The sequence below is a fragment of the Zootoca vivipara genome, chromosome 5 (assembly GCF_963506605.1).
Source record: "Zootoca vivipara chromosome 5, rZooViv1.1, whole genome shotgun sequence".
NCBI classification, from domain to species: domain Eukaryota; kingdom Metazoa; phylum Chordata; class Lepidosauria; order Squamata; family Lacertidae; genus Zootoca; species Zootoca vivipara.
This window is the reverse complement of record NC_083280.1, coordinates 81,390,940-81,667,282: the sequence shown is the minus strand read 5'-3', so window position 1 is coordinate 81,667,282 and position 276,343 is coordinate 81,390,940. Positions and strand designations below refer to the sequence as shown.

Genomic DNA, 276,343 nt, shown 5'->3' with positions numbered 1-276,343 from the left:
ATTCATACTTTGTACAATTTTTTGATATTGTGATCAGAGGAGAATTTTAAAAAGTACAATCGGAATTAACATGCAAAAATGGCCATTGTCTTTGTTTGTACATTGTATGTACAGTACAATGCAATCATTTCATACTTTAAAACTGGTCAGAAAAAAATAATTGTGATTTTTAGTCTTGAAAAACTGTATGTAGTTAGATGATGTGACAACCTAATATTTATCTAATAAATATGTATTCAAATGAAACCTGTATATTAGGTGTTCATGTGGTTATTTTGTATTTAAAAAATCAGATTGACTATTGCTAGACATTTATATACTTTCTTGTAACACTGAAAGTACTCTCATTTTTGCTCATGTTATTTTTTTTCTTAAATAAATTTGGAAAATGATGGATGGACTAGTGGGCACATGTTTTGTAAATCTGAACTTCCTCCTTCTTCTCTCTCTCTCTCTCTTTTAAAAAAGCATTGCAAGGTCTTGGAATTCATTATCTGATATTTATAATACTGCTTGGTCCTAATGAAGATCATGTTCTATGCTGATTATGTACACAATTGTTTATTTACTTGATGAATACCAAAGGAGGTTATGGGAAAGATTCGTTGCACTACAGGAAGCAGGGCTGGTGCCAGATTTCAAGGGGTCCTCAGCAGCATGGTCTGGCCAATGGACCCCACCACTATCAATCCTCTTCTCTTGCCCCCACCTCCAGCTGCTGACAATCCTCTTCCCTGTGGCAGCAGTCCTGCAGTTCTTTGCCCACTCAACATGCTCAGTCTTCATTATACTATTTTGGAATTGTTGTTTTTCTAAGTAAACCCTTAACTGCCCCCACCCCAAGAGTTTGCGTAGTTCTTGCAAACCTCTCAATTCTCTCAAGCATACTGATCCCTCCCTCTTCTGCATGGGTGGTGCCATTTTGGTTAAATAAGAACTGATAACTCAGATAAAAAGGTAAAGGACCCCTGATAGTTAAGTCCAGTCGCAGATGACTCAGGTTGTGGCGCTCATGTCGTTTTACAGGCCGGGGGAGCTGGAGTTTGTCCGCAGATAGTTTTTCTGGGTCATGTGGCCAGCATGACTAAGCCACTTCTGGCACAACGGAACACCGACACCAGAACAGCGCACAGAAACGCCATTTACCTTCCAGCCAGAGCGGTACCTATTTATCTACTTGCACTTTTTTTTTTTACTTGCTTTCGAACTGCTAGGTTGGCTGGGACCGAGCAACGGGAGCTCACCTGGTCACAGAGATTCAAACCACTGACCACCTGATCGGCAAGCCCAAGAGGCTCAGTGGTTTAGACCACAGTGCCACCCACGTCCCTGGTAACTCAGATAACAGACTGCTATTAATATATGATACCGTGTCAGGTGGACATATATCAAGTCAGATCATTGGCCCATCTAGTTCTGGATGTTGTCACTGGCAGTGGCTCTTCAGGGCTTCAGGTAAGAATCCTTCCCAGGGCTCCCTGGAAATGCCCTGGATTGAACCTGGGATCCTCTGCATGGAAACATGCACTCCCACTGAGCCACTGCCCTTCCCATAACAGCTAGCATCTGCTGGAGATGTTCTGAATTGGGCATATTAATTCCTATGACCTAATCCTCTTCAGCACAAAATCTGGACAGAGGTATGCAAGAGGTTAATTGCATATGATTTTGGAAGCTTGCACTAGAACCTCACCACCATTATACGGGGTATGTTTGGGATGCAAATTCTGGAGAAGTTGCCCTGTTGATATTTAAAATAGGTTTCTGCAAAAGCCCTCCTTGGCATTCAAAGCCTCACAGGACAATGAGGCGGAGAACCTCACCTGTTCCACCCATCTCACTGACTGCCACATGACGGGAAAGGGACTTGTGCAGCAGGGAGCTGCTGCCTCTACCTGTGTAAGATCTGGGTTCTCAGTAAGCAGGGAGTCTACACAAGGACAGCAAGCACCCTGCTGCAGAGGTTTCCTTCCCAAAAATGTGAAAGGCGGTGAAGCTGGCAAGAGAGATGACAGCAAGCAGAGTGAGGAGCAAGAGGCCCCAGGGTTATAGCCATGTGAGGGAGAAGAAAGACTGAAGGTGGGTTCACTTATATGCCACTTTTCCACAACTGAGCTGTGCCCAAAGCTGCTTACAGCAAATAATCAAAATATCAAACTATGCAGCATTAGAGAAACAAACAAACAAAAGGACCATGAAGAGGACTAAACATAAGAAATGTACCTACTCTTAAACTAGACTGCTGGATTAAGAACATGGTTGCCCTCTCACTCTGAGAGAAAGTAAAGATGAAGCAGGCAGGACACTTACCTTTTAACCTGAGCAAGGCGGGAAGAGACATTTTTTTTGCAAAGAGATGTGTGCTGAGATATTTGACAGTGCCTGGAATTAAACAAATGTCAACACAGTAAGTGCACGTTAACCATAGCACTTAATAAATTACCCCTGGCCTTATCCCCCCTACCCCCTTCTTTGCCCCACTCCACAAATTGTTCCCTTTCCCCATTCCTTCCTCGAGTTCTTTTATCCCAGTTGTGATGGTTGCCTCATGTGTCTCTGTGTTAAGGGACATTCATTTTTAAAGAAATTTTAAATCACAAAAGAGTCTCAAAAGATTCCAAAATGAAGTACTATAGCTAAACTGAAGTAAGCTTCAGTTTAGCTACAGTACTTCATTTTGGAATCTTTTGAGACTCTTTTGTGATTTACCTCAAGGGTGTCAGCAGTAAGTTTGGTAACAGGAAGCCAAAGCAGGTTAGAGGGAGTTCCCAATGAGAAACTGGAAACCCACAAATTACTTCAGTTTCATTCTGGTAGCACTGCCTAGAACTCACACAAGCAGTTATGGTTACCATCCCTATTATTTCAATGGACTTTAAGTTAGTGCATCATACCTGCTCATGACTCTTAAGGAACGAAATGCCAATGAACTCACTGGGACTGTATCTGAAGTAAACATCCTTAGGGCAGTGCTGGCTACATTTTAAATTTTCAGGTTGGTTTGTTCTAAAGGTTCCTATGCCTACAACCAGAGGACCACCAAAAGGATTCCAAAAGGATTTATTTTTATTTATTAGTCTATAGTTGCTTTGTACAACCTCATTTTATGTGTATATGAGACGATGATGCATAACCTGTGAGTGCCTAGGGCAGCTTGCTAATTGGCTCAGTGAGCGCTCTTGAATTACAAGCACTAGCCTACACACACCAGACAGTACCTGGAGAACAGGTTATGAGGTAACCAGGTAATCAGCACGTGCAATCGTGGTGTTAATATGTATCTGAAATACATCCTTTTAACCATTAAAGGATCAAAGGAGCTTGGTGAGAGACAGCAGGGGAGGGTATATGAGTATCACAGCTGGCATTAGCAAGCAGACATCATACATTGGTTTCTGCTATTGTCATTTCTGTGAAATAGCGGTTGCACGTTGAGATGCAAGCGGAACTACCTTGTAGAAAGTAGACAAGCACACAATTTTAAGTGCTGCTTTCCCCAGAAATGTCTAACTGAGGCCTATTTTTAATTGATTTTTTTCATGTGAGATTGAGCAAGTTCCAAATTAAAGTATTCTCTCACACAGTTCCAACTACAAAAGATGTCCTATAGGAAGGGCTTGCTTTGTTAAGCAGTATAAATGTTTGCCAGACTGGTACCCACAAAGGAGAATTCAACTAGCACATCCCACCGCACTAAGATACAAGCTCTTGCACAGTTCTTCATTTCTTCCTGGTAGATTGTGCCCCACTGCTCAGATCTGTCTGTCAGATGTGTTGGGCACCTTTCATGGTACGCGAATCTATTGGCTGAAGTGGCTATCTCACCTCTGAAAAGCAGGTGATCCCAAGATGTTACTGTAAAGCCCTATCTTAAAACTGATTATCTCATTAACATCTTTCTATCAAACTTTGTTGCGGCAAGAGGGAAGATGAAATTATAGAAAACAGATAGCAAAGCACAACCCAGAAAGTTGTTAATGATACTGTTTAGCATAGGTAAAGGTAAAGGGACCCCTGACCATTAGGTCCAGTCGTGACCGACTCTGGGGTTGCGCGCTCATCTCGCATTATTGGCCGAGGGAGCCAGCATATAGCTTCCAGGTCATGTGACCAGCATGACAAAGCCGCTTCTGGCAAACCAGAGCAGCACATGGAAACGCCGTTTACCTTCCCGCTGTAGCGGTTCCTATTTATCTACTTGCATTTTGACGTGCTTTCGAACTGCTAGGTTGGCAGGAGCTGGGACCAAGCAACGGGAGCTCACCCCGTCACAGGGATTCGAACCGCCGACCTTCTGATCAGCAAGCCCTAGGCTCAGTGGTTTGTTTAGCATAGCAGCAGATAAAAAGAAAGCAATCACTATTATAGATCGTATTTTTAAGAATTATTTTAGTTATAATCTTCTCTTTTCCTGTGTCTTTAATAGTTGCCCAAGACATAGAAATTCAACAAGAAAATGATATGACATTGCTGTATCTTCCATACTGAGAAAATACGTGCCTGTTGAATTTCTGTCTGTTACACTAGTGTTAAAGACACTTGAAAAGAGTCATACCAGCTTTCTTTATGCACCAATGAATGTGCAAGTAGATATTAATTTAATTTCTGCAGAGATTTCTATACCACACTTCTATTGAATGATTAAGCCCCTGGACTTTTAAATTCTCTTGGTTAGTTTAGAACCAGCCAGATCCAGCAATCATAAAAGCTCTGAGTTTCCATACATTATATAATGCTCTTAGCATCCTGGATTCCAAAACACTGAGAACATCCAACGTGACTGAACTCAAAACACAAATCACAGAAGTGCAAAAGCCACATGGGAGAGGACAGTTCTCCCACATGACTTGGCAGGTGACTGTTATAAGAATTAATTTCTCAGGACATTTTGTTCCATATTGGCATGGCTCTTTTGAAAACTCAGCTTAAGGACTTAAATTTGGACCTAAATTCTTGTGAGAGAAGATTCCCTCTACAATTGAAAAAATAGCATTTGGTGCAGTTACGGTAGTATAAGAATTAGTAGCCATTTTCTCCACAGACATTGTTATGTAGAGCGGCTAATTAGAACTGCCTTTCAACATTTACTTATGCTAGTCTTTCTTTCTTGTACATTTTTGTGTTGGGAGTTATCTGTCCTAGATTTTCTTGTGATTTTTTAGTAACAAGTAGGGAGGCAGTGGAAGACAGGAGTGCCTGGCGTGCTATGGTCCATGGGGTCACGAAGAGTCGTACACGACTAAACAACAAAACAACAACAGAAGGATCATAGTCCTCAATCAAATTTGAGGGCTGAGGAAGAGTGGATTATTGGACTTGCCTTGCAACATTTCCAGCGCAATCCTAATCATGTCTATGCAGAAGTAAATCCTACTGAATTCAATCAGGCTTGCTCTCAAGTAATTGGTGTTAGGACTGTAGCCAAAGTTATGTAAGTCAAGGTTCCTTCTGAGATATAGGTCCAACTCAATTTTATTGCTCTTTTATGTGCAATATGTTGGGCATGATGAGGCACTAGATTTTCAAGTGACTTTCCAGTAACAGATAGCAGGTTCATAGTCATTCATCAAATTCTGAGGGATGAGGAAGAACAATTCCTAATTGTTCCCAATACTCCCTTTCAAAAATGCTGCAAGAGTTTCTAGCTTCAAAGAAACACATTTACCCTACTTCACACAGGAAGGGAACCACTTCCTCTTCCCACATTGATAACTGGTTATGCAAATCAACCAGAAACTGTGTGTGTTGCGCTGGTGTTGGAAGAGGCCAGAACAGCTGCAGTTTTACCACAAGTTGTTTCTTACTCCAAAGTGTTTTGGGCCCAAAAAACATCATTAAGGTGGGAAATGAAATTTATAAAATTAGGAACGGTCTGTATCTACACAAGGTGTCTTGTGAGATTTGCTGAAGCCAATCTGATACCTTTTTAGAACAGAATAAGCAACATCCTGAATAGAGAGAGGCTGACCCAAGCTTCGGGATTTTAGGGCTTGTCATCTGAGACAGAAGGGTGCTAATCTCATGTGAAATGCAACTTTCAGAGTTCCGCAGTCCTTGCTGCCATTTCCTATGCACTGGCAGAAGGAGCCAACAGAGTGGAATGGCAGCAGGATGGAGATCAATCAATTATAGACACTTGAGATCCCAGGGGTAATGGGAGCAACTGCTACTTGTCGTATTTACAAACCACCAACTGTATGGGAATAAATGAATGAGGCCTCCACTGTCCAGAGTGTTTCAGAAGAACTGTCACTAGATTCCAAGGACAGGCAAAAGAGTCTAAACAGCATTTGCCACTTGTATATAAATTAATATGCATACATGCTACCCTGCCATGTCTGACTATAAATACAAATCAGGCAGCCAGATACGAGGTTGACCAAAGGAACGAAAGAAACTGAGGAACTCCAACCATTTATCATTTTTTTCAATGCAGATTAAAATCTCTTTCTACGTTATTCCCTCTAATACTGAAATCTGGTAGCCCTATGACAATCACTTTGGGAGCAGAACAGGACCTCCTACAATTTTTATGATTTATATACTGCCCTTTATCAAAAGATCTCTGGGCAGTTTATACAAGATAAACGCACAAACAAATAGTTAAAACAAAAACAACAAAACAATAACCCCTCTCCCATTAACACATTTAGTAAAGGTAAAGGTAAAGGGACCCCTGACCATTAGGTCCAGTCATGACCGACTCTGGGGTTGCGCGCTCATCTCGCATTATTGGCCGAGGGAGCCGGCGTACAGCTTCCAGGTCATGTGGCCAGCATGACAAAGCCGCTTCTGGCAAACCAGAGCAGCACATGGAAACGCTGTTTACCTTCCTGCTGTAGCGGTTCCTATTTATCTACTTGCATTTTGACGTGCTTTCGAACTGCTAGGTTGGCAGGAGCTGGGACCAAGCAACGGGAGCTCACCCCGTCACAGGGATTCGAACTGCCGACCTTCTGATCAGCAAGCCCTAGGCTCAGTGGTTTAACCCACAGCGCCACCTGGGTCCCCGCGCCACCTGGGTCCCCTTAACACATTTAGAAGACTGCATTAATCAACTATAATCATGGGTGGGGAAAATTTCACCGCACAAGGGTCACATACCTGTGAGGACCATATGGTATCAAAAGTACATGACTTTCAAATTTATGTCCTCATCCCAAACTGTTGTCACAGCCACTTTGCTTCTTTACCTATATTCTCTTCCATCTGCTCAGCTGGGGGCATTTCATGTGCATGTCTGAGTTTCTCCTTCTCTATGTTTCACCAACCTAAGGAAAACACAAGAAATTGAGATCAACACTCATTGGAGATGGGCAGATCTCAGCATAGCCAGATTATTGAATATTGCTTCATTTTATATGCCGTTCCATTTTAAAGTCATGATTTATTACGACTTTTTGTGTTGGATCAGATTATTATAAGGTGTGTCTTCTTTGTGGTGTATTTTGTTCCTGTAAACTGCCTTGTGTACACTGTAGAGTAATATAGAAAGGCGGTACCCAAATTAAAAGTGAAGTGAAATGAAACAAAATGAAATGAAGGTCTGATCCTGCACACACTCCCACTTACCGGTACATCAATCAATGTTATTGTTTATAGCCAATGGGCATTACAATACAATATGAATACAAACCACAGCTGCAAAACAACAGTCATAGCATACACCAGAGCAATGTCCAAAAATTTAGAAATGTTCCTTCTAGTCAGCATCCCTGGGGTTTAGCACTTGCCCCATCCAGAAAGGTTGCTCTTATCTTCCTTGCCACTTGTGCAAATAATGCCACCCTATAGCGGAGGCACTTATCAACATCTGCCAACAACCAGTTAATTTTCAAATAATCTGATTGACCTTCTAAGATGATCTGAAAAGAAGAGCTAAATTGAACTCTGGGTGAATCATAAAATGGGCAATATGAAACATAATGCACCAGATCCTCAATAGACCCTGATCCACAAATACAAAGGCGCTCTTTTACAGATTTGTTAGTATATTCAGTAGGCACTCCCAGTAAAATCTTGAATAAGACATACTGAAAGCTTAATAGTGCTGGGGGGGGGGGGGAGAGAGACAAAATGTTGTTCAGCTTTTTTGGGGAGAACAGGTAAGAAATCCCCCCAAAAGAGGACATTACAGGGGGCAGGCTTTGGTTAATTGAGTATTTTTAATGCTTTTCATTAATTTTTGAAGATTTAGGCCCCTTGGCTATGCCCATGCCACTCAGCTCCTTTTTATTGTTGATGCATGTGGGAGTGTCAGTCAAATTTGGTCTGCCACTTGCAGTAATTATAGAATGGCAAACATGAGGGGTGTGGTTCACAGAGTGGAAACAGACCATGGGAAAGTAATGACAAGAAAGCCAGCCGATTGTGTGTGTCCCTAAGTACACTTTTTCAATGATTCAGTCCCATCTAGTTGCATGGCGAGGCCCCAGCCACCCCCCAATTCCTTAGATAACCAAACACACGGACACCAATATTTTGGGTTAATGGGATAAATTAGGCCACAACTTTGTTGCTTACAGATGTGAGCAGTATTGGCTTAGGCATTGGAACTGAACCGATTATACCTGACTCCTGCCCGTCACACAGGAAGTCTCATTAGGGTCAACCACCAGTAGGGGGAGCCCTATTGATGTACATCAATTGCGAGCTCCTCCAGGGTCCCCGATGGGGTCGTGTCGTGGCATGGCCCTAGCCCATACCCGGGCTTCGGACAGGATCCATACCCCTGGATCCCTTTAATGGAATACTCTTAAAGAGGAGGCGCAGGAGGAGAAAAGGAGGCTGAGCCCCGGCCACGTGGAGGTTTAAATCGGGAAGCCGATTGGTTGGCCATGGGGCGTGACGCGGGTGGCATCACCATGCCCCCCTCTGTACACAGGGGGTGCTTGTTGCCCACCTGCAACTCTGCCCCCCTCGGAAGAGGAGCGGTTTAGCAGTAATAGCAATAGCAGTATTTATTGTTGTTATTTTTTTTTATTACTAGCTCCACTTTTCAGAGATAAGATATTGTGAATATTCTGAGCACGGTCCACAAAAAAGGAGAGTGTTGAGGGCACTGTGCAAAGATCATACAGCATTCAATTTGCCATCCCTGAGTGAGTAGCATAGTTTGAGAATCAACGTCCACAATTCAAGCAAGCAAACAAACAAATAAATCCAGTGTACAGGAATGGCACCCCATGCCTTTTCTGCTGAGATGGCTGACTGGATCCAATTACCTTAATGTAATACACATCTACATCTACAGATCATGTAGTAATACTTACAAGTGTTACGTAAATTCAGCAAATTTAACTGCATACAGTGGTACCTCGGTTTACAAACACAATTGGTTCCGGAAGTCTGTTCATAAACTGAAGCGTTCATAAACTGAAGCGAAACTTTCCCATTGAAAGTAATGGAAAGTGAATTAATCCGTTCCCGATGGGTCTGCGGCGTTCGTAAACCGAAAATTCGTAAACCGAGGTGTTCGTAAACCGAGGTTCCACTGTACTTGGTTTTAAAGAATCAAGAGCTCTGTTTTAATTTTTGCATGATGGGGAGCACGTTCTAAATGGTTATATATACAGTGGTACCTCGGTTTACAAACTTAGTGCGTTCCGAAGTCCGTTCTTAAACCGCAACCGTTCTTAAACCGAGGTGCACTTTCCCTAATGAAGCCTCCCGCCGCCGGTGCCCTTCCAGCATTCAAATTATGTTCTTAGACCGAGGTAAAGTTCTCAAACCAGGACATTATTTCCGGTTTTGCGGAGTTTGTAAACCGAATCGTTCTTAAACTGGACTGTTCTTAAACCGAGGTACCAATGTACACTATATAGAGAAATAAATATTAAAATGGTTTGAATAAATATGGCTGAAAGTTCTTCGCCAACTTTGGGGGATAGTACCACAATTCCAAAAATCATCATCTTTGAAACAGCTACGTTTCTCATTTGTGTAGTTTGGCAGAACAATTCAACCCCACCCACCCCAACTCTGATCTGCCGTGGGATTGGAGATGTCTCTCCTCCTAGCCCTACCTGGTTCTGCCAGCTACTGCCAGTGCCCCATTGTGCCTGCCCAAATAGTGGACAGAAGTTACCACTAGTGTCATCCCTAACAGAAGCAACTCAAACAGGACATTTCAGAATTGGGACTGGGCCACCACCGGTTCTGCTGGATCCTGTGTCGACTCTGCTGCCACCACATTACAGTGGGCCCAGTCCAGGCCTCTTTGCTGCAACAGCCTTGGAGCTGGCACAGCAAAGGGACACCTTCCATCCCATCCTAAAGAAGCACTGGGGCTGTGCGCATGCAGCATGCACTGCACCATTACATCAGTCCCATCTGCTGCCAGCCAAGGGTTGGCACAGCGCCCTAAGCAGATAAATGTTTTCCTTGGAGAAAATAATTTAGAAATTGTCTCAAAACATTTCACCATGCAGCATGCTGTGTTATTCTGTTTACAAAAGCTATAAAATGCCGAACATAATAGTAAACATCTTTTTTTTTATTCCAGAATTGAGCTGCATCGTGTAAACCTAAGCTAATGTAAGGTTCTTCTTGGTTTATCATGTAAGGCCAGGATCCAAAGAAGCTGCAAAAGTTTCGAGTGCCCAAAGGCTGGTATTTCTTGAACAGCAGTCCTTCATATAACACAAAAACATTTTTCAATCGGAGGAATTTCAAAAATAGCTTGTGGCATGACATGGGAAATGCCTAGAAAGAAAGAAATCCCCGTGGGCACACTCAATACGACCTTGGGCATGCATAAACTGGTTCAGTGGATCCTGCCCATTAGACCTGAAGTAGGCTTTTGAAAATTGATTCACATATACAGTGGTACCTCGGGTTACAAACGCTTCAGGTTACAAACGCTTCAGGTTACAAACTCCGCTAACCCAGAAATAGTACCTCGGGTTAAGAACTTTGCTTCAGGATTGTGCTCCGGCGGCTAAAGTGGTGCTTCAGGTTAAGAACAGTTTCAGGTTAAGAACAGACCTCCGGAACGAATTAAGTTCTTAACCAGAGGTACCACTGTATACATATGGTGGCAATTATCCACAGACATGCTTCCTCTGCTCATCCCCACAATGCAGATATGAGCTGCTACCTTGCACAACCACATGCACAGTGTTAAGAGTTTGTGGGTGCTAGGCTCCTGTAATTCCCAGATTCAGCAAGTGTTAGAATTTTAAAAAGGCTTGAGGGGTTAATCCCTGGATCTAGAAAGTGTTAACAGCTAATTAAGCCAGGCTAGCTTCCTCATGAGGCAACTGGCATTGGGAAAATGGGCCATTAAAGGATGAAAGGGGCTGGGAGTGAGAGAGAAAATTGGTAGGGCCCCCTACCCACAACAGATAAAGCCAGAGTTGAGAGGTTAAGAGTGAGGTCACAATAGAAGAAAGGCAGCAAGCTCAAAAGCTAGAGAGGCAAAGCACCTTCGGGTGTTGATGCTGTGAACCCTTCCCTCATAGACCCAGGTTGTATATATGTGTAAATCAACCATTTATCACAAAAGCCCCACAGACTCTGCTGTGCCTCATTCCCAAAAGGAAATAAAAAACCCAGGGGGGCACCTGAAACTCCTGAAATCTCGCACCCCTCGGAGATTGGGTGGTGTGCAACGATATTACAGGATATTCACATACATTTTGTGTTATATTCCTTCCATGATCAGCAACATGCTGTTTCACCACAAACCCCATAAAGTAGCTCAATGGCAACAGGTGTCCTGCCATGATTATCTCTTCCTGCTGCCATCCACTCGTAATCTAATATAAAACTATCTAGTCCAGGCATCCCCAAACTTCGGCCCTCCAGATGTTTTGGACTACAATTCCCATCATCCCTGACCACTTGTCCTGTTAGCTAGGGATCATGGGAGTTGTAGGCCAAAACATCTGGAGGGCCGCAGTTTGGGGATGCCTGATCTAGTCCTACATTAGGCAAATTAACATAACAAAGACTTGCATCTATGGTCACTTCTGCAGTGGGCAGTCTCTGAAGTTGGTTGAAGTTCAACAACCAAGCAGAGGCGTAGGAAGGTCAGGTGGTACCCAGTGCGGAACATTTCTTGTCACACACACCCCCACATTGTTTTTTATTTTTTTGCCTGCAAAATGGTTTTACATTATTTCATATTTTCTTGCAAAGGAATGTGGATTCTGAGCCTCTGATAACAAGTAGGAGACTAGGGACAGATACTTAAATCTACAGGATGGATTGTGTTTTGGCTTGTGTTAACTTTATTTATATTTATTGTTTATTTAATAACTATTTTTAAAAACCTGCAAAGTGGTTTACCAAAACAAACAAACAAACAAACAAAAACCACCACAGCAGTAAAATCAAGAAAAATTAACAATCCTACTTTAAAACATACAAAAGCTAAAATATTAAGATTAAAACTACATCAACTTCCTAAGCATCTAGGTATGCTTGCCTAAAGAAGAATGCTTTTAGCAGGTGCCCAAAAAGAGTCTAGCAAAGGCACATGCTTTGTTGAAATTTCAGCCTTCACAACATAGGAAAACGGCCAAATAAACAGCTATTTTCGTGGAGGTGGGTCAAGATATTAACTGATATGCAAAATAAAATCATATTTAGCTATATAATCCCTAGTGAAGTAAGATGAGACCTTTGGAGCAGACTTTTTTTTTTAAAAAAAAAGGTTTTTTATGAACCGCCCTAGTAGGGTAGTAATTGTTCTATGATAATTTGTCACACACACCCTCCATGATGGCACCTGGGGTGGCCCCCCGCCCCCCTTTCCTACGCCCCTGCAACCAGGTCTGGGGGGTGTGGTGCCATTTTTTATGCTGTTTAATTGGGGTGACTGACAGCTTAAAGGGCAATTGATCAATGAGGGGGAACCCATGTGAGCAATGGATGGTGGAGGAATACGCAATTAACACCAGTACAGTAATCACCTCTAAAAGGCAGTAAGAACTGAGATGGACTGGCTTTTTCTACCAGACAGTGTTGTGGAGTCAAAGGGAGGCTTCTCTGGCACATGAGTAACAGTGCACCATGATAATGGACTCTGCCATTACAGCCAAGCGTATGGAAGATTTATCACACAGTTCCAGAAATTCTTGAAAAATTCTTCATTCAAAAGCAGAGTACAATGCAGATGTGAATCATGCTTCTCAGGTACAACAGGCTTCATATTGCACATCTTTCATGTCTGTCACTGCTCCCTCCACCCCAGATCCAGGGACGGTAGTCTCAAACATGCTACCTTTTGGGAGCAGTTCTCAAGTTGCTGAATCTCATCCACACCTTTACTTCCCTGGTTTGTATCACTTCCTCCCTGACATCAGAGCTTCATCACTGCTGCTCCACTTATGCAAGAGCCAGCATCTCTTGCCATCTCTTACCTTCATCAATACTGACATTTTTTTCCCTAATTGATGCCCCGAATTTGCAAAACAGCAGGCAAACTCCATACTGTACAATCTTTATCATCAGGCTGCCACCTTCACTTCAGTGTGCTCTTTTTGGTGCCTGCTAAAAACACTTTTGTTCAGGCAAGCCTACCATGTAGAATGTTAACATGTGTGTTAACCCTTTTTAAGCTTATCACTGATTATAATTTTAAAGTTTTAAATAGCTGCTTTTAGCAGATGAAAACGATGGACTTTATGGAACTTGCCGAACTGACTGGGATGATCCGCGACCAAGAGGAGGAGAAGGTAGAGGAAGATTGGAAGAAATTTAAAGTATATTTGAAAAAATATTGCAATATTTAGAAATTTATATTCCTTAGGGAAGTAGATATAGGTTTTCAGGATAGAATTAGGATCTAGGTATACCATGTATTTTTATCGATTGTTTACCTTAGTTTAAGTTTGGAAACTGTTAAGGATGAATGTGAGTGAATTTCAGATGGGAGGGAACGGGGGAAGTCACCCAATGATGTTAAGAAAAGTTATGTTTATATAAGAAGTATTTGTGTTTTGTTTGTTTATATGTTTGTTAGTTTATGTTTTCTTATAAAATGAATAAATATCATTATTAAAAAATTAAATAGCTGCTTTTAACTGTATTTTATAATTATTTAATTCTTTTTGGAAAGAATTAAAGGTTTTTTACAATCAAATTTTATGACATAAATAAAATAAATCACCATATCCCCAGTAAAGCTCTAGTAATTTTGGTATCGGTACAGTACTCTTATGTGGCACTGATATAAATACATTTAAACAGACTATCAAATAATTTCTAAACAAAACTGACAGTGGAATTCTTCTTTTAAAATACATGAAATTTGTCACTGTCACTGATAAAAAAAACTTCTTAAAAGACATTTTTTTAAAATGGAAAGGGGCAATGAAGTCAAACTACGTTTAAAGAAGAGACTGACAAATCACAACAACAAATTGCTAGAAAGGTCTCTGAAAGCGCCAATCCTGACCCAAGTGTGTCAGATGTCCTTGACATAAGGACCATTTTAAAGCTTTATTTTCCTATACATATTGACTATGATCATAGCTGCCAAGTTTTCCCTTTTCTCACGAGGAAGCCTATTCAGCATAAGGGAAAATCCCTTTAAAAAAGGGATAACTTGGCAGCTATGACTATGATGGTTGTTAAATATTAGCTCAAGAGCCACACACAGCAAAGCTTCTGGAACCTTCCATAGAATTCATGCATCTTGTACTCACACACAACTTTCTGATATATGGAACACACAAGTCTCCAGCCATTTTTAGGCCAACCTTTATAAGTAATCAAAAAATAAAGAAACATATTTCAAAAGTGTTCCTTGATCTCAAGCCTAACCCTGTAAGCTGAGCACAGAGGGTGGCTGGGTATTGGTCATTCCAACGCACCAGAAACTAAACCAGTGTTTCCCAAACTTGGGTCTCCAGCTGCTTTCAGACTACAATTCCCATCATCCCTGACTACTGGTCCTGTTAGCTATGGATGATGGGAGTTGTAGTCCCAAAATAACTGGAGAGCCAAGTTTGGGAAACTTTCCATTATATTGAAAGGCTGCTTATAACAATGGATTGTAGTTGCTACATGGCTAATTTCCAAATCATTATCTTGGTAAGAAAGAGGAATCACTGAAAAGATTATGAAAGAGCTTTAGCACCTGGAACACCTCATGAAGCGCTCTGAAAATGCATGACGTCAAAAACAGTTGTGTCACAAACAGCCCTGAACGTTTCACTTATTTATTCTCTATATAAACACTGTATCACAACAGATAACATCAGCTTTGGCTCTTACATATTTAAATGACTGCAGCCATATATCATGTGATGATTAGAAACTATTTACTCTCAACTGTGTGCTTCTTCACACCAGCGTATAACATATTATTAGTCTGCTCATGACATTCCTCCAAAGCATCTTAAACACTTTGCAATCAGCAAGGGCTGCGTCAATCAGACAGTCAACTCTCACAGGGACAAAGAGCTCAAAACTCCCAGACTAGTAATTGTCTGATATATGATCTACGTATATGATGTGCCGCAACCACAGCCCCAATTCAGCAAGAGGCACCTTGTCTAACCCTCACAGCATTCTTGGCAGGCACAGGAAAGGGATTCATCATGCACAGAATGACAGGCACAAATCAGCCTTTATGTGCCGTACATTTCACAAAATCTCCATATCTTCAAATTCCATTTAATTTACTATTCCAGGCATAAAGGTCCAATATACAGTTCGGTCAGCTCTGGGCCCAGCACTGATAATGGAGAAAGTATATGTAAATAATTTCACCTGGAAATAGTAGCGTCAAGGGAAACCACTGCAATGTAATTAGCTAAACAATTTAAAAACACAGCACGGGTTATTTCCTGCATAAAATGGAGCAAACAGTTGATATTTTCCCCTTTTTTCTTTTTTTTGATTAGGTACCTAAAACCAAAATAAATAGGCAAATTGGGAGGTTCCCATCTATTGGGTGGGGATTGTTGACATGATCTGATATTCTCAATGATGACAGGGGTGTGGAGAGGAAGAGATCATTTATAGGGGCCTCTTGCTTGGCTAGAACCTTTTCAGAGCTTCATTTACAAGTTTACCAGCTGAAGAAACCACAGATACCACACACCTTATAACAATCTGATCCAACAAAAAATGTCATAATAAAAACATAACTTTAAAATAAACAACCTATACCAAATAGAGTAATATTCAATCGTCCATTAGAATGCAATAGTACACAATAAAACCTATTATCAGAAAATAATAATTAAATGGAAATTTGCTCTTAACAAATACAATAATTTCTAAACTATAATCAATAAAAAATAACAGCAAGTCACCGTGCATAACACAATACAAATTGAGAACCAAAGACACACCTTATAAAATTATTATTTTTAAAAATTTCCCTGACCTCCTCTCTTCCCAGCTGCTTCTGCTGTTCCTAAAGTTCCTAAATCTGGGAAAGGCTGCTAGGGCTGGAAGGTGGGGTAAGGCAAGTGGAAAAAGCTGTTGCCTGATGGCCAGCACAAAGTCCCTCTCCCCTCATCTTCATGAAATGGCTCATTTAGTAAGACTGCTCATGTCTGTGTTGGCTTCCTAGTTGTTGGAGTGCCACTCAGTCTGGTGCAGAGCCAGGGTCGCCCACTCTAGTGAGAAACTGACTGCCACCTTATACCAGACCATCCCTCTGCCAATGTAGAGCCACTACCAACCTAGTCATGCCTGAAAATCTCCATGCAGACAAGGAAATATCCCCTTCACAAAGGAAAGCAATTCTGCACAGAGTCAAGACCATTGTTCCCTTCAGTCCTTAAAATAATAATAAGTGGTGGGGACAGAGCACCAAAGGTCTAAAATATCTGGTCCTCAGCTGCCATCTTTTCCTTCTGGCATAAGCTCTGAGCCTTCCACCACAACACAGTACACAAATTATGCAAATACATCAAAACCACTCCTTGAAAAAGCTGCTCCAGTTGACTTTCTGCCTGTCAGGTAGGCAGCTCTTAAAAGGTCAAGAGTCTGCCAGTAAAAAAAAGAGCCTGAATACATTTGGCCTGAAAGTCTTAAGGTCCCATGCTTTTAATTTTTTTCAACGAAGCATTAAGGCAGAGATGAGGAGCCTGAGGCCCTCCAGATGCCCTTGGACTAAAATGGGCACCATCCCTGACCGCTGGCCATACTGAATGGGGCTGATGGGAGTTAGTGGCTAATAACGTCTGGAGCAGGGTGGTCCAAGATGGTGCCTCATTTTGCCAGGTTTGGGAAGGCAGCTTGAGGGCAAGTGGGGGGTGTCACATTTTGGCCCTGCTCCAGCCCGACCCCACAAGCGTGAAAAGGCAATGTGCGGCCCACAATTTGTCTCAAAATATTATTGTGGCCTGCTTGGTATTAAAAGTTTGGCTGCCCTGGACTGGAGAGCTACTGGTTCCCCATCTCTACATTTATGCTTCCCCCCTTAAAAAATTCCTGAGCTGCATTCCCCCCTCCCTTTAAGCTGGCAGCCCTAGGAAGACAGTGGCTATTTTAGTTTTCTGCCGAACAGTTTTCTTCACTCCAACAGCCCGCCTTCTGTACAGCTTCTAACTTTCTGTTATTGTTGTTTTCACCAAATAATAATAATAATAATAACGTATTACCAGTGCTATTTTTTTCAGAAAAATAGGTGCCGGAGCTCCCCATGAACGCCTCCCTTGCTCTCTTATAATGGTAATGGCGTCCACCTGGGATGCAGGAATTGAGTTCTAGCAAGTTCCGGCTTAAAAAAAAAGTCCTGTGTATTACCATTACATTATCAGCACCTGCTGTCATTCCCACCCATTTCTACCCTACATTAAGGGGGTGAGCGAGGCACAAAGGCGCTTGTTTTAGTAATGGGAAACCGGCTTCCTCGGGTGTCCTTGCCACTGTTTGTTTGTTTTTGCCCCATTTCATCCTCACACAACAAACCTGCGGCAGTAAATGAGAGGACTCTCCTTCCTTGGAGGTTTATAAGCCGGGAGGGGGGGGGCATGGCCACCTGCCGTGGATTACTTTAGCGAGATTCCTTTGTTGCTTGGGGTTGGACTAGATGACCCTCGGGGTCCCTTCCACTACCTCTACAACCCCCAGGATTTTTGCCAAAGGCCACCAAGACCTTCCAAAGCGCCCGAGGAAGGATTTAAACGCCTGGGCGGGGGGCGGGGCGTCGCTCTAAGGGTTTTCAGTAAAGCAAAAACACGTATTTGAAATGAGGGATGAGGAGGAGGAGGAGAAGTAGCAGTGAAAAAGAGGAAAGTTGGGGGAGATAAGAAGGAAGGAGAGGAAAAGGGGAAAAGAGGAGAAGCGGAATTCCCACTATGGCGAAGCGCTTAATCAGCCACGAAGAATGAAGCGCCGTTGCCGCCGCTTTTCACGCAGCCGCGCTCCCTGGGCGTCCTTCTCCCGCCTCTGGGGGCGCTGCGGAGGCGGAGGAAACGCTTAAAAGGGCCCGAGCCCGCCGGATGGCTGTTCAGTTCCGGGCGCTTTTACGCACAGAGACGCACGCGCGCTTGCCTGCCTGCCTTTTGAGTGACCGCGCCGAAGTTTGGCTCCGTTTCCAGCCACCGCAGGAGGACTGCTGCCTGGTGTCGTCTGCCCGTCCTTCCCTTCTTCCACGCCGGCAAGCCGCAGCGATGTTGGCGCTCAGCTCTGCCCGCCGCCTGATGCTGCTCCTGGGGCAGCCTCAACAGTGCCGGGCCGCCGCTGCCTCCGGGGACCTGCTGCTGCTGCAGGTCTCCTCCGAGGGCGCCCTGAGCCGTGCCTGCCGCCGTGCCTGCAGCAGCCACAAGCGCGGCGACAGCGACGACAACCCGCTGGTCTACTTGGACGTGGGAGCGGACAACCAGCCCCTCGGCCGGGTCGTGTTGGAGGTACGCGCCGCTTCCTCTTCCCTGGGCTCCTTAAGCGGGGAGCGCGGGGTTGGCGCCTTCCCGCGACTCTGAGGTGCCCTTGGAGCTTTTCGGGGAGGGCAGCCGAACTTGTTTTGTTTATTTATTGCATTTGGAGACCGCTTTTTCTTCCCAGGAGCTCAATGGCTCTCCTCTTCCTCCGATTTCATCCCCACAACCACCCCGTGAGGTGGGTTAGGCAGAGAGACGGTGGCTGGCCCAAGGTCACCCAGTGAACTTAATGGATGAGTGAGGATTTGAACCCTGGTGCCCCCATATCCAGTTCTCTAACCGTCAGGGGCTTAGCCTTGCCTGTAAAAGCGTTGCTAACAGACATCATTGCTTTGTTGTTGTGTAAGGGATAAAGTAAAGGACACTTTATCAAAACTCTGCAGCTTGGAAGTGAGTTCTTCTCACTTTGCAAGGAGGAGGCAAGAAAGCCACCACCTGTTGATTTTAGTCTGCTTGTTACAGTTCAGTTGTTAAATATTTTTAGGGCTAATGCCCTCTCCCTCCCCATCAGCAAAGCTCTTGTGTTTATAAAACAAACAGGGTGAAAGTTCTTTTAACTCAGATTGTTGCATTTCTTCAGGAAAAAATGGGACCCAAAAGATAGAAACCTAGAGAATACCCATTAAGCTTTTCTACGTCTTAATAGTGTGGCCTTGACTATTCATTGCTTTTTTCAAGGTGCCTTTTTTGGGATGTCTCCTTGAGCCAAGGGCCTTTGGCACTTACTTAGAATAAATCAACTTGCTTTGTTCTATGCAAATGGGCTGTAAACATGATTTAGCAATTAAGGATTTAGTTGATGAAAATATGGGTCCTTCATCCCCTTTTGATGTATTTGTCAATGCCAATATAAATATATTCCAAGATAAAGGTTAACCCCATTCCTCCTCAACAGAGTTCTCCTGGGGGAGGTTTACTTGTTGGAGGCAGAGACTAAGATTCAGTACTGGCATTTCTCCAGGGAAAAGGGAATTCTGTAACATTTGGCAATTACAGAGAACCCTTCTTGGCATAACCTTTGCTGTAGGAGCTTGACACAGCCATTGGATGGCACCTTTTGAATTTGTTCACTACTATCTCAAAACCATGAACTCATATTTGTGTCAAGACAACTTAATCAGGAATTAATTGAGTTCAGGTTCCGGCATGTGCCCTACAAATGGGAAATATAATATTTTTATTAGAATTGTAAATTCTTATCTATTCTAAAGATGCTTTTTCTGAGGGAGGGGAATTCCTCCCCCAAACGGACCACTAGTCTGAAATGAATTCCTTTGGCAAGCTTAATTTAGTGGCTTACATTGAGAGTAAGAGAGAAAGTGATATCTGTGTAATAGAATTTGGGGGAGAACTGTATTGGACAGGATAAAAGAAGTTGTTGAAGGTGTTTGGTCCCTCACTTATTAATTGGAGACCTCAGGGTCCTTCTCTTTTCAGGGTGTATAGCAAAGATCCCACAGCTACACCAAAGAGAGATGCTATTTTTCCTCACTGACAACTCCACTTATTGTTGACATCACCTGGAGTCTTTGATTTAATATTCCAATAGGGATTATTGGACAACAAATCTTACATAGACTAGAAATGTGGTTGCAATGTTGGTCCTAAAGAAAATGAAGAAGGGAAGTAAGAAAGATTTTTTTTCTTTTGGACCAAATAACCTTCAAAATATTAGGTGCAAACTGCAGGACTTGAGTGTTTGTGGGAAATAGTAAAGTTGATGTTGTACTAACTAGGGCAGTGCTTTTATCTATCCGAGTCCCCGCTGATTTTTCAGATGAAGCAACCATTCCTGTCTGAGTCAACATGGTGTTATCAGAAAAGAGGAGCCAAAATGAGCAACTCCCCTATGAAGAAAGGTTGCAGGATTTGGGACTTTTTAAGTTTAGAGAAATGGGACGCGGGTGGCGCTGTGGGTTAAATCACTGAGCCTAGGGCTTGCCGATCAGAAGGTTGGCGGTTCGAATCCCCACAACGGGGTCAGCTCCCGTTGCTCGGTCCCAGCTCCTGCCAACCTACCGGTAGCAGTTCGAAAGCACGTCAAAGTGCAAGTAGATAAATAGGTAAGCGGGAAGGTAAACAGCATTTCCGTGTGCTGCTCTGGTTCGCCAGAAGTGGCTTTGTCATGCTGGCCACATGACCTGGAAGCTGTACACAGGCTCCCTCAGCCAGTAAAGCAAGATGAGCGCCACAACCCCAGAGTTGGTCACGACTGGACCCTAATGGTCAGGGGTCCTTTTACATTTACCTTTAAGTTTAGAGGAAAGGCAAGCAAGAGGTGATGTGACTGAAGTGTCTAAAGTTATGCATGGAGAGAGTGGCTAGAGAAAAGTTTTTCTCCATCTGACATTGGAACTCATGGGCATCCAATTGTGGGAGATTCAGAACAGATAAAAGCACATCTTCATGCAGCACATGGGCTATGGAACTTGTTCTCCCAGGAGGTAGTGATGGCCGCCAGCTTGGATGGCTTTAAAAGAGGATTAGACAAATTAATGGCTACTAGCCATGATGGCTGTGCTCCACCTCCACAGTCAGAGGAAGCAAGGTTCCCAAATACCAGTTGCTGGGAACCACAGGAGAGGAGAGTGCTCTTGTGCTCATGTTCTGCTCCCCAATTTCCCACAGGCATCTCTGGTTGACCACTGTGAGAACAGGATGTGGGGTTAGATCCAGCAGGGTCTTCTTATGTTGTGTACCCATTATACCTTTTATGATAAGGGTAGTACAAATATTGTGGTCTAGAAATGTTTGCTCATTATCTGATCACACTAAATTGTTCCAAGGATATTTATGGAGATGGTAGGAGAAGACAAACAGGTGCAGTAGCTTTTTTCCAATTCTTCTGAGATAGCCTGGACATTATAAAGGATATCTCAAAGATATCTCCAAGCTTGGTTGCATATGACAAGTCAAAATCACTTCTATGTAAACAGGAGCAGAAGCTTTTTGAGAGCCAATTCTTTTTTACTCCATAGTATCTCTGTGCCCCAAATCCGATGTTCACAAATTTGAGGTTCCCAAAAGCACAGACGTGTTGGAAGGCAGGCATATGTGTTTTAAAAAAATGTTACTAGGCTACACTTGTAGGTTGCAAGTCTGAGCAGCTGACACTTGAAGTAACTGTCAGTGATCTGATTAAGCTCATATGCACATAGAGATGGTGTTGTATAAAAATTGGTTCTCCTTTGTTTTTTCCATGTACCTTTCTAGATGATGATCTTAAATGCTTGCCAAGTCATGCATATGGGAATCTCTTGGGAAGGTTATGTGGGAGAAGCATTCCATTGTAATCTTCCCACAAGCAATTACATGCAGGATCACTTCCAAGAACCATGAGTGTTAAACCCTGTGTCATTAAATTGACCTAATGACACCATCAGGTGATTGTGAGTAGGCTTACAGACAACATCACATGATGTCACAGGTCAGAGGCAAGGGTGTTCAGAAGAATAAAAAAGTTATACATTGGGCTAGGGCTGCTTCTTCTGTCATTGCAAGCATCTTTAACAACTCCTTCTCCAGTGCAATCTACAGTACTTAACTGATGAAAGGATAATGCAGTAAAATTCCATGTTGTGAAATTTCTACACTGTGTGTGTAGATCTTCACACATGATTTGTTGCCCTTTGCCCTTCCTCTTCCTTTTTAGTTTCAAACTGAAAGTACTGGTTTTTTTAAAAAAAATTATGAGCTGTTTGTAATAGGCTTTCTGAATGTGTCAGAGAATTTGGAAGTTGGTGAATGCTGGTAGAGCTCTGGTTTCTAGTAATTCTGCTGAGCTGAATAATTTTTTGTAGAATTGTAAAGCAGGTACTTGGTGCAGGTTAGATATTTATGCTTTTAGCTAATACTGTGGTATTTTGTGTTTTTGTAAAAAAAGAAAAAAAGAATGGATTATATACAGTATTTTATATTACATTAGATAATGTGTTCTCTCTCTCTCTCTTCCTAATAGCTGAAAGCTGATGTGGTGCCAAAGACTGCAGGTAAGAATACTTTTGCCAGTTCCTTATTGAATTTTCAGGGTTATGTAATGTTGGCAAGAAAAATGAAGGAAAATTGAAATGCTTTTTCCGAAACAAAAATAGTGTCTTAAAGTTAGTCAAGGTGGTTGCAGGGAAGGAGTGTAAAGGAGATCAATTTATTTCACTTTATCTTCCCTGTTTGTAGCACAGATCTTTTCCAGGTTTGCAGGTTTGTAGCACAGATCTTTTCCAGGTTTTTCACTTTATCTTCCCTGTTTGTAGCACAGATCTTTTCCAGGTTTGCAGGTTTGTAGCACAGATCTTTTCCAAGTTTTGTGTATTATGTACTCCCAACTTTCTGGAATCCTAAAATTATGAGAGTTGTTGAGCAAGCAAAGTTAATATTTTACATAAACTTGAGAGTTTTCACTTGAATAATTGATTCTACTCTGCTCCTACCCAAAGTTGATCTTTTCGTTTCTTGCTGTGTTTGCTTATCCATACTTGCCTTTTGCCCTGCTCTTTCCAGGCACATGGCACCTCTTAAAAGCTCTGTGTCCAAGCTGCTGCTGCTGCTGCTGTTCTTTTGCCCCAAGCTTTCCCTGCAAGAACCAGCTCTTTTAGCATTCAGTTGGAGCAAATATCAATTCATGTTTTCTGTGGATTACTGTTTGTTCTGATTGAGCTTTAAAGGGAGGTTTCTGATTGAGCTTTAAAGGGAGGGTTTTCTTGGGGAAAGCTCTGGAGCAAAAAAGAAGAGTTGCTTGGACATGGAGCTTTAAAGGAACATTATCTGTATGAACATGCACTCACATCCTTGTTTCATAGTGTGGTTAAGAGCGGTAGACTCGTAATCTGGGTAACCAGGTTCGTGTCTCCGCTCCTCCACATGCAGCTGCTGGGTGACCTTGGGCTAGTCACACTTCTCTGAAGTCTCTCAGCCCCACTCACCTCAGAGTGTTTGTTGTGGGGGAGGAAGGGAAAGGAGAATGTTAGCAGCTTTGAGACTCCTTCGGCTAGTGATAAAGCGGGATATCAAATCCAAACTACTCTTCTTCTTCTTCATGACGTGACCAAGGCTACAACCCTATACCCATTCTTCCTGGGAGTAAACCTCACTGGACTCAGTGGGATTTAATTTCTGAGTAGACATATATAGGATTTTGCTTTAAATCAAGTTCAAGTAGACCAGGCACCCCCAAACTGCGGCCCTCCAGATGTTTTGGCCTACAACTCCCATGATCCCTAGTTAACAGGACCAGTGGTCGGGGAAGATGAGAATTGTAGTCCAAAACATCTGGAGGGCTGAAGTTTGGGGATGCCTGAAGTAGACCAACTTGTTTAATTGAGCAGCTGTAATTGTGAGGCCTAGTTTCTCGTCATTCTGTGAGTCTGTGTGTCCATCGCTTCATTGCTGTTGATTTTAGCTGGGCAAAAATACTAGCCCAAATCCAGCATCTTTTTATATTGGAATCCTGCACATGCAAGAGTTTCCTGTGCTCACTGGAGAGTGCCTGTGTGCTTGCATAATTTTCCCTCTTGCGGAAGACAAAAGAATCCCTAAATCGTGGCAACTATAAAAAATTTTAGAGGCAAGTAAGAATTTCCAAGAAGGGTAATTACAGCCCAGCTGTATAGTGCCTATCTATTGGCACTATTGGCAAATATATTTAAGAATAAACAATACTGTGATCAAGAGCTTCATGGTATGCCTAAAATATTACCACGAACTGCACTAGGATTCTGCTGACAACTCTTTGTTGTCTGCAGTCCTTCATTCTTCATGGGATGCCTTGGTCCAGGCCCATCTAGAGTTGTCTTAGTGTGTGGTGCAGGAAGTGTCTGTGCAACAGGGTGCTGTGGGCATCCTTTTAGGCCTGAGTGCCATTGCACCCCAATACCTGTTTTCCCCTCAGGTGGTAAGCCTGTTTCTGAGTTGGGGTCTACAGTTGGGGATTGACATGATGGAATACATATGGAAAACTAGCGCCCTAGAGAGACATGCAGCCTCCCACCACAACCTGAAGCAATATAGTCCTAACATGAGTTTGCCGCCTTTCCTCCTCCATTGAACCTGAAGCTCTGTTGAAGCTTGTGAAGTTGCACAGAGTTGATGTCAGCTGTTTGCATGCCTAAAATGCCAAGGCCCTTTTGCCCTTACAAATTTTAGGTATGCAAATCTCAGCAACCAGGAATGGCAAGAAGAGGTTTATAGTAAATGTAGAAATCATTGCACACACCCCTGGTATAATATCCCCCCCCTAAAAAAAAATCTTTCTAAAAATCTGTTCAGAATGTGGCATTGAAGCACATTCTGTTGGATGGATTGTGTTATCATTGCTTGTATAGCTGTACAAAGTGTTTTGCCATGGTTGTCAAGCTTCCTTGTTAGTAACAATGCTGCCTTCTCCCCTTTCCACCCCCAGAAAATTTTAGAGCGCTGTGCACTGGAGAAAAGGGCTTCGGATACAAAGGATCCACCTTTCACCGAGTGATTCCTTCTTTTATGTGCCAGGTAATTAAACTGGAGGTTTCTACTAAGCCACTTGAAGTTTTGAAAGAGCAGCTGAGGTGTAATTGGAAGAAATGCAATTATCAGGAAAAAGACTTTGCTGCAGCACTGGAAAGTTCTTGCATTGTATCCCTGTGTTCAGCAGCAGCAGCTGTCAAGTTGCCATGTAATAGTCTTGTGAATTCTCAGAAAGTCGGTATACCTGGGTGGTGAAGCTAGCATCTTACAGAAGGCAAACTGGCAGCTTCTGCAGGTGAACTCTTTCAGCCAGCTGTGGAGAGTTGTCTGTCTTAGGAGTTCGGCTCTATAAGAAGGGATCCACTTTGCATGTTCATGGATAACCTGGTTGCTAAATCATTCACAGACTACCTGAATCAGGATCAGGATTTAATATGTAGCAGGGAAGGTCCTTTATGGCAACCGTGCTGAAAATCAGTCCCAGCAGACAGACGTACGAATTAAAATAAAAGGGAGGTGGAAAACGGGCTGAGAGATACTTTGTCAACCACTGGCTAAACCAGAACTTGAAGGAAAATCACTGCTCAAAGTGCTGTCCTTCAGCCACCAGGCACAATCAAATAAATGAGAGAGATGGAGCATCAGTAACAGAGGCATGACACCTTCATTTCCCAAGGAATGAAATGAATTACTTCCTTTTTTTTTCTGTTGTGTCCTTTCTCCAAGGACCTCTAGGTGGTGGAGCAAATAGCAGTGAATTTCACTAGGGCGAAGAGGGGACTTTAAAAGCTGCAATTTACAGTGAAGGCTGGAAGCTGCAATTGGTGTAGTTAAAATTTAATTCCACCTTAAATGAAGGGATAGGCAGATCCCAATATTCCCCTTCCCTGTGTTTACCTCCATGATTTCTATACTCACTGGAACCTCCACAAGCAGTTTAAGCAATGTTTGGGGATAGGGTACTGTTTGTTAACTGCATCTCTGGTGCAGTGTTTTCTGCCAATATGTGGCATTTCAAATGCAGGAAATGGGTATATCAGAGTATTATTTCAACACTCCATCTGAAAAGATTTATACATCTAGAAAGTTGGTACTGTGGATGCTTAGAAAATTATTGTTTAATATGAGTAGAGTAAATAACAGGTGTTGCCCAGTTTGCTTTGGGGGAAGCCCTATGAAAACAATCCTAGTCTGCTTTACCTCTGCTAAAACAAATGGCTGTCTCACTACTAAAGGGACCATTTGTTAGGAAAAGGGCTGACTGTTTGTGTGGGGTTGTCCTGAGCTTTGGTAGGAGAAAAACCAAGTATATATTTTGTCCTTGATCTCTGACATCATAATCTTCATTAGTGTTTGCATTAATAGAATAAATATTTGAAAGAGAAATATCACAGGTGTCTTTTAACTACACCAAACTTGGAAAGAGTATACATTTTTTGTTGTATTATTGGAGTTAAATTGGCTGAGTCAGCAAAATGTTTACCTTGAAGCATGTGTGAGGTGGCAGTTCCTTCTAATTTGGATGCAGATTCGTCCCAAATTTCTGTAAATAAGGCACAAGGGGTTTTAGTTACACCCAGATTGGTGGAAAACCTATGAAGCTCCATATCTTCTTGGACTCTCCATCAGCCTCGGTCAGGATGGCCAATGGTTAGGGATGAAAGGGGTTGCAGTTCAACAACAGGAGGAGGCACCAGTTTCCCCACTCCATATCCTAGATTTAAAGAAAGGAGACAAAGTTAAATCTGAGTATCTTCTTTGCTGTGGTCTAGAGAATTGTGTTTTTTCCTCTTGCACATAGTGGGTGCATTTCAACTATGTACGTAGCCAAATGGCTTTGAATGCATTTGAGATGAAAGCCCTTAAAATAATTACATCTTGAGTAACTGGGCTTTGGATTCTTGGAAACCAAACAATCTGGAAAGAAGCAAGACTTTATTCCTGTTCTACTCAAGCCTTAAACCTTCTCTTCTTCTTTCCCCCTCTTTTTTTGGGAATAATTCTTCCACAACCGCGTTCTTTTTCTTCTTTTTCTTCCTCATCTAAGGCAGCATAGGACTGACAGTGGTGCCTGGTTAGGGTTAGGGACGAATATCTAAACTGTTCAATGATGGGCTGGAACCAAAGTGTCTATTTTCCTTGTTTGCAGGATGTGATGTTGGAGGGAAAGAGTAGCTCTTACATGCAAATAGTCTTCCTTCATAGTGTTGAAATACCGTGTTTCTCCGAAAATAAGCCATAGTGATAGGCAGTTTAACCTTGTAGGTTAAACTGTACCATACTTAATAAAAAAATAAAACATCCCCTGAAAATAAGCCACCATGTGTGTTTTTTTGAGGAAAAATGAATATAAGACGGTGTCTTATTTTTGGAGAAACACGGTAAGAAGGAATATTTGTCAGTAGGTGCTTGTGTCACAGTAGCTATGACAAGCTTGTTCCTAACTCCTGTCTCTTATCTCCCTCCCGCAGATTCTCAGGAGGTAATATTTTGAGTTTATGATGTAAAGTTCTCTAAGCAGGCATCTGATCTTAAGCCTCTCTAAGATTGTGGCATTCGTTTTCTAAACTCGTAGTATGAATGCCTGTCATTTCATAACTAAAATGTGAAGTCACCGTGACGTAGCTAATTGGCAAAGTTAGAGGTACTGAACCTTGACAATTTAAATGCTCCTAAATTATAGTGTGCTTTCACACTTGATCAGGTATAACCAAGGGGTTGATGTAATTTATTATTTCCCAGTTCCTTTCAAGCATAACCACTGTTAATCATCTTAGGAACCTTTTTTTCCTCTAAATGAAAGTGTACTAGTTTTTCATTGGGGCATGAAAGAAACTTCACGGCCGATTGGAGATTTGAACCCCAGTCAGGTCAACACCATGTCAGCAACTGATGATACTTTCTTAAAACACTTCAAATATATTGTTTTAGTAGTTCTTAACAATAACCTTGTCAGGTATGTAAGTGTTCTCCCTGTTGGAGCAGGTGGGAGGCAGAGGGTAGAGGTTTCCTTAGTGCAGGCATAGGCAAACTCCGCCCTCCAGATGTTTTGGGACTACAACTCCCATCATCCCTAGCTAACAGAACCAGTCAGGGATGATGGGAGTTCTAGTCCCAAAACATCTGGAGGGCCGAGTTTGTCTATGCCTGGCTTAGTGGGTCCAAGGCTGAAGTGAGATTTGAGGTGTGAACTCACCTCATTTGTAGGCCGTTCTCCTAAGCACTCTGGGGCACTAGCAACTCTGATGTTTAAAACCACTTTAAATACAGTATTTTGTATTGTATGTATTATCTGGCCATAAGTTAGTCAGCTAGAACAGGGATATGTTGCTACGTGTATGTACTTTGACAGAACTTGTATCCCTTCCAGGGCGGCGACTTTACAAATCACAACGGAACAGGTGGCAAATCAATATACGGTAGTCGGTTTCCTGATGAAAACTTCACCCTTAAACATATCGGACCAGGTAAGCAAAGTTTCCCTTCTCATATTTCTGTTTTTTTGCATGTTCCGTTTGCATAAAGGGATGGTGGAGGTAGGGCAGGCCTACGCTTGAATTTCCAAGCCTATGTTGAAGTTGTTGATCGTATGACCAGCTTCTGAGAATGACTAGGGCATTTCTGGGCCTCACGCCAATGTCTGAAGTAGATTATGGAAATCTGATATAGATTTATTTGCATTGGTATTGTTAAGTCTCAAGTTCTAGGACAGAGCTTTTAAACAAACATAATTAAAACGCCATATTGTAGCCAGGTAGTGGTAATTTGAAACTATTGTCATTTATTAGTTGTGTTGAAATCGACAGCCACGATATCCCAAAAGCTCAAGACTGCTGAGTTTGTTACTCTTGTTCCATAGCGAAAGAAAGAGATGGCACAGGGCATATTCATATGCTCCTTTCATCCTCAGAATTACCCCATCAAAAAGTAGTACTGTAGTTAAGTTGCACAGTTCTGTCTCCAATAGGCTATTCTGTCTCGGATATGCTATTCATCCTTTTAACATCTACATTGTTTAATTAGAATAGGCTATGTGTGTGGTGTTGCCATTTGCCAAGCTGAGCTTAGGATTTGTCAAAAAGCAATAGTCTGCCAGTTTATAGACAAGTGGGAAGAGGTAACCTTGGATTCCTGGCAAAGGGGATAGAATTAACGGGTCCCTCTTGCGGAAATTCTCTCATAAACCAGAGCCAGTGTCTGATTCTTCCAGTACAATATCAGATCTTTTACTGGATGCTTACAATGTCATGTTTTGTGAACTCTCAGTGGAATAGCATTCTCTTGTTTTTTTCAAATGCAGGACCTAAAACAAAGAGGAGGCTTTATGCAGAAACTCCCTTGAATGGCCTGTTAGGGTTTTGTTTTGTTTTTTGTTCTGTTATTGTACAGTGAAGTTACATTGCTGTCTTGATGTTGTTGCAGGTGTTCTCTCAATGGCCAACGCTGGACCCAACACTAACGGATCTCAGTTCTTCATTTGCACAGCTAAAACTGATTGGTAAGCATTCTGCAAACACATGTGGGAAGGGCTTGTGTTTGTAACTAAGCTTTCTCAAAGCTTGGCAAATTGCACATGTTTGTATTCCCTCCTAAGGAGCATGATAGAAGCAGATGGAATTGTATAGGTTGTGAAAATGCCCTATAGGAGCTTTATACATTTTAATAAGCAGTTAAGCCATTGCTTTAGAGGGAAGTGAGAGGCAGATGAGGACCATCAACCTGAGAAAGTGACCTATCTAGGAGAAGGGAAACTCTGATCCTAAACCTCCTTTGCCTTGTGGGATATCTTTGGGAGAAGAAAAGTAGCAAATCCTACATAAATCCAGAGTGGAGTCCATAAGACGGTTGAATGGCGCCTTGTATGCTTCCTTCTGGCAACTTCTGCAGCCAAGCTGGTGCCAAATGTATTGCTCTGCTTTCCTTTGAACCACATCAGTGAGGCCAAGAGGGGGGTTCTTGTTATCTGGGCAGCCCAGGACCTCCAGACACACTGTCCAGGTTTGTGCCCCAGGAAAGGACACTGCTATTACAGTGGTTTGACTTCACTTCCAGCAACACACTCGATTATTTCTCGAGACAGACTGATTCCAACAACAACAAAAGCTGTTGCACTGGCTCCGGCTAATTTCCATTTAGAAGTGAGCTGTGTGCCTCCTCAAGTGCTTCCTGTAAGCTCTGATTTTAAATTAGAATACATTAAACAGTACTGTACAGGATTAGATTTTTTTTTTTAACGTAAAGTAGAACTCTTCCGTTAATTGTGAATAATGGTCCCATTCAGAATGAGGGTTACGCAAAAGCAGATAAGGAAAAGCAGCCATAAAAAGCCAGTATAAAGGCTACAAAGGAGATGTGTGGGTTGGAAAACATTCACCCAACCCCTAGAAAGCTCCATTTCTGCCCATAAACGTTTTGGTGCACCTGTAAGAGGAATAGCAAATATGTACTTGTATCATAGCTGCCAAGTTTTCCCTTTTCTCATGAGGAAGCCTATTCAGCATAAGGGAAAATCCCTTAAAAAAAGGGATAACTTGGCAGCTATGACTTGTATAGCAACATATTGAGAAGAGTCAGATAACTATAAGCCTCAACACTGTTATTTAATTCTGCCAAAGCGTAGATAGCATTGCTGTCTCCCATACGTAACTTTCCTACATGCCTAATGCATATTTGGAGGAAAACAGGCAGAGCACTGCATCATGTTTTCCTGCCTGCTAGTCAAACACTTAATGAGTACAAAGTCACTCCATCATCACATGTGGTGAATCAACGCAATATGCAAGTGAGAGAGTGCTAGAGGGCTAGAGTGACTTCGACTAACATAATGAGTGCATAAGAATGAAAATGCCTTGAGTTGCTTGCTGGCATTTGGTAGCCTTAGTACATGTCAGGTTCTGAGCCATAAGTGTTTGGTTGATTAGGCTAAACACTGTATTTGGGATTTGACAGGAGACCTCTGGTATTTTACCTGCTCTCTTAAGGGCTGGGTCAAATAACTTTGCACTGAATATGCAGACTTTAAATCATGTCTCACACTATCCATCAGCCTGTGTCAGTGCAAAAACATTTATGTAGAAGCGAAGTGTCCTCTTCTCACGGTCCAGTTCTCGCAGAACATTCTAGGGTTAAATCTACATTGTCCAAGGTTCTGTGATGCTCCAGCCTATCCACTGCCACTTTAAATTTAGTTTTGAAATAGTACATCTCTCCAAAGAAATGTATTCAGGGGGGAAAGCATGTTGCCTTTCCTCCCCACCCAATTTTAAGCCTTTGACTGAGTGTGTCTGGGTATATTTAATCTGAGAAAAGTCTTGCACCACCACCCCAGAAAGAAGTGGAGTAGAGCTTTCCAAAGATTGCTGGATCGGAAGGTGAGATGGAGCCCATTTGGACTACACTGAACTCAGAACTATTGAACTCTGAGTGCTGCACCAGTAGGGTTGAGCTGCAAGTTGTCTGCACATCCATCTGCTCAGAAATGCTATCTCTAAGCACAAGAGCCCTCAGCTGGGTCTCCAGCTGTTTTTGGACTACAATTCCCATCATCCCTGACCACTGGTCCTGCTAGGGATGATGGGAGTTGTAGTCCAAAAACAGTTGGAGACCCAAGTTTGGGAATCCCTGGATTAGATGTTAACAGCAGTGGCTTCTCAATGCCAAGCTGATTGCTAAGCTTCCTCCTGGTTTGGTGTGATTTTATTTTTAAATTGAGTGTATCTGGCATGGAATACTGTAGAACCTTTTCAGTAAGAAGAAAATTATCCTGTGTTTCAAGTCAACTCATTCTAGATTCCTTCCCATTCCTACTACAAGCGCAGAAGTAGCTCTGCAATTTTCTTTTGCCGTTGCACATTATTCTTGTTTGTATCGCAGGCTGGATGGGAAGCATGTTGTGTTTGGCCACGTGAAGGAAGGGATGGAGATTGTGAAAAAAATCGAGAGCCTTGGCTCCAAAAGCGGGAAACCTTCAAAGAAGATTGTCATCACTGACTGTGGCGAGCTGAAATAAGTCAAGATGTGGGAGCCTCTGGCGAATCGTTGATGCAAAAAAAGGAATCTGCGTGAATTATTACTTGCACATTTCTCATCTGGATAAGACTTTGTACTGATAAGGATACTAACTCCTTGCTGAGCCATGATCAAGGACAATAGATGAAGAATTTCAGCTTGGAAAATTCATTTGATCTCACATGACCATATTCTGGGTTTTTTAGTTTTGTTTTTTAATTGTACTACTTTTTATTTAAGTGTTACACTGAAGGTTCTCTTCAGTGCTTTATAATGGAAAATACAAGAACAATGGTTCCTAGCAAAGATCTGCTAAGAATTCTCTGAAGTATCTTATAATCTGAGCTGGGAATCTTATAAGATTCTTAGTTAGAGGGGGGAGTAACTAAGTTTCTTACAATTTAAAGATTATCCTGTAGTCTGATTGAACTTGAACTCTATTTCAAATGAATGTATTAATGTATGATCTCCAGCTTCTGTGGAACGGCCATCAGAATATGGGTAGCTAAATGATTAACTGATGTGACTTGGGAGTTCAGCTGATTGATCAAGGTAACATAACGAACAGCACTCTTTCCCCTCCCCCTACTGAGAAAATACAACGGAAGGTGCTAAAGATCCACTTTATGCAAGGGGACACCAGTACTTGAAGTACATGGCATCAGTGGATTTCCTACTTCTAAATTTCTTCCAGTCTTGGACCATCTAGAACAGGCATCCCCAAACTGCGGCCCTCCAGATGTTTTGGCCTACAACTCCCATGATCCCTAGCTAACAGAACCAGTGGTCGGGGAAGATGGGAATTGTAGTCCAAAACATCTGGAGGGCCAAAGTTTGGGGATGCCTGATCTAGAACTTTTAACAAAGGGCAGAATTAACTAATAATTACTTTGACTGCTTAGAATGTAATGCTTGTGACATGCTAGTTTTAGGATTTGAATCTGGGAGCATGTTACCAAATCAGTCAGACATTCTGAAAGGAACTAGCCAGACCTACATAACATGTAACTGAACTTTTAAAATGGAGAATGGGAAAGCCTTTCTTTTATTATTATTATTATTATTATTATTATTATTATTATTATTATTATTATTATTATTATTTTATTATTATTTCCTCTACTGTGATGGATCCACTGTGATAGCATCTCACTGTATTCCAAATATAGTAGGTTTGATTTATGTAAGAGCTGGTATTAAATACGGTTTTTCTGTGCTTTGTCTTAAAACCAGAGTAAGTAGCTGAGAGAGGCTATGGAGATTGATAGAATAATGCAAGGAGGGAAAAGTTGAAGCAGTGGATTATTTATCCCACTTGCTTCACTCTCCAGTTATGGGATTGGAAGGTTCAGCTGAAGCAAGCTGAATTTAGGAAGAAATACTGAAATGATAAGGAGGCCCTCTGTACCATATTCTGGGTATATCTACAATAATTCTTGATACTGGAGGTATTGATAAGTCCCAGAGATCCTTGAATGTACCCCATACCAGTCACAGATCCTATAAGTTCCTATGGTACCCTGTGGGAAGGGGGGATGTTAAACCGATTTCTGTGGTGTAGGTATATCCTGAATCACAGGAAAAGTGACCGACATAATCAGTAGCATTGTCGCTTTCTCTCAGGTGTGTTCAAAATTCACTGCAGGCCAGCAGTGATGAACTTACAATCACAGGTACAGAGCAAGGAAGGATGGCTGAAACATCCTGAGATTCCCTGTGCTTGCACATGACTGTGAAATGGCCTGTTGAAACAAGCTGATAAGTCTGTGTTCTTGGAGCTGGCTCCTGCTTGTTGGCTTCTGTTGAGGGGGAAATGAAACAGGGAACCTCACATGGTTCTTTTTAACCAGACCTACCTTTTTAATTTTTAAGTACATTATAGGGAGCTGATTCTGAGCATTTGGTATAGTAAATATATAAAATGTGAAATACCCTTCTATGATGTGAGTGTTTTTCCCATAGCAGGTTACATCTCTGCAGGTTGAAAATACTACTTTTTGCACTAGGCTCGTGCAGGCAGTGAAAGGTTAATTTAAAAACAAATAGGATACCCCCAGTCAATTGTTCTTGCGTTCTTTGGAGTATATTTGAAATACTAGCAATCTAAGTTGTTTGGCTTAGGTTGAGTATCAATAACTGGTATTTTTGTTACATGTTCTTTTTTGTATGTGTAAAGTCATTAAATACCTTTTTGTAAAAAGTGATGGTCAGTTTCCTTTCTAAGTACGAAGGCTAAAATAACTTGAGAAGAGGTACAAGAGCAACTGCTTCTACTAGGTTTATTGGCATCCTGTTGTTGGACTATAGCAGGCATCCCCAATCTGTGGGCCTCCAGATGTTCTGGCCTACAACTCCCATGATCCCTAGCTAACAGGACCAGTGGTCAGAGATGATGGGAATTGTAGTCCAAAATATCGGGGGGGGGGCAAAGGTTGGGGATGCCTGACTATAGCTTCCATCATCTCGGACCATTAGCCATGTTGACTGGAGATGGTGGGAGATGGTCCAACAACCTGTTAGAGCAGCGTTTCTCAACCGGTGTGCCGCGAGACACCGGCTGGTGTGCCGCGACGTGCGGCGAGGAAAAGGGCGCTTTGCATTGCTGACGGACTTCCGGCGAGGCAAGATGGCGCGCGGCACGGCAGCGCGAAGCTCCTGAGAGCGACCAGCGTGCCCGTGCCGCCAGCCTAGCCTCCGGACCGCCGGCGCCGGTACGCGGGTGCCAAGTGAGCCCGGCGGATCGACCGGGGAGCCGTTGGAGGCCCCCCCCCCCCGCAACCCCACTGGAGCAACACCGAAAGCGCCCGGCTGGAGGATCGACAGACTCCGGGGCTCCGCGGAAGTCGTGTGGGCGTCAGAATCGCCCGGCGGATCAAGTGGGGAGCCGCTAAAGCCCCCCAGCGAGCCCGCCTGCGGCCGGGAAGAGCGCCGAAGCCCGGGACCTCCCACCACGCGACGGCCCTGCCTCGTCGCCGCAGCCGTCGCCACCCCAGCCACCCCAGGAGAAGATGAAAAGGAGGGAGGCCCCCCCCCAGGTGAGGGAAAAAGGGAAAGATAGGGAGGAGAGGGCCCCTCGCCACCCCCCAACCCAGGTGAGAGCGCCTGGTGGGTCCGCCTGGCTACCGCGCAGCAGTTCTTCAGTGGCATGCTTTACGTCTCCCCTCCAAACTAAACTAAATATAGGGCGGCACAGAGTTGGTGTGCTGCGGGATTTTTTTTCATAGAACAAGTGTGCCGTGGCCCAAAAAAGGTTGAGAAACACTGTGTTAGAGGACCACGGGCTAGCCACCCCTATGGCTGTTGTTTCTTCCCTTCACTTGTTGGAATATTGCTTGAGTTTCTGTGACGTGCTTCTGTTTCAGAGCCATATGCTATAATAGCACTTATTTGTTTTAGGTGCTGCTGCATTAGCTAGACACACCACCCCTTTGGGAATGTAAATGTCACTTGATGATCCAAACCTCAAATCTGATTAAACCTGTAATGCTGCCTTCCTGGGTTGGTTGGTTGGTTGGTTGACTGCCTATGGGCTCTTAGTCACCCACTCGTTTCTATGACACATTTCATCACCTCTCTCCTGGTTCCTGTTTAAGCAAGTCAGCTGTGAGACATTACCAAAGTGCTACTTCATGAAGGCATGCTCTGTAGCAGAGGGTTCTTCTCTTAACCCCCCCCCCAAAAATTTTTAGGTGATTGTTCATATAAAAAGTCAAGATTGTGAACATTTTGAAGATGGGCTTTGAAGAGCCTAGGCCATTATTACAGCTATGCCAGGCCAACCAGCTGAGGGTCTGAGCACAGGAATGGATCCATTCCTGACTCATGAAGGTGACCTACATTCCTTGGACTATGTTTCTAAAGCCCCATCTCTAGATATGGACAAGTTAACTAGTTTAGATAAAAGTAAGCCTTTGGTATGTTGAAATTTTGTGCCATTTTATGGAATGTTAGAATTATTTTAATGTCTGGTTATAGGGTGGGAGTTTGTCCTTGCATAATTTTGTAAAAAATGCTGGCCTTCTCCATTATTTCAGAGACTGTTGTTTGCTTCACCCTTACAAAGAAGCTAGACGTTTTGATACAGTAGAGAGGCTAAAGGAGTAGCCAAAGTTTCGCTCTGTATTCCTATACAGATTGCAGGTTAGCCTGTTACATGAATTAATGCTTGGTTAAAGGTGCTGATGGTAGCCATCATTAAATATAAAGCCAGGGCAACGGATTATGCCTCTGTATTGGTGTGAACTGAGTGCTCTTTGGATGTTTACTGATGGATGGAAAGGAAGCACAATAACCTCTCATTTCACATCACTGCCCCCCACCAAGTTTGCTACTCCTGCTCAGAAAGAGCCCAGAGCTACAGATTCTGCTGCTGGGTGAAAAGACCAAAACACCAGCTGCTACCAGGCCCTTGTTGCCAGGTAGCACACTGCCAAGAGGGTGTTTTCATCTCCATGGACACCCTGGAACCTTGCAATTAGGACAGAAGAAACAGCTCCTTATTTGCCAATTGGGGGGGGGGGGCGTGGAACCAAACTCGTTGAGTCCTTTGCATGGTTATTCAAAAGTCCCATGGAGTTCAGTCCCTCATAGTGTGCATGGAGTTGCAGACTCAGAGAGGGTCAAAACAGGGTGTGCCAAAGTGTTTAGAATTATCATGTGCATTTCAAACAATGATTCCTATTAAAGCCTTTAACCTGCAGGTGTTGAACTACAGCTTCCAACATCTGTTATCCTTGGCCATTCTGGCGGTAGCTGATGGGAGTCAGGGTCCAACATCTGGAGGCACCAGGTTAACCATCTCTGCTGTACTGAAATGAGCTGCATGCATAACAGCAGTATTAAGAAATTGCCGCATAAGAATTGTGGCTAATGCCACGTGCAGACTGCTTCAAACTCTCTGGTAGTGCGCCAGAGCAATTGGTAATGTGTACACAGCCCAAGCCTCCTTTTATCAGCAGGTGGCGCCAAAGGATCAGCCACTGTCAAGCAACCGCTGGAACATGGTTTGCCCTTTCAGAGCATAGCAATTTGCAAAAAAACATGCACAACTGGAACAGAGGAGTGGGTAATCCTTTTGGAATCTTGTCCTCCTGAAGTGATTTCCCTCCGCAAATGAATCACTTATCTGCTTGATTCTGCTCTTATGCTTATACCCTAAGTATTTGGTTGAAGGGTTGTACTACAAGACAGAATGATTGACTTACATAACTCTGTAGCCAATCTTGAATTCTCGTAACATGAGGCAGTGCCAGCAACTGAGTCACAAATGGATTGGTTGGGTGTTAACGTGGGTGTAATTGGGAATACAGCCGTCAGTAACCTAATCCCAAGGTCATGGCAAGCAAAGTTTTACCAAGCATTCCTTTCCAGCAACATTTATCTTAATATTTTGTATGTTTATCAAACATCTCTGTTTAGTGATACAGCTGGGCCGTGCATAGAAGTCCTATTAAATTCAGTGGGCTTACAACCAGAAATAAGTATGCACATAAGATTGCCTAGGGAAAAATGCAACATTTTATAGCTCAGTCCTTAACCATGTCTACTCAGAAGTAATTCGATTGAATCAGGCTTACTCTCAGGGGACAGGCTTGCAGTTTAGAATTTTTTAGTCACCACTTAAAAACACTGGTTAGAGAATTATATATAAATACATTTTAAAAATAAATAGGTATCTATATGTATCAAGCTGATCTTAAAAGCCTAGAAAGAGGGCTTATAAAATAGGGACAATCCTACAAAGGCTAGCCCATTCCGCATGGGCGTAGTCAGGTTTTTTGTTAGGGAGGGCAGGCCTTTTGTTTGGGGGGGGGGCAGAATCTCAGTTTACTATGTATTTTTTATAGATTTTTATTAATTTGGGGGACAGCTGATTCAATCAATATTATTAATAATAACCAATCACCTCCTGGCAAATAGAAGGGGAAGAAATGGAGGCAGTGAGAGATTTTACTTTCTTGGGCTCCTTGATCACTGCAGATGGTGACAGCAGTCACGAAATTAAAAGACGCCTGCTTCTTGGGAGAAAAGCAATGACAAACCTAGACAGCATCTTAAAAAGCAGAGACATCACCTTGCCGACAAAGGTCCGTATAGTTAAAGCTATGGTTTTCCCAGTAGTGATGTATGGAAGTGAGAGCTGGACCACAAAGAAGGCTGATCGCCGAAGAATTGATGCTTTTGAATTATGGTGCTGGAGGAGGCTCTTGAGAGTCCCATGGACTGCAAGAAGATCAAACCTATCCATTCTTAAGGAAATCAGCCCCGAGTGCTCACTGGAAGGACAGATCATGAAGCTGAGGCTCCAATACTTTGGCCACCTCATGAGAAGAGAAGAATCCTTGGAAAATACCCTGATGTTGGGAAAGATTGAGGGCACAAGGAGAAAGGGACGACAGAGGACGAGATGGTTGAACAGTGTTCTCGAAGCTACGAACATGAGTTTGACCAAACTGCGGGAGGCAGTGCAAGACAGGAGTGCCTGGCGTGCTATGGTCCATGGGGTCACGAAGAGTCGGACACGACTAAACGACTAAACAACAACAATAATAATAACAAAATTTCTATACCGCCTTTCATCCTAAGATCACAGGGCGATTTATGATAAATATAAATACAATAAACTTACCATAATAACAAAAAAAAACCCAATAACCTCCCACACACAGATATGAAATGTAACTGGATGTGTTTGAATGACTGCAATTCTTTAATACACAACTAGATCCATTATGGTATAGAACATTCTATTAAACAATGCTAAGGTGCTTTATGCTTTTTAAGGAAATTGTTATGGGCAATTGTTATGAGCAGTTTTGCTAATGCACTCTGCATCAAGCTCTGAAGCATGGCAGGCAGTTATAATGTATAATAATGCAGTGCATGGCAAGGCAGAGAAGAACATGAGAGTGTACAGTGATACCTCGACAACCGAACGATTCGACTTCCGAAGGTTTCGACTTCCGAAGTCGACAACCCTGGAAGTCTTTTCGCGGGGCGCGTCCCGCGCCTGCACAAAGCGGCACGCGCGGTTGGCGCATGCGCAGAAGCGTCGCTTCAACAACCGAAGACTTCGACTTACGAAGACGGCCGCGGAACGGATCATCTTCGTAAGTCGAGGTACCACTGTATAGACTTGAGCTTCAATTCTTGGTTTAGAAATTGGGAAGTTGAGTTGCACCTGGTGGGTTTTAGAACAATGAACACATTCATCAGAAAACCTCAGCCATAGCTATTTATCTACTTGCACTTTGACGTGCTTTCAGACTGCTAGGTTGGCAAGAGCTGGGACCAAACAACAGGAGCTCACCCCATCGTGGGGATTCAAACCACCGACCTTCCGATTGACAAGCCCAAGGTTCAGTAGTTTACAGTGCCCACCCACCCACCCACCCCCGTGTTTCCAGTACATGTTTTTAAAACCCACGTTCACATATCGTTATCAAAAAATGAATATTTATATTTACTTTGATACAAAATACTGCTGTTTGAGGTGTGTTTCTCAAACCAGCTTCGCACCAATTGGAGTCCTTAAGCCATTCCTAACTTATGACATGAACAGCTAGAGGGGAAAGAGTTGGCAAACGCTTGGGGAAGGGATGACAACACTGCGTTCTAAGGCGGTAATGTGAACACACCCTTAGTGTGCTGCACTTGCAGAGCTCAAAAAGGCATGTATTTTGGATGCAACATACATTCACATAATCCCCAACCAAGCATTACACCCAGATTGTGCACAGATTGTGGAATAGTGGCTCTTAACACACTGACCTCTGGCTGCATTCTCTCCTTGGCCTCTCCCCAGATGGAGATACATGCTGATCATTATTAAAAGAATGTCACACATTCATGTGCTAAAGGGATGTATTCACCATTTAATCTTGGGCTAGCCTCAAGAATCCTTTACTACTCGAGGTGTCCCACATCAAATATGCTCTGCTAGTCACCATTGGTTTTATGACATCTATTCGACTTGGCAGCAAACTGATCAATGCTCATTCAAGAAAGGACCCTCCTAGCCCAGGCATCCCCAAACTGTGGACCTCCAGACGTTTTGGCCCACAACTCCTATGATTCCTAGCTAGCAGGACCAGTGATTGGGGAAGATGGGAACTGTAGTCCAAAACATCTGGAGGGCCGAATTTTGGGGGTGCCTGCTCTAGCCCAATGTTTCCCAAACTTTGGTCTCCAGCTATTTTTGGACTATAACTCCCATCTTCCCTAGCTAGCAGGACCAGTGGTCAGGGGTGATGGGAATTGTAGTCCAAAAACAGCTGGAGACCTAAGTTTGGGAAACCCTGTTCTAGCCATCCATAGCCCTTGAAATAAATATTTTAGCTATTTAGTATCTGATCTTCTCATTGAGGAACCTCAGATAAATTATCAAGGAGCAGCAAAGTTCTTCAGCACACAATTCCTAAACAGGATGCTGTTACCTACCTCTTAGGGTTGTTGTGAAGATGAATTGCTTAGGGTAGCAAAACATTATCCACTGTTAATTACCGTATGTTGCAGGAATGCACGCATCTGGGCTCTAGATACAAGATGGCACCTTCAGCCACGTAGTGTGACCACAGAATGGGCAACTTCTTCATCTGCATGCTATGCTTAACCCTTTTGGCTAGTAGCAGTTGATAGCCTTGTCCTCTGTCTAATTGAACTTGCATGAAATAACAACAATAAATCTTCTCATTGGCTTGTTAATAAGAAAAATATTTGCTTCTAGCTAAGCACAGTGTCCTCTGCCAGTGGTGAGCACAGCAGCTTTTGCCTAGGATTTTTCTGTCTTTCCTTGCAAACAGTTCCATGCGCAAGACAGCATTGTCAAGATAGGAGAAGACAACATGCACCTGTTTGGCACCAGGCAGCTCTCCCTGGGCCCTAAAGTACAGAATGTCCACATTTCAGGGCTGTTTCTGGAGAGCAGATGCAGTTTCTCAGTCAGGGATGAGACTGGAGATCTGGATCCAAAACACTGTGGTTCTCACTACTGTTAAAGAAATAGGACAGAATCAACATCAATGCACAAAAAAGTGCTCTGTTTTCAACAATACCCATTTTTCTCCAAACCACTTTATGGAGGAAAGGGCAGCGGGAAGAAGCAAGCCCCAAAATGCCACTGGAAAAAGGTACTGAAAAAGCAGTACTAAAATGCCACCAATTAAATATAATATAAATTGAATATATAGGTTATTGAATAGTGGATGCTTTCCTTAGGGGAAAAGCAACACATTTTAAATATATACTCTATGAGTAACAAAACTAATTTCTGGGGCTCAAAATAAATTTAGTTTGAGGTGGCTTTCATCAACCTGGTGCCATCCAGATGACTTGCACTACAGCCCCCATCCGTACTAGCCATCTTTGCCTCATGAGACTATTCTCAGTGTTTCTCCATCTCTCAACTACCGGTATGGTTGGGGCTGAAGTCTTGGAAGAGCAGTTTCCAGTTGGCAGATGGACCAGCAGCCTAATGGACCAGTAAGGTGTGAGAAACGTTTCCTGAGGGTAGTTAGCCAATGAAAGCCATTTGCTTAGGTAATCTGGTAGTATAAAGTTGGGTACACACACACACACACACAACCATTAAAACACATTTGAAGCATGTTTTCCCACCCCACCCCCAAAAATTCTGGGTACTGTAGTTTACTCCTTACAATTCCCAGCAACTCTTAACAAACCACAGTGCTCAGAATTATTTGAGGGAGGAAATGTGCATTAACTAAAAGGGCACAAATGTCCTCTGCCTCTTTTCCCAACAGCTTAAACATGCATTGATTGTCTAATCTCTTGTGTGTTTGCTGCCCTGGGCTCCTTCAGGAGGAAGCGTGGGGTATCAAATGAATATAAAAAATGATATGTTAATAAACAGAGGTCGGGGAGCTGTGTCACTCCTGGGCATAGTTAAAAGTTTCCCATGACAGGGAGCCGCATTCCACAAAACTCCCTTCATTTGCCAGCAGAGAACAGTAGATATTTCCTCAATAGTGCCATCCTAACCAAGTAAGTCCTATTGAATTCAGTGGCACTTATTCCCAGGTATGTGGGGTTAGGATGGCAGCCTAACTCACATTGTTGGCTTGCATTTATTGAAATTCTGTGCATTATGTATTGGTGTCTGCAAAGTGAGTTGCTTCCAATGGCTGTATCCCCCAACGTGGTGAAGGAATGAATTTAGTAACAGTAGAAAGAGGACTTTGGTATTTGAAACTTCCAGTGAATATTTCTGTTTTGTATGAGGCTGTGGTTTTATTTGGTCATAGGTAAACACCCAAGCAGGACTAGCACCAAAGGCTGGAAAGACTAGGCAGTTGCAAGGTCCAGAGCATCTAATGAAGTGCCAATGCCCTCATCATGTTTTCGCTCTGAACCATCTAAGTATAAGTTCCACAGCCCCCTGTGATGACACAAAGGACTTGGTGGCAGTTTCTCTATCCATATACTCTTTTCTTTCTCTCACTGGTTATGCCTCCACTTCCTCTCCCCCAAGTGGTTCTGGAGCCCTTAGGCTCAGTCCTTAAAGGCCAAATTGTCTACCTGGAGACAGACAGCCCCACACCTTGTCTGTCTACAGGTTCCTACAGATGACCTGTTTATTAACATTCATTCTGATTGGTTTGCACCAAGGACTTGGTGGCAGTTTCTCTATCCATATACTCTTTTCTTTCTCTCACTGGTTATGCCTCCACTTCCTCTCCCCCAAGTGGTTCTGGAGCCCTTAGGCTCAGTCCTTAAAGGCCAAATTGTCTACCTGGAGACAGACAGCCCCACACCTTGTCTGTCTACAGGTTCCTACAGATGACCTGTTTATTAACATTCATTCTGATTGGTTTGCAGGGAGGTTAGACAATGTTGGCTATTTAGTAAGCATTAATCCTGATTTGTTTGGGGAGGTTAGATGATGTTGCCATACAAGTTATCCCCACACTTTCCAGTGCATATCCCTTATTGCAAAATGTCCCGTCCCCCCAAAACAGGCTTGTTGCACAAGAGCTCCAAATCAGCTTTAATTGTGCAACTCGGTTGGATCCCACAAGAAAATAGTGACAGTCTCTGGAAGGAACTTATGAGTCAACCTAGAGACATTACTTGGGCACATGTGCAATCCCAATCCTGTGTTTGTCGAGATGATAGGAATAGGATAAAAGGATCAGCAAGTGGGTGAAGGAACAAATTAGGATGGAGGTAGTTAACCCTTTCCATGTCTGCCAATTTCCCCCTGCAGATTCCCTGCCCTGAGCCCATTATTTTCTCAGTGAAGCTCACTTCCACGGGACAAAGGAGGGCATTTGCAGAGAAGAATAAGCAGATGTGGTAAAGAGTTAATCATCCTCATTTTGCTTATCAAATCCTTCTTTGCTAATATGCCCCCAGTCTCTTAATTAGTGTTGGAAAAGAAATATGGGGCTGGGAATTCTGTGTTTCCCTTGCAATGCCTTGTTTGGCCAGATGCCGATAATTATGTTTTGCTTGCAGTGCCATCTCTTTCCTGCCTCCTCTTTATGTATCTAATGTGTATTCCCCCTTTTCTTGTATTTACATGCTTATTTGTTGCAAGTTTGTCATTACTAGAGTAACTTGGGCTATTTCTTTGGAACCCTGAGGGGGTGTGTGTGTCTGATTGTCCGTCATGTAATTTGGGGGCTAGAAAGGACTAGAAGCTTATGGTGTGTTTTTAAACATGTATGTTTTAAGAAATTAAGAACAAACTTGAAAGGCCTTCATCATCTTTGGTCCAGGAAGACCCAGTTCAGAGCATCTTATTCTGTCCAAGCCTTAGGAAATCACAATGCTTCTGAGCTGTGGAAAATACTGCTCACGTATGCATTTAAGCAGTTGTAGTGGAACATAGCAGAGCAAAACAAGATGTTTCCTTCAACTGTAATGATGAGCTCACTCCTGGGTGATAAACAGCAGCATTATATAACCAGTAGGGTATTTTGTGTTTTTGCAAAATTCATGGAAATTGATTTGGTCTTGTTAAAAAAGTACGTTTATATTTTTCTTATCAGTGTATGATTTCAACACTGATTACATGTGACATGAAGGCTTTATTTTATACTCTCCCAGCCAGTTTGGAGAAAACAATAACATGACAATTTTGTTTTAAATAACAATAATAATACTACAAATTTGCAAAAGGCATAACAATTCAGGACATAGAATGCAAAATAAGCATGTGTGCTGAGGATATTTCAATAGAAGCCATGAACCAAAGAACATTCAGTTCAATCATTAAATAAGCAATTTGTTGGACCTGGGCAGCTTGTAATTTTCTTGTCTGCTCAGAGTGGGCTTATGAAGGAAGAATTGCTGTGGCAACAAATCTTCAGAAGACAAGGACCAGTAATGGGACTGTGGAGAGTACAACAGGAAAACATTTTGTGGTGAAATACAGGGCAGATATTTTTGAGGCAGGAAAATATATCAGAAAGGGACCAGGTGTTAGAAAAAAGAGTTTGACAACATACCAGGAAGAGTTAAAACAATCTCCTATCTAGACTGAGTGCTTAAAAAAACACGAATAGCTTTTGCACTGTGGCTGTACATGCACTGTAATAAATGCACCTTGTTCAATGGGCCCATCTCTTTGCCACAGTCTCAAATGCTCATTTGCTTGCACTTCCGCTTTGTGACCAATCTGCACACAGGGCTGGTCATTTTACTGCCTGAAGCAAGGGACAAGAGGGTGCCCCATCCCCATTCCACATAAACAAGCTGGCTGGGCTGAGCACTAATGACAGGATAGAACCCTCCTCTGCATTAGATTGTGATGCTGATAGCACCAAGGTTACAGGTTCGATCCCTTTAAGGGACAGCTGCATTGCAGAGTGGACTAAATGATCCTCAGGGTCCCTTCCAACTCTATGATTCTATGAGATACCTATGAGATATCTGAGGCAGCAGGCCAGACTAGGTGGCCAAAGGCAAGCTGTTTGGTAACTAGAGATAGAAGGACCTGCCAATTTCAGGTCTGCCAGATTCTCATTTTCCCCCCACCTTAAATTCAGCTCTCCAAATTTCTGCAGAAATCATGATCAACATTTTAGTGTGAGAAACACATTTTGGTATGTCGTTTGACTAATGCAGCGTTTTTCGACCACTGTTCCGCGGCACACTAGTGTGCCACGAGATGCTGCCTGGTGTGCCGCGACGAGGAGGGCGAGATGGGCAAGATGTTGCCTGGTGTGCTGCGACGAGAAGGGCGAGATGTTGCCTGGTCACGTGCCGCGACGAGAAGGCGGCCGCCATTAGGGGGTGCTGACCCGCTGAAAAGGAAGCCGGCCGGGTCACGACGCGGGGCGAGCGCGGCTCTGAACAGCCACCACCACGGCCTCGGACGCAAGAGGCAGCCGGTGGGTGCTGCTGCTGCTCCTTTTCTCGCTCTCGCTCCTCTTGCTGGCGGCGCACGGGGCTTGGTCGGCGCGAGGCCACCGGAGGGCAGCCTCCGGAGGGCAGCCAGCGGCGTCTACCGGGGCGTGAGCGGCCTCTTCGGCGAGGAGAACGTGCGCGCCCTGCAGAAGGTGAGGCGCCGGGGAGGCCGCAGCGGCGCCTGGCCTGGACTGAGGAGGGGCAGGCCCGTTGCTCCCGGGGGGTCGTGCGGGTTCCAATGGATATTTGGTTATTTATCCAGTGGATAAAAAACGGGGCAGGTGCTGGCGCGATGCTTGCCTTTGAGATGTGGGAGCGAGGGGGCAAGCAATGACCCGGAGAGGCAATATCCGTGTCCTCTGGGTTTCTGTGAGTAAGGATAGTGGTTTGTTTAATGGCAAGATAATAATACTGTAATGGGAAACTACCAACTTTACAGCTGCTGCAAAGATTTTATACTACAATACTAGCTGAAAAATGACGTGGAGGGAAAGTGTAGGGGTGATTATTGGAGTTGGAGGTTGTCATTGGCTGAATATAGTAAAAATAGGACTGAGGAATAGGAGTAAGGAATAAGAATGCCTTTATGGCACCATCACTGATAAAATAATTGACTAATAGCAATGGGAATAAGGAATAATGAAAGAAGAAAGGAACAGGAATGTTTTTTGACCATGTTGTTTTCACAAAATAATACCCCCCCCCCGCAAAAGCCCTATTCTTATGAATATTTAAGTCTCACCATTACTATTTCAGTTCAATTCATTTGTCAAAACCACAGGGCCATAACTCCATTCCTATAGCTTTGTGTTCAGGCAAACAGGCCCAGGTTGCGCACTGAATAAAGTATTTTATAATTTTTCATATTTCTGTTTACTTACTATTTCATAATAAAGTAATTATAAAATACTTTATTTGTGTTTATTTGATTCCTATTCAAGAGAATTACTTTATATATAGTCAATATAGGAACAGAGTTAAATTTTTTAACTTTTTAAATGGTGGTGTGCCTCGTGATTTTTTCCCATGAAACAAGTGTGCCTTTGCCCAAAAAAGGTTGAAAAACACTGGACTAATGTACATATTTTTACAAGCAATTTTGCTAAATCAGTGCATGTTATTTTCACTGAGATACTCATTTTTGTGCACATGTTTTGTAAACATTGGTTGAAAAACTGCATCACAAAATTCAGATGAACGCGAATTTCTAAGGAGGACTGTGCTTCAGAAAGTATTAATTTGATGGATTCATGGTTTAATGTGAACTGAATAAAATTTCTCCCCGATCCCTATTGGCAACACAGTAATAGCAGGCAAGGCCTAGGAGAAACAGGCGGGAACTGCTGCCCCCCCATCCCCTACATAATCAGTCACCTAAGGGAGTTGCCTCACTTTGCCTAATGGTAGGGCCAGGCCCATCTGCACCCCTATCCAAAAGAATATGCAAAGGCAAGCAGGAGCATCTGCTCTTTCTCCTTGTTCTTTTCAGTACTCACATGCTTGAGAGGGCGAGTAAAGAGGCAGAAACAGCAAAGGAGGAGCAGGGCCCCAGAGATCTCTCAGAGGGTCCTGGGCTTGCTTCCAAACATGTACAGTTACGATCGCATTCCAGAGCAAGACTGCTGCCTTGTTTGATGTCAGCAAAGACAGACTGAGCAAAGGGAACATGTTGCTTGTGAATTGGGCTTCTGGTTTCATTATCTTATTTCCAGTTAATATCATTAAAAATATATTCATTTATTATCCTGAAAAGCACTCTTGCCTGCCAGGGTTTGCCAGGAATGATTGACAGTACAATACACACAGAAATGTGGAGTTGAGGGCAGGAGGCAACAGGAGAAGAAGGCAAATAATTAAGATAAAAACACACAGGATAACAAATGACATCACTGAGATGGGAACAACCTGGGGCCCTGCTAAGCAAAGCATTCTTAGTCAGCAGTGGCCTGCTGCGGCAATATTATTCTAACCCAGTTGACTGCCTGATATGAAATTCAGGCTACTTTTTTAGGGGCCTACATTCTAAAAAAATAACATGAACCAAGTTTACATTAACTGCAGGTTGTTAATAGCCAATGAATGGAAGGGGGGGGGAGAACCCCACAGCAGCAGCTGTGTTTCATCCTATGGAAACCAAGATGTGCTCTTCAGAGGTTAAAAAAAGCCAGTTAGAACTAATGCTCCTGTTCCAGAGTCAGCAGCTGGTTCTGAAAATATGACCCTGTGGCCAAGATGCCTAAAACTGCACAGACAAGCAGGCTACTTGCAAGAGCAGTGTAAGTTAGGGGTTCTGCCGTGTTCCATGGGATTTCCAAGTAATTGTCCAAAGCTTTGCAACTTTATCCTACAATCCTATATGCCAAGTGTCACCGACCTTTTTGGGCCAGTTGACACATTTAGAATTTTGAGAAAGTGTCATTTGTGGCAGCCACAACATGGCTGCCATGGGATGAGTAGCAAAACACAAAATGGCTGCCACATCCGCAAGAGCAGAAAAAGAGACAGGGCCACAAAACGGTCATACCTCCTTGCCACCCACCCCATTAACAGTGCAGCGTCAGACAAGAATGGAGCTGGAGGATCAAACAGTCTCTCATGTATAGTCAGTTTTTGAGGAGGTATTTACTGAGACTGCGCACACTGATATGTGCAGGCAACACACCTGGGAGTAGGCCCCACTGAACTCAAGAGAAGGACAAATTTGTCAGTTTTGGTTTCTCTCAGTTTCTTGTTCTTCCAGTCTTCTCTCCATTTCCTCATTAGTTTGTGACTTTATAAATAAGGAAACCATACAACATTTTGCATGTTATATTCAAGCACATTTCTCCTCCTAATGCACACATCTTTGAATCCAGCTTTGCCTAATAATTGCACCTTTGCAAGTAATTTCCCCTAATGCAACACACCTTTGTATGCTATTTTCACCAATGCACATTTTTAGTACACTTTACCCTAATACCGTATGTGTGTACTTTTGCGTGCATTTTATGGCTGGCAAACTGCATCACAACATTTGGAGAAGTGCAGTTGGCTCTGCTGAAAAGAAATTTAAAGTATAGGCACATTTAATGCATAATTTGGGATAACATACATATTTGCCACTTCACCAAAAAGGTCTGGGGGAGGCATCCAAAAGAGTTAAAGCAGTATAAAACTGAACCTCTCATCCTAGTTCACAAGGTTCTGGTGATGGGATTATCCCCACCCTGTAAAGAAAAAATGGTACTTAAGAGGTGGATTTAGAGCTATATGATTATACCGGTAGTGCCAATAGGCCCATAGAATCAAACCTTAGTAATCCCTATCTCTGTCCCTATGCAGGACTGATCTTCCTTTTCAAAGCTATGAACATTTTTATTCCTTGTGAACAAGAAGAATCTAAATAACAGCACTTGAAACATGAGAGAAAATATACTCTTGTTAAGCATTTTCAACTAAGGCTCCAAGCTTTTGTTCCTTAAATTAGTTATGTCTTTTCAGAGGCTGTCCAGATAGCTTGTCTCCAAATGTTGGGGAGGTTATTACTGTGTTTTTGAAAATGGTCAGAGGTAGCGACAAGTGCTTAATTCCACAAAAATTTTACCTGTCTAATTGATCTTCATTTATATTTATATTTATATTTCCACAATGGTTCCTCAAAGAGAGAGGTGTCAGGGCTGAGGCTTATTTGGGAGCACTGCCATGAGGGCAAGCAGCAGCGGGATGAGGAAAAGAGACTTTGTACATGCCCACAGGCCACAGAATCATAGTGTAAATCTGGGAGGGACCCCAAGGGTCATCTAGTCCAACCCCCCCTTCAATGCAGGAATCTCGGCTAAAGCATCCATGACAGATGGCCATCCAACCTCTGCTTGAAAACCTCCAAGGAAGGAGAGTCCCCCACCTTCCGAGGGAGGCCATCCCACTGTAAAACATCTCTTACCGTCAGAAAGTTCTTCCTTAGTCAGAATCTCCTTTCTTGCAACTTGATGCCATTTTCTTTGCTATGTACTACCTCACTGTACTCCTGTAGGAGGAGAGGAGAGTCCAGGAGTTATTTCCAGTTGGGTGTGTGCATGTGTGGAATGAAAAAGGGAGGGACTGAAAAATGGGATTGAGAGGCAGAAGAAAGAGCCCTCAGGAGAGGAGTCCGCGTGAAGTCACTGTGAAGGAGGTTGTCATGGCTTTCTAACTCAGCATCAGTGAGCCACACCTGGGTTCACCTGGTTCTCTGTAATAGGGATGTTGGAACCTCAAATGCAGGGGGCTGAATGTTGCCTCTCTAAGCCTGTCTATCTGGCTCCCAACAGTCTCCACAGGTCACAAATGGGTCTCCAGGCCACAGGCCTCACTGCCCCTGCTTTGAAGCTTTTTTGTGTGGCTTGAATGTGTCCTTTAACTCTAATAATGCCTCTCGCTTGCTTGCTTGGATGGTTGTGTGTGTTTGTGAGATTGCATGCAGAAAGTAGCCTAGTATACAAAAGTAAAACAAGTATTCATTGCTTGGTCCACTTTTATGTGGAAAGTTGATCAGAAAGGAATGCGGGCCTCAGACCAAAAAGAGTTCCACACACCCCTCCAAAAAAATGGGGGGAGAGGGTTCAAAGTGAGTGAGTGAGATGAACCCTCTTCTCACTGTCCACTTTTTAAAAAGCCATTCTTCTCCCAACAGGGCTTACTTCCTTTTCTGTCAGGGAGCCTCACGATAAAAGGCTTTTGAAAATTTGGTTGTAAGGGGGAAGGGTTGGCAAAGAGGGTTCATTCCTCCCCATGACACACTTTCAGTCTGCACCCTTTGAGAATTAAGACAGCAAACACAATCCTGTCCAAGGTTCTGGAGTATAGACGCTGATTCCAACTTAATGGATAACTGCTGAGATGAGTAGATTATTTAGGAAACTGGGCATCTAAAAACACACATATGTTGTAAGCCGCCCACAGGGGCTGGGGAAACCCAGCCAGATAGGCTGGGTATAAATAATAAAATCATTATTATTATTACATTGATCATTCAAACCATAAATAAGGATATTTTTCAGGATCAACGTATATTAGTAGTTTAATGGCCAGGAAGACTTAGATGCAGCTGCCACTGATTAAGCGTTTGTCAGCTCTTTCTAACAAAGTGGTGTTGTGTGACAAGACACCATGACTTCCTTTTGCCCTTAAAACAGGAAAAAGTTGTGGTAACGCCACAGTAGATGTTGGCAGACTTTGGTTTATTCTGTCAATATAGCCTCACCAAAACCACCAAAGAAATTGTCGTCTTTTTGTGGTCTGTTTTGTGGTTGATGAAAGAAAGCAGGAAGTCAACTGAGGTAATTTTAGATCCGTGCTAAGGATCTAATTATTGCCTGTCTTATACCGAACCTAAATAAAAGTGAGAAGAAATGCTTCATATACAAAAGGTTACATCCCTGGTTGCTCCAGGTAACAGAATCTCAGGTAAGTAGAGCTAGGAAAGAAAAGTGCCTGAGACTTTTGGAGAAGCATTTCTTAGTGGAAAATAGTGAGCTAGAAGGACTGGCTAAGGCTGTTTCATATGTTCATTTATGTTGTGGTATCTGACTTCAGAACCAGCAATGCATTATCAGCTACTAGATAAATACAGTACTTTTAGACGGGGAATTAGCTTTTCTGCAGTGGACTATTTCCTTTTAGTGGGGCTGTTGGTTTGATAGATTGATTGATTGATTAACTAAGGAAGGAGCTAATTTAAGCAAGAGCATATTTTGGATGAGGGTACACTTATTTGTTATGAGTGAGGGCACATTTAATTATTTTGTGGTATTTCTTCACGTATCCACTGTTTACTGAAGAGGCCATGTAGAATTTTTGGCTATGCCCAATATGATCAAGCAGCAGATTTAAAGATGCATGTATTACACCAGGCTTCCTCAAACTTGGCCCTCCAGATGTTTTGGGACTACAACTCCTATCATCCCTAGCTAACAGGACCAGTGGTCAGGGATGATGGGAGTTGAAGTCCCAAAACATCTGAAGGGCCGAGTTTGCCCCACAATGTTTTAATAATTTTGTTCTGGAATTTTTTAAATCTGAGATAACAGTTCCTGCACACTATTTCCACATGCATGATGGACATCTGGAAAAAGAGCAACTTGAACGCCTGGTTTGGTTATTTAGAGGGACAGAATGATTCTCATCAATTAGTCTCGCATCTAAGAATAAATTATACTTGCTGAATGACAACATACACAGCCACGCTGGAGTGAAACTCCATAAACAGTGAAACTCCAGAGATTATTCTGCACCTCCTAGGGATGTTCTTAAGGCTAAATACAGTCCTTCAGACAGATACAGAAGGATGGAATTTTTAAAATCTGGGAGTAACAGGGCAGCCTTCAAACTGTAACATGAGAAATAATCTTCATTGGTTGCCTTACAAAGGAAGTTCTGGGTTCACCGGCTAGGTCTGGTGGAAAGGAAATTGGCAACAATCTCTCTGTGTAAAACTATCAACCAGCATCTTATTTTTGTTCACTGATAAAGAATTCCTGTCAGGAACTTCTGCCCGACTCCAGACTGTTGCTTCCTTTTAAGATGTTGCTTCCATTGGCTGAACTCTCCTGCACCCCTCATAACTTACTGCCTTGCCTCTTAGGTTGTTTCTAATGTTACTTTACATGGTCAGGGGTCCCTTTACCTTTTTAATGTTACTTTAGTCATTAGATAATATAATAGTAATAGTAGTAGTAGTCATGAAATCCAGTGTCGGATACCAGTGTGTTCAAATTCCTGCTCAGCCATGGAACTCACTGGGTAACCTTGGGCCTGACACAGCCTCTCAGCCCAACCTATTTCACAAGGTGGTTTGGATTAAATGGGGAGGGAGAGACCCAGCTTTCTGAGGAAATGTGGGGTATAAATGTAATAAACAAATTATAAATAGTAATTCTAAAAAGGGTTATATGCTGAAAGCATATCAGAGGGCCCAATGAATTTCACGTTTTCAAACCGCATAAGGGTTTGCCTGAAGTGTAGTACAATTCATATTGCACATGATATGATTTTTATGCGTCACCGGGCTCCTTTGGTAGAAGGGCAGTATACAAATTTAATAAATGTTTACCTACCTAACTACTTATAACTGTGTGGATAGTTTCATTATATAGTCTAGTCACTAGCGGGTGGCGCTGTAGTCTAAACCACTTAGCCCCTTCGGCTTGCTGATCAGAAGGCCAGAAGTTCGAATCCCCGTGACAGGGTGAGCTCCCTTTGCTCTGTCCCTGCTTCTGCCAACCTAGCAGTTCAAAAGCATACCAGTACAAGTAGATAAATAGGTGCCTCTGCAGCGGGATGGTCAACGGCGTTTCCGTGTGCTCTGGTTTCTGTCATGGTGTTCCATCGTGCCAGAAGAGGTTTAGTCATGCTGACCGCATGACTCGAAAAGCTGTCTGTAGACAAACCCTGGTTCCCTTGGCCTGAAAGCAAGATGAGTGCTGCACCCCAAAGCTTAGCTGCCAAGTAGCCTGTTTTTCGCGGGAAACCCCCAGATTTTAATCTGTTTCCTGCTGTTCTCGCGAATGGAGAAAAATCCCGGAAATCCCCCAGATTTTCTACCTGCCAAGGAGCCTCAATTTTGGGTGCTGCTCTGCCCATGTGTGGGCACCGGAAATAGGGCAAAGCAGCACCGGAAGTCGCTTCTACACATGCCTGGCGGCCATCTTGGTGGTGGCGGCCACATGGTGGCGGCCGCCATCTTTGTGGTGGCCGCATGGAGGCGGCCATCTGGGTGGTGGCAGCATGGCGCTGTCCATCACCAAGATGGCCGCCGCCATGCGGCCACCACCAATATGGCCGCCAGGCATGCGTAGAAGTGACTTCCGGTGCCGCTTTGCCCTATTTACAGTGCCCACACATGGTCAGAGCGGCCCCGGAAGTTGCTTCTACGCAACTTCCGGGGCCGCGCTGCTGCTGATCCCACATTTTTCAGCGGGAGACTTGGCAGGTATGCCCCATAGTGGCCTTTGACTGGACTTAACCATAGGGGTCCTTTACCTTTTACAGGACTGAATTGTATCTGTGTGGAGTCTGGAGTTTCCTGTTGTTCTGTTCTTGTTGAAGAAAGACAATAAAATTCTGTGTAGGGGCAGATGGAACTCATCAACCTGAGTAGCTTGCCAGATATCTTCAGGAGAAGAAAGGGCTAGGGCAGGCTTCCTCAACCTCAGCCCTCCAGATGTTTTGAGACTACAATTCCCAGCATCCCTGACCACTGGTCCTGCTAGCTAGGGATCATGGGAGTTGTAGGCCAAAAACATCTGGCGGGCCAAGGTTGAGGAAGCCTGGGCTAAGGAGTAAACCCTACACAAATCTGGAGTGGAGCCTCTAAAGCGGTTGGATTGTGCCTTGTACATGTACTTCCTAAGGACAGTCACCTAAAAGAAAGTTACTTGCCACTCTTGATTCCGGATTGGATTAACATTGTATTCGATTTGCCCAGTTTGACTTCCAGGGTGATTCAGTCATTATGTCACTAATTGATTTCATGAAAGAATGCATTTCTAATAGTGAAAAAGACTTCAGCAGAAAAATAAAATAGTGAGGATTTTTCCATTTTGGAAAACCATTCACTCTTCATCACTGCTTATACACGGATGCTCATAGTAACTAGAAATCTCCTTCTTCTTTCAGTCCAAAGATGTTCCTGAAAGTCAGGGGCATACATTTATATGTTGCATAATCTTATTTCTAAGGGAAAAATTGAAGGAAGTGAAAACTGTTTAACATAACAAATTTCAACAGATTCAGCTGTGGTCTTATATATGCTCACACACTTTCTAGGGTGGGCCACTTGAAAAAAATGCTATTCTTCTAAAAGAAGAAATTGCCTGGTTTGAATAGTGCTATATCCTCTGATTGTGTTACACATTAATTTCATGTAACTTTAATTATTAGAAATTGGAATGTTTCCTCAGAAAAGTATAGCAGCTTTCCATTCTGGAAAATTTCCTGCCTCCTGTCACAGTATAAAAATCCTGCACTCACCCCAGACATTGTCCAGCTATATTGTCTTCTCCACTATGTACAGAGTGAGAGTAGGGAGGAAAGTGCTTCATGGTTTCTCTTTTCGTTATTGCTGAATTCACTGGATAAGTATCTCCACATGTATCTACTTACAAACTATACGTTATCTGATTCTGGCTGGTATTTCACTTCCCTGTGAAGGAAGCAGGCAAAGATAAGAGGCAGCAAAAACAGCAAATGCAACGAGTTATTAACTTAATTTCAAGCCCTAATTTTGCCTGCATAATTAACTTCAGGCTTAAAGATATATTCTTCTGGCCTACTTAGGAATGATGAGACCAACCCGAGAGTGTAGTTGTGGATCCATTCAGCTGAGATTTAACTAACTCAGGGGTGTTAAGCCTGATTTATTTATTGACAGTACTAGATTGTATAGCCAGAGTTTCAAGATGGGTTCAAGTGTTATATGTAAAGGAGCAAAAACTGGAGGTTTGGTTTCTCTGTGTCTGCAGATGACAGAACCCTGCTGTGAAGGTTCACTCTGTGTGTGGGGTGTGTGGGTGTGCAGATAAATAAAAGGGAGGGATGTACCTTTTTTTGTTTTTTTGCAGAGTGCCCATGCACAATTCTTACTGTAGCACAACTGAATCCAATAGGCAGCATGGGCCAGAAGAAGTGTTGTGCTGTGTAACCTATCGTATATTGTTTTGTCCTGCTATGCTGCTTTTGCTTGTGCTACCACTTGCACAACAAAAATAGTTTGCACAACATTGTGGACACTCCCACTTTTTGCACTAAATATTTCTTGCCAAGTGACCTCAGGGCTTCTTCCTCCAACTTGCACTCCAGGTCTGGATTCAGGCATGGTCCCAACACATAAAAGATGTAAGAGGCACAGAAGGAAACAAATTGGAGAACACTATGGTTTGTTTTTGCAGTATTTTAATACAGCATTAAACTGCTATAATGCTAAAAGCAAGCCATATACTATTCAGCAAATAAGGCACATGTCGGAATGCCATTTTATGGACAATCCACAACAGAGGTTTGACAGTCTTTTAAACAACCCAGTTAACCAGTTATCACCTTGGTGGCTGAAATAAGCCTGGCACCCCTGAGGCCTATGTCCATAGAAGTGTTATCATCATCATCATTATTTTTAAGCTGTACAAATTAATTACCAGTTACAGAAGAGAAAAATTATATGACTTAAACTGAAAAGAAGTCTGTGGGTACAGCTATGGTGTTGTTTTCTTTAAGTTTATAAGTAATTGAACTAATCTAAACTGGTAGAGACATTACTATGATAACAGGGTTAGTTTTATAAAAATGTAGTGATTGCTGCTCTAAATAACCTTTGTAAAGGAAAAACAAGCTCAGTACAGGATTGAACCTATCTCCTATTTTAGCATGGTTTAAGAATCACACAAACAATCTAAATATAATGGAGCTATGTGAAACCATAAAGCGTAAGATGCATATAATATGTGCACATGCATATTGTATCATTTTATGAATTCTAAATAAAAAACAAACACAAAATGCTTGTGTCAATCTAACTCTTGATTATGGCCACTGATTGATAGTACTGTATTGTTTTACTGCTAGCATGGCATCGCAAATCCCACAGCGTCTTTGCAAACTGTTGTGAGCCTTCCTTAGCAAAACCATGTCTACCCACCCACCCACCCACCCACCCTGAAGAGATAGTGTAAAAATAATAATAATCAGATAATATAACCGTGTTACAGAATTTCTGAAAGCCAAATCTGGACTCTTTGGATCATTTCACACATTACACTGCAACAAAACCAGGGAGCTGCAGCAAACCCTGCTGTCGAATCTAAATGATGTTAAATGTTTGTCACATTAACCCCTTACACATTAAGGTATGGGTTATTTAAAAAAACTAGATGTACACCTTGAAAACCTAATGTGTGAATAAGTCCTTTGAGCATTTACACTTCAAATCTAACTCTTTGCACCGGAGTCCCTGCTATGCTACTATAAAACTGCTGACATAGAAGTCATTATAGCCCCATCCTTAGCATAAGTTTGGGGAGTGGGCTATAAACAAGTGTGTCTTTCACAAGGTCATAAAGTGATAGTGTAACATCTGATTCTTACCAAATCAGTTATAGCTTCTCTAAAAAGGCAATACTTTTCAAAATACACATATAAATAAACCAAATAAGCATATTAATATAAGTTCTAAACACCTGAATAATATACTGGTTACTTAATACTGATATTTTCATCCAAAGGAAAACAACAACAAAAACAACAACAATATGGCTTAAAGAATTGCAAGGTTTTTTTTCTTCATGTCAGAATTATGTACCAACTTTCATATAATATTCTATGTAGACAATATTTCCTTCTTAATGTAGTTCTGTTGCATACTTTATACAGACAAAAGCATTGTAAAAAAAGGAAAAAAGCAAAAGCAAAAAAGCAAATTCCTTTCATAAATATTTTCTTGAGGATACATCCTTAATTTTGTATAATACTTAAGAAAACTCTTAGCTCTGTTAGTATTCTAGTAAAAAAAAATCCAAGGCCCTTTTTGAAAACTTCAGAGTTGTAAAAACACTTTTAAAAAAACCCAAACAGAACAAACAATAGTGTTTTTTTAAAAAAGGCCCTCAAATATATACAAAAAAGGTTACTGCAAAGAGTTTCCAGATAACAATTCAGTATTACAAAGTAATATTTGTAACCATTCAAAAATTTAAACACCTAAAAAGTTTTTTCCCAAAATACACACACAGAATTAAAAAAGAAGAAGAAAGGAACTCTATGTCAAGTATAACTCAAGATAAATACACATCTGCAAGTAAAACTGTAAAATATTTCATAACAGGGGTAAACATTAATATCAATTGACTACATCTTATTAACTGCACACGATTGTCCCTTTGATATTCATCCTAAAAAAACACAAACCTTCATTTGTATAGCTACAATTTCAGCCGTCTTACTGAGTGCTACAGCCATTCAACAATACTTCCAGAGGCAGTGGTTTTTGTAGACATAAAACAGATAGGCACTGATATCCTATATATATATATATACACACACACACACACACACACACACACACACACACACACACACACTGCCTTAAAGAATGAGAGTGTGGATCATTCCGTTTAGTCTGCTTGCTTAAATTTTAACAAGGTTTAAACCCAATATCTGCTTGCTTAAATTTTAACAAGGCTTACATGAGGATGATTTAGCACTTGCATGATCAGAAGCCTGAATAATGTATAGAACAACGTATTGGGCACCATGTAGCCAAAGGTAAGCACTTCTAAGTCCCACTGATTACAACAGATTTTGGGAGTTGCCTCATACAAAACCAAATAGTTGGCCCACCAAGATAAGAGCTCTCTATTCTGCCTGGCAGTAGTTCTCTAATGTGGTGGGTGGAGGTATTTCCCAGCCCCGCTATCAGAGAACCCTTTTTAAAAGGTGGGAGTACCAGATATTTATCCTAGAATCTTAGGCATGCAACCCATATGGCCTGAGCTCTGGCCTTATCCCCTGATGTGCTTAACATTGCCATTGAAATGGATGGGACCTAAAAAGTGCTTCGCTTTGGTTGGATCATGCTGCTTTAGTTACAACTAATTTGGGAGGGGGAGGGATCTAACTCCATAATCCTAAACTCACATTTCATTTTCACTGGAATTTCCAGTTTCACTCAATTAGGCTCAAAAAGATTTTATGCAAACAGGGGTTACATGGAACAGTAGTCAGCAGGTGGTTCTGTGACATATAAAGCATGGCACTTTTCATGCACAAATCTCTATATTTTATTTTGTCGCTGGCACATTTGTTGGAAAACCAGTGCCCCCACATACCAGAGATAAATGTAACATTGGCACTGGTAGGAGAGCTGATGGAGACCTGTGAGTTGCCAATTCACATGGGTGAATATGCACCACAACTTTTCAGATGGGCCTTCCAAAATCAGCACTTAGTACCCCCTGAAAAGCCACTACTGAATATTAGAGGGGCAGCGGCGGCTCCAGAGTGGTATTTAAGACTGCTCTATGTGCTGCTGTAAGAAGTCAAATTTAGAAGTGTCTTTATATACCAGTCAGGATAATCCTGCACATGTACCTATATGAATGGCTTATCTTCATATGTAAAAAAGATGTGTAAAACCGCCCATTATTTTTTAGCACATGTTGAAAAAACAACTTCCAGATTTTCCAGGTGTGTTGTTTGCAAAGCATATTTTTGGCATTTTCTGCAAGTGGATGTGATGTAACAGCACTAAATTTGCACTAGAAATGTATTTCTTAAAAAGAGACAGATTGTTTTCTGAGAAAAGTTGGGCATTGCAACCCCAGTTACAAGCTGTCCTAGTTCATATTTCACTTCTCCTTATTAGATATGGAGATATTACTGCTAACATTTCATAAGTGGTCAAAGAGAAATACTGTATATGATATAACATATGGCTCTTTTGTAACCATATTGTTAACTCTCTCGCAAGCGTGAAACAGAATTGACACTAAAAGTTCAAGTTTTTAAATGCCACCACTCACCTCCACATGCCCAATATCTTTACACAGTCACTTAATCTGGCAATGAAATGGAAGGAAAGTTAGAACTTTTTATACAGGGGCAGTCTTCCTTGCTTTCTGCTTCTTTCTGCTTTTGATCGGCCCCTTGATCATGAAACAAAGCAGAGAAAGAAGTTCAGGGGTTTCTGTCTCAGGATAACTGCACATGTAAACAATATTTGATGCAGAAATGGCCTGATCCCTTGCTTTTGTATAATCACAATATCTTCAAGTGGTCACTGAGTCACTCATAAGTCACTCAGGGAACTATATTTGAAAACAAAAGCCACACTGGCTCTACAGTTGTATTTGACAGAATTCATAATACCCACAGATGGTAGGCATGGTGATTCATGTCACACCCATTTTATTGAGGCCTAGAGAGAATTCATGACTTGTCAAAGTTGATAAAATCAGTCATTATTGCAGGATCTAGCCCAGAGATACTGAGGCACAGTCACACGCAGTGCTGCTAGATGATGCTATAAACTATTTAAATTAAGTTAATTAATTTCAACGGATTCTGAATGAATACCGCCTGCCATCCACATGAGACTTATTTGCTGAATGGACATTAGGAAAATAAAATGAATTTATGTTTTTGGCAACATCATGACAGGTTCACAATGAAATTTGTTACTGGAATAGGGCTTCTACTAATGGACATAGAAAGAGTGCACCTGTTTCTTTAAGAGCTCTGCCACATTCAGCTTCAGGTTGGCTTGCTGCTGTACTTAAGTGCTGGTGTCCTCTGCCCCTAACCACTGTGGCACGGAACCAGGATACACAGCAATTATTTTCAGTGTGTTGGTGGCGGTATGAGAAGCATCATTTATCATGGTGTATCCAGTTTCATTAAAGAGGTCTGGCAGGTTTCATAGTGCTTCAGAAACCTGCAACATCTCTTTGGCCAAGGTAACAGTGAAAAAGACACCTCTGCCATAGCACTTTCAATGCTCTTCAAAACCACTGTCTGCCTTCAGGCCCACATCCCACAGGTGGGACCATAGCTCAGTGGTAGGGGAAATGCAGAAGTCTGGAGGAAAGTCTTTACTGCATGAGATCCTTGAGAGTTGCTGCCAGCCTGACTCAGCATAAGGCAACCTCCTGTGTTTACCATGGGAATGGAAGGAGACTTGAGCTTCTGGACCACTGCAATGATGGTTGATGATCTGCCCAAACTCTCTTTGCCCTCCAGCCCACTATTACCCTACTGGGTTCTAGTTGTGAAAAATCTTTTAAGTATTGTTTTTTTTATACATGATGATAATCAGTGAAGCACTTCACTGCTACTGCTGATAGAAATACTCACCACAAGTGAAATAAAAAAATTCCTTCAGTAGCACCTTAAAGACCAACTAAGTTTTTATTTTGGTATGAGCTTTCGTGTGCATGCACACTTCTTCAGATACGCACACGAAAGCTCATACCAAAATAAAAATTTAGTTGGTCTTTAAGGTGCTACTGAAGGAATTTTTTTATTTTGCTTCAACTCAGACCAACACGGCTACCTACCTGTCACCACAAGTGTTTATGGATAACATGGCATCATCCTTAGCTGACCTGACATGAGATGATTTGACACAGAAATGATCCTGCTTTGCCAGGAACCAAAACATCCCCGTTGAAGATCATCTCAAGTGATTACTATCCAGAGCCACAGTCCACCTGTGATTCTCTGTAGAAACAGGTTGTGCAGGCAAATGGTCCAGTCACTGCTTTATCCCTGCTCTTAAATTTAATACATAATACAGAAAGGAGTTAGAGCAGCTCCAATAATATACCTACTTCACAAATAACACTTGAAAATTCTCTCACTTGATGCAATTATTACATTTCCCCTAAACTATATAGTAATGTTTTGGAAGATAGGAAGAAGGGACAGCTTTGCAGTGTAATTTCCTTTATGCATTCCTATGATATCCCTATGGCTACTTTGATATATTATTTGATATTTAATAGGAAATTAGTGTAGTTGTTTCCTGAAAGTGTCATTGAATACACAATAAGTAGCCCCAAGTATATATTCAGTTAAGGTTTGGAGAATAAGTCTCCCATAATTCACAGTAAATTTACCTCTGCCCACCCTGGTCCTAAATATTTGTACTGGCATATATTCTGCAGTGATGTTGAAGTAGCAACCCTGTAACAGCATGCAATATGGTTTGGGTTTTCTAAGCAGTTTGGGCACTCAGTCTTGTGATTGAGCTTTTTTTGGTCTTACGTCTAACAAAAAGTAGGCCACATAGAAGCTTGTAAGCAGTGATGAAAGCAAGTGAATGAGGTGTTCCTTGTCCCAAACTCCCATCGTGCTTTTTATGCTGTTCTAAGCTCAAGGCTGATTAAGGTGTTAGGGCTCCCACCAAAAATCTTTGGCATAGTGGCACTCCAAGTGGTGGGTGTACTGTTTGGGCCACTTGCATTAGCTCCGACCCAATCACATGAGGATTGTCCATAACCATTTTGCCAAATCATAGGGTCTGCCGTTGCGAACATGGAGAGCTTCTGAACTATTACATTGCTCTGCATGAGCCTTTTGTGATGAGCTTGATTACAAACATGCTTTGTGCAGAGTACCACCATGCCACAACAATTTTCAGTGGACCCTATCTATGTGAGGGGTGTAACGTATGAAATTTCCTTCATTTATAATGTGCCATATTGCTTGGCAATGCCCAAGTGTCTATCCATTCCTGCCCTCCGCCATCACTGTCTTTAAGTCATGTGTGGCTCAAGCACAGTTCAAACAGAGCTCATAAATGAATACATCAACAATATTTTTTTGTTTAGGAACCGCTGAAGGGTTATGGGGAAACTCCCACTATCTATTGTTTAGGGAGCTGGTGTGTTTCTTTAGATGCGGAGAGTACGTACATCTTGAACATAGCGTGTGAGCAGATCAGTTAGTGATACCGCATTTCACTGCAGGAAAAAATCTGTAGGGTCTTTGCTCTAAAAGGAGCAAAGGGCCAAACTGCACTACAGAGTATGTGAATGAGAATTATGATGGGGCAGGGAGGGCTTGGAATAGCCTGCTATGGTGAGACAAAGAAAGTTGAATTTATCGTGTTGGCTATATAAGATGGTTGGTTATGTGGCATTCACAACAGTAGGAATTTCAGCCACCACTTGCATAGCAAGTACATAAAGAAAGGAAGGAGAAGCTTTAGAAATTGTGACAAGGGTACAGTATTGGTCAACAACGCCCTGAAACAACAAATGCATCCTAAGTGCATTTGCTCAAAAGTAGCCTTATAGATTTCAGTGGAACTTCTTCTGAGGAAGCATGCTTAAGACTACTGGCTAAGAAAGATGAATTCCTGATCGACCCTTCCTGTTCTACCATTATACTTTGATGCAAAACACTCCCTCAAACAATTATTCACTTGTTCTTTTTAACCCTCAAGATTCTATTAATCAAAAAGCCTACCAAAAGTCTCATTTCAGTGGCCCTGGACTCTTGGAAAGCAAGCAACCAGATGCAACTCTCAGACCAACCCAAAAGTCAAGGAAAATGAACATTCCCCCCTCCCACGCACACACACACACATGCCCTTTCTAGCTTAGCCCTCATTGTGTTAGAAAAATATATTGTTTGTGGCATTGGCTAGAACCCACATTTAACATTTCCACCCATTTTGTCTAATGCCTGCAAAAGCCATGACGTTATTATATACCTCTCTTGACGAACAATACTGTTTCACCTGGGCAGGATATTGGAACTGTGTAAACAATCAACAGAAACCACATCGGTGATTTCATCATGAACATGATGGGCACAGCCCAGCAAAAACTGCTACTGTACGACCACCACCCCACCTGTTTCAATCTGGCTCGTGTGAGGCTGTTATGCAAGACTCACAGGAAAGGACGGCAGCCGTACAGCAGCAGCAGCGCTTGACAGTTTGTGCCCTACATCAGTAACATCTGTTTCATATATATATATATATATATATATAAACACACCATAGTCCTATAAATACAACTTGCATGTATACACATACACAGGAAAAGGGTTACATTCTATTAAAGGTAAGGCGTATTATTAGTTTGTTGATAGGCAATATTGGTGATGTTTGGGGTTCTTGTTTGATGTTCTTTTTTTCTCCCCTCCTCTTTCCTTTTGACTGTTTGCCGCCAGAGGATCTAAAAACGTGGTGGCAGAGGTGATCCCTGTGTTGATTTATTGCACACGGCGGCAGTAGTACCCCAAAACTTTACATTTCTCACAGAGATGCTGAGGGTGTTCTTTACTTTGATCAGAAACATCCAGGCCGTCGGGCTTTTCCAGGGGTCTCTGCATAAGGAAGGTAAGCACAGGCATTATACATTCGTGTAAATGCGAACTGAAATGCAGCTCTGTTCCAAAGACACATGAAACCATAGCAATATGCAGCCATTTTAAACATTGTAGGTTAGGAGATGAGCACAGAACTTTTACAGACGGCTGCCCACTGATTAAAGAACATTCGATGTTGATCATTGCCACATATTCTTAAAACACATAGAATCACCAGGTACCACATACAAATTAATAAGGCAAAGGGTGAATGTTTAACAGTAATCTGTTTACCATTTTAAATATTTGCATATTGCCAGACTCTCAGGATAAGTAGGCTGTTGAAATACCAAAAGGGGTGCAAGGTAAGAGCCACCAAAGCTAGATCTGGGAATCCTCAGATGATGATGACGACGACGACGGCTACTACTACCCCACCCATCTAGCTGGGTTTTCTTAGCCACTCTGGGTGGCTTCCAACATATATGAAAACATAATTAAACTTTAAACTTTAAAAAGCTTCCCTATACAGGGCTGCCTATACAGAAATCTTCTAAAGGTTATACAGTTACTCATCTCCTTGACATCTGCTGGGAGGGTGTTCCAAAGGGTGGGTGCCACTACCAAGAAGGCCCTCTGCCTGGCTCCCGGTAACTTCACTTCACGCCAGAAGGCTGTCAGAGCTGGATCTCAATGTCCGCACCAAACGTGGGGGTGGGGATGCTTCTACATGTATACAGGGCCAAGGCCCTTTAGGGCTTTGAAGGTCAGCACCAACACATTGAACTGTGCTCAGAAATGTATTGGGAGCCAATGTAGGTATTTCAGGACCCAATGGCTGCTCCCAGCGACCAGTCTAGCTTCCACATTCTGGATTAGTTGCAGTTTCTGAGTCACCTTCAAAGGTAGCATGGCCTGCACAACAGCTTTCCCTACTTTGTATCCTCCAGATGTTTTGGACTACAACTCCCATTAGTCCCTGCCAGCATGGCCCAGTGGTCAGGGACAATGAGAATCCACAGAATCACAGAATTGTAGAGTTGGAAGGAACCATGAGGCTCATTTAATCCAATCCCCTGCAATGCAGAAATCTTTTGCCAAGGTGGGTCTTGAACCCACGACCCTGAGATTAGGAATCTCATGCTCTACCAACTGTGCTATCCCAGAAGGGTTCAAATCACCTGGAGGGCACCTTGAGGTAAGTCAGTTGCACAAGAGCGCTCCTTTTCCTTGCTGACATTAACCCTGGCTGTCCCCCATCTGCAGTGAATACTGGGAAGCTATCCATATTCCTTTACATGTAAAGGCATGATTCAAATCTTGCCTCAGCACAGAACACAGCACTAAGAAAAGGGGGAAAGGGATGTAGGAAAGGTTGTAGAAACCAATTTAAATGCTCTTTATGGCGTCAGAATTGCACATCTATCTCTCACTGCAAAGAATTGTTGTCAGAGCAATGTATAAGTTTTTGGAGTACCACATATATTCTATGCAGTCATCTGTTTCCTGCCTCCCCGGGACCCTGAACAATATGCTCGCCATCCTCCTCCTCCTCCCCCCCCCCCCGCCACATATATGACCATGATTTTGGCTGCAGTACTTTAAACGTTTTTATTCTAGCGGAGCAAGAGTGTTTCAGATTGCAGCCTTCCTGCTCTTTCCTCACCAACCCTCCTCAAAGCAGCTTTAAAAATCTTAACTACAAATAAGACATTTTTTAAGAGAGACATAATCCAGAAATGAAATCAGCTGTTTATTCCCCAGCAGCTCACTTCAAATGTCTATCATAAAAACAAAAGTGCTGTCTGAAATTACACACCGTGTAAGTGAGATGGAAACCAACCACTAGCTAAGAGTCGGAAAGAAGAACCCTAAGGAAATGAGCAAAGGTCTACTACATTTTAAGATTTAAGCAAAAAAATAAATACCCAGCTTCCTCTTGTGCCTGAATAGGTGCACTGCCATATTTCTTGAAATAAGTTAAAATTATGAATGAACTTGATAAAATCTGAAGGATGATTTCTTTTCTTCCCGGCATTCACAAAGAGAGCCCCCCTGTACCCCACAAGGGCCGTCTTTATTCTGTGCTACGAGAGGTCTGCTTAGGAACTGAAGGTTTGTGCAATTTCCTTCTCCTTCCCAATGGCTCTGCTGCAATGGTAGCTCCACTGCTTTGGCCAAAGTGGCCTATGAGGTTCCCAGCCAGGGGGCAGAGGGGAACTGCCCAGTCCATAATAGAGGAGGCCAAAGGGCTCTAGCTCAGGACAGCCGCACTGTGCGAAAGTGCCTGGGGGAGAAGCTGCCATGACCTGACCCGAGAGAGACAAATGCAGCAGTTATCGTGTTTATTGATATAAACTAGCTTAAAGCAAATTAACACAAATACGCAGGAATAATTTTTTCCTGGAAGTAGAGCAAAGGATGTTGGGGATGCCAAGAGTTTCTTGGACCGCAGTCAGAAACAATATCTTTCCCTGGTTTGCTTTTCCCAGGCATTGGTTGATTTCAGTTTTATTGGCCTGCAACCCATTTAGATCTCAGAAAATGTTATTGTTACCAGCACGTTATGACATACTTGCAGAGGACAGACGTTGCAAACACAGGAAATCAGGTTGTCATGGGCCAGTTGGAGGCCACAAAGCAGTGCTTGGGCTGCATGCATCTGGTGAAGTGCGGCTGAGGTTCAGGCTCCATAAACAGCACAAAAGCAATAGGCATTAAACCGGTATGCAAACCAAAGCATAGCAAGCAAGCACAGCATTTTGTGGGGGTAATGATGGCCACGGTCTAGAGCAGTAGTGGGGTGGCCCAGGTTTTCTAGTAGAAGGAAGCACTATCCACATCAGTTCATTTGCCAGCTACATCCTAGCAGCTTGGATGTAGGGATGTATGCCATGGTGGAAGAGACTTTGGTGCAATGCAGTAGGTTCCAGGGCATGGTCAGTTCATGTGGGGCAGCAGCCAGGACTTGGCTGTTGCCTGATGTGTATCAAAGGCCAAAGCTGACAGTGCAGATCCATGTGTTTAAATGTGGATCGTTCCCATCACATAAAAAATAAGGCATGAGAGCCCAAATTCAAGAGCAGAAGGGGTGATGGACACTAAACCTTTTCCTTGCCTGCCACCTCCCTGCCCCACTTCCCTGGATCTCTTCTTCCTATCTGCTTTTCTTCCGCCTTGGCTCCCTTCTGGTATGAGAACTGGAACTGGAATAAAAGTGAAGCTGAGGAGCAGACCAAAAGTGAGGAGAGGGATTAGCACTCCTCAGAGGAAGTGCAGGACCAGTGTCAGGGGTTGGACTAACCACAGCCCAGCAGAGGGCCCCCTGCAAATGAGAGATGCTCAACCAGTCTTCCATTGAGATGTCCCGGGCAGAAGGAGAACAAACCCAAGGGGAGTGGTCATTGCAGGATTCTTTGCAATGATCACCTGTTTCTCTCGTGGGAAGCGTTCCTGCAGGTTGCAGGGCAGAGAATGAAACAACATATTATTCTTTATTACAGTGCTATTTTTCTAGAAAAAGAGGTACCAGAACTCCCCATGAACAATTCCCTTGTTCACCTGAGAGGTACTGGAACTGAGTTCCGGCTGAAAAAAACTGCTTTATGTTGCTATATTCCCATAATAACTATTATATATTCTGTAATAATTGTCACAGCAAGAATGTGTATGTCTACACCAAGACTAAGGATGCCTGTATCATGCCACTCAAATTTAGTTAACATTTCTTCTAAATTAATGTTCATCCCCAACCAAAGTTTCTTGTGGTTGTTTGGTTGTTTGTTATCAATTAGCAACTTTTATACATGTTTATATATCTGAGGCTTAAATCCTTCCAGTCCCTTTCATCTTGTCTGCATGAATAAATGTACACTGTTAACATGGAACACAAAGTGAAAGAGAGCTGTTTTTTGCACAAATGTGCATTCTGGCCAATGCACATTTGCATTACACACCAATTTAAGCTGGGGAAAACACTTTAAGTCATGTGTGAAATGCCACAAGTAATGGAAGAATTTGGCTCAACCCTTCATTTCATACACAGATGATTTCTCTGATAGTTTTCTGGATGCCAAACAGGTAATGTTGCAGGTAGGTTATATATATATATATATATATATATATATATATATATATATATATATCCCTTCTGGAACACAGGACAAGAATCTTTTAAAGGAGAGAAATATTTTTGGTGACCTGTCTGGAATTTTGTGAGCAATTTATATGTTTTCAAAAAACCCTCGCTCCCCAAAAAACAGTATCCAGCAAAGCAAACCAACTACCAACTTTCTGGATCTGAACCCAGTTCTGCAGCTGTTGTTACAGAAACAGCAGAGAAAGCCAAAATAACAACTTTTTTTTTTAAAGGAACTTGACAGGAGGCCAACCAGGAAGAAGCCATGGCATTGATGCTTCTCCTAGAAAGTGGCAGGAGGGAGGGGGGAATGACCATTCAGAGGCTGGCATCTGGGTGGCAACGCTGCCAAGAACACCCAAGGAAATGGATATACATGCCAGCTCAATCACGAACCCACTGTGACGTCAAACCAAAAGGGCAGCGAATAGCTAATTGAAACAAAAAGCAGCAGCCTCCTGGAAAGGAGACACCTTGTTTCTTTTAGAGCAGCACCAAAGTGCTATGGGGGGGGGGGGATACAGCCTTAACTAACCACACTGAGAAAGGACTGTGTATTAAAGGGCGACATGGAAACTTCCCTGGAGCTGTGTGAATGGTGAGCTGTGCTGATTTGCAGAATGAAGGCTGCAATCCTCGGCACACTAGCCTGGGAGTAAAGTCGCCTGAGCTGAGTAAAATGCGCACGACGTAAATGTATTGGAACATATTGTGTGAGAGAGGGCTACGGTTAATTAGCATTTGTGTTTGCATGTAGTCAAGAGTTCCAGATGAATAGATCAGGTGCCAAACCGCAACTGATTGGACACACCACAATTAATTGCATGCTGGTTTGAATCATGCCTTGAAAAATATTGATACAGTCTTAGAAATAACAAATGTCAGTAGGAAACAATACTATAATGAATTTAAACTACATTTTACTAACTTCTTTGGGTTCAGATACATACAGGTTTTTGTCATCTGATGACACAAAGGTGAAACAATTGATGGATGTGGATTCCAGAGGGAAGGGTGCCACTTTCCTGCCTCCGATGTCAGTCCCAGGAGCTGAGTTGGCACATGGGTTGTTCCAACCAAACCATGGTTTAATGTGAAGGAACAGTGCTGCATAGAAGTTCCCGTAATGCTGACCCCTTGATCCTGCCATGTCTCTGAACCTAAGCCCATGGTTTATATTTCCCCCCAACCAAACCACAAGTGAAGATCCAATTTTGGAATTTTGTGGGAGTTCCCACATGTCATCTTTTCCCAGGACACACCATCTTTTTCATTAAAAAATTGTCCAATAGCACCTTAGAGACCAAGTAAGTTTGTTCTGGGTATAAGCTTTCGTGTGCATGCACACTTCTGAAACGACTGCAATTATTCCTATAGGAAAAAGCAAGGGATAGTACCGTATGCAGATTACCAGGCCCGGCTCTAGGAGTAGTCTCGGTGGTGCAGGGCGCCGGGCTGGCAGGAGGGTGCTGCGCGGCAAAGCCGTGCAGAAGCCATGCTGTGCGCTGCGCCCGCCCACGAGGGCGGGGGCGCCGGAGCGGTCTCCGCGCCACGGTGCCAGGGCGCCCAACCGGCTTGAGATGGCCCTGCAGATTACAGTAATATTGCTATCCCCTGCTTTTTTCTGTAGGGCTAATTGCAGTCATTAACTGCATACCATACCTATTGAGTCAATCACCCATCTCCTACTACCCTTCTTAGAAAAACCCCACCCCACCCTCCTACTATATATAAGGGTCTGGTGACTTCTGTTTCAGTGTATCTGAAGAAGTGTGCACGTACACGAAAGCTTATACCTAGAACAAACTTAGTTGGTCTCGAAGGTGCTACTGGACAATTAATCTGCCACCCTCGAATACGTCAGACCAACACAGCTACCTAGCTGTATCTTTTTCATGGGCATGTAAAATGAGAGTCATCATAGCAATCCATAGTTTGAAGTTGGCAAATGTGTCCTCTTTTTTGCTCTTCAAAAATATGGCATCCCTAAATTTTAGCTTTTTGCTTCAGAAGCAAAATTGGCAAAGACTTGTACAGCTTATATTGGGTAGGTGTTATGTTACTCTTTCTGAAATACATGGTCTTTGTCAGGTGATTTCAGGCACAAGCAAGTTTGCAAAGTTTGTGTATTTACTAGATAGCCTGTGACACTGAGATCTCAAAAAAGTCCAGATATCTAGCATGGAGGAAATAGCAAAAGAATTAAGGCTTGGAAAAATTGGGTACCTTCAGGTGGGGGTTTATGCCAGTGTGTGTGATTTGGAAGTTATAAGGGTGTGCATCTCAAATATTCTAGTTATTTTAGACAAGCTGTGATGTAAGATGCTTGAAGAAATCAGGGTGTGGTTTTTTGTTTTGCAAATTCTGGTATTAACTTGATCCACACCTTGCGGGTGAATGTGTGGGTCAGAATTTTGTTGTCCACTGGCTTTCTCACCCCAAATGTTGTTGATGCAGTCTCTACCCCCAAAATGTATAAAAATAGGTTCAAAACTATTTTTTGAAAAAACAGACTACACATTTACAAATATGTATTTGAATGCATGTTGATCTTTTCAAAAATTGCAGGCAATGGAAAAAAATGCACTGAACCCCCAACTATATGGATTAATGGATTAATGTGTGCAAAAGTGACCACTGTACTTTGCCCATCTCTACCAAGATGCAGACTGCTTTGCCCAGTTCTACTAAGATTTTGCCTTCCTGCCTCTGTCATCAGAGAGAGAGAGAGAACTTGTGTGCTGTTGTTTCAGCTGTAGGTGGGATGCACTTCCCTTCATATGGAGCAAGGAACAATGGAGAAAAGCCATTTTCATATTTAACCCTGGTTCTCAGAATTTGATCTTAAATCATCAAGATGTCAAGCACAAATAAGCTGGGTAGGTTTCACAATTTCTGGGAAGATCATTTGAGAGGGGTCAGAGAGGTTACATTTAGAGAATGAGGAGAGCCATGTCTCCCTTTTCTAAAGTCTGCATGTGATTATTCGTCAGGAGCAGCTATAGTTTTAGCCACCTTATGGTTCTACACACACACTGTGTGTGTGTGTGTGTGTGTGTGTGTGTGTGTGTGTGTGTTAAAAAGCCTCCTATTTTTACAAGAAATTCAGTTGTTGTTGTTTTAAAAAAGGAGCAACAAAATATAAAACAATCTGCAATTCAATCAAAACATTAGTATAAAAACACAATACTGCAATACCAATTCCAAAGCAATCACCCAAGTTAAGCATCAATATCAAAAGGAGGAAATATTAAGTGGAAAGGCTTTTTAATCAGCTAGGTATTTTACCAGTCGTCCAAATATATATATATACTAGTGTCATTCAGCCCGTTCAGTAAACGGGCGCTAGCCGGGCGGGAACGGAGGGGAAGCCCTGGGACCGCGCAGGCGTCGCCTCCGTTGAGCGCCTGAGGCCCACCGGCCCCTCCTCCGCTGTCCCGAGTTGTGACTGCCTCCTCCACCTCCCTTCTCCTCCTCACCTGAGAAGGAAGAGGCCTCTGCCGCCGCGAGGTCTGCAAGAGGGCTAGATCAAAGGTTTGTTCAAGGTTTGTTCAAGCAGTTGGGGGAGGTGGTGTGCATTCTATGGCATAATGCCACCCCCCTTATTTCCCACAAATCCAGTGCATGTTTGCTCAGCAGCAAATCTCACTGAGTTCAGTGGGACTTACTCTGAAGTGTTTGTAGGTTTGTAGCATTAGTCTGTCACGGGGGGGGGGGGAAGCAGCAAAGGGGATTGTGGCATATTGAAAGCTAAGAATTTATGGTGGCATAAGTTTTTGTGGAGTTGCACTCACTGTTAGATGTGTTTGGCAGGTTGCACCTATGAGTGTGTGCACACACGCACCAGTGTACAGAGAGGGAAAGCACCGTAGAAGCAAAAGGGCATGAAATCCAAAAACTCCAGAAGGCCTGTGGCATATCAGAATAGTGACTATTCATAGCAAGCCTGGGTTTTGGTCAAGACCTGAATGAGAATAGAATCAAATTTTCCAATAAGGTCTTTCCCCACCATATTGCACTGGGGCCTCCAGTTGGAAGGATTTTTGGGAGGGATGAAGAATGGTGAGTTTTCTCAACATTGCTGCTTCGGATTTCAAATGTGGGTCCATACCTGAGAAGGAAGAGGCCTCTGCCGCCGCCTCCCGCAGCGCGCCTCAGGTAAGCGCGCCGCCCCTTGCTCTCCCGCCTCGCCACCCCAGCGTCACTCCGCCGCAGCTCCTGCTCTCACCCCTCTCGCCGGCAAGCGCCTGAGGCCCACCAGCCCCTCCTCCCACTGTCCCGAGTGGCGACGGCCTCCTCCACCTCCCTGCTGTGGCGGAGTGACGCGGGGCGGCAAGGAGGGAGAGTGAGGGGTGGCGCGCTTACCTAAGGCGCGCTGCGGGAGGTGGTGGCAGAGGCCTCTTCCTTCTCAGGAGAAGGGAGGTGGAGGAGGCCGTCACCACTCGGGACAGTGGGAGGAGGTGGAGGAGGGGCCGGTCTCTGCGCTCCAAGTCTCTAGAGTGCGTGTTTCGGCTGTGGCCGCGGCAAGGCCGGATCGCAACCCCGGCGCTCGGCTATAGGAGAAGCCAGGGCCGTGGCCACCGCTTCATGCCGCGCCACCCGGAGAGACGGGCACAACGGGTGGCCAGACGGGAACAGAGGGGAAGCCCTGGGACCCTCGGCGCACATCCCCGCCGGTGGAGGCGGCTTCGTGTGACTGGCGGGAAGGAAGGACGACGTTCGCAGGGCGGGGGGAGTTGGGAGGCGGCTGAGGGGAAGAGCGGCGGCTGCTGCTGCCTCATAACACACCGCCCGGAGAGGCGGGCACAACCGGCAGGTAGGTAAACCGTAGGCAGAGGGGTTGGGGGGGGAGAGCGCACGCGTCCAATCCCTGTGTCCCTGGTTGTCTCTCCGTCCAATCCCTCTGTCCCTGGGGTACATGCGCAGTAACCCAGGGACACACGGAAAACTTGGACGCAGAGACACTTGCACTTTATTATATAGGATATATTGTGGGGGCCTCGGGCAAGGCATCTCGCAGGGTGAGCACTGCTACTGAAGAGGCTGTAGCACTGGTAATTTCTTAGCATCCCTGGACCAGTACCTCAAATGACTATTGTAGCATGTGGGGAGTCTCATATGGAAAAAGATGGTCCTCAAGGTGCCCAAGTGCCAAGCCTCAAAGATTAACACCAGCACCTTGAATTCATGCTGAAAACAAACCTGCAGCCGGTTCAAATCCTGATATGATAGACTAAAAATGCCTAACACCCATCAACATCCTTGCTGTAATATTTAACACCAGTTGCAGTTCCTGAATGCTTTTCAAAGGCTTACCCACCTAGAGTGTTTTGCAGTAACCTAATCTGTAGGTCACTGTGGCATGAATGACCATGGCAATATCCTACTCTGTCAGGAATGGAAAAGTCAGGTGCTACCTGAACATCTAATAATAGCACTGGGTTCAAGGAGTACCCTCCCCCAAACCGTGAGCCTGATTTTTCAAGGGGTGTGCGACCCCATTCAGAACAAGTTGCGAACCCAGGCTAAAAGTCGGGCGCTGTACCTACCAACAACATGTCTGTTTTGTGCGGATTATATTTCAGCATATTCTACCTCATCCAGTCTTTCACAGCTACCAAACAGCAGTTCAGCCATTCAACTGCCTCCCTAGGATCGTATTAAACTAAGAGGTAGGGTTGAGTGACACACCAGCATGCTGATGACTCCATGACTCACACCCCAACCAGCATTTTCATGTGCAGTGTATATTAAACAGGACGGGAGACAGAAGGGAACCTTCCAGGACCCCAGAGCCCGGAAGCGAAGGGAAAGAACAGCAGTCCCTTGACACCATCTTCTGGGTCCAAATTCTCATGAACCAATACTGTGCCCCTAATCCCCACCCTTTCAAGATGGTCCAGATGGGCACCACAATTGATGGACTTGACCACCACTAAGAAATCCAGGAGAACCAGCAGAGATGCACCCTCCCAGTCCATTTTCCATTGCAGGACGACTAGGGAATTTCCATGACACCAAGATGACGAAGGCAATTTCTATGACAAAACAGACAACATCGAGCAGATGCCATGGTGGTGGAAAATGACGATTCCTTTGCCACCATCATTGTCACAAAACAGGCTCAATAACTAGTTCTAAGCTGTTTTGGTTGGGCTCACTATGAATCTTCCTGCACTTTCACTCTAGTGGTCTGCTCACTTGTTTCATTGCTCCTCAGTAAACCAAAGAGTTTTATGAGCTCCAGGGGAGAGCTAACCTCCACCAGGGGCTTAGAAGCAATAATCAATTCTTCTGTATTTCGCAGATTGACAGGACAGTGGCAGAACTGCAATCTATTTGAGTGGGAATTCTCCCACCCACACAGGGAACTATCAGGATTCTACCTGGATCCATCAGTCTCCAAGGATGGAGAATTTCAATAGCTCCCTCCTGCAGAGTTGGGCAGTTGTCCCAGAGACTAAACCTAACCAGGCAGTGATTTGTCAATGACAAGGGAAGCACAAGGACTTCCTCCACCCTCAGACCATATTGTCCCAGCCCAGGACAAAGCAGCAAGTCAAGCACATGACCTGCAATTTGTGTGTGGAACCAGGTACCATTTGAGGCAGGCCCACAGTTGTCATGGCAGCCATGAAATCCTGAGCTACTCCAGTCAGGTATGAAACTCACCCAAGCTTGTAAATCCTGGACAATTCAGCATCACTGGATTATCATGGCCAACGTTGGTAAGCAGACTGTTAGATGGTGCACCAACAGAATTGCTATCATATCCTGTGTTTTCAACACCATATGCAGACAGACCTAGTGGGTTGCCTGGCAAGAATGATGGCATCATGGCAGACAGCAGCAACCCCTCCTCCCTGTCTACTGGGACTATGCTGCTGCATAGTGTAGTAATGATGACTACTTGACTTGTGGTGATATAATTGCTAAGTTATGAACCATTAAAAAATCTAGTTTCAAAATGTGTGGTGTTTAAGGTTGAATATATCCAACAGCAGGCTTTTAAACCATGCTGAGAATCTTGCTGCCTTCTATTGTAATTGCTTAGCTCCCCCTCACATACAGAAATCTAAAATGGCAACTCTGACATGCAGTGGGAAAGGGTAAGTCGTCAAAACATACAACAATTCCTTTCCTGTGTAAATATATATTCAAGGTGAGGACTACAACCCACAAGCAACTTTGTATTTATTTATTGAATTTATATACCCACCAGGTCTCATATCCTAAATCTTGTAAACAAGCCATTCATCAAAGTGTCTGGTAATGGCTATAGCCCTTTTGCTGAACCCCAATAATCTTGGAGAACAACACAAGGGATTTCTTTCACTCTGCTTCTGCTGTTGCTGCCAGCAAAGGAGGAGAGACTGTGCTTTGGAATGGATTCTAAATTTCTGGCATGGTGTCATCAGTCACACAGCCTCCAGTCTCATTTGTAATGGATCAGTTTTCATTTTGACCTACTTTAAATTAATCTGAAAGCTTTATCTGAGCACTGAAATATTTTCTGTGGCTAGGGGAGGTCTTTGCTCTGCTCTTCCAAATGACCTTTTCTTTGTACTTAATGTCATACGCCTCCTCCAACATTACCTCTTACAAATAAGACTCTTCCACCCTCCACCTTCCCAATTATACAAGCACAGATCCTTGTCGAGATTTAACAACTGCAATTGCATCAAGTATAACTCTCAAAGAGATTTGTAAATACATCCCACATTCTCTGCCCATGAAAGACACGAATATCATCATACTTTTTCAGTCACAGCATCCACACTGAGTTTGACTATTCTTAGGTAAAATGTCCCAATCTACTTTAGCAATGGAATTTCATACATGCAAATAATAATACATGTGAAAATGTATTGCAATGCTCTCCAGTCCCCACTGAAGGCAATGAATGTCTCTAATGGGATGGACAGTCTAATTCTGCTCCATGCCTGTTTCCCATGTGCTCATTCATAATTTATTCCATCCCATTTTCATATCGATCTGTTTTGATTTATTTTTTTTAAGGAAAAACATGCATGGTAATTTGCATTATTTTCCAATGCATTTTACTATTTTCACAAAATGCAGAGTCGTGTACACATTTTACCAAAAGGACACATTTTTGGGACTGTATTATACCTAAAACACAAGTTTTTGAGACCTTTTGGTATACTTCTTTAATCAAGAATTCGCAGAAGTGCAAAAACCAAAAGACAACTGTGTTCCTATCCATGCATTAATCCAGGAAATGTGAATCAGATTGATTCATTTTTTAAAATACTGTATGGAAAAAACAAAACCCTCCACCCTCCCTACTAATGGGAAATTCTCACCACCCCCATCCAGATTTTACATAAGAAAGCAAAAGCAGCAATTTACAATAAAAATGAGTTCACTTTTCATTAAAAAATAATAATAAATGGGGAAAGTGTGTGAATAAAATCTACTTAGGAAACCCTATAACAGGCTTCCTCAAACTTGGCCCTCCAGATGTTTTGAGACTACATTCCCATCATCCTTGACCACTGGTCCTGCCAGCTAGGGATCTTGGGAGTTGTAGGCCAAAAACATCTGGAGAGCCGAGTTTGAGGAAGCCTGCCCTATAAGAATTAAGTTATTTTAGACCCCAATGTACTATAAAAAATAATCCCAAACATTTCTTATTCTTTGATAATTAATTAGGAGCAATGGTCAAATACATCTAATTGTTTTTTAAACTAAACTATGATCTGGGCCCAATATCAGATAAGTGAAACAAGTATAAGGAGATTAAAAGGTTACTTAAATTCTTGACGGTTGTTTACAATTACTTTAGATATTCTCAATAAGAAGAAAATGTGTTTTGTTTGTTTGGAAAGTTTTGCTGCTGTTGGCTTTTTAAAAAATAAAAAAGTTTCGACATTGTTTCTAACATCCTTCATGTGCTTCCCATAATAAAATATGAACAAGTATTACTGGAATATACAATTTTCTGTAATCATGTAAGCACTCTTGCTCATAGTCTCTGTCTTGCAATGTCTCAGTCTACTCTACTGCATTAAAACTTACTTGACGTTCCACTTCTTCCAATGTATATGTTTAATTCAGGGGAGAGGAACCTTTTCTGTCCCTGGAAGGCCAAGTGTGACAGGTGGCTGGGGCTGCAAGAGCAGCGTGGGGAAGTTTGCCAAAGCCCTCTTCAAACAGCCCATGCATGCTGTACTCTGTATATCGAGTTTTTGGAGGCTCACTTGAACCATATGGAGGAACACCTGTAACAGCCCTACCTGCTTGTGAGGATACACATTGATGTGGCACTTGATACATTCTTGTCCCATGTTGGCCCAGGAGTTTCCACTCATCCATTTTCTCTTGCATTTGGGGCATTTGTATTCACCAAAGCAGCGCTTTTTCCCCTGGTACGGTGTTAGGCCTTCTCCTTTTGGACGTGCCTAAAATGTGAAGAGGAGAGAAATTAATCCAGGGCAGGACTACATAGATAGGGGCTGGGCTGGCTCTCAGTGGCTCTCACTGAGCTGTGTGGAATAATGCAAGTCTGATATAGTAGGCAACACGACTCCCCCATGTCATTTTTTCTACCCTGCCCCCACATCAGCTGGCATCTTTCTAGTTAATAAATAGCAGAGTAAATGCAATCTTAAAAATTCATTCCTTTATCCAATACCAAAGACCAGGTGACACTAAAACAGTGCAATCTACTTCCGAAGCATAGGGAGAAACAGAGAATGCTGGACTTCCTTGGGAGGGAATTCCAAATATATGGTGCCACTATGAAGATGTTGCTTCAGTTTGCAGCTGTTGAAGGAAATTCCAGTATTGAATGTTCCCCAATGGGATTATATGACCCAGACTGGGTGTGAGGGACAGGGGATATCGCGAAGTCCCTCCCCTCCTGAGTTCAAGCCCGTCCCCGAGCAAAGGGGAAAGCAGGGAGAGTTCCGATTCCAGTGGGGAAGCAGGAAGTCGTGTCCGAGGCTCAGGCAAGGTAGAGGAGCCAGGGTCCCAGGTGGGACAGGAAGGGGCAAGCAAGGGGGGAAGACCCATCCCTCCAACTCCAGAATTACGCAGGAAGAGGAGGGGCAAGAGGATGGGTCTGCCAAAGCTTTTGTGTTGGAGAAAGACGCGCCAAAAGCCATTAGGAGGTTCTGAAACCGACTGACAACATCGCTCCGTGTAAATAGCAATGACTTGAGCACTGTAAATACGCAGCACCAATAAAAGAATAAAATGCAGAGCTGCGTAGCGTCGTTACTCTGAAGTAGTCCACTCCGGCCACTGTGACAGCAACCTCCTAATCATTTTTGGGCTACTTCGGAGTTGCCGGGATGAGCGTGTCCGAGGCGGAGAAGTGGCGGCAGATCGCTGAGCAAGCCCAGCTAGAACTGCAACAGCTGTCGCTGCAGGCGCAGGGAGAATTGAAGGCAGCTAAAGAGGAGACTAAGAAGGTCCAGGACGACCGGCTACAACTTGCGGAACAGGTGAGAGAGCTCCAGGAAAAAGAGCAGCATTTAAGGGCGGTGGCGGTAGACCTCCAAAACAAGCTGGATGCAGAGAAAAACAAGGCGGGAGGGGCTCCCCAAGTCCAAGTGCTGCCAGGAAGGAGAGCAGGGACCCTTGTAAGCAAGTTCAATGGAGACCCGAAGGAGTTTCAGGGCTTTGAGACTGAGATCGTGTATGCTCTTGAGCTGCACCAGAATGAGTTCCCCGATGATGAGCACAGAGTAGCGTTTATTGTGGAACATCTCACCGGAGCAGCCAGGGAGTGGCTAAGACCATTAATCGCAACCAAGAATCCTTGCATGAAAAATGTCCAACAATTTCTAGAAGGTTTGAGGACGATGTATTCGTCCGATAGTCATTTGGACCAGACTAAGGAGGAACTGCATAATTTACGCCAAGGAAATATGACAGTTCGCGCATATTGGGCGAAATTCACCATGCTGGTGCACAGACTGGGGTGGGTTTTGGATTCGCCTCCCATGCAAGCTGCGTTTTACTTGGGTTTGAGCGAGGAGGTGAAGGATGAACTCTCGAGAGGTCCAAAGCCCAGTACTATGGATCAGCTGAGCAAAGCAGCTCTGGCGGTGGGGGTGAGGCAGGAATCCCGGTGGAACGACAAGCAAGCGACGCGCGCAAAGCGGGCTTGGTTCCCACGGTCGCAGGAGAAGCCACTCCCTCAACAACCCTTTCAGGCCACGCCTGGAGCCAGCCAGGACCAGGAGCCCATGCAGATTGATAGCGCGCGCGCGCGGGCTTTTCAAACCCCAGCGGCGCCAAGACGCAAGGGGGGAAGGGGCGGGAATTGCTTTCTCTGCAACTCACCCCAGCATCTCGTCAGAGACTGCCCACATCGCAGGGAGTGGCAAGGAAAGGCGGGAACGGTGGTGCCCTCCCCCACTGACGCAGCACCACAGCAGGGAAACGGGAAAGCCTGGCTGCAGGAGACAAGGGGCAGCAGCCAGGCACAGTCAGCAGACAACAGCCCCAGCCCGCCCACCCGCACAGAGAGGTGCAGAGCCAGCCCACCCCTCCCAGAGCAGGAGTGGTTCTAGAAGTGACGCTAACGCTCCCAAATGGCTATCCCCTGACGGTCCTCGCCTTAATTGACAGTGGGGCGTCCGCCAACTTCTTCTCGAGAAGCTTTGCAGAAGAGCACCAAATCCAGCTTTTGCAGTTGGATTTTCCTCTGCACGTAGCAACCATTGACGGCAGGGAGCTGCTGGGAGGGGCCATCACACATCAAACCCCCCCCATGAGAATGACGGTGGGAAGGCACTCAGAAACACTGGCGTTCAACGTCACCACCATCTCAGACCCCCCCATCGTCTTGGGCATGAGCTGGCTGGCGCGCCACGACCCCTCCATCAGTTGGCACCAGAGGTGCATCACGTTTGGGTCAGACTTTTGTCTGGAACATTGCATGCAGCACCAACCAGGGGAGGGGCCTCCGATAGCCACGGTGGCCACCATGCATATCAAAGGGGGTGAGGCAATACCCAAGCAGTACTGGGACCTGCAGGAGGTCTTCAGCGAAGCGGAGTCCGACCACCTACCCCCGCACAGGCCTTTTGACTGCCAGATCAACCTGGTGCCAGGGGCGACGATACCCCCAGCCAAGCTGTACGCCATGTCAGACCAGGAGCTGGAGGATCTACGCGCTTTCATCGACAAGAACCTCAAGCGGGGGTTCATAAGGGAAAGCAAGGCAGCAGGGGGCAGCCCGGTCTTCTGGGTGGACAAGAAAGACACGCAACAGCGCCGTCTTGTGGTGGACTTTAGACGGCTGAATTCGGTGACAGAGCCCGTGGCTTTCCCCATGCCCAGAGTGGATGATCTCCTGACAGCGGCACGCAGGGGCAAGATTTTCACCAAGCTGGACCTAAGGGGGGCGTACAACTTGATCAGGATCCGGGAAGGAGATGAATGGAAAACCACGATGTTCACGCCTCTGGGCTCTTTTGAATATCTGGTGATGCCCTTCGGTTTGCAAGGGGGCTCAGCATGCTTCCAGGCCTTCATGCACCACGTCCTGGGGTCCCTCCTCTTCAGGAAATGCTTGGTCTTCCTAGATGACATCCTTATCTACTCGAATGACCCAGTGCAGCATGTGAAAGATGTCAGAGAGGTGTTGCAACGCCTGAAGGAGCACCACCTGTATGTGAAGCTGGAGAAGTGCAAGTTTCACACCAAAGAGGTGGACTTCCTGGGCTACAAGCTGTCAGACAAGGGGCTGGCGATGGACAAGGACAAGGTGCAGGCCATCCTGGACTGGCACAGCCCCAGGACGCGCAAAGATGCCCAACGCCTACTAGGCTTCGCTAACTTCTACAGGAAGTTCATCAAGAACTTCTCTCGCGTTACGGCTCCCATCACGGACTGCCTGAGAGGCAAGCAGAAGTTCAAGTGGACACCAGAGGCGCAAGCAGCGTTCGAAAGCCTCAAGAGAGTGTTCGCCTCAGACCAAAACCTGTTCCATGTGGTGCAGGACGCGCCCCTACGCATTGAGACAGATGCTTCTGAAAAAGCTGTGGGCGCAATTTTGTTGCAACTGGACGCCAACAGGGAGTGGAGACCCTGTGCCTTCTTCTCCAGGAAGCTGACACAGCCTGAACGCAACTACACAGTGTTTGATAGGGAACTTCTTGCGATCTACGCTGCGTTCCAGCACTGGCGACACTTCCTGGTGGGCGCGAAGCACCCCATCCAGGTGTGCACAGACCACAAGAACCTGGAGTTCTGGAGAACTGCCAGGGTGCTCAACCAGCGGCAGATACGGTGGGCAGAGTTCTTCTCGAACTTCAACTTCTCCATCCACTACATCCCGGGGGAGCAGAATGTCAGGGCGGATGCCCTCTCCCGCAAGCCAGAGTACATGGAGGAGGAGGCGCCACCAGCCCCAAGGCACATTTTCCCCCCGTCGGCATGGTCCTGCGGAGCAGCTGTGGTGAGCGAGGCAGAACTCACAGCACTGACGGCAGCGGATGAATTTGCCAACCGCATCTTCAGAGAACTGAGAGGGGGGAGGGAGCAGGCAAAAGACTTTGCAGAACGCAGAGGGCTGCTTTTCTACAAGGGTGCGCTGTACCTACCCACCACCCAGCTTCGACGTACGGTCCTCAAGCAGATGCACGACAACCCTACAGCGGGGCATTTTGGAAGGGACAAAACCGCTCACCTAGTCATGAGACACTTCTGGTGGCCAGGGGTGCGGGAAGATGTTCGAGACTATGTAAGGGGCTGTACCACCTGCCAGCGGGCGAAGGTGGTCAGAGCAGCGCCACCAGGGTTGCTGGAGCCCTTAGCCACACCACACAGGCCGTGGGAAGTGGTGTCCATGGACTTCATCACAGATCTGCCTTCGTCCAGGGGTAAGACTGCAGTGTTGGTGGTGGTGGACCTTATGTCCAAAATGTGTCACTTTATACCGTGTGCCAGGGCAGTCTCGGCAGAAGAGACAGCCAAACTGTTTGTTGATCACATTTTCAGACTGCATGGATTACCTTTAAGGGTTATTTCGGATCGTGGCCGCCAATTTGTTTCCAGGTTCTGGCGGCGGCTCATGAACCTCCTGCAGGTGGAGGTCAGCTTGTCGACGGCTAGACACCCGCAGACCAACGGACAAGCGGAGAGGGTCAACGCCATTCTGCAGCAGTACCTGAGATGCTACGTCAGCCAGCGGCACACGGACTGGGTGGATCGCTTGCCACTAGCAGAATTTGCCTACAACAATGCAGTGCACGTCTCCACAGGGGTGTCGCCCTTTAAGGCCAATTACGGGCGCGACCTCAGATCTTTCCCAGAGAGGGAGAGGGAGGAGGAGGAGGAGGAGGGCCCACAGGCTGAGGATTGGGCAGAGGAACTGGAGACGGTGCACCAGCAGCTCAGAGAACACTTGGAGAGGGCCAAGGAAGCGTACAAAAAGGGGGCAGATCGCCACAGGCGACAAGGGGAGGTCATCAGGGTGGGGGACAAGGTGTGGTTGTCCTCGGAGGGCCTTCCCACCAGAGGGAGGTGCAAAAAGCTGGCACCCAAAAGGCTGGGCCCCTTCACGGTCACGCAACAGGTAAACCCGGTGGCATACAGGCTGGCACTGCCAGAGGACATGAGGGTGCATCCAGTGTTTCATAGATCGCTGCTGTCGCCGTACAGGGAAAGCAGCAGGCTCCGAGACAGCGAACAAACCCCCGAGGGAGGGGGGGAGAGGGAAGGCAGGGAGCAACTCAATGAGGCCACGGCCATCCTGGATTCAAGGTGGGGGGTGGGGGGACTGGAGTACCTCATGGCATGGGAGGATGCTCCACCGTCCCAGAATGAATGGGTCCCAGCCACTCAGATACAGGAGGAATTCTTGGTGGAAGAATTTCACGCCCTCTTTCCCCACAGACCCAAGCCCTGGCACATGGAAAGGGAGGGGGAGGAGGAGGAGGCACGGGAGAGCAGCTCACCATGGCGCTGGGAAGCGGAGTTTGAGGAACCAGAGGATGAGGTATGGGTGTCACCGAGATCCACCCAGTCAGAGGAAGGAGCAGATTGGCAGAACGTTTTTACCCCCACCAGCTCTGACGCCACGGACTTTTTGGGATTCCCGTCCGCCCAGGCGGAAGGGGGGGGCTCGCAGGACTGGGGGGAGGTATTCACACCAACGGGCTCGGAGAGCACTGAGTTCTTAGGCTTCCAGTCGTCACCGACACATGGGGGGGGCCTGGGGAGGGGTGAAGGAGAGCTTGGGAGGGGGGTGGATGTGAGGGACAGGGGATATCGCGAAGTCCCTCCCCTCCTGAGTTCAAGCCCGTCCCCGAGCAAAGGGGAAAGCAGGGAGAGTTCCGATTCCAGTGGGGAAGCAGGAAGTCGTGTCCGAGGCTCAGGCAAGGTAGAGGAGCCAGGGTCCCAGGTGGGACAGGAAGGGGCAAGCAAGGGGGGAAGACCCATCCCTCCAACTCCAGAATTACGCAGGAAGAGGAGGGGCAAGAGGATGGGTCTGCCAAAGCTTTTGTGTTGGAGAAAGACGCGCCAAAAGCCATTAGGAGGTTCTGAAACCGACTGACAACATCGCTCCGTGTAAATAGCAATGACTTGAGCACTGTAAATACGCAGCACCAATAAAAGAATAAAATGCAGAGCTGCGTAGCGTCGTTACTCTGAAGTAGTCCACTCCGGCCACTGTGACACTGGGCTTTCAATGAAAGATGGTAACCAGCACCCTGAATGGTGCCCAAATTAGTGCATCCACAGAGAGCATTTCAGTAGGAATTCCTTGTCCCAGAGGTGCTCAGCACTTTTGATTCTGTGCTTGGCTTCCTCTGTAACTGCCCTCCCCTATGACTATGGTCTTGCTTGTGAATGCCTTCTCTCTGCTTTCATGGGTAGTAGTAAGCATGCAGGGAAATGCCTGCTCTCATGAGAACCCTGAGGCCCATATGGTTTTTGTTTCATGTGTTGTCATTCTATTATCCAACTCCTGGAAACTGTGAATCACGGCCCTTTGTGGGGCTGACTGTGCTATGATCCATTTATGTTGTTGTCTTCTGAGGTTGCTTAACATTCCCTGATGAAATCCTCAGTGTTTCTTAACTGTGTGGGGCGCAACTTTTCTTGGTCGGCAATATGCATGCACGATGATTTGTTTTTATTTGCGATAGTTCAGCTGTTTTATACATACAGATGGCCTGTTAATGAGGACGTGAGTGATGCCTTTTCCCTCACTTAGACAAATCGTTGGGTTTTGCAAAGACACATAACTAAACAGAATATGGGATTGTTAATTATATGAGAAAATGCATTGCAGTTTTGTTGATAAAATGCATGAAGAAGATAATCCAGATTTGCATTAAAACTAGGGGTACTAATACAGACTTCTGAATAAGTAGGCTATACTAAGTACCATGATAGCACAACAATGTTTAGGTACTGAAACAAATGCCAGTTGGTGTCCATTTTTACAGGGTCTCCTGCTGTCTCCTCTTTCGCTCCCCTTCTCTTGTGCCCTGCTTCTTCCATACCTTTCCCATTCCATCCGTGTTTCATCAAGCAAATGCTACACTCACACTCTGGTCATAACAAGCTCCAGAGTATTTCATAATGATGTTTCTAAAATCTCCTGACACTAAATATCAGGGTTACTGAGCAAGTTGCTCCATGACTGCTGCAGAACGGGTCTTAAGGTCTCAGCAGGCGTGAGATGGTTAAATTACAGTTAAGACCATTTGGTTGCTTGGCAGTCTGTCGGTTCAGCTGACAAGTCAGCTAGCACTGGGAATTGAAGCTAGTTTTTTAAAAGAAAGAAAGAAAGAAACTGTTGGCTCAGTTTCTTCGAACTGAGTCCAAATTACAAAATGATATTTTGACATAATATGCATGTAAAGGTGGAGTTCCTGGCTGCAGAACTGCTGGCAAATCTCCCATTCCCTGATAATGGCTGAGCCTGATTTCCAGATAAGATTTGTGCCTGAATTTAAATGTTTCTAAAATTATCACACACACACACACACACACACACACACACACACACACACACACTTTTTTCAACTGGAAGCCTGTAGGGATTAAATGTCTTTCCTCAAAGGCTGTTGGTAACCCACTGTGACCTGAGCAGGCCAAAGGCCTCTTTGTTACCCATTCATGTAACTACACTTCTGTTCTGCTGGAAACATTTATAAGGCTCGCAGAATAAATTTAAGCTTTCCGAAAGCCAAGTGGGTCCTTAGCTTTAAGAAAATCTCTACTTTGCTCTGGGAACTTGTGCACGATATCTTGGTGTAGAGGTCCAAATAGCTCTTGGTTGTTAAAACTGTGTAGAAGGAAAAGCAGGTGTTTGGCACGAAAACCCGAACTTGGCAGGGATGGGAGATCCCATGGCCAATGGCGATAGCTCGTGCTGTGTTGTGTGTATGTGAGAACTTCAGAAAAGTACATTCAGCGTATCTGGCCCTGTTAAAGGAGGCAATGAAACAAGGTGGGTATTTCCCTTGTTTTACTGCATGGGGATAAGGAAGGACATAAATGCATAATTTCCACTTAAAGGAGCCAAAAAGCTTGCCAGAAGGGTAAGTTGGGCAACTGGGGTCAGGAGGGGCTGGGCCGCAATGGGGGTGTGAGCGAAGCCAGGCAGACAGGGATCAAGTGGAAATTCTGGAGTAACAGAATTCAAGACTACTAACTGACATGTGCCATGAGCTAAGTCAGTGTTTCCCAGTGGTCAGGGATGATGGGCATTGTAGTCCAAAAACAGCTGGAGACCCAAGTTTGGGAAACAATGCTAAGTGAAAGGATGGACAAGGCAAAAAGAAGGAGAAAACAGGAAGCACAAGCAGGAGGTTCAACAGGCATAGCCAGATTCGAGTTCCTGATTTGAAATGTTGCTCTTCCTTCCAGCAGCCACAGCCACTACATCTTCGTTTTATAGTAGCAGTAGGGAACCTTTCTCAGCTCAAGAGCTATATTATGTTTTGGGCAACATTCTAAGGGCCATATGCCAGCAGGGGGGGGGGAGGGGAGAAAGGAAGGACCTACCGACAAGAGCACTTGCGGATCCACATTTGCACCCAGAATCTACCTTCCTTGGATGCCCGTGCAAGAATGCCACTTAGTAGTTTTTATTCACAATGAAGCGGTAATATAAAATTGTTGTGAAATAAAAGTAAATAAATAATGACTTCTCCTTTGGGCAAAAATAGAAACTGTTTGCAGAAAGTTGGTGACAGCACAAGAAACCCTGGACATTTCTTGTGAGTTAAAATGGGCATTTATTGGGAGCTAAAATGGGGTGTTTTCTACCCTTCTGGTGAACCATCTTCCAGGTCTCCATGGCAGGCACCTGCTCCACATTGCCATGTTACTCTTACACCAGGAAGACCCAGTGTGTGAGGTGCTAATTTAAATCCAAGCTGAGGTGTACATGGAGAACAGGAGCTCCTGTTCTTTATGCTGCATCTCTTTTACTTTGCTGAGAATCACCCTGCTTTATTTATTTATTATTATTTATTATTTATACCCCGCCCATCTGGCTGGGTTTCCCCGGCCACTCTGGGCGGCTTCCAACAAATATAAAAATACATTAAAATATCACAGATTAAAAACTCCCCTAAACAGGGCTGCCTTTAGGTGTTTTCTAAATGTCAGGTAGTTGTGTTCATCTCCCTGACCTCCGATGGAAGGGCGTTCCACAGGGCGGGCGCCACTACCGAGAAGGCCCCCTGCCTGGTTCCCTGTAGCTTTGCTTCTCGCAGTGAGGGAACCGCCAGAAGGACCTCGGCGCTGGATCTCAGTGTCCGGGCTGAACAATGGGGATGGAGATGCTCCTTCAGGTATATAGGACCGAGGCCGTTTAGGGCTTTAGCCAGAAAATACAGATGAACCACTATGGAGGCTTCTAGACCATGGTCCCCTCCTTTTCTTGACTGCAGCCAAGGAAGGGCTATTAAGATAAATAGTGATGTTTCTGCACAGGATGGACTGCAGGGTTTATATATATATAAATTTTCTGGCTCAACTCCTTCTTCCCTAGAGCAAGCTGGGAGTGTCATGGTGACCCTCACAGCTGTACAGGGTTCTCAGTGAGATGGGTTATCCCACACCGCTAGTAAATTTGTTGCATCATCACCCCTACTTGGGGAATTGCTCCTGCTCCCTCCTGCCAAGCAATAAACACTCGATGTAAATGTGGAAGGAAACACGCACATTAAAACTGCGCCTCCCTTCCATTTAATAACCAGCCTTTTATACAGTGCTTGAAGCCACACAGTATCTTGTAATCCTTGCAGGAACCAAGCATTATTATATGGTTGGTGTTATTCTGATATTGCAGAGGAAAGTTTGAGGCTGAGACAGAGTGGGGTGAACAAGGTGACTTCATGGCAAGAGACAAAATTTACACCAGGGATTTCCTGATTTGTACTGTAGTTTAGAAGTAACTGAATCTTACTTTAGCACTAGTGATAGGACCAGGGCTTTTTTTCCAGCCAGAACTCACCAGAACTCAGTTCTGGCACCTCTCAGGTGGGCTCCATTGCCATTCTAAGAGAATGAGGGAGGTGTTCATGGTGAGTTCTGGCACCTCTTTTTCTAGAAAAACAGCACTGGATAGGATAGTATCTTCCACCCTACCTGAGGGCAACAGGATAGGTTAGGAGGCACAAGGCAAGCCACATCACACACACACATCTTCAGGATGTTGATGTCATTCCTTACCTCCCACCTCATTATGCTTAATGGCAAGGTTGTCACTTCTCATGTTGTTTTCAAAAGTTGTGGGGCTGTGATTGGCTTTTAAACCATAGTTTAGTATGTCAAGAACCAGCCACAGTGAGCCTTTGGCACACATATTTCCACCTGCCTTCTCCTTCCCTGGCACAGGAAGATTTTGCTTCTGAATTCCCTTAACCGCAGTTTAGTGTGTCACCAAACCCACCCTGGTAGTTAATATGTGTGTCGCTCTCTAGGTTCATAGTGTGGCTATCCTTAAGTTCTCCACACTTCAGTTTCTCCAAGGATGTCTTGATCTATTTTATTACATTGTTTTTAATCCTGACATTCATCCAAGAGGGTCACAGTGACAGACAGACACACACACACACACACACACACACACACACACACACCTCCCTTCTGCTACAAGCAGCACTTTAAAAAACAGTGAATAGAATGAATTTTGGACTGAACCTTCACTATAGCCATAAATTCAGTGGATGGACAAAGATAGGCCTCTCGTAATTCTTCATTCTAAGTTTCCCTGTGTTAAAGTTGGAATCACAACCCTTGACAGAGTTGTTGTGAGGATAGATAAGAAAAACACTGTGAAAAATATACTCCACAACCATCCTCAACTACACATTATGCAGACTTCCAAGATTCTTCCCTTCAGGTACGTGGACATGGCGGTGCTGGTGGTTGTTTTGCATTGTGAGCTCCAAGCAGATAAACAGATGGTCTGGCTTTGGGACAAGGCAGCTTCCTTTGTTATTCTCCTATACCCCACCTACCTACCCTTTTCCTTGTCAAACCACAAATGGGCTATAATAAGATTTCTGAAGCATCTAATCTCCCCCCGCCACACCCCTTCCCCACTTTGGTGAGTGGCCAACTGGGGCCCAATTGGTCCGTGTATCTCATGGGACGGCTTTGCCAAGCATCGTGGCAGCATCGGGCATCATAAAGGTTATATTTGCTTCCCTTGGGACAATTCTCCAAAAGTATCCATTTTCAGAGTCTCAGTCATGCCTGGGTTTGATGCTGGACTTTTACAAATGCAATAACGTGCACGAGCTGGAATGCAAATTGACCATTGAGGGTGCATCTTCTTCTTCTGAATACCCCAGGGACAAAGCAGAGTATTGGAACGTATAAGCATGTAGCCAGCAAGATGCTGGACTCACTCCACACAGAGATTTGCGTTCCATGGGAATATTTAATTAGCAAATGCTTATCCCTCAAACACCAGGAAAAAATAAACGAGTGATTTGAATTGCTGGATGACAGCTGGATAAATCCCTGTGTACAAACACTGTATTGAAATGTGACCATTTGCCATAGTATGAAGTTCAGTTGTCAAAAGCTAGTAGGATAAATGATAAGCTCCCCAAATCATGGCAGATGTGTGGTCATCTCCAGAAGCAGTGGCACCATGTCTCCTCTTCCTTTCTCCCTCCCATAATGTTTTGTATTGGGATCGTGATGCATGATATCTCACCCACCTACCCACCTGCACCAACTATGCATTTTTTCACCCTACATGTTTTAATGATCCCTAGCTAGCAGGACCAGTGGTCAGGGATGATGGGAATTGTAGTCTCAAAACATCAGGAGGGCCGAGGTTGAGGAAGCCTGTTTTAGTGGAACATCATCTTCCATGGTTTCCTGGGTGCAAAAGATTCTATGTCATCCATGGAAAAGAACCCCTGCAGTCTTGAACTGAGAGGAGGAGACATTGGGGTGTTAAGCTTGGACCTCTGCCTATGCTGAAGCCGCATGTGTGTAAACATATACAAATATTAGAAGACACCAATAAGCCTTCTGTGACCTTATTCCGAAGGAGACCAAGCCCAAGAATGTGCTGTATCCCTGAAATGTCTCGAGGTGTGCACATAACAGCTTAGTAAGGCAAAAATGTGTGACACAACATTGTGTTGAGGGTTAGAACCCCTACACTACTTCACTGGCCGCACCATGAAAAATCTTAAGATGATGAGCTCGTAGCAAGCAATTTCTCCTGTGAAATGCTAAGGGGGAAAGTAGAGGAAGAGGTATTTTAACTGCTGTTGTGTGGTGGCTATAACTTGCAGATCCTGCCTTAGATTACCATATAAATAAGAACAAACTAGTCTATTAAAAGCAACATTAACGTAACAAAAGAATATTAGTTTAAATTACTTGAAAACATTTGTTGGAAAAGCTATCACACTGCCACCTCAAATCTAGTACAATTATGGTCTTGCAGGAGTCCCTTAAGAGCAGGGGTCGGCAACCTAAGGCCCATGTGCCACAAGCGCCCCATGGGGGTTGTTTAACCAGCCCATGGACACCCACCGCCCTCTCAGTTGGCTTCCGTGCGCCATGCTAAACCAATGCGGAGCAGAGTTGGGACCACCTTCCGCAATGCTGGCCGGCTTCCCATTGGCTGTAAGAAGCTCCTGTAGCCAATGGGAAGCTGCACACGCCTCCTCTGCACTGGAAGAAGCACTGGAAATAGCGTTTGCACATGTGCGCGCACACACACACTCTGGTCCACTCTGGTCTGTGGGACCGTGAACTAGTCCCTGCTTAAGAGGGTATTTCGAACCCTGCTTAAGAGGATATTCCACAGCCAGGGCACCATAACAGAGAGACTGCCTGGGCATCCAGTGATTTAAGTAGCTGAAAAGAAAGCACTGCAACAGAGATCCTTTGGGTGTTCTTAGACAGGAGAAAAGGTTCTCTTGAGTACTGCCTGCAGAAGTTTTAATCTATATGGGTGGCTTTCAATTCTGTTTTACTCAGATATGGTTGGCATCTGTCTATCTCGGGAGACAGTGGAATAGTGCACTTTCGGGGATAAAGTCACACTGTTGGTGAGTAGAGCCATTGAAATCAATGAATATTCGGTCCATATAGCTAAGTGGGTCTGCTCTGAGTAACACTCAGTTGAATACCACCCTTAGGATTTCAGTGGATTTTCCTGGTGGTGTTGATTGCATTAATTAAAAGTTATTTAGATACAAATATTTGATCATATTCCTTATGTGATTCACAAGAAAGAGTAAAACAACATAGTAACTACGAACAGAATATAATACAGCAGAAAGGCCACAAGTTCACAAAATGCACATAAAGCAGCAAATTTAAAATTGTATTTTAAAAGTGTTTGAAAATAAATGGTTTTGCCTGGCAACAAAAATATTAAAAAGTCACTGGGTGAACCTCTTTGGCAATAGTGTTTTGCTTATTGCTTATTGGGGAGCCACCAATAAGAAGCATAGCTACCAAGTTCTCCCTTTTTTTAAGGGAAATTCCCTTATGCTGAATAGGCTTCCTTGCGAGAAAAGGAAAAACTTGGCAGCTATGATAAGAAGGCCCTCTCTCTCATAGCCACTTGCCTCAACCCAGATGATAGGGGCACCTGAACGAGGCCCTTCTCTGAATATCTTAATATAATTTAGAAACATCATCCAAAAGTTGTTTCAGAAGGGGGGGGAATATACATCTCTCTTTTTCTACAATGATGACTGAGTGGCACGATTTGGCAGCGCTAATCAGGAACTGCGTACACATGTTTCCAGATGCTAAATAAAGCTGCAAGAGATGAACTACTCAAGAGCCCATAAACCTAAAGTGCTGGCTTGGCAGATGCCTCAGTATTCAAATTAAGACCTGTGCTACAAATCTTGCAAACGTCTTGGCCACAATATTTTGGAAATAATCTAAGTAGTGTTTAATTGGGCTGATCATTAGGCACATTTGAGGGTGAAAGACATGAATGCCAAAGCTGGGATTCTATGCACTATGCCAGCAGAAATGTCAAGAGAGCTATTTCCTAATGCTTTAGTCAACGTGAAATGTCAGGAAATAAGTTATTTTGACAGTACACAGGGAAATTTTTGACAGCACCCTGTTACATTACATCAGGGGTGGCTAACCCATTTCATGGCTTTATGCTAATGTGGGCATGGTCACAGCTAAACATTTGGTGTGATCAAGCTGGAAAGCAGATGTTGCCAAAACAGAAAATAAATACCACTTTACATGCCGAACCATTGAATCATAGAACTGTAGAGTTGGAAGGGACCATGGTGGTCATCTAGTCCAACCCCCGTGCAATGCAGGAATCTTTTCCTTACGTGGGGCTCGAACCCACAACCCTGAGATTAAGAGTCTCATGCTCTGCCAACTGAGCTATGTTTCAGAGCACATAGATAACACTGCATGGCTAGGAAGAACCAGTATGGACCCTCCCCCAATTTCATCAAGTTATGCTTTCCCTAAGACAAGCCCCTTGCAAATTGGTTTGTTCACCCTCACAAGGGAATCAATTCATGTGTGCTATAAAGTCCTCCTGCAGCATGCTTTTATTACTAAGTGGTGAAGTGCTGGCTGCAATGCTTGTCCCACTATGATGCTGTTGGTAGCACTCAGGACAAATTGCTGAAGATCATTGGCCTTCAGTTGCCGACAGCATCGCAGGCAACCACTAATATTATTAATAGCACTACCTCTTTAACAACATGGACCTAAAAACTTGGGGGAAAGGAAGTGAGTTTTCTTGAGTTGTTCTACTGTTGTACAGAGAGGTCTTGAATATGTTATGGCAGCTTTTGGAAAGGTGAAAACGGCTGTGGAATAACCACCAAATAATAGGCGGCATAATTTTCCCAGCATAAGCCCCCACTTGAACAAATGAAGTGATGGCCCAGGAAATATATAGGCACCACATGTTCCTAGATGTGTGCCCCAGGATCTCTTGCAACCATGTGCATTGCTTTACTTTAGTCTTAGAAAGTAAAGCAATGCACATGGTTGCAAGAGATCCTGAGATTTAATGAATGCCTTTATCGATTGGTAAGTGGCCAGCCTCTCTTTTAGAGCAAAACAGAGATCTACATTACAACTGTACTTATTCAAGTAATGTTAATAATTGTACTTATCCAAAATACTTGGTTCCTATTTTAATCTTTCTGTTGACTGTATGCCCAAGGACTGCTTAGAGATGGAATCATTTTAGACTTCTTTGTGAAGTAGTTTATCTTTTTGGATCCATTCTTGAAAAGGAAAGGAAAACACTGCGATAAGAAGCACAGTTGTATTCAAAGGTAAAAAAAAAAAATACTGCTACAAGCTGACTTTCTTAAGATTTTTTCAAAGCAAAGTGTCCATCTGTTACCAGACAAATAACTTGTCACAGAGTGGCAGGGTAGATTTAGAGGCAATGTAATTCTGCATTTAATTTTGCAAGTTATTAAATTTAGACTTAAGTGGAATGGGTGGAAAATACTGTAATTTATACAACACGTACATTGAATCAGCTGGGTCTGCTTCTCATTCAGCTGTAGAAATTCAATTGGCTACAGTATAACCAAACAATCTCAGCAACAAACAAGATGGTGACAAAGCCCTCTGAAACACCCCAGCACACAAAAGCCAGCGTGGTGTAGTGGTTGGAGTGTTAGACTAGGACCTGGGAGCTCAAGGTCTAAATCCCACTAAACCACTACTCATTGGGTGATCTTGGGCCAGTCGCAGTAGAGGACAGTGTGATATGGCAGCAATGTTCACCTGACCTCCTGACCATCATTGCTTACCATGAAGAAGAAGAGGGTGAAGTAGGGGTGGCAGGGAAGCCACTGTGGTGCAAACACACTGGTGGGAGCACTGCATTGGCTCCAATGATGTGTTTGCACTATGCTGAGCTCCCTGCAGCCTCATCCTCTCCTTCCCAGTAAGGAGAAGGAGGTTCACTGTCGTTTTGCCTAACCTACTTCACAGTACCATTGTGATAATAAAATGGGAGAGAAAGATGTATGCCACCTTGATGTTCTTGAGGGAAAGTTGGCATATAAACTCAATAATAAAATTAAGTGTTTGAAGAGGCACCATACCAAAGTTTCTTGTCTAAGGCAGAAGTCTGGTCTTTTTGTGGATTTTTGGCCGGCCAGCCTGCCAAAAAAATATTAATCTGTAAACTCAAACAGGATCACCCGCATGCAAGTTCTCAGGTGTGTGTGTGTGAGAGAGATTGGGAGACAGAAATAGAGGGCATATTCAGGGCTGTTTGCAGCCTTGTGTGTGTGTGTGTGTGTGTGTGTGTGTGTGTGTGTGTGTGTGTGAGAGAGAGAGAGAGAGAGAGAGAGAGGAGAGAGAGAGAGAGAGAGAGAGAGAGAATTATCCAGAAACTGAATTTTGTACACAGTGCCATGTTCTAGCTGCACTTTTTCCATGCTGCAGCAGAATCATGGTGCATTGTTGGAAAACCAGTGAGTGCTGGGCTGCTTTGGTTGTAGATTTAAGCAGCAAAGCAGTGGGGTTACCCCTTCCAGCTGGATCTAGTCTTCGGGTTTCAGCTGCTAAGAAACAGAGAAAGGAAATGGAGACCAGATGAGCAATCTCCCCCATGCCTCCTTTTCTCTCTCTCCCTGAGATGATACATGAAAATACCAATTGAGTCGGTCAGCCTGCTTTAAATCATAGCAGGTTAAAAAAACACACCTAAAAAACTAAAAAAGAAAATGCTTGCTGTGAACAGCTCAAGTATGAAAAATGATTTGGCCTGCCCCCAGCAGATTTAGAGGCAAAACATACACCAGCAGCAGCCTCATGTGATGTATCTGTTGCTGGGCTGTGTGACTTCAAGCTGCAAGTTTATGTTGTGTGTGTGTGTGTGTGTGTGTGTGTGTGTGTGCGCGCGCGCGTATAAAATCTTCAAATGTTTTCCCATCTGAAAAAACTTCTTGCACATCCAAAATTCACATACCAGGGAGAATGCTACCCTAGCCTATTATTTTCAAGCAACTGTCTTGTTGTTTGTGACTGCAACTCCCCTCCTGCACAGCAACAACAGACTTTTTGTGTTGGTGTGTGCATGCCCGTCTGTGGGGTGGTTACTAGAGGTGTGGAAAATTGGTCCCTTTCTTTTTACAGATATTTCTGCCCTCCTGTATACTGGTTGGCATTGCAAAAAAAAAGTGAATTTTAAGCATGTTGTGGGCGAATGTTATCTGGTCCTTTTTGCTGTGTTGCTGCATTGCGGCCAAGGTTTGCCTTAGCATGCTTTCAGGAGTCATGGAGAAGTTCTGCACCAGACAATAGGACCTGCATGTCTATGACATGCCTTTTTACCACATTCCCATACAGTAATGGGCACAACCACATTCCCAACAATCAATTCCTGTCTTGCTCTGAAATAGTTTCCAGTGCGGATAATGGAAGCATAAAGTCAAGGTTATGCTCACAATACTTTCTCTGTATCCATATCCCCTCCAACTCACACATATTCTTCTCTAGACACTAGCTGAATGACATTTGCATGCTCTCACACGCATATGACAACCACATGCAGACAGTCTAACAAGTGACTGTGCTTCTTTGATAGTTTTGCTTGTGCTTTTCTCTGTCCCTAAGCCCAGGACACTGATTCTTTTTAACCTCTGAAGTTGGGGTGCTTATAGGCATTTCATAGTACCCCACAGGTTGGGCCAATGGCTAAAGAGGTATCCTTTAAAAAAACTGAAACCGGAGCTCTTGCACTACAGCAGGGATATCCAGCTTCCAAGACACTGTGACCTACAACCACTATTAAAAAAAACTGGCAGTGATCTACTGATTGGATTGACCAGAGTTGTTGAGCTTTTGGGGGAAAGCTTCATCAAAGTTGTTGAGCTTTTTTTTAGGGATGCCAAAGTTGTTGAGCTTTTTTTTGGGGGGGGGAGGATCCCGCAATTGCCCATCCCAGGACATCGATCAGGTAGATCGCGATCGACCTGTTGGACAGCCTGGCACTAGAGGTTTTGAGCACTGTTCTGTGCTGTCTTCTTTCCACATCTCTCACCTGCAGTAGTGTAGATGCTCCCACCCTGGCTCTCAACCACAGGTACCTTATGTCTACTATTGTGGGCTCTCCCTCCACATGGAAGCCAGTAACCTTCCTTCCATACTCTCCAACCAGGCAACATACATACATCCAGGGTGAGGGCCACAAACAAAGTCTTGAGGGTAGCTTCCTTAGCCTCATGGAGATTCTCCAAAGATAAATTTATTTGTGCTTAAAGCCACATTGTAACTGCCACCGCTTCTTCTGCACCAACACTTCACATCAGCATAGTAATGCTACATTGTTGGCAAAACCCCAGTTAATGGCATGTCTCTTCGGTTCTCTTCCCAATTTACTGGAGTGAGCTAGGGTGTTTCTAGTTCATATCTCAGCTCAGCCACAATCTGGCTGGGAGTCCTAGGTGAAGCACTATTCCCTTAGCCTCAATTACCAATTCAAAATGGGAACAATGCAGTTCTGTTTGCAAATATTACTTGTGCTAATGCATGAGAAAACTATATGAAGCTGCTTTCTGATGAGTTGAACCATTGGTCCATTTCCCCCACCAATATCTATGCTGTCTGGCAGTGGCCCTCCAAGTTCTCAGGCACAAGATTTTCCCCAGCTCTACCTGACTCCACTGTCACAGGAAATACCAAGGATTCAACCTGGGGTGTTCTGCATGGAAAACATTTCATGGTCCTCCACTATGACATAGCCTTTCCACATTGTGTTTTGAACACTTGAAAAGTGTCACAGAAATGTTCTGTGTTATGTATGGAGAGGCACTCGCCACTCAACACAGGCAGTCCAAATCTCTAGATAAGGATAGATAGATGATAGATAGATAGATAGATAGATAGATAGATAGATAGATAGATAGAGTGCATGCATTATCAAGTCAGCATCTGGCTTTAGAAGAAGATGCCATTCCCCCAGCATCATAAATGTGGTCACTTTCTATATTGGGTTGACCCTCGGCTTCAGGGAGTGGTTCTGCATAGTCCTGAAATGAAGAAATGTATATCAAATTGGGGATGGTCCCGCCAATTGGCTTGCTCTCAGACTTTTTGCTGCCAGCTACACTTTCTGTTTTGGATAAAGAGAGGGCTTTGTTTCCTAAGCTTGTCATATGTCTGCTTTATACAAGCACTGGATTCCGTTTACTGTGAATGATGTAGCAAAGTTCTAAAATGACAAAGAATGGTAACTTGGCCGCAGGTACCTTTCTGTCCCAAGGGAGCCTGCAAGGTTTACTCTTTGTTGGTGATCTTTCCTGGTTACACTGTTGCTATGGTTGTAATGGTACCACCCCAAACCAGCAAGGAAGATCTGCCCACACAATGAAGCAACTGATGCTGCAGGCCACTGATGCAGCTATGCATCTGGAATAATGTGCAGATTATATGCATTGACTCCCACAGAGATGGCTGAATGAATCTCATTATGAATTAGGCATCCTTCGCCAGGCAGTCAGGGCACTTGACTGAACACACGGAGTGCCTTATATTGAACCAAAGGCACTTTCCCACCTAACCCAGCAGCTCTTCAATATGTCAACAGTGATACTCAAAACCCTGGGACTGAACCTGAGCGTTTCTCCTTGCAGACCACTGAGCAGGGGTAGAAACATACAAATCTGCCTATTTTGGTTTGTCCCAGTTTCTCATTTTTCCACCCTTAAGTTCAGTTGTTTGTATCGTTGTTTGCATCACTGCCGCCCCCCCCGCCCCCCCGCAACAACAAGTCCTCATGAAAATCCAGCATAATTTTATTGCAAAGTTCTCCTGATATACATCTCTTCAAATGCAACTTGGCCCAATATGCACATTTTCTACAAAGGAATTTCACCTTATAGAATACATTTTATCAGTGCTTCTTTTTCCTATAAAAATAGGTGCTGTTACAGTAAGTGTCACACTTTCAAACAAACAAACAAAAGTGCCAGTACTGTGTACCCTTGAGTATGCACATGATATATGTATTTTTGGACACATTTTCTTTACTGGAAAACTGCATTGCAAAATTCAGAGGAGAGAGAATTTCAAAGTGTGTTGCTCTGTATGGGTCGACACCCTGTTTCACAAAGTGTGTAAGCTTAAGGGCATCAAAGAATTGTAGAGCTGGAAGAGATCCTGAGGGCCATCTGGTCTAACCCCCTGCAATGCAGGAATCTGAACTAAAAGGTAAAAAAGAAAGGTAAAGGACCCCCAGACTGTTAAGTCCAGTCAAAGGCGACTATGGGGTGAGGCACTCATCTCGCTTTCAGGCTGAGGGAGCTGGCGTTTGTCCACAGACAGTTTTCTGGGTCATGTAGCCAGCATGAATAAACTGCTTCTGGCGCAACGGAACACCCGTCGCGGGGATTTGAACCGCTGACCTTCTGATCGGCAAGCCCAAGAGGCTCAGTGGTTTACCCCACAATGGCACCTGCGTCCCTCAGGAATCTCAGCTAAAGCATCCATGACAGATGGCCATCCAACCTCTGCTTAAAAACCTCCAATGAAGGAATCCCAGGTACATCACCACCATGACAGACACATGTGAAGAACACTCCCTTTCCTCCATGGCAGCAACCAGGGCCAACTTCAAAAATCTATTTATCCCCCACTTAGCACAACAGATTATGTTAAACCTGTCCCAGTTGCATAGAAGAAAGAACAGCATATTCTAAGACATGATATTGGTTGTGACACCTACTAGCTAGTCAAGAACACGGTGAACTTTCTTGATAGGGCTGAGGAGGCCAGGAGGACAGCAGTTGGCTTTAGCCATCCAAGCTTTTACAGAGGTGTTTTTGTTTTTTTGTTTTTTTAAAAAAGGGGTTCTAGCTGTACTTTAAACTTAATCCACTTAAACTTTTTTCATGATAAGTGATTACAGCTCCCCTTCTGTTTCTCCTCCTCGAAACTTAAAAGCAACGGTCAAATGAATAAATAATTAGAATTCCAACCAATATTTGCAAGATGAAAATAGATGTCAGAGCCTTGATTCAGGAATGTCAGGGCCTAGAGCTGCAACTGAGCCAGAGACAGGGTGTGCTCAAGTCTCAAAACCCTCTTCCTGGCACAGTGTGGTGCAGTGCTTAGAGTCCTGGACTAGGACTGGGGGAAATTCTGGGTTCAAATTTCCACTCAGACTATGAAGCTCTCACTGGGTGACCTTGAGCCAGTCCCTGGGGCTGCATGTTTGGGCATGACCTGTGGCAGGGCCTTTTCAGGGGCCATTGTGGAATGCTGAACCCCACCCCTCATTACTGATATTCAGGAGGTATTTGAAAATGTTCCTATCTACTGAGGCATTTGATGGCTGAAGAACACTGTTCCTAGCAACCCTGAGATCACTGAATGAGATAACATTTTTAACTGCTTTCAGAAAGCTTTTTGAAAAATGGTTGTGGATGAGTTTGCTGCCCTGGGCTCCTTTGAGAGGAAGGGTGGTATATAAATTCAAAAATTAATAATAATGATTTTTGTACACATTACAGGACCGGGAAATGCCACTGCAAAAATTGGAAAAGTGCAAACTACAAAGGATGGGCCTGTTTCAGCTTGCGGATTGGAAAGTGTGAATTAGGTAGGTTTGGCTTTAAATGCGGATTGAATTGAATTACCCCACCTTCCCTAACAGGCTCCAGGGTCAGCAGGGGACCCTTGCTGGAGTGTGGAACTCAGGGGAAGCCCAGAAAATGCAAATCCCTGGGATAAGATCTGACTTCAGCTTGCCAAATTGAGTTTACAACAACGACAACACCCTATTTATATATCACAGATCAGTATGCTGAGAAATAAGCTGTCATACATATTTAATATGAAGGATCATGCTACCTTTTTATTTTGTCCGCTATCTTATTGTTGTTCGGTTGCCCGCCCAAGTGATAAGGGCCTCATGGCTGCAGTGATAAGAGTGAAAATATGACGGCAAAAATGTGAAAGACAATGCAAAGGAAACCCACATACCACCAGCTGCCAATGCAATCTCTTCCACTATTAGCTGACACCAGGCTATAGATGTGCACACCTCCTGCACAACTTTCCCTTTTGTTTACAATTGGGTGCTATGAGTTGAGTGCTGAAGAACCGCATGGACAGGCAACTCTGGCTCGTTTCCCAGTGACGCAAGCCAGAGACATTGTAAACAAGCGCTATCACGGGCACCTGTGCAGTGTCATCTGCAGTTGGCTCATGGCACTTGATTGCAAAACTCAAAAGGGAAAAATTAGGCTTTATCCACATCTACTGCCTGCACAACTTTCCTACACAATATGCCTTTTGGATATGAGCTGGGGTGGTGGCAAATCATACCATGCAAATTAATCTTTGGCAAATCATACCATATAAAATTTAGCTTTGGCAAATCATACCATGCAAATTTGCTCTGTCCCTGCATCTTCTTATTGTCAAATTCAAGAGGTCTTGAACTGGAGACCCAGATGACATCTCAATGGATTATTCTCCCATGGAAGCTTGCCCAAGGGTAGTTCATCAGGGGTTGGTTGATACAATAAAGTTCCACCTGGTCTTGTAAACATTTTAGGCTCCTCAGTCTGAGCTATTTATCACTTTGGTACTTCCCGTCCTTGTTTACCAGTATAGCTGCCTGCCTGGTTGATAACCACTTGCCTCCAAACTCCTACCGTGACAATAACCTACTAATGTGGTCTGCAGTGCCAAGACTCTGAGTTCCCAGTTCCTGCCTCTGAGTTACAATGAGGCCATTTATTCTAACTCGACGCTAGAAGCAGAAAACAAGCTAGTGAGCATGAAGGATCTTGGTCCCTCCAAGGGAAAAAAATCCAGCTCATACCTGACAGAGAACAGGCACTGGAAACTGTCATCATGAGATGCCATTTCTCTTTTAATATCTGCAGAAGTACCAGAGGCAGTCCTGTTGTTCATGAGAATGTTATGCAGAGTGCTGTTGAAAGACTCTGCAAAGCTCCCTGCAGCAATAGCAAATCAGAAAGATACCAGGGATGGGGGCAAAGGAGCAGACAGTGGGAGGGATGAAAGGTTACGTCTCCCTCCTGTTTTTTCTCTTCTTCCTATCCCACTTTCCCCTTTTTATTTTCCATATCCTGCTCTCCAAATCATAAACAAAGGCCAGGTGTTTGCCCTGTATTGCTCTGCCAGTCTTAATGGAGTCACACAGGGAGTTGATTTGCACCCCAAATATTAGTGCATCCCTTTCCCCCTTTGAAATCAATCCCCCATCTTCCACCAGCTGTCACATCAATAGAACTCTTATTCCACTGGAATGTTCTGGCCTCTCAGGGGTAGCTGCTGGTAATACAAGTGGTAATATGACTGTAGATAGGATCTCTGGCCTCAGATTGCATCAGGAGTGTGAAAGGCTCATTGGGAGCCACATTCCTACACTGGTAGCATTCTGGGCACTGCATTTTGGTTGTGGGTGGGGCCAGAGGCAAAAGTGAGGGGTGCAATGGGTGTGACTCATTCGAAAGCCAGAGGTTTGTCCCTCAAGCTGAAGGCCTCTACCTGCCCTCCCTTGGACTACATGCCTATCTGGAGGAAGGTAGAATGAGTCTCACCTTCAGAAATTCTTGAGAAAGAAAAATAGCAATTACGTCTTCTTTTTTCAGCCAGAGGTCTCTTTTTTCCTTTAAACTATAGAATCAAAGAGGTTCAGTGAGTTCGGAGCCTTGCCTCAAAACAAGATAACTTGTTCAGCATCAGAAATGCCTGAAGGCACATGATGCAGTTGGATCACAGCAACTCTTCAGGTTTGGCCTGATAGAACTGCCTGAATCCAAGCCCACCCAGGAATTCTGTGTAAGCTGCGTTGAGGCATTTGAAGGAGTAGTGGTGTGTGTGTGTGTGGTATAAACAAATATGAAATACATTTCCAATCTGTTGTAGCTCAATTTCATAAACTCAATGGTTTGATTTTGATTGGCATTAATACGCATATATTGAGAAAAGATTCAGTAGATTCACTAAGTGTAGCACAAGAATCATGTATATAATATGCAATAAATATAAATTGATTCTAATGGCAACATGATCCACTGTGACAGCAAAGACAGGAGTAAAGACAAGGGAAAGGAGATCTCCAAACATATGCTGCTTGCTCTCTCAGTTTTTCTTTGCACTTGAGGCCCAAGGAGAATTACACCTGAATCCAATTCGGTATCATACCCTATCATCTGCTGGATTATTTGCACAACAATACCCAATTTCTCTCAATGGATGGTCTGCAGTGTTGTGTAAGTGGACTATTCTCGCCACATGAACTTCCTCAGTCTGCTCCACAGGGTCTCGCAGCCCTCTGGAGAAGATTTTGGGGACTTCTAGGTGGCTGCAGCAGAGAGGAGAAGAGGTGAAATCTCACTGCACACATGTAAATTCACTGCATGAGCAGGTAGCTGACGCCATTGGATGCCACCCTCTGGCTGTGCAAGCCAATAGCAATGAACAGACCTAGCAGATTACTTTCCATCTACCCAGCTTTTGTCAGAGCACTGATATGGTCTTTAAAAGCATAACTGGCAAATGCCACCTGTAAAAACATTTTAAATGCTTCACTTTAAATTAGTGGCAGAATTTTCTGCTCCCTCAAGCAGTGTTTTTGTTGTTTGTTTTTTAAAAGAAATTTTAATTAGCCTTTTTTGCAAATATTGAGAAATGCATAAAATTGCCATCAATTTTCTGAGTGATATCTTGATATTATTACTTAAGAACTTATCTTGTGTTTCAGAAAAATCATATCCCCAATTCTTGAAATCACCCACTTGATCATTCCAATTAAACTTTTTATTATACAATATGGATATTAATGCATTTTAACATCTATTCAAGTACCTGACATACAAAAATATTTGGTTTCAGAACTCTTGGCTTACTTTCTTATTGCTCCGCAACAGCATTAGCAGCAGTCTATAAAATTATTTTACCTCATCTCATGTCAAGAGCTGGTGTTATTTGTCCATAGCACAACTAGATCTACTCTCTATTCTCTCTCTTACTACAATCCACCATAGGAACATAGCTAAATGAAAATATATTGTTCAAGTCAGTTGTAAACCAGATTTCTAAATATTTAATTGGGGTAGACAGTTGTGGCATTTGAAAAAGCTTTCTTGGATATTTTCTCCCAGGACTGGGATGCTTATTCTTAATAGTTTAGCTCTGGTTTCTGCTGTAATCTAAAATTGGAACAAACCATAAGAGAATGTCAAAGCTAGCAGCCGAAGATATAGCTGGATCCTGAATGTTAATGGTCACTTAGTCTACATATTAATATTACAGTTTACACACCTAAGTAATATGTATATTCAATCAGCCCAGTTTTCTTGGGAGTGATCAGCTCTGGGTAATTAAGAAATCATTCCCTACCCACACTTGTCTAATAAGACGTATGACTTTAACCATTCTGGAACCTGGAAGAGTTTCATGTGAATATAGAAACTGGGACAACATCTTTGCAATGCAATCCGCACTTCTATGAATGAACCTGAGCATGGCTTTCATGTTCAGAGAGCAGGCCTACAGTTTCCAGGTCATCTCTAGCGCTGAGTTTATTCTTCCTGGCTTTGTGTTTTCAAGCACTGTGTCATTCCATGTCTCGCAGACCCAAGTCTAATCAACCCTGTTTCTTCGTGCAAAAAAAAAAAAAAGGAAGCAAACAAACACAAGCCCTGCTAGGCTTCCGGACACTCTTGCTGAGCCAGCATTCCGGATTTCTTGGGCTCACACTACTCATTTGCAAGTGCAGCTGTCCCCTTTCTATAGGTTCCCACTGTTTAACAAAAATAACAATGATGAAAAGGCTTAGAAGGAAACTGTCAAAGTAACAGGTGTGCTCTGAAGTGAGAAACTTGGCTGCAGACAATGCACTGAGTGTTTGTGGGTGTGAGTGTGCACACCAGGTCTTGTGTTGAGCTCTCTCCAAGGCCTTCAAGGGCCTCCTTGTCAGAGCAGAGTCTCATCAGGCTGACTCCCTTTCTGCACTGTTTCTCATCCAGCTCTGGCCAGAATAATTCCTCATTCTACCCCCTCTCCCCAACTTTGACCCCCGTGCCACACAGAAATGTCATCCATTATTCTGTACCACTGGTGTTTGTCAAACTAACAGGAACAAAGAGAGCATTCATTTAACCAGGAGGCAGTGGGGGGTGTATGAGAGTGAGATAGCAAAAGAGAAAGAGACAGAAAATTATCAAATTTTGAACACTAAAAAAGATGTCATTTGTCTTAACTTGACTAGATTTATAAGACACCAAAGTGTGTGAGATGATGACGAGGCACTCTTAGATTTAGTTCTTTAGAGTATCAACCCAAATTACCTACCACCCATGGTTCTCAAGTTGCCACTTGGGTATCACCTTGAATTATTATTTGGCACATTCTCTCAAATTTTAGAGTGTTCAAACACATCATGCTCTATAACATGATCTCAAATATGCCTGCAAAACTCCTGTAAGATTAGCATGGGCTAAAAGTGACTTGTCTGAAGGCTGAACAAGACATCATGCTCAGTGTGGGTCTGCTATTGAAAACCAAAGTGCTGTGCTGAGTTCTCACCACTATGGCCTTAACATATTTTATATAAACATGTACCTGGGCTGTGCTGCCACAAAATTGTGCATTTTCTTGTTAACTAACTACCACTGGTGGTAGGAGACGCACAAAGTGTGATGGTGTCATAATGTCAAGCGAGTACCTCCAAGCTGCACAGGAAAAGAGGGGAGTGTAACACGCAGCTCCTTTCTGACCTAGTGAGTTTTCTTGCCAACATGACATTTGAACCAGGGTCCCCCTAACTCTTAACACTTCTTCAGCAGCTTTTGACAAATCTTGGCCATGATTTCATTCCATGGCAAAGCTTTGCTAAGTATATGCACGCTTTTTAAAGCGAGAGGTTGTTCAAAACACAACATAAAATGAAATTTCCCTTTGCCACAGCTGCTCTAGCAAAGACTCCACTCTGCTGGCTGTCAACCCCCCCCTTCCTGTCCTTTACACCCAGTATATGTGCAGTGACAAACTGGTGAGGTGGTCGGCTACATGGAAACACCAGCTGCAAGAAGTTCCACCTACCTCCTCCTCTGTCACTGTGCTATAGCACAAAGAGGCATGGCCTGGCAAATTTGAATCCCTCCAAGTGCTAAGGAGCAAAGAAATGGGCTCTTTTTTTAATCCTCAAAATGACCCACTGAGTGGCTTCAGGTGTCCAAGGTTGTCCAAGGTTGCCCAGTGAGCTTCATGGGTGAGTGAGGACTTATGCACAGGTTTCCCTAACCTAAGATGGAATGCTATACGCTGCTGCACTGGCTATCACCAACCAAGATAGAGAAGGTATGTTGTCAAGGTTCTAAACAACCAGGGCTGGCCAGCTTTCCACTTAAGAAGTGTAATATTGAGCTCAGTTCTATCTTTCCTAGAATCACAGAATTGTATAGTTGGAAGGGACCCTGAGGGTTTTCTAGTCCAACCCCCTCTTTGATACTATGTTGTCGATTTCATGACCACAGTGACATCCTAATGAGTTTCTCGGACAGTTGCATTCAGCTTTCTTTGGCAAGGAATTAAGGGTGGGAGAAAGCAAAGCTTAATTGGAATTACAAACAAACTACAACGCACATCTTAGATTAGCCATTAGTGGATGCAGAGTAAATGGCTTGCGGCCGAGACTCCTGGAGGAAGTTTTCCCTCCAGCTAACCCTATTTATTGGTTCAGCCTAATATCTCTCTCTTCAAGAAAAAAAAAACAAGCTGTAAAAATGTATACAAAATTCACATCACACTTCATTTTGAAAAGGAACATGCTCCAGCTGTTGTCAGATGTTAGCCAACAACACAGATGAAATCATGGCCTACCAATGTCAGTGGGAAGGTTTCCATCAACTTAAGCAGAGCAAGAGCGTCATGCTCAGATTTGTATTGGAGCACCATGCAGATTTATACTGGAGGACTCATACTCTCTCCCCCATGACCTGTGCACCTGCAGGGGGGCAAGGGGGCTGTTGCTTCCTCTCCTGGATCAGCCTTAATCCTCAAATTCCCTTCTTTCTTTCTTTCTTTCTTTCTTTCTTTCTTTCTTTCTTTCTTTCTTTCTAGTATCACTTGTGGAGCTCAGGATATGAAGCAAAACAGGCAAGACTATTTTCATTTGTTTTGTGAGAAACTAGCCTGCTCCTGTCTTTTGGTGTTTTTAAGCCAATGAATGAAATCATAGCAGTGACTGACATTTAGGAAAGCAGATCTATTGAATTAGGGGGGGGGGAAGGCCAGAGGAAAAGAGAGACATTGTTTAGAATGTAGAGGTGGTCTTTCCCCAATGAGGAAAGGTTACGCCACTGAAGCTTTTTAGTCTAGAGAAAAGGTAAGTAAGAAGAGACATAATTAGAGGTGTTTAAAATTAAGAACAGAGTGGAGAAAGTAGAGGAAAGTTTTTCTCCCTCTCTCATAACATTAATGGACAGCAAATGAATCAGAATTTTGGAAGATGCAGGACAGATGAAAGAAAGTATTCTGCATGCAGCACGTAGCTAAACCAAATAAACTATGTTACTCGTTCTCACAGGAGGCAGTGACATGCACACACAGCTGTCTACTCCACACTTATTGATAACAGTGTTCTTTGTTAATTTAAAATTTCACATTAATCACCTTGAGGGGTCTGTTCGTTAGTTTTTAGAATCACCCATATTTTTTATTAGCAATGGACTTGCAATACACATGCATGTTTCCATAGGATCATTATTTGCATATGTTTATGAAGAAAATAAGTGATTTCCTTTTTTAAAAAATAAGAATGGGCCACCTCTCTGCTTGATAGTATGTACTGTACATCATAACACGATACAATTAGTTTATGTTAAAATGCTAAAATCAATATTAAAAACCATACTATCAGATCAAAATAATGATGCAGAACTGTACAAAAATTGTGCCAAAATTCCTTGGCTGAATATTTCTGGGCTTCTTTGTTCTAGTGACTCAGCCCCAGCCTTCATTTGATGACCTTTGATTGCCCAATTGCCTGTTGAGACTATCTGGCAAGTCTCCTTGGACTCGGGCAGGTTTCACACTAGAAGTACTAGGCTCTCAGGTAGTTGGGCTACTGGTAGAGACCACTAGGATGCTTATATTTGCTTGGCTCTACATTCTCCCTTGCTTCCAAAATCATCACAGATCTGAACGGGCTAAACAACTTCTCTGCCTGTTGTTCTCAGTTGGGAACCATGTCCACTGGGCTGTTCTCTGGTCTTGGTTTGGTTGCATGGAGTTCCTGGAAAACCTTGCTACAAAGTCCATGGCCTTTGCACCCATGACTCTCCCTACCCCTGCAAACACTCTTAGGACAATTTTGAAAGAAAATATTTTCAGCATGCAAAAGGATGGGTGAACCTTTTAAAAAGAAAAGAAAAACTAGTTCCAGTGAAATGTTCTAGACCAGAAAGTTATTAGAAGTGAATATAGTTCATTTCTCCTTTTTCTTGAATGCTAGGAGAAGAAAGGCAATTAGGAAACCCTGTCAGGACTAGGTTGGGATTATTTAATTTAGGGGCAGATGCCACATTTAGAGTTGCAATGCTGAAGAAATGCTAAGAGTATGCAAGAGGTTAAAGACAAAAATGAATGACTGGCTTTTTCAAACAGCTGTGTTTCATTGTGAAAGGGTCAGATGGTGCCAAGCCAAATAGAAAATAGGAAGGCACACAGATTTGTTAGTTTGAAGTAATTGACCACATGGTGTCCAATGGTTTGTGTTCTCATGTTTTCTGGAGTGGACTCCCACGAGAGCTGAGGTAGGGGTTCCAATTCCTAACACTCTATTGTTTATACTGATGATTTCCAGATGCTGGAGACAACTACAGTGAAATCTCTGGCTAAATGCCAAAGAATGGGGGAGACGAAAGGAAAACTGAGAGCTCCCCCTCATTCTGTGTTTCAAAAGATTGCACAGTTCAATTAGGAAATAAACCTCCAAACCTTTCCATTTATAGAACTATGCACCCCTCTTTGCTCGTCCTAAGTTGCCAATGCCATTGCAGAGAGACGAGGAACATTGGAAAATGTCAGTGTAGTGGGCAAGATTCATCTAACCAACTCCATCTGCGGAAATCCCACAAAAGGACATCCGCTCACACAATGGGGCTTTCCTCCGTCTCCTCCCCTTATGTCCCCCAAATTGGTTTGGTTTGGTTTGGATTGGATTGGATGGGATAGGATGGTTTTGGCTAGCAAACTGCAATGCTTGCCTAGCTGAAATGTTCATCATAGTGCAACATTGAACTCCACCCTATGTATTTTTATCAGCCCACAGGATAACATATTTCTTGTACATGCCTTGAAACTGTACATCAGACACAGGTGTCCAGAACAAATATCTTGCACATTCATAGCAAACTCTGTTTTCTGGAGCACAATCCTTATGTAGCCAAAATGGCTCCATCCATTTCAGCAGGCTTGGAAGAACTACAAGGTTTGCAGAAGTACCAAAAAAGGGGGTTAAAGAAAACACTTCAAGAGAGAAAGCCACTCCCAACAGCCCAATGATGACCGAGTATTCTCAGTGGCCACAGAATGATTAACAGGGAGGAGGGGGCACAGGAAACTGTGGGAAGGGAATATCCTGGAACATTCTGGAGAAGGGTCTGGGTGCTTGGCTGAAACCCTTAACAGGAGAATTCTACAGGGCAATATGTTGTTGCAAGTTCCACTTGCAAAATGTATTGTGTTTGGCTCTCAGGGCTTGGTGGTTTGTGTGAATAAAGAAAATTTCCCTTGAGCCTCAGATTATACACATTATACCATCAAGACATGTCCATTAGAGTCTGCTTATTATTATAATGTCTTTCTGGAGAGAAGAAAGTCCATGCCCTGAGGAGTTTACAATCTAAATGTTGGCAGCAACAGAGATAACAGATGAGGTGTAAGGAAGGATAGAAAGGGTTACAAACAGGGGGGAAGAGTTGGAGGGATAAGGGATGTAAGTCAGCAAATGCACCTGTCTGTGGTTGGGCTTTGTTTCAAGTTGGAGGATAAGGATTCAGAGGTTAACCCAAAGGTGTTGTTAAAAAGTGGGCAGTGGGAAGAGCCAAAACCCAGGTTTACTGAATTCATGCTGGACATTTCCTGGTGTTCATGTTCACCTACTGTGAAAGGTAGTGGAAAACCCATGTTAGGTTTGGCAATCTGGAAGCCAAGTGAGGGTGAGAGGAGTCTGAGAGCATCTCGGTCATCACTTAAAAGCAATGAGCTGCTCTGATTGAGGAACCAGGTCAGGGGGCAAGATGGAAGCCTGCTTGCCTCTTGTGTCGCTCAACAACTGCTAGAGTAGAAAGTGTTGTACTGCTCTTTCGCCAGCTGCACTGGTGGCCCCTAAGCAGGCCCGCGGGGTCCTCTCATTCTGGCAAGTTGTTACAATAATGGAGAGCATAAGACATCTGGGTCTGGTTGCCAGAGCTCCCACTTCAAGACCCCGATGCCTTGCAACCTACAAAACCACCACCATAGCTACTTTTGCTTCTTGACTAATTGGATCTGGTCTCAGCCAGCACATCCTTTCAAATCCAACCGTACCTTACACTTGGGGGGGGGGAGTTAAAACTGTCCCTCCTCTGTGGGTAAATACAGGATTCCATACCCCCAGAGCTGTCAAAATGACACATCTCAGCAACAAGAAATTAAGTTTTACAGGAAAGGAAAACTTTTGCTTTGATCCTTCTGCTTAAACAAATGCTAGGCGCTCCTTTACCTTACGGGAAAATAAAGCCGGAAATCAGACCGTAACTGTTGCTTTAATTAACACACAGCTAAGTCTGTTTAAACATTTGACTTCTCTCATATGTAAACATGGCTACAGATGGACATATGGCCCCACAGGGATTTTGCGGGACGTTCAAAGTATCCAAAAGGCCTCCTCCCCCAATGTTTTCCCCAACGTCAAAAATTAACTCATTACAAAATTTCAGGTGGGCTTTGATGCTCAGTACAAGATAATAAAGCAGACAAGGTGCAGAACGTACAGTAAAAAGGAGGGTATATAAAGGGATCAAATTATAGAATCGTAGAGTTGGAAGGGACCTCGAGGGTCCTCTAGTCCAACCCTTGCAATGCAGGGATCTCAACTAAAGCATCCATGATAGATAGCCATCCAACCTCTGCTTAAAAACCTCCAGGGAAGGAAAGTCCACAACCTCCCAAGGGAGACTGTTCCACTGTCGAACAGCTCTTACTGTCAGAAAGTTTTTTCGTATGTTTAGTTAGAATCTCCTTTCCTGTAACTCAAACTTGGTTCGAGTCCTACGCTTCAGAGCAGGAGAAAACAAGCTTGTTCCCTCTTCCATGTGACAGGATATGTATTAGGGAGGTTTATTCAAAATGCTTCATGCACTGCCAGAACATGTCCATGAGCTATGAGAGATTGTGCTCCGTTGCTCGTCCCACCAGCAAAGAGGCCCGCAGCTCCCAAATGCATGGGTGGAGAAAGGGGGCAAAGCTACATGAAATGCCCCTCTTCATATGTACTTCCAACACATCAGAGGGTTCATGTGAACCTGTCCCAAAGTAAAATGCCAACAGGCTGTAAAAAAAATGATGAGATGGCGTAAGGTTAGTGAATTGTTGAAAATAGAGGATGAAGGCACGGAACAAAACTCCACAGTAAGGAAAGCCAACTTCTGCAATTACTTGGAGAATCACAGAGTTAATTACAACAATCAGATTACTGTAAATGTGCACTGCTTGTCCCTGTTCTGATTTTCCAATTAATCTGGAGTGGGGGACCTGGATTAATTACCCAGACATGAACTGGATCTTCCCCTCCTCACTGCTTCACACTAATTACAGGAGAAGGGAAAACCACATTGAGATCCCATCCATTTTCTGAGGGTCACAGGGTTGAGGGATGCCTTGGATGCTCCTGCTCATGTACAACATATTCAAGGTGCCTCTGCACTGTCCGTTTTGTGGTTGAGATGTATTTCAACATTTATTTTAGAGTCTTTTTCATTTCATTGCTGCTGCACCACCATAGGCTCCAAAATGCCCCAAAAACAGTTTTCGTAAAAATGCACACACATCAGTCTGAAGCTAGTTATTTTCATTGAGAGGAATCTCCCTTAGGTGCCAGGCCTGTGACAACTTCTAGTCACTTTATGCCATGATGAGCCAGCTATGTGGACACAGCTGGCATGTGCTGAGAGCCATCTACACTCCGTTCTTTGGCAAATTAAAACCCATCCAGGTTTAGTTTAATGCACTGATGCCAGCATAAACTTGGGTGCCTTGCCATAGCTTGAAGCATGGACTTTGGTTTCTCCATACCTGCATATATTAAAGAGGTTGTGCACATGGACTGGTTTTATTTTTTATTTTTGGTCATTGAGTGAAGGGTGTGTGTGTGCATGTAAGGAATTTCCTATATCGCTCACCTGCAAAAGTAATTTCAAGTCTGCTTCGAAATGGATGGCACAATTCAGACCTGCTAGCATTTTGCCACCTTTCATATGGATAATCTAAAATGAGTCACAGTCTAGTTTTAAGGAAAACCTGGCAAAATTTCAATTCTTTTATGCTTTCAACAGCTGCCAAAATACACAAGGTTTGAATTCAGAACTCTATTTTAGTTTTCTTTACTATGAAATGTGTCTGCAGTTTGGCAAATAGTTACATTCAATATTTCTCTTGCTTTCCTTTCTTTTCTGCTACTTGAAAGAGGATTAATCTCTCCACCCACCCTGTGCAGTGTAGAATAAACCCAAAGGTACTTGAAAGTGCTCCTTGTTTTCTCTTCCTGTTCTTGCTTACTATAGAAAGGGCTGGAATTTTAAATGAAAAGCTCCTTCAGTCATTCTTTTACATATTAAAATGGAATATTGGGGAAAGGGGGTGCTGAGCTAAATGCTTTTTAACTGACACAATACTGGGAATTATTCCAGATAAAAGGATGCTGAAACCCAAGGGATCCTCTACCCCAGCCATAACCAACCTGGTGCCCCTCAGAAGTTTCAGACTACAATTTGCCTCAGCCAGCACACCTGTAGTCAGTGCTTTTTTGAGTGGGTACTCAAGGGCACACAATACCCCTTCTATCTTTCCAAGATGTTAAGTACTTTAAAAAAAAAGCACTGCCTGTAGTCCTTGGTTTTGGGAGGGCCCCAGGTTGGTAAACCCTCTCTGGGAAATATGGTTTGCTTTTACAAATAATATTTTTGCCAAGCCAGAGTTCTTAATTTTTAACATTGGCCAGTGTTCAATACTGATAATTGGATCCTCTCTGATAAATTCTGCTATAAAAATCCTCCTGGCTGCTCTCAAAACCCTTTGCATGTTTCAGCCGATCAGGAGCTGCTGAATTCCAGGTTGAACTTGGTGGCTTTAGGTCTCAACAACTTCATGCGCTGCACAGAGAGATTTCTTAAGCAGCCCTGCAATTGGAACAGCAGGACGTCTGGTGCTGGTGACTGGAGAATGACATACATACGGTATAACTTAGCTTAACAATGGCATTCATCCCTATTGTGAAACTCTGGTAGGGTGTGCAAAGCCTCTCCCACAAATTCCATTAGTCTTATCAAAGTTATTGGCTACTTTCAAAATCCCCCCCCCTTCTCCAAAACAGGTATCCCAGCAAAGCACCCTGAAACTTTGCTTTAGGCAAAACTTGGTGTCATCTCTACTTCTCTCCCTGACACCACCCACCACACCTGGAGTCTAAGTTAGAGGCAGAGTGGAATTCTCCTGCTGACAGTCTTGTCTAAGTTTAATTTTGCCATTTAAGGGAGGAGGGGGTCCTTTAATTTAGGAGGCGCCTTCTTTATTCTCACTTCATTTAAAACAGAACCCACATATTCTTGAGACCAACCATCCCTTTACAGGAGATTCTTGCCAGGTATGAAAAAGTTGCAAGCAGAAACTAGTCCGTTTCAGCTGCCTACTAGCCCACTTTTTCACAGGCAGACCATACCTGCTGTCCTGATTAGAGCACACAGAGTGTATTTTTTAAAAGGAGGGAAGGCGGCAGCATCCATAGTCATCCCTCTAGCAAGGCTCCTTGCCGATTCCAGGCTTGTACAGCTTGTGGTCTGCCCAGCCAAACAGAGCCCACCAGCCATGTTTGGCTGTTTGTGCTGCATGCACAAAAGAGAGGTTTTCATGAAACCTGGCTGGCTACTGGGTTGCATTTAGTTTTCTGGCCAGGAGTTGGGCAGGGTGTCTGTGGTAGGGGCACACTTTGAACTGACCTTGATAGACTCCAGGCCAAGCACAAACACTCCAAAGAGCCAGGGACAGTTAACTTTGCTATTATACTGGCGCTCAGCTTAACACATCCCTCTGAGGCCCACCCCCACTGGCTGTAAATACCAGACAGGAAATGGTTCCCAGAGCTATATGGAGAGAGACAACATCTCATTTTTCTAAAGACAGCTGACAAGAGCAGGGTCAAGAAAACCTTAAGACTGCAGCTAACAAAACCCAGGATATAATTTCTTCTTGTTTTTCTGTTTGTTTTGTGTGTGGGGTTGGGTTTTTTTTAAGCAATGGACAGGATGCAGCAAAGAGAAGCATCCCCCTGTCTTCCTTTTCCTTCTGTGACTGTCTCTTTGGGAGTTTCTCTTTGAATCACCCTCAGAGAGCCAGAGTTTGTGGTTAGAAGCTTTCTCTTGCTTAGTGTTGGGTGTTGGAGCTAAGAGGAGGCAGCTGCTTGCAGTCAGGAACATCTCTAGCAGACTGGAGTCACAGGCCAAGGCTAAAGACAACCTATCCTATTCCTGTCCATACCAGGGATTATAAACTGTCTTCCTTCACAACAGCCCCTTGGAGTACCCTGCACGGCATACCTTCACAACTAGTGACCCACCACCCATTATTGGCTTATGAATTATGCACAGCTGCATGATGTCTCTAATTTTGCACAATTTGTTCTCCAACAAAATGTATGTTGCTTTGAATATATATTGATTCTGCTTCTGCTGACTATGGGGAGAGGCAATGTGTGATGCTAAACGGTGAAGTCCCCATCTTCTGACCACTGAGAATCTTATGTAGCTTCACCCCTTTCTGGCTTCTTGAGGCATTTGTCTCACAGCACTTGCAAGTGTATCTTCTCATCCCTAAGGACTAGAAAGTTGTTTCCTTTTATAATGAAATGAAGCAGCAGTTGTAATTCTGTACCTGGTTGCGTATTTCCTATTAAATTCAGGTTTAGCTGTTCATAACTTCCTGCTGTCTTTGTCCATGAAGAATTGATACTTTTGAATTATGGTGCTGGAGGAGACTCTTGAGAGTCCCATGGACTGCAAGAAGATCAAACCTATCCATTCTTAAGGAAATCAGCCCTGAGTGCTCCCTGGAAGGACAGATCGTGAAGCTGAGGCTCCAATACTTTGGCCACCTCATGAGAAGAGAAGAATCCTTGGAAAAGACCCTGATGTTGGGAAAGATTGAGGGCACTAGGAGAAGGGGACGACAGAGGACAAGATGGTTGGACAGTGTTCTCAAAGCTACGAACATGAGTTTGACCAAACTGCGGGAGGCAGTGGAAGACAGGAGTGCCTGGCGTACTATGGTCCATGGGGTCACGAAGAGTCGGACACGACTAAACGACTAAACAACAACAACAACTTCCTGCTACTCAAATGAAGTAGGAGGTCAGTTCAAGTAGTGAAAGGAATCGTGAGTTTGAACGAGTCCAGTCCATTTCCTTACTTGGATACTCTAAGATGGCAGGGGGAGCTATCCAGATTTAGAAAGTCACCTGTATAACTCGCTGTCATGAGCCTCCCAAGCTACTGATCTAGAACCATCTCTTTCCCTTGTTTTAAAGGACAGAGGCAAGTTTATTGTGTTCTGGGGATCTGCTAGCTAGCTTTAAATTAAAATTATTGTGAAAACATCTCCCCCGGACCTTGACCAGAAGTCATAACTCCAGTTTCTTGGGAGGGATCACTGAACTCCAATTGCATCCAATGTAGAATTACAATTACTTTTAACTGGTAGAAGGGGGGGAGACATAGAGTAGAATTGTGAGCAGTTGGGGTAAATAGTGGCTGGCTTAGGAAGCATGCTAGCTCCTGCCACACTGATTTTGGAGATGAATGGATGATTCTATTCTGCACCTTAACCCAGTTAGACCACATACAGTGGTACCTCGTTGAGCATCCGGGATCCGTTCCGTAGCCCCGGACGCTCGACGAAAGAGACGCTCGATAGAGCGTCGCTCTGCACGTGTGCGTGGAGCAGTATTGTGCTTCAGTGCATGCACGAAGCGGCAAACCCCTAAGTAACCCGTTCCAGTACTTCTGGGTTTGCCGTGGACGTCTGCCAAAATGGACTAGCAAGGGGGCGGATGTTCGCGGAGGTATGACTGTATGTGGAATCAGGCAGGAGGTTACATGTCCCCGTATTTTAAAAGGTGACTCCTTTCATGTAGAAAACTAGCAAATCAGGAAGAAGGTTTCTAGTCTAGCCAACTCCTTTGCATGCCCATTTTGCTTGCATAAGGGAGAGTTTAGAAATAACAATAATAAGAAGAAACATTGAAACACCCCCAGTTTACAATCCGAAATGATATAGCTGAGCAATATATAAACCTGATCATATGTTCTAGCTCTTAGCAAGTATTTACAGAGTGCTAGAATCCCTGGACAGCACAAACTACAGTTGCATTATTTTAGTTTTATTTTTTTTCACAGGGAAAGAGGGAAGTATTTCTTATCTGAGGTCTTCTTTTTCTTTCTTTCTTTCTTTCTTTTCCCTCCATTCTATCTGTGTGGGCTGGAAGTGATGGCGTGGTTTCTCTTTTTCTTTCCTCTTCTCCCCCCCCCCTTTTAAACTTTTCTTGAACACTTGCTCTGTTTTTGATCAAACAAGAGAGAAAGGGGTCTGAGCTGAATAGAGCTCTGTTTCTGTCCTTCAAGATGGTTTCTCATCTTGCAGTACAAGTATGTGTGGAGGCATTAAAGAGAAGACAGCTGCACCAGAAAACCCCAGTAACCCTCAAAGCTTCCTGCCTCTTTCTTTCCTGAGCAAGCATGTAGGGAGGTGGGAGCTCCCCAGACAAACGGACATCTATGTTCCCATTTAGTCAAGAAGACAACACAGCTGCCAAGTTTCAAGAATGCCACAGAGAGGCTGAGATAAACAGTGCTGGGAACTTCACAGCGGATGATCCTGTTTCTTTTCCTATTCTATGGCTATGTCTTAAGGGACAAATGGATACTAAGAGCAGAGGAAAAAGTACCATGGGTTCAATGCTTCAGTTTTGAGGGAGATCCAGAAGCACACGCAAACTGAAGTCTAAGCACGAGTTGTTGGCATGAAATCTTATTTGTACCATCCAACCTTGGGCTTAAAATAAGGTAAATAGGCTGTTTAGAGCCTTGGTCAGATGTACTGGCAATTTCACTTGTTCCACCCATCTCTTTTCAATATGGATATGGGTTACAGGTTAGGGAGATCTTCAGTACATGGACTAAACTGGTGGCTAGGAAGAAGAGAGAGGATGTGAATGAGCTCAAGGCTCACCATGGCACTGAGTTCACCAAGTTGCATCTGACCAAGCACTAAAATGCCCAGAGAATCAAGGACATCTGGATGACACATTGGGCTGATAATTCTTCTCTGGCCTTGAGAACTGCAGAACTGGAAAAGAAGGTTGCAAGCTATGCCATTAAAAAAGTGAACGTCCAGTACTGAGACACTGCTGTCATTTCTGACACATAGCTTCTCCTTCTTCCTGTAGAGGGAACCCCAGGTTGAATCAGAAGCCTCATGGTCTGAGGCTGGGACCTAGATTGTGTATCTGGATGCAGAGGGATCTGGGGGAAAGAGTAAAAGGGGCAACATTGTCTTCTGTGATTGGCAATATTGATTGCGGTCAAACTAAGATTGGCAAATCTATAGATCTCTGTTTCTTGTTCTTCCAATCTTAAATTCAGTTATCTGCATTTCAGCATCATAAAAACATAAGAAAAACCTGCTAGGTCAAGCCAATGGTCTGGATGGTCCAGCATCCTGCTCTCACAGTGGCCAACCATGCCTGTGGGAAACCTAATAAGCAGGACCTAAGCACAATAGCATTCTCCCTAACTGTGATTCTCAGCAGCTGGTATTCAAAGACATATTGTCTCCAACAGTGGAAATAAAACATAGCCATCAGGGTTAGTAGTCACTAATAGCCTTATTCTTGATGAATGTCTACTTTTTTAAAGCCACCTGAGCTGATTGTCATCACTACATTTTGCAGGAGAGAATGCTACAGTTTTAACTATGGACCGTGGGGGAAAGTGCATTTTTTCTTTTGGTCTGTCCTAAATCTTCCAGCATTCAGCTTCATTAGATGTCCCCAAATTCTGGTGTTATGAGAGAGGGAGAAAAACTTCAGGTTGCATGAACAAACAAACAAAGCTTCTCATGAAAAGTTTGGCCCATGAGCCAAAAAGGTTTCCCACCATTTTGCACATAGGGCTCCTCTACATCAGGAGGCGGGAGAATTCTGATTGTCCTTATTATGTGTTAAGTTTAGCCTCTGCTGCTAATTTATTGTGCTTGAGTGCAACACATTTGGCCTGTAATAAACCTTTTCACCTCCTGGTTTTTGAACGTCTGCAACTGCTAGGGGAGTTGAGTTAGGGAACTCTGCATGGATCTGCCAAACAAACACAGGATGTCAACTTTGCTTAATGACCTCTAATTGCTCCAGAGAGCCAGAATAGTGGCAGGAGGCTGACATGCTTAAAATGCATGCTTGCTAGAATACTTAAGATGCCATATAGGTATTCATCCATTAAGCTTCTCTATGAGAGATCCACAGAGTGTAAAATACATTGCACTGGGTTCTTTTTAATGTTGGCCCTCTTTCATTTCTTGGATAAGTTTAAGCTAAGGGTCTCAGAGCCTTTGCAAGAGTAAGGAATCTCTCTTCGCCACAGGAAAGGGAGTGCCTTATTTGAGGTTATACAAGTAGGAATAAAAGGAAACCAGCAATGCAGGGACTCCTCTGTCCAGCTTTAACCATAAAGGCAAGCATCCCAAGGTCTGCAGATGTGGGTTTTAGAAGAAAGCCTATGGGATTTTGTTTTAATATTTTTAATATTCCCTTAGTTCTGTGGAGGAAGGGTGTGATACAGATGTGGTTGATATAATAAAATCTGAGCAAAACACATGTGGAAGAGCAAATGCCCCGGTCCTGCAAGGGAATTCTGCGCATGGAGTCAGGCTCCCATGCGCCTGGCTGGCCACTGTGAGAATAAGATGCTGGATTAGATGGGTCTTATATTCTGATTTTATGGAAGAAATGGAAGAACTGTGATGACACAGGGGTGGTATATGAATATAAGCAATGTGTTAAGGTCATGAATGTGCAAAAAAGGGGGGGAACCACTCCTTTGAAATTCAACTAGGCTCAACCAATTTAGCTTTTCTTGGTGTGCTCCATATGTATTACCTCCAGATTCACCTAAAATGTTGCTTTTAGGCAAACGTCAGCTGCATCTGTAATAAATACTGATGTGAACTGGCAGCAAGGGTGGGGGAGAATCTTCATAAGCTGGTTTATCTGAAACAGTTGTGCCATTGCCCTACACACATGCTTCTATTTTCATCCATCTCCAGGAACTTGTGGTTATTTACTGGAAATCCAGCCTGGAAGGCCCTGCTTGTGCAATGAGGTCCATTAAGGACCTTAGGGGATAAGTATTGCCAAACAACGTGATGCTGAGGAATAGGAAGAGAACCCAAACAAAATAGGCCTCTCCAAAGTCTCTCTGGCTAAATATTTATATCAGAGTCAATTTTTAAAAACAGAACATTTGTCCCACAAAGAGCGTGCGGGTAATCCTATAGATTCAACCAGCCTCCACTTACTGGAGTGGGAATTTATATTTGAACAAACAGATGTGAGTGTTTTTTAAGCCTGTGGGGACAATAAAGCATGCTGGAAGGCCCTTAATGGTTCAGAAATTCCAACAGTTAAAAAAGGAAAGCTGGCCAACTTTTCATGGTAAGAAGCCAAGCAATGCCATATGGCTTTTGGTACCCAAAAACGGGCCGCACCAACAAAAATGCCAGAGAGCAGCCCTGTTTGGGGAAGATGTAGGAATGTGTATTTACCCAGGTGGCTGCCTAATGAAAATACTATTTAATTCCTCAATCAAATTCCAGCTGGCATTGCAGGGATCAGAATTCATTTTAGCTTAATTCAATTACCTTGCATAAACCTGAAGAGATCCCCCCACAGCCACCAATTGCACCAGCAACCCTTTCCCCAAGCGCTGCTGTTAGAGCTTTATTGTGCTTGACAATCTCTGACAGCTCTAGCAGTCGATCTTGCCCACCTTCTTTTCCTGAAAACTAAGAGGAAGTTTAGGGAGCCAGCGCCAATCCTCATCCCCACCCACCAAGAATTGCACAGGTAAATATAATTCATTTTCCCCCCGCAGCACTCAGTGGGGCAGCAAAGGCAAGGCAGTGTTGCGCCCCTGGCTTCCTGATGCTGAGTGTTGCTGCCTCTTGCCAAGAGAGGGAGGCATGAGGCATGAGGCATGGGGAGTTCTGCTGCAGCACCTGCACCGCGCTGAGCTCCAGGCACCTCATCACTTTCCTTCTTCGTAGGTTGCTGCAACACTTGGCGTCAGGAAGACAAGCATGCAATGCCAGCCTGTCCCGCCATCCGCTGCCCACTTCTATTTATATTCTAGCAACTAACGTATAACTCCTAATAGTGGAGTAGGAGAGCTGGGGAGGGGAATAGCATCTGGCAAACCAATGTGCCCCTTTGGCTTCAGATAGTACATGGGTAGATGAGTCTAAAAAGCTCGGGGCACAAATTTTCACAGCCCTCTAGTGGCTATGGTGGCTCATTTACCAGAAGTAACGCATTTCATCTCAACCCATAGAAATTTTGGTTCCCATAAGAAAATGATGGTGGATGAGTCTGGCTCTCAGTCCATCAGGTCAAGCATTTTAATACTTTTTGACATGTCGACACAAGCCTGGAGCCCAGATACTTCCTTAAATAATGAACTGCTACCATCTGCATCATCTGCAAATGGACCATTATAGCTTTTTAATAAAAGTATACGTATCTCAAGAGCAGTGTGCTTCAAGGATTTTCTTGTTTCCTGAATAACTCTCCCTTTTAAAGTTTGGCAAACTATTGTTGGTATCTTTATTTAATGAAGAAACATGGAACCAATTGTCTATGTATGTGTGTCTGTAAATTATTACAGAACAGCTGGTCTAGGAGCTTGCTGGCTTTGTAACAGACATATTTTAACTATTTCTTTTTTTCTATTAAAGAAAGGCTTACAGTCAACCCAATCATATGCAGAGCTAGATACTCCTAAGCTGTCTGAAATCGATGGGCTTAGGTACTCTTCACTCTTTATAGGAGCAGGCAGTAAGTTTTAGACTAGCTTGTACAAATGCTAAGCAAAATATCTTAAACAGCAGATATATAAAAGATAAAGGTAAAGGTACCCCTGACCGTTAGGTCGAGTCGCAGACGACTATGGCAGTGTTTCTCAACCTTTTTTGGGCCAAGGCACACTTGTTCCATGAAAAAAATCACGAGGCACACCACCATTAAAAAAGTTAAAAAAATTAACTCTGTGCCGCCCTATATTGACTATATAATTATGACTGTAAGAAACACTTGCCAATTGCTGTGTTGGTTGCAATCTCCTGTAATAAGGCTTCACAAGCCGCTGATTTCTCTGCCAGCACAATCCTTTGCTCAGCAAGTTTCAGGTTGAGCTCATCCAGCCAGCTTCTTTAAGTTTGTCTAAAACCACCCTCCCGTGGTGGTGGCTGTTGAGAGCTGTGCTCGCCCCGCGTCGTGACCCGGCCGGCTTCCTTTCTGGTGGGTCAGTGCTGTTTATTGGTGGCCGCCAGGCACGTGACAATGGAAATCGCCCTTCTCGTCGCCGCACGTCGCGGCACACCAGCCAGCGTCTCGCGGCACACTAGTGTGCCGCGGAACAGTGGTTGAGAAACGCTGGACTATGGAGTTGCACGCTCATCTTGCTCTATAGGCCGAGGGAGCCGGCGTTTGTCCGCAGACAGTTTCTGGGTCATGTAGCCAGCATGACTAAGCCACTTCTGGCAAACCAGAGCAGCACATGGAAACAGCGTTCACCTTCCCGCCAGAGCAGTACCTATTTATCTACTTGCACTTTGACGTGCTTTCAAACTGCTAGGTGGGCAGGAGCTGGGACTGAGCAACAGGAGCTCACCCCGTTGCGGGGATTCGAACCGCCAACCTTCAACCTTCTGATCGGCAAGCCCAAGAGGCTCGGTGGTTTAGACCACAGCGCCATGCTAAGCAAAATATCTTAAACAGCGGATCTAGATAGATAGATAGATAGATATAATTTGCTGGAAAGTCTGCAATTATAAACAGACAAATCTGCAGACAGTACGAAAAAAAATGCTAGCAACAAGTTTGGATGCCATGCATGTAGCTGATTCAATGATGGCATATTTCAAGCACCCAAAACATGTTCACAAAGCAGATCTTTTGGAAGATATTGGTTTACACTTCCTCTGCACCTCCGCATCACCAGCTGCTGCGTATCTTACTGTACTTCCAGTTGCCACTGCTGGAGGAAGGGGATGTGGTGGGTGTGGGTCCGCCCCGGGTGTCATCCCCAAGGGGGGTTGACATTGCCACACTGCCCCCCCGAACGCTCACCGCGCCCCTGCACGCACAGCATGTGCGCTACTCCGGGTGCTGGAGCAGCTAGCTCCGCCTCTGGCCACTGCCACACTGCATTACATTCAAAGTGCCATCATGGCAACTGTGGCAGCAGAGCAGTGGTAGAGGATAATGATAGGGGATTGGTCCAAAGCAACCCGGGACAAGAAGGGAACCAGTAGCCATATATCCAAAAGTGTCATAGGAGGGTTTCTTTTAGTTTAGTGACATAATACATCCCATTGCTCCTGCCCAACCCCTTTGAGGGGATTGTGACATTGCCCCTTCTTCTCTCGTTGGATTGTGATAAAGAGTTCACCATGCAATGCAATAGCTCTACCATAGCGGCCATCATGTATGAAACTAACATTGCTGCATACAATTGTGAAATAAACCATTTCTGAATCCTTGTAGGAAATCTACCCTTTCTTCACACCAAACTATGGATTGTGTTTAGGCAATGCTTTGGGAAATGTGAAAATGTCATTTATTCTATTTTTCCATATATTGGGCCACTGAATTATTTGTCATGAAGTAATTCCCTTTCTTTTCCTCTGCCCTCACCTCCACTCCCATGGAGTGATCTCAACTCCTTCTATACTGCTGGCTCATCCAGTTAAAACCAACAAGCTGGCAATATTTATTGAATATTGCACTTAGGAAATGCGCTAAGCATCAAGGAGCTTCTACACAGTGAAGACAAACCATTTATGTTTTATGTACTTAATTTGCACTACTTATATCCTGCACTTTTAACACGCTGGTATCGAGGACCACCACGCCTCAAAGACCACCTCTTCCCATATGAACCAAGTCGGATCCTGCAATCATCATCTGAGGCCCTTATTCGTGTGTCTCCTCCACAAGAGGTCTGGAAGGTGGCAACCTGAGAAAGGGCCTTCTCTGTGGTGGCTTTCGGTTTGCGGAACGCTCACCTTGCACCTTCATTACAAATCTTTAGGTATCAGGCAAAACCTTTCCTTTTCTCCCAGGGCTTTGGCTAGTTAAGTTATATATGGACTTCTAAACTGTGGAGCGTGTTGTTGTCTGCTACTCTGTTATATATTTTTATGTTTTTATATTATAAACTGCCCTGTGATCCATGGTTGAAGGGCAGTACAGAAATTTAATGTAAATACATAAATTTTAAAAATCATGTTCTCAGGGCAGCTAACAGAAAATTAATAAAAACAACGCATAATATAATAATTAACGGGGGAGGGAATTACACACACCCCGAAACAGCAACAACTATTTAATTTTCTATTTAGAAATCTTAAATGGCAGATATTTATTTATTCATAGGAATAATTATAAACCACCAGCTCCTAAAAATATCATGGTGGTTGGTGTACAATAAAATCATGAAAACATAAAATAATGAGCATGTATGTTAAAAAATGGATTGTTGTCCTTATTCCAGAGGGGGAGAGTAAAAGAGGGTAGTGACTGCAACAAATATATGTGATACGGCACTTACTGAGGAGTTATGGGATAAAGTAGGTAAAATTAATGCAGACACACAACAGGTGAGGACAAAATAGCCCTCTCCAGGTCTTTAAAGTACACACATGAACATCAGTGGAGGAGATCAGAGTTCCAGATCATGGTCAGAATTCTATACATGTTCATCTGAATGCATGAATGTCTCCCTTTGGACCTTCCTATTCAACAGAGGAAGGCTCAGGGTGGAGCTGGTGGGATGATGGGCTGGACCCTTCAACAGTTTATGCCCACACACATTCTTTAAATGTCTGAAGAGGGCTAGCATCAATGGAATTTCAGTGTTGGTTTCCAGAGTTCTCCATTTTTCAGTTCTAGATCCCACAGAGGTAGAGATAATAGTCTTAGTATGATAGCAGAAACGAATCAACAAAAACCAGATTAACCACACATTAGCTATTGTGAATTGTCACTCCATACATTTCTTTTGATGTGCATCCCATTTTTCTGCTCTCGTTAGAATTTATAATTATGCTTCTAGGGGAAGGACATCAACAGTCCTATGCACATCACACACAAACAAGTGTGCCAACTTCAACAATTGCATGCAGAAGGGTGTACACCTTGAAGACAAACATCCTGCCATTGTAGCCTCCATCCCAGCCTTTGCAATTGGAAGTTTCTGACCTCAAACTTCTATTCACAGTTCTGGAAATGCACAGTACAGCTATCAAGGCTTCTCAACGAATCTGGCTGGCTTCTTAACGTTATAGACAAAATGAGAGGGGAAACCACAAGGATGCATTCAACAAATCATTATAATAAATTGATTATGATGACTCCTTGTTATAAAAGTAACAACATGTAGCTTTTTAGTCAGACGCTGTAAACAAGCAAACAAAAACATCTCAACCCAATCTCCCCCAATCAGTTCCTCACTAGAGTTTGTGATTTCCATCAGTATAGAGTGGTCTTCCCAAATTAAGAACTGTGCCACATGCTATGATTACTCTGGGAAACATTAATGTTATAAAGGTGTGTACCACCATGAATACACTAAGTTTGGAACAAAACTGTTCATGTACATACATACTTAAAAACTTGTGTGCATGTTTCTAGGAAACCTATGCCAATCAAGCAGGTGTGTGTGTGTGTGTGTGTGTAATCTGTCTGTCTGTCTATCAATCTATCTCTTACTTGCTCGTTTTATGCTTTTCCAGAAAACACCAAAACATCACCAGAGTTTCTCATGACAATTGTAATATGTGAATCCGCACTAGTTATGGAAACTCAAGCAAATCCACCTAATGCAACATATGCAAAAAATCTGATTGTGCTGGACCTCCGTGGAGGCTCAGTGCTCAATAAGTTGCCCCTCTCACAGTAAGTGTGAATAACGGAAATCCTTCATGATTCCCCATCCTATCGTAAGGCTCAGAACGACCATGCTATATACGATGACTTAACTGCAAGGAAGAAAGCACCAAAGAGAGAACAATTCATGCACTACGGAAGAGACATTTATGCACAAGTGTGCTCCGAAAGTGCAGGGCTGAATAATCCCTTTCAGTTCTTCCTCCTGAGAGTATTAATATAGATTCCACTGTGTAAAACAATATGCCAGCTGTGAAACCTGAGGAAATGATGCAATAAGTTTAATCTTCAGCCTCATTTACTACTGCAGAGGGACTGTAAACAGTGTTTTGTAGCTAAGGGGGCAGGTTGAGATCCAGAAATAATATCATGACGGCGCACCACTCATCCCCTCCTCTCCCCTCCCTTCCCCCCACCACAAGAAAAAGAGAGAGAGAGACTGTGCAGAACATATATCCTTCCAGGACTTCTCAAGGGTCCTGTGTGTAGATGTGTTTACATGGAAACCACAACCCCCATGAGAAAAACAAAATTAGGGAAGGAATGTTTCTATCCACCTGCTACAGTATGATTTATAATCTCTTTCCCAAACAGCGTAACTCTTTGAGTGTCAAAGCGGAATGAAAGGGGAAGGTCATGCTTCATGACTAGTTAGAAGCACCAGCAAACATTTGCCGAAACTGAATTTCAAAACAAATTGAGGTTTCTTCTCAGGTGAGTCATCCGAAGGAGTTCCAATGAAGGCAAAGAAGTTTCAACAAAACCATCATCATTTCTCAGGGGTGTCCTGCAGGTCGCTAGATTTCGCCTACAAAAGGATGTGAAGCTTCCTCCTCAGGTAAAACATATAAGGAGTCTCAAGAGAAACCAAGAGAATATCAAAATCACTAGCACGATTTTTCAAGGTGTGCAACAATTTTGACACTTGCCAAGACCACCATCAGTTGTTTGCCCATCATTAATATTAGGACCCCTCCATCAGTTGGAAACTAAGGGGAAATAATAGATTGCTGTCATATAATTTGAAGTAATTCAACTTCCATCCATGCTAGGACTACCAACCATTCACAGTTCCAAAATAAGTGGAAAACCTGTGGGCAGAACTTGCCCTTATTTTTTGTGAAGGTGGTGAAACTGTATGATTATTTGAACCTTGCTCAATTCTACCTTGACTTTCAGAAATATGAAGCACATTGGTGGAGCAGGGGTGGACTTCTGGAGGCAGCAAGAAGCAACAGTAAGTCTGCATTAAAACTTTAAAATAAAACACGAATGCAAGCTGATATGTGGAAATAAAATACATACGGTACCAATTTTCTGCTTGTCACATCTGCTTGGAAAACTAAAATTTGCCATATATGCTAATTAGTGAATATACTGACCATTAGGCTTTAGTAACTTGTTTTCAAGCTCCCTTTTATTTAAATTGGGGGATACTCCAAGTGAGAGGTGAGGTGGTTTCTTTTTGGTGTTCTTCTTCATCTGTGTTTTACCACTGCAATTAGAGGCAGGTTGGCGGAATCATGTGTCTCTGCAAAGGAAAGGGGAAGAGGCGGGAGCGCTGCCATCCCTCTTGTGGTAGGTAGGGGGCAGTATGAAGCTGAACGAAGGCATATGGAGGGAGGAGGGCTAGTTACATCAAAGCCCCCCCCCCCGTTTCAAGCACTGTCCTGCTCTGATTTGATGACTGAGATGAAGTGTACATAGGATGTTCACGCAGGCAGGTGTTTTGCCTGTGCCTGCCATCACATTAGGTTGGGTTTTTTCACGTGAAAGTTGGAAAACCATTGTGGTTTAATAGTGGTTAGTGTGTCAGAGTGTGATGTGAAAATCTAGGTTCAAATACTCTGCCCCCCCCCCCCCACAGCCATGAAGCTGAGTCACCATCTCTCAGCTAGGGATCAGCAAATCTCTCAATTTTGGTTTCTGCATGTTTTTCAGTTTCCCAATCTTAAATTCAGTTCTCTACATTTGCATATCAGGAAGCACTATTGTTTTCTATTTTGTTTATTTAAAAAAAGTTCTCCTAAAAATTAATCAGCATTTTAGTATGAATTCCTCCTAATATAAACATATTTGTATGCAATTTTGGCTAACGCGCATTTATTTATTTTTTGCAAAGCCATTTCCCCTAGCACAGCACATTTTTGAAATGTTATCTTCACTAATAGGGGCATTTCAATGCAAAATTTGCCATAACATATGTATTTTTGGTCACATTACTAGGCTGGAGAACTGCACTACAAAATTCAGAGAGGTGTGGATTTCAAAGGAATGGCTGTGTTTACGTCTTGGAAGGTGTGGATTAGGTAGGTTTACCTTTACATGTAAATTTATCCACCATGTAAAACTGCCATTGATTAAGCTGCAGGCTGATGGATAGAAAGAAAGAAAGAAAGAAAGAAAGAAAGAAAGAAAGAAAGCCAGCAAAAAATAGTCAGGGCCAGTTTAAAACATATAGAGAGCAATCAACACAACAGTCATGTGAACACAAAGGAAGAAAGGAGAAAGGTTAAAGCTAAGCAGGAGGCAGGTACTTGCTAGTAACATACATGAAGGGTCATTGATCTGATTTATAAGGGCTGAGGGGTCCATTGCCAAAAGTGTCTGTTCCAGGATGTAAACTTTTGGGGTGAGCCATCATTAGATATTTATTTCCTCAGCCACGAGCCCATAGCTGACACAGCTGCTCTGTGGAAGATGACAGAATATTTTTTAACAATTCAAAACCAGCATTTTTGTGAGCCCACCTGCAGGACAACCCCACCCCCATCCAGAGCTAATAAATCATTTCTCATTATGGGCCTAGTCCACTGGGACCCTCTCCTGGACAAGCAAGCTTAAATGAATTGTGCAAGGGCACATTAGCGTTTGAGCACGTTTTAAATGGGTCTGCAAAAGGGAAGTTCCCAGCTTTAGTCTCCGCCGTTGTGCTCCCCCCCCCATGGAAAATTTCAAGCTCATAGTGGGAAATTTACCAAACTGATTTTAATTATTGATTAGTGTACACTGGAGAGTGGGGGGAAATAAATTAGCTGCATTTGTACTTAATGCTATATCACAGAGAGGCTTGGAGGTTGCATTTGGCCCTGGGTCCCTGCCCTAAATGGCTTACAACTAGGTTACCTTCAGAATTGCCCAGGGATTAGGGGGACTTCAGAGACCTTGCAATGGGTGCTATCTCTGGATATCTGTCAAGTGAGCACAAAAGAATGGACCTTCTCTGGGGTGCCACACCCTCTTTCCCATCAGAAACAAGGACAGCATTGCTTTGACAGACTCTGATGTGGAACATTTCCATTTAATTGTTGGCTGCTTGTTGCTGTTTGTATTCTAGTGTCTTAAAGGCAGCCCAAATGGTTTGGTTTTCATTTTCATTTTGTATGCTATTATGGTTTTGCTGTCTGCTGCCCTAGCAGAAGTAAGAAGGATGATGATGATAATAATGATAATGATAAATTAAATTTATAGACTGCCTTTCATCTGAAGATCACTGCATTGCTTTGGTAGGGCTCACTCACTAACCCACAAATTATCTTTGCATAGCAATGGATCTGGGAGTTCTGTATTTTAATGGTTAAAATATTCTTAACCAGATCATTGTCTGTTCCAAGTCCCATGGGTCAACTTTGACAGGTCGCAGGACAACTCCCTGACATCACTGTGCCATCAGGTGGGTTGTCCCGCCCACCTGTCAATGTACTTTGTGGAGCACTTTGCTCCACAGCAGCCCAAGGAGCTTTGCCACCCCTACACTTGGTACTTGAGAAGCACTGAGCACAGGGCTTGCAAAGCACTTTCTGCAGTGCTTCTTGAACACCTGACAACCAGCCCAATGGCTGTGGTGTGTTTGGGGGGAAAGTGACAAAAAACGCTTTGCAAGCCCCATGCTTGCATCTAGCATAGGGCTTACAAAGCAGCTTTAAGCATCAATCATCTACGCAACTAAGTCTCAATCCAGCGGGTTCCCCACCCCTTTTTTAAACCTTTTCCTGGTCCTTGTGAGATATTTGTAGTAGAAGGGCAGAGTTCCTTATCAGCAGAGACTGTGGTGCTGGAAACTGTCGCTCAGGACTTCAGACGTCACCTTCCATGTCTGTCAGCTTTGGGGGAGAGACAAGAGCTCCACTTGCCAAGGAACAATTTGCCTGCCTCTCCCCCCCCCCCCCGGCCCCAGCATTGTCAGTTGGGGACCCTTTAGCTCTCTTCTGTTGGTGTCAACGTCAGTGTGGTGAGCAGTTAATGTGCAGTGGCCCATTTGTTCATGGAGAAAATACCCTGAGCGAGACACTGCACAGCTTGCTATGTAGAGGCAGCTGCTATTGAGACACATTTAAAATGCCCTCTGCATGGAGACAGCTTTGTTTGCTTGGGATGCAAGTCTCTGGCTGCTAAATACATTATAATGAAGAAGTCGGAATGAATAAGGGCGAAAAGCCTTCTATTATGCAGGTGGGATCCAGCACAAAATCCTGCTTCTTGGAGCTGGCTTGGTCCCAGGGCTTTTTGTGTGAGTGGGTAAGGCTTGGAAGAATTCCTCCAAGCATGTCTTGCATTGCAAAGAGCCTGCAGTCTATAAACACACAGCTCCAGCTCCAAGCTTTGATTCACTTTTCTTTTGTGCCTCTGACTCACTTGAATTATGGGGAGAAATGTTTGGGGAAGGGGGTCCCTCTCCCCAGCTTCAGTTCTCCAGAAGCTCTGGATGAATCCAAGGAACAGGGGGGTGTCAGGCTCCAACGTACCACCCTGTAATTTGAGACTGCAATCAAAGCAAAATGCCCTTAAATGGAGGGATCATTTCTCCACCGTGTGAATGTCAGCTCTTTAAAAAAATACAAGACACACACCACAACCTTTGAAGCTAGAGACCAATGGCTGGGTTCCCCTGCCCCACCCCTGAGTGGTTAAAGTTGCCTGTTCATTTCACTAGAGTTTCTGGTTGCTATTCAGCCAACTTTTACTCAGAGTAGACCTCTTGAAATGAACGGGTCTAACTTAGTCCTGTTCATGAATTTCTGTTTCCTATGGGGAAAGTGTGCTTAACAGCAGGCTAACACCAGGGTTAATCTGCCTCTATCCAGAGTCCTTAGGGCTGCCTGCTGCTGCAGTTACAGGTAAAGCTTTTGGAAAGGACCACAGAAATGAAGGGTGGTCAAATACAGTGGTACCTTGGGTTAAGTACTAAATTAGTACTAGGGTGCCATTTGCACCCCGAAAATTACTTAATCCGAGCGGCGATAATGCGTGTGCGTGAAGCGCTGATAGAGCACTTCTGCACATGCGCAAAGCGCGCAGATTGCTTCTGTGCATGCGCACGCGGCGGAACCCGGAAGTAAACACTTCCGGGTCCGCGGAGTACTTAAACTGAAAGTACTCAAACTAAAGTGTATTTAACCCGAGGTATGACTGTACATGGCTTTGGGAAGGAGGTGGGAGGGAAGAGCTCTAGCACCCTGCCAGGGCCTCACGCCTCCTTCCCAAAGTGCAGTACCTTGCTTACCTGGCTTTGGGAAGGCAAGTGAGAGCTGGGTGTGTGTGTCAAATTTTGACCTTGCTCACTGATGCCCCCCCCCCCGGTGACAAAAGGGATTCTGTGTAAAAGTACTCTTGCAGCCCACTTGGTATGAAAAGTTGAACCGCCCTGCTTCATAGCATTCCCAGTCCATTAGCAAGCTATCAGAACTCCTCCATTTTGCAAAGCTAAAAGTTGGTTTGTGTGAGCTGTTTACTTTTGGGAAAGGGTGAAGGGAGGATGGCAGGATGGGGAATAATCTCCTCATGCATTTGCACTGCCAGCTACTTAACACCCCAGCATGAGGGTGGGGTGGGGGGCTCGCTTACAAAAAAATATTATGCAGCTGCATACTGGGATTGAGTTTCAGGAGATGTGAACTGCAGGAGCAGGTGAGAGACCCCCTGGGCAAGGAATGCAGACTTTGGAACAAAAAGGGCATGAGTAATTCCATTTTTTTCCAAATTGGAAAAGAAGCTGACAAGACGGTGCTTTGTAGCTTAGTCTCTCTCTCTCTCTCTGGCACTAAGAATGGCTAGAAAGCCACCAGCTGCTGGGGGGTGTCCTGCATGGTAACATGAACCTTTAATAAAAATGGAAACTGTGCAGGCCCAAAATGCATGTTTTAAAAAACACCAACTAGTGAACTAAGCAGGCTGCATGGCCTTTTATCTACATGCTGCAGATCTGCTTAGAATCATAGGATCTGTGGGCCTCTCTGTTCAATGCTGGTTGGAATTTAACGTCTTTTTTAATGTCCTGAGAGAAAGAACTTTCCAGCATTATGTTTTGCCTGAGAATTCATTCCAGAGCTATATTCAGAAAGCCACCCACCCCAAGGTTGCCCAAGCAGTATCACATTGTGGATGGCCACAACCAGCTTCAAGGTCTTGCACTGGGCAAGATGACACAGTGTCATGCTGCTGGAAGTCCTTAATCTTCCTTTGGTGGCCGGTCTCTCCAAAATCAAGGAGTGTGGATATGAATTGACACAATGATTCTTGGTGGGTTGTTCAGAGAACTGCCCAAACTTGCTCAAGGCTACGGCCAACCATTGAGGAAACACTCCCCCAGCTTTAAATAAGAAGCATATATTTGGGGAGGGCTTTGAGTAGGCTGAAAATACCTTATAGAAACCCCCCTCAAATGCCTCTGATGTCTGCTAACCTTCTTGAAAAAGGTGTGGCCAAACACAGTGATTATACAAACAATTTGCATGTGTTTGAGAGCAATGGGAGCTTGACAGAGAAAGGCCAGATGGCACCACCTCCCATCCTAGTCCTGCATTCTTGCTGAATGTAAAGAGCTGCATATACATGTTAAATTCATCTGGACAGACCTTTGGCATCATGGATACAGTTTGAGAGAATGACACTTTTCACTGTTTCTTTTTGAAAAGTGTAGCCAAAGGAAGGCAGTGTGTTTTCTGCTTTGTGCAATAAAGTGCAGAATAGAGCAGTCAGTGACCCACAATCCCAGGGGTCCTTATTAGGCAGTCTAAAGAAAGATAAAGGGTTAGGGCAAAAGGAACATTTTCTAAGGTCTGCCACCCACATCCTATACAGTGGAACCTCTACTTACGAATTTAATCCGTTCCGAATGCACATTCGTAAGTAGAAACATTCGTAAGTCGAAACGATGTTTCCCATAGGAATGCATTGGGAATGGCTGCTGTGAGCAGCGGCGGGGCCTGATCCGGCCGTGGGCTGAACATTGGAGGCGGCGGGAGGCCGCTATTGGTGGTGGCGGGGCCCGATCCAGCCTTCGGATGTTGAAGAAATTCGTAAGCGCACCCCAATTTGTATCGTTCGTAAGTAGAATTTTTCATAAGTAGGGTTATTTGTAAGTCGAGGTACCACTGTATGTGTTTCTCCTAGGCTTGCCAACATACTTACCTACTCCTGCATCTGTAATATCTACCTGATCTGAATACATCAGTTCAGTTCAGTTCAATTTATTGCGTCTAGCAAACAGCCATTACACACAGATCTGAATACATCAGCAGGAGGCCATGCTTACTTCTAATGCTTGTTTCTGCAGACCAAGCAGCTATTACAGGCACATGAGTGGGCTGGTTCTGTGTCTGCTTTGGCCAGACTGAGGGAGACTTGCATGTTTAGGAAATTAACATTCTTTGGAAGGACCAAGTTCCCTGTGGCTGCGCCCCAAACCACCTTATTCTAATGCCCAATAGCTGGAAATTTTGGTCCTGAATTGAAAAGGAGTAATTGGGACTGTGCAAGGGCAGGAGGGGTTTTGCTAGCTTCTTCCGCCCTGGGAGGGTTGCAGCCTGACATGCAAAAATTAGCAGATGATTTTACCCTGTCAGGGAAAGTGTCAGCTTCTAAATTTCTGGGTGTTCAGGGTTCATCTTAAGTGAACATCCAACCCTTCTTGAGTTTTGCTGTTTAACCGGAAAAATCATGGGTGGAAGTGGGACTTAACTCTGTGTTGCCAATGGTGCAGATAAGCTTGGTCACTGAAGTTTCAAGCACCTAGCAGGGCACACTTGTGATGTGTGTGAACAAAGTGACAGTTCCCACACTATGAGTTTCAATGTGGAATTCCCACTCTTTGTCCTTCAAAAAGTGAATGGAAAAAACGTTGCTATGGAAGACAGGGGACCATACCTGCTTGCAGTGTTGAAAGTTTACAGAGCTTGTAAGTGGGGAAAGAGGAGGGGTGGTGCTAAAAACCCTCAGAGTGGGAGCACCCTAAAGTGTCATAATGATAGGGGTGACACATCTGCAGTGCCACTACTGGACTTCAGCACCCTCTGAAGTCATTAGCACAGAATTAACACAGAGCAACGAAAAGGAAATAGAGAGCAGCCGTTCTATCTGCAAAAAAAAGCAATCCCTGTCTCAGATAAATCTGCAAACTCATTGCAAACTACATGTGCATAGACTGCATCAGATGCTTATTAAGGTAATGGCTAATAATGACTAAAATCTTCATATATCCCACCAGACTTTTGGACGCAACAAAGACGTGAGACCCTGAACAGCCTAAATTTTACAAATCCAGTTCTCAACAGCTCTAGTATGATAACAAACAGAATCTGAGGCGAGGCAGGAAGGTACAGAGTTGAACAGACAGGACTAAAAGGAGCATGATAAGCAGCCACCAATGTCACCCCTAAACACATTTCCTTAGGACCTAATTAAAAGCCTGGCTCAGATCAGGACTTGCTTCTCTCTGCAGGGACTATTCTGAGGTCTAGTTCTCACAAAGGCCTGATGAGTTGGATATAGCATGAGTTGGATATAGAATGAGGCAGAAATCATTCTCCCTTATATGTACTGGGTTTTTGCAACTCATCATATAGACTTCCACCTGCATGCTGAAGTGGTACAGTCAAGATACAGATTTATCACCATATCTTCTGGGGACCTCAGAACCAGTTAACTAATCCAAAACAAACAAACAAACAAACCCTTACATCTGGGTAGCTTGCAGGCACATTCAAAGGTTGATGTTTCATCTGGCAAGAAACCTGTGGAACCACTAAAGTAGGCGCAGGAGCAGGCATTTGGGAATCTCTGCCCCACACTTCAAACTGGGCATGACTGGGTGGGTATGATACAAGACAATCTGTGGCATTTTGCATCAGATGGCCATGTATTCCCTTGTTACCAAGGTCCAGCACAGCATCAGCTGCTGACACATACAGACTTGTCTTAAAAGGCACCGCATCATGGAAGTGGTACAGCCAGGGTCGCCGGGTCAAAACTTCAACAACAAAATGTGTTATCGTTTCTTTGTTTCAGCCCTTGTGGGACAATCTGAGGGCCAGCAGTGATCGATAAATAAATTTAAAAGTGACTGAGGCCAGAAGGCATTCACCCAAGAGCTTTTAATGAATCCAAATGTGAAACTGTTGTTGAGCTAAAATATGTAACATCAATACAATCAGACACCTTAAAATCAACAGACATTTCAATAGTTGAAGAGTAACCTCTAAAATAATAATAAAAAGACCAAGAGAAGACTGAGAAGTTACAGATCCATTATCAGAATTTGTCTTCTAGTTAAATTGGTGGGAAGCAAAGTTAAGGCTAGCAGGTTAAAAATACAAAAGAAAAAGCCTTGTTGAGCAGGAATCAGCATGGCTTCTGAAAAGTGAAGTCTTTTCTCAATGTTCTTTTGTCAAAAAAACAAACAAACCATGTAGGGGTGAACCAATCAACAATGTGTATTTGGATTTGGACAAAATCCTTACCAAAGGCTGCTGAAGGAACTTAGCTATTGTAGTGATAAGTGGACAGATCTTCTTACGGATTGGTAGCAGGTTAAAAATAGGAAGCAGAAGGAAATAATAAGTTGATAATGGAGGGAAGGGTGAGATTCCTCAAGGATTTCTATTATCCCAGGCTTCCCAGAACCTGGCTATTTAACTATTTAATGAGCTTCCCAGGAGTATCTGGCTAGCTACTGTTGGAGATGGAGCGCTGAACTGCATGGATCTTTGTTTTACTTACTTGCTGATGTTCTCATGACCTTAGCTCAGCACTTGAGAAACAATGATCAGTTCTGAAACTTGTCCGCACTATTTGATCTCATATTGGGTTTCACAGCCAATTCTGGACCAAGTACTCAGTTTTGATAACTTTTTCCAAACTCAGTGAAAATGATGCCAAGGAGAAAGCAGGAGAGCCAGTTAATGCATCTCTTGAAAATGTTCAATTTAATTATTTTGGCAGGAGATAGGACCACTCATTCTGAATCACCAAATAAGATTGCTGTCGGACTGCACAGAGTTTTCAGTAAGGATTGCCACATCCAAAACAAATACAAGAAAGCAATTTCTGGCCAACTGTTACTAAGAGGAGTTTCTCTGTTTATTATCAAAATATTTGTTCTTTATTCTGCGCGCCTTGATTGAATTTATAAGAAAACAGACATTGGAATTGGTAATGGAATCGCGGCACGTTTATTACAAAAGGGTACACTTGTGTTTTATTTTACACTTCTCTATTAATGTTTTGATATATATATATATAAGAAACAACTCAACCTCCCTCTTGGGTCATGTCACCATTTGAGTTAAGCACTGAGTAATCTATTGAAATTTAGAAACAAATCAAGATTATGGGGAGGGGATGGAACTCCTACCAAGAACATTTGTAGACAATAGCCTTTTCCCTGTACAGTCATACCTCGGTTTAAGTACACCTCAGTTTGAGTATTTTCAGTTTAAGTACTCTGCGGACCCATCTGGAATGGATTAATCCACTTTCCATTACTTTCAATGGGAAAGTTCGCTTCAGGTTAATTACAGACTTCCGGAACCAATTGTGTTTGTAAACCGAGGTACCACTGTAACTGTCTTAGAAACTCAGATACATAAGCTAGGTGCCAAATGGCCCCTTAAACCAGGGTTACAGTCACCGTCTCAAAAGTCGTATTTTCCAATATGATTTTTTTGGTTCCTAAAATTCATTCTGATTGTGCACATAAAATATAATGGATAGAATTCTACAGGATGTGTTGTTAGTGTGTGAAAACAGGAAGAGCCAAGGATCTCCAGGCACGGCACCTCCAGGTAGTGAAGACATCGGGCACCATCCTGGTGCTTGGGTATTTTCATTTGGTTACAAGTGGCCAATAGCCAGGTTCAAAATGCGCCAACACAGATGAACTTGCTGCTTGTCTCCAACCGGAATCTGGTTGTTGAAATTTTCTAAGTAAGCACTAATAGGGAGATGCAACCCTCCACTTCATCTCTCCCTGTTAATGACCACTCCTCTTTCCAATCAGGTAGTGGGGATTAATCATGCTCAGTTCAGTGACCCAGCCACAGAAATTCTGGATTCCCAATGCGTATGGGAGGAGGAAACTTTGCCTTTGGTAATAGAACCAGCTACCGAAGGCCACAGAAGGCCACCAAAAGAAAAAATTCTACTGTGGGCTTCCTAAGACTTTTTATACAATCACTGTGCTGTACAAAGACGTGAAGACCTTGCACAGAGGAACTCTAAGTGAAAGGCACTGATTTGGACCTGCCTCCCAGTCAGGGTTTATGCCAGCCAACAGTGACTTGTGCTGAAATAACAGGGGTGGGCTCCTGTAAGGGTAAGTTGTTCTTAACACATTGTAAAAGTACGGTAAATATTTTCGACTGTAAAATATTAATATTACTATTGAATCTAAAATGACTTAACTGTCCAACTGACTTCCATGATCAGAACTGTTGGGAAACATCTAGCCGCCTTTGCACTCCAATTGGTTGTATGAGTTCTTTTAAACTCAGCTCCGCCTTCCCCCTGGTTGGTTTGTGTGCTTACAAAGCTCTTGTGCATGCATGTTTAATCTGCAAGCACAAGGTCCCCATTTTACCTCTATTTAGTAAAGTGAGAGATGCCAAGGCAGATTTAGCAGCAGCCTATTTTTACCAGCTGAGAAGCAGCTGCATGGAGCAAAGTAAAATAAATAAATTCCAGGCCAAATGAACATTTCAGTGGCATGAGATGCCTGGCTGTCACCTGCCTGCAGAGTGCATCCCATGAAGGAAAGACTAAGTCCAGCAACTCAAGCACTTTTGCGGCCCTACGTCAATCTAGTCAGACATGTGAGAGCAGGTATCTAACTGGGCCTACTTAGATCAGCTTAGGTGACGACAGCTCTCTGGGCTACTCCAAATGAGAGGCCAAAAGTTAGTGCAAAACAAGACAAATGAACAGAACAAAGTGTCTACCACCATTTTCAGCCCTGATCGAAAAATCATTAGAAGAGAAACTGTAAACGAAAACCTGATAAAAAGATTCCTTCCAGTAGCACCCTAGAGACCAACTAAGTTTGTTATTGGTATGAGCTTTCGTGTGCATGCACACTTCTTCAGATACCTTCTTATCTGAAGAAGTGTGTATGCACACAAAAGCTCATACCAATAACAAACTTAGTTGGTCTCTAAGGTGCTACTGGAAGGATTTTTTAAAATTTTGTTTCAACTACGGCAGACCAACACAGCTACCTACCTGTAACGAAAACCTGATAAACACACAGGCATGCTAGCATGAATTGTCAGTCACAACGCCGCTTCAAATAGCCATTGGCAAATTAGATATGATGCTCACCTTAACATTTTTAACAGAGCTGAAGCTGGTGTGACTTAGGTATTGTTGCCTGTGGCTTTCTCTATAGTTCCCAACTCTTGTTTTCAAAAGTACAGGACTCCCTGAAGAAAGCCTGGCAGCTGATGGATGGATACTGTAGGAATCTTGATTCTCCAGCTTATTGAATCCTAATGCACGTTACCTCACAGAACACTGCCTCACTTGTTGGCCCAGGAAAATGCTAGATGGTTGGCAGCCATCACATACATAGTCATGTTGCTGCCATAGCTGCTCAAACACCTGTTTTCCAGTTTCCAAGGCATGACAAAAGCCTGCAAACCCTGTTTGAGTAGAGATTGCACTGAGACAGAAAAAATAAACATTATGCACAGGTGAGGATAGCTCCGTCACATCACCTTTAGTTCTCTTGCTTGTTTTGAGCCTCATACCCTTACAATGCCTACAATGCCTACATGCATTTTTCAGGATTTCAAAATCTGTATTTCCAAGATAGTGAAACCAAGGTAAATGAAACCACACCAGCAGAATAGTTTACTTTGGTAGAAACCTCCTTCGCCAGATATAGTATCTGTGTACCGTGTTTCTCCGAAAATAAGACACCATCTTATATTTATTTTTCCTCCAAAAAACACACTATGGCTTATTTTCAGGGGATGTCTTATTTTTTCCTCCTCCTCCTGCCGTGGCCGGCATTGCTGCTGCGCCTATCACTATGTCTTATTTTTGGGGTATGGCTTATATTCCTTGAATGCTTAAAAATCCTGCTAAGTCTTATTTTATGGCTACATCTTATTTTCGGAGAAACAGGGTACTTGAAGTAGTATGCATAGGTTCTGATGAAACACACTTCAGCCTATTAGGAGTAAACCTCAGGCTGTCAGGCTACACCCACTCACCTGGGGCAAAACCTTATTGGAATCAATGGGGTTTCCTTCCAGGTAGATACTTTACATATAGGATTGAGCTGTCACTCTCAGTATGTATGGATATCAGTTTTTTAAAATTATCTAATGTCTTCATTAATTTTATTAGTATAAATTGAGTACCTGTTTTTGATAGGAAAATGATAGGCAACACAGACAAATGGGTGGGTGGGTGGATAGATAGATGCAACTACTTTTCCACTTCTAGGGGTAAATCCTAAAATGAGCAAGCCTCGACTGATGGACTATTTAACTGGCTCTTTCTTCTGCCTCTGCAGTAGCTGGCTGGGTTGAGTTGGGGATGCTTGGCCAGGGATATTCATTTCCACCCACACAGCTGACTCTCTTTAAGATTTAGAACTCTCCTTATGGTTCCAATGAGGTTTCCACATACCTAAATGAGGACAAATGATTTGCTAAAACCTAAGCATGTAAATAAGGGCTGGGAACGGGCAAAATAGTAACATAATCCCTACAGCCGACAACTGAAGATCAAAGAATTTGGTAGACGCTGCTATTTTCCACACGATTCGGTTCCTCCAGGTTGTAGGCAGAGCCAGAGAGCAGGGGGGGGGGGTCCAAAATACCATGGGAAAGGCTTGCTCTCTTTTCCCTTTTTTGGGGGGAGTGGGGTGGGGAATGGCTGGCCCAGCCAGACACAGCAATACCTTGCTAAAGGGCCAGCTCTCCATTGCTTTCCAGTCCAGCTTGGCAGGCCCCAGGAGGTCAGATGAGGTTCAAAAGAGAAATTTGGAGTTTATGCTCCCTTTGAATATGCAGCAGTTCACGAACCTCTTCATCATTCACTGTAATAGCATCTTAACTATCATGTATGCGGCTCATCAAAAGGGGCAATCCCTCCCCATTGTCTCCAGCATATTCTTAGTAATGCATTGGAGACCACACAAGCACACAGCCTTCTTTGCCTTGATGTTGTTGCTGCACTAAATTCCAGATAAAACTAGAAGTCTGTAGTCAAAGGTTTGGCTGGTTATATCATTTCGTTAACTTCAGCTTTCCTTACCTCTGCACTCTTGGCCATGTACACCCCTTAATCCCTCTGTCCCTCCTCTTTTTTTTTACAGTTCCCCTTCCCCTCTCCTTTTGGCCTCCTCTTTCTCAATCCAAACTTCCATTCTTTGGCCCACCTTCTTCTATCCCTCCTTCCCTGTGACCTGCTTCCTGTCCTGTCCTGTCCTGCTCTCTCTAGAGTCAAGGACAATCAGTAATGCTTAGGACCAGAGCAACTCGGTAAACAGTTCAGGGTTGATAAAAATCAATGATTTTTTTAAAAAAATCAAAAAAATCGGATTTTTTTTATTTAAATCGGATTTTTTTGATTTAAATCGATTTTTTTGATTTAAATAGGATTTTTTTAAATAAAATGCTTTTTGAGGGAAATATATTACCATCCAAAGGTTATTCCATCATGAAATAAAGATTAGTTTTTTATTTATGTAGAATAAGTTTGTATATGTTTAATTTTGGGGGTAAATAAATTCCATTAATCCATTCACAATGTCATGCTCTTCCAGAGGTTTTTGTAAGATTATTGGGCAGTTTCTCTGCCTACAAGATATTATCACAGGTGCTTGGTTTACTTTTGTAGTTCTCAAAACTGAATTTGACTCAACAGAGATCACATGCCTCTTCTTCACAGCAAAAATGTTATAACACGAACAGAGTTGAGAAAAATACCTTAATCCTATTGTTCTACAAACCTATGAATACAGAAACAACCCCTTCAGGGCTAAGTTTCAAGAAGTTCAGTGAATAGAATAGAAACAATATTTTTCTGATTGTTTGGAGTGGACAGTATTTAAGTTTTTCATGTGTAGGCTGGGCTGACAGTCTAAGTTTCTTAAAATATATATATTTTGTTTTTGTTTAGCCAAATTAGTTAACAAACATGGATGTTTGTTTAAGCATATAACATATGTTGTAATGTTATTGTTTCAGTTGAATAAATCTATTTAAATTGTTATTATTAAGGTAATGATTATTTTTCTCCTTCCTAAGTACAACAGTAAAGTTGTCCAAATATGAATGATTAACCTATTAAACTGGGGATAAAAAACTAATATGAAAAGTTGTTATTCTAAAAATCTTCATCTACTTGCATATTAAAGTTATACCAGCAAGAATTAGTCTTTATGTAGAAACTATGATTTAAATCAAGCCTTACTGACTAGTGATTTAAATCGTGATTTAAATCATGATTTAAATCAGTTTGATTTAAATCAAATCCACCCTGAAACAGTTCGCAGTGGAAAATTGCTGTGGGACTGCTTTTCATGGGCATCTTATGTGCATGCCTGTGTGTATGCCTAAATTTTGTGCAAACATGCAGAATGTTGTAGTATCAACGTTTTGCTTAAAGTTGGCTTCTAGCCCTTACGCCTTTGAATAAAAACTTTGGAGGTCAACTTCATGGTGAAACCTAATAAGCCTGAGGGGTTATGTCAGTGCAAGGAATTGTTTGTGCAATGGAGCTTGTGTGTCCGTCCGTCCCCCAAAGGCATGCCCTGAATCCTCCCCAAATCTGCTCCAGAGGGTTGAGAGGAAGCCTAGAACAGATTTAGGGGCACAAGGAAGGAAGGAGAGGAAAGTTCTCCTTCCTTCCTTGCCCTAACTGAACAGATATCCTTGCCCTAGCTGAACAAGTGACTTAGTGCTCCTTTGGATACCAGCTTCATGTTCCACAGGTATCATGCATTTATTAAGGAAAGGGTACACCTTTATAAAACATCTTGTGCTCCTCTGGGAGAATGTGTGGGAATCCTTCACCACTTCAGAGTATATGGTTATATTTTTGACTGCCCTGCAAAGATGACTTGTGCACAGTCTTGCTAATGAGACCACATACCCCATGATGGCAGAGTCAGGAGAAAGATGAAGAGCAAATGGAACTGGGGTGGAATCACAATGACACTGTGGTCCTATGTGCAACGGAATAGGCATGTGGGTTCCTGAAGCCCAGTGATCCCTGGCAGCCCTGACAGATGCTGAACCCCAGGCCTGGTTTCTCAAGGTGAGCAACCCTAGTTGAGAATCACTGAAAGGACACTGCACATGAGCCACTTTTATTGCACCTAAGGAAATGCCCCATGCAAACCAGAAACCTTCCACATTCTTGGAGTTACTAAATAATACTGCACCAATCTTCCACACAAATTTTCTGCGCAACGAGGCAACAACTGCTTGTAGTTTATCTGAAACTCCCTGCTACAGATAAGAGGTTCAATCTCAGCTGTTGAACTTGAGAAAACGGAAGTTGTGGGACTGCTGGATCAGCAAACTATACTGAAAGCAACATCCCCTTTATGTAATTTGCCACATCTGGCAGGAAACCCCTCTTTTTTATTTCCTTTTCGAAGAAAAGTGGACTCACTGTGTGGGTGTTGGTGCATCTTTTACACCAACCTCTTTTTGGCTTCCATCCCCACTCAGTAAACCAATTCCCCATCCCCAGTCTTTCCTAGGGTGTCACCTATTTTCTGAATTTACATTATAACCACTTAGGCTTTCACCAGACATATAAAGAGACCAGGACTGCAGAACTGTGCAGCTAAGGCTTGAATTGCTGGTGTGATGTGACCATGGTGCTTCTGTTTACTTTAGATATGACAGAGCTTACTCTTCCAAGCCATATAACCAAGTAAGATTTATAAAATTGCAAGCTGTGTTGTTAGGGAGCCATATTTTCCTCTCTTAAACACACTAAACCAGTATTATTTCCTCTTCAAGTTTTAATGTCCAGTGTAGCAAAGAATTAAAGCAGAAGGAACTGTGCCATTCAACATAAAATGCCAGGGCTAAACTGAACAACATACTGAAGATGTTATGGTGTATTTATCTAGGAGTTGCCAAAGCTGTAAAGGATTGGGGGGGGGGTTCCTGTCCTGCTTCCTGTATCTCAAAGTAGTTTGATACCAGAGGAAGGATTGTCTGTGTTCCAGATGCTGATAAATTTAAAATCTATCTAGCATATCCAGGTTGCCATCAGGGATAGACAGTTCCTGCTCTGCATCAATTTCACATGAGTTTCTTCATTCTGTCCTTCTTCATCTGTGATAAAATTGCATTTGAATTTATGTTTGAATGTGTATTCTATCACATGACACTTACATAGATTTCTTGAGAAGAGCCATGGTGGTTTAACTGATATAAAACAAATCAAGTATATAGCATAGATATTCCTTAGGTGGTTTTTCATTGAGTTGGGATTGCTTATTTAGTACTTGCAAATTTCTGCATGAAATTTCATTTACAGAATTGGTAAGGAAAGAGTTTTAAGGGAGAAAAAAAGAACTCTCACAGGGAGCTGCATCACACTGTGGCACAAGAAATGTGGTCTCTAGTGCAGACTCTGAAATCTTGAGAACGTGTGACTTTATTATTGAGCCCTGAGTCCATTTCTAGTTGTTATTATTATTGTGCAAAGCATGTGTGTGGTTTCTGCTAAATAGTGCTACGACTCAAGCCTGCCATGGTCTTCAACCTGAAGATCCATGGCTTGAAGAATGTCAAGCAAGGAAGAGCTTTGCACCACCACTAGTTTCTGGCTAGGGGAGGAAACTATAGGATAATAATCAGCCAGACCAGCAAACAAATGATTACATAACAACTTCCTGTCCTTCACCTACACTCCAACCCACAGCCTACTGCACCTCAATTTCTGCTGAAGTCTAACCTTCCTTCTGGGACAAACATCAGAATACAGTACATCCCCCCCCCCTCAAATGCCACATAAGATATATCTAGCAAGTTGTGAATCCAAATCAAAATATACACACTTGCATAACTGATTTAAGAACTGTTGATTTTCTGCAGAGTGTGGGATTCTGGATTGTTTCATGTGGTATTGAATGCATGTTATTATCAGACTATGTGAGGGTGGAGGAAGCCTTCGCTTGGCCCAGAGGAGGCTAGTTTAAGGAATTGTTCTGAAGCAAGGGCAGGTCTCTGACCTTACAAAAGCATCTAAGATTTTGTATTCTATGGAGGAGGGAAAACATGGTTTTAAGGGTCTCATCTGAACAATCACCACAAAGGAGAAGTTACATAATACTTGGATTATTTACTTAGCAAAATTGAAGGGCACAATCACCCCAGCTACGATTTAAACTAATTACAAAGGGGTCCAAAAAAACAGAGCATTTGGACCTCTCAGTTGAAACCGCTGCCAATCAACCCTGCCTCTGAGTGTGCAGCTCCAAACCCTGAATGTTATCTCATGTGAAACATCTAGGAACAAAGGAAGCTGCTGTATACTAAATTAAGACTATTGGTTCATCCAGCTGATTTTTGTCTGCACAGACTGTCAACAGCTTTCCAGTGTTTCAGACAACCCTACCTGAAGATGCCACCAAGTGAAGCCAGGTCCTTTTGCATGTGTTCCTCCACTGAGCTACAGTACAGACCTTCCCAGCAGTACTTCTACAGGCGCAAACAGGCAACAGAACTTTGTCAGGTTATTGGCTTAGCCCAGCGTGAGATGCTTAATCTCAGGGTCATGGGCTCGAACCCCACATTGGGCAAAAGATTCCTGCATTGCAGGGGGTTGGACTAAATAACCCTTGCGGTCCCTTCCAATACCATGATTCTATTCTCCAAGTCAGCCAGGGAGATCTGCAGGTGAAAGCAAAGATCCACATGCACAACTTGTTTGCTGGGCCAGGAACTATGTCCACAGATCAACTGTAGACATAAATGTTTGAACACACATCCTTACTGTGATACACATCTGAATGGAAGGTGCACAGAAAGATTTCCAGTCACACTGCAGTGGGTGAGTAGGGGTGGCTTTCTATGTGTCTTGCAATGCTTAGAGCAGTGCACATCCACATTCCATTGCAACACACAACTGTAAACAGCCCCTGTTCCTTACCAGTGCTGTCTACTCAATGCAGAAACAAATGGCATGTACCAAGATGAAGACCAAGGCACTAGAACAGTTTAATTAAGATTCCTGCCTAAGCAGCTTTCATGGAGAGACATGAATTAAACATATGGCTGAAAAGCTGCTGCTGGTTTTGTAAAGTAAAAAACCCCGAAATACATTGGGTTATGTGCTGCTCCGCCACCAAAAAGAATTGTCAAGGGAGGTGAGGTGTACGAAGGCCTTCCTGAAACAGCAATCAAGTACAACTATAAGTATCAATGAATGGGTGCTTCCAGACTGTTACTGTTTCTGGATGAGATTCAATCCCATACTGGCAAATTCAGGCTGCAATATTAAAACAGATTCAGAGGTCTCATGCAATAAATCCACTTCTCCCAACTATCAGACTTTTTGCAATAAGGGAAATGATGGGGGAGGGGGGGACGGGACAAGCCATGGATGGAAAGGAGAAGAACCTGGTGGAAGGAAAGAGGCAGGGAGTCTAGGAGAATGAAGAACTGCAAGAGAATGTTAAGCAAGGAGAGGTATTGCAGGAGCAGGAGCTGGAGGGCTAGGGAAAGCTAAAGATGACACAGAGATCTGAAATAATTGATAGACATGCTCACCACCTCTTCTGGTAGCAAATCCTGTAAGTCAACTATGTATGTCTCAAGTACTTCCCTTTGTCAGTCCTGAACCAGCTGCCAGTCAGCTTAATTTGTAATACAAACATACTAACACTAAGGAATATGGAAGGAAATGTCCCTCTCTCACGGTCTTCTTTTTCTTACTGAAACCTTTCATGGCTTCTCCTTGAGTCTGTAATCTATCCTACTGCACACCACTTAGGTAGCTTTCGGTTGTGAAGTTTATAAATCTGCAAATAAATAATTGTGGTTTTTTTCATAAGCCTCTATTATAATCAATCATTGACCATTGGAAAATATTTTGAAGATGGGCAATACTTAGAACATGTCTAGAACTGAATGCCCCCCCCATGTTTAAATTAATATTATGTTAGCAGGTAATGGATCTCACAGATTTACATCTCCTTAAGTCAAGATTTACATCTCCTTAACATATCCATTCTGAAGGAAATCAACCCCGAGTGCTCACTGGAAGGACAGATCCTAAAGCTGAGGCTACAGTACTTTGGCCACCTCATGAGAAGACTCCCTGGAAAAGACCCTGATGTTGGAAAAGATGGAGGGCACAAGGAGAAGGGGACGACAGAGGACGAGATGGCTAGACAGTGTTCTTGAAGCTACAAACATGAGTTTGACCAAACTGTGGGAGGCAGTGGAAGACAGGAGTGCCTGGCGTGCTCTGGTCCATGGGGTCACAAAGAGTCGGACATGACTAAACGACTAAACAACAACAACAAAGTCAAAGAAGCTTTGAGTTGAACATTGCTCCTGGATGTCCACGTTCAAACCCAGCCATTTGTTCCAGATTGATTTATTATTATTTGTTTATTAAATCTGTGTACTGCCCTTCGTCCATAGGGGAGGTTCACAACATTAAAAATATAAGATAAAAACCCAAAATACATAATAAAAACAAGAACAAAAAAATCCTCACATACCAATTAACAGACACACACACCCTCACCCAAAGTACTCATCTTTGCTCTAGGGGTGGAGGGATCAAAAAAAGCCCATCCCTGTTATGAATAAATCTGATGAGAGGACCTGTAACACTTGGGATATTAAATCTAATAAACAACCAATGGACCTGCTAGTCCAAGTATTAATAGTAATAAGAATGGCAGGACTTGCCTTTTTTCTTTTCAGGAAATTCAAGGCGAGATGTTGGGAAGATTCGTACTTATAGCCTCTTTTAAAAATTCAAATTTATATTTAAACAATAAATTAGATTGGGGCAGCTAATGTGGTGCTTTTGAGGTGTTGTTGGGAATGAAACACCCATCACCCTTGATCATTGGCCATTCTGGGTGGGGCTGATGGGAGTGGACTCCAACAGCTTCTGGAGGGCATCATGTGAGCGACTCCTGGACGAGAGAGACATATAAGATAGATAGATGGAGGGAGGGAGGGAGGGAGTGATAAATACATGGTGCCCCCAACCCAACATTGCACATTGCATGAGCCAGAATTGTATTTCTACCTCTGAAATAACCTGCAATCATGTACATCCATGGGTGCATGATGAGAGGGGAGAGAAAAGAAGTACCGGTACTGAATTCAGCCTTCAGCTTTCTCTCCTGATTGGCACTTCTGTACCAGCTGCTGGATCAGGGTGGAGAATTGCACACAATTGTCGCCAGTTGTGCCTCAGCCCTGCCCTGTCTTGGAATGCATGTTGACCAGACACCTTCCCTGCCTTCTGTGGCTCCCACAGCCCCTCTAAAGGAAGCAAGAAGGGGCTGCTGGCAGGCTGGTCAACTGCTCCTTAGCCGTGCCTTCAGCCTTACAGTGGTACCTCGGTTTACAAACACAATTGGTTCTGGAAGTCTGTACTTAACCTGAAGCGTACTTAACCTGAAGCGAACTTTCCCATTGAAAGTAATGGAAAGTGGATTAATCTGTTCCAGGCGGGTCTGCGGAGTACTCAACCCGAAGCGTACTTAACCTGAGGTATGAGTGTAATTGGTTCCGGAAGTCCGTACTTAACCTGAAGTGAAGTTTCCCATTGAAAGTAATGGAAAGTGGATTAATCCGTTCCAGACAGGTCCGCGGAGTACTTAAACTGAAAATACTCAAACCGAGGTGTTCTTAAACCGAGGTATGACTGTATTTGCACTGCCTGCTGTTTTTGCTTTCACTTTGCTCTGCCCTCCCTGAATCCCACTTGGGCCTTTTTGCCTCTTCCCTGTCTCTTTGTTCTCAGCTTTTGTCATCCTGACCTCAGTTTTGGAGCCTGCGTCCCAGCATGGCCCTCAACAAGGCATCATGGTTTTTTGTTTTTTTTGTCTCCGGCAAATTTGTTCCTGGCAATTGAAAATAAAGGCAAATTTGCTTTTCCAGCTGTGGAATTTGTTTGGCTGGAATGAAAAGCATGGCCCACAGGTTTTGACTCTTATTTTGAATGGGAGTTCCAGATTTTGCAAATCTGTCAGAGAGTGAGATTCGTGCTTTAGCCATTTATACTGTATGTATGCTGTATGCAGGCCCAGGAGTACCGGTAGCTCCCAGAACTGCGGAAGAAGGGTCTGAATGGGACATTAAGAGTAGTGGTAGGCAGACTGAAAGGGAAATGGTTAAGAAAGAAAAATAACTTACATCACTAACAGGATTGTGAGAGCAAAGTCTGCTGATAAGACAATATCCTGGGGATGGGATTAAAGCTATCAACACACACACAAAAAACCAGATCATATGATAAAACTACTTCAGACTGCAAGTGGGTGATCTTATGACTGAATGCTGCCCAATATAAAAGCTTACACCAGGCATCCCCAAACTTCGGCCCTCCAGATGTTTTGGACTACAATTCCCATCATCCCTGACCACTGGTCCTCTTAGCTAGGAATCGTGGGAGTTGTAGGCCAAAACATCTGGAGGGCCGCAGTTTGGGGATGCCTGGCTTACACATAGAAAATTAGCACATTTGGGTGAAAGTAACCTAGAACGCTTTAACCAACAAGCTCTGGAAGAGGAGGACATTTGGGAACAGGTTTTCCTAGTGAGAGAGGGAGAACCTGTCCCAAACAGACACTATGATGCTTGGGCAAATGAGTTAGAAGGGGCATGGAGATGCGCTCCTCTGGCGGGAGAAGGGGAGCACCATCCATGCAATGGACAAGTTGTGGGAATGGAAGGTGCAAAAAATGAGAGGCGCAGGAGATGTGTTAAAGAATTTGTACAACAGAATGGGAAGGCGGGAGAGCAGCAGGGGTTGGAGTGGACAAGAGTTGGTGTGGGATGAAAGATCTATTGGTTTTTAATTGATGGACGGATTAAACAGGTCTGAAATTGGATTGTATTAAGGGACCTGTCGGGACACCCAGGGAAATGTTTTTCGGGGAAGGGTGGGGCTCCGGGATCGGAGTGAAGTAGCAGTGGAAGAAGATTGGAAGAAATTTAAATTTTATTTAAAGAATAAACTTATAATAGATTAGAATTAGTGGAAGTGAGGGAGATAAAATAGAGTTTGTAGATAATACAATGGTGCGAAATAAGTATTGATAGAAGTTAAGGACAATTAAATTAAGAAGTAAGATCTAGATAGAATATAAAAGGATAAGATATAAAAGATTAAAGAATTAAGGTATAGTTAAAGTAATAATTAGAATTTATGTAAGATTTAGAGTTTACTACGGAGGACATGTAAAGAATCACAGAAGGAGGTGGAATGAGGAAGTCAATAGATTGGAAATAAGGGTTATAGTTAGAATTTTTGTTTTTGCATTTTTGTATTCTTTTTGTATTCTTGTTTTTTTCTTTTTTTTGTTTTGTAATTTTCTTTGTGTGTTCGGTATTTTTGTATGTTTTGTTGTTTGAGAAAATCTTTAATAAATACATTATTTTTTTAAAAAAGAAAGTAACCTAGAACGCTTCTCTCTAACACACAAGTTTTCTATTGACACAGTTGTTATTTTAAACTGAGGGAGCATTCAATCACGCAGCCTCCCAAATGGCAATCTGAAATTATACTCTCAGGGATTAGTTTTTCTTTAGATTTAACGAATGAAGATTTGCACCCTCATTTATGTATTGCTATACCACAGGGAAATTGTCCTTTGGGTACATGCCGCTTTTCCTTCAAAGGAAATTTATAAACAAGGAATTCTGGAGGCTGGGTAAGTTGTCATAAAAGGCAATGCCTCCTTGATGTGGAAAATCCTGACAACAAAAGAAAGAAAAAGGGAGAAGAGAGAGGGATTTTGGAATTTGATGGTTAACCACATGGGGTGTTCTTGCCCTTTTAGAAAGAAAATTGTGTATATGCATTTATTTTCTAAAGATGTAAATAAACAGAACTGAGATTGAAGACAGGCAAATTGAGAAGATTGGGTGGTGTATTTTTGCAGCAAATTGTTAGTTTTCTTCCTAGCCAAATATCTTTACAATGCCAGCAGGTAGAAATAAATGAGATGTCAATGTCCACTACAAGGAAAGTCACTGCCATCCCCCCCCACTGGTCTAAATGGGAGCTGGATACACCGCATGTTGAGGTAACATTTGGGGAATGCAAAGGCATAGCTCCTCATTGGCTGGCTGGCTTTAGCTCTCATATCACTTACACCAGATGGGAGATGTCAAACAGGCGGCTGCATTCTCTCACCAACACCATCTCTCATTCGCCCCCACCTCTCTTCTCAAACACTTCAGACTTTTATTCACAGTGGTTGCTAAACTTAGCTCATCCTAAATATCAAATGCAATAGGGATGGACATGGAAAAAAATATAAGGGTGTGTAATGAGAAGATCCTATATATGAATGAGTGGTGGCGGGGGGGGGGGGGAGCCTGACGACACAAAGAGCTAAGAAAAAATAAGTTATAAGCATTCAAAACCTGCCCAGATGTTCTTCGCTAATTTCTCTAGAAGTTGCAGTGCTGTCCCAGCTCTGTGGCAGGTTAAACCCAGTCTCCTCAAATGAAAGGGATACACAGCAACAGACAAAGAAGTGTGGCTCAGATAGTGTGACCTACATTACAGAACAGTCCTCAATTAGAAGGGCTATTAGAGGACAGTCTCTTCGGAAGAGTCCTCTGTTTGAAGGGCTGCCCAGTCCAAGTCTGGTTTAAATATAAATGAAGCATAAAAAGAGGGGGGTGGACCTTGAAGTAGCTGATCAGCTGTTATGAGAGGCATACTCTTGGTCACAGCCTTTCGTCCTATGAGATGTGTTGTATTTTGCACACATAATTATCATAGGCAATTTTATGCAAATCACTACTCTTTTTTCTTTAACCTTCCTTTTTGATGATGTAGTTCCTCTTTCATGGCAATGCACAAGTGACCACCATAGTCTCACTGCACACTGATCTGCCTAGAGTTGTTAGGACTACACAGAAATCACACTTAAATTCAAATAAATTATAATGGAGCAGATTCTGGAACTCAACAGAATTGGACAGGTCTTCTTGGATGGACACAAAACAAATAGGCCAGATATTAGATTTACCTCAAGTTTTTGCTTAGAAGCTGACCAGACATTTCCTATCTTTGATTTTGAGATCCCAACTCATTATTTCCTTAGGATGGAAATTTCTCCTGAAAATAATACTGTGCACATAACCACTTTTCTTCAGTGCTGAATATACTTGTGGGAAACAGGGAGGTGCTTTTGCTTGGCCCTAATTTTGCTATATTTTTTACTCCAAATCACCATCCAGGTTTAGAGCTTTTGCAGCTTATAGTACCCACAACTCTATCCCTGGTAATCTTAACAACAACAAAAAGGAAATCACTCTGAGGACTGGAACACAAAGAGCAACCTCACACAGGCCATTACCTCTCTCCCTTGGGGAATTATGTGGCTGGAAAAGCCTCCATTTGCTATCACTGTTTACCTCCTCCACCTCCCTTAGAAACAGTCTTGCAGTTTCAGTTTCAGCTGTTCTAGGAATCTCTCCTGGTCTCCTCTCCCTCCTCCTTTCTAAATCGCCAAGAAATCTGATGCACCAAATGGGTGGGAGTGCATATTGAGTTTTTGAGGGTGGGGGTCTGACATCTGGTTCCCATTAGCACTCTCATGCATGCTGAATCAGGAATGGGAGCTCAGAGTGGAGCAGATGAGAGTTTTAAAGTTTATTTCAGCACCAGAAAGAAAATCTTTGCCTCCCTGGTAGCCCGCCCATGAAATGTTTAGACCCAATGAGCCAGTTTCACTCAAACATCTACTCCCAGACTCAGACTGAAATTAGCCCTGCTTCACATTTTTAAAGGTGCATCGCCAGGTATTATGAGGAGAAGGGCATGCCCTCTGAAGATCTTTGTTGAACTCACAAAAAGATTTGGTGCACAGGCAGGAGGAGCTATGTTGTTCATTAGAGGTGTCAACTGCTGGTCAATATGGCAACTGACACACCATATTGCAGGAGGAACAACTGGGGGTTTTTTTAAGTCACAAAGGGTGACTAAAAATGAACAGATGACTTCTGCTTGTACAATGGAACTTCCCCAACTCTGCACCCCATGTGCCCTTGCACCCCCACATCTACTCTGAAAGTTCCCCTGACCCTGTGGATAATATGGAGGATTTGCAGGGGCTTCCCCTACCACTGCACCCCTTGAGCCCTTCACAGCTACCTCATCTGCAACAGGGGTTTATGGGTACCCATAGAGCAGATTTGGGGAGGGGTGCAGAGGAGAAAGAAGGAAGGAAAGTTTTGTTGTGCAAGCAAGAAATAATTTCACTTATACAATAACTTGGTTGGATGCAGGCCAAGTAGGTATAACTACACCACATTATGCCAGTTTTATATCACATTTAATATCGTGGAGTTCCCCAATCAATTCTGGATATTAGAATTTGGTGGGAGTACTAAAACTTCTTGCAGATCCCCAGGGAGACAAAATGTAAACTAGTAAACCTTTTGATGTGACATGTGCCCAGGATGACTGCAGTTTCACTATTCGAAAAATGAATACTACCACAACAGAATCCATGGCTTGAGAGCAGACAAGTGAATGTCTCCAAAGCTACTTAGAAAGAACTGTTCAATTCATTGCGGTAGTGTAAACTTTTGTTAGTGTTATACCACTTTAACTGCCATGACATCCCCAAAAGTGGCTTCAGATTTGTAGCTCGGAAAAGTGCTGACATTTCTCTTTTAGAGGCCCCCTTGCAGAATGATGTATTCTAGGATTTTCTGAAAAGACAGCCTGACTATTAAACCAGGTATACGGTAGATATGCCTGAATTCAGCCTTCCCCAACTTGGTGCCCTCTAGAATGTTTTGGGCCATCCAATGGCCACAGGTGATGGGAGCTAATAGTTCAAAACATCTTGAGGGCACCAGGTTCAATAAGGCTTCCCCAAATCATTTCCATGATTGGAATTAAATTATCTTACTGGTAAACCCAGAGAAGTGACTTTTTTTCCTCCTTCCTTCCAATATAACATTTACATGGCTGCAAATTAACTGAAAGCAATGGAATTCTCTTGTGACTATTATATTAAGGATAGAGGTGTCAATGCTAGAATGGCTCCCTTAAACAATTTGGCCCAGACTGAGGGTGGAGGGGAGGCAACAAGCCCTTAAAACTGAGCCCTTAAAACCATCTGCCCATGTTTGGCTTGTAGGATTTGAATGACAAGCCTTGCATATGTTCTCTCTTTACGGGGAAAAAAAAGTCTTAAGGTGTATGGAGAAGGGTTAGAAAGCCATGAGACAGAGGGAGAGCCTGAAAGCAGACTTTGGCAGAAGCTGGAGACAAATGCTTTGGCAAGGATATTTGCTCTTTTGCTGGAGGTTTTCCCTCTCTGTCAACAACCCTGCTGCTACCTTCAGTATGGATCCATCTTTGCTCAGGGCAATGAGAAGAGCTAATCTTATTGGAGCGAAAAACAACAACACAAGAGTCCCTATAGAGCTGAATTTTTAAAACTTAGCATTTCCAGAGAGCATTTAAGGTTCTTTCATCCATGTTGCAAATGGAGGCCTGGGGCTGGAAGACAGTTACTGCATATTTACAATCACCCAAGGCTTCAGGAATCATGCTTTATGAAGATGTGGGCACGTGCTACCGCCCCAATCTTTTCCCTTGCCCACTCCGACCCCCTGTCATGCACTGGCTCCACCACAATCTCCTAGCTTCCATTAAACCAGAATTTCCCATTTCATCCAAAACAGGGAACCCTAGTGGTTGACAAATCTGAAAGGTAAGCCAGGTTTGTAAACCATGGTCCAAATTGTTTCTTACTGCATCTGTGTCCTGGCTCACATACATATTAATGTTCAGGTCATTATTTCCCCTCTCTGTTAATTTTTCGAAGGGAAGGGAAAAAGAAGAAGACCCATTCATTCCCTTCCTGCCACCTGGTAAAATGGAGAAAGTTGTGTGGTGGTGTAGGGGAGGCCTAGGGCTTCCTCAAACCTTGCAGTTGATATTTCAGACCAGGAACTAATTCCCAAGAACCAAATGTGTTATTGATGCATTTTCTGCTCTGTGGTTTGTTTGTTTTTTGCTTGGAGTGTACATTACTTAGTTGTTCTAAATGAAGGGTCCCATCCAATAACTGTGGCTGAACAATCATGGAAATGCATTTAGCAAAGAGGGCGGAAATATATCTGATGTATTCTTCAAAACGGATAAAGCACACAGAGGCAGATTTAAATTTTTTCAAAGATCTCTCAGCTGGGGTAAGAGAGAGAAACTCTTTTTGGCGGGGGAGTAGGATAAGTAAAATACCAGCATGTTTTCTTTTCTGGCATTATCAGTCCAGAGATTGCTAAAGCTAGCAAATAATCAGAGAGAAGATTATTGTTAGATATCACATTAGCTTACGTTCTCAAGGAAGGTAACAATCCACCTCTTTCTTAGTGGGTGGCACAGCCAAACATTGTGATTAGACTTTTATTGTCCTTACCTGTGGGCAGTCCTTGATGTAGTGTCCCTTGTTGAAGCAAAGATGGCACAGGTAGTTGGGTGGTGGTCTCTTGCTGGGCTTTCTGGCTTCTGAGGAGAGGGATATGTCGGAGAAATGTTCGGTGAGGGAGCTCAAGCCATCTACTATGTTATTAAGGGAGCCATAGGGAGAGGCACTCTTGTAGAGGCTGCTGCTCAGTGCCTGCCAAAGGGGAATAAAGAGAGATGGAATAGGGTTATTTTCAGTGGGAATAGAAGCAAGATCCACATCTGAAACTGCACTGCCTTTTCTGGTGACCATATGACCGGACTGAACAACAATGCTAATAAAAAAAATAAAATTGAGAAGGGGTGGAAAGCAGTATCAGTCTATGCTTCCCTTCACAAAAACCGTTTCTCTGACTTGCTGCAAAAGTTAATGACAGGAAACCAAGGTTCATAATTAGAGGTCTAGCTGGGATTTAAGCAGCCAGACAACACACAGGGTTGTAGCCCTGACCAAGAGAAAGTTAACGGAGTATATTTTACAGATCCCTTTCTCCCTGATCTCAGCACCACATGGATTATTTGAATAAGCACACTTTCCCCACCTTTTGTTGGACTATGAATAAAGTTGTCTGCAGTCAGTAAATGGTGCCTAACACCCCACAGCCTCTCAATGGTAAACAAAATTACTAATGGGTCTATTTTTAAAAACAGATCGGCATCACACAATAGCCCAAGACCCCATGGTGTATATATTCCACATGCAATGTTTGTTTCCTAAGATAGTAACTGTGGGGAAGCAAAGAATCATTGATCACAAATTCCAATACCAACTAGATCCTGTTGTCGGACTGCTCTATGTTCCACTGAAAGATTGCTTTATATCAGGCATCCCCAAACTGCGGCCCTCCAGATGTTTTGGCCTGCAACTCCCATGATCCCTAGCTAAGAGGACCAGTGGTCAGGGATGATGGGAATTGTAGTCCAAAACATCTGGAGGGCCGAAGTTTGGGGATGACTGCTTTATATAGAAGGTTTACCACCCTAGACACTGTGCTCCCATCAGCACTATACTTTAAACCGTCATGGCTTCCATAAAAAAATGTTGGGAAGTGTAGTTTGTTATGAGTGCTGAGAGTTGTAGGAGACTGCTGCCCCCCTATTCACCTCACAGAGTTGAAAATTCCCAGAGTTCCCTGGGAAGAGGGATTGATGGTTAAACCACACTGGAAATTGTAGCTCTTTGAGGGGGAATAGGGGGTCAACTAATAACACTCAGCACTCTTAAGAAACTATAGTTCCCAGGACTCTTTTCGGGAAGGAATTATTGTTTGAAGTTGCATACTGTACTACTGCTTTAGATATATAGTGCAGGTGGGATTTGTGCCTTTGGAATGCAAGACATACAACTTTTCTTGGCATGTTCATATGTCAATAGGAATTGCCATACCTGTGGCCTTTTTGCCTGCCTTAGAGCTTTAGAGCTGTTAAAGGCATAGAGCTGGCATCAAATAAAAAGTAGCAGCCCTCTCATGTGCTGCTTTTAATGTCCTGCTTTTGCTTCCCCATAGCATTTGCCACACGTTTATCCTCTGAAGTATTGCAGCACATGCCTCCCACACTTTTTATTTACAAAAATATCCTTTTTAAGGTTAGCTCCACCTCCTTCTATGTAGGGATGGGCATATTGCTAAAATGGCCAGTGTCAGTAGCAGTGCTAACCATCTGTGACATTGCCATCAATCTGGGAAAACCAATTGTTATGTCATCATCTCCTAAATTTGGAGAGGCTGAAACAGTTGTTTCCTTAACAAATGAAAACATCTTATGGCCTTTGTTTGTGAGACCTAATCAAACTGAGCAAATCACCCCCTCAGTTCAAGAAACAAAAACTAACCCTATTTCGTTCAACATACACTCAAAGACACTAAGGGTTTGTTTTTGGACGCTATAGCTTCCCACAATCATTGTGTGGTATAACTTTGAAGGAAAATTTCAAAGAGTCCACACACACAAATGTAAGAGAAAATATTTGGCATCCAAGGCTATCCAAGAGGGAAAATTTAAAAGAACAATTTAAAAAAAAATCAAAAGTAATTGTTCATTTGTGACTGGTTAAAGAGGCCTTAAACACAGTGTTCTGGATTTTATAGTCAAATGGTAACAAGGAGAACTCAGGCCTACATCTGCCTTAGATTTTTGTGTGGGAAACCTACAGCTGTTTTAACTGTTCCCTGGAAAATGGCCCCTTGGTGTCTCTCACCTCTTGGGATGGCCACTCTTTCTAGAGCGAAGGTCATATCCAGCAAACACAAGGGGCTTGCTATTCCAAAGCCTCAAACCAGCAGGAAGCACATAATCACCAGGATGGAATCAATATTCTTAATAGTGGGAGAGAGTCTGTATTCCTTCAGATGCCCTTAGATGTTAATAAATGGGTGGACCACCCTTATTTAAAATTCTGTGGGATAAAATGCTATGGAGAACATTCCCCAGAGGATAAGGTGGAATTCCTCTGGCAGAGAATTTTTTGGAAAAAATCATTCTCAGATGACTAAGAAAGAGTTCCTTCAACTTTTCACAGGCACCATCCATAATGTATGTTACACAAAACTGGAGCAACGAGTGGGAAGGATACTCCCTTCTCTTCCTTTTCCTGACTTCATTTTCTCTCTCTTACAATTCATGATGCATCCAAGCTCTGCCCCTGACTCAGGAGGTTCTGATAGGCCCTGTCTCCTGCGCCCACCAAAGAGGATAGTAGTTTTTTTTTATAAAAAAAAAACACTGAAATTTAATTCAAAATCCATAGCTTTCAAATGTGGCGGCCTCCATTGCTAGGCAGACAACAGCAGGGTCTAGGCAAGAGGCTGACCCAAGAGGCTTTGTCCCAAAACAGTTCATGTTAGAGCTGCAGTCCATTCTCAAATATCACAAACTAACCATCTCCTTCCGTTTTGTCTAACTTTATTTTTGGAGAGTGTTTAGAAACAGGTTTCCTTTTTTATTTGCAAAGTTTGCTACATTATTTTTTTAAACAAATGTATACAATATAAAAACTGACAGAATTCGTGAATGTCTACTACAAGGTTGTAACAAAGCTCTCTCTCTCTCTCTCTCTCTCTCTCTCTCTCTCTCTCTCTCTCTCTCTCTCTCTCTCTCTCACACACACACACACACACACACACACACACACACACACATTCATATAGACAACAAGGTCTCTCAGGGTGAAACTTATTGTACAGGCCAGAAACAGTAACACTGTTAAAAGCAGAAGTAGCTGAAACGAAACAAGTTTTTACAAAGAACCTTTAAGTTGTACAAATCCTAGAGAACTGGTTGAGGCTTTGTGCATTGCTGAGACAATAGGGACAAGTAATGTAGAGTCACTGGCAGAGGAGGAAGAGGAATGCGGTGGGGGCACACCGCCCCCGGCAGCACGATCCTGGTGGGGTGCTATCACGGCTGCCCCCCACCCATGCTGGGCACCACGCCCCCAGGATGCACGCCACACCCCTGTGGGCAGCACGTCACACCCCTGGGAACGCACGCCAGCCCCGTCCCTGCCTGCTCTCCACCCCCCGGTGCTGGAGCATGAAGCTCCGCCACTGTGTAAAGGTACTTGTGGAACATGAGGGGTGCCCCCACGCTGGTATCTGAATTGGTAATGGCTCGGAATTGGTCTGGCTCTAGGTAGTTTTACATCGCATATGAAATATTAAAATAAAATGTTTTCTTGCTGACACACATTCTTTATTCCTTCACCTGGTGTCATCCAGCTGGCCCATGTTGTTGGAGGACTTAGGTGACTGCCACTTCCGTTCCACACCCGCAACTGAGACATGAACCACAACTTGTGAAAGGTGAGGTGTCCATGCCGCACAACTTGCTCCAGGCTCACTAGATGCCACTCCCCACTGCCACAATTCAAGTCCACAACTGGAGTCCACATTATTTTCCTCTGATGACTTAGTTCTCACTAAACTCTTTCCAACTACTGCAGTCTTGGAACAGTCTCCAGTTGGCTTGAGAGGAAATCACAACCCTCCATATATTCCTGCAGCCTGAAATAATAAGAGGAAAAACTTTTTCCACTTTGGAGAATCATAGAGTTGGAAGGGTCCTCAGAGTCACCTACTCCAAAGCCCTGCAATACAGGAATCCTGCCCACAGCTGTCCCTGGGTGGTCTTGAACCACCAACCTTCTGGTTAACAGCAAGATGCACTGACCCTCTGCACCACTGGCAGATGTAGAATCATAGAATCATAGAGTTGGAAGAGACCACAATGGCCATCCAGTCCAACCCCCTGCCAAACAGGAAACACCATCAAAGCATTCTTGACATATGCCTGTCAAGCCTCTGCTTAAAGACCTCCAAAGAAGGAGACTCCACCACACTCCTTGGTAGCAAATTCTACTGCCGAACAGCTCTTACTGTCAGGAAGTTCTTCCTAATGTTTAGGTGGAATCTTCTTTCTTGTAGTTTGAATCCATTGCTCCGTGTCCGCTTCTCTGGAGCAGCAGAAAACAACCTTTCTCCCTCCTCTATATGACATCCTTTTATATATTTGAACATGGCTATCATATCACCCCTTAACCTTCTCTTCTCCAGGCTAAACATACCCAGCTCCCTAAGCCGTTCCTCATAAGACATCGTTTCCAGGCCTTTGACCATTTTTGTTGCCCTCTTCTGGACACGTTCCAGCTTGTCAGTATCCTTCTTGAAATGTGGTGCCCAGAACTGGACACAGTACTCCAGGTGAGGTCTGACCAGAGCAGAATACAGTGGTACTATTATTTCCCTTGATCTAGATGCTATACTCCTATTAATGCAGCCCAGAATTGCATTGGCTTTTTTAGCTGCTGCATCACACTGCTGACTCATGTAGGTAGCCGTGTTGGTCTGGATCGAAGTAAAATAAAAAAATTCCTTCAGTAGCACCTTAAAGACCAACTAAGTTTTTATTTTGGTATGAGCTTTCGTGTGCATACACACTTCAGATGAAGAAGTGTGCATGCACACGAAAGCTCATACCAAAATAAAAACTTAGTTGGTCTTTAAGGTGCTACTGAAGGAATTTTTTTATTTTACTGCTGACTCATGTCAAGTTTGTGGTCTACCAAGACTCCTAGATCCTTTTCACATGTACTGCTCTCGAGCCAGGTGTCACCCATCCTGTATTTGTGCCTTTCTTTTTCTTTTCGCCCAAGTGTAGTACTTTACATTTCTCCTTGTTAAAATTCATCTTGTTTGCTTTGGCCCAGTTGTCTAATCTGTTAAGGTCATTTTGAAGTGTGATCCTGTCCTCCGGGGTATTAGCCACCCCTCCCAATTTGGTGTCACCTGCAAACTTGCTCAGGATGCCCTCAAGCCCACCATCCAAGTCATTGATAAAGATGTTGAATAAGACTGGGCCCAAGACAGAACCCTGTGGCACCCCACTAGTCACTACTCTCCAGGATGAGAAGGAGCCATTGATGAGCACCCTTTGGGTTCGGTCAGTCAGCCAGTTACAAATCCACTGAATGGTAGCATCGTCTAGCCCACATTTTACCAGCTTCTTTACAAGAATATCATGGGGCACTTTGTCAAAGGCCTTGCTGAAATTAAGATAGGCTACATCCACAGCATTCCCTTCATCTACCAGGCTTGTAATTTTGTCAAAAAATGAGATCAGATTAGTCTGACATGACTTATTTTTCAGAAACCCATGCTGACTTTTAGTGATCACAGCGTTTCTTTCTAGGTGCTCACAGACCGTTTGCTTAATGATCTGCTCTAGAATCTTTCCTGGTATTGATGTCAGGCTGACTGGGCGGTAATTGTTTGGGTCTTCTCTTTCCCCCCTTTTGAAAATAGGGACAACATTTGCCCTCCTCCAGTCTGCTGGAACTTCGCCTGTTCTCCAGGAATTTTCAAAGAATTTTCAAAGATGTTCTCACTTGAACCTGCTGACTGTAAAGGAGCACCAAGCTACTCACGGTGCACCTTTGCATCTAACTCGTGAGCATTAAAGAAAGAAATGCAAATAGTACCAATTCTCTGTGTGTGGTGATAATGATCTAGATCACAGCAGACAGGAAGGGAAAATTGAGCCCTTTTCTCCTCACACTTTCTCAGAAGCTGGTATTTGCCAGCTGCTGTGGAAGCATCTGAAGCAAGCTCGCCTGCTCTTCTGTTACTGTTCCCCTTCAGTCCTACTCTCTCCCTATCACAGTCTGCATCCTTGGCAATTTCCCCATCGCCCTCCAGATGAACCTAACTCCTAGCCCTTCCTGCTGCTCGCCTGGCTTCGCCTACTTCCTTCCCCCTTCCCGACAAACTGCTCTCCTGGATTTTGGATTCTGACCTGTGCACTGGAAAATATAACCATGGACTCAGCTTCTTCCTCTGGCCCAGGTTAGGCCTTCCTGATCAAAAGATAAAACAAACAAAACATAATTTTAAAAAAACAAACAAACTCCAACCAGTCTGACTACACTTTCGACCAGCCTATAAGCAGATCTGGATAGGCATTCAGATTCTATTTTTACTTATAAGTTCTAGTGGAACTGAAGGGACACACTCACAAGGATAGAACATCAGGATCGCACCCTTGCTGACTGAAGTAACCTGAGTCATCTGGTTGTTTCATATGATTCAGGAGGATTCCATTGGGATGAACATTCCTGAAGGCCCATTACCGAGGGGAAATAATCCTGGCAACAAGTTGCTAAGAGGAAGTGCTACGAATGTCAAACTAACTTTCCAGCCTTCCAAAAAAACCTTTCCCCACATCTGGAAACTGCTTTCATCTACACACTCTTAGTCTTGCATGTTTCTGTATGCACACACACAAAACAGAAACATTTGCATTACCGTGCTATATTTCAGCAGAGCAAGCTCAGCATCAAACAGCTGGTGACTGGAAGAAGCACTTTTTTTTAATTCATGTGTGTGAGTTGCCACATCTCTTTGTTTACCAAAAAGAAAGCCCGGGTGGGGGGTTGATTCAGATCTGGATTGTGGCCATGGCATGCAGAGGCTGTTAACCCTTTCTCCACCAACATTTCCCCACTGTTTTCTCATTCAAAAGCAAATCTATCAAATTTGCACTTTTCAGAACGATGTAAGAACTGAAACACAGCCATCTTTTGAAAATTCAACACTTAGTTAAATTTTGCAGTGGAGTTCTCCAAGCAAATGATGTTTGTTAAAAATCATCTATTTTAGGGGGAAGCGTGCTTTGATATTAATACAACAGTGAAAATAGCATACAAAATGCATTATGTTGGGGGAAATTGCTTGCAAAAATGAGCGCACTCATCAAAACTGCACACAAAACTTGGAAGTATGAGAAACTGAGAGAACCAAAATTGGCAGTTCCTTCCACCCTTACCTGAGAGCAAGCTCCATTGGACTCAGTGGGGCTTACTTTTGAGTAGAATGGCATAGGCTTAAGTTGTAGGTGCCCACAGCCATGCTAAGCCATAAGAGTAGATTCCACATATAGCAGCACCCTATAAATGCCTGGGCACATGGCGGCATATCTGGAACAAAGCAGCACAAACACAGACAGAGCCGAGCTAGCAGCAGAGAGGAGAGTTCTAATGTTGGGATGTCTCCATGGTCTTTGTCCCCCCCCCCCACTACAAAATAAGAACCATTCCTTAAGATCCCTTGTTTACTGTTGCCATGTTTGTTTCTTGATAGTTGTTTTTTTAAGGAAGATAGTAAACATGTTCTTGCTGATGTGACGAATTGCCTCAAAGTACTTTCTCTTGGGGGACCCAGGTGGCGCTGTGGGTTAAACCACAGAGTCTAGGGCTTGCTTATCAGAAGGTCGGCGGTTCGAATCCCTGCAACGGGGTGAGCTCCCGTTGCTCGGTCCCAGCTCCTGCCCACCTAGCAGTTCGAAAGCACATCAAACTGCAAGTAGATAAATAGGGACCGCTCCGACGGGAAGGTAAACGGCGTTTCCGTGCGCTGCTCGGGTTCGCCAGACGCAGCTTTGACATGCTGGCCACATGACCCGGAAGCTGTCTGCGGACAAACGCCGGCTCCCATAGAGCGAGGTGAGCGCCTCAACCCCAGAGTCGGACACGACTGGACCTGATGGTCAGGGGCCCCTTTACCTTTACCTTACTTTATCTTGGCACACAAAAGCATGTATTACTTTTATTCCAAAGGCATATCCAGTGGGACATGTTTGTAAGCCAGAAAAATGGCATTTATTTTTGGGAGGGGCAGTTCTAAAGGGTGGAGGGATAGGGATAAATAGAACTTGATACCCTGCATCTACATGTTTATAAAAATGGTCAGATAGCTTCGTCTTTCGGTGCCAATTTTCAGCACAGTGAACATTTTTTTATGGCCAAAGTTATAAGCCCCTCTGAAACTAAGGGGTTTCGGTGGAAATTATGACATCACCTGGACTACAAAACCAGAATAATGAAAATAGGGCATGTTAACTTCTGCGGCCAAAAAAATGCTCCTTTGGGAAGGGAGGAGGTGAGGATTCCAGTTTCAACCAACGCTGCAAATATAGTAGTATAAAATCTACAAGGAATTGGGTAAGAGGTCATCTAATTGCCCAGAGCTGCATCAGCACATTAGCATTTAAGACAGGATGAAGCAACTGCTACACTGGGGTTATATCCCCATCCGCTATATTTCATTAGGGTAGCAAGCTGATGTGGAAAATGTATCACGGTAGCATAGCTGCCAAGTTTTCCCTTTTCTCACGAGGAAGCCTATTCAGCATAAGGGAAATCCCTTTAAAAAAGGGATAACTTGGCAGCTATGCACGGTAGGTTGCTGCAACTGTTGCAAAAAAATGGCAGAGGCATTATTACACAGAATCATAGAATCACAGAGTTAAAAGGTACCTCAAAGGTCATCTAGTCCAACCCTCTACAATGCAGGAATCTGAACTAAAGTACCCATGACAGATGGCCACCCAACTTCTGCTTTAAAACCCCCAAGGAAGGAATTTGTTGAGCTAGGGTGACAGTGTGCTTTATTCAACTTCAATTGTGCAAACCTAAAGTTCTGGTATGAGACTGAATCCCTTGTGCAAAATACTGAGACTCAGATTCTGGGCTTTTAGGTGGCTTGAATTGAATTTTAGGCTGTCAAAGGTGACACAGTGACAAACTTTGAGAGTCCCTTGTGCGAGGTGCACATAGCTTAAAATAAAATAAAAATCCCAGGGAAGTTGAGAGTTCAGTTAATGAGACGCAGTCTTAGAGGAACTTTCTAATTCTCATCCAAAGCTCTGCAGGGAGCCTTTTCATCCTCTGAATGCTAAACAACCGGCTACTTATACTAAAGAGAAGTCCTACACACATGAGCACTATATTAGGGACAAGGGTGGCCATTCACTCTGCAAATAACATTTCACGCATGCGCACACACAGCCTTCCCATTTCTTGTCAGTGAATAGCCTCCAGCCGAAATGTCCCTGCAGTTTCAGTCTGCTAACCTCCCTGACCTTCCCCACCCACCCCGCAAAGGGGAGGTGCACAAGTTAAAATTTGGTTGGCTGACCAGCCAACCCAACACTTGCTTTTGTTTTTGAGTTTAAAAATAGGCACATAATTTTATGGGTGTTAGCCGGGATCGCCAATGATGGAAGGGTGGATGAAAGGTATATACAGTATAGGGAAGCGGGAAATGAGCAAGGACTTTGTAACTCCAGCCCATCAATAGTTGTTGTCGGATTCTGCTTCAAGTCTCTGCTTCCTGCAGGAAACGTCATGTCAATCTGACCTATGGCTTGAAGCAGGGGGAAGCAGGGGCCAGCTTTCGTTCTGCTGGGCCTTTAAATGCTCCAAATGGGAGGGAAATAGCAATGTGGAGAAATACTTCTTTTTAAAGAGCGGCACACTTAAGAATTAGGTTTTGCCTCCTGCAGAGCTCCTTGGGGATTAAATGTTTGGCTAAGAAACTTTTATTGCAATTCCATTTTAAGCTGCAGACCTGAAACCATTTTGTTTGTGTGTGTATATATATATACATATATTATTCCAATGCAGTCCAGCACACTTGGCAGAGCAATGGACATAACTGCCAGAATTTAAAAGAGATCAATCTTGAGGTCACTGTCGGAAGTAGAAGGAATGCTGAATCTACCAAGCATATGGTGTAGTCGCCCTGATAGAGTATCTCTGAAGTAAATATATCCATATGCAGGAAAACAGAAAAGGGCCAAAAAAAGTTCAGTTTTCTTTTCAAGATTGTGATCCAGAATGTTAATTTTTCAAATGATGCTTTCCCAGATGAATTTGTCGTAACTGTGGTAAACAGCAGCGGTATCATCTGAATGACACTGATTGCTTGAACCATCACTGCAACTTATTTTAAAATGAACAGAACAAATAAATAAATGAGGTTTAGTTTTCAAGTGAGGCTTACAAATTCTTGGAAGCCGGGTTTATTTTCCACCATAATATATGTCAAGAGGAACAGGCTTATTGCTCAATAAAAATGGAAATTAATTGGCCTTTAGAAAGAAACATGTCCTCATACTTCATAACTTCTAGACTGGGGATTATTGGAACAAACAAAACAGGCTTCTGCAAAGCCATAGCTCCATGTAAGAGATGTAAATCTGCTCCACATGTGGATAGGCCCTTTCATTTGGAACACCATGAAAGCAGAATTGCCAGCCAACTAGTTTTCTTTCCTGGTTCAGACCATCAAACCGAGAGATGAACATTTTTTAAATAAAAAGCTGGGAACAATAAGTGACAGTTGCTGTCAATAATATACAAGACTGGAGTCAGGCTTCTTCATGTGCTGTTGCAATTCCTACACTCACAGTGCAATCCCCCCAGCAACAAGGTTTCCTTAGCAACAGACTTCTTTATTAGACGTGTTCTGAAGAGAAGCTGTTGCTCTGTCCAGATGACTGAAGAAAGCAGGGAGGAGGCATGATTCTCTGTACATACTTTATTTTCCTTAGACCAGTAGTTGTATAAGTTGTAATGTTAATTGTTCAATTAATACTTTAAGCAGAACTGGAATGGGTGAGGTGTTTATTCCCAAATGTGAAATCACCTATAGATGAGCTGAACTGAGAAAGAAGATTCTGGAAGGTTTTCTGGGTGAGTCTGCTGACTGAAAAAAGGATCCCCAAATGATTGGCATAGTGCACGGACAGTCTATGCCAGGCACCCCCAAACTTCGGCCCTCCAGATGTTTTGGACTACAATTCCCATCTTCCCTGCCCACAGGTCCTGTTAGCTAGGGATCATGGGAGTTCTGGGCCAAAACATCTGGAGGGCCGCAGTTTGGGGGTGCCTGGTCTATGCTTTCTGGGACTGATGGAACATGGTGCCCAACAGCATCTAGAGGGGACCAAGTTGGGAAATGCTGCTCCTGTCCATGAGACGCCACCAGCATGACGAAGAAATGGAAATGAAGGTGTTGGATAATTGGATGTATCCTGGATTTCAAGTATGTGCCATAGACAGTCTATGCAGCAAAATAAATGAGGTATCACTTGGGGCAGGAGCAGAGCTTCATGCTCCGGTACCGGGGGGCGGAGAGCAGGCAGGGACGGGGCTGGCATGCCCTGGGGGCAGGGTGCACCTTCTGCGGGGGCGTGGCACCCAGTGTGGGCAAGGAAGCAGCCGCGATGGCACCCTACTGGAATCGCACTGCTGGGGGCAGTGCGCTCCCCCGCACTCCTCTTCCTCCACCAGTGCTGGGGCATAGCTGATGGAGGAGTAACATCAACCCCCTCCCCAGACACCAGGGGTGAATTTAGCCTACTCTCCAGTCTGTCCCTTGGCAAACCTTATTTCTATCTCTCGCTTTAGTGAAGGGTTGCCATTCACCTACATGCCATTCATTCCTATGCAATATACTTGGGGACAGGTGTTGGGTGGTCCACCAACAGGAATCTCATGGGAGAATGCAATGCACATTTTGCTACTGTTCTAGAACATCCTTCAGTGTTAAAGTAGGCAAAAAGCTACGCTAGAATTCTGCTTCCCACTGCAGCATTCTACCACTTCATTGCCATCTCATGCTGTTGTATATGTAGACCCAGTCTGAATCTCCCACCTACTTTGATTTTTCAGTCTTGCTAGGCTTATTTAGGAATATATTATTTATCTCTGTGTGCTGTCAGAATTTTCTTGGATATTGAACTGCAATGGAAAAGCTTTCCTGCTGTTCTCTTTAGGAGTGGGAGTTGATTAATGCAACAGAAGTTCTTTGGTTTTGCTGTAATATAACGGTGCAGTGTTTTTACCTCACTAAAGGAATTTTTTCTAAATTATCAGCATTGTACCGCAGGCCTACATAACTCAACACAGTCAATGCAAATTAAGTGCCTTTATTGTACAGTGAAAGGAGGCATTAATCGCTTGACTTTGGATATGCAACCTAACGCTTATTTTTCATCGCTGAAAAGACCTCTTAAAAACCAACTGCTCAGCTTTGCCACTATGGTAAGGCCAAATACTATGTGTACAGAACGGAGACGTTTGGCTTTTCTACATTGGCATACAACCCAACTCTTTAAATCTAAAGCATGTGAATAATTTAAAATTCCTTCCTTGCACAGTAAGGCAAAAAATTGCTGCAGCCTGACAGACAAGGCTAAAAATTTACAAAGGATGTGATGAAGAACAGACGAGGGGGCTTATGCCAGAACTAGTCACACATGGCTTGATAATGCCAAACTTAGTTTTATGGCTTACCTTTACACTGAAGCAGGGGCATTAATGTCTCATTGCTGCTGAAGCCTTTGCTTTTTCCCCTTAAGGGCTAGTAAAATTCCTGTTACATCAGGAGAGGAAGGTCCAGATACTGTGCACACAAACACACACACCTGAGAGACCCAGTGGTTGTGGTGGGCAACAATGGCAACATACCGGCAACATTTATTCTAGAATCAAGGGAGGCTTTTTCACTGTAGCCTACACCAGTGTTTCTCAACCGCTGTTCCACGGCACACTAGTGTGCCGCGACGTGCGGCGACGAGAAGAGCTATTTGCATTGTCATGTGCCTGGCGGCCGCCAATATACAACACTGACCCACCGGAAAGGAAGCCGGCCGGGTCACGACGCGGGGCGAGCGCAGCTCTCAACAGCCACCACCACGGGAGGGTGGTTTTAGACAAACTTAAAGAAGCTGGCTGGATGAGCTCAACCTGAAACTTGCTGAGCAAAGGATTGTGCTGGCAGAGAAATCAGCGGCTTGTGAAGCCTTATTACAGGATATTGCAACCAACACAGCAATTGGCAAGTGTTTCTTACAGTCATAATTATATAGTCAATATAGGGCGACACAGAGTTAAATTTTTTAACTGTTTTAATGGTGGTGTGCCTCATGAATTTTTTCATGGAACAAGTGTGCCTTGACCCAAAAAAAGGTTGAGAAACACTGGCCTACACAGCCTAGATCTGATGCTCTTTCCCCCGCCTCTTTTTTTGAAAAGCACTTCTTGAGAAACAGGATTCATTTGAAAATAAAAGCAACTGTGTCATAAGCTGCTCTTACTCAGCTGTGATTTCTAAAGTTTTTTTTAAAGAGAAAGAAATCACACAAAATAATCCCCCAGTTAGTAAGAACATGAATCTACATTTACTGCAACTTTTTGTGCATGTGTGATGGGGCACAGACATTCAAAGGCTCTAAACACATATATACACACACAAAATCCTAACCTTCTTCATTATTTTCAATGGGTAACTCTCACTTCTGCTCAGGGGTGGGGGTAGGGAATAACTTCAGAAAGAACCAGGAAGTTGCATTCCCAGACAATTAATCTGTGACTCTAATTTTCCTATCTCTACTCATATCACTTTCCTTACATGCCAGTCACAGCCATGCAAGAGGTCCCAGATTCAACCCCTGACGTCTCCAAATACGGGTGGGAAGGACTCCTGCCAGGAACCCTGTAGAGCCACTATCAGTTTACTTCAATGAAAGCTGAGTTAGATGGGCCAATGGTATTGCCTTTGAATAAGGCAACGGCTTATGTTCCTGTGTGACTTCACCTGTCCGCTACAATAATACGGGTGGGGGTCCCATACAAAATGATTCTGCAGAATGCTGCCTGCATGGTTCAACTTGCACCTCTGCTTCTGTAAGAGCTGGAGACTTGCGTTTTCTTACTTTTCTTTCAATGAAAATTGGGGATCTGAAAAAAGCTCCTGAGCCAAAGGGGCACCAGGGACACGGCCAGAATCCTGGCAAAACCTGGCCAACTGGGACATATGTCAACCCTAATAAGAGTCTAATAATCTGTAAGCCCTTTCAGTCACTGGCTTCAGCGATCACAAACCCAAAGCATTAGTTAATTGGCTTGATTCAAGAACATTAAATCCTTTCTAAAACGTCAAGCTCTAAAAGCAGTGGCTTAATAAGAGTTGGGGATATTAATGAACTTCAAGCACCAGTTTAATATATCTTGATGTCCTAGAATCCATTCTATTTTCTAGGTATTAAGCATTGCCATGTTAACAATAAACCCACTGCAGCTAAAATTGCTATTAGTAGTAGTAGCAGAAGCATTCTGAAAAGGGCACTTTAAAAATAAAGTAGAACAAAATATGAACTCATTTTATGTTTGCTATCATTCTACCTCTTTGACGGCACAATTGGCTTTTATGCATCAAGCCACTATAGCCATCAGGGTTTTATTCAGAAGGCAGCTACTGTGATGTGAAAAGCTAGTGGGGCAAAAATATTGGTTAAACACAAAAGCATTTTGTGGGTGGTGGTGCTTTTTTTATTTTTTTCCTGTCCAGTTTCTTTGGTCAGCATGCTGGTCACATCCACAGGCACCACCATGCAGCCTTGCAAGCCCTCTCTAATAACAACACTTCAGAGGCTGTCTGTTCCCCCCCTCCCGCAGACAGATCCCTCCTTTGCCGTTTCTTTTAAGCCACGCAGCAACACATTTCCAGCTTGCTTATTTTGCTCCCTTAACCTGTTGCTATTTTTGCTCCTTGTTCAGTCACTTTCCAAATATTATACCTAGCTATGTGTCAGTCGTCGTCACTGCTTGGACTTGGGCAATGCCAAGATAGGACAAAACTGGAAGGCAAAAGGAATCCGCAAGCGAAGCAAGCAACCCTCCTCCTTTTTTCCCCTCTTTTTTTTTTTTTTAAGTCCACAGATGAACGGGGAGAATCTCTCTGAATTGCAAAGGCATGCTGAGCTTGAAAAATGCACAGCACCCCGCTCTAGACTGTCCTGGAGGGGGAAGGGGGAATTGTATCCACATATACACACACCATCCCTTGTTTCAGACTAGGGGAGGGGGGGTGTCACAGCTCAGTGGAAGAGGGAATGCTTTGCATACAGGAGTTCCTAGGTTCCATCCAGTTAAAAAGGATCTCCACCTGAAAAGGGATGCCCACCTGAAAAGTATGATGAAAGCCCACCCCACAAGCATGCTAAAGGCACAAATCATACTGCAGAAGTTAGGATGCCAAGAAATAGGAATATACAACATCACAAGCCACTTTCCTTGGGTGGGGTAAGGCGATTGGGCATCCCTGATGGCTGAACCAAGGATGTTTATTTATTTTTTTAAGTGTATTTATAAAATGAATACAATGAGAGGAGTCCAAAATTAAGCATTTTAAAATTTGTTCCCTTCCATGCACCTATATCATACCCACTGAAATCACTGGGATGTAATAGTGTGTAAACTTGGATGGATCATGCCCTATATAGTTTCCTTGTTTTCCAACCCCCCTTTATTCTTTTCCCCCATCCTGAATGCTTACACACAATTCAACAGAACATTATTATTATTATTATTATTATTATTATTATTATTATTATTATTATTATAGGCTGCAATGCTGGTGGTCAAACCCCCTGTGCTTTAAAGAACCCCTTCTTTTGTTGATTTGTCTGCTGAGCAATGCTTGCATGTCTGCCACAAACCTCCTGCATGTTACGGAGAGTTCAGGAATGTATAGTTAGATGTGCACAATTGGTTCAAAAGGAACCTGACCAGACCTGAGGGGTCTCACCATTGCTACAGGCAATCAATCCCAGAACATATTCAACATCAAACCTCTGATAAGCTTCTAAGGAGCCACAGGGCACCTGGGAACAAGAGTTAGGCTGGATCTGCACTGACCTGTTTAACATTATTTCCCCCTATTAGAACGATATTAGATATTCTGTTCTAAAATATCACAGGGCATACTGTACTTGTTAATTAAAACATTTTTACCTTGGTTTTTTTTCATCAAATGTAAGTAATACTCAGCCACACCATTTTTCAAAATCCTGTTTCTTTCTGTGGGTTGCTGGTTGCTTTCTCCATCCTCTGGTGTCACATTTTAATTCTTCCTTCCTCCCTCTGTGTCCTTTACTATTTGCACATGTCAGTATTTCAAAATTATTTATTTATGTATTTATTTGGAGAAGCAAAGTTAGCATTTTAATCAAGGCATCCAAGGATGTGTGACAGCTAATTAGGAAAAAGGAAAACAACTAGGATTTAGTCCTTGTGGCCTGACCTTCTTCGTAGGTAAGTAGGGTTTAAATTAAAATAAAGGGATAAAAATGACAAGGTAATAAAGCATTATGAATGTAGGATGTCATGTGTCCATCTATGTTATCAAAACCCTTAAAGGTAAAGGGGCCCCTGACCATTAGGTCCAGTCGTGACCAACTCTGGGGTTGCGACGCTCATCTTGCTCTATTGGCCGAGGGAGCCGGCGTACAACTTCCAGGTCATGTGGCCAGCATGACTAAGCCGCTTCTGGCAAACCAGAGCAGCACACGGAAATGCTGTTTACCTTCCCGCTGGAGCGGTACCTATTTATCTACTTGCACTTTGACGTTCTTTCAAACTGCTAGGTTGGCAGGAGCAGGGACCAAGCAACAGGAGCTCACCCCGTCGTGGGGATTCGAACTGCCGACCTTCTGATCGGCAAGCCCTAGGCTCTGTGGTTTAACCCACAGTGCCACCCTAACCCTTACTTAACATTAAAAACCATGAGTGTAGATCTGCCCTTGAAAATAACTCCATGACTTCAAAGCCTTTTGAAGACATGAATGAAAGCATACCGTTGAAATATTCCAGCTGACCACCCTTCCTTAGTCCAAATATGGCGACCTGGCCCAAGGAGTTCCTTAGCTGCTCACTTGGCCTGCTTTGGGAACCAGGATGCACCCAACTAATAAGCAAAGTGACATCACCACACAGCATTGGTAAGATGTTTCCCCAACAAGCCTTCCTTATTCCATCTAGTGTCATCATCACATTCCACATGTGGGCAGGCAGTGTGCTAAAAATGGATGGGGTCAACTGCTAAAGAACACCTTGGGCCAGAACAGACACCTGTTTTGGGGGTGGGGGGGAAGGGATGCCTCTTGTGAGTCAGCTCTGGACAAGGCTTCACTTCCTTGCTTGTTTTCAAGGTTTCCTGGGGCAGGTGATGAAATTCATGGCCAAGTTCAATCAGCAGCATATTTGCAGAATTCTTCATGGGCCAGTATTATTCCCACAGAGTCAAACAACTGCCCTGCTCCAACCTTCACATTTGCTATAGATCTGACCCACCCAACTGATGTCATTTTAAATGCATCGTGAAGAGGTAATGGGAATAAAGCAATGTTAGATCCACACACCCAACGCCAAGGAAATGCGCTTTATTTCCTCTTCCACTGCACAAGGACGTTATTCATGTTTTCAACTTCCAGCTAAAAGCAGAGGTTGTGATTATTCCTAGTACAATGGTACCTCAGGTTAAGAACTTAATTCGTTCTGGAGGTCCGTTCTTAACCTGAAACTGTTCTTAACCTGAGGTACCACTTTAGCTAATGGGGCTTCCCGCTGCCGCCGCACCGCTGCCACAGGAGTTCTGTTCTCATCCTGAAGTAAAGTTCTTAACCCGAGGTACTATTTCTGGGTTAGCGGAGTCTGTAACCTGAAGCATCTGTAACCTGAGGTACTACTGTATTTATGTGGCACTTTCTGAATACAGTGGTACCTCGGTTTAAGAACAATCCAGTTTAAGAACAATTTGGTTTACAAACCCCACAAGACCAGAAATAGTGTCTTGGTTTGAGAACTTTACCTCAGTCTAAGAATGGAATCCAAACAGTGGAAGAGCACCGGTGATGGGAGGCCTCATTAGGGAAAGCGTCCCTCAGTTTAAGAACGGTTTTGGTTTGAGAACGGACTTCCAGAACGGATTAAGTTCGTAAGCCGAGGTACCACTGTACTCATAGCATGTCACATACATGATCGCCATTATAGCCCCCCTATTGCAGCTAGGGGTGGAGGTGTCTGAGGCTGGCAGAATGGAGGCTTAGTTTCCCACTGAATGGCAAATTTTGAACCAGAGATCCCCTATTTCATGTTTTTATAGTCCAATCTCAGGCATTAAATCCCCCAGTGTCAATGGGGCATTCTTCAGAGAATGCTGGTACACGTTTGCAGCCTTTGCCACTCTGCCACACCAGCATTTAAAATGATTTTACCTCATTTGAGGATGGGCAGATCAGTCCATTTCCAGTCTATGTCAAGTGCGCATGTATTCATAAGTCTGTTCCACCCTGTTTCCAACATGCACCTGCAATTCTTTTCAGCCACATGAAAATTCATATTTAAGCTTGTGTTTCAGTACATCACCAGCTATGTAAATATGTGTTTTATGTACACATTTCTAAATAATACATTTATCTTAAAATAACTTTTGGGTCATTTTGAGCTGAGGACTATATCACAAAACTCTGGTATTTATGTCCCCATCCACACATCAATCAATCAATCAATCAAATTAGTCCAGGAGGCTCAGAATGGGTCAGTTCACGTTGGAATTCACAGAGATCTAATGCCTCAAGAATCTCTAGACTCATTACTCAGATACACACACACACACACACACACACTTAAATGCAGCAGCAGTTATTTGGCCTTCAAGCACTTACAATCTAACGGCTAAACATCATTACAAATGAGACTTGTTTCACATACATCTGTATACTGACAAATTGAGACTGGTTTTGTACATGAACGCAAAGAGGGGGGAAGTACAGCTGACAATTACAAATGTGGCAGAAATTTGTTTTGTTTTTTGTTTTTTGTTTTGTTTTTTGTTCATGGGAACTTGCCTGAAAAGCCCAAAAACATAACCTTGTCAAAAAGTGTGAGTAGGGAGGTCCCCCAATTCAAACCTGACCTTTGGTGAAAATGCTGGTAAAGTCATAACCCCTGCCTCAATTTTGTCCCATTAATATTTATCAGTAGCTGCTTAAGAGGTTCGAATGCCTAAGTTTTCCAACAGAAGAGGGTTGGGTTAAAAGTGTTAAAGGAAACAGCACACAATATTGCAACTAACAGTGTGGATACAGGAAGGATAGTGATAGCAAAATATCCCACACAAACAATGGTTGAATTAGAACATCCTGCCTTAGTTTAATATGACAAGAATAAGTCTCAGTGAGGTTCACCTTCTCCCCCAGTGTAGCTATAAGGAAGAGTTTGGAGCCTTTTACTTGTAATTAATTAAACAAGGCTGCTTCTTAAACCATGGGGTGAAGTTGACTTGATTTAAACAAACCATTGCTAAGATTTACCACAGAGTGTCAGGTCTAGATGGCACAAAAAGCTGCATTTTTTTAAAAAAAATAATTGACTGGCTGATGAAAATAAGAGACAAGTTTATTGCTATTATTTCCCCAACAATAAATGAAACAGGTTATAATTCCAATTAGACTGAGATGGTTTCCCAATGAAGTTAATGTTCAGTTTAGAGGTCCTACCAATGGAGGCATAGGGTCAACAAGGATCAAGATGGGCATCAACAGAATGAATTCTACATATTGACTATTTGCACATGTCAGTATTTCAAAATTATTTATTTATGTATTTATTTGTAGAAGCAAAGTTAGCATTTTAATCAAGGCATCCAAGGATGTGTGACAGCTAATTAGGAAAAAGGAAAACAACTAGGATTTAGTCCTTGTGGCCTGACCTTCTTCATAGGTAAGTAGGCTTTAAATTAAAATAAAGGGATAAAAATGACAAGGTAATAAAGCATTATGAATGTAGGATGTCATGTGTCCATCTATGTTATCAAAACCCTTAAAGGTAAAGGTAAAGGGGCCCCTGACCATTAGGTCCAGTCGTGACCAACTCTGGGGTTGCGACGCTCATCTCGCTCTATTGGTCGAGGGAGCCGGCGTACAACTTCCAGGTCATGTGGCCAGCATGACTAAGCCACTTCTGGCAAACCAGAGCAGCACACGGAAATGCCGTTTACCTTCCCGCTGGAGCGGTACCTATTTATCTACTTGCACTTTGACGTGCTTTCAAACTGCTAGGTTGGCAGGAGCAGGGACCAAGCAACAGGAGCTCACCCCGTCGTGGGGATTCGAACTGCCGACCTTCTGATCGGCAAGCCCTAGGCTCTGTGGTTTAACCCACAGTGCCACCCTAACCCTTACTTAACATTAAAAACCATGAGTGTAGATCTGCCCTTGAAAATAACTCCATGACTTCAAAGTCTTTTGAAGCCATGAATGAAAGCATACCATTGAAATATTCCAGCTGACCACCCTTCCTTAGTCCAAATATGGCGACCTGGCCCAAGGAGTTCCTTAGCTGCTCACTTGGCCTGCTTTGGGAACCAGGATGCACCCAACTAATAAGCAAAGTGACATCACCACACAGCATTGGTAAGATGTTTCCCCAACAAGCGTTCCTTATTCCATCTAGTGTCATCATCACATTCCACATGTGGGCAGGCAGTGTGCTAAAAATGGATGGGGTCAACTGCTAAAGAACACCTTGGGCCAGAACAGACACCTGTTTTGGGGGTGGGGGGGAAGGGATGCCTCTTGTGAGTCAGCTCTGGACAAGGCTTCACTTCCTTGCTTGTTTTCAAGGTTTCCTGGGGCAGGTGATGAAATTCATGGCCAAGTTCAATCAGCAGCATATTTGCAGAATTCTTCATGGGCCAGTATTATTACCACAGAGTCAAACAACTGCCCTGCTCCAACCTTCACATTTGCTATAGATCTGACCCACCCAACTGATGTCATTTTAAATGCATCGTGAAGAGGTAATGGGAATAAAGCAATGTTAGATCCACACACCCAACGCCAAGGAAATGCGCTTTATTTCCTCTTCCACTGCACAAGGACGTTATTCATGTTTTCAACTTCCAGCTAAAAGCAGAGGTTGTGATTATTCCTAGTACAATGGTACCTCAGGTTAAGAACTTAATTCGTTCTGGAGGTCCGTTCTTAACCTGAAACTGTTCTTAACCTGAGGTACCACTTTAGCTAATGGGGCTTCCCGCTGCCGCCGCACCGCTGCCACAGGAGTTCTGTTCTCATCCTGAAGTAAAGTTCTTAACCCGAGGTACTATTTCTGGGTTAGCGGAGTCTGTAACCTGAAGCATCTGTAACCTGAGGTACTACTGTATTTATGTGGCACTTTCTGAATACAGTGGTACCTCGGTTTAAGAACAATCCAGTTTAAGAACAATTTGGTTTACAAACCCCACAAGACCAGAAATAGTGTCTTGGTTTGAGAACTTTACCTCAGTCTAAGAATGGAATCCAAACAGTGGAAGAGCACCGGTGATGGGAGGCCTCATTAGGGAAAGCGTCCCTCAGTTTAAGAACGGTTTTGGTTTGAGAACGGACTTCCAGAACGGATTAAGTTCGTAAGCCGAGGTACCACTGTACTCATAGCATGTCACATACATGATCGCCATTATAGCCCCCCTATTGCAGCTGGGGGTGGAGGTGTCTGAGGCTGGCAGAATGGAGGCTTAGTTTCCCACTGAATGGCAAATTTTGAACCAGAGATCCCCTATTTCATGTTTTTATAGTCCAATCTCAGGCATTAAATCCCGCAGTGTCAATGGGGCATTCTTCAGAGAATGCTGGCACACGTTTGCAGCCTTTGCCACTCTGCCACACCAGCATTTAAAATGATTTTACCTCATTTGAGGATGGGCAGATCTGTCCATTTCCAGTCTATGTCAAGTGTGCATGTATTCATAAGTCTGTTCCACCCTGTTTCCAACATGCACCTGCCATTCTTTTCAGCCACATGAAAATTCATATTTAAGCTTGCGTTTCAGTACATCACCAGCTATGTAAATATGTGTTTTATGTACACATTTCTAAATAATACATTTATCTTAAAATAACTTTTGGGTCATTTTGAGCTGAGGACTATATCACAAAACTCTGGTATTTATGTCCCCATCCACACATCAATCAATCAATCAATCAAATTAGTCCAGGAGGCTCAGAATGGGTCAGTTCACGTGGGAATTCACAGAGATCTAATGCCTCAAGAATCTCTAGACTCATTACTCAGATAGACACACACACACTTAAATGCAGCAGCAGTTATTTGGCCTTCAAACACTTACAATCTGAGGGCTAAACATCATTACAAATGAGACTTGTTTCACATACATCTGTATACTGACAAATTGAGACTGGTTTTGTACATGAACGCAAAGAGGGGGGAAGTACAGCTGACAATTACAAATGTGGCAGAAATTTGTTTTGTTTTTTGTTCATGGGAACTTGCCTGAAAAGCCCAAAAACATAACCTTGTCAAAAAGTGTGAGTAGGGAGGTCCCCCAATTCATACCTGACCTTTGGTGAAAATGCTGGTAAAGTCATAACCCCTACCTCAATTTTGTCCCATTAATATTTATCAGTAGCTGCTTAAGAGGTTCGAATGCCTAAGTTTTCCAACAGAAGAGCGTTGGGTTAAAAGTGTTAAAGGAAACAGCACACAATATTGCAACTAACAGTGTGAATACAGGAAGGATAGTGATAGCAAAATATCCCACACAAACAATGGTTGAATTAGAACATCCTGCCTTAGTTTAATATGACAAGAATAAGTCTCAGTGAGGTTCACCTTCTCCCCCAGTGTAGCTATAAGGAAGAGTTTGGAGCCTTTTACTTGTAATTAATTAAAGAAGGCTGCTTCTTAAACCATGGGGTGAAGTTGACTTGATTTAAACAAACCATTGCTAAGATTTACCACAGAGTGTCAGGTCTAGATGACACAGAAAGCTGCATTTTTTAAAAAATGACTGGCTGACGGAAATAAGAGACAAGTTTATTGCTATTATTTCCACAACAATAAATGAAACAGGTTATAATTCCAATTAGACTGAGATGGTTTCCCAATGAAGTCAATGTTCAGTTTAGAGGTCCTACCAATGGAGGCATAGGGTCAACAAGGATCAAGATGGGCATCAACAGAATGAATTCTACATATTGACTGGAACTATTCACTGCAGATTTCTAATAGATATTATTGTACTGACCATTTATTATATATTCCCTATCACTATGCATGGCTCCCCTTCATGGATCACTGCTTCTGAAGACGCCTGCTTCTTGGGAGAAAAGCAATGACAAACCTAGACAGCATCTTAAAAAGCAGAGACATCACCTTGCCAACAAAGGTCCGTATAGTTAAAGCTATGGTTTTCCCAGTAGTGATGTATGAAAGTGAGAGCTGGACCATAAAGAAGGCTGATCGCCAAAGAATTGATGCTTTTGAATTATGGTGCTGGAGGAGACTCTTGAGAGTCCCATGGACTGCAAGAAGATCAAACCTATACATTCTTAAGGAAATCAGCCCTAAGTGCCCCCTGGAAGGACAGATCCTGAAGCTGAGGCTCCAATACTTGGGCCACCTCATGAGAAGAGAAGACTCCCTGGAAAAGCCCCTGATGCTGGGAAAGATGGAGGGCTCAAGGAGAAGGGGACGACAGAGGACGAGATGGTTGGACAGTGTTCTCGAAGCTACCAACATGAGTTTGACCAAACTGCGGGAGGCAGTGGAAGACAGGAGTGCCTGGCGTGCTATGGTCCATGGGGTCACAAAGAGTCGGACACGACTAAACGACTAAACAACAACAACAAATGCATGGCTACATATTGGATGAAGTACATAGCTGGTGATATCTCAGTTATCTCTCTCCATGATGTCACTGTTTGTCCCACTTATAGACTTTCAACCAGATTTGTGATGTTGTAGAAGGGCTAAATTGCTGCTAGTTAATCCATCGCATCTCCACCTCTCCCATTCTCCCATTTTGGTCTTCTTGTACTGGCCCCCGTTAGCTCCTGAAATGTGCCCTACTGTATAAAGCCCTGGTGTACAGATACACAAAAACTGAGGATCAGTGCTGCTGGAAGTAGAAAAAGAACTCTGAGTAGCCAGGTTGATAATGATTGATGTGTATGAGAAAGTATTTAGCACAAAATAGCAAAAAAAAAAAAATCCTTCTGAAAGCAAGTGAGTTGAACGTAGCCAGAACAACCAAGTCCTTTTGGAACTGTGTTGCAATTAGCTGTTGGTAGAACGAGTCCCTGTGGTATCAAGAAAGCTGGTGTAGCAAAGTGTCTAAGAGACAGGTCTGGGAATCAGGCAGTTTCTGGTTAATGTATCATCTCTGCTATGAACCTGTTCACAATAGTGGATGGGGCAGAGACACTTACCTGTCCTCCCAGTACATGAGTCGTCACTGCTTACCAGGAGGGGTGAGATGGTGGGGAGGTTAGCCTGGTATAAATGCACTGGCAGGAATGTCAGGTTGGCTCTGCTGGTGCATTGCATTCGCATCACACTGACTCAACTGCTATTCATCACACAGCCCTGCTATTCAACTGCTATTCATCACACTATTCATCACACAGCCCTGTGAGGTTGGTTATGCTAAGAGAGAACCATTGACCCAAGGTCACTCAAAAAGTTTCGTGACTTGAGTGGAGATCTCAGCCACAGTCTCCCTTGGAGAGCCAGTGTGGTGTAGTGGTTAAGAGCAGTAGACTTGTAATCTGGTGAACGGGGTTCGCGTCTCCGCTCCTCCACATGCAGCTGCTGGGTGACCTTGGGCTAGTCACACTTCTCTGAAGTCTCTCAGCCCCACTCACCTCACAGAGTGTTTGTTGTGGGGGAGGAAGGGAATGTTAGCCGCCTTGAGACTCCTTCGGGTAGTGATAAAGCGGGATATCAAATCCAAACTCCTCCTCCTCTTCTTGCAGACAACACTCTAACCACTAAACCGCAATGGCTCACCAACTAGCCTTAGTCCACTAGCGATGGTATCTTTCAGCCTCAGTTTGCCATCTGCAACAAGGATAGTAAAATTGATGAACCATACGAGATTGCGAGGATTACAAGAAAACAATGCATCATAATGGCTTGGAACACTTGAAAGCTAAGTAGCATCGTTAAGACCTGTCCTATCACTTAAGTAGGGTGTTCAGGGGAGCAGAGCATAATGGCATCTAAGCAAGAAGGGGCAAATATTCAAATAATTTCTGGTATACCTTTCCATGTATGTGTTGAAGGCAATTCAGGGGAAAAAAGAAGTATAAGTGACAATAACTAAACTCAGTAAAGCAAAGCAAAGTGTAAATAAAGCCGCATCAGAAAACAGCAGCAGAAATTTCAAAGACATCAGTTTCATAAAACGTCTTCAGTAGAATATCCACGCAAAGAAAAGCTTTCCTCTGACACCTAAAAGAAAGCGTCAAGCAGACTTCTCTGGGGAAAGTTCCATTATCATTGTTCCAAAACAGAAAAGGCCTTGTCTCCAGTAGTCACCCACCAAAGCTCAGGCTGAAGACATCTAGGGCTGGTTTTCTGATGATCTAATGGGCAGATTCATAAGCGAGAGGGTGGTCCTTCAGACTGCCAGATCCCTTGGCACACTTACAGTTCAATGGAGACCAATAGGATTCACTTCCAAATAAACATGTTCAGACTGAGTTGTTAAAGACAGCAAGGAATCAACAGAAACACAAACTCATCAGAAATCTTTCCTGGGGTGAAGTAAAAAAACAATGGGAAAGGAAACAGGAAGAAAGCCCCTAAAAGACTGCAAAATGCTAAGGCTTCAGTTTAGGGAAGGTACTGCAGAAGACAACTTTCATAGATTGCATACAAGGATTGGATTAGTTTTTTATTCACAATGCAGAGGAAAACATAATGTCAGTGTACTTTGCACTGGATCTGTTTTAAAATAACAGTTTGCCTTCATAGTAACTTGATCTCAAGGGGGGGGGGGTTGGATAGGAAGAACCTCAAACTTAATAAGCAGTTGAAGGATGCATGACTTAAAAGAGGAAAACAACGAAAGAGCCTAGTTGGGATCAACAGACATGCAGCTCTGTGTTCTTTGGAAAGTAGCAGACCCAAAACCTCTGAGCTGACATTCTTCAAAGAAGTTGCAGAATCATGAAAAAGAAAATTTCTGTCACATTCCTGCATTGATAAGACTAACAAGCTAAGCAATTCCCAAATAAGTAGCCATGTTAGGCTACTGGAGCCCACAAAGAATCCTATGGTACTTTAAATAATAACCTATTTATTGTGGCATAAGCTTTCATAGACTAATCAAAAGCTTTTGATCTGGCAAATAGCTTTTTAAGATGGGTGGTGTGGGAGGGTAACATATAGCTCTGTTCCACTGAACTGGTATTGCAGCCTGGACCGAAACTTCATTTCTCTTTCAAAGCAGCTCCCAGGAATGCTTTGATAAGTCCACAAAAGATGCTAGACTACACAAAAAGATTTACTAGTCTGCCTGCTCATACATGCCTGCACTGAGGACCTAAAGTTTTAAAAGAACCAACTTTCATAAAGTTTCTTACCTGCTTAGCTGGGGACCATTCTTACTCTAGACAAGCAGCTATTACAAACCACACCACTAATTGGCACTGGTATGCCAGTGAATGCTACTATAAGCTGATGTCAAATAGTAATATCAAGCACAAAAGTCCAAGACATGGCCACATTTAACAGATGGGACGGCATGGCAGGGGTATCACAGGGTGATGTCATTGCAGCATCACTAAAGCATTGGGTTATATTGGGAAAGGTACCACTAGGGGGTGGGCTAGGGAGAACGATCTGACTGTGGCAGGGTGCAGATTCACAGCAAAGGTTGGCCCAAGATTCAACAATATTTTTTTTAAAGCAGTGTAACTTGAGAGCATGTTCTGGGTATTTCCATATCTCATAATCACAGAAATATTATTTATTTGTGTGTATCCCATCTTATTCCATCAAGTTCAGAAAGTGTATCATGCACCATTACAGTTCCACATCAGAGGACAACAGATATGCAGCTATTGCACTATGTTTTAAGTTATTTGCACCACGAGAATATTTACAAATGGGTCTGAAGTCACTTGTTTTTGAAAGCAATCAATATGATTGCCTGGTGTTCACAACAGACTCTGCCAGGTTCTAACCCCTTCTTCCTTTGATTATTCTGCAAACTGCATCACAAATAAAATGACCTGACACAGAATGATACTGGGATAAGTAATGGCAGATTTATTAACAAGAGACTCCCTAAACTTGTTTTCTAAATAAGACCCATTATACACATGCCACTTAAAGATCCTTGGGACCGCTCTTCTGCTGTTAGCATGCATGTTTGAAATGCAGAGATGAAGTTCTAAATACAAATGTATTGGGTTTTTTAATAACTGCTGTCCTGGTAGGAACTTAGATGTACAATTAATTTCAACCCTTCGGCAGATGCTTGTGTCACCTATGTGAACTGAAATAAAGTACATGAAGCACGTTTTAAACCCTCCATCTGACACTGTCCCCCATAGCTATATACATTTGGTGGGAAGTGTAGCAGTTTATTTCCAAGTTCTGAAGCAGGAAAAGAGGTCACAGTACCTGTAGCAGAAGTCAGCATGCTCTGGCACTGGTTTTGCCCCCCGCGCTTAAACACACCCTACATGCAGATACACATCCTAACTGAAACACACATGCAACAAAGCCAAATGAGTGCCCCGTTTTCTTCCATGCCCATGATCACTTAATGACATCTATTAACTCTTCTTTCCCTTCATATCCCTGGATAGAATTTTTTAAAAAGGGTGAAAAGACCACATGTTTTTAAAAGAAAAGATAAGGCACTCCATAAAGGTGAAACTGCCAGCCTTGCCTTGCTGGGGCAGAGAGACTGCTGGACAGATAATTTAGGCAGGTACAGTTATACACCATACAGTGGGATTGCATCCAAGTTTGGTCCCAGGCCCAACCCACTATAGACCAGCATCCTGGCTAGCTAAGTAGGGGAGTGTCTTCCTCTTGCAGTACAGTGACATTTGAAGAAAGTACAACCACGGACAGTGACAATGCCCACTAACTGAAACAGAGGAAGATGGAAGATTCCCCCACCTGATAAAGTATTTTAACATGCATGTGCGACTTTGCTCCAAGTCTAGAAAACCAGTCTGGGGCTTTTCTGTTTGTTAATAACATAATACTGTATGTGGCGATTCACAGAGGTACGGTACTTAAGAAGAGACAGTCCCCTTCTCCCGGGAAACTTACCATCTAAATGTAGGAAACAACAGAGATAATGAAAATGCAAGAACACTTTTTAGAAACTTTCCAGGGCTAGAAAAGCCCAGTTGTCTTTTGAAGTTAATAATAGCACAATGCTGGTCAGCTTAACTCTCTCTCTTTTTAAAGCGATGGTGCTAAAAGTGACTGCTGGCTTGCTGAAGATCACAGAATCATAAATCTATAGAGTTGGAAGGGATCCCAAGGGTCATCTAGTTCAATGCCCTGAAAGGCAGGAATCTTTTACCCAACCAACGTGGGGCTCAACCCTAGGACTCTGAGATTGAGTCTACCCAGATATCTCCGTCTTCCTTCCCCACCTCCAGCCCCAGCGACACTATCAGTATTTATATCACCGAAGTTTAGGATATAGGTAGGCAATTCAATCGGCCTTACTCTGATCAGCCCTTGTAATCATTGACCACAATGTCAACAGGAACTAAACCCACGAGCACGCGCGCACCTTCCCGCACACTCCCAAACGCGTGGGCAAGGGAGGGAAGGTAGTTTCCAACTGCAGAATTTTCACTGGACTGCAAATCCAAAATAAACCCCCCACAAACACCAGAGAGAGAGAGAGAGAGAGAGAGAGAGAGAGAGAGAGAGAGAGAGAGAGAGAGAGAGAGAGAGAGAGAGAGAGAGAGAGAGAGAGAGAGAGAGAGAGAGAGAGAGAGAACTCTAGATGGGAAACTGAAATCAACTTTGTTCCAACTCAAAGCGCATTCCAATATGACCACCCTGCTCGGAATGCTTCGTTTGTAACAGCCTAAGAACCATCAAGCAAGCAGTAAGCAACGCGTAAAAACCAGTTGTTTTCCCAACGTTTCTGTAGGACAAAATTCTGAACCGTTGCAGCGAAGAGTGCGCCTGGGTTCTTTAGATCTCCTGCATCTCTGACGCGGAAGAGAAACGTCTCTCCAGAGCCGCCTACCTACCCCCTTCTGCATAAATCTGCTAACTCGATTACCAAGCGCTCCACGTTTCAAAGGAGCAAGCGGTTAAAAAAAGAGGAGAAGGAATTTTAAAAAGCGCATTAGAGAGAGTCAAAGGGCGCCGAGGACGGGGGGAGAAAATACTTGCAAAGCATCATGGCGGTGCAAAAGTTTTCAGAGGGAGAAACTTTCCGCAAACTTTTCCCAGTTCCCTCCGCCGCCCCCCGTCCAAGCAAAGTCCAGCCCTTTCCAGCTCCATTTCAGAGGCCAAAACCACAACCAACCAGCTTATTTCCAAGTGGGGGTCAAAAATCGGTATTTATCATCATCATCATCATTTTTTAAGCGCTCCTTTCAGCTGGGGCTGAGTTGCAGAGGAAGGGATCGCGTTACCTCGTTCCTTTGGAGCTGGAAGAAGCTGTTAAGATAGCTGGAGCTGAGGGAGGAGCCCAGCTCGGCGCTGCTCTTGCTGGGGTAGCTCAGCTCCGGGTGCTGAGACGACGAAGGCTCCGGTCGGAAGGCATCGAAGGCGCTGGCCTGGTGCGTGTCTTGCAGGGATAGATAAACCCAGTTGAGCAGCTGCGCGGGCTGGTAGACGGAGGCAGCGCTGGTGTCGATGGCTGACAACAGGCTCATCCTTGCCCACCCGAAGCTGCCCTCTCGGAGATGGTCTTTCCCCCCTCCCCTCTCTCGCTGGATCAACTTTCCTCCTCCTCCCTGTGGGGGATTTTTGCTACCCTGCACGGCTTCCTCGTGGGCCCCTACCAGAGGGGGTGGGGGAGAAGGGAGGGAGGGGGGCTCCTCTCCGTTTTCCTTGCGCCCTAAATCTTTCCAGCTCCCTTTCCCCCCCCCTTCCTGCCTTTCCTAAGGCGATCTGAGCCCTCCAAGCTCCAGCACGCCGTCCACCCCCAGCATAGCTGCTGATCTACGGTGGCAGCAGCAATAGCAAAGTTAGGCAGAAACTTTCTTTGGCTTTCCGTCCCCCCCTCCCTCCTTCCCTCCTTCCTCTCCTTCCCCGTGGCTCGATCCGCTATCTGTCTTTATTCTCACTCCCTTAGTCTCCCTGCTGGAGGGGAAGGGCGCCTTGAGTTATTCAGCAAACTCGTCGGGGCTGCCTGTAGGAACCCGACCATTGGGGAGCGGGGATGGAGGGGGGGACGGGCGGGGAGCGAAAAGGGCATTGGCTCGCGACAGTTCCGTGCAGGACCAAATTTAAATACGGGGGTTGCTGCGGGCCAATCAAAAGAGGGACCGCGCCTCCTTCCCTCTATTTCACCCCGCCCCCCTCGCTCCCGCCCCGGTAAGAACACAGCGGAATCCACTCTCTGCCTGCGCAGAGGAAGGCCGGCTTCGTACGTGACTGGAACTATAGCATCATAGTATCGCAGAGCGGGAAGGGACCCCAGCTGTCATCTAGCTGTTTGCAAGAGCTTTCTGAAGAATCCACCTCGTCCAGTGTCCTGACTCCAGCAGGGCCAGCCCAGGAGATGTCCAAAGGCATGCAAAATATTCCTGCATGAAAACGGGTTGGACTAGATGACTCTCATGGTCCCTTCTAACTCTGCCATTCTGTGCCTGCTTGCCAAGCCAGGAGCTGCCATTGGCCTCCCTTTGCTTCCCGACCTTCCAGTAACAGGCTTCCTTTGTGGTCTCCTTCCAATGCTTCTAAGTTTGCCGCCAGTGTGGGGAAGTCCATCCACTGGAACAGTTGTGGTGCAATGGGTGCAAGCCGTGGCACAGAATCAGGTCTATTACACCAGGACCACAGCCTTAACTCATACCAAAGTTGCTGAAAAGGCTGGCCTACAATGCTGTTTTTTCATTCACCATTAATACAAAGCAAGAGAATGTTTTGTCTATAGCCTCTCTCAAACCTGGGCTCCTTGAGGGGAACTTGGCTCATCTGCAAATTAACCGTGTGAACTTTACAAAAGTTCAGATGCAAGAATTGCAACAAAAAACAGGAATACACACACATGGCAAAATAAAGAGTTGCTCTCTTTAGCCTTAAACTGACACCATTCCCCTCGCCAGATTTGCTTTCATATTGCTGTAAGGTACATCAGCTGGAGCTCTGGAGCTGAAAGGTTCACTATACGTGAAGTTAATCAATAAACTAAATAAATAAATTGTGTCACAAGGCCAGTGGGCATGCAAAGCCATGCAGCTTTCTCCTGCCTTACCTCTGAAGTTTTAATCACAACACACACTTTGTCTGCAATTGTTAGCTAATTTAAAATTGTTTCAATCCTGCAATGCAGCCAAAGCTCCATCTCATTTCTGCTCCATACCCTAAGACCAAAGTGGGCAGCCAGATGTTGTTGGATTCTAATGCCCATCAGTTTCATCCAGTATGGAGAGCAACCATGAATTGTGGGAGCTGTACATTTCTCACACCACACCATTTTTTTATTGGTAAGAAATACATTGGGAATCAAAATGAAACAACTCCCAGCAGTACATTTATAATGTAGAATAAAAGGTAAAGGGGCCCCTGACCATCAGGCCCAGTCGTGTCCGACTCTGGGGTTGCGGTGCTCATCTCGCTCTATAGGCCGAGGGAGCCAGCGATTTGTCCGCAGACAGCTTCCGGGTCATGTGGCCAGCATGACAAAGCCGCTTCTGGCGAACCAGAGCAGTGCACGGAAATGCTGTGTACCTTCCCGCCGGAGCGGTCCCTATTTATCTACTTGCACTTTGATGTGCTTTCGAACTGCTAGGTGGGCAGGAGCTAGGACCGAGCAACGGGAGCTCACCCCATTGCAGGGATTCGAACCGCCAACCTTCTGATCAGCAAGCCCTAGGCTCAGTGGTTTAACCCACAGCGCCACCTGGGTCCCTAATGTAGAATACAACTGCTTTATAATATGACCATGGCACATCCAGAAAGTATAAAACAATGCAGCTACATAAGAACATGAAACATTCCCAAAATCTAATTATAAACGAGCCTCTTACAGATGTACCTTAAATGTGTATACAAACTCAATGAGCGGTGTGAGCTTGCGTTTGCAGAGTAATCTCATATATGTTGGGTCCAATTTGAGACAAACAAACTCATCTCCTCATCAACACAAAGAAGGCTTTCTCTTCTGTGATCTTTCATATTTTTCAGGGCTGAAAATCTCTGTTCACAACAGTATGTCATGAAGAACTGCAGAAGAATAGCTAACACTCGTGAAGAGAGGTATGGATACTGTTTCTGGTTGTATATCCCACCCAGGTTATTTGGATACTATACTACTGTATCCTATCCTATCCTATCCTATACTACCGTACACTATACCTAAACGTTTAAATGGTTTTTTCATTGTCCTTGAATCTTCTTGCCACACTTGCCATCCTCTCATGCCACACCAGTTTGGCATGCTACATCCTTTGAGAACCACTGGCATAAGACCTCCCCAGAATCAGTTTAGCCCAAGAAGCAAAGCACAGAATTGTACCAGTGCTAGGAGCCTTCTGCTCAGTTGTGCTCTGTTGTCACTGTGCAGTAGTTTATTGGATCAGGCTGAGTGTGATGATATCACCTGGATTAATGCACTTTGTCCAGTGTCCGAGTTCACTTTCAGCAAGGGCAACACATTACATTATTTTGGAGTAGGCTTAACCTTTTTGTTAGCATGAAGGAAATGGACTGTCCCCCCAAAAAGGGTAAAATTCCTGCATGTGTTTGGTTTGGGGATTATGGAATAACTTGCTAAACCTGACCTGTCCAGGAATCAAACTGAAAGTGGGTAAAATAACTGAGAAAGGTGCCGATCACATGCCTTTTGTTAAAAAAATAAAGAATTTAGCTTCCTTGAGTTTGTGGATTAGGTGTCATGTAACCAGAGGGAATCTGATGAAGGGGTGAACATATCGAGGTGTGATCTCAGGATATGAAGGAAGCACGCACTAGGATGGAGTGTTTAAGAAACTGGAATTCTGTATTGCATTTAAATCTGTTTATTTGTCTGTGCCTTTGCTTCATTAGGAGGAATACTTTTGTGTGCATGCAACCATTCTTACGTTCAATTTTTTAAAAAATCCTTTTAGTAAACTTTTAAACTTGTTTCATAAAACCTTTTGTGGTTGCCTTTAATGTACTGCCCCTACGTCTATTGCCAAGTTCTACATATGTTCTTCAAGTGTTCTTGAGGAGACACAGGGGAATTTTAGGCTGGTTGGTGAAAGGCAGCCTTGTAGAAAAATGAACTCTTTCACCTGGTGGCAGCAAGAGTCCAATGGGGAGGGTGAACAAGCAGAGTGGAATGCTCTGGTTTGGCCAGATCTCCTTTTCCGTCATGATACAGGGCCCAGAGTGCAGCTGCAGAGCTGCAAAAGATAGGGTATGTCTAAAACCACAAAATACAAATGCATCAAACAAGTCTGCAAACATGCATATCCTACGGGTACACTTGTCAGAGAGCAGGGATTGGCTATAACTCAACCAAGGTATTCACTGTGGCAAAGGTGGGTTTAATACAGTACATAATGTGTGAAATGGCCTGATTCTGTGTCGGGGGAGGGACATTGGACCAGAGGATGGAGGTTTCTGTATATGATGTGTCCTATTTATCACTCCACCTGTCTGGATCTGTTCCTGCAGCTCCCCCTTTTGAATTTCAAACAGCTTTCTTGGTTTCATTTTGAGAGGAAGCTTTTCACAGGCTCATACAAAGAAGAGCACTTCTTTTTTTTAAGCCTTTTAGGTTTACTTGTGTTAGAAAACTCTTTGCAGAGATAATGTGTTCACCGTGATTTGGCACATACACAAAGAGATGCAAATTTTGGTTCTGTTCCTGGCCTTACCAGAGCTCAGGTTCGTAACCTAAGGCTTGTTAAAACCTTTGAGAGCAGCACAGATTTGCAAGAGTCTGTGCCAAGGCCTTGCATTATTAAGGCCCACAAAGGGCAAGAAAGGAGTGCATATATGATAAGATTTTATATCCCTTTTAGAAACCCTTGTGCATGGATTGCAACAGGATTTTTCAGAGGCAGAATGTGGCAGTGGAGGTGGTGGTGAGTTTGTTTAGAATCAGTATCTGGTTGAGCTGTACTTAATAGGGTTAGGAAACTGAAGGTTGGGGCAGTGACATAGCATGGGATGCCAGCGCCCAGGGCTGTGTGGAGGCAGTGGGAGGGAGGGATGGAAACATCTCTCACAACCACAGAGATAAGAAGAGTAATTCTGTTGTCTGGAGAGGTCACTTCCTGGTTCGCATGGAGAAGCTGTTTTCAACGGAGCCCATGAAAGTGCACAGCTGTACTGAGGCAGCACCAGGAGTTAAAAAGAGGTGCCAGAATGCCTCCCTTGTTCTCTTATAATGGCAATGGCGTCTACCTGAGAGGTGCCGGAACTGAGATTGTGTTTCTCTTTGCATCATAAGCAAAAATGTAGAACATTTTTCCTGTTTCAAAATAAGGCATTATTATTCCAAAGCATTTTTTTCCCTTAAAGACTGGGGTTCTTTTTTGCTTGGCTTACTGGATAAGTTTGAGACTTTCTCAACAGTATGTGAGATGCATTCAATGGCATAGATGGGAAAAGTGTGAAGAAAACTACTTTCTAAGAAAGTAAAGCCATGCATACACACACACACACACACACACACACACACACACACACACACAGGAAAAAGAAAGAAAGAAAGAAAGAAAGAAAGAAAGAAAGAAAGAAAGAAAGAAAGAAAGAAAGAAAGAAAGAAAGAAAGAGAAAACCCGAGAATACCCTGTAGGAAATATTATTAAGCCATCCCCTATAAATCTGGAAGATGGATGGGTGTGTTTCTCATATGTGAACAGGTTGTTAACTGCTTGCCTATCTGGTTACAGGATTTTAGAAACTGAGATTGTAATGAGGGTTGGAGAAAAACGTGGTGGGGCTTGTAATAATAGTATGCTGCCCAATGGCATACTACAAAGCTTGCAATACTTTCGAGATCCCACAAATATGCTTATTGTGACGTGAAAAAGGTTGTGCTGGTAAGGATTTGAAAGAAGCAGCTTCTGCTCTAACAATAGTATCTTTTCATATGGTAATAGTCAGAAACTGTTAGAATTTCATAAGCTGTGGGGAAACATGAAGGAAGTGGGGTTGTTGATCTGCTTCATTATCCTCTCTGTTCATTTAAATTTACTTTCATATATAAAGCAGTTCATGTTTCGGAAGTATGAGTGTAGGTGACAGCCGTATAAATGTACCGCATATAGCAGCGTTTCTCAACCACTGTTCCGTGGCACACTAGTGTGCCGCGAGACGCTGGCTGGTGTACCGCGACGTGCGGCGACGAGAAGGGCGATTTGCATTGTCACGTGCCTGGCGGCCGCCAATGAACAGCACTGAACCGCCAGAAAGCAATATTTCTCCTCCTCTTTCCCAAAGCTCAGTGCAAACGAGCCTGGCTGGCGGCCGCCAATACAGAACACTGACCCGCCGACGGCTTGTGAATCCTTATTACAGGAGATTGCAACCAACACAGCAATTGGCAAGTGTTTCTTACAGTCATAATTATAGTCAATATAGGGCAGCACAGAGTTAAATTTTTTAACTTTTTTAATGGTGGTGTGCCTCGTGATTTTTTTCATGGAACAAGTGTGCCGTGGCCTCAAAAAGGTTGAGAAACACTGGCATATAGTGTGTGGCTACATTTAGAAATCTGTTGTTGTGTACAATTCTGGCCACTATAAGAATAGTGAAACTGTATAGGTGCAAAAGAAAAAATAATTAAAAATGATCTGTGGGTTGCAGAACCTCCCAAACGTGAAAAGGCTAAAGAATTGTTAGTAAAAATAATAAGGGGGGGGGGAGTAAAAAAAAAATTACAGGCTTGTTTAAAAGGACTTCTAACTTTTTCATTTCGAACATTTTACAACCCACCTTTTTCCATCATAAAACTCAAGGTGACATCCACGGAATTGCCTTGTGGTCTCCCATGAAAACACTAACCAGGCCCAAACCTGCTTAGTTTCAACAAGGTCGTTGCATTATGGACCATACCCTGAAACTTTATTTTATGCCCCAGCCCTACCCATTTTTAAAACACTTTTTATTTTGTAATACTGACAACACTAACATATATGCACATATATAGCTCCTAATACTATCCATGTCAAGGGACCCAGGTGGCGCTGTGGGTTAAACCACAGAGTCTAGGGCTCTCTGATCAGAACGTTGGCGGTTTGAATCCCTGTGACGGGGTGAGCTCCCATTGCTCGGTCCCAGCTCCTGCCCACCTAGCAGTTCGAAAGCACATCAAAGTACAAGTAGATAAATAGGGACCGCTCCGGTGGAAAGGTAAACGGTGTTTCCGTGTGCTGCTCTGGTTCGCCAGAAGCAGCTTTGTCATGCTGGCCACATGACCCGGAAGCTGTACGCCGGCTCCCTCAGCCTATAGAGCATGATGAGCGCCGCAACCCCAGAGTCGGACACGACTGGACCTGAGGGTCAGGGGCCCCTTTACCTTCACCTTACTATCCATGTCACCACTCCCATGCTGTGGAACACTTTACCAGCAGACAGGGCCGTCTTAAATATGCCCGGCGCCCCACCCCCCAATTCCCAGCGCAGCGGGCGGGTGCTGTGCGCAGGGGGGCTGCCGCGGGTGCAACTGCACTGTGCCACCCAGCCTGCCGTAGGGCCAACCCTGGGCCAGGGGGCGCTGCCCGCCCCCTGTTGTGATGCCCCTGCACACGGCGGAGGCGGCCCCAGGCCCGCGCACCTCCAGAGAGCAGCCTGAAGCCGCTGAACAGCGGAGGCGCACCTGGGGCAGCCTCAGTCGCGCCTCTCAGCGGGCGCAGCGGCACCCCTGGTGGCCTGGTGCCCTGGCGCCCCGCACCACCAGGAGCAGGCCTAGAGCTGGCCCTGCCAGCAGAGGTTCAGTAAGGCATCCTCCCTTGAGGTTCAGTAAGGCATCCCTCTCTTGAATATTTGTGCCTGTTTCTTTGTGTGTGCTGACAGGCTTTTGCAGCTGTCCAGATTTGTCCAGATTTTAATCAGTCAGTCCCCCTGAATTATCATCTGTATTTTTTATTATTTTAAAAGCTAGCAAGCAAACAAACAAGCAAACAAACAAATAGGGACACTTTATGTTTTATAGTGTACACACCGCCTTGCTAAATTTTACGACATGGTGCTATAGAAATACTTTTATAAATAAAAATAGTAGCGTCTGTGCAGAAGAAGGTTCTATTGAGTTAAAGGGGCTTTCTACAGGGTAGGTATGTACAGGATTGTACCACTTGGGCTAACTTACATAAAACATACACACGTGTATAACGAAGTCTGGACAAGCATTTGTTACAGTGTTTAAAATGAAAAGCTGTTGCTTTCTCAGGCTGCTATTCTGAGCAAAGGAGTCATGGGAGGATGGTGTGCTTAAACCTTTCCCCACTGTCTATTTTTCTGCTCAAAATCTCTTAAAACCTGCTTTTCCCTTTAATGCTCCCTATGTGCCAACAAGTGCCCTTTTCACTACAGTTGCATTTGTCAAAATCAGGCCTAACATATAGCCCTGTGCCAAGTATCCTATTATCTGAATTATATGTTTCCTGTCTGGCGTTTATATATTACTTGATATTGGCTGCAGTTAGTTGGTATGCTCTTGTCCGTTGTAGAGATGGGCGGAGAGAACTGGAGGGAGTGGCTTTTCGCTCTCCATGAGTTCAGCGTGTCTTTCTTTTTTTGCCAGCATAATATAATACCTCTGGTGGGTCAAGAGAACACAAGATACAATGGAAATCATAGAACCACAGAATGGTAACATTGGAAGGAACCCCGAGGGTCATCTGGTCCAAAACACTGCAATGCAGGAATCTCAACTAAAGCATCCATGACAGATGACCATCCAACCTCTGCTTTAAAACCTCTGTTCCTGCCCTGCTGCACCCCTGATGTTTCCCATTTCTGGTTCCTTTCACAGGGATAGTTGTAACAGTGGTGTTATTACACTATTGTAAAGTTACACAGACACAACTATGGCATTACGTAGATGTTGATCCCCAATGCAGGTGTAATCTTTAGGATCCATTAATACAACGGTACTTGCTTAATATCCTTTATGCTTCCAGTATATGTAAGTGAAACATAGGACTGTATGGTCAGAAACATAATCACATTTGAGGGGAGGGGGAGATGCTATAAGCAAACATGAAGAGTCTTGTTTCCAGAATACATAACTACCTAGCCGTTATCATTGCAAAATGCCACAACTATACGACAGGCTGGTTGCAAGATCTTGGTGCCGGCTCTCCATTTTGATACATATGAAAACAAGGCAACCATTTCCTTTGTGCACTGACATAAGAAAATTGTTTGAATATTACTCCAAAGGATTGACATAAACCAACAAGTACATAAAAGAGATGGCAGTTGTTTCCTTATGCTCTCTACTTGCCCACTAGCAAAGAAATTAAGAAGGCACTTAAGGGGATAGCCACAGACTCTCCAAGTATCCCTATTTTCTAGGGACAGTCCTGGATTTACTAATGCAAAGGCCATGCAGACTATTATTTATATAACAGCTGCTAGAGTAAGTTATGCAAGGTCAGTGGCAAAACACATGTTTTCCATGTGGATGTTCCCAGGTTTAATCTCAGGATTTTCAAGCAGGGTTAGAAACAGGGCTTGCCTCTTAAAACATTATGAATAATACTCTGAAAGAGGGTGTAATGCCCGAGTCATGGAAAGAAAGTTTTATCACGGTGATTCCGAAACAGGGAACAGACCAGCAAGCAATTACCAACTTTAGGCCTATATCGCTTCTGAATAATGATTATAAACTATATGCGTATATTTAAGCTGAAAGAACAAAATAAATCATTCAGAAGATTATCCACAGAGTATCAAGCAGGCTTTCTCCCCGGCAGACAGATTCAGGGTAACATTACAAATATTATAAATCTGCTGGAATATTTGGATTTAAGAATAGACAAACAGGCCGTTCTAATGGCAGTGGACGAGGAGAAAGCCATTGACAACGTTTCCTGGAGATTCATGAAAGGTATGCCGCAACAGATGGACTTTGGAGAGTAATATTGTAACGGTATTCTAAACGGTATTCAACGGTATTCTAAACAAAAAGCTAAAATTATAATAAATGGGAACATAACTCAGGAATGCAAAATTAATAAGGGGACAAGACAGGGCTGTCCGCTCTCTCCACTAATATTTATCTTAACAATGGAAATTTTAAATAAATTAGAGAGGGGAAAAACATTAAAGGGATAACGCTGGGGAGTAGTAAACTGAGGGTGTTTGTGGACGATCTTATAACAACTGAAGACCCGAAAGAGAATCTTACCAAAGTGTTGCAAATTATTCAAGAATATGGAAAGGTTTCTGGGTTTAAATTGAACATTAACAAAACCAAACTATTAGCAAAAAATCTATCACCAATGGAAAAGGACGAAATTGAGAATTTAACAGAGTATACTCCAAAATCAAGTATTTGGGAATCCAGCTGACATCGAAAAACATCAACCTCTATGAAGATAACTACATTAAGTGCCGAGCAGGAATTAAAAGAGACATGGAGATGTGGAGCAAATTAAAAATATCATTTTGGGGCCGTATATCGGCGGTCAAATTAAACATCTTGCCAAAGATGCTTTTCTTGTTTCAGACCATTCCGGTTATAGGGAAAACTGGCTGTATTGATAACTGGCAGAAAGAAATATCTAAATTCATTTGGTCAGGGAGAAGACCAAGAATAAAGATCTTAATAGATATTAAGGAAAGGGGAGGCTTTGGACTCCCCAACCTAAAATTATACTATGAGGCTGCTTGCTTCTTGTGGATGAGGGACTGGTACCTTCTAAGCAATACTGACGTAGTAGACATAAGAAGGGCATGACATCTGATATGGGTGGCATGCGTACATAAACTATGGAAAATATAAAGTACATAAGAGTTTTACAAATCATATACCGGGTAGTAAGAAATGCTCTCTTCAAAGTCTGGGGAAAATATAAAAGACTCTTAGAACTAAAGACCCCAAGATGGATATCGCCAGTGGAGGCAAGCGCAGTAAAAAAGAACATGAAAGGAAATTGGTTGACGTATAATAAGAAGATGGCCAAATTAAACTTAGGAAATATGAGGAAATAAAGGACCAGCTCTCTGTTGTTTGGAGTACCATCAAATATACGAAATATTTAAACAGGATAAAAAGATTGGATTTGACAAAGAGCCCTCAAAACTTGAAACAGAATTAATAAACAATAAAACCAGGATAATTTCGAGAATGTACTGAATCCTCCTTGACTGGGAAGTCAAGGAGGAGGAGGTTAAAGCAACAATGATTAGATGGGCACAGGATATTGGCCGCCCAATAATGATGGCCGAATGGGAAAATCTTTGGAGAATAAATATGAAATTTACTGCATGTTATAATATTAAGGAGCTCCTCAAGACCCCCTCAAGACTATCTAAGATGTACAAAAATCTAGCGAATATTTGTTGGAGGTGTGGTGGGAGCAATGGTGACATGTACCATATGCGGTGGATGTGTAGGAAGATCAAAGTGTTTTGGGTTTTAATTCATGATGAGCTGAGAAAAATGCTTGGAATAACCTTTTTAAAAAGACCAGAGGCATTCCTATTAAGTATTGTCGGTAAGGATATCCCAATTAGATTGAGAGAGATATTCTTATATGCAATGGCTGTAGCCTGGACTTTGGTGACAAAGGGGTGGAAGGAAGAAGAAGCTCCGACGATCACGGATTGGCAGAACAAGCTACAAGAATTTGCTGAAATGGTTCAATTGACAAATAATCTGAGAGGCAACTCAAAACAAAAATTCATGGAAAAGTGGGATAGATATAAGAGATATGTTCGAAGATATAGTAAGGGTTCAGTATCTATGTTAGCATTCAACTGACTTTGAAGACAGAATGAGTTGAGAAACATGATCATGGATACATATTGATATAGGAATGTACCGTATCAGACAAAATGTAAAGAACTATATAATAATAAGAGTACTGTACATTCATGTACAAATGAATGTACATAAGAATATACAACGGGGATTGACAGGAAGTCTAAAATGTTGGTGTATGAGTTGGGAATATATTTTATTTCTCTGGGTTTTGGGGGGTTTTCCCCCCTCCTTTTTTCCCTTTCCTTTTTTATTTTGTATATTACCTTTGTGTATACATTGAAAATCATAGTACAATAAGTCTTGCAATGTAACGTAACAATGCTTATTAATGTAACATAAGAATTGTAATACATTTAGATCATTTATTTATCAAAAAGAAAGAAAGAAAGAAAGAAAGAAAGAAAGAAAGAAAGAAAGAAAGAAAGAAAGAAAGAGGGCTTGCCTACCCATGAAGCAAGATGAGGCAGTCCCCTCAGGCAGAAGTTCTGGGCCAACCGCTCACTGCCTCCTCTGCACTGCAGCCCTGCCATGACTCCTCTGCACCGCAGGCACATCCCCTTGCTTTTGCAAGCATCCTCCTGCCATGGGCATCCACCCTGACTGCTCTCTGCTGACACCACACTCTTGCCTCCTCTGCCATGGGTGTACTCATGCTACTATGGACATGCCCCCTCACAGCAGTGGCAGAGTGCACCTGCGGTGGTGGTGGTGGTGGAGGTGGCAGGGCATTCTGCCTCAAGCAGCAAAGCATCACGGGTCGGCCCTGCTTGGAAAGACCTCTGTTTGAAATCCTAGAGAGCTGCTGCCAATATGGAGGCCATGGTTGAACTCCAACTCCCATCAACCCCTGTCAGCAGGGCCAATGAACAGGGAACATGCGAGTTGGAGTTGAACAGCATCAAAAGGGCACCATGTTATGCTACCCAGGTGAGCCAAATGGAGCAAACAACTGACTAGCTATATGGCAGTTTCCTATGTTCCTTCGTAAGAGTGGTTCTGTCAACGGTTGAATGGGAGACTAAATTTAATCAATATGCCATGATGTCAAAATTTACAAAGGATGGAAAGAAAGCACAAATATCACAATTTTGTTCTGAAATGGACATCTTTGTTTATTATTGGGAAAATACAACATAAGCCTCACTACAAGAAGGACTTGGGTATTTGATTTACTGCAGTGCCATCAAATTACATTGTAAATATATATATAAGGGTGCACTTTGCATATAAAGCTTATATATTTTATTTTAAAAATCAACAGCCTGTGAATGATGGTGTTTATAAACTACTACTATACTTTGAATGCATTCCAATAAGGCAACCCAATTGGGATTCCACAGTTCTAGCAAAATTCCTGAGCATCAAGCTGTGAGGAAGGGTTGTACCCAATCACTCAGGAAACTCTGCACAAATCCTGCTACCTCTTGCATTCCGGAGAGTCTCACAAAATTGCTTCGACATCTGACATCAAACCGTACAGAAACTATAGAGTATCAAGTTCCAGGACTGCTCCACATGCTTGTCATAAATATGCCTGTGTATTCACTTTACAACTGCCACGAGAGGCTAAAACAAGGAATATAAATAGCTCTTTACAAGCCCCCCCCCCTCCTGGTTCTGGGCTCATGCAAACTTTGCAGACCTTGTGGCAGCTCTTGAGCCTCCTTCAGCTGACCCTCCAGCTGCAGCGATTTGCCTTGCTTGGTAGGCAAACTTCTGCTTATAACTCTCTGGTCATTAAATATTACAAGCTGCAAAGGGCCACTGGAGCTTATCTCAGGGATGGGGAGCCACAAGAATGGCTCTCTGGGCCTGTCTCTGGGTGGCCCTCAGGATTTTCCAGAGCTTTCTTCAGGCTGGCAAGCTTCCTTCAACTGTAATAATGTGTCTTGCTTACCTGGGGTGGATCTATACACAGGGGGGCAACACTATAAATAAGTCAGAAATTAAATTGTTATAACAAAATAAAGTAAAAAACTATGTAAAAATCAGATAGATTTTTTGTTGCTCCCCGGCACCATCTGGTGTTGCATATTTATAATGCAGTCAAAACATTGTTTTGGAGTACCGGTAATATAGCTGAGTCCCTGGATGGAGAGATGTACATGTAGAAACCTCTAACTTATATAGCCGAGCTGTAGCCTTCTGTGCAAAGGTAACAGCCACACCCAGTCCATACCCTCCAATATTTCTCCAGTGAAAACAGGGACACCCTCTTTAACAACAACAACAACAACAACAACAACAACAACAACAACAACAACAACAACAACAACACTCTGCCCATCTGTTGCCCCGGCCACTCTGGGCAGCTTCCAACATATATAAAAACATAATTTTTTTAAAAAAAAACTTCTCTGTACAGGGATGCCTTTATATGCCTTCTAAAAGTTGTATAGTTATTTATTTCCTTGGCTCATGGGTTGCATAACTCCATACCCTCCAACATTTCTCTGATGAAAATACGGACACCCTAAGGAAAAAACGGTACGTTCCAGGATCAAATCAGAAACTGATGTGGCTTCTGTAAATTCGGGGCTGTGCCTGGAAAACAGGGACACGGAGAGCTTACCAGTCTGATGAGCTATGTGTGGTTCAGAAAATTCACTGGGATATCATATTCAGGGTATAGGTAAAACAGCAAGTGACCTATGCATGTTTTAGATCTCACAAACCTGCCATTTTGACCCAAAATGTGAAGCAACCAGTTGCTTAACATTTCAAATTTCAGTATACACTCACACTTCATTAGTGTTCTGCAAATTACAGTCAGCCCCAGAACAATGTATTGGGCCTCACCATAAGAGTTTCGGGTATCAGCCTGTCTAAAGAGACAATGGAAGAGTCCACCATTGGAGGTAAAGTCAAACCAATTGAGAGTTACAGCGCCTGCTGTGGCTGTAGTGACCAATATGGGAGAGAGGTGTTTTATTGCGGCTGGGGCAGATGAAAGAGCAACCCTGGTGGAGGCTTGTGTTTAGAGCCTATCCTGTTGTCCCAAGCATATTTTATTCAGCGTACCTGGTGTTTAGTATCAGAACTGTATATAACCCTGTTAATAATCCTATTACTGAGAGGTGGGTACTGATAAAAACATAATAAATTGATTCTGAAAACAAGTGGGAAGGTGAACAGTCATCTTTCAGTGGTGCTCATGGAAGAGACTTGCATTTTAAAAATTCCCATGCTGCTATGTTGCACCTACTGCACCAGCAGGTGGCATCCTCAAACTCCCAAAAACTCAAGTCTGAGCTTTAGAAGATCTGGCAACCCTCATGCCAGGATATGGGACAGCTGCATATCCCTGCATTGCAGGGGGTTGGACTAGATGATCCTCAGGATCCCTTCCAACTCTACAATTCGAGGATGTCTGGTGCCAGAGTTACCAATTTTACTTTCAAGTATATTGGTGGAGTAAAGACAGAATCTGGAGATCCCTGGCATTTCAGATCTGATTACCTGAATGTGGTTTCACTGGTTCGAACAATAAAAGACTGGCTGATTGGCAAAGATCACTGGGTTGTCATTCCTAACTGACACCTTGTTTCTTTCATTGAAATATATACATTTTTTTCACCTCCCCCGGTATCCTGCTCTTTTTTGTGCTGGAATGATGTGTCTCCAAGTTTATCCAGTCTTGGAACTGGACCATTTGGAATGACTGGCTGTGTTACCAGAATCATGAAGGATTCTACACAAGCTTGTGATTTGTTTTCTCACACTTGCTTTTAAAAATAAAACAAAATGCTTATGAGAATGAAACTTTAAACTTGGTTGCCTTTTGGACCTCACCCAGTTGCCTCTATTTGTAAGTTTATTCTTTCCATGTTTATACATTGGATGTTCGAAGAGAACAAAAATAATGTTTGCTCCCTTTCCAGCGGATGGAGTGAATTGTGGCGGTTAAAGTAAAAATCTCTCTATAGTGTGCCAAGATGTTCGGAATGAACGTCGTTAAGCTTAAGGTAATGAAAACCAAAACTTTAAACAGCGGCCAGAGAGCTTTAAGATCTTTTGGGTTTGCTTTTGGTTTTTAAGTGTCTGTCCAAGCCTTGAAGTTCCCGGCCTGTTCAAGCCTTGAAGTTCCAATTTACCACTAGCTTAAGTTTCGAAACATATTTTCAATGAAAAACACTGCACAGAGTCCACTTTTTTTGTTTTGTTTTTTTGTCCCGTACCCCCCATGTTGATTCAGGATGGATTTCAACTATTACCGGTAGGATTATTAGCTCTGTGAAATGCTGAGATTTATAAACTTCTGCAGTTTTTCGCTGCTCTAGAATTCAGCTCATTTGTATATTTACTGTTGATGGTACAAATGCACATAAATTAGAATCATAGAATTGTGGAGTTGAAAGGGACCCCGAGGGTAATTTAGTCCAACCCCCTGCAATGCAGGAAATTGATAGGGGTGTTTCTGTGCGTGTTGATAATAGATCCTTTTTGTCTAATCCGGGGAACTTTCTGGTAGAAAGTGCTTCTGGAGTGCTAAGAAGTATTATTTATTAAATGTGTTAGTCACCATATTGTGAAGCCTCTGGGCAATTTAGAATCTCTAGCAATTTACAACTGTGGTCCTTAACCCCTTTATTTACTAAGTAGCAGAGCTAGGCATTTTTCGGTTTGACTGCAAAAACTCCCACACCCATTGCACTTGGTAGGATTTGTTTCTCCAAGGAGGCATGTGTAGGGGTTTGACAGCAAGTCTGATCATCATCCTAATCCCCCTGAAGACTCTCCTCATGTGCAGGCACCAATATCTCCACTTTCCCTTACTGGTTTCTAATTCTTGCAGTTTGGTGCTCAACAACAGAGAGGGGACCTGTCTGATTGATCATCATCATGCTGCAAAAGGTGTGATTGCCTCTACACATGATGCTCTCATCTTTCAAAAGTGGGAAGCAAATGGCTTTGTTTGTTTACTCCCTGCCTAACCAAGATAACATGCTCATCCCTCTCTCACCAGTTTGTTCTCCAACAACCACTCTCTGCCCTGGTTCTTCTGTAGACAGTTGGAACTTGCTCCTTAAATTATTTCCATCACTCTTTGTGCAAGGAGGCCTTTCTTCATTCGACAGCAGCTGGAGAATTTGCCCAGTTTTCAAATTCAGGGATAATCACTTATGATAATCATTGCATTAGTTTAAAAACAAACATTTATTTTCAATATTCTCCCCTCCCCCACCAACCCCCCCCCTTAGGATAGGGTGATATACACATTACCCAAACTGATACTGCTGAAAATGGCAGTCCTTCCACTGTACAATGTTTTCTTCAGTTTCTCCACGTCATGTCCTGATGCAGTTGAGATGTGCCTATCACCCCAGCAAGAGCCAATGATGTGGAGTGAGGGGGAAAGAAACACACACTGTAATGTTCGTACTGAGGGGAAGAAGGAACTTGACACATTGCAGTCGATGTATGTTCTTTGTAATCTATAGTTCCACATGAGGTTGGTTATCACACTTTATCCTCACACAATAAACTTGTAGGTTTGGTTGAGGGACAATGACTTGCCCAAGGCCAAACAGTGATTTTCATAGCTAAGCTTTGGACAGTGGTGAAGGAGGATGGATGAGTGTCTCACATACAGAAGGGGGAAGGCATATCTATCCCCTACAAGGAGATTGCAGTCTCCCAATGCACACACATCTCCCATGGGGTATATAGTCATCTTTCTTCTTCAGACATGACCCAGACGTGTTATAAGAATTTTGAGGTCATATCTATATATATATAATAATTGTTCATAAAACATGTACATGAATGTACAGGCACATGTCTGAAGCAGCACAGGAAGACAGGCCTTTCTGACACCATTTTGACTCTCTCTCTGACCAGGTGTTCCTCTGCAAGGAAGAAGTGGGGTGGGGGGAACCTTCTCATTGTCTCAGGAATTAAAGTGATAATCCCTGGCATCCTGATACCTGACTGCCAGACAAAAGGGTGTGATTAACTTGGCTGGGAAACAGGGAAATGTAAATATCTCTCAATTTTGTTGATTAGGTTTTGGGGGGCAGGGGGCAGGGTCCAGACTGCTCAGATTACTGCCACCAGACCTCCCCTTTCATGATGTACCTATGATGAATCTAGGGAGGGGGGTCTTGGGCTACACCCCTTCTGTGACATATGGATGATGCTTCTGGGGGGTGGGCTGAAACCAATTTCAAATTTCTTTTTAAGGGCAAGACATCTTTGTTTGGGGTTCCTTCCTTGTTCTCCTGTGTGAGAGGAAGGACCCTGTTGCAACAGCAAAAATAAAAGTGCCTTGCTTCGTACGTCCTGGTTTGGTCTCTGTTATTTGGTGGGCAGGAGACGCTTAAATTCGTCTGCTTGCCTGGATCCTTGAGCTCTCCCTGGGTCAAGATCCATTTCTCTGGGTTCATAGGAACCAGCTTAAATTTTACAACAATTTGGCGACCACTTCGGGGACCCAGTTTTGCCTTGAGCTCCGGGTTCACTGAGGAAGGGGAGCCCAGCGCGCCCTTGCCTCTTTTGCAGGGGGGTAAACCAACCTCAGGACCCGAGGCACTTGGTAGTAATTGAGAGTCCAAGCGGGACCCCCAGGACGAAGCAACGTTTAAAGGGACAAGGCTGTTTTTTTTTCAGGAACCAGTTGGAAGCTGGAGACAACGGGATTCGACTGAAAGGATCGGTCGTGAGTATTAAAAGGGGACACCTTGGGTGAGCTAAGAACCACAGCAACTAAAAATCTATTTCTCCACTTGGACTATCCTTTTCTACTCTCCTCTTTGGACCTTAGTTGCAGCAAGGCTGCCAGGCACAGTTACAAGGTAGAACTGAGGTCCAGGGCAACAGTCTTTACGTTAAACGCAGAGCTCAGAAAGACTGTCCCAGCTCCCTTCTGCCAAACTGAGCAGAAGTCTGAGCAAACTGTCGCTTTTCTACCAATCTGGGAATCTGGCTATCCCAGCTCTGTTTCCTATTCCTCTGCTCTTAATCTTCGGGTGAAGACGCCCCCCTGCCATGGCGACCTTTGTTAGGTATGACCCATGACCAGAGATTGCAAGTGCGCCCGTTCCTTTCCTACTACTCTGTATCTCTGTATTCCTCAGTTCCGACCTGACATTGCGTAGGCAAGCGTTCAGTAGGATATGAGTCTAGTGTGTAAGAGGCAGGGAAGTTGCTGTGGAACCCTCAGGCAATTGATGACCAGTGGGAGGGTTCCAATAGGGTTTTAGCTGCACCAGGCCGCCTAGTAGTTAGTGCACGCGAACGGCAGGCAGGAACACCACTAGGACGTGGGGGTGAGTCATAGACTCGGGAAGTTAAGAGTGTCCAGGAACAGGGTCGGGGACCCGAACTGCAGTATAAAAAGGCTTAAGTAAAATGGGTGCAACCCACTCTAAGGAATTCCTTTCCCAGACTCCCAACCGAGGCAAAGCACAACTGAGGCTTGGCTCCGGTAAGGACTTTGAGGATGAAAGTCCACTCCAATTCGTTCTCTTAAATTGGCACGAAATCCCCGGGGCGGACAAGCTTGAAGGGAACCAATTGCAAAAACTTTGTAAGAAAAAAACACTGGGTCCGCTTTACTATGGACCACCCAGATGAGGGGAAATGGCTACCAGGAGGTTCCTTTAACATACAGTGAATCTCCGCTTTAAAATTAACCCTGGTGAACTCTGAATGAGAAAAGTTTTGTGAGGAATCCTACAAAGTATGTTATGGTATAAAATTATATATGTTTGCATGTTACATGTTGTCTGTGTTGTCTGTGAAGTGTATGTGCGTCTGATCCTTGTGTCTGCTATAGTTCATTGTTCCCCTTAAAGTAAATGAGAGATATAATCCAGGTTTAGGAAATTAGGGGTTTGTGTAAAATTTGGCCATGACACCCACAGACTGCCTTTTTTAAAGCATGCATAGTTTAAAATAATATAATAATAAGGCAAGCTTGCTTAAATAATCTTATGTAAGGGCTTGATCAACCCAAAAACAATGGCAAATATTTAAAAGAGTGGAGGTAGTGTGTAAAGGTTTGTTTTAAAGAGGCTGTAGAAGGCCATTTTTTCCTCTCCAAAAGTAAAAAGAGGGGGCAGGATGAAGGAAAATAAGAGTAGTAAGTTTGAAAATGCTTGCTCAATGCTTTGAAAATATTTTGAAACTTGAAAATGTTCACTTCATGAGGTGTGCAAATGTTTGTTATTGAGAGAGGCTCTAAAAGGGAGTCTTCCTCCAAGTGACTAGAGGAATATTGACTAAAGGAAAATTGAACAGCTATTCCTATAAAGGTGAATTGTTTGTCAAAAGTAGAGCTTCCTTAGCCAGGAATTGTCTATCTGAGTCTAGTTTTAACTTCAATTGTGTTGGGCTCCTGATATCACCTCTTAAGGAAAAAAACTCATCTGCTAAAGGGTTCTATATAAAGTTGGTATTTTCATTCAAATCTTGTGAATCCTGTATCTTAGAGGGTTAGACTAAATGACCTCAGGGTCCCTTCTAACCCCCATTTTAGAGCTATGTGAAAGGCAATGTGTCTGATGTGGTGATGGGTTGAAATTCAGCCCAGCTCTGCTTTCTGGCAAGGAAAGATTATTGGTTTTCAGAGTTGGAACAAGAGTGTAATTGTTGTTTTTGTGGAGTGATTATATAAGTTTTTATCACTTTCTCTATTAAGGGTTAAAGTTTAAGCACATATGAAAGTCTTGAACATTTCCCAATCTTTCTCTAGAGAGTAAAAGTGGGGTGTATGTGCATACCTACCCCTTTCTGTACAGAAAGGGGGAGCGGGAAGGGAAAAGGGAGATTGTAACCTTGAAAATGTTTGTTTGTGAACTCACAATATTTAAGGTCTGTGTCACAAGGGAGCCATGTGCTCTGTATGTAATGTTTCACCATGTGACTATGGAATATGGTGTTCCTTCTAGGGAAATGTTATTAAAAGTAGAGGATCCATAGCCAGCAAATGTCTATCTGAGTCACTTTAACCTTGATTCAAATGGACAGAATGGTTTTAGTAAGGAAGTAAATTCCCTCTTAAACTGTTTATCCAATCTTAAGGTTTGCTAAAGGCTTCTATATAACGTTGGTACTTTTAATCTTCCCCTTCCTTATTTTTCCCTTAGTACACACATGTGCTTCCGTGATAGGGCATAGCCTGTGTTTCCTTCCCAGTCAGGCGTCTGTACTCAAATGTATGTGTATCCTAAGGGCAGTGATAGTGTTGAGATCCCCATATTTCAGAAGGGGTGGACTAGATTACTCAAGATCCCTTCCAACCCTTTCCAAACTTGCAAAAAGGAGGGAGAGAAAATGTGTTTGTAAGCACTGAAAAGTGAGTTTCTGTGTAAAATCTAACCCTATTTTAAAATCTACTCTTTCCCCTTCCCTTCCTTTATTCAGATGGTAATTTTGTCAAGAGGTGCAGCACTTTAAAAAATGGTACAATAGTCTGCCGAATCATGAACTCTGTACATGCACAGAGGCTATGTCAGCTTGAAGAGGAAAATAGAGGAGAAAAATGAGGTTTTAACTAAGGGGCGAAAAGGTTATAATCTGCTCATGAAATATTATTCAAATTTCTTAATGTAAAGCTTTGAACCACTGAGGGAAAACAACCTCATGTGTGTTACTGGTCCATCAAGGTTAAGTGGTTGCCAAGTTCCAAAAATCTTAACATGCCAGATTCTTTCCACAGGTATAAATAGCAGAGTACTACTATAAGTCTGTCTCTTGAGTAGTTTATAAATTAATTAAGAGGTTCAAGGTTATGCTTTGCACATGAAACTTAAATTTAAATTTCCTTATGTAAAAATAAATAGATAAAGAACCATTGAGAACCATCAACTGTTTAGAAGCTGCCAATTCCAGTTCAACATGCAAAACTCTGTACATTTTAGGAACATTTCCTGACTGATTTTCACATGAAATAATTTTCCCTTTCCAGCAGAATACTGAGATTCAGGGTGTGGAGAAATTCTTTCAGAACCTTAATGCAAAATTATCTCCCAATGGGGGGGGGGACGCCACCTAAACAAGCCCCTCCACACTTGGAAATTCATAGAAAATTGCTGTCTACCAGTTGACAGACTATGCAAACAAAAGGCTCCATTTCTTTCCTAGCAGGTACTCAGGATGGATACTTATCTCTCATTTGCATTTCACCCCGAAGCATTACCCTATGTTAATATAACCCTCCCTTTTCTAATGTAGCAATGATTGAGTGTTTTGCCAATTCTTTTCTTCCACAGCAAAAAAAAAAAAAAAAAAGTGAGGAGTGAGGAGATACAAACAGTAATTTCATTTCTCTTTGGCGCTTCTCTTTAGCTTATAAATAATCTGCTTCCATTTATTATATCAGTTTTTCCATTATGTCTATGAAATTATTCTAACAATAACCAGGTAAAAATTGTTGTGTGAGTGGTAATCTAAATTTTATTTTGTTTTATTTTTGTATCTTTTTTTTTTTTGTATTTCTACTTTTTCTTTCTGTACATACAAATGTAGCATCTAAGTCATTCTTTCCTGTAAATAATAATAATAATAATCCCTTTCAAACAAGATACATGAACCTCAAAGAGAATTCAGAACCACATAAGGAAAATGTTAATAACTTATCGATTGTGTCCTAATTAACAAAATTTTTGTCCTTTGTTTCCTCCACAGCCAAACTAGGTGAAGTAAATTAAACTGACTGAGTAGACAATAACAGCAGTAATTAAATAACTATGATCTTATATTATTTGCAGCTCCCCAAGAAGAAATTTCTAGAATATTCTCCCCTTTCTTGACTATTTATCACTATTATTTTTTAACTAATTATATCTTCAGGCCCCAACCCCCTGCAGGCCTATTTTCAAAAGGATGTTTTACAGGAAACCAAATTGACATTTTATCTCTTTGATCACAACCTAAGAAGGAGGACCTAGAAAGCTATAACGTTTCAGCAAGGTTTAGAAGTGCTGTTATAGAAGTACTGTTAACTTCCTCCCAGTGACTCGAAGGCAGACAAGAAAACCCCCTTGTTGGAGATACATGCAAAAGCAGCAAGAATTATCTCAAGTTCACCTGATTGCCTCAAGATATACAAATGGCGTATAATTAATAATTTGAAGGTTTTGTGCATTATGTGTTATATAGGAATACTGAAATGTGTCAAATGACTTTGGGACAAAGGGGGAAAGTGAATTGCAAGGACATTCTCTCTCCTTGACCTCAAGACTCTGTGCCCTAGGATTTAAAAGCAGCCGGAATTGTCTCAAGATCATGATGGCCTCAAGACATACAACTGATATATAATTATTAGGTCTTATGTTGCGTGATATTCGACAGAAACATTGAACTATGTCTGACAGTATGTTATTTCCACAAGGAGGGGGAGGTGAACCAATTTTGTGTTTAATTGTTGGGTTTTTTTTTTTAAAAAAAATGTATAGTGTCCCAATGTTTTTTTTTTTGTATTATTGCCATGCATTGTATGCCTTTTAAAGGATCAGGATATTGCATAGTTCAGTATTTAGATTAGATCAACTTATGACCACATTTTCTTGTCCCACCTGGCACTCTGCAGTGTGCCAACCTTCTCTACACATTTTTTAAATTTGTTTTTACTCATTTTACCAAGAATAAGCTCCAAGATCCATGAAACACCAGATAAATGAAGGTATTTATGTCTTGATTTAACAGGAATGATCCCTTTTAGAGTTAAATTTGACTAATTTGGACATGTTTTATGGGGCTGTATAAATTTTAATTTGGCTTCAGTTCTAATTGGGCAAGTGTATCCAAGGTGCAAGTAGCTTTCTTCCTTTAAGAGCAACTGGGCAACTCCCTACAGTGCAAGGCCAGAGCCTATAATAAAGGCCCATAGAAAGCCCAAGGCAAAGGCATCTCTCTCATGACATGTCCAAACCTGTGGCAGCTATGGTGAGTGCCAGGCGACATGGTCAATATGAAAGCCCTAAGGGGATTCACCAGGGATTGTTGCTGTTGTGCCACGTTGGAGGTGTGCAACCAGAGGAGAGCTAGCTTTTGACACCTGAGAACACACAAAAGGGTAAACAAGCAAACTGCACTTTCCAGTCAATATTGGTGGACCATCCTGTTAAGTGTAATACATAGACCATTTTTGAGAAATGCTTCTCCCAAAGTACTAAAACAACACATCTGGTTATTCTTTTGTGGGGCAACAATTTTTAAGAAAAATTATAGCCCCAAATGGGGAATTGTTATAAGAATTTTGAGGTCATATCTATATATATATAATAATTGTTCATAAAACATGTACATGAATGTACAGGCACATGTCTGAAGCAGCACAGGAAGACAGGCCTTTCTGACACCATTTTGACTCTCTCTCTGACCAGGTGTTCCTCTGCAAGGAAGAAGTGGGGTGGGGGGAACCTTCTCATTGTCTCAGGAATTAAAGTGATAATCCCTGGCATCCTGATACCTGACTGCCAGACAAAAGGGTGTGATTAACTTGGCTGGGAAACAGGGAAATGTAAATATCTCTCAATTTTGTTGATTAGGTTTTGGGGGGCAGGGGGCAGGGTCCAGACTGCTCAGATTACTGCCACCAGACCTCCCCTTTCATGATGTACCTATGATGAATCTAGGGAGGGGGGTCTTGGGCTACACCCCTTCTGTGACATATGGATGATGCTTCTGGGGGGTGGGCTGAAACCAATTTCAAATTTCTTTTTAAGGGCAAGACATCTTTGTTTGGGGTTCCTTCCTTGTTCTCCTGTGTGAGAGGAAGGACCCTGTTGCAACAGCAAAAATAAAAGTGCCTTGCTTCGTACGTCCTGGTTTGGTCTCTGTTATTTGGTGGGCAGGAGACGCTTAAATTCGTCTGCTTGCCTGGATCCTTGAGCTCTCCCTGGGTCAAGATCCATTTCTCTGGGTTCATAGGAACCAGCTTAAATTTTACAACAGACGTGTGCAAGAAAAGTGGCTATTTTGAAGCAAGGGAAGGTCTGCCGGTTGGTGCATGAATCGTGGCAAAATTAAGTACTGATGTGATCTGTTCTCGTTAACAAAACCCCTGGGTCCTGATACCACTTGTGTATGCTCAACAGTTCAATAGGGGAACCAGGCTGTAAGCTCTACCGCTGAGCTGTGGCCCTCCCCTCTGCAAAAATTATGTTACAAGGACTCCCACAAAACTCATCCTGCATTTTATTTTCTTCCCAGTCTATTTTGGCTTCCACTCCTGTTCCTGCCACTCTTTCTCTCTCCCAGAGCATTTGGTGCATGTACACCAAGCAATTTGAAATATTTCGCTAGCTGGAGTGTCTTGATTGAAATGAAACCATGAAAAGCATGTTTCTGCTGGGATGAAGAAGGGCTGCCTTGTTTCCTGGAGAGATCCGATAAATCTTGTGTCACACCATCTCGGAGCACAATGAATTACAGGGAAGGCATGGAACAATGACCCATTGACAGCCACCACACTTCTGAAGTTTCTATGCCTTTTCAGTCCCCAGATACAGGACAAAGAATGATGACGACAATCGTCATTCGCAAGGCATGGCTTAGCAGACTGGGTAACAGAAATGAGTTAAAGGAAAGTCTGTGCCTTCTCTTCCACTAACTTTCTGTGTGACCCTGGTCGTGTCACTTTGCTTCATGTTGCTTTATTTATGTACATGCAATCTTAATGCACTGGGAAAGATTAATTTAGGAACCAACAAAAACCAAATGTTTCACAAGGCCCTTTTGTTGGGAGAATGTGCGCCAAGCAAATAAGCAAAATAAGTGATCACATGGAATCAATTAAGAATGTAAGAATGTGTTTGTCGCAATTATCCTAAAAGGTTATTTTATTCTCTTACTGTAAGGAACAATATGAAATGGAGAACATCAAATGCTAACATTCTAAGACAGGCAATAGACAGCTTTTAATGCTCTTTTAATTTTTTTGTTTTTAAATACAAGCTATTTCCCCCCCCCAAAAAAAATACTGCCAGGAATAACAATATTATTTTGCTATAACACTGCCTCAGATGACAAAAATACAAACATACATCTTTAAAAATATAAGGGCATTACTTGAAGAAACCCTTAAAATTAAATAATGCCAATATAACAGCAACACTTGTCGAATTATGTCATCTCTGAATTTATTTCTAAAAAAGGAAAGTTACTTAATGCCAGTCTATTCTGTCTTGCCTTTACATTTTCAAAACAACACTGATGTGTCAGTTTCCCCAAATCTCTTTCATACCCATTCTTTCACAATGATACAATATTGCCTTTCTAAGACTAGCTGGGTCTGTGCCACTTCAGAATAGAGGTGAAGTTCAAACATTCCCCACCTATATGTTTCTTAGAGGTAATAATGAGGTGCTCACCTCATCATTTGCCATCCCCATTGTCCCTTAAAGCTCTGACAGTTTCTCTGAGACAGTTTCTCCTACATACGGTACATTCCTTGCCCTCAAGTCCAAAGCTTGATTCACACATGCAGCCGGCACTCAATGTAGGATGGTCCATCAAGTTAAGATTTACATATGTGGATGCGACACCACAAATTAAACACCAGAGACACAGCTTTTGTTTCACCCAATGTTGCTTCATTCAGCCGAGATTTACCAAGTGTTAAGTAATCAAATAACGAAAGATCAAGCAATCTACAAGCGTATGTAAATGAGTCCTTCACCCAAGCCTATTTTTATACTTTGGCTTACATTTCCAAATGGTACATTTCACAAGAAATCCAATGAGATAGCATGCCTTTTTTCCCCCCAAACCCTTGGGATTTAGGATTGCCTTCTGCATATATTGTAAAGTGGCAAGGAAGAGACTGTGGAGAATGCGTTAGTTGAAGAAATCTGTAACAGAGCAGAAAAAGCTCATTCTGGAGTAGATGAACTCTGCACCCTTTGACCTCTTCCCTCTTGTTTTCATTTCCATATCTCTCTTTTACACACACCCCTTCTCAGCATGGTTACCCCCCCCCCCCAAGCTATTAATCATGCCAGCCCAGAGCCAAACATTAGCTATCGGTTATACGTTTGCCAGAGATCAGAAAGATGAGTGATGCTGATTTAAATAAAATGTGAGTGTTGACTTTCGAAACAGCCATGTTTAGGATCAGGGGATTTCTTCCAGCTGAAATCAATCAACATTTGTGAGGTCAGGACGGAGAGCTCTCCATTTCTGGTTCAAAGCCAGTTGTTGGAAAGCAATAAAATGGAGTGAGATTAGGTGTGACATTTTGCACCTTAAATGAATGTGCAGCCAGTGAGGATTTCCCCACCTGTCTATGTCCTACTCATACTTTCCACTGTGTCCTTTCTTTGCACTGCTCCTGGCATCCTCTGAGCTCCCCTTCCTGTCATCTCTATTTGGCTGCGTTTTCTGATCCTTGGGGGTTGCTGCTGCCACCCTGAGTAGAGGAGATACCGTGAGGTGTGAGCAGTGTGGGGTGCTTGTGTGATTTTCTGTCTCGGGGGAGCCAAAATAACTTTGCCAACCTTGGTGCTACATACCTTGACTGGTGGGGGTGCCATTTTCTGTTCCATCCCAGGGAGTCAATTCTCTTGGACTGGCCCTATGCACAACCACACCCCTCACCCTTTTAGAAAAGAATCAAGATGCCTCATCCAGCATAATCTTGCTTGAAAACTGAGCCAAGTGGTTCCAAAGAGGAAGGCTTTGGATTGCACTGTCAATTTATGCAGGGTATAAAATAACTTTTTCTATATATAATCCCAGTTCTTCAGATGAGGAATTTCACGCTGGTGCTAACCTGGGAAGTGGAATAAGGGTCTCTCTTTAACCTTATGTCTGTATCTCTCTCCCACCATTTTTTGTTTGCTAAAACAGCTTGGAATTCAGTCACTGTTCTGATTTCAATTCACTTGCGAACTGAAATAAATAAACTTGGAATTTATCAAGCTTATACCACAATAAACTTTACTTCCCTGGCTGCATATCATGTTTCCAAACAAGACTTCTTGTGAAAGGGTAATCTCTGGAGGAGATCTTACTGTCTGAGCAGGCTAGATTGATGCAATAAGGTTAAGCACATTTTAAAAGATATATCCTATTAAGGCTCAAACCATATGCCCACTTCCATGGGAGTATCGTAAGCACCGTTGCTCTCACTGAGGCATATTTCTGAGGAAATATGCACAGGAATGGGCATTATTTCTCCCTTTATTTTGACAGTTCCTGAAACCTCAATTTCTCCCACTTCAGACAAAGCATGTTCTACTACATTGCTCTGAAGGATTATTACTATAAAATGTTATTATGGTAATAATGCCTCCCATTATGCTAGTGTGATCTGAAAATGCCCCACTCAATTGCCATTTTCTCTTTCAGAGAATTCTGGTTCTAAGAAGACTAAGATCAGAGCTCCTTGATTCTCTCGTTTCATTTAATTACGAGCGAGACTTTTAATTTGACACAGATGGGAAGGGAATGCCTCTTCGAGCTGCCATTACTTGGATTGCATTGGTTCAGCGATAAGCTTCAAAAAGCTGCAAAGGAAAACAAAATGCCGCAAGAGAAAGTCTAATCTTTGCCTTTACAATAATAGATTCAAACGGCAAGGAACACTGAGAGATAACAAATGGAAAACATTTCCCTTTAGCGCCAATACCACACAAAGATAAGCTTTGGTTGAGAAGCAAAGGGAGGTAAAATACAGTTACTCTCTCTTGTAAAGGAAACAGGAGCAGATCATAGTAGGATTCTGGGGTAGGGAGGGCTTGCAGATGTCACTGCAGAGCGTGATAAATGCGCCAAAGAGATAAAGTGAAATTAAGGGTGTGCCCATGCCAGGTATTTTCCCCATGTTTCATTTCAGTATTTCCCCTCATTGTCCTGGAAAAGTGGAGTGCCGGAAGCCAGTCTCTTGACCTCCTTTGGTGGTATGTACGTTCACTGTTAGGAGCGCCAACTGACAGGCACCTATCAGTCTGTTTACCAGGGACTGAGCATTTAGCACACGAAAGCTCATACCAAGAACAAACTTAGTTGGCCACTAAGGTGCTACTGGACAATTTTATTTTTATATATATTTCTGTCATGGATGCTTTAGCTGAGATTCCTGCATTGCTGGGGGCTGGACTAGATTGTCATTGGGAGCCCTTCCAACTCTACAATTCTATGATTCTACGATTTTATGTTCCAGGTGCTTTTACCAACATTGTCATTTTTCCTCTGTTGTAGTCTGCAGTCCTTTTATTTCCTATGAACATGCAGCTTTTATGAACATATAAACACATGAAATGATTGGTGTGGTCATGTTAATTCTTACTTTCAGCTCCCTCCAACCTCTAGTACAGTTAGGATCAATAATTCTGGCCTACCTTACAATGTGTCCCAGTTGAAGCAATGCGACAGTTCTCTCCACACAGAGTTCCTCCATGGAGCTGCATTGAGGAAATCATAAGGCACTGCTTCCAGGTGGGGGGTTGTGCAAAAGATCTCTACCAGGAAGATCAATGTGGCAGTATTATCTTTCTGAATCAGGTACTACTGCCCCCCCCCCCCCCAATGAGGCCGTCTTCAAGAGACACTCCATGCAGAAATGTTTTAGAGCACTGGTTTTCAGCTGGTGGGTCGAGACCCCTAGTGGGTCACGGCCTGATCCAAGGTGGGTTGCAAATGCAGCACTACCACTATGCAAATATATGGTTGTTGGCATCTGTCTGTTTCGAGAGTCAATGGAGTGTGCCTTCCGGGGGTGAAGTCGAACTGCTGGAGAATCATGGTGCCTGCTGTGGCTGCAGAAACTCATAACTGCTGCCTCCTGCATTGTTTTTGCTTTGTTAGCAGCACCAATGTGACCTCCCTGGGGCACAAGCCTGGAGAATGTGTATGGAGGTCCTGGGCTGCCAGGTCAACAGGGCCTCGCTCTCAGCAATACATTTGGCACCAGCTTAACTGCAGGAGTTGCTGGAAGGAGGTGCACAGCACACCATCTAACCATCATAGGGATTCCACTCTGGATTTCTGTAGTGTATACCCCTTTAGCCTTTTCTTCTCAAAAAGATGTCCTTCAAAGCACCAGGTACAGATTTTTCCTCAGGATTTGCTCCCAAAGCCTTTCTCATGAATGAGTACAGCTGCAAGGCAGCGGAGGTTTAAATTCAGAGTTGACAAGCCCCATCTGTCTGTCCCCTGTTTCCCTCGACAGTACGTGCAAACCACATTGTTGACCGCTAGAACCAATATCAGCCTTGTCCTCTCAATCCGCAGGAGCCTGTCTTTGCATGCAAGGGAAGGCCCTGATTCACTGATGGTTCGAGGGTAGCCACCCTCCCCTGGTTTAAGTAGCCAGTCAAAGCCATGGGGGTGTGTGGCCACTGTGGCTTCTAGGATTAAGAACTGGGTTCGTAATTTGCATGTTTAAGTTAAGAGTGGGTCCTGGGTCTTGAAAAGGTTTGAGAGTACTAGTTTAGATGATAATATGGGCGAAGTGTTTTGAGAACTTAGGAAAAGCCAGAAGCTTGTTCAGCTGAGGCGAGGTGAGCATTCTGTAGTTTAACAAGCCTCACGTGAGCCAGACCAGCTGGTGGCTTTCTCAGCTGAGGCGTCGCTTTCCCATGCATCTGCTGTTTTCTGGGGGGCTGAAGAGCCTCAGCAAAGCTCCGCTGCGCCTCCGGCTTGCGAGGAGACCCTCTCCAGAGCCCATAGAGAATGTCGCCTTTGGGTTCTCCTTGTGACCTGGAGGCGCAACAGGGCTTTGCTGAAGCTGGTCAGGTCTCTTCCTCCACTTCTGGGGGCCAGCTGAGAGGTGCTGTTCCGGGACATTCCGGCTGGAAAAATGCCCTGTCGGTAGCCTATACATAATAACTGTCATTGTCTTCCTCAGGAGACAGGCAGATGGAGTGGCATGGCATGCACATCTTTTCTTGAGATGGAAAAGGTGTGTTTCGGGTGAGATGGAAACACAGAGAACAAATTGCTTGCCTTCCAGATCCCTCTCCATTGTCGCTCTCCACTCTGTGAGAGCGACGAAGCATCAGGCTGCCTCCATGTGCCAAGGAACTATCTAGCTCCCAAAGTCTCACAAAACAGTTGTTGATCCAGAGAGAAATAAAATTCATGTAAGATGCAGGAGTGTGGGAAGAAACGGATGATACAAGGAAACCGTACTATCAGTAACATGGGACAAAGGCTATATATCTGGGGTCGCTCAAAGCAGGCCCCGGAGGAAATAGAGTTTGCTCCCAATTTACAATGCAGCAAAGATGTACACACAGGATACCTTTTGCCCAACTTGGCTGTGGAAATCAGAGAATCCACAGCTGCCTGCCAAATATCCATTCCCCTCCAAGTTGTCTGCAAAAGATTGAGAAACTTTTCTCCCCCTGCTGGCCTTTCTTTGGTTGTGCTGTGTTTCCATTAACGATAAAGGGCTTTTGTCAGATGGTTTCAATTAGATCCATAAGGATTTCACTAAGAGAAACGCTCCAGTATTATTATTTTTATTTTTTGTAGATTCACACTTCATGAATTCCTGGTCAGGCTTGCCTTATGTAACACTGATGTTGCTTTGGATTGCGACGTTGCGTCACTGTGCCTGAAATGCGTTGGGGACACACTATCTTACTCTCCAATGCTACACAGGTGAAACTGAGGACACATATCCTTGTCACAATTTAAGGTTGGGGTGCCCTGCGAATATCTGCTTTAAGGGCAGGGCTGAAATGTCAGTGACATCTGCAGTCACATTAAAAATAACTATCTTAACCTGCATCTCTGCTACACATTGCCAAAAGTTCTTCTGAGCCGATTGTATTGAGAATTGTAGTCCAAACATCTGGAGGGTCACAGGTTCCATGCCGCTGATGTAAAGGATTGCAGTGTAAGGAACAATATCCTCTCTGTGGTCCCATGAGTTTAGACTGCTCGGCTGCCTAATGGCTGTGGCCATGCTGGCTATGGATTTCCATCAAACAGATAAACTATCTTTTGGAACAACGTACAAACAGGAAAGTAACGATCCAGATTTCTCTCTCTCTCAGCTCTGATAGGTTCCTCCTTATCTTCAACAAATGTGGTAGGGACTGTATCCAATATTCCTTAAAAGGCAGTTGCCAAAAGAACCCACTAGGAATTCCACCACCAATACATTTCTGCCACACATACAATTTTTATTGACAATAAGGAATATAGATTGAAAAAAGCTATACTGTAGCACTAAACATACGCACAAAATGCTCAACAGGGGGAGGTCAAATCATGAATCGGAAGAAAGGGAGAACAGGAAAAGGAACCACAAGACATAATTTGATGGAGCTTCCTTGAGAGTTGGAGACTAGGTGCTCCCTTCCTCTTGGCTATCAGAATTATTTGGCACCAGCTGTCCAGTGGAAGGGAGTTCCATCTGATCTAGTCCAATTCCTGTGGAACCTTGACAGAACTTTGGGTTGACACCATCATACCCTTCCAGTTCTTGGGAAGCTGTCTCTCCATCCTCCATCCCCTCCACCAAGGTGATGTAGAACTTGCTCTCATTCTTTTCAGACACGTCCTCCTGAAGTTAGCCACAGGAGTAAGGTGCACAATAAAGCCCTCTCCGTGTTGCAAAGGTATCTTACTCAGGGGCCAAGTTTCAGAAATGTCTTTTTTCCAGCACCCTGCACTATGAAGGGAGAATCCGCCATTCAGGAGCGCATCAGAAATAGTTTTCTATCAAAGCTAGGAAATAAATTACTTCACTGAGGAGACAGTGGGCACGGAAAAAGGAGCAGCAGAATGTGACAATTGATCCACCCACCCCAAAACACTGAAACAAATTGCGGGTGAACCTGAGTGCAACATTTGGAGCCTGATTTCCTCCCACTTATTGAATTATTCCCATACCTGGGTAAAGCCACATTTTTCAGGGGGAAGCATCAACTGATTGACTGGAGCTCCCTGTCCATCATATATTTACAGGCACACACATTTCCTTTGCATGTAGGGTGTGCACAAAAAAGTGTGCATAGTTCCTTTATCATTCACATAATGACAGTGGTTATTTCAGGGGTCATAATGTCCATTCAAGAAATTAATGATATTTCTTTTGCCTGCTTCAGAATGCCTGAGTAGCCACTCTGTGTTCTTTCATTCCACAAACGCCCCCCCCCCTTTTTTAGTCATTGCCGAACTGCAGTCATTCACAGGTGAAAGAAAAGGTTTGGGATTTCTCCTATCTGACCAACACTATTGTCTGTAAACTCTTGATGAAGAGCTCCCTCTGTTGGGAAACTGGAGCAAACTAAATATGAGCTCTTTTTGTTCATCATGCTGTACTTCCAGGTTGATAACAGTTGTAAAACAGTAGACTGGCCAGTCCGTAGTTACATAATTTTAGATGATCTTAATCATTCTCTTTGGTGGTTGGGACAACAATATGCCCATCAAGTACCGGTATATTACACATGAAGGATAGCAAAGATATAGATAAATTCCTTCCAGTAGCACCTTAGAGACCAACTAAGTTTGTCATTGGTATGAGCACACAAAAGCTCATAACAATGACAAACTTAGTTGGTCTCCAAGGTGCTACTGGAAGGATTTTTTTTTATTTTGTTTCGACTATACCAGACCAACACGGCTACTTACCTGTAACTAAAGATATAGAAGTTTAGGTTTGGATTTAGATGGGGGGGTGTGTATCTATATATACCCTGCTTCTCCTATTTTAAGACGTAGTCATAAAATAAGCCATAGCAGGATTTTAAAGCATTCAAGGAATATAAGCCATACCCCGAAAATAAGACATACTGATAGGCACAGCAGCAATGCTGGCCATGGCAGGAGGAAAAAAATAAGACATCCCCTGAAAATAAGCCATTGTGGTGTTTGTTTGTTTTTAGGAAAAATAAATATAAGACGGTGTCTTATTTTCGGAGAAACACGGTATATAATGTAATCTGGGTATGTTCCTTCGTCTCCAATGTTCAACAAAACCGCTTGACCGATTGAGGTGAAATTTTGTCACAACATCACATGCGGATGTCCAAAGGCTATAGGAAAGTTTGCTAAGACAAACCTGTCAAGGTAAAACCCCCAAAACTCCGTGTTTCAAAACACACCACTCAGACGAAAATGCATGCTGGGAACAGAACCAGGTTGCAAACCAGCACCCTCTAGTGGCAGCTACACTGGTACTACACCTATAAAACCTTCCCTGTTTACATACTAGGCCGAAGCCTTTACTAGGCCAAAGCCTTTACAGACTAGGCCAAATGGAGATACTGACTAGCCTGGGTTGGGGTTGGGGGGGGATGGGATAGGTCAGGACATGGTGGGGCCAGTCACAGGGATGGGTCGGGACAGGGTGGGGGAATCACAGGGATAAGCTGGGGGTGGGGGGAGGAGGGGGCGGGATACGTCATGGATCTGCACAGGGTGGGGGGAATCACGCAGATGAGCCACAGCAACACATGGCAGGGCCAGCTAATAGATAGATATATGCTGCGTACACACCATACATTTAAAGCACCCGCAAGGAATCCTGGGAACTGTAGTTTGTTAAGAATGCTGGGAACCGTAGGTATGGGAGGGCAAACTACAGTTCCCAGGATACTTTAGTGTGGAAACGTGCTTGTAATGCTCTCTAGTCCCCTAGACTAATTAACCAACAGGCAAGTCTCCACATGATGGCAGCAGAGTATTGAATGAGTCATCCTACCCAGTGGTATGTTACAGACACAGCTATATGCTGTTTCATTCGAATCCTATTTGGGACCGCAGAACCTATTGTCACACCTGGATGATGTTCCATAAATGAGCAGAGGAAGCAGGGCTAACGCCTCCTCCAACAAGTCCTGATCTTGCAACCTAAGGGATATTACATGAGGATTCATTCTGTGGCACAACCCAGCTGTGACTTAAGAGAGGACGACTGCACAGAGGTCTGCCCGACACACAAGGAAGCTGGAGATTCCCCATGCAATCTCTGTGGCTGCCGACACTGGTATGAAGATGTTATACTCGTTTGGTAAGTGGGTTACAATTATTCTATCTGCATAAAACAGTTCTTACTGTGCTGAATGCTGTTTGTGACTAGTGTTCTTGTTTTGCATCCGTTGCATTTTCAGGATGTTTTGTGGTTTTAAATTGATACTGATTTGATTCTGTGAATTTGTATGGTAAATCACAAACTTTTAAAACAAATGGATCAAAAATTGATAGTCATCAATAATAAAAAGAGATTAAAGCGGGAAAAGTTATTAGCTACAAAAAACGTATACTGTCCAACTTGCCCAAACATACATATATAGATAATTTTTGGTTCTTTGCAGAAAGAGAGAAAGAAAGGAATCACTTTGTGTTCCAATATACAAAGTCTTTCCTGTCGTGGCTAGTCATGGCAACTAGGAAATGAGTAAACCTCTTCCCTTTCATTTAGAACACAAATCTAGAAAACAGAGTATAGCCCAGGCAAATATTTATTTTGTATTTTCTTCCATATTGCACTTTTCTCCATTTAAGATGCATACCTTTTTTTTATCCCCACCCCACTGAATTTGGGACCATGATATAGCAGTGAATGCTTGCAGAGAGAATCATAGAATCGTGGAGTTGGAAGGGACCGTGAGGATCATCTAGTCCAACCCATCTTCAAGAGGGGGGAGGAACTAGGAAAAATTATTAAAAAAGAAACTGTTCCTAAATTATGTAGAATGTACAGGCAAAAATATTTGTGATAGCCAACTCTGCTTCAGAAGTTTCTAGGTGTTTTTTAGTATGCTGAAATAACTCCTACATGTCCGCAAGAAGACTGTGTATATATTGGTTTAGCTTTCAAACTGTATTTCTGCAGTAAGTTCTATACACAAAGAAACAAATATAAAATATATAAAACAATACATTTCTTACCCACCTTTCACCACCAGTTCCCAGGGCAGGATACAATAATTAAAAATTTAGAATTAAAAGCAGTTACAACAGACTTCAGTCACTGAAACAGGGTGGGCATAGCTGCCAAGTTTTCCCTTTTCTCACGAGGAAGCCTATTCAGCATAAAGGAATTTCTCTTAAAAAAAGGGATAACTTGGCAGCTATGAGGGTGGGTCTTGAGAACATACAAAATACCAGGGTAAAAAGTGCATCCTTAGCAACCACCCAAAAACTGTATAGTGGACCAGCACCCAGACCTCTGAAGGAGGTAGAACTTCCCCCTTTTCTGACCTTAGCACCTCAGTGGATCTGTAGGGAAGGTGACAGTCTTTCAGATATTTGGGGCTGAAGTAATTGAGGGATTTAAACACCAGTGTGAGCCCTTTATATTGGGCCCAGAAACAAACTGGCAGCCAATGCAGCTGTTTTAGAACAGAGGTTATAGGAGGCAACACAAGCCAATAATTTGGCTGCTGCATTTCGACTGGTTGAAATTTCTGAGTCGTTTTCAGTGGCAGTTCCACACAGAGCTCACTGCGACAATCCAATCTAGAAGCTGCCACAACTTCATCTCCATCTAAAAGTTTGCTGCAAACCAGCCATAGATGGCAATAGCCACCGAGGCCACCTGGGCCTCAGGAAACAACACTGGATCCATGAGTACCACCCCCCAAGCTACAGAACTGCTCCTTCTAAAGGAGGGCAACCCCACCCAAAAGAGGCTGCCTTCCCACCTCCTGGATTTGAGAACTTGGAACACAGAAGACCTGTCTTTTCGGGATTCAGCTTGAATGTGTTTGCCTACATCCAGTCCATCAGGGCCTGTAAACACCTGCTCAGCACTCGCACGTTTGTTGTAAACAGCTTTGTTTGCTTTTATAAAGAAAGGATATGCCATTAAAGTAAATAATTAAATAATCAGGACCAACCAGAAGCACCTGGTGATGACAGGAAATTACCATTGATATTGTTGGTGGGCTTAAAGTGTCATCTTTTGAGAAACAGCAACTGTTTGGGCTGAGCAAAAAAACCCCAAACCCTTCAGTCTTGTTTCGATTGCCAGCTACTTGGAATGTAGCTGGAATGCAAAGGCTTTTCTCTGTAAGTCACACCCACCTTGCAAAAGCAGATTGGAGACCTTAAAAATATGTGCATCGTTCTTGCTCAGTTGGTAAATGTGAGGCTCAAGGCAGCAGTCAGGATTGTCTTTACAGCTGCAATAGACATTCCCATACTCTCTTCTTCCAAGGAAGGTAAAAAGTAAAGGGACTCCTGACCATTAGGTCCAGTCGTGACTGAGTCTGGGGTTGCGGCGCTCATCTCGCATTATTGGCTGAGGGAGCCGGCGTACAGCTTCCAGGTCATGTGGCCAGCATGACTAAGCCGCTTCTGGCGAACCAGAGCAGCACACGGAAACCTTCCCGCTGTAACGGTACCTATTTATCTACTTGCACTTTGACGTGCTTTCGAACTGCTAGGTTGGCAGGAGCTGGAACCGAGCAACGGGAGCTCACCCTGTCGCGGGGATTCGAACCGCCGACCTTCTGATCGGCAAGCCCTAGGCTCTGTGGTTCAACCCACAGCGCCACCCGTGTCCCCATCTTCCAAGGAAACTGACCCTGAATTCCATATGGCTATGGGAGGGGCTGCAATGAAGCAGGCAAACACATCTTTTGTATTGTCAACAGAAGGCATCATTTGAAATGATCAGGAAACAGGTGATGGGCAAAGCTTCTGTCTGATCCCATGGAGAGCTGCTAACAGTCAGAGAGGACAGTCCTGGGTTAGATGGCCTGAGCTGATATGAGGAAGCTTCTAAGCAGTGCTGTTTTTCTAGAAAAACCGGTGCCGGAACTCACCATGAATGCCTCCCTTCTTCTCTTATGATGACAATGGTGATCACCTGAGAGGTGCCGGAACTGAGTCTGGCAAGTTCTGGATGGGAAAAGCCCTGCTTCTAAGTGATTCTGTGAAAGGGAATTGGAGGTGCCTCTATAATTGGAGAAGGATCATATGCAGGTCCACACTATTCCCATTTCCTTCACTGGATCCGGGGTGTTAAAATAAAACTGCCTGAAGTAAACCCTTCACAAATCCAGAGTGGAGTCCCTAAGATAGTGGGATGGAGTCTTCTTGTACGCCTCCTTCCAGCAACTACTGCAGCCAAGCTGGTGCCAAATGTGTTGTTGTTGTTTAGTCGTTTAGTCGTGTCCGACTCTTCGTGACCCCATGGACCAGGCTGTGCTTTCCTTTGGACCAGATCAGCAGGGCAAAGAGGGGGCTTTTGTTGCCTGGGCAGCCCAGGACCTCCATAGAGGGCCTGGGTCCAGGAGTTTCATTTTAAGCCTCTTCTCATGCCTTTCTGTCGCTTACTGCTTTGCCCACAATTTCCCCACAATTTCCCCACCTAATCATATAAAGTCCCTGGTTCCTGCTACTAGACACCCACTTCTCCCATGGACACCTCTCTCCTGTGCCCCCCCAGTCCAACTAAAGAAACAAATTTTCCCACAGACACTCGCGACTCGAGCTTACATAGAGCTCCTGCTGTAATCGCGAACAGAAATGAATTAGGGACACCTAACATCGCCGGGCCTGTATCATCAGAACCACCAGCCCCACGCACCAAGAATGGCTGGAATCTGGTTCTAAATCCAAATAAGATCGTATTTGTGAACTACCCTAAACCACCGAGCCCCTGCATAGGGATAGATCGTGTGAAACATCTGCTGACTGTCATAAATGGCATTCTACCGGGGGTAGTGAAAGCAGCCGACCTTGCTGATATAGAATATCTATACCAAGACGGACAATCATTACGAGCCCTGATCACATTTACTGATCACAAATTGGTCAACTTTATCCTGAGAACAAGGAATCTATTCAAAACGAAAAGAATAGATTTATTAAGATTATTCGAAAACAGAGCCCCACCAACCTCCTTATTGGCAGCTAAGACAGAAAGGAGGACAGGAGCAGAGGAACAAAAAGGAAGAGCACACAAGCAACATACCAGGAGCCAAGTGCAAAAGCGGGAGCATGCTGAACATGATGCACCAAAATCAAAGAAGGAAGTCATTGCCTCTCCGGAGAGCCTAGTACATCCGTGTGACGGAGAAGACTCCGTCTCTGCTGAAGAGGACGCTCTAATAAATCGATTTTGGACACTACAGCTGCCAGCCCAAACTGAAATCCTGAGAAGACTGGACACGCTGAGAACAAGGCTGGCTAGAAAAGAGGACCATGGAGAGATGACGGAGGGCCTACATATATGGCCCATTTCCCCTAAGTGCTTAGTGGACAAGAGGACGACGGGAGGCTCCTTTAAATGTGTAGACGCGGAACACCAAGATCAGCCCCCGCTAGCCTATGGAAAGGCAGAAGTAAACCAGGCGGCAACATCCCCGAGTGCATGGATTGACTATCTCAAGCTCTCCACCAATGAAATGGCTACTCCCGTAACTGCAAACTCCACATTAAGAGCAAAGGCATACCACTCTCCCTTGAAGCAGATGCCTACTAATAGATCCAATGGGAGCGTTTTTTTAGACAAAAAAGGACTGTTGGACAGTGTGGAATCGGCGATCTGATATCACGGAGACGTCGGGACTTAAAGCTGATGTCCTGGAACATCGCAGGATGGCAAGCAAAGAAAAATAACCAACATTTCATAACACTTCTCAAGCAATACGACATCATCCTTTTGCAGGAGACCTGGTACATTGATCCCATCCTGCTCAATGGATATTCCTGCCATTCTCTGCCCGCCACGCCATCCCTAAGGGGAGGCAGGCCAAGTGGAGGCTTAGCCAGTCTTGTTTCCACAGAGCTAGAACACTCTTTAACAGTCCTACCAAGCTGCAACTCACTAGCGACGGCTCTCTTACTTAATCTCAGGAAAGAAGCACTATTGCTGGTAAATGTTTATCTGCCCCCCTGTAATAAAAAATCCATAGTTAAAGCTAATTGGGAAGAGCTGGAAGCATTTCTAGAGCCCCTTGAATCCTCCTATCCATCCACCCCAATCATAATCGGTGGGGACTTTAACGCACGCATGGGAACAGATGATTACAACCTATACAGACAATACAATCAGATTCAGGACCCTGGAAGTACAACAGTCATAGGCCCCACACGACTCTCCAGAGACAGCAGATGCAACTATTCGGGGTTATGCTTAGCCCAGGCTGCAAAAAGAAGGGAATTGACAATACTAAACGGCAACCAAGCCGGGGACCGCCCAGGGGAATATACCCACTTTGCAAAGGTGGGCGGAAGTGTTATTGATTATATATTGATATCAAGTTTTGTCTACAACCTTGTGTCGAAGTTCCAGGTGGAGCATAATACCGAGAGTGACCACCTACCACTAACCCTAGTATTAGATGGCCTATCTCCAAACAAAGCCAAGGCTAACCCATTTTTCATCCCCATCACCAATTTGGATCAACCTGCACCTAGAAGAATAAAATGGACCCCCATTCTCAATTTTGAGTTAACCCACCTTCTTCTCTCGGAAGAAGTGAAGACTATCTATTCGGCCATCGCATCAGCTAATGCAGCGAGTTTGGCCATGGACCTATTTAAAGAGCTTTTAGAGAGGCTGAAAAGCTTTCTAACATCAGAAATCCTTAAAATTGCGACAAAGCGGGTAAAAGACCCAGAGAGGTGGTTTGACGCAGAGTGTAGAAAAGCAAGGAAACTCCTGAGACTAACATACCGCAAATACAGAAACACCGGAGCACCCTCTCTATTTACAGCATACATCACCTTAAGACGAAATTACAAACAAACATTAAAGAGAAAAAAGCAAGAAGCCGAGAGAACTGCATGGGGTTGTTTATTAAAGGCTTCGAACGAGAGAGATTCAGGCTGTTTCTGGCGTACCATCTCGGGCCTCCTGGATCAGGAGCGCTATGGGCCTTTATGTACGGTCGAACCACAGGAGTGGCTCAGATACTTTCAAACTCTGTTTCAAGATGACGAACTCCAACATAAAGAGATAGGTGCCCACCCAGGGGAGTTACCACCTTGGCCCCCAGTCTCTGCAGAGGAGGTAGGGAAACTAATTGGGCAACTTAAGAACAACAAAGCCCCGGGATCAGACTATATACCCGCAGAACTTCTGAAGGCAAATCTGGGCTGGTGGGCCCCCCTATTGGCAACCATGTTTTCTCACATCGATTCTACAGGCACAATCCCTGACTGCTGGGCAGAGGCAATAATTATCCCCATCTACAAGAAAGGACCTATGTCAGACCCGGCAAGTTACAGGCCTATTAGTCTCCTCCCAATACCCAGCAAGCTATATGCCAAACACCTATATACTAAACTAACCAGCTGGATGGAATCAGAGGCAATTTTGGCGGAGGAGCAAGCCGGGTTTAGACAGGGCAGATCGACTACAGATCACTGCTTTGTACTATCACATCTCATTGATAAGTATGCTAAAGAAACACGCGGGGTGCTATATGCAGCCTTTATAGACCTGAAGGCGGCTTTCGACTCAATTTCTCGAGCCAGACTTTGGACCAAACTGAATACAACCAACATTGATAGAAGACTATTGTTCTTGATAAGCTGTCTTTACAAGGACACCAAGCTTTTTGTAAGAACCTCACTCAATGGGCAACTTATTGGTCCCATTTCATCCACCAAAGGGGTCAAACAAGGCTGCATCCTAGCCCCAGCCCTATTTAATTTATACATCAATGACATGATTAACTGTCTAACAGGCCCGGAGTTCCACGCCCCCAAATTGGCTGAAAAACCAATTTCGGCACTACTGTACGCGGACGACGCGGTCCTTCTCTCACGAACCAAAATTGGCCTTAAAAGATTGATGAGGGAATTCTCGGCTTATTGTAGGAGAGAACAATTGGTGGTGAACTGCCAGAAAACTAAGGTTATGGTGTTCGCCAGGAGACACAGACAACATAGATGGGTAATGGATGGCCAGATAATAGACCAGGTTAAGACCTTCAAATATCTAGGAATAGTCTTTCAGTCAACAGGCTCATGGGTGGCACACCATAAGTACGCCAGTGAAAAAGCATCCCAAAGCTCTAAGGTTTTGTCGCGATTCTTTTACACTAAGGGTGGCAGGTACATCCCAGCAGCTCTTGAGGTATTCCAAGCAAAACCTCTGACGCAACTACTTTATGGGGCTCCAATATGGACGGGGAATCAGTGTAGTACTCTTGAAACAGTCCAGTCAAAATTTCTAAGACAGATTTTCGCTGTTCCATCATGCGCACCAAATGCGGCTTTACGCCTCGAAGCCAACCTTCTATCTGTCGAAACACGGACTTGGCAAAGAACACTTAAATACTGGCTCCGTCTAAATCTAAATCCACCTGGGCTATTGCCTCTAGTCACACGGGATGTACACAAAGGCGCATGGGCAAAGGCTGTGCACCAAAAACTCCTCTCATGTGGCCTGCACGCACAGCATTTACTCATAATGGGCCCATCCAAGGCAAACAGCCTCATATACCAGCGCCTGAAGAACATTGAACAACAGAATAATATGGCCATTATTAAGAAATTTAGTGCATGGTATATCCGTCTTCCACCTTCCCACATGGACTTCCGGTCACCATACCTGTCCAACCTAACCATCCCAAAATACAGACGAGCCTTCACACTGGCCAGACTGGACATGCTACCCTCCGCCGTCCTTGAAGGTCGATTCTCAAAAACACCATACCAGAATCGACTATGTCCCTGCGGAGTTGGCAGCGTGGAGACTGTATCACATGTACTCCTGTCCTGTCCCCTATATAAAGACCTCAGGGATGAGATCATCACACCTCTGATATCCGCCATTTCGGGCCGCCCATCCGAGGATATACTGTTTTTCCTCCTGGCAGACCAGACTGCCCAGACAACAGAGAAGGTAGCCAGATTTACTGAGAGGGCCATGAGACTGAGGGCCGCCAGCTGAAGGACAATAGCGCCGCCTGTGTGAACATATAATTAAGATCTCATCTGTTCCATTTTAATTGTGTTATGCTGAATCCCGAGACAGCACATTTTATTGTTTTATATAGCATTTTTCTTTTTTCTTTCCTTTTTACCAGGTTATGTAATATGAATCCTTTGTTGCAATGGCCTGTAGGCCACGCAAATAAATAAAGTTTTACTTACTTACTCACCCACTTGTGGGCAAAGGGTCTCTGCCAGCAGGGCTCGGGAACTTTACTCCATGGCAGAATTGGCAGAAGCCCTTCTTTCCCCATGTGCTGGAACTGCCTTTGAAGACAATTTGAACATCACCTGACTCATAATGCAGCAGCCAGAATTTTAACAGGTGCTGCCTGCTAAGACCACGTAAAAGAACCACACTGTCTGTCTGCTTGTTTCTGGACTCAGAAGTGCTGTTTTTGACCTTTAAACCCCTACATGGTTTTGCTGATCCAAATAAATATCTCCTCCCATATATTCCACATACAACCCTTTGCATGCTATTAGTAGTATAAGGTAAAGGTAAAGGACCCTTGACCATTAGGTCCAGTCGTGACCGACTCTGGGGTTGCGCGCTCATCTCGCATTATTGGCCGAGGGAGCTGGCGTATAGCTTCCAGGTCATGTGGCCAGCATGACAAAGCCGCTTCTGGCGAACCAGAGCAGCACATGGAAACGCCGTTTACCTTTCCGCTGTAGCGGTTCCTATTTATCTACTTGCATTTTGACTTGCTTTCGAACTGCTAGGTTGGCAGGAGCTGGGACCAAGCAACGGGAGCTCACCCCGTCACAGGGATTCGAACCGCTGACCTTCTGATCAGCAAGCCCTAGGCTCAGTGGTTTAACCCACAGCGCCACCTGGGTCCCTATTATAGTGGGTGGCAGTTACAAGGTGCAGAGCCTTCTGAGGAAAGGCACCCCTGTTTGGAACCTGTTAATAAGGCAAATTCATCTATGGTCCTTTAGGAAGTAAGTAAAAAAAATTATCGTTTTAGCAAGACTTTGGATTTAAGATGGTGTACCAATATTTTTAATCCTTGTCATATTGGTTTTTTGAGTCTTATGGTGGATTTTATCTTTATTTATTTCAGTGTTTGTATGAACACTTTTTTTGTTTTTTAACTGAATGTGAGAACCACTCAAAACTATGGTTATAGTGTGGTATAATATTATGTAATAACTGAAGTAATGACTGTAGAAACAAAAGATTTTTATTTATTTTTAACTATGTAAAAAAGTGAGTCCAATGAAAGGGCGCGTGTGTCGTACCAGTTTCCTTGGAGTGTGATTTGCTTTGGAAATAAGCTCCAACGTCTGGATGACACAACTTCTGTTGTGACACAGAGACACATGAACATTAACACAACGTACTTGCTCTGAGCTAATAATAGATGTCACTACTTTTGGTACCTTTTGTCTTTTTATGAACAGAATTGGTTTAAGGAAGGTGCTGTTTATATTTCAGCACTGTTGCATCGTTAATTAGAAAGAGATGTTATTGTGCTGAAGGACTCTAATGGAGACGCCTTGGTCGTGTCCCCCCCCCCCCCCCGGGAATGTGCAGCACACTTTTAAAGTTCCCAGTTAACTGCCTGGTGGGGGTGTGAATGGGTGTCTTCTCTGGGACAGATCCATACAATTGGTTCTGGCGAAGGAATTCCCAAATTGCTGAGTGTTATATTTAAACTTAGTTTTGGTCATTCTATAAGTGTGCAAAATATTAAGAAAACGATGTCACGAGGATTTTAAAAAATGGATCACTTGATATGGAAAGACCCGTTGGTAACAGAAGCGGACTTAAGAACCGCCTGAGCTAAATATTCCGAAGCGAGCGCGGGCGTGGCGGGGCTTTAGCAAGAGAAGGTGCACGTGTGTATGAGAGATTTCTTTCATGGGCAGAGTGGTTACTCAGCAGACCTGTCATTTGTTCCACCCGAAAATGTTTGCAGCGTGAAACCCGAAACTGTTACTGCAGCTGCTGCCAGGTGGGAGGGCCCAGGAGGAGGCGGAAGAAGGAGAAAGTTCAGCTCCTCCTCCTCTTCTGGGCTCTTCAGTTATTTTTTTTCCTTCTCGGAAAAGTCAAGCGAGCAGAACACGGCTGAGAAAGCAACGGGAGGACACGCAGCGCTTGGGCGTTCCCTGGACCTTCCTTGACAGCCTTCCTGGGGGCTTACCTGCCAGGTGAGAGGGTTGCACCAGCGGGAGGCCGCAGCTGCGCCTTCGTGCCCGGCTGCTGCGGGCGCTGGCGGGCATCGGGCGCGTCTCTGCTGGAAACGGAGCCCCGGGCGAGGCGGGCCTTGCTCCGCCTGAAGCCAGCGAGGCGGGGGACTCCCTGCCACACACCTTTAGCAGGTTGTGAAGCGGCCCCTCTTAATTCAAGGGGGGCTGAATCTCGGGGAAGCTGGTGCCCTCTTCCTCTCTTGGGTCGCCCCGACCTAAACTGGGTTTTGGGGAAGGGCTCCTTCCTTGCTGCCCTCCCTTCTCAAGCGCAAACATGGCTTGCAGTCTTCCTTCTCTGCCCGCCAAGGGCGGAGGTGCTGGGTTGGGTCGAGGAAGCCTCGGGCTGCTGCTCCTGGTTGGGTCAAACAGCCTTGGCTCGGTGCGGGCCTTGCTCTGCAACAGGGCGGGGTGACTTTTTCAACTGACAACTTCCAAAACTTGAAGGGCGCTCAAAAGTTGTAACGTGACTTGGGAATTCAAAAGATTTGATAAGATGTTTGGTGGGTAAAATCACATAGAAATCGTTTAAAGGGATGACCAAGTGCTTGTAGTTGTGTAATATATTAATATTTATTATTTAGTGTTACCTGATGTTTTCAGAAGGTAGAATTAAAATTACTTGGTTTCTGAAAGCAGTTCACCTGCTTCTTCATCAGACTTAGACTAACCAAGCTAAATGTTGTCCAAGCACAAAAATAACAGCAGATTTGAATTCCTCAGACATATTTTCAAGACCCCTAACTGAAGAAAGTGGCAAAAATTAAGCTTCACTCCCTAAAATGGCACACTCTGCTCATGTAAGCTTTCCTGCTTCACAGCATAAAATAATAGAATCATGGAGCTGGGGGGGGGACTATGAGGATCATCTAGTCCAACCCCCTGCAATGCAGGAATCTCGACTGACAAGGCGTATTGTCATCCAACTTCTGCTAAAAAAACCTCCAAGGAAGGAGAGCCCACCATTATTATTATTCCTTAAATGTATACTTGATGTCTTCTCTGAATGATTTTTTAACAGCATTCCTTCCCTCTGCCTTTACTTGTTTCCTTTTTTAAAAAAACCTGGGAAATTTTAAATTAGAAGCTCCTTGGGGCAGGGACTTCTCTTTCTGATGTTATGTGTTGTTGCCTTGTAAGGTGCCTTGGCATTGTGAAAGTAAATAATTTCTACTGGGCCTTTATAATAGCTGCATTTGTGTTGTTTATTTCTGGCCTTTGAAGTGCTTCAAGTACATGATCTCAGTAATCCTGTAATTAACATCTGCATTACTTGCCCCCTGTAACCTGTCCCATCACAGCAGCTCTCAAGTGCAGGACAGAAGATATATTTTATTCTGTTATTTATACTTCTTCCATCCTCCAAAGCAACATACATGGTTCATCTCTTTCCTCCATTGTATCTTAACAACAACCCTGTGAGGCAGATGATGACTTGCTCAAAACTTCCTTGCGAGTTCTATGCCTGAATGGAGATTTGAATCTGAGTCTCCGCAGTCCTAGAATGACACTTGAATTGCTTCTCTACACCACTTGTACAAAGGGGTAGGCCTGCCCTTGTCAGACTACGTACATCCAATGGGCTTAAGGTTAAGCTCGAAGACCTCGAGAACAAATACCTGCAAGCAGATGGGCAGTGACTGGTGAAATCTCAAACCTGGGATGTGGGGAGGAATTCAGTGCTCTACATAGCATCTTCCCTATGATTAACAGAGGCAGACCAAATTATGTTAGATAAGCAGCTCTATGAAAATTTGCTTATTTGTGCATAATATATACAGGGTGTGGAATCATGAGTTGTCTCAGAGATCTTTTTAAATTTTACATGAAGTTGTACACCTTGCATTCTGTGGATTGTAAAATCCTTTGCACAGTTGAAGTGCTATAATATTTTTATGAAGTAAAAAATAGGTACTACACTACACTAGGTACTACACTAATTTATAGACATGTGTGGTGCAGATTTTTAAGGCCTACCTTATTTCTGTAATTTTAAGTTGCTTAAAACTGAATTCTATATTATGTTGTCATTGTTACCTGCCCTGAGACCTTAGGATGAAGTATGAGCAATAAATAGTTTTAGTAGTAGTAATTAATAATAATAAATAATAGAAATGCATAGGTGTGAATATGTGGTCTGCGAAACTTGCCCTTGTTCCCCAAATGTGGCAGTATTGTTTTCTTTCACTTCCTGTGTCTGAACTGACAACAAAGAATGTTCTGTCTCTTTATCTTCTATAGTTGTTCCTAATAACATTGCTGATTCTGGGATCCTGTTTCTGGTTGTTTGTTGCAGAGGATTCTGGTTTAGGGGCTGCTTCAAGATGTGTTAGGTTGCCTCCTGCACATCCAATGGCTGCTGCTCCACCCAGGATTATTTTGGGATGTGTGTCTTGTTGGTAGACCTGAAAGCTATTGTAGTGACTGAAATGCTTATGTTCCTGGTCTATCATATCCTATAATGCTATTGTAATATGCTAGTGGATAGGGGTGGGGTGCTTAACCCTCCTCCCTGCCAATGACTCTAAGCAGCTTTCAGTTTATTCGTAGGCTCTTAAACCAGAGCAAGGCCAGTTGAGATCAGCCTTCAAAGAACATTTGTAGGGGAGAACTGGCAACAGGTACAAGAGGGATTAGTCTCTCATTTCAGCCTGCTGACCCCCCTGCCCCACAAGTCCCAACCCCAACCCCAACCCCCAATTCCTGGTCGGGAATGGGGATAAGTTAGGAATGTTCTTATGCCCAAATCATATGTGGCTCTGCCCAGAGAGTAAGATGCGGGAATTCCATGGTTCAAATTACACATGATAGCTCCAAGCCACGGTCTTTCGATTTCTTCCCTTCCCCATCTGCAATGTAGGGGATAATTATGCCGGCTCACTTTGCAGATCTCTCAAGTCTAGAATGATGGGGTGAATATCTGCAATGACCGTTCATTCTCATTTAGATTTCAGCCTGCGCAGATCAACAGAATTGGCAGAACCAGCCGGTATAACATCAAATCCTTTCCCCCCCGTGCACCGTTTTAACTTTTTATGTACTGCCACCCAACCCTTTTGAGCTGTGGTGTGAACTTGCCGTGGCAGTGGGTGACCATTTGTGTTCATTGCACGTCTCCCCTGATCAAGTGGGCATAAAGTGGGGAAATTTGTGTGTTGGCAACTGAACCCTGTTCCCCCCACCCTGCCTTACCTCGCCATACTCCGTTGCTACGGGTGCTTCTATCCCAGCTGGAGTAGTGATTAAAAATGGGATTAAGAATGAGGAATGTACCAGGGGAGAGGCAGGGTTCAGCTGCCTTCGCCCATACGCAACATTTGTGGTAAGAGTTGCCACCTTCTCCCCCTGGGTGTTATGCGTGAAATGGGCAGAGAGGCCAGGAAGTGCGTCTGGCCCCTTCATGTCCGGTTTAGACCTTGATTTCAGCATGTGGATGTCTGGAAAAAGGAATCGGCGTGGCCTCAGTTTGGGCCTTGGAGCTGTAAGTCAGTCCCTTGCTCAGTTTCGGACAAATTCCAGTCTCTTGGCTTCCATCCCTCAGCTACTGGGCAGGGGAATGCAAATGCGGAACAGGGTGGTAACGAGACCAAACTAAAAATAGAAATGTACATTTTGTAGTATTGAATATCCAGTAGGTTGTATTAATTATGACCACTATGTTGCATATAAAAATATATGCAGAAACATACTGTAACTCTGCTCTAGTAAAACAGGCCAGAGAATGAATTTTTTTTGGAGGGGAGGGTTTCATGCAGTGGTGGTGGGCAGCTATCCTGTATTATCCTGAGCCTACCCTGCCTCATAGGGTGGTTGTGAGAGAGAAGGAGCGGCCCAAGGTTGTTTGGGGATTTTTATGGACCCAAAATCCACATACACACAAATGAATAAACACTGGCTACAGTCTAGCAGGAGTTTGAACTACAAACAGCCCATTGAAATGACTGTGTTCGTGCAACTCCTCTTCATTTCTGTGGGACCTGTACAAGAAAACCTCTTGAGTTGCACCTAGGGTAAATGCATTAAATTCTGTACATCAAATCAATGATCAGGCAGAGAATTTTTTGATTGTGAACTCCAGCACACTGGACAGGTTTTATTGTTGTAGACCTCCGAACTTGAGGAAAAGGGATGTGGGAACCAAGGACTCATTAACCAAGGGCTGCTTGGTTTCATTGCCCTTTCTTCCTCATTAACTCCCATATGTTTCTTTGTGCATTACAGCTTTAATTGCTCAGTAGCAGTTTCTTCTTTCACTTCTCGGCCTTTTGCCTAAGATCAAGTGCAGTATCCTTCTAGAACAGGCATGTCCAACAGGTAGATCGTGATCTACCGGTAGATCACTGGACGTCTGTGGTAGATCACTGGTAGATCATTGGCTCCCCCCAAAGAAGCTGAACAACTGTGGTAGATCACTGCCAGTTTTTAACTGTGAGTAGATCACAGTCTCTTGGGAGTTGGCCACCCCTGTTCTAGAATAATTGACTTGTGACATAATTGCTGGCTGTCATGGAAACCATAACAGCCCAGCACAGTGTGTGGCAACCTTCCCCCACTGGGTGCCCTGCATTTTTTGGGGGGATCACATCTCCCATGAAGCCCAGCCAGCACAGTGCAGCTTCTTAAAATGGGACAAGCACTGCAGGAACTGGCCAGGAACTCCACTGCTGATGGGAACTCTTCTCATGAACTTTCTTAGCACCCCAGTTCAAGAAGGATGTAAATACAGTGGATAGGATTTGAAGGAGGACGTGGGAGGTATGGAAGAGGTTTGTTAAAGTAATGGGGAAAGGCTTCAAGTGTTGAAGATCAGTGTAGTTGGCCAACTAGTGATCCTTGGGCTGGAACAAGTTTTTGAAATAATTGTCCCTGGAAATTCTAACAAAATCAAGATGTGGCAGAAAGTTTGCTTGTGCTTTTGGCTTGTAAGAAAATGGTTCCCAAAAGAGCGAATCCAACGCTTTAGTTTAAATCTAGATTGTAAATCTAATTCTGTAGAGTTTTGAAGCCCTTAGGATGGCACCAACGTCCTTGCCATCTGTGCAGAAAGGTCAGTTTGTATGGCAAAATATACTCTGGCTCCCAAGTGAAGTTACTATAGTGCAGACCCTGAAAATATAGATTTGCCATTCCTGGGATACAGTTTAAATTAATGGTTTTCAAATTTCATACCTTCTGGAAACCTTTTTGGATGGATTCATCTACTGAGGAACCTTCCCCTATAGAGAAAATTCTGGAAAGCTTTAGAGGGGCACTCTGGTTTGGTTCGTACATAACAGCCAAACTATGGTTTGGTGACTGAGACTTTGCTTGTGCTTATAGTTTGCTTGATTTGAACCCAGTGGCAATCTAAGGAAGTACAATAGAGAATTCATGTGATCTGGCAGCATGGTATGCATGATCATGTGCGATTCCAATCTTTCGAAACCAAGTTGAGAGAGAGCTGCTACTCTAAATATAGCATTTGCCTATAAAAAGATTAGCCTTAAGGTACCAGTGTGGTTTTAAAAGGAAAGTAGTAATAGAAGCTTGCCTTTTTAGCTGTATCATAATATATTCTATATCTTAAAAAGTAAGCTTAGTTCCCTGAGTGTCAGTCCTTAGATGGAACTCAAATGGGGAAGGCAGCAGAATTAAGAAACCCCTCCTCCCTGGGCTTTTTTAGCCGGAAATCACCGTAACTTAGTGCCGACACCTCTCAGGTGGGCGCCATTGCCATTCTTAGAGAACGAGGAAGGCGTTCATGGTGTGCTCCAGCACCTCTCTTTTTTATAAGAATAGCACTGGGAACCCCAATATTTACGGTAGTATTTTAAAAACCTTGAGCAAAAAAATGGGGGGGGGGACGGCGACCTGAAACAGATTAATTCTCATTGACTGCATAATGCTGACTGATAGAGAGGAAAAGGAAAACAAGTGGGAAGCTGGGAATGGTATGGAGTATCCTTGAAACTAGCATGGCTGGGGCTCGGAGCAGTCTGTGCTGCATCATATAGGGAGCCACCATGACTAGTTGCCATTGACACCCTTATCCTCCGTGACTTTGCCTGCGTTAAAATGCAGGCTTTGCTCTCACAGAAGGCAGTGATGGCCATGAACAAGGAGCAGGGGCGGTTGCCCCAGGTGCAAAAGTTCAGCACCCGGTGCTTCCTCAATACTGCTGCATGCTTCTATCGCTGGGCTCCATTGAAAACGGCTTCTCCAGGCGAACCAGACAATGGAATGACTCTTATCTCTGTGGCTGCAATCTCCTTGGTGACACGGACGCTGTTAGGCAGTTGAATGCACATACGTACTCCATCCGTTTCCCTCCTTCCCACCCACCCCTGCCCCTCTGCACGGCCCCGGGCGCTGGCTACCCATGCTATGCCACTGCTAGATGGGCATTGACCTGATCCAGCAGGTTAAGCTCCTTTGAGAGCTGTGTAACGTGGTAGCCATCACAGCTTCTTGCGGTAACTAATTTCTTAAGTTCTGCATCCTACATATTGAAAAAGTCTCATCCTGCCCTCAGCCAGCCTTCACCTGCCTGCTGTTGTACTTTCATCAGATCCAGAGCTGACTCTGGCTCTATCCATTTCTTGTCTCCCTTGGCTTCTGCCCTACTGGTTCCATGGAGCACCACTCCATCCCCTGACCCCAAAGTATCTTTATATTGGTGGACATGGCATGAAATCCTACAGTTATCTGTACAAAAACTAAACGAGAACTCTGCAGTATAGAAACAGTGGCTTTATTAATGCTGCTAGGTAAAAAAATAAAAACCAAAAAACCAAGGTTGTAAAAACTGTAGGCCTCTATTTACACTGCAGGCTTTGAGGGAAAGACTTTATTTATCCTTCAGCAAGAGAGTTCTCACATATAAATTGAGAAACTTTGTGCTTCTTTGGGGTATATAAATATGCCTTGCCTGTCCAATTTAAAGAAGTTCATTCAGCCGTGTATTTGCCAGAGTCCTGTGATTCACTCTTTAATTGTTTTCTGATGTAAATTTATAACTCCTACTCCTGACCTACTTTCCTTTTGGGGAGAAGTATTCTCTTTTATTATTTATTTGTTAAAAAATGAAACTGCTAAAGTAATGAAAAATTAATCTGGTGCCTTAAAAAAAAACCCAGCATGCTAACTGCTGCAATACTTTTTTAAAAACAGGTAAAAGTAGTTATGTTGACTCACATGAAAAAAATCATATTGGGCCAGTACCTGCATTAAAGCAACCAGTTAAGCCACATCATTCATTATTATAGTTACAGGTAGGTAGCCATGTTGGTCTGCCAAAGTCGAAACAAAATAAAAAAATTCCTTCCAGTAGCACCTTAGAGACCAACTAAGTTTGTCATTGGTATGAGCTTTCGTGTGCATGCACACTTCTTCAGTATCTGAAAAAGTGTGCATGCACACGAAAGCTCATACCAATGACAAACTTAGTTGGTCTCTAAGGTGCTACTGGAAGGAATTTTTTTATTTTGATTCATTATTATGCAAGCTTTTGAGCTAAGCACCACTAGATGACTAGATGGTATAAAATAATGCAGGGGAATGGGATGAGGAACAGGGTTTTATTTTACTTTATTGGCTACTGTTCAAGCCACCCACAGCTGGATCTAGTAAGAGTCTTATGATGGAGTGTGGCAGCAGGAGCGCAGAATACTTTCAAAAGAACAGCAAACATAATATAATCTGCCTTGCTCTTGAATACTGTGGGAGGGTCTGCCTTGTAAACTTTAGATATTTCATTGGGAAAGGTATGGTTTAAAAAGCTTTTGGGGGATGATCATCTTGCCGTTGGTACCCTGGTCACTATTAAATCCAATAGGAATATGCAGTGGCAAATGGTTCCGGGTAATTCTTTGTTACTGTTTATATAATTGAATATAATTTGGTGTGGTAATACTTATTAGTGAGGCCCATAGCATCCTTCTGTAGTTGTGAGGAAGTTTTACTTTGAGGAAGACTCCTTGGGTTTTCCCCAGAGTTTCAAAAGACTGGTTTCCTCTGGATAATTAAGATGCCTCAGAACATTTCAGTTCCCCACAGCATGCAAGTCTCCATGTTCTCTTCAGTTGATCAAAGTACTTCAAGTTCAGCCAAATTATGGCACACTTTGGGTTTGGTTATATATACAGTGGAATAGCTGTAGGGATGTGGCTCCCTTGGTGATATTTTTGTCGACATCTCTCATCTTTCAGCGCAGGAAAATGAATTGGTGAGATGGAAATGGATTACCGTAAAATTTCCAAACGCCACTGAACATTGAGAAGTATCTGATCAGACAAGGTTTCACCTGGGGTACCTGTGAATTGAGAGTAGAAGTGCAGGTGGTGTTCTATTCCAGTGATAGAAATGCTAAAATGTACAACACTTTAATTTTTTAAAAAACCCAAAAAGCGCCCTGCAACTTCTAGATTAGTAATTCATGGGCAACACTTCAGAATATCATTTGCAATCTAGCAACAACTTTCTGGTGATAGCTATGAGGTTTCAATCTGATAGAGAGTTCTTAAACCATTGAAACGGTACACATGGAACTCCAACCCATTTCTTGATTCAGTCAGTTTGTAAAAGCCACATAAACAGGAGTGTTCATTTACAAATGTTTCACCCGTTTTCTTTTGTCCATGATTGACAGCAACTTGCAGGAACAGCGCAAGTGTCTCACATATGAAAACCTCTCTGTATTAGCTGGACTGGGTCCGTTTAAATAGTTGCATCTTGGAAAGGTCAAATGCACCTAAAGGAAATGCTGATAAAAAGAATTGTTGCCTTATCACTCATACCAGGCATGTCATAAAGCAGAGTTCGAGGCTGCAGGAGACAGTGCTTCCTTAGATTAGTCAAGAGTTCACAAACTAATATATAATATGTTACAAAGGCATCTCATGTGGCTTTTAAGGTTTCTGTGTGATACAGTTGGATCTTTCTCAAGCTGAAAGGCAGGGCTTTTTTTCAGCCAGGACTCTTCGGAACTCAGTTCTGACACCTTTCAGGTGAGCACCATTGCCATGATAAGAGGACAAGAGGCGTTCACGGCGAGTTCCAGCACCTCTTTTCCACTAGAAAAATAGCTCTACTTTTAATGTGTGGCCATCTTCGTGTGCATCATTATTGGGCGCTAAAATTTGTAGCTCAAGAACAGGATATGATGGATTAGAAAAGTTGTGGTGTGTGAGCCTCTGGCTGCCTGAGAAAACCCATTGTTTTCAAATGGAGAACATGAAAGAGGCAGGTTCAGCTTCATTCAGAAACTAAGCAAAAGCACTTCAGTTTTATGTCGCCTGTCACATTCTTTCAATTTGAACTTCACTTTTGTGACCTAGGCCCACATTTACAGCTGCAAAGTCAAAATATTACATTAGGCTGTGCTATGGATAGCTTTCGACAGGGTGATCCCACATGTTGGGTTTCTTCCTTGTTTAGCTGGCAATGTGGGTGGCTCCTATCCAAAGTTGCTTGCCTGGCTCTGCAACTCCTAAATATAATTTCCCCCTTTGGGTGGGCCTGAATATTTCTGAGCTGACAGCTAAATGCAGAGTTGGCTGGCTGGCTGGCTGCAGGGGCTTGCCTTGTTTGAAACCGTGTGGAAAAGGAGGAAAGCTGTAGAGTGTGTATGAACAGACCACGCCAAATGCAACATGTTCTAATAGTTCTTCCTATATTTGGGTAGTTTGTCCTCCTGCTCTGTGTATTTGTACTTGCCCTTTGTCAATATTGTGTCATCTGCGGTTATATTTTTAATGGAGCAAGCAGAACACATGCTCTAGGGATTGCTTTAAAATAATGGCAGTAGGTAAAAGGTAAAGGGACCCCTGACCATTAGGTCCAGTCGTGACTGACTCTGAGGTTGCGCGCTCATCTCGCATTATTGGCCGAGGGAGCCGGTGTACAGCTTCCAGGTCATGTGGCCAGCATGACAAAGCCGCTTCTGGCAAACCAGAGCAGCGCATGGAAACGCTGTTTACCTTCCCGCTGTAGCGGTTCCTATTTATCTACTTGCATTTTGACGTGCTTTCGAACTGCTAGGTTGGCAGGAATGGCAGTAGGAGCTGAGAGTAAATTTCTCTAGGAAAACCACTATCTATTTTTCAGGTTTGTTTCATCTACTGCAAAATCTAATCAGTTATCAGGTTAGCTTAAAAGCACACCAGTGATCGACTGAAAGTAGTTCCAATTAAGTGGGCAGCGTTTTCCCAGAATTGTAAGGCAGGAAAAGCACATTCCATCTGCAAATTATCTTAACAAACACTTCCCTCTTCTCTCTTTGCTTTCAGAGGATGTTTGAGTTACTGCCATGCTGAGACGTTGATGGTTTTTTTTTTTTTAAAAAAAGTGTGTCCCCCACCCAATATTCTTTGCAAATTGATATTTTCTGCCTTTGTAATACCTTTGTAATGAAAGTTGTTTACTCTTTCCAAATTCTGATGCTGGTGGTGTAAGCCTGCTAGCTGGGATTGCAAAATACCACCAGAGTCCCATCTGCTACGGTTTTCCGGAGTTTGTTCCGGGCGCCCTTTGGTGAGTTTGGGGTTGTTTGTTTAAGATACCTTGATAACATATTACCCAATGCAGGTACGTTACCAGAGAGAGAGAGAGAGAGAGCTCCACAACCTGTGCATGCTTGCAAACCAGGAAACAACATGATGTAACCTCTTGCCTTGTCATTCAGAATTTCCCTTGGGCCTGTACGTGGAAGGCTGTGGGATTTGCATGAGGAGGAAAGAGGATGCTAGTCAGGTTTGGCATATTGGTGGCTCTAACTGTCAAGACTGTTGTAGCACTTAAGTGTTTCTGTTATGGTGCGCTGGCTGGATTGATAACAACCATCTATCTCCTAAACTTGTGTCTCCCCCCCCCCCCAATTGATCATGCTGCTTTTAGTCTGTTCAGAGGTCATTTTCACCCTAGGGTGTGTGTTGATTTGATTATGATGAAGCGTCTTCTCCCCTTTCAGTCTGTTTTCCTTTTGAAGAGGCACACCATCGCTTATTACCAGTGTTAGAAATTAGCCAGGCACGTTTTGTTACTGGCACAGGTCCAATGCAACCACGTGGAGATCTCTGGACGCCAGGTTGGCGACTGACATTTCCATCTCACTGGGCCCTCCTGCTTCCTTAAGCAGGTAAGCAGAAGAGCTCATTTATTGCATTTGTATCCCACCTTTTTCTGCAATGGGTACATGGTTCGCCCCCCCCCCCCAGTTAATCCCTACAGTTACCCTGTTAGCTAGGTTAAGAGGCTAGCTATGACTGGCCAAAGGTCACCCAGTGACCTTCATAACTGAATGGGAATTTGAACCCTGAACTCCCTAACCTTAGTCCGACACCCTAATTGCTACACCCCACTGGCTTCCAATAGTTCTTCTGCTATGGGGCAGCTCTATAGATTGAGTAGCTAAATAAATACAGTCATACCTCAGGTTACAGACACTTCAGGTTGTGTGTTTTTGGGTTGCACACCGTGCCGAACCCGGAAGTACCGGAATGGGTTACTTCCGTGTTTCGGTGCTCGTGCATGTGCAGAAGCACCAAATCGCAACCCGCGTGTGCACAGACGCAGCACTGCAGGTTGCAAACGTGCCTCCCGCACAGATCACGTTCGCAACCCGAGCGTCCACTGTACAGGGAAAGCAAAATGTCACTTAGAGAAGGATCTGAAATATTTTCCTTGTGGCTTGGATTTGTTTTATTTGATGTTTTAATGTGTTGTGAATCGCTCTGTGATTTTTTTCCCTTTAAAATATAAAGCGGTATAAAAGTGGATGATGATGATAATAATAATAATAAATAATATAACAACAACAACAACAACAAAATGCGACAGGGGAGAAAGGCACCTACACATTCCGTTGTGGCGACCGTAACCTGGGTTTAAGGTCCATTTGGCGATTGGCTCATATATCTGAGTTTCTAACCCTGCTTATTGCATCATGCACCTGGTGGGAGCGTACTTGCAGTTGAGGCAGGTGACAGGGTGCAAGGATCACCTTCTACGTTTGCCTCTTTTGTGACAGCCGGAATGAACTATGGAGTGGACTTTGTTCGCAACCTCAGTTTGAATGCGGAATCCAGGCAACACAGAATTCCATCGCATCTCAGGGATCTCCACGGTGTTCCCCATATCGTTCTTGTTGCGCAGTTGCGGTAATAACAGTGACGGCAAACACGTAACAAGCCATTGGTAGGATTTACTCAGGCTGCAGATAAGAACAACTCCCCTGCAGGGTTGATGGTGACTGGGAGATAACCAGGAAATTGCAAATTGTAGGGCTCTCGCAGCAGAGCGAAGTCGGAGTCATTTAAAAATACATCAAATAAGGAAGGAGGAAGGGCCTGGTTTTAATAGGGGCTAATAGAAGGGAGAAGCAGGAAAGGAGTTGCTTCTGCTTTCCCTTAGGGAAGGGCATTGTGCAATATTATGGGGATTATAGCGACACGTTAAACACTTGGTGGTACCAGCGAATTGTGTAGGAGCAATGCCCCAGCTGCACTCAAAGGTCCGAGTGTAGAAACAAGTGCTCATCTCTATAAACTGAGAGCCAGGGCATTTTTTAAAAAAATTAAAAGCCACAGTTTCGTGGTGTCAGGTTCCCTGGTTTGCATTTACGGCAGCCTTGGTAGCTTTGCTGATAAGCCCACAACTGCTGCTGGCAACAGAGTTGACTAGTCTGTCAGCACTTATGCCTAGATCAGCTGTGTGTGCTGTGCCTATTTCCTTGTCTTGTCTCCTGGAACCAGTTACTTGTTACTGGCAAGTGCCTATTTATGCACCTGATTGAATGAACAACTGCCATTCCTTCCTTTCCATTCTCCACTTTTTGTTTTTGTTTTTTTAATTCTAAGTCAGGCATAGGCAAACTCCAGCCCTCCAAATGTTTGGAACTACAATTCCAATCAACCCTAGCTAACAGGACCAGTGGTCAGGGATGATGGGAATTGTAGTCCCAAACATCTGGAGGACCGGAGTTTGCCTAGGCCTGTTCTAAGTCATTTCCCCTCTGCAACAGTTTATTGTAACTTTAAAAATCAAAACGAATTAAGATGGGAAGAACCTCCAAATGGTTTTTTAGAATGTCACAGTATAAGAACTTTGGTTTTAAACTGTGCTCATAGACTTGGAAGAGTTGGAGGGGACCCCCAAGGGTCATCTAGTCCCACCATCCCAGCTTTAAAGGCAACAGTTATTGTGGCGTAAGTTTTAGTAGGCTAGAGCTCACCTGATCAAGTGAGTCGCACTTTCAGATGCAGGACGTCCGGGGGGTGGGGTGGGGGGTTGAAAGGCCATGAAATCTAAGATGCAGCAGAATGAGTCTGTTACCCTAAGGCATTTCTCCCTAAGGAGCTTTCAGATTGTTAAGTAGGAAACTTGAGAAATCTAGAAGCAAAACCAAAGCAATTTCAGTTCCTGGTGCTTTAATGGTGGGAATCCGACCGTTAACTACAGGCCTGCGCAACTACTGACTAGCCAAGCCTCACGCAGCCCACCGTCCCTGCATCATGATCTGCCAGGGGCTTCATGGCTCTCTTCTTTAAAGTTCTGCCCTGGCAGCAACAACAGGAGCTTTGTCCAGCTATTTGGTGGACCATCATCCATGGACAGTCAGTAGGGTGTGTTGAGGTTATTGAGCCTTGAGTTGTGCTGGCCTGTAGTAGTAATAAGTTGTATCTAGCATCCTTAGTTTGTGTTCCAGTGGCTCACTCCGTTTCGTTCAGTCTTGGGGAAACGTGAAGGAAGAGGGCAATTGAGTGGTTCAGCTCCCCATTTCTCTTAACTCCCTCTAACTTGCTGTGGGTGGAATCTTCCCTTGGAAACTGCATGAGGCTTAAAAATTCCAGTACAACATCCTGTTGTTGAGGACTGGCTATTTTCCTCTTGCTTTTGTTCCCAGTGTTTCCTCCCACACTGATGGTAGACTGCAAATTATCTGGTTTCAGTTTACAGAGATTGATCTGTGTAGCTTGCCCCCCACCAAGTCAAATTCAACCTGCTGGTTCTGAATGGCAGCCCAGTGAGGACTCAATGAAGACTCATGGTTTTCCTACCTCCCTAGAACTGCAAAAACGTGAAGGGGGGGTGTTAAGTACCTGGCAGTTCTTTATTGGTTGCTCGTGGGCTACATTTGACTTGTCACAATGGATTCTGGATTGATGCTACTGAATCTGTGATCCGTTGAATTACTCTGGAGGAGGAGGGAGGAGGCATGTTCACACTACTTTTTTCCCATTTGGTCTGTGCTACGTGCAATGTGCTACAAGAGATATGGGCAATCCTTTTCAGTATTAACCATGGTTGGTGCCAGTGCATTTGTAACAGTGCACCTTGGTTAAATAAAACCATGCAGTTCAGATGAAAGGGTCCCAGATGTTTTCTGCTTATAGAATCATAGAATGCTAGAGTTGGAAGGGACCCTGAGGATCATCTAATTCAACCCCCTGCGATGCAGGAATATGCAGCTGTCCCATATGGGGATCGAACCTGCAACATTCACATTATCAGCTCTATCCAACTGAGCTATCCAGGCTTGTCTTGTGCTTCCTGGGCGCGAGTCCAAGTAGTTTTGCCTTTGTCCCACAGTCCCCCCCCCCAAAAAAATACCCCACTCTTCAGCAGTGAATTGGAGCAAACATCAATCCGGAGAAAACTCAATTGACGTTGGCTCTGATTCAGCGGTAAAGATATTCCTGGGGGCAAGCAGCAGAAAACTATACTTGTCATGGGCAGGGGCATTGCTGAATATTATAGTTGCAGAAAGTGTTGTGTGAAACAGCCATTTTGATTCCATTTCCAGTTAATTGCAAAAAAAAGCAATTCTAAAGGAATTTCAAACCTTGGGAAAGACCTTGTGGTGCACCACCATTTCCCTCTCAAATCTCTTTCATCTTCCATCTGTGTGTAAAATAGGAATAACATAAATGTTTTACCAGTTTCACTAGTTCATAACGCCTCTGAAATTATCCATGTGCAGCTTCCGGTTAGCACAGTTCTAACTGGAATGTGGTTCTACAGTATCGCCATAGTTCCTGCAGGTAACGCTGGGTGGGTAAGTTGGCATAGCAACGCGGCAGGGAGGCAGCTAAATCAACAAGCTTCTCTGCCTGCCGACTTGTGTTGCCTCCTAGCACAGTTCTTCGCTTGTGCCCCTTGTTCCCTCTTTACTTGCTGGCATTTGGTGGCTGGTAGGAATGAATGAGCCTATTATGGCTGTATTTTTTAAAAAGAGCTTTACAGTTCCAGAAGCAGAGGGATCTAAGTATAACATCAAAAACTTGCTCTCCTGGATTTGAAACAAAATAAAAAAAATTCCTTCCAGTAGCACCTTAGAGACCAACTACGTTTGTTACTAGTATGAGCTTTCGTGTGCACGCACACTTCTTCAGATGTCTCCTGGATTTGTTCGTAATGGGGCAGATGTTTGTGTGCCACATCTGGAGAAGGCTCCCCTCTTTTTACTGGTTGTTACTAAAAAGTAATACTAGGTTCCATTGATGTATTTTCAGTTAGCTATGTTTCACACCAAAGTAATGTGTTTGAGTTCTTGTTAGCTCTCATTTGAAACCTTTACTTTGAAAAGTAAAAGTTACAAATGTGGCTTAAAATAAAGGAAGAAATAAAAGAACTGCTTGTGCACAGGAGAGCTTGTCTAACACCCTGATTCTGGGGGAACAACCCTGGGAGTATTATTTAAGTAGGGGGATGGAGGGCAGGGAAGCTGAAGACAAACAAAGCAGGACCTGCTTTAGAAATTTAATCTGCAACATGAATATTTAAGGCATTTTATATGTGCAGGTAAGGAAAAAATGTGCTTACAGCATACACATGCAGCATACCACTTGCATTTGATTGGCTGCCGGTTCCCCACTATGTGAACATGATGCTTGAGTGAACATTGCATGTTCACTGTGTGCATGCATTGCAGGGGGTTAGACTAGATGACCCTTGGTGTCCCTTCCAACTCTACAGTTCTCTGATTCTGAGATTAATAAGTACACATCTGCAGCTGTGTCATTAAAAAGGTGCACCAGTTTCAAACCTGAGGATGAAAAATCACTAAAGGCTCCTTATTTTACCTGTGATTGCAATCATATGAAAAAGTCCCATAGCTACAGTGCTTTGCGGTTTCCTTAATCTAGATCTCATACAGTTCTGGATTGCTGGATCTCTTGAGATTGCCAGGATCATGAGGTTACAATTCATTTCGGTGATAGTGGCATCAAAACTATAAAAATGCACAACACAATGTAACAAGAAATAGTTGCGTAGTGGCTAGAATTTGACAAAAAGACCCTTCATTTGGCCACAAATCCTACTTTGAGCCACTTGCCCATCTCTCAGTGTAACCTACCACAAAGAATGACTTTGAGGATAATGGGTGAGGATGGGCAGAGCTTCATGGACGAAAGGCAAAAACAAAGCTAAATTTGATAGTCAAATCCCAAAAGTTCAAAACAATCCCAGCTGCTTTAGTTTTAAGCTGCTGTGTGTTGTGTATGTAAGAATGTACGGAGAGCCTGCAGGATCAGGCCAATGACTCATATAGGCCAGCATCCTGTTCTCAAAGTGGCCAACCAGGTGCCTCTTTGGAAACCGCAAGCAGGATCTGAGCACAACTGCCTTCTTTCCAGCGACTGGCATCCAGAATATAGAAACATAGAATTGTAGAGATGGAAGAGACCATGGGAGTCATCTAGTCCAACAATTCCTGCAATACAGGAATATTTTGCCCAATGTGGGGCTTGAACCTATGACCCTAAGATTAAGAGCCTCATGCTCTAACTGATATAAATAAAATACATACAGTCATACCTCGACATCCGAACGACTCAACTTCCGAAGGTTTCGACTTCAGAAGTCGACAACCCCGGAAGTCCTTTCGCCGTGCGCATGTTCTGCACCTGCGCAGAAGCAGCATGCACAGAAACGCGAAATCGCGCCTCACGCATGCACAAAACGGGCGCTTTGACAACCGAAGACTTCTACTTACGAAGACGGCCGCGAAACGGATCGTCTTCGTAAGTCGAGGTACTACTGTACTGTAATTAACACTTTGCAGTGTATTAAATCCTTTTTCTTCTTCTTTTCGCAGTCCTGCAGAATGAGTTATCCCGGGTATCCTCCTGCCGGTGGTTATCCACCTGCTGCTCCAGGTAAGCTTGCTGTATTTCATTTAAGAATCATAGCAACCTGGCAGGAATTGGATAATAGAAGGGTGCAAACCAGAGGAGTAGTGCGAATAACCTTGGAATCAGTCACCAGCATATTCAGTTGAAGGGATCTCTGGTTTGTAGAGCACAAGAGGCCTGGGAGAACTGTTGCATATAGCTTCTTATGAAGAAGCAGTTTACATTCCCTGCTATTATCACCTGTTCTCTCTTACATTGTTAGAAGGAAGGAGGAGACCCTTCCTCTTGCCATATACTTTGCTCTAGTGTTTGTTATTTATATGCTGCATGTTTTGCAAACAGATGAATATCTATTTGACGGCTGTTCATCAGCCTTTGAAATGCATGCATGGTTTTAGTGTGGCTTTCAGAGAACCTGCTGCTTTATGTTGCAACATCTGTTGGTCCAGGGATGGAGAACTGAGCAAAGTGGAACTGCATCAAAGCGTGCCTGCTTTTGCCAGTAGCCATTACAGTGAAAATTCTGCCATGGAAATCCATATGCTAACAAATAGATATACAACTGTTCTGTAGCTCTTGTGTCTTTTTTTAAAAAAATATTTCAGGTGGCAACCCCTGGGGGGCTCCCAGCTATCCTCCTGCAAACCCTCCTCCAATTGGGCTAGAAAATGTTGGAAGCTATGCCAGCCAGTTTAATCAGGACTATATGTCAGGCATGGTGAGTAATTTCAGTTGGAATTTGGTAGATGTTCCTGTTTCCGCTAAAGCCAGCTGCAAAATTCTGCTGCCTGAATTTTTGTCGTCTTTTAATATATTTAGATACTGATTTTGAAGGAAGGGCCTCGTGGTGTACAACAGTTATAAAGTTACATTCAACTTCTCTTCTTCCCCTTGTCTTCTTTCCATATCTGTCCTTCTTTATTTCCAGTTGTTCTTCCTTTCCCATTTTTGGGGAAAGGCCGTAGATCAGTGAAAAGCTGTAAAAACAGATTGTGTTCCCAACAGTATTCTCTGAAGCTCCTCCTGGTGGTTGCAGCAACAATACTGTTAGCAATACTGTTAGTGTATAACAGGGTGCTCCACATCCCCAATTCTGTTTAGCATGGCAAATGAGATATTTGCATAAGCCCATATCTCAAGCAGGCAAATGATACAGAATGGTAAAACCCTGTTTATGCCAATAAAAACCCCATATTATTGAGGAGGAAATTAATATTTTGCATGTGCAAAGTATTGGACATTAGCATATGCTTAGATAAATGAACTGCAGAACATAAAATATAAAGGTAGAAAATATAAAATAAAAATGCTATGCCATGGTTCAGTGTTGTACGAACGAGCCTACCTTCCCTATCATAAGCTTTTTCTGATTAATTGCAGTGCAGCTTCTTGTTCAAATTCTAAACTGTGGTTAGTTTTAACTGTCGGTAGAGAAAACAAGACAGATTCGTAAACTATGGTGTCAAGTTACCTTGTTTCCACTAAGCATAGTTAAGACTAATCACAGTTGGATTAACTGTGGTTAATAATCAAAACCAGAAGCGAAAGATTCCAAATTCATCTCTGCCACTGTGCTGGTGGAGGAGCAGGGAGTACACAAGCTCAGTCTAGACTCTGGGACCTAGGGAGCTCTCCTAGCCTGTTCAAAAAGATGACCCTGTTAATAGTTTTGATTGATGTGGAACATCACACAGACAATAATAGCACAGTGGACAAGTAGCTGGGCGGTCTTGCCAAGAAGTCCCAAGCTCAAATCCAGTGAACCCCAGAGGTCTTAAGCAATCTTCTATCTCATGGCTTCTTATCTGTAATAATACTGTCCTATTTAAATGGTTGTTGCAAAGATTACTGACGTACATAGAGTGCTCTCAACACTCGAAAAGTGTTACACAGAAATGTTACGTGCTATTTGAGACACACGTGCTAACTGTGTGCATTTGATTTTTCAGGCTTCCAACATGTCGGGAACATTTGGTGGTGCCAACGCGCCACAGAGCATGTACCCTCAAGCCCCCGGTGGCTACCCCCCAGTTCCCCCAGGGGGCTTTGGACAAGCTCCTGGAGGCTATGGACAACCTCCTCAAGGACAGCAGCCATCCTACGGAATGTACCCACCAGTGCCAGGAGGAAACCCGCCAACAGGAATGCCATCTTATCCAGGGTACCCAGGTGGCCCCATGCCACCAGCAGGACAGCAGCCCCAGCCGTATCCTGGGCAACAGCCATATCCTGGGCAGCAGCCAATGCCGCCATCAGGGCACCAGCAGCCTATGCCAAGTTACCCTCCTGGCCCAGCTGTTAATCCTTCTATGCCATCTTACCCAGGACCAACAGTGCCCACCATTACTCCCGGAGCAGTAAGAGAACATCTGGTTAAATTATTGAGCTTCCTTTTCTTCCAGTGTAAAATAGGAAAAGTGCAAAAACAAGGTGTTTGATGGCACATGTTGCATCTGCTGTCGAACTGCTAAAAAGTGACGGGAGGGAGTTCAGTTGGTGGTTGACAGGTGATTCATGGGGGAGGATGCTTGACCCTTACCCCACCACTTTCCACCAGCCATGGTTTCTGGGTATATGTTTGCCACGTTGAGTGGTGGGGGAAGGACGGGTATTGATGTGTCGTAAGGAAAAGTGGCAGGCAGGCGAAGGAATTTGTAAACATTTGGTTGATAGCTTTTTCCCCATTCTTCTTTAGACAATGCAGTCGGGAAACCGAGGCACAATCCGTGATGCTCCGTCCTTTGACCCTCTGAGGGACGCAGAGGTGTTGAGGAAAGCCATGAAAGGGTTTGGTAAGTAGCGTTTGCACCCAAAAGTTGGGTGCTCTTTCTTCGTGTAATGATGTGCGATGTCCTCTTTGTCCCACCCTTTTTCTTCTTGCACGTTCAGGGATAGTTTGGGTACTGCTTTGCAAAACGTTGCAGGTTACGTCTGTGTTCTGGGTAACGTGAAAGCGATTCTGAGTGTTGCATCTTCTTCCCTTGGAACACAGCCTGTGACACTGGCCGTGGGACTGTGTTCTCTGTACCAGGGATTCGGAAATTCTGTGAGCCCAACAGTTGCATTCCCAAGTACACATAGAATCATAGAATTGTCAAAATGAAAGAGGGTCGTCTAGTCCAACACCCTGCAGTGCAATGTGTGTGTGTTGTGGAATAAACAATTGGGCCATCCATGCAGATCTTGCTTCCCATCTTTGCTTTGCAAAGTCAGTCACTCAAATATGCCTTTAGAAGCCGGCAGGAACAAGTTTAATGCCCACCTCCATGTGGCTTGCTGGGGAAAGATGTGTGGACAAGATCCTCTTCCAGCTAGAAAACATAAGAGTGATTTTGTGGAGCTTGCTTGCTAGCCTTGAGGGCAGGGCTGGGGACCGCCCCCCCCCAGCACTCTCCCCAAGCCGCCACCCCCTACTTTCCTGTCCTGCTATGTGGCTGGAGGGAATGTGATCCTGCCGGGATAGAGAGGGCTGTGTGTAGACATCAAACTTTTGCATGGCTGGAACGGAGCCTACTGTGCAAAGGTAGAAGGGACATCTGTTGCTGCACTCAAGTTTTCCGTAGTTGCTTATTCTGATCGCAGATTTCCATAGCATTTTAACTTTTCCTCAAGGTTACAAGACCTCAAAAGTTTCTTGTAGCTTCTTAGCTTTTTGTGAAGCATTTTTCAGCGTTCTACAATATTTCTCTTTCCTTTCCCACTGAATTCTGTCCTGCTTTTTTCCTCCCAACTTAAATCTCTTCATTCCTAGTCTATGCTAAACGTGTGTGACTCTTCAATCCAAACCAAATGCACAACTGCCCCTTCCCTCAGAAATCTAAATATTTGGATTTTTTAAAAAATATATTTTTAGTAATTGGAATGTGTGCGAATATCCCGTAAATTCATACAAATTTAGCTCATCTGTCAGGCTTTGCTGCCACAAGTACAACAGAATATAGAATCATAGAGGTGGAAGGGACTATGAGAATCATCTTTTTCCCAGTGTGGCACTCAAACCCACAACCCTGAGATTAAGAGTCTTGTGCTCTACAAACTGCGCCATCCCATAGAGTTACTCATGACTGCTGCAGATTTAAATATACATTGCATGGCATCGCTTGTTCAAATGCTTATATAAGGTGGCAGGAGAGAATACACTTGGTTTTAAAAGTTGACCTTTTCCTATTATCAAATGCTGGGTTAGATTCTGCCGAAGTGGATTGATCAGAAAGTACTATGACGGTGGAAGAGGCTGCACTAAACACTTGATTCTGTATATTTTCAGGAACCGACGAGCAGGCAATCATTGATTGTCTGGGAAGTCGCTCGAACAAGCAACGCCAGCAGATTCTGCTCTCTTTCAAAACTGCTTATGGAAAGGTAAGTTCCCCCTCCCCACTATGAAATTGTTCTTTGATTATTGCAACAGAGGAAGGAATTGGAGGCAGAGCTAAACATGGAAGTAATGTACAGTCGTTCTAGTTTGTATGTTCTTTGGCTTAGCTTCATGCTGAAGTCACCAGAGGGCTAGGATTTTGTGACTAGGGTTAAACAGAAAAGGCAGGGTTTGAGGATGGATTTAAAGGGAGGGTGGCATTTGTGCATGTGTTATGGGAGGCCGTTTTAGGCCTGTGGCACAGTTAAGGGAGAAGGAGTCTTTTGAGGGAGGTCTTCACATAGATATGGATGGTAGAGCTGGACAAACAAACGTCACAGGCAGGGATGCAGAGGGATAAGGGGACAAGGCCATGGAGGGGGTTTGTAGGAACAAGGCTGCTGGATCTGGGAATGGACAAGAAGCCATTGGAGGGATTTAATGGCAAGGGGTTGTCACATTATCGGAATGATGATGGTGAATGCTTTTGGCAACAAAATAATGAAAGAGACTTTAATTATCTTGACACCCCAACAAATGAGAGGTACAAAATAAGTTTGGTAATATCTTGCAGTTTTCAGCAGGGTGACACTTGTATTCAGCAGGGTGACATACGCTTTTCATATCATCAGCTTTTACTGGTCAGCCACTCTTAAAAACCTTTGCATCAGAGTTCTGCATTTTTTGCTAATGATCATACAATTATTATTTATTAATATCATCATCATCTTACGAAGTGTAAAAGCACAAAATATGTAACATAGTAACAATACACATTCTTCTATACAATTACTTTTGCCAGCTTTGTGCTTGCTTAATTTTTAAACGGCACTATGACCATTTTGAGCAAATTATTTATTTTATAAATAAAATAAGTATTAAGTTCCTGGGTTGCTGTTTTTTAGTTCATGACAGTGTTTTTAATATGTTCCTTTGCTTTTTTCCCCATATTTCTTACTCTGTGAAGTTGCTCTGAGCATATTTTGGACAGAAGAGCGGGGTTTAAATTATGTTAATGATCTTTCTACTATGGTTCATTGCCATGTTCGGCTGAAATAAAACCTAAAATTTGTGTGGCTGCAAATATTCACACTGTTTCATTTGTCCTCTGCTCTGGTAGAAATTTAGTTTGTAAACTCCTTTGGGCAGAAATCTTGCCTTTACACACTTCCTTATGTTACTCAATAAAGCGCCGTCCACTGATGGTGCTATATTAATAATAAGGTCTGTGACATTGCAAGAAAAGATATTCAGATCATTAGTATGCCTTGAATAGGAAGCTTTGCCATAAACCTCCTTTTGTTTGTCATCCTTTTAAAAACTCACTAAATATTACTTTACAAGGGAAACGTGGTGTTGTTTTTTATTATATTTATTTTTTATTAAGGATTTTCTTGGGTTACAAAGGTAGTGCAATGTCTCATATACAGTATGTATGTATGTATGTATGTATGTATATATATATATATATATATATATATATATATATATATATATATATACACACACACACACACACACACACACATACATATATATATATATTCTCCCATGTATCATTTTTACACATCAGTTTTACTTGTTGAGACATTATGAGGAAGGGGGGAAAGAGGTGGGTGGGAAGGGGAGTTGGGTGTGGTGGATTGCCGATGTTTCTGTTTTTCTTGATATGTGTAGGGGTTCGGCGTCAGCATCGTTTGTGCAGGTTCTCTGTTGTTTGTTCGTGCTTCTTTGTTGGCGAGAGAGGTCGGGATTTTTTTTAGGATGTGATTGTTCATTTGTGGTTGGCTGTGATGATCCTTAGTTTCTTGTGTGAGTGGGGAGGGAGGGTGTTTTGATTAGGTTAGCCATATTGATTTGTATGCTGACAGTAAGTTTTTGTCATTGTCTTGTTGGGCTGTATAAGTGATGAACGTGGTGTTGTTTTTTCACTTAAAAAAACCCAGGATTTGATCAAGGACCTAAAGTCTGAGCTTTCCGGCAACTTCGAGAGGGCAATCTTGGCAATGATGAAGACTCCTATCCAGTTTGATGTTTATGAAATAAAAGAAGCCATCAAGGTGCGTATGATTTAAATGAAAGCTATAGTTGTTGTTACAGAATAAGTCTTGCATCCCAAATTCTTTACTTGATGCATCATCTTTCTCTCTCCCACTTCAAGTCTGTCTTCAAAACCCACCATTTCTGGATTTGCTTGCTTGAATACCTCTCCTGTGTCCCCCTCCACCCCACCCTTGCAGTATCAGTTATGCTACTGAACGTTCAGTGTGATGGAACTACGGTATACCGGTATCAAAGCAACTCTCCTCTCCCTTTGTATTGGAAGAAGGTGACTGCACAGCACTTCCAGTTTAGTCTAACTGAAGAAACTGAGAGCTCTGTTGCAATGTTTGCAGTTCCTGCCCTGTACACCTGTGCATTGCTCAGCCTGTGCTGGCATACAACAGTCCACTGAAGTGTGCATATGAAAAAAATGCAATAATAGTAATAATCCTTTTTGTGATGCACTCCTGTCACATGTGAGAGGACACCTCTTTTTAGGTGGTCTTTGTCATCTGTCATTCTTAAAAGCACATTCAATAATAACACTTTATCTGTAGACCAGTTAAGTCTATCAGAAAATAGAGAAATCAAACTGAGCAATGGATTAAACATAGGAGTCACGCCAATAAGCCTGGCACTCTCTTAGCCTTAAAAGAGGGCAAAGCCCAAGAGACAAATGCTTCTGCGTAGTAGTGAGCTTGAGTGTCTTTACCTTTTCTTAGGGCGCTGGCACGGATGAAGCCTGCCTGATAGAAATCCTGGCATCTCGCAGCAATGAGCACATTCGGGAAATCAGTCGGGCATACAAAGCGGGTGAGTTTTCCTCTCAACTCCTCAACTTCTGCTGTTCTGATATAAGAAAGGCCATCCCCAATACCTTTAAAGATGACGGGGTTAAGTTGAGCATAAACATTTGGAGGAGGAATTGCATTTTGGACCTTGAGGTTGAATGCATAAGCTGCTGCTTTGTTTACAAATTTGAGCTTTGTTGGTTTGTTGGGTGGGACTGTCAAATTTAGAACGAAGAAGAAAATTTACTCTCATGCAAGGGCAAACGGGAGTTCATGAAGGTTCACCCTTTTGCAGGCAGTTGCTTGATCTAGTGGTTTGTGCAGAAAGAGACACTTACTGCAATAGTGCATTGCTCACTGTTCCTAGAGCTGAACAAGGGGTGTCTCTTTTTGTTCTCCTTCCCTGCCTCTATTTTGTGTGATTGCAAAGTGCTCTGTAGACAAAGACTGCAGTCTGTACCTGCTTTTTCTGGGATTAGTTCAACGGTACATGCTTCTAAGTGGACACATAAGGCAGCAATCCTGCACACTGTTGCTTAGGAATAAACCTCAGTAAAGTTGTTGAGACTTCATCTCTAAGAGAGCATATGCTGGATCAGCTTGCAAATTTATAAAGGACTAGCATCAGCTGGCATGGTCAATTGTTTGGGATGTTGGAAATTATAAGCCAGCAACTTCTGAAGCACACTACATTATCTAGGGTTTCATTTGTTTAAAACACATGATTTAAAGGGTTTTCTTGAGAGTTCTTGGTTCCTTTTTTTGTGCTGTATAGAATCCTATCATGTGTTTGATCTGCCAGCTGAGTTTACAGTATCCAAAGTTTGCCCTGATTTAGATGTCCTAGTTTTACTTTCCAGGAATAAAACCGAGAGCTCCCTCTCCCTGCCCCACTAACAGTGCTCTATAAATCTGCTTGCCCCTGGTGTGCTTATTCCCGTTCCCCCATGCCCCCCCCCAATTTTGAAGGGGGCAGAGACATCATCAAAGCACTGCTGAATTATCTTGCAAAGTCCCAGTGTGAGAGACAGAAAAAGCACCAATCACCCCTTTTCCGCCCATGGCAAATTCAAAGGAAGAAGTGGATTGTGACAGGCATCCCCAAACTCGGCCCTCCAGTGGTCAGGGATGATGGGAATTGTAGTCCCAAAAGAGCTGGAGGGGCGAGTCTGGGGATGCCTGGATTATGGTTTCTCAAAGTAGGATTTGTGGGAGACAACAGCACAAGGTTGTTAGTATCTTTGGAAGCCCAGCTTGAGGGATGAAAGGTATCTTGTGAGGAGGAACTAGTGGGCTGCCATAAATATTCCCTTTGGCTAGTAGGTCAAACCGAAATATTTACACGAACTACTTTTAGTGTAAAATTTCCCTTTTCATCTCCGCCCCCCCTCCTTTGATATTTTGGCAGGAGTATAAAAGAGTGGAATGTGAATCCTCTCCCCAAAGCAGATGTACTTGCAGTGTGTTATTAAAAAATAGATAAGAATTATCTCTTCCTCTCCTCCCTTCTCTCTTTCCTCCCTTCTCTCTTTCTTCCCATCCCTGGTGATCCTTACAAGGAAATAAACATGGACCATTTATAAAAACAAGTTTCCTTTTGTATTTCTCACAGAGTATAAGAAAACTTTGGAAGAAGCCATCAGAAGCGACACATCTGGACACTTCCAGAGGCTTTTAATCTCACTGTCTCAGGTATGCGCAAGATCCTTGCACCCGATTGTCCTGTGTTGGTGTTGCTGTAGTTTATACGTAACCCAGGTTCTCCTAAGATTTACATTCATCCATTGAAGTAAAATTCACAGAAGTATTGGAGTGATAATCTGTTGTCAGGCATATTTTGAGTCCATTCCTTTCAGTGGTTCTACTCGTGAGTATGACTAAGACTGGAGATCACCTTTATGTTTTTAAGCCAGTTTTGATGGAACAAAACATAGTTTAAACCAGTGCTCCCCAACCTTTTTATTGCCACGGACCAGTCAACGTTTGATAATTTTACTGCGGCTGGCTGAGGGGGGGGGACGTTGATTGTTTATATTTTATTTAGATTGTTTTGATTTAATAATTTTAATTGTATTTAATGTTCCTTGGGCGGCCCAGTACCAATTGATCCATAGACCGGTACCGGTCCGTGGCCAGGGGGTTGAGGACCACTGGTTTAAACTGTTCAGCTTGTTTTTTTGCTGGACTAACAACCTCATTAGACTAACATCAGTTACAGTGTTTTGAAAGCTGTGTTTCATCTTTTGACTGACTTGGTAATTATTTCAGGGAAACAGAGATGAAAGTACCAGTGTCAACATGGCGGCTGTCCAAAGCGATGCTCAGGTTAGTATGAGGAGTCTTGTCTAGTGTATGTTCCACAGTGATTTCTTTTTAAAGGCCCAGCCAGGTGGTTGCTGGATTGAGCAGACTCTTGTTCAAAGTTGTTTCCTTTAAACATCTATTTTAACAAAATCTAAAACTTGAGACTGTGTGTACTCCCCCACAACCTGGCATGTTTCTCCTCTGGCCTAATTTCTAGCGAGGAAGTTACCCTGGAAACAGTTTGCTTTAAAGAATATTCCTCCTGCCCCCACAGCCTGTTTTTGAAAAAAGGGAGGGGGGAGCTGGGGCTTCCCCCAGCTCTACATTGAGCAGTTTGCAGTTTCCCTTTTTCAAGTTACTACAGATAAATGATCCCAAGACAACAGCAACAAGAAGATTGCAATCAAATATATTTATTTAAAACCCTTCTCAAATTTACCTGCACCTATTCCATTTTTGGAACTATCTATAAAATGAATTGGTACTGCAGTAATTTCCCTGAAATGTGCAACTTTCTCTTTTTGGTTCATCACGTGGTGATTATTATTTTTTGTTTATTTCAAATTTGTATGGAAGGAGGAACCATGCATCTTTCTCAAGGTTGCATAGACTTGTGACTTACAAACATGTTTTTCTGAGAGAAAGCATGGAGGGGGAGAGAGTTGGAATACACTTGTGGAATTTTTCATTCACCCCCATTTCACACCGAAAATGTTCGCTCTGTCGCATTTTGGCTCAGCCCTAGTTACAAGGAATACGCCACTGCCATTTTCAGTGGCATCCCTTTGTCCCAATATCATTTTGCAAGCATTTTCGTGCCAGTAACTTTGAGTCAGTAGTATGCAAGGTGGGATGCAAGGGGAAGTTGTGCTGTGTGCAAGGGGAAGAAAGAAAAATTCAACATGAGCCTGTAGTATTTTGGCTGCAGCCCCAGGTTGCTTGCATTGTAGTTGAATGGTTAGATGGTTAGGGAGGTTAGCAAAGGTTAGCTATGTGAACAAAGGTGTTGGAGAGAAACAGGACCAGTCCAGAAATATCAAGATAATTAAAAAATGAGCAGTAAGGGATAAGAAGCCTTCGAAAGCAGAGTGAAATTCGGAAAGCAGCTGAGCTTGAGTAATGACCTGTGATTCTTTTCCTTTAAGGCGCTGTATGCAGCAGGAGAAAATCGACTTGGAACTGATGAGTCCAAATTCAATGCAATTCTCTGTGCCAGAAGTAGAGCTCACCTAATAGCAGGTAATTTCTGTCTATACTTTGCATCGAAAGTATGTTTGGTGATTATAAAATTAGGCTGCAACAGTGCAAGAGACTACACATGCTATCTCTTTTTAAATATGGTGGGTTTTTTTTCCCTTTTAAGGCGACTTTCTTTTTATTGACAAGTGGTAACTAATATTTTGCATTTTTGATGGTGCCTAAGATCAGCCAACTCTGATCAGCTACAAAGAAGGGCTGAGTTCTTCGACCCTTTTAAATAGTTATGTAGAAAAGGCCAGGTGAGACAAACTGCACCACCTGAAATTCCTTCTTCTACATAACAAAAGGCATTCGTCCTCCTGTTGGGTCCACAGTTAATAATGGGGGGGGGCGTGTCTGTCTGTGTCATCCAGCCATCAGATGTCAACTTAGATCAGTGGTGGCCAAACCTGGCCCTCCAGCTGTTTTGGGACTACAATTCCCATCATTCCTGACCACTGGTCCTGTTAGCTAGGGATGATGGGAGTTGTAGTCCAAAAACAACTAGAGGGACAAGTCTGGCCACCACTAACTTAGATAAATGATTGAGTTAGGGCCATACCAGACAAAACAACTGAAGGCCTGTGATGGGTCAGTGCAACTGACTAAAGACTTAGCAACATCCTTCAAGAGCTGGTTGTCAGACTTCACTCTTCACACTAACTTGGCTTAAATGACTGGTGATCCCTTTTCTCTCTCTCGACAGTTTTCAGTGAATATCAGCGAATGTGTAACCGTGACATTGAGAAGAGCATAATCAGAGAGATGTCTGGAGACCTTGAATCTGGGATGCTGGCAGTAGGTGGGTGAGGTCTCTTTAAGAGTAAAGATAATAGAATCATAGAATTGCAGAGTCTGGCTCCATGCAGTGCAGGAATCCAGCACACAGGCATCCCTCGGTGGGCTCAAACCACCAGCTTTCTGGTTAACAGCCAGATGCACTTGAGCCATTGCACCACTATGAATCTAACTTTTCAAATTGTGGTTTGAATGTTCCTTTGCTGCCCTAAACACACACACACTTTTCTGTCCTGGAGTGCACTCTTTAAAATATATAATTTTTGTAAAAGATCCAGAAGTTGGGGGAATAGCAGGCTGTGCATTGCACCTATTGGCTAGCACCTGCAATATCACCAACCTCTTCTCCCGCAAATTCTCAGAGTAGCTTTTAAAATATTCGTGTCTTGGCAAGGTAAAATGTGACATGTATGTTACTTAAGATGTATTTCAAAGCACATGAGGGGCAAAGCTAAGAGATGATACCATATCTGAGTCATGTATATGTGTGGAAAGCAAGTCATAAAGCTCGGTTCAACGTGTAGGTCAGGCATGTCAAACCTGCGGCCCTCCAGATGTTTTGGACTACAATTCCCATCTTCCCCAACCACTGGTCCTGCTAGCTAGGGATCATGGGAGTTGTAGGCCAAAACATCTGGAGGGCCACAGGTTTGACATGCCTGGTGTAGGTGAAGAACTTTGCCGTTCAGAATATTTTATCATATATATCATATATGCCGCTTTCTATACAATAGTTCTCTTGAGAATATTTGGCTTTGGCTGTGATTTTCAGTTTGGAGCTACTTTTACTTCCCCCAGAGAACTTGGTTATAAATTGCATTTACCATTCATTTGGTTTGTCTCGTTAAACCTGGTTCCCATTTAACAAATCACAGTTCATGTGATTGGGGAAATGGCTAGGATTCCACTGAGGATGCCCTTTGAACTTGATACTTCACCTTCCATGCTAGGCACAGCAACCTTTGTCTGTATCCTCTCATCTTTCATTCCTCTTGTTTTGAGGATAAGTCACATCCAACAACACCGTGTTTACATTCTAAGTGTGTTTCTTGGATAGGGGCGAGTAGCTTTTGTCATCGCAAAGTTCTTCAATAATGTTAAATAACTTCTAGGATCACTTACCCTGTCAAAAGTGGCCAACTATCAACTAGTGTCATATTGGCCACAAATTCATTGGGTGACCTTAGGCAAGCTCCTATACTGACCAACCCTGCAACACTGTCGTAAGGATTTACAAGGCAATATATATGAAGCTGCTGGAATATTTTAAAAAGTGTTCTATAAACACTCAGTGTTTTATTTGTTGTATAAAATGGCTTTTACTCTTTGCACCGGATCTAACTGGAAATATGTACTTTTTTTTTTTGCTCTGTTATAGCTTTCAGGATTATATGCTTGGTAACTGTATGCAATACTCCCATAGTGTGTGACTAACTTCACTGCCTTCCATTTTCCGGTCTTGAAGTGTAATGTGTGCCTTGTTCATCTACATGAGAAATCTTAACATTGATATCAAAAAGGAACATACCTTGTATTAGGTTACAAATGAACATCACCATTGGTTCTTTCCACCCCCACAAAATGCTCAAGTAAAAAGGTAGATCCTGTTTGGATTGCATGACTGTGTGCTTTTTTTTTTAATCGGATTTTGTGTGATTGTCCGCTTTGTTCCTCCCAATGACATTTACTGAGTCATCTCAACTTCCAGGTTAACCTAAGAAAGCAGATTTCATCAAAAACAGTATGGCATTGATTATTATTTTTTTAAAAAATGGTTAGCAAATGGTTAACAGTCAGTAACTGGTGATCTCAATTTCTTTTGCAGTTAAGTGTGTAAGAAATACACCTGCTTTCTTTGCTGAGAGGCTACACAAGGCCATGAAGGTGAGTTGAAATCATCTGGGCCTCTGCACGTCCGTGTGGTCAGATATTCAAATGAGCTCACCCTTTTCAGAAGCTGTTAGGAGCTGACTCTGTTGGGATGTAGATCTGAGCCCAGGATATCAGATTTTAGGGCTGGTAGACATGTTTCACACAAGCCTGTGTAACTGTAGCTTGAGAAACCTCTGGAGGCAATGATCGAGCAAGAAACGGCTGTAGATGTGTGCACGTAACCCATTGCCATTTTCTTCATTCCAATCCACCCCCCAATCTCCTCTCCAGGGTTCCACAGCCCTGATCTTAAATGACGGGGTATTGGTGTTGGGGTGTTGGTGAACTGAAGTGGGGTGACAGCAGAGAGGGAAAGGGTTTTGTGCCCCCTTTTCTCCCCTCTCCTATTCTCCCTTCTCAGTTGTCCCTCCCCTCTCCTCCCTCAACTTTTCAGGCTAAAAAGGATATGTCACCCTGTTAACAAATGGGCATGTGTAAGGTTTGGACTTTGAATTACCAATTAAGCAGCTGTCCCCAGTTGTGTTTTCCATGTTTTGGACTACCACTCAAATCAGCCTCAACCGTTGCGACCAATGGAAAGGGGTGACAGGAGTTGTACAGTCCAAAACATATTGAGGGCACCACGTTAGGGGAGGCCTGCCATAAAGCCTCGAGCTGCCATTTTGAGTAACAGCCAATGCTCGCATGTTCAGAGGGAGCATTGCAGTCTGGTAACAATTCACATTCTGGCCCTTTCCGCCATGTTCTTTGCAGGGAGCTGGAACCAAAGACCGGACTCTCATTCGCATCATGGTGTCACGCAGTGAGGTTGACCTGCTAGACATAAGGCAGGAATACAAGAGGATGTATGGCAAATCTCTCTACACAGACATTACGGTAAGGGGCTTGTCTCGCTTTCCATGCATGCCAACTCACCGAAACCTTGAACTTGGCCCAGTACCATTTTGGGGAGCTGGTGCCATGTTCATTCATCTCCACAGTCGTGCTTTCTCCACCTGTACTCTAGCCATCATCTGGCCCAGTGTTTCCCAAACCTGGGTCCCCAGCTCATTTTGGACTACAACTCCCATCATCTTTAGCTATCCACACCAGTGGTCAGGGTTGATGGGAACTGTAGTCCAAAAACAGCTGGAGACCCAAGTTTGGGAAACGCTGATCTAGCCTGTTTCATAGGCTGTAGCTCCACAGTATATCAGGGGGCTGAATTTGCTCCACACCGCTGTTGTTTTAACAGAAAGCAAAACAAAAAAACCATATTAAATAAGGTGTTGCTATGGAAGTGTTGGGGAGGGAGAGAATAAATCAGGTGGCTGCTGTCTCCCCAGGTATAAACGTCTTGTCTGTGGGTTCAGATGAGCAAGGTGTATGCCTTGTGTAACTGGGAGGTTCACCTGTTGGCTTCTGACACAAAGATGATTGCTCTCTCTTTAACCTTTGGCGCAAGATCACTTTTTCCCCTTTTGGTGTTTCTTACCAGGGTGACACTTCTGGAGACTACAGGAAGATCCTGCTGAAATTGTGTGGTGGAAATGACTAAGTTGAGTCACCTGGATTTAAAAAAAAAAAGCTGGTTTTATGCTATCATTTCACACATGCTGTCAAAACTTCAAATATCCAGAAGATTCTTTCTCTAAAGTGCCACGTTATTCCTTTCTTTGAATAATATACTATGAGTACAGAAATAAATCCTGCTATAGAGAGGAAGGCTGCTCCACCAGATAACTGTAGTTCACAAACAGGTTTTTGCTTTCTTATTGGGGGGGGGGACCACACCCCACTGTATGGAAGTGGCTTGTGTTGCGTGAATAGCTTTTGTTTGGAATCACCTTTATTTGTGCGAGCCAAATGATTCTATACAGCTTTGCGTCTTATACAAAAAATGTTTTGTACTTTTTGTGTGTGGTGCATGGTGCATTTAATATTTACATGCTTGTTGCCTAATATATTTTTTAAAAAATCCTGTTCTGAACAGTGATTGGGTAGACTTTCAGACCCTGTTCACTCATTGCTGTCCAAGGAGAAATGTAAAAGTCTGGCTCGAATCTTTCTGCTGCCTTATGATGTTTCGAATGCTGGATCTCCCTGAAGTCTGTGATATTGCCCCTAAATTGAAGGAGAGGGGATGTGTGGTGCGTTGGCAGAATTCAGGACCAAGATGTTAGGAAGTCTGCCAGGGTGTTTGTCATTAGGGTCCCTGTTTCTTGTGCATTCTTGCAGATTTATGCTCCTGCTGATAACCTGGTGGTTATGCATGACCCCGCTTTCAAGAGTGCACCTGCAAAAATGTGGTACAGCTTTGTTTTCTATCAGTGCAGGTTCCATAACTTCCTGCTGGAACCTTGTAATGTTTTCTACTAGAAACGTTCCAGTTTATTTTTTTGTCCCATTTTCACGTGCTAAGAGAGCAAGGCTGCTGTTGTTGAAGCATCACAGAACAACTGAGACAGCGGGATAGTGTATGGTTGAGCCTCCCACTGTTCCTAATGCACTGTTGTGCCAATGGCGTGTTACAAAGCACACCCACAAAAACCTAACTCTGCTAAGGCTTAGACTTGCCAATGAGAGCTTTCCTCTCCAAGCAGTAATAGCAGCATGAAATGGAGCAGTTACTTTCTGTTCAGAGTTGCGATAGGAGAGGAAAGGGCTTAATCTCTCTGTTCATGCAGAATCCCAACACTTCCAACACACACAGCCATTTTTAAAACTTAAAAATCTATTGGCTCTCTGTTGATGTCTTCAGCATCATATCTAGTTTAGCTCTCAGGGACAGCCTACAATCAAACATTTCCACTCATTCATTTTTCAATATGCGGAGGATCAGCTTTTTCTCTTGAAAGCAACATATGAACAAGCCTTCATTGTTAGAAAAGGCTGCTTTACAAGCCCCAAACCTTTTATTGGAATATAAACAGGAACACAGAAGGCAATGGAGATTCCACATAAAATGCTCCTCTTTTAAAAAAAATAGGCACAAAGGAAACCCCCATTGATTTAAGCAATTCAGCACATGTATCACTTTCCCCATTCAGTTCCCTGATTCTTAGATGGACTTGCCGCTAGCATGATCCAGCCAAAGTTGTCTTTTGGGGGGCAGCTCGAAATGCCTTCAATCTGAGTGTATGCCAAAGCTTTTTCTCTTTGTGTGTTTTTGTAGAATTCTTCCTTAAAAATCAAATATATAATTTTTTTAAAAGAAGATTTGTACAAATAAACCAAATTAGTATCCAAGCCTCCTGCATCAGTGTTCTTATTTCTGCCATGTTGACAACATCATTCCTTTGGGATATTCAGCTTCAACCATGGATGGCTCCCCTCAGGGAATCGGTCGTGTCTCAGGCAAATCAGACTAGTGAGCTTAAGCACCATCAAATGTTGCAGAGGGGTTCTAGCTTCTACATAAAACATGAAATCATTCCACTTAGGCTGCTCACTGTGGCTCCTTGGTTATCTGTCCCTTCATAAGAAAGGCTTGAGCAAAGACACAAGGACAGAGTGTTACAGTACAAACAAACCCATCCCTCGGCCACTGAGCTCTGCATCCTGTTTCCAACATTGGACAAACCTGGATATTTCAAGAAGTTTGGAAGCAGTTTTTGGCAAGTGTGCCACAAGTCCAGGAGTTATGCGCTTTCACAAGGTGTTTCAGCTGGGGAGTACTGCCAGATCGGAAGTCTTGCTGGACCACACCAAAACTCCCACCCTGGTACTTCCAGCAATGATCAGCATTAGGTGCCTCTAGAAAGCTTGCGAGCAAGACTGTGCTGCAGCCAGGCTCACATGCTTTCCTGCCCCTACTCTCCAGGAGCGCCATAACCACCTGTTGCTTATTTTCCCTTGTGGCACCAGTGCTGCAGGTTACCTAGCTAACAGGTTAACCATCCTAAAATTTGACCAATTAACAAGAACAAAAATTTCTTCATGACCAGAGATGGCAACCCAATTTTGGAGACTACCAGGTACCCCGTGAAAACTTCCAACAGTACCTCTTCTAATTTCTGCTCCTTTTTCTTTACCGCCAGACGGCTGGACCTTCCGGGACATTTAACTTCTCCGCAGGGGTCATTGCAGTGAGGATATTTTAAAAACAATTTTAGGACTCTCTAAATCTTCAGGATAGATGGGAAGAAAACTTCTCTTTTGGTATTACGCGTCAGTACGATTAGATCATAACACAGAGGAACTTGTAGTGGAATACTGTACTCCCCATCCCAAGTCTCAAGACATCTGTCTGGTCTGGAAGCTTATAAAAGAGTGCAATGTGGGTTGATTATGCAGGTGGGAGATATAGGTATATAGATATTACAGTCTGTTCCTTTGGTCCGTCTTCTTGAAGCTCAACTGGTATCTATTGAATGAGAGAGAGAGGAAGGGAGATTGTAGTGACAATCCACCAAGCCATCGGTTTCTAGAGAAGGCAGCATTTGTTAAAAAGCAGGTGAAGGGTCACATCCCAGTGTTAGCCTTCCACTAACAGAAGCAGGCGGTGCAGTTTTCACTTGATCCTCTCTCCTACCCAAAAATAAATAAATTCCAGAGGTAACCAAATTTTCCAGAGCAGATTTCGGGGAGGCACAGGGTCCTGCAGAGGGGGAACTTCCTCTCTCCCCACCCCACTAGTGAAGGTTTTGCTAGATTAAAGCCCTTCTGTGAACAGGATTACTTCATTTACAGAAGGTCAACAATTAATAGTAGCTGATGAACTTGAAACAGATATTTCAGTAGTGTTACGCATCTCGGGAGTTTTAAGGCTACAGCAACCGACCATATTATTCCCCAAGTGAAGTGATCTTCAGGGTACAACTGCATTCTGTGCGCTGAATTGCAACATTTACAAGCGGTTGTGGACACTTGGATAATAGATGTGCTACATTTCTCTGGGATTCATACCTTCAAAGATATCCATCAAGGGAGTTCCAGGAGCAAGAGGAACATTCCATGCAGTTTCACTTATGGTGTTGAGCAGGGACTTGACTTCAGAGTCAAGAAGATCAGCCGTCTTTTCCACCTGCTAATGAAGAAAAGCGAAATTTAGGGTAATCCACTTCTATCAGCATCTCCTGAATTAGCCTGGTTCTATGGCTTAGTATTTGCGCGAACTCTGCCAAACAGCTTAACTTTGGTTGGTTGGTTGGTTTCCTTTATATCCCAACTTTTCCTTCAATGAGCTGGTGTACAAGGTTCTCCCCTCCCCATTTTCTCCTCTCCACAACCCTGTGAGGTAGGATGGTAGGCTGAGAGATGCTGACTGCCCCTAGGTCACCCAGTGAGTTTCATCGCTAAGTGCCAGCAAGCCACTATCAATCCAAAGGCATTGTCTGTTGTTGGCTTATGAATCTTGTCTTGGGCTATGACTTGACGTTGCATGTGAACCATACATAGCTGCCAAGTCTCCCGCTGAAAAATGCGGGATCAGCAGCGGCACGGCACTGGAAGTCGCTTCTACGCAACTTCCGGACATGTGTAGAAGCAACTTCCAGTGCCGCTCTGCCTGATTTTCGGTGCCCAGGCATGGGCGGAGCGGCATCTGAAGTCACTTCTACGCATTTCCAGACATTTGTAGAAGTGACTTCCGGTGCCGCACTACCCATGTCTGGGCACCAGAAATCGGGCAGCGCCAGCACCCAAAATGGAGCCTCCCTGGCAGGTAGGAATTCTGGGGGATTTCCGGGATTTTTTTCAATTCGGGAAACCAGCAGGAAACAGATTAAAATCTGGGGGTTTCCCGCGAAAAACGGGAGACTTTGCAGCTATGAAACCATAAGGCTTGTTTGACCACCCCATCGCAGATGTCCAGTCTACAAAGGTCACTCTAAGGCAAGAGCAAGGCTGGAAGAAACATCCAAGTTTTTCGGGGGAAAAGCCATGGTTTGTCTAGTCAACTGGGGGAACAATTTGTGGTCACCACAAGAACATTCTCTGCTTTACTGAATGGGCTCTGGGAGGCTCTTGTGTGGGTTTTGGAGGCTTTCGCAAGAGCCTCCCAGAACCCAGTAAGCAAATCGGAGAGCTTAAAGGTTCTTCCCATGATGGGCTTTTAAGCTCTCCGCCTTGCATGATTTCAGCTGTCTGGATGGCTGCCACGCACATAACACTGCAGCTGCACAAATTAAATGTGCGTAAGTTGCAAGACCATTGTGCCCCTTTCCTATTAGGTATGGTCAAACAAGAAGTGAAAAAAAGGATGAGAAGATATTTTTGTATTGAGTGGTGGCAGCAAGAATTTCAATCGCTAAATTATGGAAAACCCAGGAAGTCCCTACGATTAGAGATTGGCAAGAGAAATTAGTTATATTGATCTGGCCAAATTGACAAATTCGATAAGGGGTGGTTCAAATAAAAAGTTTAATAACAATTGGGAAAAATTCGGAATATATCTGCAAGAACTTGGTTTTAAAAACGAATATTTTGTAGAATTCCCAAGAGGAAAGTAAATGGATGCAGTGGGAAAGTTAAAAACTTTGAAGCCAGGGAGGAAGAGAAGGGGAAGTCAATCGGGATAAGATGATATGAATATGGATATTGAAATGAAGATGTAGAAGCTAGACCAATAAATATGGCAGAAGATAGGATAAGTTTTATTTGAATGTTTATGATTGTTTATTTGTATATATTTTTTGGTTGTTGTGTATTTTTTGTTGGAATTCTAGTTGACTGTTTTGTTTTATAATTATTTTAAATTCAATAAAGGTTATTTTAATCTTTTTTTTTAAAAAAGACCATTGTGCCCCTTGCCCATTTGGATTCATCACTCCCACAGTAAATGCAGATGCAGGTGGAAGTTCATCCTTTGCAAGCTATATCCGCTGTATACCAACCCTACGCCAAGGAGGGAGAGATAATCTGTAGAGAGCAGGATTAGCATTTCTGGTCTTGTGCTGCCCTCTAGTGGAGAAGGGTGTTGATTTATTTCTTAATTGAGATTAACCGGGGACTGACCTGGTTTGCATGTACATGTAATGTTAAATCACCTTCCTCTGGTGTGGTTGATAGGAGGAGTGTTTTTTGTCTGTTGAGTGTATAAATTTATATTATTTTTATTGTAACAGAACAAAATAAAGCAAATAGAGCTGCAAAGAAAACAAAAACAGGAACACACAAACGCCAAAAAAGAAAAGAAAATGGATATTGTGAGCTAGAAACAAATGAATTTCTTTACCAAAATCATATAGAGCACATTAAAGTCCTAAAGTACCAAGTAATACAAACAGGTTTACCTAATCTTGAAATGCAAGCCCCTCATTTTATGATTAACTGTAGTTTGGGGTTCAGATGCAATAGTAAACTATAGTTAAAATGGAAGGAGAAGCTTCTGCTTTCTTCAAAGTATGTGAGCCTGAGGCTAATTCTCATACCTCTGAATGTTCCATGCAAATACAGCCAGTGAGAGGTTCTTATACGTTGCTGTAAACACAAACCGAGGTAAAATAAAAGTGCTCTGTGCAAAACGTGGATGAAGAATCGAGGCAAGAATCCATTTCACAATCAGATTTCTGCCTAGACAAAGTTTCATGCACAGTCGTACCTTGGTTGTCAAACGCCTTGGTGCTCCTACATTTCGGCTCCTGAACGATCGAAACCCAGAAGTGAGTGTTCCGGTTTCCGAACTTTTTTTGGAAGCCGAATCTCCGACGGGGCTTCCACGGCTTTTGATTGGCTGCAGGAGGTTCCTGCAGCCAATCAGAAGCCGCGCTTTGGTTTCCAAATGTTTTGGAAGTCGAACAGACTTCTGGAACGGATTCTGTTCGACTTCCAAGATACAATTGTACTCCCCAAAGTGATCATGGGTGATTTGCATTTAACCTGTCCTTACTAGCTCAAGGCAACGTACATGGATTTTCCCTGCACAAACATGTTATCAACATATAACAAACCACGTGGGGTAGGTTAAGATGAAAGATGGTGACTAAGCCAAAACTGATGATCATGCCTAAACAGGGATTTAATCCTAGATGTGGTGCTCCATCCACTTCATCACCCTGGCTTTAACATCTGCATGGGAAAACCACTGTACAGTAATTAGCTATTGGTTACATAACCTAGTTTTGTTTATTCCAGCTCTCAAGGACTTAAGGCAGAGCAGGAAATTCACAGCCTTTTAAAAAGCTAAAGACAGCAAGGATTGAACCTGAGACAGTCCATCCACAATGTATGAGCTGTAATAATGAATCCATAGCCCTGCTTGCTGGTATACTGCCACATCTAATTGCCCCTGAACCTTCCCAGCACAGTAGTTCAGATATTATTTGTAAGTGTCTAAAGCAGGCATCCCCAAACTGCGGCCCTCCAGATGTTTTGGCCTACAATTCCCATGATCCCTAGCTAACAGGACCAGTGGTCAGGGAAGATGGGAATTGTAGTCCAAAACATCTGGAGGGCCGAAGTTTGGAGATGCCTGGTCTAAAGCAAGATTCATGAAAAGAAAAATGTTGTATTCCCCACCCCACCTCAGTGTGACACAATTACAGATCTCTTGCCCCTTTGACTGCGACCCATATTTTGTGTGTGTGAGCCATTTTGGAAAGGTACCAAGGAACAGACTGGAAGAGTAACTGTGCCTGTAACATTGCTCTGCTAGATCGCCTTACCTCTTGGATAGTATCTAAGCGCTTATGAATTGTATTGTGGTCATCACACCAGTCATTCTGCTCCGAACTCCCTGTGAGATCAGTGACAGGATCAGCAGCAACTGCAAGAGGGGGGGGAGAAGCAAGCAATATTAAAACTTTGCCTAGGCTTTGTTTTGTTTTTTTATTCCACACTATATTTAGGTTTTGAAAAATACTCAGAATCCCCCATGTGTGGGAACATCCACGGAAGAGTTGAACTCTTAAGGGTTCCACAATTCAGCAGAACTGGGACCTCCTATAGCAGGCTTCCTCAAACTTAGCCCTCCAGATGTTTTGAGGCTACAATTCCCATCATCCCTGACCACTGGTCCTGCTAGCTAGGGATCATGGGAGTTGTAGGCCAAAAACATCTGGAGGGCCGAGAGTGAGGAAGCCTGCCCTATAGCATCAAAGCTCATCAGGGGTGACACACCACTGAGATGATCTCTTCTTTCTAAAGTTTACTAGTGTGTGGAGGGAAATATGCCAAAGATCACAACCATGTGGTATTTCAATATAATACCAAAAGAACAGAACAGGCAACTGAACTCTATTAGGGTAAGCGACATTATTTATTTGTTGATGGATCATCTCAGTCGCCCTCCTCTGCACACGGTTCCAGCTTGTCAATATCCTTCTTAAATTGTGGTGCCCAGAACTGGGCATGGTTTTCCATTTGACCAAGGCAGAATAGAGTGGTGGTATTACTTCTCTTGATGCAGCCTGGAATCGCATTAGCTTTTTTTGCTGCTGCATCACACTGTTGACTCATGTTAAGCTTGTGGTCTAGATCCTTAATAAATAGTAATATTGTTCGTTATATTTACAGTATATAGTTTACATCAATAATATGTTGTTGTTGTTGTTGTTGTTGTTAAAAAACGTAAGAACAGAAACTGGAGCACTGTGAGATTAGGTGCATCAGTCCACATAGCGCTAGATCGGGCATCCCCAAACTTTGGCCCTCCAGATGTTTTGGACTACAATTCCCATCTTCCCCGACCACTGGTCCTGTTAGCTAGGGATCATGGGAATTGTAGGCCAAAACATCTTGAGGGCTGAAGTTTGGGGATGCCTTCGCTAGAATGTTTACTCTGGCCAACTGAATTCAAGATGATTTATCCGACAGTAAATTAGTATTAGTGCTAATTATTTACACTGGTTTCTTTATTTTGCCTTTAGCATTGTTTTTATATGAGGGAAGCTGTCTCCTCATAATGGCAACACAACAATCTCTTTTTAAATCTTTATGGAAAGAAAAACAACATGTAATTAAATAGCAGGGAAAAGGCCCTGCTCAAATATTTGGCCAACCATCAAACCTTAAAAGGTTTGTAGTGGAGGCCCCACCCATTTCAGAATGATGAGTGCAACCAAAACTATGTGGAACTCGCTTGCCTCAAAGTCAGGAAAGTTGGTTAAAAGTGTGTGTAACGCTAAACCACCACTGAGCTTTGGGAAATGTTTTTCAGGGGGGAACAGCAAATGTCAACAATGTATTCCCTGACTTAATATGAAAGAGGCCACTTGACACGGGAAACTCCCAAGATGTTACTATAAAATAAGTACAAATGCTGCCAGTTTAAGAAAACGTAGGCTGTCAGCAGGTTTTTAACTTGGCATGGTAACTCTGGCCTGTGGCTGGTATGTATAATCACCTCAATGGGAAATAATGGAATTTCCAAAAAGAATTTATTTCCCTTAATTTACTTCCAGAGAGCATATCCCACAGATCCGTCGTATACTTTGTCCCTGCACAGCACTGAAAATTTTCAGCTTTAAAACTCATCTAAAAACTTCATGCCACCACCACCTTTTCCTTCCTGCCTGGTTATTCCTTTGTTGCAAAACATCACCTGTCTGCTGCCCAAAATGTTCACCTCTTCAATCACTCAGGCATATGACGCCTCCTCAAATTCCTACCCTGGTTTCCTACATCCAGTGAAATCTCTTCACCTCTCTAGTGCTTTTTTCCTCTGGGGAACGCAGGGGTACGCATACCCCTAAACATTTTGTGAATCTTTGTACTTTTGTCCATTTGCTGTATTTATTTTTCCCGGTTTGAACTATAAAATGGTGGTTTTCTTGAGTCAAAACGAGAGTGCCACTAAACATTTTTTAAGGAAAAAAAAGCACTGCCTCTCTCAGAACAACCTTAGCGTCCATAGGTAGGTTAGGCTGAAACCTGATTAACTGGCCCAAGGTCACTGGGTGAGTTTCTGGGCTGAGTGGCGATTGGAACATGGGTCTCTCAAGTCCTAATCCAACTAAGGGTTAACAACAATACCATGCCAACTATTGCTTTGCTCAGCAATATAAACAGATGAGGAAAAAAGTCTGACAGCATTTTTGTTTTGGAATTAACTTTCAAACCAGATAATAATTAATGTGAGTTATTCTAATTAAAGAGGCAACGTTCCTAGCCGTAGGACACAAAGCCACACACAGCACGATGCAACCAGAATAACTGTTTCCACATGTGGTATCAACATCTGCTTGGAATTTCTTGGGCCACTGAGTAAGAAGCATGGCAGCTTCGAGGGTTTTTTTTTTTTTTGCTGAATGCTTTCCTGGACTCATTGTGACTTATTCCTGATTAAAATGTTTCTGTTTTCACTTATGCTGGGGAAACCTCAGTAAGTTAAAAATCCTGTTTTTTAATGCATCATGCACAGCAGATAAGAGAAGCACAATTCCAAGATAAAACATCAGCCAGCATGGAGGGGGGGAAACAGAGTTTTGAGTGAAGTAATCACATGAGCCAGGTGGCGCAGTGGGTTAAACCACAGAGCCTAGGGCTTGCCGATCAGAAGGTCGGCGGTTCGAATCCCTGTGACGGGGTAAGCTCCCGTTGCTTGGTCCCAGCTCCTGCTAACCTAGCAGTTCGAAAGCACGTCAAAGTGCAAGTAGATAAATAGGAACCGCTACAGACAGCGGGAAGGTAAACGGCGTTTCCATGTGCTGCTCTGGTTTGCCAGAAGCGGCTTTGTCATGCTGGCCACATGACCTGGAAGCTATACGCCGACTCCCTCGGCCAATAATGCGAGATGAGCGCGCAACCCCAGAGTCGGTCACGACTGGACCTAATGGTCAGGGGTCCCTTTACCTTTACCTTAATCACATGAGCACAACCAGTGGTGTGTAGAAAATGGTCTTTTCAAAATAAAAGCTACCCAAAGGCTGGTTCAGATGTGACATTCATGTTCTACCAAGCTGAAAATGAGTGTCAGGCATGGCAGCTCCTCCCTTGTCTATCTTTCCTTCACTAACAAACCAGGATCTCTGCATCAAAGCTGGGACACAGGGAAAGCCTAGTTCACAAGCCCAACACTCATTTCTGGCTTCATATCTTCACAAAGATAAGAACGTGACTCCACGTTCTGACTCCAAACCGGGACAAAACGTCTAAATTTTTATATGTTGTGTCCAAGCTTAGTGGACTGCATATTGCTTAAAACTCATTTAACAAGCAGGCAGAAATAGGGCTTCGGAGATATATGGTTTATCCAAGTAGATCTGAAATAGAGTCCTTGGACTGCTTCTGTTTCCCTGCCCATCCATTCCAGATAGCCTTTCTTGCTAAAGTTTGTGGATATCACTACTTTGGGGGGGGGGCTGAACTGGACTAATTGCTCTTTAAATGTAAATTTGAGCTGGACTGCATTCGTCCCACCTTCAGAAAATGCACCTATTCCAAGATGAGGCAGTACACACACCTTCAAAGATAGGGAGATGTTGAGCTTTTTTTTTTTTTAGTTTTGCCCAAAACTGTTGAGCTTTTTTGGCAAATTCACCAAAACAAAATGAAGTTTTTGAGCTGTTTTTAAGGAAAATAGTCAAAAACGACACTGCCAACATGAGTTGGATTTTTTTTTTTGCCCAGGCACAGATATGTCCAGGAAGTTCCAGACACATGGCAACCCTACTAGACACCAAACCACCTCATCTCACCTGGAGACCCTGCCACAAGCTCTCATCCAATGCCTAATGCCAAAATTTAGGAGGAGGTCCAACCACCAACTTGCCAGAGGAAATGCTTTGCTTGCTATTTGTGTGTGTGTGTGTGTGTGTGTGTGTGTGTGTGTGTGTGTGTGATGCTGTTGCTAAAATAAAGACATGGTGGGGCAGAACCAGTGAAAATGGTGACAAGCCAAAGAGGCGAAGTTTCCTCATAAGCCTGAATAATTTGGTTCAGGCTGTTCTTGTTGTTGCTATCTTCTGTACTCTAGCGTGCGGGAGCCTCATAAAGCAGCAGGGTGGAATGTAAGTTCTGATAGAATAAAGCAAAGATTCTTAACAGTGGATTGTAGCCAAGGGTGAGAGTTGATTTCTAAAAAGAAATCTGGGAGCGGAATATACTGAGGTCATTCTCTCCAGCAGAGACAATTTCTTATGCACAGCCTATTTTGATTAATGCAAAAAAACAACCCACCATTTCTTTTCTTAGATATGTAGCCTCAAAGCAGCCATTGTCAAATTGTTCTTGGTGCATTCTCAGTTAACACAGTATGACTGTCAGACCCAATGGGTCTGGCTCGTTCCCATGTGAACTGAGTCAACCATCTCCCTGGGATCCTATCCAACGCACAAAGATTCCTCCTCTAGCAAAGCAACGTGAAAAAGGTTCCTTGGAAAATATAGGCACCTGAATGCATGTCTCTCTTATATCGTGAGGTCAAACAAAAGATCCACAGAGCCGAGGTGATTTTTGTCTGGGTGTTTTTGTCCCACTTGGTTTCGTTTACTTGACAACGTCCCCTCTGTCCAAAATATTACGTCAGGGTAATAAGAACTCGCTTGGCTTAATTCTGCGCTTCCTTTGGCTATCCTTCCTTGCGCTCGGGAAGAAGATAAATATTTCTGAGAGGACTAAGAGCACTTTCAATTGCTCTTCAGTGGTAGATGGAGTTATGTGTCTGTGTGATTATGGTGATACTTAGCACCGACAGAGTTCTTCAGAGTGTTCAAAGTACTTTACAAAGTATATTACTTTGGAGTTATAATTCCGACAAGCCTGGAAGATCTGAGCTCCCTGGAATAGTCCATACCCTCCAAGTGTCCCGATTTTCCAGGGATAGTCCCGGAATTGCAAAACTCATCTTGGCTTACCCCGCCAGTGCTGCCGTAGCCGAGCCTGGAGAGGAGGATGAGCCAGGGCTTGTACCGAGCAGTGACAGTGGCTGGCAGGAGCATCCCATGGCCTCTCCATGGCCAATGATGCCAGCCTCCTCCCTTGGGGAGCTTGTAGAGCTGCTGGAGAGTGGGCAAGGAGCAGGAGGAGAGGCTGCCGCTGCCAAGGCTGCCGCTGCCTTGTGTGACGTATCAGCTCTGAGGGGCAGGCAAAGGGCAGGGCTGCCCTGGGAGGGAAGAAAGTCTTGATTTAAAAAATAACAATACTTTGTGTGTTTGCATCTAAGCTTGCCCCTTTCCAAAGTTTACTTATTGGTGTGTTTTTCTTTGTGTAAATCTACCCAATAACAAAATAAAATCGAGTCAAGGGGTTTTTTCAGGACGGTCAGGAGCACGTGTGCCGTGTCCTGGTGACATAGTTGTGTTGGCACCTGCCTTTCTTCCGATAGGAAATGCTCCACGGTGGGGGGTGGGGAACACGGAAATGGGGGTGTCTAGTGGGAACAGTCCCTATTTTCATTTGAGGAATGTTGGAGGGTATTCATTTGTACTCTGCCTTTGGGATCCAAAGTTTCTCCCCCAGCTGGCTACACTTTTCAGTTGCTAACCCATAAAACCTCCCAATTAAGCACAAAAAACAGCAAGCTCAAACAACAAAAGCTAAAATCCAACCAGAACGAAACAATCGTTCATCAATATGTATTTACTTGATTTGTGTTTGACAATGTGAAAACTTGCCCCCAATTCCATCTCATAAAATCAGAATGACTTCAAGCCCATGAAGTTACTGTAGGGATAAAATCCTGATTGTGCTACTTTGCATTCTCATAATGGGAGCCAAAACCACTGCAGAACAGAGTTTTGTGAGTTGTGATGGGAATATAAACCTTAGGATTAGTGTTTTTTTAAAAAATAAAATAAAAATGTTGCAAATATTTTTCAGAGGGGTAGCTGTGTTAAGTCTCTTGCAGCAAACACAACAAAGAGTCTTGTGGTACCTTGATGACCAACAAATGTGTTATAGCCACAATAATGTTGGTTTGGCTGTTCCAGACTCACACATTTCACTAGAGCAGTGTTTCTCAACCAGTGTGCCTCCAGATGTTTTGGGACTACAACTCCCATCATTCCTGACCACTGGTCTTGCTAGCTAGGGATGATGGGAGTTGTAGTCCCAAAACATCTGGAGGCACACTGGTTGAGAAACACTGCACTAGAGGACTGTCCAGAGCTATGGAGTCTTAATTAAAGCTGTAGCAGACATGGATCTTGTGTAAAACCTTTCACACTTGTGGCCATATTATATTTTTATTACTTTAAGGTAAAAGTAGTTGCCATCGATTCCTATACCCTTGCCACAGATTGAGGGGAATTTTCTCTTGGTAGTTTTCTCGTGTACTCCTCTGGAAATAACTTCAGCTGTAACTGGACATTAGAAGTTTGCAGGTGCCAGAAAGAAATGGCAACCACTGAAAAAGCTGTTTTAGGCACATCTGAGAGTTTGCATGTGCACTGATGTGATTTGAGGTTGGTTGGGTTTTTTTTAATCTGCAGAGCCCATCACAAAATGCTTTGGAGATTCCCCTCAGGACAAAACTAGAGGTGATGGTGACAAACCTGTTCACTTGAACCCAGGTATATCCCAAACATGCATATAATGGGGGGCAGATGACAGCTGTTGTTTTTTAGAGTAAAAGGAGAACACAGATGTTGGGCACGAAATCCTCTGTACCTGCCCATGGCCTCCCCTCTCTCTCACTCCACTGTCCTCCCAGCTTGGCATCTAAACCATATGAAGGTAAAAAGTGCTTGTGGGAACAAGTTGAAGGGACATAAACAATAAAGATGGGGAGGGTTTACCATCTGCCCCCCACCTCCAGAACACATATTTTACCCAACCAGATGGGTGGGGTATAAATAATAAAAAATGTATTATCATCATCAACCTCATCATCATTATTATACAGTTGCCTGCTCCTTTTGCTCTAAACAACAGGACACATGCATACCGTTCACATAGGACTGTCACAGACCTCGATTTAAATTAGTGGGCTTCCTGCCACATAGTTTGTTTATCCCTTGATGTCTAGTACTGAGCTACTTAAGAAGAACAAATTACAATAAATAATTTGCTGTGTAATTATGGGGGTTTGCTGCCTGAAAAACGCAAGTCCTCTCAAACCTTGGGCATGTTGAACAGCCTGCATAGTTAGAATCATAGAATCATAGAGTTGGAAGAGACCACAAGGGCCATCCAGTCCAACCCCCTGCCAAGCAGGAAACACCATCAAAGCATTCCTGACAGATGGTTGTCAAGCCTCCGCTTAAAGACCTCCAAAGGAGACTCCACCACACTCCTTAGCAGCAAATTCCACTGCCCAACAGCTCTTACTGTCAGGATGTTCTTCCTAATGTTTAGGTGGAATCTTCTTTCTTGTAGTTTGAATCCATTGCTCCGCGTCCGCTTCTCTGGAGCAGCAGAAAACAACCTTTCTCCCTCCTCTATATGACATCCTTTTATATATTTGAACATGGCTATCATATCTCCCCTTAACCTTCTCTTCTCCAGGCTAAACATACCTAGCTCCCTAAGCCATTCCTCATAAGGCAGGGCCGGCTCTAGGTAGACCTCTGGTGGTGCAGTGCGCCAGGGCGCTGGGCCGACAGGCCGGGCGGCACGCAGCAAAGCCACGCGGAAACCATGCTGCGCCCTGCGAGGGCGGGGGCGCCGGAGCGATCTCCGCCCTTCAGCACCAGGGCACCCGACCTCCTCGAGACTGCCCTGGCATAAGGCATCGTTTCCAGGCCTTTGGCCATTTGGGTTGCATTCTGGCCATTATCTGTGGGTGCCACTTCAATAATACTTACTGTAGTTTTCAAAGGTGTGTGTGCAGGAGCTGGTATCTATGTGTGCATATTTCTTGCTGAATGGGGAATTGTGTGTGCAATTCCACAGCACACTCCCACTGCTGGTTTGGGAAACTGTGTACAAGGAGTGTTAGCTGCCATCCATATGTATCCTGCAGCTATGCTGTTATTTGTTACAAAATACTGTGTTATGATGCATTTCCCCACAAAACAGTTTTGAGCCAAACTGAGAAAGAAAAACCGCCTGGCTGCGTTTTGAGCCAGTAATGTCTACACATCCTCAAGGCACAAAGCAACTCAAGAAGGTAGTACAACTAAAGCAGATCCGAAAGAGGAAAGTGGGGGTGGGAGCCAAATCAACAAGAAAAGTCCCAACTTGAATGTATTTCAAGTGAAAGGTATTATTTTGCAACTGCGTCTGCATTTAGTGCTGCTTGCCAATCAACTGATCTGCCTGCAAGTTGGATTAGTTCCATGGCATTTGCCACAAGTGCTCAAAGGTTTGCCTCAGTAATTCTTATAACAGTCCTGTAAGGTAGTTCTACATTTATTATTATTATTATTATTATTATTATTATTATTATTATTATTATTATTCCCAGACTGCAGATTTGAGGCCAAGGTTGAGAGACAGTGGCTTGATCTGGCAATTGAGAACAGAGGCGGGAATTGTCCTGACTTACAGCTTATTACTCACTGCTTCTACATACCTAATAACTAAAGCAAACTCACAAGAGGGAACAAAATAAAAAATTCCTTCCAGCAGCACCTTAGAGACCAACTATGCATGCACACAAAAGCTCATACCAATGGCAAACTTACTTGGTCTCTAAGGTGCTGCTGGAAGGAATTCTTTTATTTTGTTTCGACTACGTCAGACCAACACGGCTACCTACCTATAACTTCACAAGAGGGAAGTGAGGATCTACAAGTGGGATTTGCAGCCTATGTTTACTGTGATATAGGCTGGCAGGCAGCATCCATATACCTGGATAAAATTAATTAATGCTTGAAGAAATGCCACAAAAACAACCTGTCTACACAGCCCTTTAGCATTTCTATGCAATGCCGAAAGAACAGCAAGTATAAGGGGTGAGGAAAATGTACCCAATGGAGACTGTAAGAGAAGCATGAAAGCCTACCCCAGTACCCCATGGCAAAACCAAAAATCTTTGCAGATTTAAAGCAATGTCTAGCAAGGATTTTTTATACCCTGTTCATTTCAGTGAGAAAGTTAAACACTGCCAAAGTTTTCTTCTACTGAAATAAATTTTAGCCAAATCCTATGCAAATTAATTCAGAAGTGGGACCCCATAAATTCAATTACTGTATACTCCAAAGAGCTGCACCCTTTATATTGTTTGCCTTCACTAGATTGCACCCTTATTCAAGAATGGCAGTGTGTGACACAAAGGTATCTTTAAAATACTTCTACACGCTAAGAGTCTAAGATCCAGCATCATGCAAACGGTTTGTATTTTCCCTACTACAATATGCAGTCCAATAAAACAACTTATAGTGGCAAACACAGCACTATTAACCAAGGAAAAACTTTAGAAATAGGCTACCAAGCATCTTCATTCCTAGCTTCTTGAAACACTGATGTTCTCGCAGCAATATAATTCTTTCTTAAGCTCTCCCAAACTGAACGCTGTTAAGAAGGCCATATGATTGACTGACAAAAGTGAATTGCACTTGAACCTGCATACCATTTTGGTGAAGCCTGACAAGTGCTGCATATTTTTGAAACCCTGTAAAAGTTTATAGTTTGCGTCTATAAAACATGATCTCCAATTGCACAGAGGTCATGCTTATTATGTAGGGCTTTCCTTATGTGAACTTCAGAAGTTAAAACATCCCGCTGGCTGTTTTGAACCAAGAATGAGCACGTTATATTTCTATCCATCTCTAACAATTTGCTTCCGATGGCTGCTCTTCCCTCGAGCAGATATTGCTTCTACAAGCTGCCAGTTTTGAAAGACTTACCCAATCCTTGTCCGTTCAGCATTAGAATAAAAAGCAGAGGCCAAATGCAAAGCATAGTTTCAGAGGCTCCGTCCGGAGGAATCTCTCCTGGTCCAGCAGATGAAGAGAAATAAGCAGCCTCTCTCCCCAGTATGCACTGGCCCTCTGCAGAAGAGTTTGGATTGGCAGCCGGAGAATTGGGAGGAAATAGTCTCTGGCTGCTGAGCCAAGTTTCTTAGGCGGTCCTCGCCTTCCTTTCTCCCCACCCCCATCCAAGCCACCCTTTAAACTCCACATAGGGACCAGTCACCCTGGGAAACGCATTCTAGGCCAAATCTGCTGAAGCGAAAGGTGGGCTGTGTGAGAGTTTGTTATTTATTTATATGGAGCAAGATTGGAATGTGCCAAAAAAAAAAAAGAGCTCCGCTGAATACAACGAATTGGATCAAGCACAGAGCAGCTGCCTTGGATTTCTGTGTGCAGAGTTTTTAATCACTCTGCAGGAGAGAACAACGTGGGGTTCACCAGTCTGGCCTATTATTACTTGTTTGGTTAGATTTCTTTAAGAATCCCACTCTGTCTTGAAAGCTCAGCGCAGGC

General features: G+C 43.5%; 4 protein-coding genes across 5 annotated transcripts; 2 read left to right on the top strand and 2 right to left on the bottom strand.

Annotated features, from left to right (window-relative positions):
* Positions 1-18,394: 18,394 nt before the first annotated feature.
* PPIF (peptidylprolyl isomerase F) lies at positions 18,395-34,497 on the top strand. The gene is made up of 6 exons (XM_035138140.2): positions 18,395-18,821; positions 22,810-22,840; positions 25,246-25,334; positions 28,660-28,756; positions 29,712-29,787; positions 32,163-34,497. The coding sequence occupies exons 1-6, from the start codon at positions 18,414-18,416 to the stop codon at positions 32,296-32,298; spliced, it is 837 nt and encodes a 278-aa protein (XP_034994031.2). The 5' UTR covers positions 18,395-18,413; the 3' UTR covers positions 32,299-34,497.
* Positions 34,498-55,560: 21,063 nt separating this feature from the next.
* Positions 55,561-182,859, bottom strand: ZCCHC24 (zinc finger CCHC-type containing 24). Its single transcript, XM_035138331.2, has 4 exons — positions 182,165-182,859; positions 152,502-152,702; positions 76,890-77,054; positions 55,561-63,509 (listed from the first exon to the last, which is right to left on the bottom strand). The coding sequence occupies exons 1-4, from the start codon at positions 182,405-182,407 to the stop codon at positions 63,396-63,398; spliced, it is 723 nt and encodes a 240-aa protein (XP_034994222.1). The 5' UTR covers positions 182,408-182,859; the 3' UTR covers positions 55,561-63,395.
* Positions 182,860-226,446: 43,587 nt separating this feature from the next.
* ANXA11 (annexin A11) lies at positions 226,447-260,402 on the top strand. The gene is made up of 15 exons (XM_035138660.2): positions 226,447-226,602; positions 243,713-243,773; positions 244,355-244,467; positions 245,699-246,106; positions 246,445-246,541; positions 248,017-248,111; positions 250,053-250,166; positions 250,872-250,962; positions 252,553-252,632; positions 253,209-253,265; positions 254,390-254,483; positions 255,190-255,285; positions 257,107-257,165; positions 257,928-258,050; positions 258,652-260,402. Exons 2-15 carry the CDS (start codon positions 243,722-243,724, stop codon positions 258,709-258,711), a joined length of 1,539 nt encoding a protein of 512 aa, XP_034994551.1. The 5' UTR covers positions 226,447-226,602; positions 243,713-243,721; the 3' UTR covers positions 258,712-260,402.
* Positions 260,403-260,540: 138 nt separating this feature from the next.
* On the bottom strand, positions 260,541-276,005 carry PLAC9 (placenta associated 9). Of its 2 annotated transcripts, none has more exons than XM_060275005.1 (4): positions 275,765-276,005; positions 265,760-265,860; positions 262,062-262,179; positions 260,541-261,519 (listed from the first exon to the last, which is right to left on the bottom strand). In XM_060275005.1, exons 1-4 carry the CDS (start codon positions 275,817-275,819, stop codon positions 261,509-261,511), a joined length of 285 nt encoding a protein of 94 aa, XP_060130988.1. In that variant the 5' UTR covers positions 275,820-276,005; the 3' UTR covers positions 260,541-261,508. The 2 variants fall into 2 exon arrangements, with proteins under 2 accessions (XP_060130988.1, XP_034994552.2); XM_035138661.2 differs by having other exon boundaries at positions 262,062-262,182; positions 275,765-275,991.
* Positions 276,006-276,343: the final 338 nt, after the last annotated feature.

Bases quoted from the DNA above. Each gene is read 5' to 3' on its own strand.
- ANXA11 (XM_035138660.2), top strand. From the start codon at position 243,722: ATGAGTTATCCCGGGTATCCTCCTGCCGGTGGTTATCCACCTGCTGCT. The intron at 244,468-245,698 runs GTGAGTAATTTC...TTGATTTTTCAG, and splicing joins AGGACTATATGTCAGGCATG to GCTTCCAACATGTCGGGAAC. The intron at 246,107-246,444 runs GTAAGAGAACAT...ATTCTTCTTTAG, and splicing joins CCACCATTACTCCCGGAGCA to ACAATGCAGTCGGGAAACCG.
- ZCCHC24 (XM_035138331.2), bottom strand. From the start codon at position 182,407: ATGAGCCTGTTGTCAGCCATCGACACCAGCGCTGCCTCCGTCTACCAG. The intron at 77,055-152,501 runs GTAAGGACAATA...TTCACATTTTAG, and splicing joins ACATCAAGGACTGCCCACAG to GCACGTCCAAAAGGAGAAGG. The intron at 63,510-76,889 runs GTAGGGCTGTTA...TTCCTTATGCAG, and splicing joins ATGTGTATCCTCACAAGCAG to AGACCCCTGGAAAAGCCCGA.
- PPIF (XM_035138140.2), top strand. From the start codon at position 18,414: ATGGCTGTTCAGTTCCGGGCGCTTTTACGCACAGAGACGCACGCGCGC. The intron at 18,822-22,809 runs GTACGCGCCGCT...TCTTCCTAATAG, and splicing joins TCGGCCGGGTCGTGTTGGAG to CTGAAAGCTGATGTGGTGCC. The intron at 22,841-25,245 runs GTAAGAATACTT...TTCCACCCCCAG, and splicing joins TGTGGTGCCAAAGACTGCAG to AAAATTTTAGAGCGCTGTGC.
- PLAC9 (XM_035138661.2), bottom strand. From the start codon at position 275,819: ATGCTTTGCATTTGGCCTCTGCTTTTTATTCTAATGCTGAACGGACAA. The intron at 265,861-275,764 runs GTAAGTCTTTCA...CCCCTCTTGCAG, and splicing joins GCTGAACGGACAAGGATTGG to TTGCTGCTGATCCTGTCACT. The intron at 262,183-265,759 runs GTAAGGCGATCT...TTTCTTCATTAG, and splicing joins GCTTAGATACTATCCAAGAG to CAGGTGGAAAAGACGGCTGA.